This window comes from Poeciliopsis prolifica, unplaced genomic scaffold, assembly GCF_027474105.1.
Source record: "Poeciliopsis prolifica strain line A6 unplaced genomic scaffold, Auburn_PproV2 SCAFFOLD038, whole genome shotgun sequence".
NCBI lineage: Eukaryota > Metazoa > Chordata > Actinopteri > Cyprinodontiformes > Poeciliidae > Poeciliopsis > Poeciliopsis prolifica.
This window is the reverse complement of record NW_026562413.1, coordinates 1-245666: the sequence shown is the minus strand read 5'-3', so window position 1 is coordinate 245666 and position 245666 is coordinate 1. Positions and strand designations below refer to the sequence as shown.

At 38.0% G+C, this 245666-nt stretch overlaps 3 protein-coding genes across 3 annotated transcripts; 2 read left to right on the top strand and 1 right to left on the bottom strand.

The window, feature by feature from the left end:
* Positions 1-12683: 12683 nt before the first annotated feature.
* Positions 12684-43845, top strand: LOC129375080 (TGF-beta receptor type-2-like). The gene is made up of 7 exons (XM_055053906.1): positions 12684-12942; positions 20707-20848; positions 22461-22654; positions 29271-30031; positions 31597-31738; positions 40647-40771; positions 41720-43845. Exons 1-7 carry the CDS (start codon positions 12867-12869, stop codon positions 41897-41899), a joined length of 1620 nt encoding a protein of 539 aa, XP_054909881.1. The 5' UTR covers positions 12684-12866; the 3' UTR covers positions 41900-43845.
* Positions 43846-64511: 20666 nt separating this feature from the next.
* LOC129374990 (dolichyl-diphosphooligosaccharide--protein glycosyltransferase subunit STT3B) lies at positions 64512-154984 on the top strand. The gene is made up of 16 exons (XM_055053726.1): positions 64512-65055; positions 101644-101752; positions 111712-111999; positions 121280-121345; positions 129200-129299; positions 131019-131117; positions 133054-133200; positions 136236-136284; positions 137413-137567; positions 140039-140250; positions 144032-144219; positions 145457-145628; positions 146106-146279; positions 147623-147736; positions 150805-151011; positions 151919-154984. The coding sequence occupies exons 1-16, from the start codon at positions 64790-64792 to the stop codon at positions 151991-151993; spliced, it is 2421 nt and encodes an 806-aa protein (XP_054909701.1). The 5' UTR covers positions 64512-64789; the 3' UTR covers positions 151994-154984.
* Positions 154985-158234: 3250 nt separating this feature from the next.
* Positions 158235-233411, bottom strand: LOC129374989 (oxysterol-binding protein-related protein 10-like). The gene is given in 14 exon segments (XM_055053725.1): positions 158235-159368; positions 160091-160244; positions 161195-161377; positions 162048-162234; positions 165486-165984; positions 166058-166207; positions 180637-180767; positions 187585-187819; positions 199230-199427; positions 205303-205365; positions 208081-208160; positions 215771-215788; positions 215791-215945; positions 232834-233411. Coding segments are annotated over 14 exon segments (2367 nt in total). The 5' UTR covers positions 233103-233411; the 3' UTR covers positions 158235-159323.
* Between the last annotated feature and the right edge of the window lie 12255 nt (positions 233412-245666).

Here is a 245666-nt window from a genome sequence, read left to right as displayed (position 1 = left end):
ATGATTCCAAAGGCATATTGTCTTAGGAAAGTGTACATAAATGAGTTGACTGATTTTAAAAAATCCATAGATTAGAGCTTTATATCAATTCGCATGTATGGTGGTGCAGTTTGTAACTTTTTTGCATTTCATCAAGTAGTGTTCAAACCCAGGCTTGGGGTTTTTCTGCATGGAGTCTCTGTTCTCTCTGGGTTCTCCTCCAGAAACTTGATTGCCTCTTTCATCGCTGCATAAGGGCACTAAAACATCTCTTAAAGTGAAATTATTGAGTGAGTTCAGTTTTATTCTGTCCCTCCAGCCGTCTGTAGAAGCTGCAGTTCCTGTGCGTACGCTGCAACAATTCAGCAACACACAGGCACTGCCGTCATTGTTCTTGTTCCATGTCCAGTGGTCAGATAATGCAGAAAGGGTCGGGTCAGTTGGAAAAGCTCCATACGATAAGGCCAGATGGACCAACACACACACACTCACTCTCACACTCCAGCTCTTTGCCACCCTCCCTCCCTCTGTTATTTTTATCAGATTGGGATCATAAAAGCTTTTCATCTCAGTGCCTTGAACAACATCTCCATGCTGAGGTCAAACAGAGAAAAAAAACCCACTTCAGTTCGTACGCCAGCTGAGCTAGAAACAAAAAGGTTGGTCAGTAACCAGAGGCACAAGTAGTGCCATAATGACAGTGGGTTTTATTAGGTCTGGACCACAGAGGATGTCCTGGAAATAAACCCTGCATGGGCTCCATTTCCTTTCCACAGGTTTTTTTTTAAGTGGGGGCCTGCTTGAATGAAAATGGGCTGCCGTGGAGAAAATAGTTTTTATTTTATACAATGCATAATACCAGAATATATGGGGCAGAATGGACTGCTCTGCCTACACCCATTCAGCTCTTAATCTCAGAACAGTCGAAAAACACATTTCCTGAGAGGTCTGCAGCTTTCAAAGTCACGTACAAATGTTTAAAAATCAGAAACATTTTCCTCATTCCCCTCCAAAAACCGGAAAATTGAATTCAAGTCATTTCCAATCTTTTTTTTTTTCTTTTCTTTTTTTTTTCTGCTAGTGATAAAAACTGCTCGAGAGATGGAGCGCAGAAGCAAAGACTCATTCTGTTCTCCTCACCAACAAAGAGCAACACATCTCTGACTGTGCTGGTATTATGCACAAAGCAGCTGATTATGCTGTAAGACCCACTTTTCCTCTCTCTCCTATTCACAGTGATGAACAGAGGCAGACCCAAGCAAGACAGATTGGATTTTAAAATCTGAAGACGCAAATAATTCACTCTGTAAATAAAGTCTTAGGTAAGTTCTGTTTGTTCTGACAATTGAATCTAATAAAAACTGCATCCCTGATAGGTCTGAAGCGCATAAACAGCTTGACATAAAGATATTGCACTTTTTGAGAATAATTAAATTACTTGACCACAGGAAGTGATGCATCTTCTTCCAGAAGTATTAATACTGCTTTAAGGGATTTCTCATTTAATCACATTTCAATCACAGACTTCCATGAATTTTATGATAGATCATCACACAGTGGCAAATAATTAGGAAGGAGAAGAAAAATAACTGGTTTGTTGTTGTATTTTAAACTCTTTCATCAGACAAACCCAAATAAAATCCATACAGAGACACTATTCAGTCTGAGCTCTTTTGCGAAGAAAAATTGAGCAATATGTCAGTTGAGTGTGCAAAGCTGGTAGAGTAACAGGAAAAAAATTACACCAGAGGTTATTGCCTCAAGGGCAGTTATTGCGAATGCAAGCCACACTTTTCCGATTTTTATTTATAAAAATGACATGGAAAAAAAAAAAATACTCTTCACCTCTTCATAACAGAAGATAAACATCAAGCCCTGAAATTTATCTTATGATTAAAGTCCTGTTTGATCCTGATTTCCTGAGATATCTAAATCATCCTGCTGTCAGGAGAGAACGTAGGAGTTCTGTGCGAGGAATTTCTTTTCGTGAGATTGCTGGCAGCCGCTTCATACAAGCAGACCGAGATTTGGAAACCAACAAAAAAGAGAAAGAAATGAAGCAGTTAATTCTGACAGCTAAGGTGAACTTTATGAAATTGCATAATACAACAGTAAATGTGAAACTGATGCCGTTGCCCTGATGGAAAAATCCATTTATCTGGAAGCAGATTACTCAACAAGCTCAGACATTAGCATTCAGCCATGTGGGGAATGTCTCATGATGCTCCATCAGCAGTCTGCCTGAAACCTCATTAACTGATAGCTAAAATACAGCTGTAGCAGGCTGCACAAACCCTACAATAACTCCTTTAGAGGGAGGCGTGTAATTTTCTTGTCATCCACCACGCTGCTGAGTTGATGTGCAGGGAACGTTCAGAGCTCAATCTCTTTCCGTCTCGTGCAAAGTGTGTTTAAAGAGGAAGGAATAGAGAGCAGGTTCTCGATGATCGAACTCGAGGCGAGAGAAGAGCCGTGCTTCAATTCCTCATTGAATGGCTGGAGGTAATGTAAGTGTAGAGACGTGATGCATTTGCAGAGCATAGAGGTGGGGGGGAGGTCTGGCCTCAAAGAGTCTGAGGATTAAGTTAACTCCATTTCGACTGGCGACATCACAGCAGAACAAAATACAGGTTGACGTGTTTGACCAGTTATAAACCCACCATGACAAGAGCAGAAAAAATCTCAATTTGTGATTTTCATATTTTCTTTTGTCGGAAGGGTGTTGATTGCTTTATTTGCTGGATCCACACAGTCAAACTTTTTAAGAAATCCTTTGTGAAATACCTGTCTGGATTTTCTGGATGTCTTACATTTTTTTTCTTTTGACTTTTTCTTTGACAAAATGTACACGCCATTTTCAGAAACTTTTACAAAACCAGTGTTACTATTGTTTGTAAAATTGCGGCCTGTAAATTCAAACACATCCCACAGACATTTGTTTCTGAAGTTCATTAATGTTCTACACTTCACAATAATTCAACCCTCCAAAAATAACATGTCAAACAAATATGACACTCATGACCAGTGGGAGCACCACTTTTTCAAAATCGTTAAGACCTAAAGTGGTTCTGTCTGAAGCTAGTCTTGCTAGCATCCAACAGATTCAATCCATGACAATTTATTTTTGCTTTCCATGTTTATCTCGGTCTTAGATCATTCTGACCACTAAAGCTTATTTGTGAAGAAACCAAAAGATGTTTGAGTTTTATTGGAGCCCCTCTGGGCCACACCAACGCTGACAGAGAGCCGCATCGACCATAATAAACAATGACCACTGTGATGTCATTGTTTTATGTGTTGGATCAATGTACAGAATTATAGTATTTTTTCTGCAATCTCTTTGCCATCAACCAACAACCTTTTCCAGGGTGAAGCCAAACTCTCGCCTGATCGGGATCCACTGCAGCTCCTCCAGTCCCTTCAGTCCTGAACAAAGCATTCAAATCTCAAAGCTGAAAAAAATGAGAACAGATTGTTTTAAAGACTTGGATTCAGAGGACTTGGATCCATTACTTCTTAAAAGTAATAGATCCCTGTAATTACCTTTTGACATGTCAGAATGTAATTCTGACAAAATATGTAAAATTTTAAGAGATATGAACACTTTGCAAAGTCACCCTACATAAACCCCATTTTCAGTGTCCCAGACTTCCATCTTTTCTTATCCGCCTCCGCTGGTTGTAAAAAGTATAGTGTTACCAGTATTGGTCACATAGCCAGCTGTGTAAATCTCTCTCTTCCTCTCTTTAGTACCCGTATAAGCACAGAATATATGCTTCTGCTGTTGTCCCACAGTGTTTACCACGTGGCCACGGTTCAGCTCTCCGCTCTTATCAGTGTCGGCTAATGTTGGTATTTCCTGCCTGCAACAAGAGCAGAAGGTGGCACAGGATGAGCGCTGCTTCCTGTGCTGGCACACCCAGCGCGTATCCAGCAGCTCCAACCACTCGGCCCGCCAGTGAGGGGAAGGGCTGCAGAGGGGGAGCGAGGCTCATGGAGCTGCACCCAGTTCACACTACAACTTCTCAGCCACTAACTCGTGCATCTGTTTGGCTGAGATCAAAGATGGCAGCGGCACGACAGAAAATGTGTTTGCTGGAAAAACATGTCAAAACCAGCCATTTCTGCTCGTCATTTTTACGTAGTTAGACTCTGTAATTTGCAAAACAAAAGATCTTCATCCCGATGCAAATTCAGCATGGGTTTTATTTGTCTAATATCTTTCGGCAAAGGGAGCGAGTAAAGGCCAAAAGAAGGATCTCCTCAAGAAGGAGTCTCTGAGATGTTAAACAATTTTCTGTTTCTATGTATCCTGTGGAAACTTTGTTCGTCTCAGATATTGTTTCATCACCGTCTCGGCTCAGCTTTTCCCATGGGAAGAGCGCGGATGAAACTTTGGTCTCAACGAAGGGATCTGCAGATATTTGTAAATACACATGCATGGCTCGGAAAGCCCAGGAGGACTCACCCTTCAAACACTCTGATGTTGAGTATTTATTGAAGTGGGTTTCTTTGGAAACCATGATCACTGGGCTCCAGCTCTGTGGATGTATTTTGGAGCACAGCCTACAGTATTGCATCAGACCTGAATCTTTTTTATTAACCCCATCTGCAAGCTTCATCCGATCTGACTAATTATTTGTAGATGGTGAAACTACATCTGTATTCCTGCTTATTGCTGGATGTATTTATCCAAAAAGCAGCCATGCCTGAAGGACCATAAAGCTTTGACTCACTGGTTATCTCACTGAGAACATAAATGGCTAACTTATATTGAGGTATTAAGTGAAGAAAGATTTTATAAAACACCATGTCTGGTTACACCTTTTGAAGCGTGTATGACGCATTTGATGTTACTGAGTCAAGACTGCGAAGCTAAGATTGTGAATTTCTCTTCCACCGTTACCTTCCGATGTCGTAGGTCAGGTTTTTATCTTTCTTTTTCGTGTCATGCAACCTGCACTTAGAGTTTCCCTGATAAAATGAAATGTTTATCAGCACCGGGAGTTTTTGCGTAACGTTACATCAGATTCGTTTATGTAGAAAACGACGTGGTGTCTGAGGTGTGTGACGGCTGCAATGGTTTTACTCCAGACCTTTTTTTTTTTTTTGACGTGTCCAAAAAATGTTTTTGGCAGGCTTCATTAGCTGTTGGTTTGTTGTGTATGCAAGGGTTAAAGAACAAATGACAGTAAAAGACAACCCAATCAAAACATGAAAAAAGAATAAAATGATTTTTTTTTACTTAAAAACAGGAGAAAAATATAAATGTCAAATGGATCTGAAAATGTGTAACTTTGGTTTAAATGATCAGACTTCCCCAGTCTTGACCACAACTTTGCATTTTATCGCCTTATATGTCACATTATCAATGTTTTCAGTTTTCTCTCAGTTAAAAGCCAATTTAATTAGAATTAAATCACTAAAGCTACAAAAAAGATGTGTGTATTGCAGGAACTTTTTGCTGATGATTTGGTTCCACATAGACATTTTGTAATCATTAAAGTACTGAAAGGCAACTATAAACTTTCATTGATTCAATTGGAGCTCTTTCAAAACTGCCTTTTTTTCTTTTTTAGGTCCTTCTGGTTTTAGTTTTTATTTTAAATCATTACTGATGATTTAAGCTGTGCAGTCCACAGTTTTCTACGCATTTTCATATGTTCTCTTTTTTTCTAATATTTGAACTTTTTCTACTATTTGATGACTGTTTGGATTATTTGACTCTGATTTTTCACAAATAGTTGATCACCAACGTAAACAAGATGTGTGTTTTTAAATAAATATGACCAGTTTTGATTGAGTTATCTTTAACACTGGAATAATTCTGATCACTTTCCATTTGATAATCGACTCATTTACAAAGTCTGCTGATTCTCCTGGCTTTCTATTACTCTACTACACCTTCTGGTGAAGTAATTTCCACAAAGAACAAGTTAGTCATGTTGGACCATATTATTTTTGACCACTGTATATAAAGGCAGGAGACCAAAAGAAGCAAATATGAGACACACATGTAACAGGATGCTGATTATGCTGATGATGCTTTAAATTTTCTCACATTTGGGCCCATAAAAAAGAGAGATTGCTCGGTACGCCAACAAGGACACTAAGGCAAGAAACAACGTTTCAGAAGCTTTGGAAAGTTATTCTCTCTCAAGAACTGACTCATTTGCAAATAACACTGTAAGCATTGTCTCCAACTTGTGTGCATTTGCAAAATGGATTTATAGAAATTTTTTTCTCCATATCACAATTTGGGATCAGGCTGCTACTTTCCACACCTCCGTGTTTCTGTGTGACTGCCAAACATTTGTGTTATGATGTGATGAGGTAGCCACCCACACAGGTTTCATTAGTACAGGGATCACTGTTCTCTTTTCAGTATGGATGAAATCCCGTGATTTACCACATATATTCCCACTCAGTGTCAGAGAGCTTCATTACTCTAATGTGTGACTGTACCCTCGGCCACTTTAAGAGAGCCATATTGAAGTATTTACTGGGGGCCAGGCCAGTTAAATCCTCCCCCCTCGCTGGAAGAGAACCCAGATTGCGCTCTGTAATCTGGGTTTGGTGAATTGCATGGCCGTAATCTTCATCATCTTCTCTCTGCTCTGCTGAGCCACAGAAGTAGTTGCAGGCTGAGTACAAACAGCAGAGCAATCTTCAATGTGGTAAAGCCCTGTGAACTTATGCTCCGTTTCAAACCTTGGATTTGTGACCATTTTCGAAATGATGGTGGAAGTTCCTTATCTGTATCTTGGTATGCTTACAGCTAAAGACACATTTTTGCCTCCTATGTCAATAAGCTCTATAGACGTACAAGGAGTAGGGTGTAAGCTGCAGCAGTTGCTTTTTCTTGCAGTGGAATCACTCTGAAACAACCTTGGCACAGTTTTGAACACCTATTTATACTCTTTCTGAGAACAATAGCCATTAGTTGTGATATCAAAGGTTGCGGTCTGTGAAGTTTTGAGGGCAAATTCTGCTTTCCCTTAATGTCTCCAACTAATCCAAGCAGACCGAGTGATGGGAAAAGAGATAGAAAGGCTGTGGCGGCACTAAGATACCGTACCAGTTTATTAAAAGGGGATATGTGTGTGTGTGCGTGCGTGCGTGCGTGCGTGCGTGCGTGCGTGCGTGCGTGCGTGCGTGCGTGGTGCGTGCGTGTGTGTGTGTGTGTGTGTGTGTGTGTGTGTGTGTGTGTGTGTGCAGTAGTGTTGGTGTTCTGGGTGTTTGCCCAGCAATGGACACAAAGTTAATTCTATGAAATGCTAAAGTTATACATTAGGAATTTGTGGCAGGCTGCATGCAACAACATTTAAAGTAAGATGTTATTCATCACTACTCTGTTTATCATATTTGAGGAAATTATAGCATTTCTGTGGCTTTAAGACGAAGGTTGCATGCACACAAAGCTGAGATACATTTCACACATGTTTGAGTGCTGTAAGATGTTGTCTTCTTTCGGTCCACACAGTTTAACAGCTTTCACAGCATGAATTCCAATAAACGGAGTCATTTTTGGTATATTACAAAGCAGCGTGTAGGATGTCAGCGTGTATGTCATTCAAAATGGTTATAAAGTGAACAAAGAAGCTTGGTTGGCTCAGAAAAACAGAGATTTTGCTTGCAACAGCAGGGAGTAAAGATTTATTATGACAGAATTAATCTCTTCACCAGGATTCAGTCAGATTCAGTAACAGATAGAAACAAAATATGATCTGATGGGTTAGGCCAATGAAAAGTGTTTTTTATCTTTAGGAAAATCTGGAAATCTGGATTGAAAATACCAATAACATGATAATGCAGTCTTTAAAAGTTCATATAGACTGTGATTTCCCCCACTTAGACACTTTATGTAAGTTCTGAGACATTATTTATACGGGAATGTTATTTTTATTTATTTATGCTTTTTAAACTGAAATGTTTGTTACTGTTTGTGCCCCACATTGCAGGAAAATGGAGTTTAGGGGAGTCAAACACACATTTGTGACATTTCTTATGTATTAGCCTCTAACCTCTAATCTGACCTAAAACCCCAGATGTATAACTTGCATCATATTTGACAACAACACTCAGAAGTGACATGGTTGTGCTGCACCTGTTCAAAGTTGTACTTACTGTTAAATGATTTGGGTTTATTTCTCACTAACTTTATCTGGCCTAAGTTTTCTAGATTCAAATGGGAGAATGTCTGTCTGAACATTTTTTTAAATCAATGTTTTTTAAGTTAGTTTTACCTGCCAAAAACATCAGTTTATCTGATAAATAAAAACACAATGTGACATTTTATCATTTCTCTTGTGATTCCTATAACCAATATCTAAAATACGGTAAATATGTCTTGTCTAAATTCTGCAATAACCACTCAGCTCTGAATTCAGTTTATGTTGTGACTGCAGAGAGACAGGCAGGCAGCTCACATCCTTCCAGAGATCTGCCGTGTAAAGGTCTCAAAAGATTTACACATCCTGACAGAGCCAATTACTGCTGCAGACGCTACACCAGATGAGATGTGCTCTGCTCGGTTTCCGCTCTTCTCCTCTCTCAGCTTGATTTCACCTTTCAGTTTCCACACTGTTTTTTTGTACTGTCTTGACTCATCTTTGCTCCTTAGACGACCCTAAAAGCCGTACACTACATCGCGTCTTGAACAGTTTGACTCTAACGCTGTGAGAGCTAACTTAAGCTCTCTGGGGCAGAAGTCAGTTTTGAAGGATTGTGGAGGCACATCCTGAGCCAGGTTCACTTTTCAGATTGACACATTGCAGGAGGAGCATCAGTGAGGGCAAAGACGGGCCTGCAGCAACACAAAAAAGCAACTACATTTATGTGATGCGAGCACACACCTTACAGGAACAAGAGCATTTTGTCTTGAAACACCACTTATTGTTTTTGAGACACAACATGCCGAGCAAAACTCTGTAATTAACATTTATGTTATTTGGGTTTGACTGGATACATTTTTTGAAAACCTAAGATATACAATCAGACTAATAATATTTGAGAGGAAATATTTCAATAGATGCTTTCCATCCCTTCATATGGATTAGGATGCCTTTTACTGGGTCGGTAGGATTTTTAGGAGGCTTCTGTGGGGTAATTATCAGCAGTCAGTATACTATCTACAGCAGACCATGAGCAGTCAGTTATAATCTGTTTTAAATTACAGATTTGTAAACACAAGCCCACCTGTGTCGCTTACTTTGTCATTTAGTGACAAACTAAACTATGATCTTTGATCTCAGCTAATGAAATCTCAGGCTAATTTGGCTCTGTAAACATCACCTCCATTATCACCGTAGTTCATAAAGAATACACTCTACGTTTCATGTATCAGCCTCGCTTTTGTGGCTGAGACACACCACCATCAGTGCGTCTAAACAAATCCACCATCCCTGGTCTCGATAAATCACTACACAAGCTCAGGCCCTTTACAGGTAATCCCCTTAAAGTTCATTAAACATGCCTGAACTCTTTGTTCTTTTTTTTCTCTGGCTGCTAATTCAGTGCTTATAATACAACACTGTTATTTATAATCCTCAAATTGTAGTTCTCTACATCAAGTGTTTCATGTATTCTTCACATGGCCTCAGTCAATGTGTCAAATCGGGTGATTGAGGTGTGTCTAACATGTGCAGTGACCTGAAAGTGGGTTTATATTTTCTCAGGCCACAATAAAAGTTGCAGGGCTGCAGTTTGAGATCCCTGAACCAGATGGCAGGAGGATGGTTCTAAAACTACCCAGCTATGGTATAGAGAATTTGTAAGCGTAAAAATTAGGAATGTAATAATTGCATTTGAACCTTTTTATGGACGCATGCATGTATAATATGAGTGTGCCGTTGAGAAGCCAAGTCGAATGAATATAGATTCATCTATTTGTATAAAAATGGATCTGTTCAGATGAAAGCTACCATGTGAGTGAACTCTTAATTTGCCTTCATCTGCTGCTATTTTTGTGCTGCAGGAGGATTTTGTTGCTGCTGTTCTTCTTGCTGTATGTAAATAAAGATGCTGCAATGTGGGGAAAACATATTTTCACTGCAGCTTAGCTCAGTTGTCAAAGTTGCACTCGACTAAACAGGCCACTAAAAGTCTCTGGTTCTCGACAGAGTGCTGTATCCAAAGATATTAGTGGAAAGTTGAGTGGAAGGAAAACTTTTAGTAGAAAACGGTGCACAAGCTACAGAAACAGCAATGAAGAAGGCGAAGTAAAGTCCATTCACGAAACTGGAGAGGAGATTATATGGATAATGAAAAATAGAAAGTCAAATTAAGTCATCTTGAGGCTCTAAAAATAGAGCAATTATAAAGTCAAATGCAATTATTAACAATGTCACCGAGAGGGATGGCTGGAAGAGTGACGTCTGTTAGCAACATTAAAATAGCATAAATTATCTGTTGGCTATCAGTGTTATCTGAAGGCATGCGTCCAGAAATTTGTCATAAGCGTCACTCTGTTTGCCGTCCAACTTGACCAAAGCAGTACACAGGAACACAAGGCGCCTGCTTTGAGCATTTTGCCACTCAGGATGTTTGTCTGGTTCTTGTTTATCTGCATTTGTGCAATACTGTGAGAAATAAGCAGCTCAAAGGCAAACAACTCTGTCAAGCTTGTGTAGGAGGGGAAGCTGAAAGTAAAAGAAAATGGCACGTGGACTAAAATAAGCCTCCCAGGGTATGCTGGGGTTTCCTGTTCAACTGAAGCAGATAAAGCTATAAAGTCAGGTATATATTTATACAGACATTTTGTTTGAATGTTGTGGTCATTGAGCAGGATGTTGAAACCCTCATGAGTCCTGAGGTCTGTGGCCTGTTTTGGCCTTTAAATGCTTTTGGATCTCCACCTTGTGGCTTGAAGTCCACCTTGCAGTACCTAACGGCTGCACATGCCTAAAACAGACACCTAGACATAAACACGACTTTCCACACCCGCTGACTGAGAGCCAAGACTGAGGGAACACAAAATAACACAGGCCAGCAAAGTGTTTCCTTTCAGGAAAGTGATTCAAATATAGCTTTACAAATAAAAGTATGCACAAGTATGCTAACAAGAGCTCCTCTTTTAGTTAGGCAATATGATTTTTTGTTGTTGTTGTTTTGCTGCATGTATGTTAAAAAGTAACGGCGATGATAGAGGAAGTTAAGGGAGCAGTCACATTTTTTCTAAAGAATCATAAGTCTTTGGGGTCACAGGGTCAGCGCTCCAGCCTGACGTCACTTCTCGAGCACGCAGAGCGAAAACATGCCAGAGAAGAGCCGCAGCAGATTAATAATTTCTGAGTGTTCTGGGCCGCTAAACTCCTCTCTGTGTCCTCAACTAAAATAACAAAAGTAAATGAGAGTTAGGCAGACCCGGTTCCTTATGCGGGCCTTGAAGGAAACAAGAGCATTTCCAGAGGAGCGTGCCAGCACAAGAGTGTCAATTTAATTTGTGGTGTGAACAATAGCAGGCCGAGCTGACCTAGTACATAACAACATAAATAAACTTAATCTGTTTATTCCTTGTAACTATGTACCAAACAAGTTTTGATGCACATTTTTGAGATGTCTGGGGTGCACCGATCCACTTTTTTCACTTCCGATACCGACACAGATATCTGAGGTTTAGTATCGGCCGATACCAATCCAAAAAAAAGTGCAGAATTAACTTAAAACTTTTTATACTCTTATTTTTAACTACGATGGGAAGTAGTTTGCAAGATGTTCAGGTGTACGACCAAACTGACTTATACAAACTGCATATTAGTTTATTCAGTGGTTTGCACTACAGAAACACTTCCACCACATTTGCATGACATGGCTAAAGTTAGCATTGTATTTGTAACCATTAGTAGTCGTTGATGTGAACAATATGACTTTCTGCACAGGGCACCACAAGTGGAAAAAAAGTAATATTGCACCCAGAATATTTTTTTCGAATGCTTAGCTGGAAATTAAGTTCAGTGGCAGATAAAACTGATGTTGGCTGGAGTCGATACAATATTAAAGGGCTGCTTTATTCTATTTTATTTTAAGAAATTTAACATGCATTTAACTGTCTATAATTCAAATCTCAGCATTTTCAGTGGGATGACAGAAGAGAGGGTTGCTCTTTAGTTTAGGGCAAACGAAGGGGAAATTTCACGGTTTTATTCGGGGAGATTTGGGCTGCGGTTCTATTTGAACGTCTGTTTTGTGTGGATAAACTTTAATTGCCTTATTTCCACTGATTACAGATTCTTTAAAGCGCCATTCGAATTCTGCTATCCATTTGCTTATAGACTTTCCATCCAAAATCTTAAGATGTCGTTTGAACCTTGCATCAAAAAACCTAAGTGCATCTCTTAAACGGAAATTGGGTTCTGGTATCCATCTGCCCAGGGCCTTATGTAACTTTGGGCCGACCCTGTTACAGAGTTTTTAAAAAATGACCATTTCACTAGATATGACACCTTTAAATGAAAATATGAGTTTCCTTAAGTAAATCTGTGTGTATATACGTGTGCAGCCCAGAAGTGAAGCCTCTAATTAAGCAAGCATGGAGCGTGTAATTTCAAGCCTTTGCTCTACTGGCTCTGAGCTTCTTAATGACATGCTTCAAAACTCTGTGAGCCACAGAAGCATGACTGAGAAGAACAAGAAGAAGAAGAAGAGAAAGAGAGAGAGAGAGAAAACCGTCCAGCCCCTCTGAAGATTTCCTGTCTCAGGAAAGGCGCACATACTGTGAGTCATATAGGGCAGCTCCCGCCTGGTGTTTACTCTGCTGCTACACCGAGCTGTGAAGTCGCCTTTTGGAGGAGCAACAGGCGGCTGGACCCCAGAGACACTCGGATATTTAACTCCTCTGTCCAGGCGCAATTAATGAAAAGGAAAGGGGGTGTGCGGTCCGGTTCGACATGGAGCTGCTTCGGTTTCCCGTTTTCTGCTGCGGAGCGGTCCTGTTCGGTATCGTGCTTCTGCCGGTGGAGACGAGTGAGTTCAACTTATTAAAACTTGTTGAAGGGGCGAGTTGGCTCAAAGTTTCGACAAAGAACTTTATTATTATTTATTTATTTATTTATTTTTGAAAGAACGATTCAACCCACTGTGCCTAACGCAGACTTTTATTACAAAATGTAGAGTCTGAGAAACTAAAGTAAAAACTAAAGTAGAGCAATTCGAACATTTATTGTCTGAAATTAATCGTCGACTTTTAGAAACTAATCCAATATTTGAGTTCCTTAAGATGTTTCATGTCATGTGAAAAATGGCTTAATGTCTTAGGAAGATGGGACCGACTTCATCTTACGAGACAAAAGTGTTTTTTTGTGTGTGAGTGTTTTGTTTTTTTGTTTTTTTTGTGGGGCACGTTTGGTTTGACAGTTTGATCGGGTGTTCCGAAAGTTGCGGTTTTGAGAGACTCCGATTAATCAAAGTAAATACCACGAATAATTCTGGCAATTGATATGTGTGACCGAAATGGACAAAAATCAAGACATTGAAAGGTCGGTTGGTTTCGTTTGGTGCCGTTTTTTGAGTATTTAAATCCCTTGTCAGGGGCGTCCACAAAGGTGGGTTTGAGGAGGCTATGCTGCAAACCCAATTTCAGCAAATTGCTGAAATCCACAAATGGCTGAAACGCCCTCTAAAAACCAGCACAGCTGCCCTTTTTTTAATAATTTAACCACAAAATATACCTCAGCAACCATCTTAGGACTACCCTAGGCTGATATCTACAGTCTTCCTTATGCTGTGCGGCGAACAGTAAACCAGCACCAAGCTAAATGAATGCCGCTCCTGAACTGGCTGTGTTCAATAGTCTGTCAAGTAATATTTTATCTGTGTATTTCAGCTTAATAAGCTGTATTTCTTTCAAATATTTTAGATATTTTATGCACACACACAAAAAAAATAAAAATAAATCTGCAAGTAGTCAACGTTTCTTTGACTACTCTAGAGTTATGTTCCACAGAAAAATCTACAAATGATCTGGGAAAACGTGGAGGTCCTCTGTGGCTTGTTTTATAGATATGGATCTATAAAATGAGTTGCAACTGCAGTCCAGAATGAAATACTGTGATACCATTAAATGTCCACTATTATGAGAGTTGTGCAAACTTTTAAAGTAGAAATGTGTAAGTTATGCTGTCACATTTTTTTTAACAAAAGTGACCATAATTTCAGCTAATAATATTATTATTAGTCATTGGCAAAATGTTTTGATATACTCTATGTCTAGTTGCAACATCTATAAACTTATTTATGCTAATTTTCTTGTCTTAGTTTTTTGTCTAACTCTCACCCACCTTAGACCTTGTTTTTTATGTAAATCATCTGTTTATATTCCAATCGTCATTTAGTTAATCAGCATTTGTGGTTATGAGTCTGTTCCATTCTTATTTTGTGGGAGTAAGAAAGAGAATATACTAGTTGTAGCATGGCATTGTGCTTTTTACGTGCATTAAAACACATTGAACAATAATTTAGACTAAAAGTCAACCACGTTCACTCCTTAAATTTCTGAACCCTTAGTATGTCAGTGTTTGGACCCTGGAGTTTTTTTTCTGCAGCACTTTGTTTCTCTTTGAGGTCGTTAAAACTTTTTAAATAATAAAGTTGGAATAGAATGGTTCAATTTTAAGAGGTATACTGTCCCAATTGCTTCCCTAAATTAGGGAGAACAATGGTTAAAACCAGCTGCACACCTGGAAACAGCAGTAATTGGTGCTTCTTTATACACTGAAAATTGTAAGTATTTTTTTTTAGATTTTAAATGTACACCACCCACTGTGAGGTCCTGTATGTTGCCTTCAGTATCAATGTTATTGTTCCTCAAGATATTTTTTTGCGGTTTTGAATGGCTTACCTTCATAGCATCCATAATAATGATGTGAACTTTTAGCAATGTATTTTTTCCTTGGCTTTCCAAAAAGCAAAGAGTGTATTTTTCAGTTCAAAATGTACTACAAGAAGAAAAGCAGAGCTGGAATGCTCCTTCAATCTTTTCTAGTTTTGTAGAAAAAAAAAAAAGGCAAAAATGTAACATGCGGGGAAACAGACTCCCTTTGTTTGGCTGAAAGATGAGTTGTAATTGTATGTCCCACTTTTGAACTCTTGAACTTACTGAATTTTCAAATTTCTAAGTTAGATAAATAACAGATAGGACCTTAAAAATGATCATTTTTGATTGGGGGAAAAAGAAGGTGTCCTGCAAAAGCCAAACTTTCATTTAAAAAAAACAAAAAACAACTTTGTATTTCTCAAATTAAACACACTTCTGATTATTTGTGTCTCAATAAATCAGAAATATGCAACTTCCTTCACCAAAAACGTTGATGCTGTGCTCAGAACATCTATGTTGGTTTGTGAAATTTGTTGTTAGCTTTTACTACAAACAGTAGTTATCACTGAGAACATCCATAATCCGGTTTTCCAACTTAACCCTGAAACAAGTTTAGTTTGATGTTATTCCCAGATTGCCACGTTCAGAGATCAGTAGAGCGCAGCTTCAGAAGCCATGGGAGTTTGTTCCTGGTTCACTGCTTTTCACTACATCACAGTCAATTTGATTGTGTTTATCTTGGAAATAACCAGAAGTTATTTTGAGCCCCACTAAAGGAAACCAAAGTATCACATTCTGAGAACAGCAACCCTACTGAAAAATAAACAGTACAGCTAGTTTATATTTGACTAATCATACTTTAAGTATGTTTAAAGATTATTTCACGTAATAAAGTTTTGCTATAACAGCCTAACACACAGAAATACCTGTCAAACATCTGAACCTGCCTTAAATACTTCAAAATAAGTTGCTATACAAAGTATAATATTTCACTTCTTTCTTCTAATAATCAGACTTAGCAAATTAGGCCACATATACTTCAAAGTCCTGTGTAGTATTTTCTAAAGACCAGCTTCTGATTAGGTTGTATGTATGCGTGTACATAAAAAATAGATTTCATCACCACTTTTGGTCATTTGGACAAGATCTAAATGTGCTGATCCAAGTATCAAAATGTGGTAATATTATTATTATGTCACATTTGTCCAAAAAAAATGTTTTTACATTACTGTAAAACCTGACACCTTGTCGTGACAGTATATTATGAGACAATTTATCTGTAAACTCCTCCACCTCCTCCCAGTGCTGCTACTGCCATCTCTCAGTCAAAAACAACCAATCAGAGCCAGGAGGAGTGTCTTAGCGCTGTCAATCATACTAGTGATTGCTAAATGTGCCAATGGCGGCGAAACAACATACCATTTCAAGTAAGACATTTATCTGTCATCAATAGTGGCCATGCTAACCAGCCCGAGCGGTCAGAACGGGCTCCATGTTTGGTGAACCAGCTTTGAGCAGCATATACACGAGTGTGATTGACAGCTCTAAGATCTGACTCTAGCTCTGACTGGCCATTTCAGATTGATTTATGTAGTTAAAACTGGGAGAAGACAGAGGAACTAATTTTTTCACTGACTATTATAACATACTGTCATGACATAGAGACACTTTTCACAAATGTGTAAAAAAAAAAAAAAAAAAAGATTTTTATCAAAGTTACATACTCCAGATTTTGTGCTGACCTCTCCCCTCTGCATGATGGATGCATGTGGCTTTAGGAGTCTGCTCCCAAGCTCACATTTGCTGTGTAATTTTCAAGACAACGATGAAATTACTCATCATGTCCCAAATTACCCAACGTCCTAATGTACCAAAGTTCACACTACCTAACCACATGCTTGGTTCCTCCAGTGCGCCTAAGTGTCACTCCAAGTGAAATGTTTGTGGAGCCTTTCTACTCCTCCTTATCGTTCTGTCTGTCTTATCTTTGACCAAGTCACCCTGCTGCCAGGAAGTTTTACCTTCATCTGTCTCAGACTCAGTCCCAGCGGCACCACGTAGCTCTGGCTGCTTCTAATCCCTTTTCCCCCCACGACTCTGCAATTATATGCAGCCCTGGGTGACAATTACCACCATTCATCCCGTCCTCAACCCGCCTCCTGGGTTAAAATGACATGCTCTTTGAGAGGAGCTACTCTAATGATATAATTACTTCAGCTCAGCCACCTTCCTACTACTCAGGAATGGGCTTTCATCCCCTCCGACCCTCATTTTCGTTGCTGATACACTTCAAAAAAACACCTCTCGAGCCCACGGGGCAGAAATTTAAATTGCTAAGTCATTTAGTTTAGTCTGGAGTTCAAGTGATGCTTTTTGACTTTGGGAGTTTGTTCAGCAGAGATGAGCTCAGACATTTCTCTCTGCTATTTCCTGAGACAAGTTTTGTGCAAAAACAAGATGTCTGGATGCATTTCAGTGCAAACTTTCCTGCTCTTCCCTTTTAGGTTTTTTTTTGTTGTTGTTTGTTTTTTGCAGAAGCCGTGCTCTTTTACCGTAAGCCCACCCTGCAGCGTGGCCAAGCTAACACAGAGAGATTTTTGTACTATGTTTCAGGGGCATATTCTGAAATCGGTGTGAAGACGTTCAGCTGCCAAAAATGCATGTTTCGCTAACACTTCCCACCCTGAAAAAACATCTGACTTTGTTGGTCATGTGATCAGCCATGTACGCGTTGCAGCCTTCACACGATGCTCTTAAAAACCTGCACGTAGATGGAAACAAACCCACGTATTTTCAGTATGGCTGCGCATCAAATTCATTGGTTCGTAAGCATATAGTTTCCTGTACACAGTCAGGATGCAGCTGAAGTGTGGTTGTGTGAACTTCCTTTAGCAGACAGAGCAGTCACATGCTGCAGACTTTTGCTTTTTAAATCGTCTTTCGATCTGTCTTTGTTCCCAGCATAGACAGTAGGAAGTAATAGCTTCTTTGCATGGCTTGTTTTCCCACTAACTGCCCTTTAACCTGTAGCCTTGCGCTAAAAGTCTTCCTACCCCTTAAACATTTTTCTTACATTTATAATGTTAAAACCCCAAATTTTGATGCCGTATTTTTAATAGTATGAAATGAAGTACAGTTATGTGTAATTTGGAAAGAAAATAATGCCTTGTTTATTTTATTTTATTTTTTTTACAAATAACGTGAAGTGTTGCAGTATTTATATTGTGGCCCCCTGAGTCAATACCTCATTTAGTCAGTACAGTAACTTCAATGAGTCTATGCAGCTGTAGTTGCAGCTGCAAGTACAGCTGCATAGACTCTTTTGCTGTTTGTTTCCGCCGGCTTTGCTCATCTACAGACTGAAATTTTACCTAATCTTGTTTGCAAAATTGCTCAATTTTCAAGCGTTACCATCAATTCTCAAAGACCTCTGGCTCAGTTTTTTTAGCATTCTTCTCATATCAGAAGGTGATAGTGTAGCCCAATCTCAAGTACTTTTCAACAGATTGTCTTCCAGTGTTACATTGTATTTAGCCTCATCCATAGTCAAATCAGCTCTGACAAGCTTCCTCATCTCTTCTGTAGAAAACCACTGCACCAACTGCCACCAACTGGTTTCACAATAACAGTTTTGTACTCCATGACATGTGTTGTGTTGGTTAAGTTTTTCTCTACTCATCAAATTTTGACTTCTTCAGAATCAGCTTCGTTGACTTATTTGTACATAGAAAATATTAATGGAAACACAATGTGTATGTACAGCTATTTATATGTATTAATAGTGCAAATAAATCTGTTTTTGCACAGTAGAGTAGCTGACGACTCAGACTGTAAGGTTTCTGTTTAATGTGTTCATTACAGAAACAGCCTGGGGGAAGAAACGGTTTCTGTGGCGGCTGGTTTTAGCAAGTAATCCTCTGTAGTAACTTGCAGGTGAAGGTAAAAGTCTAAGCAGTTTGTGTCCAGGATGTGTGGGGTCTGCAGAAATATCAGCTTCCCTTTTCCTGACCCTTCACTTGCACTAGTCCAAGCTGACGATATGATCAGCCACAGTGATCTCCTCTGCAGATGTGATTGCTCTTTGAAGTTTGGGCCTGTCCTGTGTTGTAGCTGAGCCAAACCACACAGTGATGGATGAAATGGACACAAGTGTAAATGTTCGTTTGATCTCACCAGAGCAGCTTCTTCCACGTTTGCTCACAACCCCTAAAGGCATGTTGCTTTCGAACCTAAGTTTAGAAAACAGTATTTTATTTTCCTGCAACTTCACAAGTATGCTTCTCTTCATGTTGGTCTATCTTGTAATAGCCCAATAAAATGCATTGAAATTTGACAAAATGTAACAAAACATATGAATATTTATGCAAGACACTAAATCACACTGATTCTGAAACAAGGGAAAGTCAGTGAAACACAGTATATATTGCTCATGACTTTTATTGGCATCGCAAACTGAAAATGTTCAATTAGAAGCAGAATCTCATGGTAAACAAACTGCTGCAGTTTCGTGATGGTGAGCTTTAGGGATTCTTTGACCTTTCCATCCAGCATCGTTTGTCACGAGGATGGATATTATTCTGTTTTTGCTCTGACTGAAATTATAGACAAATAAAGGCAAGTACCGTATCTTCCGAACCTTTATATAAAAAAAAACGACAGTGCGCCTTACGATCCGCAGCGCGTAATTCTGGAGTAAAACAGCGCCCTCTAGTGAATTAATACAGATTGATTCTGGATGTGCTGACTGACCTGTGCGGTACAAAGTATTTTAGTTACATCACATTACGGCTTCGTAGTCAGGAGCGTTGCGGAGTAATGCATACTGACCTATCTGAATATTTTGTTTCTCTTGATGCGCCTTGTAGTCCGGTGTGCTCGATATAAGGAAAAAGATTGAAACTACATTATAATCCAGTGCGATTTATGGTGTGAAAAATACAGTAGTTATGTTCTTGTTGACATTTTCTGCTTTATGAAGATTCAAAAACATCCCACGGCATATTCTCGCCTTGCCATTTTGAAGTGAAATAGGCCTTTAAAATTTAAATCATGGTTAACTAATTGAACGTCTTCAAAAGTCTGATCAGTTTTTTTTAAAGTAAAGTATGCTAAAGTCAAATCTTATGTAAGTTGTCCTTAATTGTGGCTCCAATGATTAAAAAAACATTTTCTCGTTTAGTTTTTTTCTCCACTGTACTCAAAGTAAGGGCTTTTCTAATTTTTTTTTGAGATTATTCCAGTTTAGTAGAAGATGAAAATAATTCTAAGCTTTAAAATAATTATTTTACTTGCGATTGCAGTGATTATTAAATAATCATGGATGATTTTTAGGGATAAGAGGTCTTTTGATGACCAAAATTCAGGCTATTTTAATGTTTTTGTCTTGAATAACATGCATATTTTCCCTCCTTCCTCCAATCACTCATGATCACAGATTAGATCCTTTTGTGTTTTTAATAGTTCTTAGCACACCACATATTTAAATGGGGGAGCCGACTCATAGGAATGACAAATTAAAGGCTTCCCAGCCAGCAGATGGCTTTGCTTTTCCTCTGTTTGTTGTACTTACCCGTCTGGCAGTTGTCTCAGGTCTTAGGTGATTATCAAGCCCGCAGGCGCTCATCACACAATCCAGTCTGTCTGACTGATCTCAACGTGCCTGCTGGCAAAGTCAAGTCCGAACAAGATCAACAGAGATCTTGAAAAAATGCATCTGCCTCCCTGCAATGAAATATTTTGGATTTTCTTCTCGCTCTCTTGAATAAATCCACTCTGAGACAAATACCGTTTTTATTTTCATTGCTTATTTTGTTGTTGTTTTGCTTGTAAAACATGAACGCTGTTGTCATTTATTATTTTCGTGTCATCTGGTAACCAATCCGACTTTCTCCGTCTTTTTCCCCCTCTCATTTCAGATTCCTCCATGATCCATATAAGACAGCTGTGCAAGTTTTGTGATTTGCGGGCCACCAACTGTCCCGGTAAGGGAATCTGCAAGGTGGATTGTGACATTACCTCCATCTGCCCTGATGATAACGACGTGTGCGTCAGCATCTGGTAAGCTCTGGTTCCACGATAACTCATCATTTGGGATCAGATTCTCATCTTGACTCAGATTATCTGATGTTCTGAAATTTTAATGCATTTGTTCTGAAACATGTAAAGCTGACAAAAGCAAAAACAGGAGAATTCTGTAAGCAGTCCAATACGTTTCACAGCACAGTAAATGTCATACTTTTAAGGAATATGTAGGAGCTGTACAAAGAGCAAGCTTGGAATAAACCCAAGCTGGACAAATCTACATATTGAATGTATAAATTCCTGCTGAGAAAGTCTGGATTTCTGAGATCTGAAGGACAATTTAAAGAGTCGCTGCTGTCCATGTACCATTAGCTTTCTGCTAACCTCAGCTCATATCATGACTGCTGCATTGGCAATGTAATGAGAAACTTCAGCATGGCCTTAAGCTTTTAACACCAATACAAATCTGCTTCGTGCCTCTTTGCACATTCTGAGTCAGATGTGAGGTCGTCGAATGGTCAGTTTGCTTTCGTTTTTCAGTTTCATCAGCAAATTGTCCATAATTCCCTGGATAAAAGACAAATTCAGAGGCTTCGGGCTGAAAATAAAAAATTTTTAGGCATATAAAAACCAATTATTGCTTCTTAAGTTGGTTAACACACCTGGGGGTCACTGGAAAACGGCCTCATCTTCCCTCCAGGCAAAAATAAAAGAGTTGAATTCCATTTTTTTTTATCTGTTTTTCAATACAATCAAATGTATTTTTCTAATAATTATTGTTAAAAATAAGTTTTAAAAAAAACTTTCTGAAAGGCTACTTGCCATGCTTATCTTTCATAATTAGCTGCTAGGCATCCACAAGCTAGCATAGCAAAAAGGAAATGAATAAATGAGTTTGTGACACAAAGAAAAATATTGAAGGAACTGTCCAGATGAAAAAGCCCTGAGAGCTGCAGTGGGTGAAATAGATGTGTGATTAATATAAAATATTGCACATTTTCTTATAATTAAAAGAGGGGACTGTGGGGAAAAGTTTTATTATCAGGTAATATATTACGCCATAAGCGTCAGATTCATAAAGTCATTACATTTTACTTGATAATAAATTTTCCTCCACAGAATTCATGGCCAACTAAAATCAGAAGGTATGAGGCAGCATTTATGCAGAACCAAAGTAATAATTATTGAATAATGACTAAAAGTGAAAAATAAACATTCTAAAATGTGATGTTTATTTTGAAGTTTTGTCTCAGAGGGATCATGTTTGGGGACATGTAAAGGTTTTGGACCCCTTGCTCCTGCAGAAAATGAGGGTTTTGTAGTCACTGAGTCAAAATCTGGACTTAGATGTGATTTAAAAACTGTGGGATAACTAGGCTAAAAATCCTCTAGTGTGAAAGTATTAGAACAATCTTGCAAAATAGAGTGGACCAAAAGAAACTCTGCAAGTTGTTAGAAGGTCTGTTCCTTTCTTGCTGCATTTTCAAAATTCATTTTCCCTTTTAAAAAAGGAAAAGGCGCAATTTTGTACAACATCTCAACTTTTTTTTGCACCATGTGAAGGTGTTTGTGAAGGTATTAGGACTCTTCAAGGTCATAGATCACAGGTAATCAATATGCTTTGTTGTCTCTGTTTTCTCTCTCCAAGGCGGAAGAAAGACGACAATATTACATTTGAAACAGTTTGTCACAATCCAGCTAATCCCCTGTATGGCCTGTACCTGGACGATTACAACAACACAAAGTGCATTATGAAAGAGAAAAAGGGCAAAGATGCAAAGTTTTTCATCTGTTCCTGTTCCAACGAGGAGGAGTGCAATGATAACATCATTTTTAACCCAAGTAAGTTGGGCATTTTGTCTTCTGTTTTTATATCTTTAATTGTAGTGCATGTTTGAGATCCTGATGTTGTGGTTTTTATGTTTTAGTTAGATCTCCATGGACACATTTAAAGAATGATTTTTTATGCTTTCACTTGTGACACTACCTTGTTTTGCAGCTGAAATAAAGACACTTCTAGACGGGGCAACAATTTTCCAATTTAATATTCTCTTATTTCGGTGAACATGTCTAAATTTTAGTTTTCTGGTTTTATCTGACTGGAGTGTCGCCTGGTGTGACCTTTTGTCATAGTCCACCTGCTTCAAACTTTGTGTGTGAACAGATGATTTTCTGCCGTCTGTTTTCAATAAACCACAAAAAAAAACATCAATTTATTCAATTTTTTTGTGGAACATTCTTTGTAAACTTGTAGTCAATTGTGTATAAAAAAATCCCACTAGGTCTTAAATTGCTAAAATATTTAGACCACCCATAAGTATGCCACCTCCAAAGTCACTCCAGTCCTCCTCATCCCCGTTCTGATGTCTGGCTTGAATTTCAGCAAGTTGTCTTCTCCATAAGAGGGTGAAGTAGCTGGAGCTCTTATGATGAGATTAAAACTAAACATTAAAATTGGTAGCTGTAAAGCCAAAGCAATTAGATGGAACAAGCTGAGAGCTGCAGACGTTCTAACTTTAAATTAGTGTAATGAGTCAGTTGGCGTCTACCCTACAGATTAATTATAGTAATCTGAAGAAGGCTTCAGTTTATAGGTTACTTGTATTAAAAGTTATAAAATACCCATACGACTTGATCTACTTTGCTCTTCTTCTGATTGTAAGTGAATCTTCTTGTAATCACTCAATAATCACAGCAACAGGTAAATTGATATATTAGTTACTATCGGCTAGTCGTGTAAAGCGTCATGCCAGAATGTCAACACGTTCGTACTGTGAGCCTGTGTTTCTTTGATTACAAACCGCTTCAGGACACACCTTTCCTTCTTGACTACTGTTCGTACTGGAACCTCTTGTATTTTTACTGCAGCATCTCTGCAGTAACAGCATAGCGGTAGATTTCTGGGACCTGGCTTGGAACAGCAGAGAGCCAAATTAAAAGCATCTGTGGAGTGCAAACCACGTCATGGAAATGCATTTACGTACTCTCGAGAATATCTGAGCACTCTCTGTGACTTTTCACTGAGTAAAGATGGGTGTTGCTGCAATGAAGGCTGTCGTGATTAAATACAAGTTAGAAAAGAATGATCCCAGTAAGTTCCAGTGAATCTGGCTTGTTATTTTTTAACCAGTGGTAAATTTCAATTAGGCATCCACAGAACGCAGGATTCTTTAAACCGTTATCTTACCATAACCTTTGGGTAGAGTTTGTTCTTCTCAAAGAAAAATACAAGTGATATATTTACTTGTTTTATATATATATCTATATTTACAGATATTTACAGGTAGTTGATGGTTGAGAAATAAGAAAAGTAGACAATTGAAGGACAAAAATGTCCGATCTCAAGTTATTTCTAGGAACCTTAGAGAAGCATCATTCCTCAGTAGTTCATCCACTTCATGACAGGTTTTATTAGCTTTTAGGGATTCAGTTAATTGGTGTTTGAAAGTGTCAATTTGCACTTTTGTTAGGTGTTTTTGGTAGATTTAACTGAAGAAACTGCACCTAACTGCATCTTCGTGACAGCGTGTTATAAACCTGTTATATTGTTGTTTATCTTCCTCTTAAATGATGCGTGAAAACAGAATGCCACAAAAAAATAATATTTCAGCATCCGTGCTGAAATATTTGATTATCAGATAAACCAGACTCCCGTTGAGTTTTATCAAGCGTGTCACACATATTGAGCATATATCCAACAGAATCAACACAACTTACATTATCACAGCAACCATACAATTTTACCGCTACTCCATCTCTATTTTATGAAGCTGCTTTGCATATCTTGGCATTTAAATTACCAGAAGTTGAAGGTGAAACTGATGACATGTACTCATTCACTATATTGACACAGTCATAAATCACTGAAATGTCATCCCAAGGTGGCCAGTTGAGCCTTAAATATGGACAAAGTAAATTGGAATAAAACAAAACTGTACCTTCATAGGAAAAATAACATACTGACGCAGAAGAATGTTTGACTCCACACCACTGACCCCGACTCACAAGCACTGCTTGGAATGGGAGTGCAAGTACTACTTGCTGTAAAAACATGACAAGATTATTGAGTTGTAGCTCTGCTTTCTGATATGTATAGACACAAAACTGTTCCAGCCTTCTAAAAGGCGTTTTCAGCCTTTTAATGGCTGAATGATTCATAGATCTCAGATAACTGGCTGAACAAGTGAGAGAGAAAAAAAACTGTCCTGTGAAAATTGGTCCTGGATTACAAATGAGAACCTTCAGAAGACCAGGAGAAAATCAAATGTTCATTATTTGGAATAACAACATTACAAGTGCAAGATTCTTAAAAGTAAGAATCTCAGCATTCAGTAAATACAATTCTGATGCAACATGAATAGCTACAAATGAGTTTAAGAGCTCATGAAAAAATAATTCATTACACAAATTTATCTGTATCCTTGTTAAAAGTCTGAAGAGTTGAAGAAGTTTAAACTTCAAGGGGGAAGTTATCTCAGCAGACAGACTGCAGGCAGGTGGGCTTTTTTTATAAAACTGGAGAAAACATGCTGCAACACATCCCTGTTAGATTAAACCAAACACTTGCTCCAGAGAAAGGGACAGACATGCTTCTTGTTTTTTTTTTTTTTTGTAGACGTGGCATATTGGCTGACTGAACTAAATGTCTACGTTCATTATGTTCAGCGAGTTTGTCTTAAATAGCAGAGTAGGTAACAATTGCATAGAAGAAGGGAAAGAATGATATTTGAAGTTCAAAGTAGATTAATTAGAAAATTATCATGGAAAGGTCAGCCAAAAATCTGAAATTAGCAAGTGTTTTAATGGGGCAACTGTATGTCATTTAAAAACAAATTAAAGTTGAAAACGATTGCAAGTTGTGTGGGAAACACACAACTAAACAATTGCAGTTTTAATCTTATCAATAAATTAATGATCTTAATTTACTGACTTTGGAACAAAAAAAGGTTTTTACCTCCTTGTTAGCCAAAGGGCATACAAAAGTATGCAAAACCTCTTGTTTTTGTTGATATGTCATTTTCTGTGTAGACTAGAACAGATTGGAAATAAAATAAATTACCCAGAAGTATATTTTATTTCTGCTTACATACAAACTAATATTAGCATTGTAGAGCTGCAAGCTGCTACAGGAAGTAAGAAAACTTGTAGTTTAAAACTCCCTTGAAGGAGTTCTTCAGAAGTCACGAGACTGAAGTCCGAGAAGCAGAAACGAAAATAAATATTTCGGTTCAAAAATCCTCAGAATTTCAAAGTTATGGACGTTTGTGACGTCAAAACTGTGTGTGTGGCTAAATGTTGGGATTATTGTGTTTTGTAGTTTTAAGGATTAATGTACAATGTCTGCCGTTAAGAGCCACCATGACACTCCTACAGCAAACAGAGTATTCATATAATACAATGCCATAAAAATCTGAAAAAACAAAACAAAACAAAACAAAAAAAACACAGTGATCTCTATTGTACAATCATTAGATTTGACCACAACCACACCTGGAGAGATTACAGCTGTCAAATGGTTGCTTTCTTGCAAACTTACTCACCCAGTTTTAAGCTTGTTTGGGGTTTTTGTACGTCATGCCTGGTCAGAGCGTAAACTCTGATTCCTTTGAACAACATCCATCTTCTCCCCTATTCACCTTTTAACTGAGTTTTCTTTTCAGCATTTTTCATTGAGCATTTTAGCATATTTCTACTTGAGAGGTCAATTCCCTTCTTTTTCATTTTAGAGATTTTATAACTTCAACTGTGTTTTAATCGACCTCTGTCTCAAAGACAAAATTAACTAACAGAATGAATTAACTACACCAAATGTCAAATTACTAATCCATAATCCATTCCTTTTTATAGTGAAGGCTTTTTAATTAGCAAGTGTAAGCAGGTTTTAATTTGAGGTAAAATAAGAGTTTTATGACACTGATTTAATCTTATATAATGTTATGTAAGGTTAACACGCAGACCTGTTGATGTTGAAGACAACAACTTGAGGGTTTTACTCAAATGTCTGTGTCAAGAGGCACAGTGACAGGTTGTTGTGAAAAAAACCTTCTCACTCTACGAAAGTCAAAACAAACTGTCTGTCTGGGGCCCTGCAGAGGATTTCAGACATGCGGTTTCCTGTTTAGAAAAAAGAGAAAAAAAATTATAGAGCGCTCGAGGGCTTGGTCTGGGGAGTTAGTGGGATGATTTTTTACATTAATATTACTACCTTGCTCAAGACTGACTCTAGGCCTTTGTCTCACAGAGTCCTCCAAAAATTTATTCTTGTCGTTTATTGTAACAAATGGATTATGTTAAGATATCTTTTTGCACTTTATGTTTGCAGCAGTAAAAAGTAACGTTAAAACATGAAGATTTCTTACTGTAAAGTACCAAAAGCTAGTTTGGGCCTGATCAAACTGGAGAGAGTTTCTACTTCTCACTGTGCTATTTGTAGTGATATATTCTTAAACATCCCGTTTTATGACTGCAACTTGAAAATGTATACTGTAAATGCTGCAAATGGTGCTGTTTGCCAAAACAATCGCAGGTTCCAGACACACCCTCTCCTAGCATACAAAAATAAAACAAATGCTATAAAGAGGCACAATACGCGGTCGGCTGGGTCGGCGTTTGGAGTTGTTTTTGAATCTGTGGTCCAGACGTTAATTTAAATGGACATTCCACAACCAAAGAGCAGTTCCTCCGCTGACCTAAGAGTACCGTCGTACTTGAGCATACCACAAGCAAATCTGAATAGGCAATTTGGAATCGGTGTAAATCGGATGATAATTGTGCTAATCTAAAGAAAAAAGGAAAAGCGGGGCTTAGTAAAAGTCATGTTTTCATTACAATCCTTATCAGATAGAGTTGCATAACTTCACTTGCACTAGTTAAATCTCCATCTTTTCAAGCGCTTTAGAGAATATCCATCTCGATGAAACTTGATGGGATATATTCTCTACTGATGAGTACCTAAAATCACCTAAATTAACCCACTGGGAGGACTATTCATGAAATGTTCCTGCAACCAAAGGATCATCAGCTGCATGATATATTAAGTCCACACAGAAGAAGTTCTTATGCATACTCCAATAAGTAGAGGGGAAACAACAGCAAAGATCAAGGAGCCTGAGGGAAAGACAAAAAGAACTGTGTCTAAAATTGGGACACAATTTGGGTGATTAAAGTGAGAAACATAAAGATCGACAAATTCTCAAAAATCCCAGCGTAAACAGTTTAGCCTCTTTCATTTTTCTCTTCAATTATATTGTCAATCAAAACAGACGTGTTTACAAAATGAAATGTTTCTACAGCAAATGCAAACTGGCTAGATTAACAGAACTTCTCGGTAATAACTATTATTATGGTTTGAGAGTATGTGCATAGAGTCCTAACTTCTGTTCTCCATTGTGTACCAATAGAAATCTTTACCTTGTATTCAAAGACACATAACTACAAAGATCACAATATTTCACATTTGCGTTCTGCAACACAGTAACAGTAACTCTTTTTCTCAACGGTCTTAGTGACAATTTCTTTCATTTTATGTTTCTGTTATGAAGTTGTAACTGATAACTCCCTGAACATCTGTAGTTTGACAAAGTAGACATTAGTTTTCCAAGATGCAAAGAAAAATCCATACGACCCACAAAACTGTCAATGAACAGAAGAGGTCTGTTTCAGAAAAACTGTAATTTTACCTTAATTAACTGACAAAAAAAAGCTCTTTCAAGAAAAATGTAATTTACTGCAATCAGTTAAATGGAAGAAAACTGTAATTATCTATAATTAATTAACATAAAAATGTTATAGGGCAGAACAGCAATATGAATGAACAGTAGCACCAGCGTTTTTCTGAAAATGAGAGCCATAAAAAAACTGTCAAACATAGAATAAATTACTATGGTAGTTTAAAAAAAAATCCTCTTTTCTGTAATAAAATACAGAAGTGCACAGCAAAATCACAAAATATCACATAGTATTGGTGCTCTAGTTTCTAGTGCACCAATACTAGAAACTATTAATGCCATTGAACAGATTAAATGGCATTAAATACCATTTAATGCAAACTTGACACCTGTATGTAAAAATTAAAATATTAGTATTTATGAATTGCAGTGAAGTTAGTGAGCTGAATTGCTGTGAGCGCAAGAATTTTGTACACTCAATACTTGTATGAAATCATTTAATTTCCTTTATGTTGGACAGTATTGATAGAAAACTATTTTGTCCTGCTTGTTATTCATGACGTATGGAGAGTACAGCAGAATATTCTCACAAGTAGCAGGAAAATCCTCCTGGAAAAAGCTGATGTTGGGCCGGAACCTGGGACAGCTGCACACTCTCTACTGCTGACCTAACTGGGGCCCTTTGGACAAACAGTTGACACAATACTAAAGTGTAGTTATGAAGATAGTTTTATCTTGAGATGGATTCATCCGGAGTATTAATGTGTCTATCCTCACTGTCTTCGTCACAGATTCTCAGGTTGGGCCTGTCATCCTGGTCAGCCTGGTGCCTCTTCTGGTCATAGCCATTTTTGTCATCACTTCGTTCTACTGTTACCGGGTCTGTAGTCAACAGGGAAACCCACGCAAGAAGGGCAAGCCGCTGGACAACACCGACAAGCACCCCATCATAGACAACGAGGGTTCAGACAGCAGCTCCACGCACGCCAACAACCTGAACCACAACACCGAGCTCCTGCCCATCGAGCTGGACGTTCTGGTCGGTAAGGGCCGCTTTGCCGAGGTCTACAAAGCCAAGCTGAAGCAAGGCTCGTCGGTCCGGGAGGAGCACGGCTTTGAAACGGTGGCAGTCAAGATCTTCCAGTTCGAGGAGTACGCCTCCTGGAAGAACGAGAAGGACATTTTCTCAGACGCGGACCTGAGGCATGAAAACGTGCTTCACTTCCTGACAGCAGAGGAGAGGAAGGGGCAGAGGCAGTACTGGCTGATCACGGCTTACCACCCCCTGGGGAACCTCCAAGAGTACCTAACCAATCACATCATCTCCTGGCACGACTTGTGGCTGCTGGGGAGCTCGCTGGCCCGTGTCGTGGCACACCTGCACAGTGACCGCACGTCCTGCGGCCGCTGCAAGGTCCCCATCGCTCACAGGGACATTAAAAGCTCAAATATACTCGTGAAAAAAGACATGACCTGCTGCCTGTGTGACTTTGGCCTCGCGCTTCGACTGGATAACTCTCTGTCTGTGGACGAGCTGGCCAACAGCGGACAGGTGAGACCTCCTGCTTCTACATTCATCATTTAATTTCAGCTCCAAAATCTCTCACTGTGCTTAGTTTTGCTATTTAATGTGACTGACTGATTGAGTGAGGCAATCAATATCTGAAACTTGTGAATTAATTAGTTTTTTTGCCCCCTTTACTCTGATTGCCCTAAATGACATCTAGTTGTAAGAGCAAGGAACACAGTTGACAAAAAGTGGAAACGTGGAGAACACGTGGAAACTTACAATAAATTACCAATTGATGGTTTATTAGATTAAAATTTGTTCAAGTTGATTAAATAGTGACGACCACTTAGACCTTAGTCCATTGTTGAAGTTTGGTCGTCATTCAAAAAGGGCTCTGCTGATCACTGTTAAGTGGAGCTAGTTAATACAGTAATAAAGATGGCAGGGTCAGGAGAGAGCTGCAGACTTTCAGAAAATGGGCAAGATAATCCGTCATCATGGCTATTATTAGTTATAAACTCCACAGATTTTGTGTTTATGGAAGAACTGACGAGAAGAAAGCCAAAAGTAGTGGACACAATCCATTTCTTCCTCAGTTAACATAAGAAAGAAAATGCTCTGGTCTGATGAAAACATAGTTAAACTTTTTCATCTACAGGAGAATACAGTGTGTTGTGGAAAATTAAACTTGATTCTAAATAAGCTATTGTTATTGAAACATAGTGCAAGCAGTATGGAAGTGTGTGTCCAAATAAGACCTTATTAAAAAGCATTTTTAATAAGTTGATAAAACTAGATATTTGAATGGGTTTTAATTATTTTGCTAGGACCAATGTACAAAAAAACGAGTCTACAGGACTAGAGAACTAATGGGGAATTGTCCATAGAGTTTGCAGATGTAATTGCAATATTAATTATTTACTAAGTGTGTCTGGAAACCAAAACACATTACACATTTCAGATCTTTATTTGTTAAGAATATAAAAATAAAAAAACGTGTATTATTCCAATAAAATACAGAGGTTTTTTTTGGTAATGTAATAAAATGTTAGAAAAGTTAAAGGAAAATAATTATTTTGTTGGGCGCCAAGTTAGTTTAGGGAAAGAAAATCAGCGTTCCGTATCTTAATGAGCGGCCTCCGGCTATTTTTTTCTTTCCACAAGGATTTGAACTTAATGGACTCAATTTTCTGATGTAATAGCTCACTCTGTTTTTAAAATGACTCATCTTGAAAAAGCCTCATCATTGGCCACACAGCACAGCTAATGCATTTTAATGCTCTTAATGCATGTGAAGGATTCTCTTTTCCAAGCTGATAATAAGGTTATTAAAGAGAAGCGTCGCATTGATGAGCTCAGGGACACATTTACTTTCAAATTATTCTCCACATCCATCGTGTTTTGTTTCAAATAAACTTGTTGTGACAAATGCACAGGCACGAAGTGACCGCGTGTCACCCAATTACTGCAGCTAGAGATGAAAGTTTGCTCCTCGACGAGCACCCTTCAATGAAACAGTCATATAGAGGGTGGCTGTTTAACAAAGTCGTGTAGGTCTGTGTGTTTGTCTGATTTTTTTTCCAATTTGTTTTTTTATTTTTTGTCAGGTGGGCACGGCCAGATACATGGCTCCTGAGGTGCTGGAGTCCAGAATCAATCTGGAAAACATCGAGTCTTTCAAACAAGCAGACGTTTACTCCATGGCTCTGGTGCTGTGGGAGATCATCTCCAGATGCAGCGCAATCGGAGGTAAGATGGTGGGAAATACAGAAACTCTAAGATATCCCCAGGAAATTTTGCATTGCAAGTAAATTCAGGCATTAAAATGTGATCAATTCTTCTTAAAGGTGCTTTGTTTTGCAGCTGAAGGCAAAATTTGTGGTTTTCAGGCGTTTTTGACGTCTTGATTTGTTTTGCTCTGTGTTTCTTTCATAAAGTTAGGATACTCTAGGTGTTTAGGATTTGTATAAAACCATCAGCAATGTATGAAATGGTGGTTAAAATAAGAGCAGATGCTTGGTAATAACTCACGAAGCTTTTTAAACTTACAGCGTAAAAAAACATCAGGTTTCTGCGCCTCTTTGGTACAGAGTGCTTGTCTTCTAAAAAGATATTTGATATACTCTGAAATTTATTAGTTAATTTTTTTTTTAAATGCAGGGGAAAAAAAACATTTTAATCTAAAAGTTGTGCTGACATGTTTGTTGGTTGCTTCATTCTTTTTATTTGATCCAAACGAGCAATCCCACTTGAAATGATTAAAATATCTCCTGATTTTACACAAATATCCGCTCTCATAAGTTGAGGATCTTCAACTAAGCTGATAATTTAAGCTTTATGTGAATTATTTATTACTCATTTCATGTTTATATGCTTAGTTCAGTACTAGAAGGAGTACGTGAAATGTTGCAGTCGGGTCTGTCTTGCCAATCTGCTCCATGTTATCACACAGGAAATCATGAGGATAAACGGACTAACTTATTCATTTTGTCTGGACAGAGAACAGAAGTTCTGGATTTGGGACTTACTCACTGGTTCTGTCTCACCCACAGACACTTCCTGTAAATATCTATATCTCAGGAAGCTTTCCCACATTTTCCAAACGATGGAAGAAAAAAAATATTTTTAGAGCAGACAAGCATATAGGAAAAGGTTTTTCTGGTCGCATTTAATCATGTGAAGATGGAAACTATGCAAGAGTATCAAAATAGAAAAACTTCACATCACAGAACTCGTTGTTGGAAGTATAAATATAGAAACTGAATCGTACAAAACAGAGGGGTGCACAGGAGTGATATTGTAAATAGGAATGTTTTAAAGAGCAATATTTGTTTTTGTGGCTCTATGATTGCTGCACCATGCAGTCACATCAACACAGTTACCTAAAAACATATTTTTTAAATCGTAATTTTTGTTATCACAGTAGTGCCACAAAATAGCACAAAATAAAAATCTAAGCCCATACTGCTGCTGGAGTTAGTCTGTATCACTCTCTGTTAATATTAAGATACTTTAAAGTGACATGAAAAATTCCCTCTGTTGTCTTGAGACAATTGCATTTATTTCCTAAACTTACACAAATAGAAGAAATGATCTGACCTCATATTCAACTCAAATACTTCTTGAAGCATACAGATATGCATGCATAAATCCATTCATAAATCAAAACCATTTTAGAAAACTACATTTATCATTTGAGCTTGGTGAAAAAGAGACATTTGTTTGTTTGCTGAAGCAGTTTTTTTTTCTGACTCATTAATCGTTCACACATTAAGTCCCCTGCACTCGATGAAAGAACCAGTGTTTTGACAGTTTAGCAAAAAACCTATTATATATAAGATATTGTGATATTTTTTGCCTGCAACAAAGGCATTAATTTATTTCATTGTATCCATAAAATACCAAATATAGTATAGTTTGTCATCTGAAATCCGACAATGTGCATTTTATCTATAGTTTTTAGTCGTTAAATTAGTTGTTTTGTTCCCTCAATCAGGAGGAACTGAGTTGTATATGAGATAATAGAACTATTGACCCATTGGTTATGAAAAAACTGGGTGAATTAAGACCTTTTCTTTTCAGTGTTCTTACATAACGGTTTTATTTTGAAAGCTTTGCGTTTTCTGCCAGAAAATGATTCAACATAGCGTGGAAATCAAAGAACCCTTTAAATATCCATTGTGGTAAATATATTCTGCAGTGAGTGAACGGAGATTCAACCAAGAGGCTCAGTACATCACAGAAAGGTTAGCGGTTCACCCACAGAAAATAAGAACCCTATAAAAAGACGCCATGTTCGTGTTGAATCGGTGCCAGAAGGGACAGCATTTTAGAGAGATCCAAATTTAGCCCCAGGCCCGTGTGGCCTGTGGAAACCTTTAAATTGTTTTGGAAATTAAATTCTCTGTCAAATCTTTGATATTAATATGGCAGGACAGTAGAGGAAATTTTGCTGGAAGTAGTGAAGAGCAACATTTCCTAATTCATGAGGACATTTTCCACTGGTGCTTACAGTTTCTGCAGAAGAACCTTTTTCTCACAGACTTTTTCAGAATTTGTCACATTGCAAAAAAACATTGTACTAATGTCTTATTTCAGAGACTAAGTCAATATTCAGCCTCCCTATGAATATGTTTAACTGTAACTAATGTTACAGTTAAACATTTTTTAGAGTATTTATACTCCGACTTGTCTTCCAGTAACATCCTGCGTCCATCTTTACATCAACATTCCAGGTTCTTTATTTTACTATTGCCGTGATGTGAATTCCCGTTGGCAGCGGGACTTCTAATGCTTTCTTTGCACAATGACTTTCTTCCTGCTACTCTTTCATAAAACTAGATCTGTGAAGGCCAACATTGTAGTCATAAGCAGATTCTCCCACCTGATGAGTGGATCGCTGCTGCTCCTCCACTTCCCTCATACAGCCTGTCAGTTTAGATTGACACGCATACATTTGCCATTAAGAATATTTAGATCAAACTGTTGTCTTTGTGATGTTAACGGCTTTGAATATTGCTTTATAACCCAGCTGTTCCTGAAAGGGTTTTCACAATTTTCTCTTTGACTTCTCTGGAGTGTTTCTTGGTTGTCCCGTGGCATTCATGAGACATTTTGTTCACTAATATGCTCTAGTTAACCTCGGCGTCCTTCACAGAACAGCTGGACTTACAGTAAAAGATGGTTGTTATTTCTTCCCCCAACCTAAAAGCAGAAGTGAAACTATTGCATACAGTTATGTGACCCCAATAGATGCAATATAGGTGTGCCCACAAGAAATGTAGTAATTTATGTACACTGTATTAATTCACAGTGACCAGTTTTTGTTTGCAGTTCAGACATTGACTCGGATGCTAGGAATTACAAAAACAGTACAAGCACTTATTGATGAAATTCCCTTTGGAGTCTTTGGAAATGTCCTCTTAAGTTCCGCTTATAGATAAAAGTTGACCTGTAGAGAATAGCCGTGTGTTATCTGTATGCGGTTGGAGTGCAGCGTTCAGCTCCTCTTTGTGTTCATTACAAGATGCCGACAAAAACTCCATCAATGACCCATTAGTCTCGACGGGAGCCAAGACCGAAAGTGTCAAACAGGCGATCTGTCTTCCAGCGGAGGAATCGGCCCGCTGCCGCCCTAATGTGCCGTAACTTGTGTGTGTGTCAAGCAAGGTCAGAATGCTTGACACACACATACAAATCATAGAAATGAGTGATTATCGGCAGTTCAAGCATTGTGCGGGAGTTCATGTCCATGCTCGACCGTTTGTTTTCACTTCCCTCCGAAGTCTCAGCGGTCCCGTTTCAGTTCTGCTGCTGCCCCCGTCTCCATTGTGTCAGAGCAGAGATGGAGAGCCGCCTTTCGGCATGAACGCTCCCGCTTTGGTGCTTTCCTGTTTCCCCCCGCCCCATAACCCCTCTCCGGGGGGGATCTCCTTGAAGTGCATCAATGCTGTTACGCAAACCAACAGTGTGCGACCCATGTGACCCAAACCCCCTCTTCCTTTCCAGCTGTAAGACTATGTGAGCCCTGTGGGTGCATTTGAAAAGAAAATAGGCCATTTCCTATTTTAGTGAAAACTATTCCAAGACAAACTGTTTTTAGTGTGAGGTTTGAAACACCCTTGGAAATTTGGATCTCTCCTTTCTTCAATGTCTTTGGACAGTGGGCCAGGCAGGGAATAATGACAGAGGAAGCAGAGGTGTCAAACTCCAGTCCTCAATGGCTGCTGTCCTGCAACTTTTAGATGTGCCTCTGCTGCACCACACCTGAATAGAATAATTAGCTCTTTACCAAGGCTCTGGAGGACTTATCTACACAAGGAGGAGGTAATTAAGCCATTTCATTCCTGTGTTTTGTATCTGTGGCACATCTAAAAACCACAGGACAGCGGCCACAAAGAACTGGAGTTTTACACTTGTGGGTTAAAGACTAAACTTGTCACAGGACTCCTACGCTGTCTGGGAAAATCTGGAATTTGATTTCAGTGTTTTTCAGAACAGACTATGGATGGAAAAAGAAAATTAAAGAATGGAAAAATATTTGTTTTTCACACAGTCTTCCTGTCCCGTACCTACATGTTTTTTCTTTCTCTTTATCCCTCTGTCCTTCATGTTCTTTCTTTACTTTCTTGTGTTCTTTGTTCCTTTCTTTGTGTAGTACCCTATTTTCCTTCTTTCTTAGTTTCTCTCTTCCTTTAATCTGTCTTTAATCTTTCATTCTTACTTTATTTCTTTTTTCTCACCCATGAAATGTTTGCCATAAATATTAAGGTAAAAATGTCCTAATTTATGTTTTGAAATAAACATGAAGAACTCAGAAAAGTTGATTCTAGAAAAAGCCCATATTTTTACATACTATCAAGTAAAACTCAGCATTTATCTAAATTATCTGAGTCTGAGTATGTTTATCTACATCCGGAACAACTATATCAGTAAGAGAACCAAAAAATGGCAAAACATAAATGCAATCCTTCAACCCTGACGGTTTCACCTCCTTTTGCATATTGTCCTGCTTCTTCCTCATCTGAGGCAGGCGGCCGGTAAACATTTTGCAACGCAACGTTTATCACAGACCAATGATTTCCCCAATTCAGCCACAAGCAGACGGGGAGGGATGATGACCAGTGTGCTCCTGCGCTTCTTGATAGGGGAAGTGCAGCAGTTCCCGTCCCACCTATGGACTAAAGATAGAAGCGGCCCGGGCAGTTTATGTGTTTTTCCTGTCTTCTGCATACTGTATCTCTGTTCCCTTTTTCCAGAGCTGGTGGCTCTCTGGGACAGGCAGCAGGGTGAAGCTGATTAAGACTAAAATCCAAGAAAACATCCTTGCGCTTATAGATAAAGTCTTTATACAAACAATGGATGGGCAATGCGATATTGCTTGTCATATATTATTATCACAATGCGTGAACCTGTTATAATAATGTTATGTGTCCCCAGGAGTCCATTTGATGAGCCTTTTTTTTTTTTGGGCTCATTAATGGTGTGTTTCCAAAAACAATGCATGCTTCAGAATACAACAAGGTACGTGTGTCATCAAAATAAATAAAAAATCATAGTAATAACTTGGCCTGTGAGAAAGTCTCAAATTTAAGCTTTTCTCAGGCAGTAAATTCATTGCATGTAATAATTACCAGGAGGAACAAGTGAGGAAAATGACCTTGAAATTGTTGAAAAGGAAACAAAAGTTTAAGAGCAAAAATTGAAAATATCCAGACACATGCAAATATTATCTAAGTTAACTTATTTTTAGTAGCACAAAAAACACAGTTATGTCACAATAAATATTGAAGTGTTTTGATATATGTTACAGTAAATCCCACTTCAGATCATGATAAATACACAACCGCAAACCAACCAATTAAAAATAATTTTGTTGTTTCACATCATACACGTTGATTCATCAGTGACCTTGTGTCTTCAAACTTCACGCTTCGTGACTGCAGATCCAAAGAGTTGTGACTTACAACTCACAACCTGAACTTTGCATAAGAGGTGTTGGGGATTCCCAGCTGGACGTCCCCAAACCACACGGTCTTCTTCTGGGCTTTTCTAAACTCTTTTCAAATTTTCTTTTAAACAAACTCGGTGGTTGTCTAGCGTCCCCAAAATGTTTCAACAGCTGCAGATTGCTCAGATCAGGCGAACTCTTCATAGCAGTGATTATCTCATAACCACTGGGTGTTGGTGTTGGTGGGTCGAATCAGGACCTTATGGGTGATCACCTGAAAGGAGTTCCAGTTCTTTAAAAAAAAAAACGACAGATATACCCATTTGTGTTTAAAATATATTGTATGAAATAAACCAGCCAGTCACCTGTGTAGAAATATTCCCTTTTAAGTTTGCAATTGTAATAAGTAAAATTGCAATTTCAATCTTTTTGATTTGTTCAAATGGACAAAGCGCTGCTGGACTGCAAATACACAAAATCTTTCCTTTTTTTTTTTTTTTTTTTTTTTGTCTAGTTTTGAGAGCAATTATCTTGAAATAAGACAAAACTAACTTACAAGTACCTTTTAAATAAGACATAGGAGCTTGTTTTAAGTCAGTAATTCTTTAATCTTGATTTAAAAATTCAACTTCCACTGGCAGAGTGAAATAATATGCCAGCAGAACAATCACTTTTTCATCAGTGTTAAGAAATGACTTACTTTGCAGTGATAGTCTCAAAACAAGGATAGTGGGAGGTTGAAAATGTGTTAACAGTACCACAACTGGCTCCAGTTTAACCAGCAGTTATAGTCAGGTTCTCCAAATGTCCTTCTGTTTCTGTGAGTAAAACACTGACGGCTATCAACAACACCACAGAATCTCCGTTTCTGAAAATCTACGCTGTTCCTTTAAGGGAAGTCGAACTCTGAATACATGCTGTACTGTAGCTGTTTTCTTTTTGTTTGTTTTTACTGCTAGCTGGAAGTCTTTTCACAGCAGCTTTGATGCCATTTTCTGCACAGTCCTGAATCAGAAGTACAAAGGCATTAAATTGATATATGTACAGCATAATGAAAAAGAGCTGCATGCTTTCACGCTCCACCTCTTGTTTTTCTAAATTGTCCCAAGTGCCGAGTGAATCAGCCATGACTCAACTCACTTCAGAGAAAATTGGAGAAAGAATACATCTAAACCAACACAAACTGAAAAAGACATATGGCAGTTTCAATGTGCCTTGGTGAAGCTCTTTCTTTTGTCTTTGATGCCCTCTGCTTGCATCCTGTGCCTTCTGAATTTCTGCTGCCATGATCTAATCTGAGACAAGGAGCCCAGAACCAGCTGGTCAGGCATCAGACATGGTTTTCCTGTCCTTTTATCTTCCACAACTTTAAAGTTAGGAAAGCTCAACACAGCGCCAAGAAAAGAAAAGGTTGGATTCGACGCTTAGATCGTTTATATATCTGACTCTGTTTCTTCGGATCTCTCCCCTGTATAATTTACCCAGTCCAGATTTAGGGCTTAAAATGAGTACGATGGCATTCCTCGGCGGGGTGGGGCCAAGAAGGGGGATAATAGTGGAGTGAGGCGGGTTGTGGAGCCGCAGACGTAGAAATGCTTTCATTCCCCAGAGGGAGAGGCTGGCTCAGTCTGGAGAGTGGGCGGAGAGGTTGGAGGCAGCTGTTTTCCAGATGTCAGAACTGTAAGATGTGTGCGACTGTAGCGGCCGATGGTGTCGTATGTACGTGTGTGAGCAGAGAGATTGGGTGTTGGTGATCAAACTGCCCAACTGCACACTGGGGACAAAGTTTTTGCTCTTTCGACCACATAATCTGTGAACGTTAAGAGGAAAAAAAAAATCCTCACCAAGTTTGGTTTCACTGAAGTGGCGTTATCGTCTTTACTGAAGTTAGGGCCTGTATAAGTTATAGTTAATGGTAGGTTATGTCTGTGCTATATGTTTCAAAGCAAACTTCTCTAATGTGTCATAAACATTTATGCAACTGCATTGCATGACTTTCACTGCGCAAAACAAGTGTGAGTGTCGCCACAGCCTAGTAAAAGTCAGACAGCGGATTAGTCAGGCCTCCAAAAACAAAGTTACCTCCAAGTTTGTGTAAGAAACCTGGCTGTGTCTGTTTTCTTGGGACTTTTTAGACTGAATACAAACTTGCAGACTAATAGAAAAGCAGACAGTAGTCCTGAGGGGAACATTAATCAGGGAAAAAGAGAAAGCAGGGAGTTTTGGGGGAAAGGCAGCCAGGTTGGCAGTAGATACAAAACGTAGAGTTTCTCATATGGAGTCCCAGACAGTTTGCACAGACATCCCTGACAAGAGTTTGAGAAAAAAAAAAAAACCTGACGATGGAAAAATATGTGCCAGCCTTGTAAAACAGTACAGGTGTCTGAATTTTGAGGAAATTCTCAAGTGTATCATCTTGTGTTTTCGGTTGCATTTTTGAGTCCAGATTTTGATTCTGTTTTGTTTTCTGGTTTCCTTTAATGATGGTCAGAATCCCCACTATCTTTAGACTAAACCAAACAAAGCAGGATTGTGTGGATTTCAGTTTAAGTTACTGTAAAGGTCCCAGAAGTCTTTGCTTGCATATCTGTGAGCTTTGTAGATTCTCTGAAATTTGTTTCTTTCACACAGGAGCAAAATGATTATTTCATTTAATAGTTTGAATTCTTTATTAATGTTTATTCTGGATTGCAGTTAATCATAGTTATACCTATGCTTGTCGTAATAATCACTTATTCACCTTTTGAATTAAAATGAGCTCAGTAACGTCTATTAATATTTTTGGTATTAATATCTTCCTGTTCCAGTGTTAAGAGTTCTTTACAAGCTCAAAGTTCGTTGGTGTTTAAGAAGGCAAACTTGCATTATTATGCTATTGTCTTCATATTAGTTAAATTGGTCGGAAAGCAAAAATGTTATAGGTTCTCACATTCATTTCTGGGACAATTTATCATCTAAAGATTTATTGTGAGTTCAACATAAGATCACTTCTTTAGACAAAATCGCTTTGTAGTCTTTAGAAAAAAGAAAAATGCACTTTAATGAAGTTTTCCTTGACATCATACAGTGCATGTTTATTTATTTCTGGTGTGTTTCACTGTTATCTCTTCAGCAGAGTTGTATCTGCCCGTTAAATGTGTCCAAATGTAACATTTTGGGGTTAACCTTTTTGTTCTTGTGCCATGTTTTGTGTGATCTCTCATGCAGAGGTGAAGGAGTACAAGCCCCCCTTCGGGAACCTGAGGGAGCACCCATGTGTGGAGAGCATGAAGGACAGCGTCCTCCGAGACAGAGGAAGACCCGAGATCCCCAACAGCTGGACGAGCCACGCAGTAGGAACCACCACACTGTCCTTTCCGTGTGATGTTGTTTGAAAACCTGCATGCTTCTTTTTTAACTTATCTTCAAATGCAGAAACAGCGCCTTGCAAAAGTGTTCATGCTTCTCGACCTTTAGTCATGTTACAGCCTCAAACCTCTGTGTCTTTTTTAGGGGGGATTTTTCGTGTAATTATGTGACCTTCAGATGTCACATAATTACTAAAGTGAGCCACTTGTGTGTGATTTAACTTCAGTATGAACACAGATTTTCTATGAACTCAATTTAAAAAGGGTTTAGTTGCTGGAATCACAAGAAAGATTCTTTTTTTTTCTTTCTTCGGTTATGGAGAAGCTTATAAATCATCCTCGGCAAGTTCTTTTAATAAAAAGTGGATTAAAAGCAGATTTCTTTTCTAAATCAATACTGCTTTCCTCATTTTAATTCTTAATTTTCCAAAGTATGCATCACTTGAAGAATCTCAGTTTCTCAACTTTTTAGTTATTCATGGCAAATGGATTATATAGCACTTTTCCAGTCATGACCACTCAGAGCGCTTTACACTAGAGTCACATTCACCCAATCACATTCACAGATCGATAGGAAGCTTGGGGTTAAGTGCCTTGCCCAGGGGCACATCAACATGTGACAGGAGGAAGCTGAAATCAAACCTGCAACCTTCCGATCACAAGAGTATTATTGTTGATACTGAAGGTTTTTTTTTTTCTTTTACAATGCAAACTCTTAAAAAATGATGACTAAATGGTGGCAACCCCTCAAACGTTTTCCAACAATAGAGAGAATTGATTTCTCTCAGATTTAATTTCCCCAATAAAATTGGACAAATTATAGAATATTTTCTCTTGTCGTTATCAGTAGATAGGAATGTCAGGACAGTTGGTCGATCAGTCTGGAAGTCCGTCTCTGCCACTGACCGTCTGACTGTGGTCCCCCCCCTGCAGGGCATCCAGATGGTGTGCGGCTCTATAGAGGAGTGCTGGGACCACGACCCGGAGGCCCGGCTCACCGCGCACTGCATCGCCGAGCGCTTCGACGACGTGGAGTACCTGGACAAGCTGTCAGACTGCTCCGACTCGGAGGAGAAGATGCTGGAGGAGATCATTCTGGTGGACGAGAAGTAACCGCTCGACAGAAGCGCTGCCCCCACCAGGGTGACTGAGGCATTACAACCAAGCGGCTTAGAAAGGAAGGACTTTCAATGGATGGAGTTGTTCAGTCCACAGGACGTGTGACAAAGGAGACAAACTGGAAGATGACAGTGATTTTTTTCATTTTGTTTTGTTTTTTTTTTTACCAGAGAAATCATCAAGATCAAATCAGGAACAAACACGGGAGATCAAACTATGCATCAGTTTTAACCAAGTACTATTTGCACTTTATGAATAAGAATTTATACAGTATATATGCACACCAAAGTGGAGAGCAGTTTCAGTTTCACAGAAAATTTTCAGGTATGGAAAATAAACGGAGCTGCACACAGAAGGGAGCTATGTAAATTACAGAGGAATTTAATACACTAATATACAGCTTATTTTGTATTCAAGTGCCTGTATTGTTTTTTATGTTTTATTTCTGGCTTTAGATGAATGTCTTGACCAAAGATGCCAGGTGGATATAGGCGTATAAGAAAACTGATCATCTATGCAGAGATGTAATGTGCAAGGATGGTTATTATATCTGCAAGGACTGTAAGCTGTTTAACATGCATGAGGAGGAGAGGAGGATGCAACTCTGTGCAAAACTCCTGACTCACTCTCATCTCCTTCTGTTCATAACCTGCTTTCAAACAAACTCTCTCCTTTCGTTTCAGAAGGTTAACTTCTTATTCCAGTTTGACTTAATTGGGCCTTTCATTCAGCTGCAGATAAAAGGCATCAAACTCACAATGTACGAACCAGTTTTAGCTGCTTGAAACTGGTTGCATCTTTTATGTTTATTTTATGCAGCAAGAAGTGGCGAGGTGAGCGTCTGTGAAAGCATTTCTGCATCAGAGTGATGTTTTCTAGAGGAACGTTTAGTCAAAACATGGAGGCAAAACGAGACTTTACAATTAGATGAGGAAACTGGACAGCTAAAACTAATGAACTACGAGGATCTCTGCCTGGTAAAGATGTGTAAAAGTCTTAAAGTGTGCTTTACTTGTCTTACTGCTCTTTGCTGCAGTTGTCTAACAGGAAGCTTTATTTACCCCTAAAGTCTGGATTCACACGTTGAAGTCTTTACCTCAACTGTAACATCCACACACCCTTTGAGGTGAACATAGTCTGATTTCACTATGCACAGTTATGACAAATTGTATTAAAATCAATTCTTTGACTCTAAACCCACAATATAAGGTCAAATTTTTCTGAAAGTTTCAGTGTGAGATCATGTTGGTAAAACAACAACAATAATAATAATAATAGAAATATGCTTTACACAACTTTGTTAGTGGGGCCAAAAAGGAGGAGCATTGAATCTACAGCAGATTATCAGTATCTGAAAGAGAATATCCTTTTAAATTGGAAGTTCTGAGAAAAAGTGTCGTCCTATGTTGTACCAAAGAAATCAAATTTTAAAAAATGCATATTTGGGTATGTCTATAGTATTTATTGTAAAAAAAACCAAAAAATTCCTAAATATTTCTAATCTAAAAATATAAATTATTAGAATATAAATAGGACACAATATGAAGGAACTTGTCATTGATGTCCTGAGGAGAAAGCTTTAGGTTAAAAGAGGCATGTTGGCGTAAGAGTTGTTCAGGAGTTTTCACAGATTTCACTATATTCATGTTTGTATTTGTGTGTTTCTTCTTCAGAGGACTGTAATGTCAGATTATTAGGTCTGTTTATTCAGACCACAAAGAATAAGGAAAGCAATATAATATGTTGAGGATGCTCGACTGGAGGAGAAGTCCTCTTTTCTATATTTTATGAAAGCTGAATATGTAAGGTGTTTATGAGCTAATGTGCCATTTTTTTCATACAGAAAAGCAATGTCTCAGCAAATCTCCAAAAATATTTTGTATCAAACTTTTGTATAAAAGTGTAAAGTCAATATTAAAAATGTTTCTATTGTGTTTTAATGTGATTTCGGATCTTTTGACATTTCTGAGCCAGTTTATTAGTTTTTCTTTTCTTATTATTTCTGTTACTACAGCTTTGAACTTATTGTTTTGATTTTATTCCCGTTTATCTTGCAATTTTAAAGCTTTCACCTCCAGTATATAAAACGGACTGTGTAAGTAGACGGCCAAGTCCAAAAATGCTTGAATCCTAAATGTGTATCAAAGTAACATTTGCATGAAGCAGTGAATACATTTAACTTCTTCATATCGCTCAGATGAAAATTTTACGTTCCAAACTGTCTTTTTATGACTTATTTCTGTTTTCTCAGGGAGGGATGACAATAATAGAACAGAATTTCAGTGACTTTAACAAGAAGCATTGCGTCCTTTAGCACTTTAGCTTTCAGTTACTGTAAACATCGTGATTCTGTAACAACTCGTTTTGGCAAAATGGATAGTTGGGTTAAACTGGTTGGGTTACGGTTTATTTTGAGGTTTTTTTTGCGCATGAAATATCCATTTCAATTAAATATCCCAACATGTGAGAATAAGAATATGTTGGGGGGGGGGTTGTTTGTTTTTTGTTTTGTTTTGTTTTTTTTCCATTAGCTTTTTTCAAGTCAGCAATATGGAATCAGACAAAGCTGGCTCCTTCGCTAAGAAGCGTTTGCTTCAAAGTGAAGGCAGCACATTTAAAAACACTCATTGCTTTTCTGGACACGTACACAAAGACAACTTGAGGTTGTGACTGTTAGCACATATATAACAAAACTCAAGCAGCTTTTGAAGTATCAGTTCCTGTGATGATGGACAGACAGTCTGTGTGTTTTTACACTGACAGTTGGCTGAAAGAGCCAGTGATGAGATAAGGGCTTCAGCAGGTCCGCTCAGTATTTGCTCGGATGGCCTCTGCAGCATTTGACAGCCCTTCTGATCCTCGGCCCATATATCTGACTTCAGCTGCCTCTGGCTTCCTGCCAACGCAACTGAGCCACTGCTTCACGGTTTCTCCAGGTTGTCCGTCTGCAAGAATCTGTAGGCTTTTAATTAATTCACTTACTGCATCCCAGAACTTCGCCTGTATTGCTTTTAGCATTCTGCGTAAACTGACCGGAGAACTTCAGCTTAGAGCGCAGAGCCAGAGGACAGCTGAGATGGTTTCTGTCTGATTGAATGTCTGAAGGTCATTTAGATTTGAATGCACCTTTAATGTCTGCAAGCTTTCCTTGGCGAGAGACAAGTTGTCTAGTCTTAAGATGAATCAATAGTTCTCCTTTCCATGTTTTTCTTTGGACTTTATATATAATATTTTATGTTTCTTTGTCGCTTAACTGTGTAGCACCAACGTATCATTTAGATCCACATCTGAGATCTGGGTTGTACATTCCTCAGAAATCTGATGCATTATCCATAAACTGGTTTTATGCCCTCTGGTGGAGAAACTGATTACTACATGAGCTTTTCACTCCTTGGTATGGCTATGAAAGGTTCTGTTCAAAGAAACAGATTGTTTCAAAGAATGTTTGTTGAGTACTCCAAATAATAACAAAGTGGATACTTTTATTATGGAAATGTGCAATATTTTTGGAATTAAGTCAATCAGCAAAAATACATGATTAAATACAAATTATAGAAAAACAGGAAAATTAGATACGCAGCTTGGTATATTCAGCGTTCTAATACCATCTGGTTTGATTTGTTTTTATCAGTGTGATTAGTAATTGTGTCCAGGAATGTGATGCAGCATTGAAAGAAGCTATTTGATTGGGGGAAAAAATCTGCTAAAAGTTTAACGTTATTGAAGGACAATGGTGGTTTAGTGTTGTTTTTGTGCTTAAAATGGACATAATGTTTTAAAGCAGGGTTTTTTCTATTTCTAATTGGATCCTTCTGTTGTTGGAATCCAATCTGGAACATGTTACTTTACATCTGTTAGCACACCATTCAAACATAACCAACCAGCCACCACTGGATATTTTATGGATCAGTTTCAAGTTGTTTCTAGAAGATTTCTTGATTTCTTGACTTAGTTTAAAAAACCAAACCAACATCATTAAAAACCAAAATTTAAAAACTGTAATGGTAATATCTAATGTATTTAAACTTCATCTATACAAATGCCTTTATTCAAATTTGATATTCATCTGTGGTTTGTTATGAAATATAATCAGGCTCTTTTTTTTATTACATTCTCAAGATGCATATGATTCTCTGGCTGCTATTTTTATTTTCATGGACTTCATCTTGGATATTTGCATAACAGTATCACTCGACACCTGTAGTACATGGATCCTCCACCAGGGGCAATGTGATAAATATAGGATCTGATCTCGTTTACTGGGTTTTTGTGTTAAAGAGAAAGCAATCTCAGAAAATTGACCCATTTTTCCATTCATATGCTTAAGAAAATAGAAAAACAAGTGTTTACACTGAAGTAACTAATAAAACTTTATGTTGGGCTGCAGTTACCACTACATGTTATATTAACTCACTGTCTACTTTTTTGTGATGCTGTTGTTGCATACATATGCATATGTTGTTCATTGCTATTTCTTGATTCTCTGTTCTCTCCAGGTATAGATAAAGACTTCTTGGGTGCTGTCTTGTATTTTCTCTATTGTTCTTTCTATCTCCTTCTCTTATTTATTTTGTTTTTTCTCTTATAAACCTTTTCCCACGCCATTCTACATTTTCATTTCCATTTATTTTCCATCTTGATGTCTGTTCCTTTTAAAACAGACTCAAATCAATTACTAATGAAGCTCACCTGGACCCTCGTAGTGAAAGCCATAATGTTCCACTTGTGAAGGTGAAACTATTGGGTTTTACCTGAACAATCAGACAGTTTTCACGCTGCAGGACAAGGGAAAAAATAGGAAAACATTCAATGAATGTGTAAAAGAAAGCCTGGCAGTTGTGACATCTATGTCACATTTTTAGCTTTCTAACTGAAAAATTAACATTTTTATTTGATTTTGTGTTTTTTTTAACCCTCAAATAATTTGTTGGCCAGAGTTATTGAAAAAATCTGTCATTTTCCTCCGCCAGCAATCATGGGTTAAAAAGGAAATGAAGACCAGAACAATCTTTGAAGGCCTGAAGAACTTTTCACTTAGACCATTTTAAGAGATCATAGAAACGCTTGGCAGCTTAGAAATTTATTGCTCAAGATTTGTACATCACTGAACACCTCCTTCTGTTTCTTTTCAAAGCTTTATTTTCCAAGCCTCATTCTGTTGTATCTTTGTCTGATACAAAGCATCTGAATGAAGGCGTCATTCTTGCAGATTGAAAAATCCACCAACGACGGAAAAAATGCACTTGGGAGCAGTTGGAAAGTTTTCTCTCTTTTTTAAATTTTTTTTCCATGCTTCAGTGAGCTGAGTTTCTGTCTCACAGGGAGTTTCTTTGATTGCCCCTTCCCACAGTTCAAATGCTCTATTTACATAAACTGTGCCACAGGCATTCATTGCGTGGGCTGCACCAAATATACACTACAGATCCTGCTGAGGTTTTTGTATGCAAGATGATGATGGATGGTGTATAATCTCTGCATTATAAGCAGATTACCATAGGAGAGTCAATGAGAGTATTTCTTATAATTCTTCAGCATCAAATAAGTTTTCAAACGGCAGAGAGGCGCTCGCTGGGGAGATGGAGATGACAGAGAAAGCCTCCAGGTGCCCTGTGGAAAACTTACTTTACACCGACTTAAAAGAGAAGAGTATATTCTTAGCTGCAGTTTGGTAACAGTGTATGTCGACTGTCTGGATAGATTACGAAATAAATTCTCTGTTTCCGTCAACATTCCTGCATAATTCACAGAAATCTGACCAATTTTGCGATCATTAAAAAAAAAAAGCAACGCATTGTCAATCAGTGGAAATGTTTGCCTGTGATGTTGCGTTAATTGAGGCCTCTGAGAAATCAGACGCGTCTGAATCTGCCTGTAGTTAGCGTTCTAACCAGAAGAGGGCGAAGTGGTTCTACTGGACGCTGCAGACAAACTGTGTGGCAAGTGGCGCCTCAGTCAGCCAGCTGAAGCTGAGAACACCGAGATTTCACTGGCCACAACTACTAACCCATCTCTTTATATTAGTGTTTCATCAAACACACGACACACAGAGTGATATCTTTCTTTAATGGTTTATGTTGCTGTCAATAATTGTGGCTTTGGGCAAATGGAGAAAACATTCAGCGTCTTCAAACACGCTGAATGGATGCTGCATGAGGCCAGTTAAAAAGTATTAATAATACAGGGATATCAGGTTGTGGCTCAGGTTGCTGACTTCACTGTGAATCTGTGGTCAGTGAGTGTCCAGCAGACTGACCAATAAAGCGTCTTTGCTAAAAAAGCAAAATCTGTACCCAGGTGTACTGAAAGGTTTAGTGGAAGGAAAAGTGGCCTTGAGAGGATTATGAAGATTTTGAGAGGCTTTGAAACAGAAAGTGCTGCAGCTGGAGTCGGTGCCTTAAGAACAATCACCACATGCAGGCATATCTGGGTCCTAAGCTGCCAGTGTCACTGTTCTCACGTGAAACTATTCCAGATTAGAAGACGTCAGAAAGCCTCTTACCTGGGCTAAAGAGGAAAAGGAACAGACTGTTACTCAGTGGTCTGAAGTCTTCTTTTCACATGAGAATAAAGTTTGTATTTCATAAAAATCAAGACTGAGAGTGCGTTAGGTGTGAAGTTTCCACCCTCTGTGGTTATTTAGTGAGTCACATCATTTGATGGTGTTTCACTGTCCTTATCTTATCAACTCAAATATCAGGGGGAAAAGTAACAATACTTTACGCTTCTGACTCTTGGCTAACTGTTCTCTTTTAGACACCAGCCTGCTAAAAGCTGCTTTAATAACCATCATGTTTCTGCATTTGATTGGGCAGAAAACGGCCTGATCTGAACCAAACAATGCAGACACTGAACGCTGCTCTAAAAGGAACCTGAGCTTCTCTAACACCTCATAAGAACCAGGGGTTCACTACCTCCATGCCACACTGCATGGATGGAAAACATAAACAAAAGATGCGTCAGCTAAGCACTGACTGCATTCACAGAGGCTGAATATGGGCATATTTTTCCTTTTGTTGATCTTTAAACTTCCAAAAAATCTAACAGAACCAGACACTTTGAACATGTAAGTGTGTGTAATGAACCTCTGTTACACACAGCAAAAACACAAAATCTCACCAAGTTTTTTTGGTCTAGTTTATAGACCACATATCTTAGTGCAGCTGAAATATAATGAACATACACATAACCTTTAAGCAAAATATGAGCTTGTCTTGACTGATTTAAAATTAGATCTACTGGCATATTATTTCCTCCATAACATATAAGGAATTGTGGGTGTATTAATAGCTCCTATATCTTGCTGAAACGTTACTTGTAAGTTCGTTTTCTCATTTCAAGTGTACTGAGATATTTGCACCAGAAACTAGATCACAGCTACTTTAAGATTTGGTGTTTTTGCAGTGAAGTGATTTATTTTTTTTACAATCTCTTTTATTGAGATGCACTTGAAAATGATCGACTTTGTTGCTGTTTATTTAAAATTCTAAGCTTTAGGTATGTTCGGCTTAATGTTGCTCAGACTCCACACCTGTTGAGCTGTATGGACCCTTATCAGTTTCTCTCTGCCAGACCCGTTTAACCCTTGGAGTGGGCGGCAGCATCGGCTGGCGAGCGGTTGGCCAAAAGCCGCCTCTGCTCTCCCGAAGAGGCAAACGCCGACACAGCCATTAGGTGGTCCTGATAATCCAGAAGGAGATGAGCTTCTGCCAAAGTCGCTCATCCTGCCAGCTTGCAGGATGCCATGGCGAGGCCTTGTGCATCAATCAAAGCTGCTGGGGGAGTGCGTCGCTTGATGAAACCTATGAAGTATGTTTTAGGCTCTAGTAAGGAGGTGACAAGGAAGACAAATCGCGTCTTGCTCCAATGTGAGATGATCACTCAGTATTCTTGGTCCGGTTCACATCAGGAACCCCGCCCTCTTCCCCTCCCTCCATCTGCCTCCACCAGCACCACCAGCAGCACCTGGGTGCTTCACAGATCGGTTTCCACTCTGCTGCGTATGATTTGGAAACTCACTTGACACATCACCGCGCAGGTTTAGCGTTTTTCTTTTCCCTCTTTTCAGGGCGTGCAACTTTGAGATTGCCATCAATCGCGGCAGCAGCAGGAGCTGAAATTCTTGAGAAAAATTTCAGGTTTTGAGCTGCAAATTGTACACCGCAATTGTCCAGAGGGATGATGTGCCTGCCAAGATAAGAGCAGCAGGTGAAGAGATGGAGAGATGAAGAGATGAGGCTGCCGGAGCATCAGGAGCCATTACCCCCGCTGTCCTCTTAGATAGTTCTGTTTCACCGCAATGGGCTTGATAGTTCAGATCTAACTTTAATTTCTTTTATGCCTGAATGAACTATTGAGTCATTACACTCACAGCTCTAAGCTCCTAAGAGTGCGTAATGGAAAATAGAACAGCATCTGAAGGACAAACACAGCTGTGTCACAAATGACATTATGTTGGATGTGAAGGTGTTTCTCATTGTTGTGGTGGTTGTTTCTCACAGCATGCACAGTTTATTTTCCAATTTTCTTCAACAAAAGCTGGAATACATATTCCAATCAAACCAAAGGCAAAGGAAATCTTCTAATAACTACCATTGGAGGAAATTTATACATATATATATATATATATATATATATATATATATATATATATATATATATATATATATATATATATATATATATATATATATATATATATATATATATATATATATATATATATATATATATATGTATAAATTTTTTATTTGAGCTGAAAATAAAGTCAGAGCCAGCGTGATCTCCTGGATGCTTTTTTGATGAAAGTGATGAAGGTTTAGGACTTATTTAGATCCATTCATATCACTATTATAGATAAAGATGATGCATTTCAGTGGCTTTGGGTTGAGAAAAGACAAACATGCAATGAGAAGGTTAGATACATTTACTATGGGGATCAATGTCATTCATTTGAGACTAATAATAATTTCTTTGAATTTATACTTTTTCCAGAGAGAAAATAACATAAAATGAACAAATTCAATTAACCTGTCTTCTTTTTTTTTTTAACACACAAGATTTAAAAAAAAAAAATAAGAAAAAAAGTTAAAATACAAACTCGCCATCTCTAATATTTGGTTAAATGTCTCTTTTAAGTTCACTACCACAGAGATACTGTCATCATCAAGAGGTTTCTGGTGATATTAGTTTCTTGCCAGAATTGGTGGAGATCCTTTAAACTGGTTGGTTCTTCTTGCTCAGTAAAAAAAAATGACTCAGGTTGAAACTTCACAAAAAACCCAATGTTTCCATTTCTAAGCCAAATCGAATTTCTATTGTCTCTTTCCAGACCATTTTCTTTATGGACCTGCAGTGTGCGCAGTGCGACTTGCATTATAACATCCTTGTTATGTTGCTTAACGCTTCCACCATTATGCTGTGTGACTTCTAACCTCGAAAGTCAGAGGGTTTTATACGTCTGACTTCAATAAACACTTATTTGGTTATCCAAAAAAGTGGTTATTGTGCACATCATGCAAAAAAATGCATTCTAAGTTTTCATCATGAAAAGTTTCTAACCTTATCAATGTCTAAAAGTGTTTTTTTGTTTCTCATTTTGCTTGCTGCAGCAGCACAGTTGCTTCACATGTGACTTGATTCCCAGATCCAAATTCCGACATTTGAGGTAAACAGGTCACAGAAATCCATCAGAGGGCTCTGAGTCCCTTCTTTTACTTAACGTATCTTTTTTCACTTCCTCTTTTCACATCCCTTCTCTTCAGTTGCCACTGAGAAAGGCCAGCTTAGTTTAACTTTATATGAGAGGTGTGAATAGAGCTCTGTCAGATGGCCGATCGAGGGCAACCAGGAGAAAAATCGATCGGGCTCAGACTGAGCAGAGAGATGCACACTTCTAAATCTGAAGTCACTTGGTATTGAACAGCATTTAAAGAGGACATTCTGGCTAAATAAAAAAATAGATCTGAGCAGGTTTGTGAAGTAAATTATTTGCACAATGTGCTAAAAAGAAGAATAGAAAATGCTAAATTTGTTAAAATTAGAAGAATAATAATGTGAAAAATTGTAGGGGTGACACTTAACACATCATGTGAAACATAACTAAAATAATTAGCCAGGAGTTTGGGTCATGGTTGGTCATTACTTGCTGTAATATAGCAAATAATTTGGGAGAGTTATTCAAATATTTGCAGAGTTCTTGAAAAGCTCAATGAGGGAAAATGGAAACATTGATTCTGTGTAATCTACAGACTCTTAGGCAGAACAGAGTTAAGTATAAGAAAAGACTCCATGAAAATCAAACCAAAGGCAAAGGAAATCTTCTAATAACTACCATTGTAGGAATGTAGTTCACTCCCAAATATGTACAATAGTTTAAACAGTGAGATAAAAACAGAGTAATCAATGGTGCCATCTGGACTAGATTTAAGGTCGACTGAAGCAAAAAACTAAAAAGGAGAGTAAATGATGAAGATGTTAAATAATTTTGGGGAAATGAAAGAAGCTAAATGCTCTGAGATTTAAAAGGATGAGAACATTTGGCTCATCATTTGAATTAGTGTTTAAGAGGGACAGTCAGGACTGTTAATGTGGATCAAAATTACAGCCTGCATATGTGCTGCCATTCAGACCATTCTAGTTTTATCTTAGTAAAATTATGTAGAAGCAGCTCGATTTTCTCATTCAACAGAACATACTGAGGAATATCCATTGTGGACTCCATGTGCAGGTAACAGGTACAAAATCTGCAATCCAAAGGAAATGATGGTATAACATATGTCATCTGACAGATTTTTTTTGCTTGTGAAATTCAGTTTTCAAATGACCTCATATTTTTTAAAGGTAAAAATCTCTCAAAACCAATCTGGGCCTGTGTGAAAAAATAATGGCTATGGCCTCTGTGTTAAGACGGTGATCTCTGACCTTAGCAGAGACAACTTTTTATTTATGGTCACTGTTTCTCAATGACTTTCTGTTCATTTAACCTGACAATTGTGAGATATTAGCATTAGCACATAGCACGTGCTTCAGTCCTCCAGCTTGATCTCTTCCCAGTGGAACAAATTACAAAAGAAAAGAGGAAATGAATAACTTAATATTTATAATAGCCCTGAAGGACACAGAACAAAAGAGGAAAGTAAGGCAGAGCTGGAGGACCAAACCTCCAGCTGCTTTATTACTATTTCAACTGCTATAGTAACAAAGCAGCTGTTACTCTGAGGAACACAAGAATAGTCAGGTACAAGCAAAATATGCAACTATTAATATAGACCCAGTTACAAGCAGTAGGCAAGGGTAAGAGAATCCAAAACTTGAGGTGAACTACAGAATTTGGGTTTTGAGTCTTTTTTTAGGACAGGGATTAAGAGCCCCTGAACCAAACCTGATGGGATCTGATGTTCTGCAGTTTGTGTACAGGACATCTCAAAGTAAGAAAAATCCTGGGTAATACGCTGACCTGCCTGCAGTCAAGACTTGTCAAGTCTATATCTAAGCACAACACCAGAGAAAAATGTCAGAGGAGGAAAAAAAAACCTCTTGAGATGCTGAAATTTATCTCATTTCACGTAAAAAAGTATAGAAATATTTCGAAAGCCTTTCAGTGTGATGTTAAAACATGAAGCAATGCTAATTATCTGTAAAAACATCCTGTCTCAACTTAGAGAAGAGAAAGTATTGATCAAGCAAAACCTGAAATGATCTTTTATTTAAACTGACAAAAAAAAGTAGGAAAAAAAATATTTTGTGCCATTTTCCATCTAATATGTTTTTTAAAATAGGTGGTACGTTTTACATTTTACTTAATGTAGATTTCAAGTTGAAGTTTCATAGACATGTTTATCCAAAACATACAGAAATAATTGAAAAGCTCATGCTCTGCTTCAGTTGCTCTTTAATTCTGCCTCAGAGGTTTTTGTCAGTTATCAAAGTGATATCGAAGAAAATCCTGTGAACTGAGAAAATTCCTGTTGGTTATTCAGTGTTCCAGAAATTTTCACCAATTTTCAGAACAAATAAGGATTCTCATATCTGAACCGCAAATGCCTCAGAGGAGGTTGGTACTGCAGAAAGCGTTCTCGCATCTCGCAGGAGTCAGAGAAATAGTAACAAAGCAGCCGTTACTCTGAAAAGACAGAAATGAGAATTAGCTTCTCGAATGATTGACATTCTGCCTGCAGACAGTTCAGGCTTTTCACCGACTTATGTTTTTCTTATCCATCTCTATCTATTTTTCTTGCTCTGTCAGCTGGAGCTCTTATGTACCTTTTGCACAGCGTGCCGACAGGATTTGAGGCAATGCCTTCGGGGTTTTCTGCAGTGTCAACAGGTCAGGGGGAAGTCAAAAAGTTTTCGATCAATTTCCCTGCCCACGCGTTTTTGAGCGTTGGTCTCCAGGAGCTCATTATGCTAAAATTAAATATTCAGATTTGTGAAGTTTTCTTCTATGCCTTTTTTTTTTTTCTATGCCTTTTTTTTTTTTTTTTTTTTTAAAATAGGTGGTACGTTTTACATTTTACTTAATGTAGATTGTGGAGTTGAGCCCAGCTTCAGGCCACTCCTATTGGGCTGAGCAAAGAGAGCATTAGTAAAAAGAAGAAAGCATTAATCTTGTGGTAACTCTGGAGGAGCTGGAGAGATCCAGAGCTTAGATGGGAGAATCTAGGAGACCCATTTGTCATCTGATCCGATGACAAATGGATCAGATTGAAGCATATCCACATGTCAGAATGGCCTAGTCAAATTCCATGTCTTGTTATTGTTAGAAAACTGAATGTGATAATGTTATAGGGACATCAATACCTTTGTAAGATCCTCAAAGTTTGGTTGGAAATGTAAAAGATTGACTTTGTAGTTGTCCTACAAGAGAATTGTAAACAGAGACATTTTCAGGCCCGGAAATGAGTCCACTGACGAGGCTTTTATCAAAGCTTCTCTGGCTGTCTGCTAGATTAAGGTTTTCTCGTAATCATGAAAAGTATAAAAAGATATTATTAATTGAGCGTCATCTCTGCGGCTCACATTCTTTGAGGAAGAAATTACTTCCTTTGCGCTTTGAAAAATGACAGAGGAATCTAATGTATGCAAAAGCTTCTCAAGTCTGATACAAAATGAGCAGAAGTTCTGTGATCTGCGAGATGATAGATCACGCTTCATTATGTACCAAAATACAGAGACTTATTGTGCTATCTCATATTCCATCACAACAAACAAATTACTTTAAAGATGTAGTCTGGTGTCTCGACTGTGCATTTTGCATATGAATACCCGAATAATGCAGTGCCGTAGATGATCACTGTGGATAGAGATTAACAGTTCTGTCACATCACAGGAACAGAAACGTCTGAACGTTTGCCAGCACACCCTCCATCAAAGCCAAGATTTACACGCCGAGCAGAGTTGTGGAGTATCCGGCAAATATGTAAAGAGGAACTGAGCCGGATTCAGGTCTAGTAAATGTAACTGTCTCTGCGAGCCGGACCGGCTGTTAGACAAATGAGGCGTGCTCGGTGTGAAATGTCGTATATCTGATGAGCCTGAACAGGGAACCCGGCCTACTTGGTGAGAAGCTCTCCATCATCAGGTTGACTTTATCTCGAGTCGTTATGCTTCCTCTTCATTATGCTTCCTAATTACTGAAGATCTCACCAAAACCTCTTTGAAGCTGAACGTCGTAGACTGAGATTTTAGAGAGCATTTAAACACGCTGCTTGTACATGGCTCTGTTGACGACAAGTAAATAAATAGTTCATAACACTTGGATGCTTTGGGATTCTTACAGTTTTCTTCAAGAGCTCTAATTTCTGCTAATGACTGTTTGGCAGATCAGTGAGTGCAGTGGCATTCCCTGGGCTAATCATCCTCTTAAACTGGATCGCCGCAGAACTCAGTGAGAGAAAAATTTCAAGCCTTCAGCACCCAAAATGAGGGGATATCTTCTTATATAGTGCTTTTTGAAATAATATGATGAAGTTCCCCTTGGGTTGCATGTGTGGATGATGGTGGTTAGTGAGGTGCAATGCAAAGTTAATGAGAAAACAATAAATTGGCAAACATAATGTCAAGAGCTGCAGTGCTTGGGAGGAGTTCAGGCCCTGAATACAGACACTCATAAGGTAACAGTATGAAGTCCGTAGCATAATTCAAATATGCATTCAACTGCTATTTTATTAGTTATTAGAATGAATCCCATTTTGTTTTTGGAACTGCCTTAAGTTCCTTTGGATTTTGTCAAAGATATTGGAAAAGTTCCTCTGAGAGTTTGGCATTAAATCATCATGCTGCTCATTTGTTGACCTCACATGTGAATCTTGTTCCACGAAATTCCAATGGTCCCGTATTGGTTTGAGATTTGGGGCCAATGGAAGCCTTCAGAATATAATTAACTCAGTCCCAAGTTGAAGAAATCAATTAGATGTAATCTGAACTTTGTGACAGAGAACATCATTGCTAGAAAATGAGTCCACTGTGGTCCTAAATGGACAGACCAAGAAAAGAACCAGGTGACAAAAAAAAAAAATGTGACAATGGTGAGTTTGAAGGTGAAGGAGCAGAAAACTTTTTTTTTTTTTTTGGCATCCTAAGCATATTCAGTCAACCTTTCATGTCGATTAAGCATTTGCTGCTTTCTGCAACAGATTTTATTCCCCCAAAGAATCTCAGATAATTTTCTTGCACTTTAATTGGTTGGCAGAAGATGAGGGATGTTGCCAGGGCACCACTGATGTGAAAACTGAGTAACTTTGAAAGTAACTTTGAAAGTCAGCAAGCTTCTGATGACTAAAAGCTTCAACGGTTTGGCATAAATGATCAGCAAAATCACAGGTGCTCTTCTACCCTTCCTGAGAACAATTTTAACCAGTTCTTCAGAGCCACAGCCATCATTTCAGACTGACACCGTCCTTCTCACAGCTTGTTCTGCCTCATGCCTTGTGGGAGAAGGTAGAAGAGCATCTGCTGCAGGTCCACCAGGATGTTAAACAGCTTCTCTCCACAAGCTGTTAGGATGATTAGCAAACAGTGACCATCCTCACTGGCAGTAAACAAACAGGGTTCTCATTAATACACAAAATTATTTACTGAATACCTTCCACCACAAATACGCTTTCAATGCCTACCGCTTTTTAAAAAAGAGCTTGTCTTTATTCCATTGCATGCATTTCAACAGAAGGTTTTCTCTGTTTGGATGGAAATGACAGTAAGTTGAAGGTTGGAAATAGCAGCAAAGAGAAGAACGCACTTGTTTGACATTGGATCATAGTTGTCCTCTCCTCTCAGTTTAAATATGACCTTCTACTACAAACGCAGCAGTCCCAAAATTGGAGAGAAAAATGTTTCGTCGCAGTGAGCTTCGGGATCTAACTCGTAAAGTACAAAGTCGCTCAGTAAAATTGTGAGAAATCTCACGTTTTTCTGCAAAGCTCTATCTTAGCTTTTGTGAAAGTTATGCTCTGTTTATTGATGATATATTGCAAATGAGATCTGGATCTCAATGGGGATTTACTTGGTTAGATTGCATACAAAGTATTATTGATTTATGGACCATAAAGTGCATTCTGTTGTTTCCACTACATACATAATAGAGGCTTCATTGGTTTCTGTTGCATACGGATTGATGCACAGTGAATATTGGGTTTCTCTTTGCCCTGGGAGCAAAAAACAGAGCAAGACGTTCAAGGCTTGGGTCATGAGTAGTGGATGTTGGAATATTTGAGAAATATGTTATCAAGTTTTGCATTGTGCATGGCAGATTTAAATCTTAACATACTGTTTTATCATATGTAAATTACGCAAAAACAAAACAAGTAGTTTGATGGAAATTTCCACCACATCTCAGACATATAGTCATAGATTAGCCATGTTGCATGAACATGGGCAGATTTTAAACTATATATATGTATCACTAATTTAATTATTCAAAATGACACTTTATTTTGTTCACATTTAAAAACACCAACTGAGGAATCGGCCTCTGATTCCAAGCAAGAACAACAAAAGCCAGATAAATTGAGGAAATCCTCAACAAACCCCACTGATAATAGCATAGAAACAAACCCGCGATGTTATATCAACATTATGTTGTGCTATTTTAAATTTTATCACTTAAATTTTTAAACGTACTCTTTAAAAGCCCATCGAGGAACAATTAGCGAATTAGCTGTTGCTATTCCATTGTGATGCAAACATGGGACTGCTATTTGGTGCAGTTTGTCTATGTCAATGTGTGTCTGTCCCTATCAAATAAACTTAAAGAAATAAAATAAATATATGTACACAGGCTTTGGAAAACGTATGACTGATGAACTGAGAGCTAGATAGGTGTCTGACTGTGTTTGGCCCAGTTGGAGTTAGATTGGAAATCAATCAACTTGTTCTTCTGCCTTGCAGTGATTCCTGAGAATGACCCTCAGAGGGAAGAGCTGTGAATACAAAAAGGATGAAACATAGATGTATTCTCCTTTTTGAAATGTTTTCAGCTTTGCTAGCTTTGCAGAGGTTTGCCAGGGATTTTGACTCACAGGCATCTCTCAGCTTGCAGTCAATGCTTTTAAAAACCTTTTAACCATCACAACAGACCCATCTCATAGCAAACATTTTGGTTGAATTAGACAAGCACTGGTGTGTTAAAGGGGGGATGCACAATAATTAGAAGCATTTGGCTTTCTTGGATGTCCATATATGGAAATAAAGAGTATAAAGCAGCTTTCAATGTTAATACACAGCAGTCTGAGAAAAGATGCGCTTCCTTACAGTTTATTTTTCCTGTTTTTTGCTCTTTTTTTACCATTTCTGGAAAACAACAACAGGCTGAAACAGCCTTAGCAGTTAAAAATTTTGTTTTGAAATGAATAATTTATGTTAGAAAAAATATATCCAAACCAACTTCCCCCATCAGAAATATAAAGGCTCTGCAAACATAACTGGTTTTGCCCTCTTTACCATTAACATCTTCTTTTGAACATAATGCCATGAATGCCAATGAGTTTTCACATGACTGTGGAGAAACTTTAGCCTACTGTTCTTTACAGCCTCTTTAAGGTAATTTTTCAGTAACTAAATTGAATTTAAGTCTGGACTTTGACCAGATCAGTCCACAAAGCTTCCTTAAACCTTAATTATTTTTTTTTTTTTTAGCTATTAAGAGACATAAAGTTTTGCTTTTTGAGATTGTTTAGTCTGCCTCCTGATGCCACTAAAGCTCTGTTTAGGTGAGTTCTTTATTTCACAGGTCTGGCAGTAATCAGGTGTGGGTGATACTTATGGAACTGAACCCAACGAAATTTGATTGATTAGTTAATTTGTGTTTTAAGAAATTGTGTTTTCAAACAGAGCAAAGTTGGTTCAGACAGCTTTTTATCTCCCTTAATAAATAAAATAATATTTTCAAGTTGCCTTCTGTAGTAAGTCGTCTTTGTCTGATATTTTACATTTATTTGGTGTCCTGAACAATTTATGTGTGGGAAAGAAAAGAAAACCAGAATTTATAAAGATCCAAAAACTTTTCCATGACAATGGACTGAACAACTAATGCTATTTCAAAATTTCTCTTTACAGATCGGATCAGTCTGTGTTTCCTAAGGTCACTTCATGCAAATGGTAGAATAGAGGCTTCTATGCTCAGCAGTCAGAGAGACTCATATAATATATAATACGCAGAATTTAATGAGTCATTTTGAGCTTTTTTGTGTTTGAGAGAAAATACAGAAGTAAATTCAGCCTTTGCTGCCAACACAGATGTTTTTTTTCTTCTTCTTTTTAATTAAAATATTCATCATCTGCCATAATATCTCTTTTTCCCTGTTTGGTCTTTCAACATGCAATCACAACAAACAAAATTATAAGGGAAAAAATATTTCTGAACATTTTCTTTCCGCTGCTCGGCTTGGTGTTGGCTTGATTAAAAAATGCAGATGTCGAAGAATGCAAAGCAAACACTCTGGAAATCTGATCTGTTGTCTTAGGGGGAGAAAAAAAAAAGATTCAAAGCAAACACAAACACTGAAGTCTGGCCTCAGAGATGGAGGAAAAGCAAAGCTGCCCTGCCTGGCAACAGCTCACTTTTTTGGCTGGCTTTCATCAGGAGGGGGGCCGGCCTTTTGACAATAGAAGTGACTAAAGCAATCTTCGCAGTCTGCATTTGTGTTTGCTTCAAAGGTCATAGGTTCAGAATTTGCAGGTGAAGTAGAAAGAGTTGAAACGGTAGCATGCTGCTCCTAGTGGCACAAGAGGCTTCTGACGAATGAGTGAGAAGAGATGCAGGGACGTATATGTGCATGCATGAACACATGTTGCGTGGCCACACCGGGGCGTAGTCATCAGCATTCATCTGTTAATGTGTGTTGTGGATTACGTGTATTTGTAAAACACATGCTTTGCTCTCTGCTGACTGTCTTGTACTTCCAGCTGAGGCTTATGTCTGTAATGTTGTTTGTCTTCACTGAGATCCAACCTGTGATCCCTTCTTGAACTGAAAATACTTATCTATATCTGCCACACCATCTATTCTCCCATCAGCGATGACTTCCATCAGTTTTCATAATCACCCCCGGCGACTCTCCTTTATTTCCCAGGAATCTCTTCGGCTCTCTAGATCTTTATTTTGATCTCATTCTTATCTCCTCATTGTCTCTGCAGAAGGCTGTGTAAATCCACTGCTTTGTAAATCTGGCTCAATCTCCCATCCAATCATTTCACATGGATATCGAATTTGCATATTGAAAACGATGGCCTTGTGGATGAAATGAGAACTCTACATAATGATAGAGCACAGCACAAATGGGAATTTTGGAACATGTTGTCTATTGCAGAAGTAACAGCTTAAATTACTACGCAACATATAACAAATTCACATTTAATAATGCCTTTTGCTGCAGTTACAGCTGCTGATGTTTTGGGAAACATCTCTACCAGCTTTAAAATAAAAACTGACATTTTTGTTCATTCGTTTCTACAAATCAGCACAAACTCAAATTGGCTCTATAGCATCTATAAACATCAAATTTGCAGTTTTTCCATTCTCAATTAAATTTAGGTACAGACTTTGATGAGGTCGTTCTAATATATTAATTTTCTTTCGATTAAACTTTACCACTATAACTCTAGCTATATGTTCATTTATACACATCAAAATGTAAAAAAAAATAAAATAAAAATGAAGACAGGAGTTTTTATAATATTGAACAGTTACCTAACACATCGTTATCTCTGTCCTGGTCTGCTGTGTTTGTTGGTCTTCATGATGCTGTTTACTGATTTATCCAAACATCTGAGACCTTCATAGAACAGCTGGATTTATTACAAACAGATGCACTTTTGATTTTATTCAGGGGTATCAGAGTCGATGAATCATAACAGCTAAATTCTAAACTATTTAGATCTTTACTTGTTGAACGTGAAAGCTATTTTCAGTTTTTTGCTTCACATGTATGCACAGCTTTTTGTTTACCGCATAAAATAAGTAACATTGAGGATTGTGGCAATAATTCGACAAAATGTGAAGGCACACATTTGCAAGGCACTACAGTCTCAACAAATTCTGCCTGAAAATAAAAACCCTTTGAAGGCAACATTTTGATAAAAAAAAAAAACTAGACCGTGTTAGCTGCTTTCATGCAGAAGTCCTACTCTAAATTCTTTTTAAACTATTTGCTCACCAATCAGTCTTCATTTTCAACTTTAAGTAAAGTTTTGAAGGTCAGAGATTGAATTTATACAGCTGCATATTTAATGTGAATCCTATTTTTTCACATTTTTTGATGAAATATTCCCAATATGTCCTTGGAAGAGAAGGAAAACTGCTGTAGTATACTAAAAGCTGCACTCATACGAAGGAGCAACGTGTCCTCAAGCTAAAAAAAATTCAAGATCTAGATGTCTGTTGCATGTCAATAAATTTTGTTTGGGAAGAAACTGATTCTGAATAAGATATTCACATTATACGGAGGAAGGTTGGCATACTGTTCTTTTTCAATAAATCCATAATGCATCAGCATTGTATGACTGTATGATGCCCTACAAGTACAAAATAAATGTTTGCAATAAGTGTAAAGATACTATCCATTTATTTTCACCACCAAATGTATGGTGACTTTAATACTCCACTGGGGGGATGAAGGATGGATTTCCAGTGCAGGATTTCACATTATGTGTTTCTTAAAAAGCACTTTGAAGGAATAAGTTATATTTTGTGTAAATGTGTGTCTACAGAGTCATGGGAAAGACAATAAATAGAAGATTCAGACACTTTTACGAGATTTGAAAATAATTCATGTGTTTGACTTGCGCTTATATTGTATTGGTCTCGCATGCTTTAGCTGGAATTTCACTCTACGTTCAACTTGAATCATCTTACAGGAGAGTGACAGTCTGTGAATGAATGTCTCACTTTTTCCTTCAAATGTTTACTGGAGTAGCAAAGATGCTATAGGTTCAAAAAAACAGAGCACAAATACTCATATCGCAGCTAAGAAGAGATGTTAGGAATAAATTAGCTTCATGTAATGAAATAATTTACAACAAAGTAGCAAAACACGTAGACTGATGACGACATGTTGTTCTATAGGTGGCAATCTATATCTAAAGTAAGTTTAACTGGTTTCCAGAAAGGCCTGACCAGGAGCTTCAATACAGAAGCGATTATTTGAAAAGTTAGAAAAAAATGTCTTGGCTCAATCACGGCTTTCAACGATTGATGAATGGTGCGGTTGTTGTCTTTGCTGTGGGATGCAGAATGATGAAACACATCAGTCTTTCTTACCTTCTAACCACTCACTCCTGAACATCCACGAGCAACAGAAATATTGCTCTCATGGAGACGATTCATCTTCACACACCTGCCTATTAATGTCAACAGCAAGGGAACTATTATTCGGAGGGTTCTGAGCTCTGTGGACTGTATTAAGCCTCTTGATTAGAAACTACATCAAAAATGAGTGTAGTTTGGTCAGGATTTTCTTTATTGTAAGCTAGAATATTTGTTGTTCTAATAGAAAAGGGTTCTGTGCAATGTCCAGCCTTCTTTGGTCAAGTAATATACAATGACTTTTTAGATTTATTTTTCTTTCTTGACCTTTACAGCACCACCTTCAAAATATCACACCCTACCTCATATTTATGGACTTGGTATAATAAAACTCCTTTAATTCTTTTATGTTTTTCAGTTTTAGAGAGCCACCCAAGATAATCGATAGCCCTTATCTGGCCACTACCTTTAAAAAAAAACTCAACCCTCCCCCCCAAAATATAAGAAGCTATCTTTGAATGCATTATGCATGCTAATCCACAATGGTCAAAAGTTATAGAGACAATAAGAAGATTCTGAATGAGATTATGGTCTGGATTCTATGGTGGCCAATTTATGTGTGAAAATAATGTCTCAGGCAACATAAACAACCCTTGCATGAATTGAATCTGATAAGTCACGGCAATGTCATCTTAAAATATGCTCATTCTCACAAGGAAGAAAAATGATCAATGCAATATCCTGGTTAGTCACTCTGTTCAGGTAATCGGATTACTTCAGGTTTAGGTTCAATGACATCATATGCCCAAAGAACGCCTATGAGGTAAGTGCTATGACCTAGTGTCGACCCTAAGTATCATATGTGGATCACCTCATGCAGAGATAACAGGGTAAATATTTGATCCCTAAACCACACGTCCTTCTTCCATTGCTCCAAAGTCTAACCGTTATGCTCCCTATTAAATTTAAAATTTTCTCCCCAGGAAGGCCAAACAAATCAGTGTTCTTTCAAAGGGAGCAAAACGGCTTAGTTTCAATCCTGTCAGATCATTTTGCAAATGTGTAGAGATGTCTAAGCGATCCCTCATATTGATCAGTCATTTTTCACAGCCACATTTCAACCACGAACATGCAGTTTTCCCCATGTGTCCTTCCAGTTGGACAATAAATAGCCTGTTCTTAGCCAGTTCTTAGACAGTTCATTCAGCTGTCTTTTTGTTTTCTCTGTTTGATGCATGCACGTAATTCTGTTCTGAAATAGACCAACATCCTTTCAACAACCACAGGATGTGTATCCTGACAGGGTTGGTTAAGAAATGAGAAGTTACTCACGGCATCAGCTTGAGTTAAACAACTTACCAGCTGAAAGATGTTTCAGGTCAATTCAAATATAATTTACTGTTCCAAAACAGAAACTAAATTAGTAATAATTAATGAGTAATTATTCAAAATTATCCAATGGGTTGTTCTTTCCTATTTCATTTCTTAAATCCAGGTATGGATTTGTTTTTCAGATTGGCAGTGCGTTGTAATATATAAACTGGTATTAATTTAGTAGAAAACACTTGTTAGCAAATAGATTTAGAAGATCAATTAACAACACAACATTAAGTATTTCAAACAACTTATTCTTTGTTTATGGAGCCTTTCTATCTGTCAAGAGTTTTTTTCCCCATTTTTCAATCACAACCGGCCACGATTTATCTATTCATCTATTGGATAACGTTTCTGTCAATCTAAACAAATCTTCTTTGCAATTGGCTGATGAACCCGAAGCCCCGCCCACTCTTACCTGTCGATCTGTGAAAGGCCACAAGCGCTGCCGCACGCCCCGCCCACTGTATCCCCTCCCGCCTCTTCCCACCGGCGTTCAGTCGTGAAGCGGATTGAACGGGCAGCGCTGTCTCTGTGGCGCAGGAGTATGCGGGCAGGAACATAACGGCTGCGGTAGTCAACTGAAAACACGTTTAAACACACACCGGGAGCGGCTCCGGAGAGAGGAACCCTGAACACGGACAGCCGAGGGGAGTTTACAGCGGTTAAGAAGCGGAGGGAGACTCGGGAGAGCGTCAGGAGGCGGTGGAGGCAGAGGAGAAGTGGGGGGAACGGACGCTCTCTAACGAACCCGACCGACATCGCACGCAGAAATGGCGGAGCACCACGCAGTCAGCGACGGCAAGCACAAGGCGTCCGGCAATTCTGGGAGCTCGGTGCACGGAAACAGCCGACCTGGCGCCGGCGGTGGAGGAGGAGCAGGGGGCAAAGGAGGCCTCTCTGGCGGACTGACACAACCGGCCGGGTGGCAGTCTCTACTCTCCTTCAGCATTCTTTTTCTGGCCTGCCTGGCGGGATTCAGCTCCAGACTTTTCGCTGTGATCCGGTTCGAGAGCATCATCCACGAGTTTGATCCATGGTAAGCTAGCAGATCAGATCGATTTGCAAGTGCTCGCTGTGCCAATGAAAGATGGTTAAGTCGACCCATTTTTATTTTTATTTTTTTACTTTTACATAAACATGACGTATAATAATCTCTTTGCATAAGTTCCTTTAACGGCGATAAGTTTTTAAACTTATTTTTAGACGTTTTACATCCCGCTGGATTCAAACACTCGTTCCCCAGTGATGATCAGTGAAGGGATTTCTGTCTCATGTCCTTGGCACAATCACTTTAATTGTCAGAGAAGCGGAGTGCAGCAGGTATGAGGGATCTTGACGGTTATCGTGATGATCTGGGTAACCAGTCTGGCCGGACTGCATCATCTGTGCAACTGTGGTTGACGACCGCAGGGCGCTGGAAGGTGTGTGGAGTGTTCAGCTGCTGGTACAACTTTGTTGTAGACTGAGGAAGCACCAGCTCTCTGTCAGAACTGTTTGTAATTCACTTCAAAGTTGATTAAAGTAGAGCGAGTGAAATTAAAAATGGTTAGCCGAGGGATTATATGCGGGTCGGTGGTCGATATATTTGATTTGGAGCTTGTTTCCTGGAGGATTTACCCACCTGATGTAGTGTGCGCTGAGTTTCTGTGGAGGATTAAAGTTGTCACAATGAATAAAACAAAAGATATTTGAAATGTCAATTTGTTAAATGCACAACTTAAAAACAAATATGGAAACTTCATCCATCCTTTTGCTTATCCAGCAGTTAAAGACAGGGTGTACTATTGAAAACTCACCTTTTTATTTTCAGAACTATTTAAAACTGACTGTGGAATGCTAAAAGTGCTTTAATCTAATTAATGAATACAGTTTTTTTAATTGTGAAAATTTAACTGAAATGCAGAAATAAATCAATCTATAATTATTTAAATGTCATTAATTTACTAAATAGATGTTAAAATTATTGCAGTTCAATATTAATTTATTTTACATCTTGTTACTTTTCATCATACAATTATTTAAATCAGCCCTATGGGTTGTCAAATGCATCCTTATTTTTGATTGGCTAACCTGCAGACCAATCACTTTGTGTCTAATGCTGATGGGTAAAGCTGACCACATAAGATTAAAATCATGATGTGCTGCAAAACGTTATCTGAAATGTTTAAATGACTAGTAAAATGACAATTTTAAACATTTAATAAATCCAAATTAAGCTGTTGCATTCAAACACCTTTGAAACTTTCATTTGTTTGCCTCTTTTTGGAGCTCCGTACTCCAGCCGCTGCGAGTAATCACAGCAGGCTGTCGACATGACAGCCCGCTGATCCGGTCTGGTGATGCTGTCATCACAATGCAGGATTATTCCTGGTTGTAGCTGTGTCACATGGGCTGTGGGGTGTGGACCGGCCGGGATGCAGCGTCACTCATTCCTGTATTGTGTGGCATTCAGCCATGCTCCTTGACTGAGGCATTCACTTATTAATTTTCAAGGACAGGTGCTCCGTCTTGTTCAGGGTGACACTTACCTTTTCAATTATGTTGATAACTTGATTGCACTTTATAGCCCAGGTTTGAAGCCAGAAGTTTCAGCACGGTTCAGGTGATCTGGGTCTGACTTGCTGGGAAATGTGCAGGACTGACCTTTCTTTAATCATGGGTGGTTCTGTGTGTTGCATCCATTAGTATTCATTAGAAGATGCATACATTATATTACCTGTGGCATTGTTCCCTCACCCCATACTTTACTGTAGTAGCTGCCTTGCTTCAGTTGTCAGGCTGTAAAGTGGCGCCCGTTTCCTCAGTTACAGTGCAGCTTCTTGGCAACTTGTCACAGACAGGAGAGCAAAGACTGTCTTTGAAACACAAAAGTTTAAAAGCCCTTACAGCTATGAAAAGACTTGGAACTGTTCTTGTTCTGTTGGTGTTTCTCTTCACCCTCAAAACCCAAGCATTGCTTTTGTCAAACTACGTGGTTTAAGAAGACAAAAAAATGCATCAAACTGTAATTTTGTCCTAAAAGTGTTACTGTACTGATATCTGCTTTGGTTAAAGTCGGAGATACAGCTGAGCTATATCATGATTGCTTATATCAAATTATGCATATCTGCATATGCAGGATTTCAAACATTTTTGACAAACAAAAATCTGATAAGTGTGGCATGCATTTGTATTCAATCCCTGTCCACCTCCAGTTCAGATCAGCTTTTAGATGCATTTTTGGTCCAACACACTTGAATCAAATGAATGAGTCATTATGGTACATCAACCAAACTTGATGCGATGTGAACTTTTCAGGACGGTAGCTCTTAATTGCTTAGACCTCTGGTCTAGAGTCTCACCTTTTTCTTCAAGCTAAATCAAATTAAATGGAGAGATTTTTCAGAACTTGCCACAGAATCTCAGATTTAGGTCTGAAGGCTGTACAGCTTGGACATGCTTTGTACTGCACCAATTAGTTGTAGCTTTTGGTTGTATGTTCAAGGTCATAGTTCACAAATGTGCTCAGTCAATTGACAAATAAAAAAAGTCTGAAGGTAGTTTATTACAAAAAGCCACAAATGCATCAGTTTGTGATTGTAACATGAAAAAATGAGGAAAAGTTCAAGGGTTGAGAAAACTTTTGTAAGCTACTGTAGTTGCTTTCAGCTAAATCTGAAAAAAAAATCTCTCTCTATTCTTTTAGTTTTCTCCTGACCTGCACAACATGTAACCTAAAGACCACCATCTAACATTCACATTTATTTTTTATCCCATGTTTATTTCATGATGCACTTTCCTCCTTGCCGTCAGTGTCTTCTGGAACCACGAAAAATCATAAAAAACTCAAGACCTTTCTAAACAAAGAAACAAGATTTAGTCAGTTGTTCCTATGGATTGTATGGTGAGGTTTGGTGTTTTACCACATTCTGTTGTGCTAATGAATCTCTTACCTCTTTGACAGCAAGAATAGAAAGCGATATGATGAACCATCTGCTGATTGGAAGGGGCCATCATCCTCAGACATGCTTGATTGGTGCTGTTAGTTTGGCTGTTTTTTTTTGTTTTTTCCCCCACTTTGTCCACAGATAAGCATCACATTAAACAAGCCAGCAATTTGTGGAATTATGATTGGATTTAGACACTCTAAAAATGCCAGGCATATTGTACAATGTGCGAACAGCGCAGGCAAGGCTGATTTAGTGAAAGACTGCTTGATGAGTCTCTGGCTGTGCTGATTAAAGTGAAAAATATATTTTGTCACATTTTTAATGCGGGTTTTTTTTTTTTTGTTGCCGAAAGTAATTCCTTTGCAAAGTCATGTCATCATCGAAAAGCGTAGTTCGGTTTTCTTAAGATGGCTCTAAATTATTAATCCTTTCAAGGTTTGAGTTAGTGGTTTCAGCGAGGTGTATTGTGTGAAAACGTCTCCACGCTCAAATGAATCGAGCCTGCTCCCAGAAGTAATGCTGCTTTTTGTAAGAGAAGGATGTGCTTTGGCTCTCTGGATTACAGATTTTTCTTTGAGTTCATAATTTTGTTGATGAATACAAATGCATAAATCTGAGCCATGTGGCATGGCTTGTAGAAGTGTAAGAGCAAAGTTAAGTTAGCAAACAACTGAATTTCTGCCCAACCAACTTCTTTCATTCTGAAATCAGAGGTAGCAAGTGGATGTGAGAATAATCCACAAGCTGATTTATTTTTATTTTATTTAGTAATGAGATAAAAAACCTGAAGGTTTGTAAAACTTTTACTTTTGATGTGCCACATCTGCACGGAAAGGTAAAAACACAAATGTTTTAAGGGCAAACATAAATTAAAAAGCTGGAATGAATGACTTGTCTTTGAGAATCAGAGTTGTCGCGTTCAGATCTGCTGTCAGTCGAGGTGAATCTGATCTAAAAATGTCGCTCTGCTTTCCCTGTAAGGTCGTCCTGGTATTTGCTCATTGTCTGTTTCAGCTCTTCCTTGGTTTGCAGAGAGTTTAAAAAGAATCAAGAGTCTTGCTGTATTAAGGAACCGGTAAGGAAAATTTCACAGCTTTATATTTATAAAAGGGCGCTGTGCTGTTGGGTATTAATGAATTGGGATAATCCTGGACAATGGTGATGGTTCAAAGAGGAAACGTTTGTCTGAATAAAGAGCAGATATAAGGTGTTTAGGGAGGCTGAAAAGAGACGTGTAACTGAAGCCGTCTTTGTCAACTACTGGTGTTGCAAGTTTCGACAGTCTCCTTCATTCTTCATATGTCGAGACTGAGAGGTGGAGTTTAGAAACAGAGCTGGGGTCGGACGTTTTGTCCAACAATCTGTCATACAGCAACAGTCTTCAGTGAGAGGCCTCTTCTGATTCACTGAAAGACTGACTGCTACCAGAGATCCTTCTTGCCCTCAGCGTCACCATCCACAGCGGCTCTTTGGAGGCACTTGGATGATAAAAGTTATGACGACCTTCAATTTCTCTTTGGGATAAGTAGAGTATTTTTGAGCTGAATTGGAAGTGATCCTGTACGTAAACGCAGAAGCATGCCCTGCGGAACATTTAAAGCATGCAGCACATTCACATTTGAATCAAATCTGGATTTTTGCTCGTGGATATATTTAACTACTGTCTGAAGGAAGCCTCAGTCACAGTTTTCATCATGAGGTTAGAAAAAGAGGTTTTTATATGCTATATATCTGCATTATGCCCTTTTCTCCTAAGCCTTCCAGACATGTGCTCCTCTTCCTCACTTGTTTATCATGCTGTGAGAGCGCATCTGCAGCAGAAAATCTCTCACTGTGAAGTGCATGTGTGAAAAACAAGTGGTGGAAAAGGTCTGTATGTAATTGCCAGAGTTTTCTGCTGAATGTCCTGTGTTCATATTTGACAAGTGCTTCAAGAGCTTGTTGCATGATTTTTAATATCTGTTATCAGAACTGGCTAGCTGTTCCACACTTCTTCTCTTTTTTAAAATGTTTTTTAAAAACATTTTTTATAGATTTTGGACTTGTGAATTGGAAGCTGGTGAAGAATTTCTTTTAATATCTGGAAGCCTGCTCAACTTGATTTGACCACTTAACTGAGAGAATTTTCTTACAGTCAGAAGGACATCAAAGTATTTATATTTAACTCAATTTAAGCATAGTAAATTTTAGCTAGTGTTTTTTGTCACTTATACGGATTTAACATGATTTTTAGAATGTTTTTTTACTAAAGATATTTCATATTGATCTTTGCACATTCACGTGATTCTGTCTTCTATTTCTAATACTGAGTATATGAAATGAGAACAGTGAATTCTTACTCAGTTTTAGAAAATTTTAATTCTCTTCTCTTTGGAGCCAAAAAGTAAGAATATTCTATTTTAGTGTGTTTGTTGAGGGTTTTATTTACGTTGAAAGAAGATGGTGTCTCACTGCATTTGTTGGCGGGTTACTCAACCTCGAGTCACACTGCCCTGCGTGCTTTAGATGCAACGCTTCTGATTGAGATGACTGCAGTTCAGCAAAACGTCTGTTAATCAGCTATCAGCTGACATGAGGTGTACTGAAGCTGTGAAATAGCACATTCACTTCATACAGAAAGTGTATTTTTACCATTAACCCATATTTCCAAAGTAGAATGTCTTGCTCCTTGTCAAATTCTGAAAGCCTGCCTGCTCTCTCTCACTGTCTCACAGCCAGAATGAACTGCAGACACGTCTGGATATGTTGTATAAAATATAGTCTAAGCAATTCCTCCAACTTTGTTTTTAAACACCATATCAACACTGAAAATAATAAGAATTAAACTTATTCCCTTTATTACAACTTCCACCCTGAAGAGTTTTGGAGCTTGACCTGATGGTTTACTGCGGTGAGTTCAATGATCAGAAACGAAAAAACAGAATTTTGAGTTTCTTACTGGCTTTAAACACTAAAGATGGACCTTGACTCAAGCTTCTGTCACTTATTGCTAAAATGAGTGACAAGCATTTACATTGTCACTTTATGGTTCTGCATCCCAGTTGTAATGGTGCAGATTTACTGTAATACAGAAAACAATCATTCTATTCACTCATGTAAACATTTATTGATGCTCTGGTAGAAAAATGGAATGGGATTGCCAACATTATCAATTATTATGTTGTTTGACCATTTACAACATTTAAAAATGTCTAAGCACCACGATGCATGAAAAATATGCTGCAGGTTCTGTGAAAGAGGTTAAGATGAATTGATTACTATTGAATGATTAAAATATTGGCTGATCATTTGTGAATCCCTGGTGTTTTACAGCAAAAACTCTGACATAGCACAAATGTATGGATGACACTCAACATTGAGAAAACAGTTGAAGTTAGGTGAAGCCAGTCAAAGGACAATTGGCAGATTTATTGATCTCTGATCCAATGAGACCAGCATACTTCCAATTCCAGCAAAGGGTCCGAGTCTTCTGGATAGGAGTGGACATTACATTTTTAAACGAAACTTATAATTATATTGCCGTTGCAAAGCTGGGAAGAGCTGAAATCCACGACATCTTGCATCCACAGCAGATTCTGGAGCGTTATTAAATGGCTTTTTGGAATAATCTCAACCAAATAGTGTTGAGTGCATTCCATTATATGGTCCAATTAAAGGAACTGTTACTGCTCTCTTATTTATCTTACAGCACAGCCAGAGCCTTTGGTGAGCTATATTTTAGCTGAGCTGTTATTCAGCCATTATTTCCTAATAGCAAAGTTGTATTATTTTAACAGCATGTGTACAAATATAGGTTAAGTTAGCTTTACTAAAGTGCTCATGTAATTAGAAGGTAATGAGCCATGTTGGGCCGCTGTCTGCATGGCTTAGCAGAGCAAGCGGCCTGCCTCATGGTTGTTTATGGGAATAATTGAATCAAATTCAAAACGATTGCCAACAATTTTTCTTTTGAATGCTGTTCTTTAATGGCACTAAAAGTTGGTCAGTCATCATCCTCCACTGCAGGAAACCAATCAGCCAGCTTTTAATTAAGGTATCTGGAAGAAATTAATTACGTTTGAAACGCTAAAAAAAAATTAGCAGAAAATTGTTTGAATATGTGACCTGAAGACTTTAAAAAAAGCTGGGAACTGTATGAAAGTACAGTATTCCTTTGACCCATGGCAAAATGAATAAAACAGATGACAAATGTTTAATTTTTATTACGTTATTAAAAAACGGACCTAGCTGCAGCTCCTGTTATTGGTGCTGGTGAGAACTGAATTTATGATATAGCTGCGATGCAAAACCCAATGCATAAGCCTGCCAAGTGTGAAGTGTGGGTGTAGTTATATGAGGTTAAGCTAAGGGCAAGAAACATTGTTGTCCTTTCACCATCTGCTCCTCCAGTATCTTCCAGCTGCACACTTCCTCACCATGCAGAATTGTTTGAAGCCCCGAAGCCATTGGAAGGATGCCGAAAACAAGAGTGCCATTTCTCTTCTTCTCGTTTCTGCTTTTCAACTTGCCTGACTTTACTTGTTCATCTGTCTCCTTTTTGTTTGAAGATTAAGGCGCAAGGTATTAATTTACTTTCATGAAAACCTGGAAGATGCATCAAAGATTTTTGCTTTTCTCTATAATTTAAAGTCCTGATCATTTGGGGTGAGAGCTTGAAAAGAGGGCGGGCCACTTTTAAACGGACTTATATTAAACACCATCAGCAAGGCCCACATTTTGTCTCCAGACATTGTTCAAACTTTAGTGTCACTCAAATAAGTAAATGCTATAAAAATATGAGTCAGCGTTTTGTTTGTTAAAAAAACAATGCATTCTCCCACCAAAAAATTGTCTAAAAGTGAAATCTTTCTACTTTGATTTCTTTGCGCAATCTGGTTCAGGTTTTAGTCAACAGCGGACTGCAAAGGTTTTTGTGTTTTCTGGTGCTGCATTGACAGCATCAGTTTTACAGCCTTTAAATTCAATCCTACAGCTTCATGAAACACTTTCAGTTTACGCCTTTGAAAGGATTTTGAAACGTCTCTTAGAGGCGTAATGAATTATTCTGTGCTGCAGAAAATTGCTAAGTGCTGTGAAAAGAAAATCTCCTTGCACGAAATGTTGCGCCTCAGCTTTTTTTTTTTTCTGAACGTGAACAATTAGTGTGAGTAGCCTCCTTCTTCTCTCCACATTTTTTCCTGTTTTTTGAAACGCACAGCATCATTTGAATATCCTGGGAAGGATAACACGTGGGGCTTGCACTATTGTTTTGGAAAATGAGAATACAGTTTTATCTTCCTAACTAATGGAAGGCTTCATAAGGAATCGTGATATTGTAAAGCCGTTTCTCAGTTGATACCCTGTTGTATAATACTTGCCTCTGCCTTGGAAGACCAATGGTGTTCACCTTTTAGTCTTGAGTTTTGCCATTTTAACATTCTCCATGAGATTCTACCCATTTTTTAATATAATTAAAGATTTATGTGACTGTTTAAAAAAACATTAATAATCTTGCAACATTAATCTGTTGTGTTTACTGACAGTAGACTCCTGGCTCATCTTGGTTCAGTTTTTTTCTTTGAAAAATGACAGAAGGAAGTAGATATTCTGTGGCATTGCTAATGCGGTTTCCCTCTCTCCTTCCGCTCTTATTTGGTGTTTGAATCGTTAAGATATAGAGTTATATATTTTTCTAAAGAGGATATCAAGTATCTGCATTTTTAGCTATTTAGCTTTTCACGGCTCCCTAACCTCTACAAATACCAGAGGTCCAAAGTAGCTGGGCCTAACAGTGTAGTACCATTGTCTCATCACACATACATGTAACTGAATAATTATGGTGATGCAAACAGGATGTTGTACCCTTCAATTAAAAAACAATAGTTATGAGCTTGGATGCGATAATGATATTAGTTCTGATCACTTGGGGCATGTACTGTGGATGAAAATCAAAACATTCTGGCCTCCGTTTTCAGATGAGACTCCCAATTCCATTGTGTGAATTAGGTTTTTATCTTCCAAACAAGCAGTCTACATAACATTCCCATCAGTGTTTATAGTTTTATTTGGTGTTTGAGGCAGAAAAGTCATGTTTACTTGGAAAAATTTGAGCCAGACACTACTTTTGCAGCTTTTCCACCGTGACTGGAGGGGTGCAGCTCCAGCACAAATCTGTTGGAAAATGTCAGGAGCAGCTAAAATAAAAACTTTTGTAGCTTCAGGAAGTGAAGAGAAGGGTGGTGAGGGAACAAGCAGGCGGTTTCCAGGACTTGTTGCTGGCAGGTGTCTGTAGAGGCAGGGCCACATTAGCATGTTCATTGAATCATAGTGTGATGGGGAGGGAAAAGGCCCGGAGTTGCCCTGAAGCTGTTGTAAAACCATCAGGTGTTAGACTAAAGCCGTCCATTTTGTAGGAAATTAATGACTGCGGTGAGAAATCGACGTGTCGAGCTACTTTCTCTTCCTCGTCTAACTTTTGCTCCCTGCTTTCACCTCAGCCAAGAGGCTTCATGTCAAGCCCCTGATTCCTCGGCAAGGTTTCCCAGGAGAATATTGTCAGACATGGCAGCGGGGTCTGTGAAAGTGCAGCACGCTGCAAATGTGAAACGGGAGAGCTGAGCCAGGCAACATGGGCTCATTTGAAGGAAGCAGCATCTGGCCAGGGGAAGCCATTCTAAAAGATTTAGGATTATGATTTCAGTCTTATTTGCTTTAATGATCAAGGTTTTCCGCTCTCCTTTGTATTCGGAGCGAACAACCTTAAGCAAGCTACTTTTTCCATGACTAAATAATCTTTCATGACCTCCCTTTTGTGGTTATCCTCTTTGCTGTGGATAATGTGACCAAGGTTGTGAGTTGAGCTCCTCAGCCAGGCTTTTCCTGCAGTTATTAAAGATCTTCTCCTGTACAGAAATGAGAGGCAGTTCTCCATTCATTCAGGCTGAACTGAAGAGGATGCCCTAGTTTTTCGCTCTTGATTTGCCTGTTAGTCTGTGTTCTTGATGACGATTTTCTGAAAGCCTCTGCTCTGTTGCCACCTAATAAGGGGTACAGTTCCAGTCAGAGGGTTTACATGCACTCATCACAGGCATTTGAGATTTTCATCTCCTAATTACTCAGCTTTACTTTTGCGAGGGTGGAATAATTAAACAAAAAACTACTTCAATGCCTTTAAAAAAAACAAGATCGGGGGTTACATGTTTGAATTTATAATGGATTGTTCTTATTCAAACAGGTTCAGAATTATACAGGCTTGGGATATGCTGCAATAAATAATCAAAAGCAGTAGATTGTGTGTCGTTTATTGATTGAGCTAATTTTATGAAGTAGCCTTTTTGGTGGTGTGGGATTAAGATTGAGCATTGAAACAGACCAAATACTTGCTTGAATTTTAACAACCTATCAAATATTGCACCCAAGCAGTCCTTTGTCAATATGATTGTCCTCCAGACTAGCAGCAGCACTAATTAGCTAAAACCTGGTGGAACTGAGCATTTGCTGAGTGCATCATACAAACTACTTAGTCTATTGCTTATAAGAACATTTACTTGCGTAATGGAAAGGCATTGTTGTGATGATGCCGTGAAGGCAGAGTGTCAGTAAGAGCAGGCGCTTCTTGAAGAGACAGGCGTCATATTGCAAACTCAAATGTCTTTTGCCATGTTTGATATACAACATTGTCATAACAATTGAGAAAATAGTTAATAGATTGTGCACCATATTGTTAGAAAACGCATAATACTGCCACTTTAAAGCACTGAAAGACTGCCATTTATTTTTTCTCTTTCGCCAATACCCCACAGCCAAAGACGCTCAACACATTTGTTACATTATGTTACATTTAAACCTCTCTTGGATTGTGCGTTTGAATCTTTTCCTCCTGTATTTCTGCATTCCTGTGGAGAAACTCAGAGCATGAGGTCGTTTATCGACACACAGCTCAGTGTTTCTCATTTTTCCTGCGCGTCACTCTCACCGGTGCTGTTAACAGAGCAGTGTCAGAAGCAGCGGCTCGGTCCCGAACAAAAGAGCAGTAATGGAATCCTTACAGTCAGGCGTACGAAGGAGAGCTCTCTTCTGATAGTTGGTGTGCCGAAAGTAGTTTTGGAGTTCAGTCTTAAAATATTAGTCATTTTCATGCAGATCAATTCCTTCCAACATAAAACTGGAAAAAGAAAGTTTCAACATGCATTTTCAGGATGTGCTTTATACTCTTACGAATACACACTGCCCCTATTTGTCATCTTTAATACAAGAGCATGACCTGGAGCAGGTCTGAGTTGGCCCAGAAACAAAACCTAGATACCAGAACTAGATTTTCCCCCCTTGTTTCTTGTCCACATTAAGGAAAGCAAAGAAAAAGCGCACCGCATCGGTGTGTTGCCAAGCAGAGTACGAGAGAAACCGTCTGGTTGATGCAGCTTTTGTCAAGCTGTTTGTTGTGCGCCGTCATGGGTGTTTTTGATGCAATTGTTGTTCCGTGACCATCCAGCCTGCAGGACTCATCCGCCCAGCGAAGAACAGACGGAGCGCAGTGTCTGCTCACCGGATGCAAAGCTGTAATTGAAGGCATTCGTTTTCAATGCCTGTGCAAGTGAACGTTTCCCCTGATTTCTTGTTTTTCTTGCAGTAACTGTTTTATGCAAATGGTAAGAATCAGGTTGTTGGGCCTTGAAATGACTTAGAGCACCTAAAATTAATCTGATGTTTTATTGTTTGACACTTTGCTTTAAAAAATCAAACTAAGAACACCAACAATGGACAATAGGTGTTCAGAATCGACCTCAAACTAATGCTCGTTTCTGAGAAAAGCAAGGAGTCGCTGGCATTTACTGTAGGTCATTATTGGTCAGATAGTCCTTTAATTATTAACTCGATCTCTCAGCTTTCACTGCCGCTCCACTTTGTTCTTGTTGAAGTGGTCCTGCATGCCCTCTGGGTGGTCTAATGGGGGAGGTGGGCTGGAGGAGAACAAGGAGGATCTGTGCTTATGCCTCCTGGTCCTCTTACTGACAGAAGTCAGCACGCAGCTCTGTGGGCGAGCACACCTGCATACAGAGAGGAGAGAGAGAGAGGATCAGCGGTGGGATGGTAGGAAGCAGAGGAGGAGAAAAGAAATGACTGCCTGCCAAGCGTTCAGACAGAGGAAGGTTTTGGTGGCGAGGCCTAAGAGATTGCATTGTTCGTTAGAACCGCCTCATCAGTTTGCGTTCATATGTACCACAGTATCTGTGCCTCACTGTTTTTATGTGGAAAGAGGATGGGTTTTTGTCACTGTCTGCCTCAGGTTGAACTGAATGTGTTCTGTGGCTGATAGGCTGCTTACTGCGGAGTCTGTTTAATAAGATCAGCTGCTTAAGGCATCTCCGACGTCTTACTGAATAGTAGAAAAGGCTTTGCTCAGCTTATTCTTAAGTAATTTTCTCCTTTCAGTTTAATCCCTCGAACATTTTGCAGAAACTTAGTTGATACTGGCAGAGAAACTAGGTAGGTGGATGATGGGTAAGGCAGATTAATCTCAGTAGAAACTGGTCTCAGGGAGTGCTGGGCAAACTGGATGCTACAAAGTTTTCATATCACATAAAAATCTATACACAATTAGCTATTTTTGAAAAATACAAATCTGAAAACTGGAGATTTGCATTCAGCCTTTTGAGAAGAACCTTGTACAACCACAATCTTGTCCACTGGTTTTGTGAAATAGTTCAGGCTCAGATTAGTTGAGGAGTGTGTAAAGATAGAACTTCCTTTTATCCGACATTTTGTCAATCAGATTAGATCTGGACCTGTAGTGGAATAAACCGGGTGACCGTTTACCCCAGGCTCCAATCTTTTGCTTCATCCTGGCTTACTGGGTGAACTGTACTTAGTCCCAGGTGGATTAAAGGTTGAGATGTTTTCAAATGTAACCCTTCTTAAAACCTCCACGAAGCTTTATCTCTGACTGTGTTCCTTGGTCTTCATGACGCTGATAGTTCACCGATGTCCTTTGAGATGTTCACAGAACGGCTGCATTTAGACTGAAATCAAATGACGTGAATTCGGACACTACTTGGTGAGTAGGTGACTTGTAGAAGTGATGTCTTCCGCTGGATATTCACACACCTTTAAGCTTCACAACCTGTGAAATTCCAACAAACAACCAGGAAGTTTCATTGATGTCAGTGGAGTGTCAGCAGGGAGCTATTTGTGTAAAAACTTTGTGTCTGATGTTGAGTCATTTGCAGAGATCCACCGATGGAAATAAATATCAGTTATTAATATTGGCCGATACCGATGCTGGTGCCGACGTATCGCACATCCCTTGTCATTTTCATATTTTGTAAATGTTGATACGAAGTATTGAACTGCAGTCAGAGGCACAAACTCTGTTTGGGTTGGATCAAAGGTAAATCCCCAACAGGAGTTTTGACTTGCTTCAATTTGCATTTCTGAACTGCTCTGGGATGTGCTAAGTACTAGTACCTAAGTTTACATAAAATCCTTCTAAAATAAGTTCAAATTTGTCTTCATGTCCCTAAGAATGTCAAAGTTGAAGAGGTGTGATACTTTTGTAGTTAGCTGGTAGCTGATAATTTACCTCTTATTAAACACGAAGATTTGGTTGCTTCACTCTCTGTAATAAATTTTTAGTTCCCAGCTTGGATGATTGGCTGCCGTTGTCTTTGGCTCATCTTGCATGCCTCGTGGTTCTTTCATTTCAGTTCTTGTGCCTTTTTTTGTTAAGGGGCTTTTTATGCCTTTCCATCATATTTTTATTTCTTTTCTAAAATTCATTTCCCTTGTTTCTTGGCAAGATCTCTGCTAGCAGCGCGCATATTTTTGTTACTCATGTCACTCGTCTTCCATGCCAACTTCCTCCTGTTGCGGGTTGCTGTGGAGCTGCAGGGTACCCTTGGGTTGAGAGGCTGAAGGCATCAGGAGCGCGTTAACAGGTGTTCAAAGCACCAAAATGACGATAAGCGAGACAAACAACCATGCACACCTGAAGTCACTTTGGAATCTTTATTTAATATAAAATCCATGTTTGATTGTAGTAGGAAGCCGAATAACATGGATAAAACCCACGCAGTGACAGGGAGAATATGCAAACTAAAGTCAGCCTTGAGGCAACATTTAACCGGAAACCCTGTCGCCATGAGGCGAGCAGGCCGCACAGTATTACGCACCATTCTGCACTATATGAGTAATTTTACGTTAAAATAGTTTTATCACAGTCACAAAAACTCAAGTTCTGGTGGATAAACAATAATAGTTGATGTGACTTCTTTCTAATCATTTATTCATAGCACAGAAAACTGAACATGAAAATCAAGTTGACGTCAAAGATGATAAAAGTTCATTATGTAGATCGACTTGCAATATCAAGATCATCATTTGAAACATTGCAAACAAAAATCCACTGCTTGGACACAGTGGATTATTATATTTCAAACACCTTGACTGTAACCAGAGGAGAGGCTTGTGCTTGAATCAGATGTAGCTTTGGCAGCTGGGACTGATTAAAAACTGAATAAATGTTGAACCATGGTTGGATGAGCCCATCTCCAGCCATCCTCCCATTTCTTCTGTATAGTTGAACTTCAAACAAATTGGAGCTGCAACAAAATATGAGAACATTAAATTTCTAAATCATTGTAGAATGCAGTTACTGAGTCTCCATCACTATGGGATCCACATCACTCTGATGCCGATCATTTTGGATAAAGTGTGGCATCAAGAGCCAACTGGCCACTTTATCAGGTACGTCTCAGAAGTAGTGTTTTTGTTCTCTGTTTGCTAACAGAGAACTGAATTAAACAGGAAGTGCATTTTCACTAAAGGGGCCGTTTTTCAGGAACGTTCTTAATGCAACTGAACATTGAGTACTTTGTACTCCTTCAGGATGGAGGTTTAGAATTGTTTTTCATATTGTAATTCACTCTGTTTCTGTCTAAATCATGAATTGGGAGGGAGCTCTTCATTGTTTTTTTGTTTTTTTTAATTATTGTTTTGAAGATTGGAGCACAGTGAAAAGAAAATGCATTACAATTTGAAACATTTCTATCTGGTTAGCAGATGTTTTTTAAAGATTAAGAATAAGTATTGTTGTGCTGAATATTTTTGTTTTTTAGAGTAATTACGTACATGTGTATAATTATCTCTGCCCATTGTTGGCTCAACGACGGGCATCTCTCCATTTTGGCTGGATCCCATCTTTCTGTTGTTCTGCTGCAGATGTGTGTATTGTTGGGGCCGTTTCTCTGGTCCCTTTTCAGCGGTCCATTCTGAGAGGATGACTTTATTATCCCAACCTCGCCACTGGCATGCTCACCTGGCGTGACATTACAGATCATCGCTATCTGGGGCCATGGCTTTGTTTCAGGTCGCGACAGCAGCTGACAGTGAGGCAAGGGCAAAAACAGCCCACGGTCTCTTGGTGTTGGTGCCGAGCGCCGGCTGAACAGTCGGAGGGATGAGGGGGTGAAAGAGGGCTGAGGGCTCAGGATGAGAAATGGCAGATGGACGAAAGGAGGGCAGATAGGACATGGCGACAGCTGGAATAGGTTGTCAAATCTGTGAGTGGCTGCTGAAAACGAGCCAGTCAGGAGGTTTTTATATCATGGGGGTTATCAAGTTGACCAGCTGGCAGGTAGCCTGGCTATAAAACGATACGGGAGGCTTGGAGCCGGAAACAGGCGGAAATTCACTGATGTTGAGACCACACTGGAGAGGTGAAGATTGTATTCCTGCATGCTTGCTTTGCAGTTGAATTCAGAATCTGCCAAACGGAAATGCACAGGTCAGCCTCCGGAGTCCAATTAACTTTAAACTGGATTCATTTTACAATAACATTGAGTTTCAAAACAAGTACTGACTCTTAAGAGTTAACCAATAAAATATTTGGTTCAGAGTAGGATAAGTAAAGTGGATAAGAATATGTGTGTTCCAATTAGCTTGTGTAGAACCGTAGGAGCGAACACACATCAATACAGAATCACCTTTTCTCTCTGTGTGGCTCTTCCGCCTTCACCAGCAGATTACATTTCTGGAGTTTCTACGTTATGCATGGAAATGTCTTTTTATGCACAGGGGAGGAAACTGAGATGTCAAGACCAGCTTAAGTCCCTTAAACCGCTCCTTCATTCCAGATTAAATGGCCGACATGAGGCACTTTAACTCGTGAAAGGCTAGACAAAGAAGCCGTTGTAGATCATAAGACTCATTAGGAAGGTTAGACAGAACTTGCAGAAGCTTTCCTTTGGAATGTGATGGGTTTAGCAATGGATTTGCATATTTATTAAAGATGACTGACCTTACTGAATTAATAAAAATAGCACGAGTTCTATTAGAGGCTCTAAAATTATAACCAACCACTGGTTTCCTGCTCTATTTAGTCAGTGAAATCTTCTGTTCTTCATGCAATGGAAAGACTGGACTTCATAATGGTCACACCGTTTCAAATGGTTTTTGTTGTCTGAGGCTAAACAAAAGCATAGCATTTATTTCTAAAATGGAAATGTGGCTGTTGTAAAATTCAAACGGGTCAGAGGAACATGACGCGTTAAAGATCAACTCTGAGCAGAACATGATTACAACTTAGTTATGTTGGTATAAATCCACAGGATTCTTAGAGGATGCAGAGTTTAAAGCTCTTTATTCTGATCATAAGAAACTTTAATCTACAGTGTATGTGATAAAATAAAAAGCAAGGACTGCTCCATTTTTAGTGAAATCAGACATTGAAACAAAATTCAAAGATAATTCATGTATTTTTTTTTTTAAATAGCCAGATAGATCAAAACGCTGACTCCGACCAACTACGACAAAAATTACATTTGAACTTCTCTAAAACTCAAAATCTACTTCATTGACGTAAACAAACTCTGTTACTTCAGTGCTCGTCGGAGAAAAGATGGAGGGCTCAGTGTTCTGTAATCCAATTGCATGCTGGAAAACGTCTTTGCTAATGGAAACTGTAGGCAAAACCTCCCCCTATTAAAAAGTCTTAGAAACGCTTTGAGGACATTGGACCTGCTGTAGATTGAGGCAGCCCACTGTAGGCCGGCTTTCAGGCCGGCTTTCAGGCCGGCTTTCAGGCAATTGGATGGTTTGTTTTGGTCGCTGCTTCTGATGACGGCTTACTACAGTAACGGCTCCTTAAAGATGCAGATGTAAAACTGATCCTTTGATTCTGCGGGTCTGTTTACGCTACATGTAATCTGCTTTTTCTGCTTGTTCATGGTGTAAAGAATGAGTGTAAATTCTGTCCATCAAGTCTGCTCTGTGCGCCTGTCCAGCTGCTGGAAGGACGCTGCTTTCAGAATATCATGAACCTTGGGCTTTTATTGATTTTTAGCTCAACTTCCACAAGGCCAGCAGTGAAGTCAGCATTGTTGCTCTAAAATTTACTGTATTCTCCTGTGTGCTGCGAGAAGATCGAAGTATACCAGCACTACAACGCTTGAATCTTTTTTTTTTCTTTGCAACAAAAGCTTAATTTCACACACATTCAACAAGATGTCAGTTTTAGATTTATTTATTTTTTCACTCCTCTTACTGTCTCATCTTTCTGCTTTTCAGTCTGCAGAGACACGTCTCTGCCTACTCATTTTGCCTCTTTATGAAGCCTCCTTTTGACGCAGCCAAGTCCTCTGAACACACTTTTCAAAATTAATGAATAATTGTATTTTTTTTTCCCTTTCCTCCAACCCTGCTGCTACAACTTAATGTGTCCCTGAAACATGTGGTTCTTCCAAATTTTACTGATTGTCCCTGCAGGCACTCTTTATATCAGCTGGGTTCTTTCTCTTTTCCCATCCAGAGTTGACTGACCCACTTGAATAGGAGATTATATATATATTTTTTTTTCCTCCTTTGCTCTTTTTTTGCTTTAATTTATTAATGATTATTAATTCTCAATCTAAAATTCCTACTGTCTTGAAGTTTTAATTTACCATTTCCAAGTATGTGGAAGAAAGAGAACTGTACAACTTTATTTCTGTTGCCGCATTACAACTTTATTTGTTCAGAATGATTGAATTTATATCGAAGTTCAACTCAAAGTTGTAAAGTGTTCTATAAATAAAGAACTCAGTAAGATTTTTAGTCTACATAACTTTCAAGAACTTATTAAACACAGAATCAGACAAGTTAATGTGTAAATATTTAATTGAAATTTATATTGCTTTAAAAGCACAATTATTTCAGATTTTTTTTTCATAATTGAATGTTGCAGCATTACATGAATTTGATTGGTTTGCAACCAATAACATTGCAAGGTCTATTAGAGCTGTTGTGGCAGTTTCATGATAGATGGCATAAAAATAAATGTTACTTTTTCACTTGATCTTGTGTGAAATAAGTAATTGAAAAATTTATCCAATAATAGACATATTCTCGTTTATACTATCACAACCTTTCATAATTTTACAGGCTCTTTAAAATATGTTTTTTTATTTGCTTTTTTTTTGTGATCCAACATTTTAAAAATGAGAGTACAAAACTCAAGGATTGAAAAATAGAATAGCTTTTTCTCTGCTTTTTTTGCCACTAGATCTTTTGAAATGATAATTCCCAGGAGATTTTCACCGTTGAATATTTAGAAAATCATTGGAACTTAGATCTAGAAAATCTTGTTTGAGTGACTGCAACTGTTTCCCTCTCCAAGCTCCAACCTGCTCATTTTTCATAGTAGCCATTTTTGCTTTAGCATCGTGGCACTTCTTAGTGTGAAATTTCACACTGAAAGTATTTTAAGAATAGCTCTTCAAACAGCTGGTTTAGTTCTTTTTGGGAAAATCACTCCCTTCCTTGCTTTGCCGTCCTCTGCCTATTACATTAAACTCTACAGTCAAACCCGGCGCAGTTAATGTAGGCCTTTGATGGTGTCATCTTCACCTCCTCAGTTTTTCATCTCAACCTGAGATTTTCAAAGCCTTCTTTTTTTTTCCAGATGCGCTCTAGTTAGTGAGATCAAGGGGGATATTTCCGACACCCAAATGAATGCAGCTCAGAGGATGGCACCTCTCCTTTAAAAATACTCCCAAGGCTTTATTGGAATACAGTATATGAAAGAGATCATTAGGCACTTGATGTGATTTTCTTTTTTCTTTTTTTTTTAACTCTGGTAAAATAAGTGACCCCAAACGTTCAGGTTTCCCTATCTGTATAGTTCCAGCGATTCAGCAATTACCACAGTCATTATAATTTCATTTACTCTGACTGCTTATCTTGACCTTGAAACTTTTTCTTTTAGTCCCAGTGCCAAACTGATTTAGGAAGTCTTCTTAATTGCTGTCTCTGTTTTATATGTGCCAGAGCTTTGGGATTACATTGCTTCTTATCTTTGTATTTGCAGTAACCAAATAGTAAACCAACTCATGTGTGACTCGAGTTATTTAGTTGCATTTTTAAGCAAGACAATCTTGTCAGAGGCCCATATAAATGACATCTGTACCCGGGGTGCACAGGGAATACCTTGCACTGTTCTTTCATTGAATATTACAATAGAACAACACATTTTGCTTATCAAACTTTTCCTCCACAACAAATCATTCTGGGACTTCACGACTAATTTGGACATCAAAAGCAGCGAGAGCCTATCCAACAGGGGAAGTACAGTATTTATTTTAGCAGTGTTTTTGAAAACACATTGAACATTGCTGTCATAATTTAATATTGCTAGACAAAAAACTTTCAATCAGACATGTTGCCTAACATGCTTCTCTAACCTTGCAAATATATTTCCATTTTGCTTCCAATTCAGCTTCTTGTAAAGTAGTACAACACTGAAAGAAGGTCTGAGTGGATGGCATGTGTTAACCAAATGGAACTAATTTTGATTGAATAAACCATTAATCGACAATCGTAAATAATTTGTTTTCCATCCCTATTTGAAATGGGTGCATTGTTGAAGTAGACAGATGACACACAGGTAGCGTTTACTAAAGGGCAAACACAGGGCAAACACACGGAGCTCATAGTTCATTCCTCTGTGAAAATCTGGTTGGAAAATGGTTGTTTCAGACATTGTTGGGAAGGTCAGCATTCTTGGATTAGAAAAATTGGTAGAAGATTGGGTAAATGAAGGCCTAATGAGCTAAATGAGGTGAAATTCTTTAAATGGAAAGCAAAACCTGAAAGATGAAAAGAAAGCAGAAAACGGTCATTACAATGGATTAGAGAGCCTAAATGGCAGACTTGGCTAGTGATAACAGACAATCTACCTTTGCTGCCTGTTTTAAGCCAAGCATTGGCAAAAGCACCATATTAGTTTTATTGTTGAACAAACATTGGCCAAAATGATTGCAGCTCACCAAATTAAAATGAATGGCCTAAACAAACAGTGGAGCAACATTTTATGAAAGCATGATTGTTTGACAGTTTGTCAGAGAAGACACAGAATTCAAATCATAGTAAACTAGCAAGCATGGTAGCTAAATCAGCATGCTATGAGGATGTTACTCATAATGTGGTGTTGATGGTATATTTGATATAGCAGTGATATTGGATCGGTTCAAATGTACATGACGATGTCACTTTGTGTTATGCCAATGGTGGAAAGCTGTTAGGATGAATGTTTCTTTGAGAAACTGCTCTCAAACAGATCAGTATGTTCTGGAGTTTCCAGCACAGTCAGCGATTGTAGCCCTGTAGAAAAGTTGTAAGGTGATGCCAAATTCATAGTTTCTAAGGCAAAATCTCAATTCTGAAGAGTTGGGAAATGTGGTTTAGTTTCACTGGGCTGGAAGATTTGTTCACAGGTACAAGAAATCAGTCGCCTCGGTGAAACACAAAAATGTGCCACAAGTCTCAGAAATGGTGGTTTTAGTGACAAAGAGACCTGCCACTTGTCACTGAATTGAGGAATACGCACATTGTTACATTCTGTGTTCAGTGGACACAGGGACCATGACTGTCTCAATGAACATGCCTGGACTTTTCATAAAATTATAATTTCTCTACTTTTTCCTCCATTGTTTAAACATCACTTCCTTTATTAAACACAGCTGAAGTTCCCTTAGACTCACTTTCATTCTGGATTTCATAGACATAGTTGGATTGCTGGAGGTTTCAATCTTTCTAGAAATTTCAGGCAGCATAGATTGTACAGACACATATCACATTTTCTGTCTATATTATAAAGTAAATGACTATATTTTGTTTGCAACTTTATTAAACCCATTCAGTGTTCCTAATCAAGTGTTACTATGCTTTCTGATGACCATCTGTCATTTCTCTACTGATGCAGGAAATGATGTGGTTTCTTAAAGTGATACCTCCTTGACTTCACAGGATGCCGTGCCAGTCTAGCACTAGTGGAGTAATTCTGTTCTCCACATGATGTAGTCCGTGGTACTTGCAACATTAATCAGATCAGTGATTTGCTCTTTTGGATCCCTGGGCTACAGTTCAATCAGCAATCTCCTTCCTCCATCTTACTGACATACAAACACAGACACGCAGCCTCCCATGCGGTTGCTGTAGCAGGAGCTGGCATAATGTCATCTGGGCACTCTAAGGCAAGATTTGGTCCTTTTTGATGGGGGCCAGTAAACAAATGCTGGATTTTTTTTGAATTTTTAATTTTTTTGGCTGTGAAATGCTCTCCCATCTCTTGGGCTCATAATGGGGTGCTGGATCTACTTCCGCCTCTGGCTGGGATTTGGTGATTAGCTTCCCAGAGAACAGTGAGCGGAAGGGAAGCCTTTGCTCTCGTTCACCTCTCTTCCTCTGTTGGCGATGAGGAGAGAACGACAGGAGTTTTCTCATCCAAGATGAGCTCATTGTTGCCTTTTGTACATCCTCTAAGCCTGGAGCCAAATTTTCTACTAAGATGCTATCAGTGTGCATCTCTCACAGATGCGTTATCTGTGAGTGCCTGTGCTGCCTGATTTTTATCTTTACTGAAGTTTGAAAGTCGGGTTAGGGCAACTGTCTTTTGAGTCTGGAATGTATGATAAGATTAATCTTCCTACTTCCTGGAATTTCATTTTGTCTTTCTTCAACCACAAACTTTCTTCAAGATTTTCTGTGACGGTTTGGCGTGCATTTTATGATTTTTAGACCCGCCTGTAACTGCTTTTTGGTGGATGTCTACCAACTTTGTAAAACTACATAGAATTTTTTCCACCAGGACTTCCACCAGGAATTGCCAAGTTCACATCTGTACAGGATGTCTGCACTTCTATGAAAAGACTTCTAAAATCTTAAATTTATGTAACTTAAAGATTTAAATTCTTAAATTTATTGTAAAAATGTAAGTCAGACTTAAAAACCTCAATCACATATTTTGTTATGAAGGGACTATTTAATTTTGAATATTCTTTTTCTTCTCACAGGAATTTTCTGACGGGAAACAATTTGAGTCTTGCTCAGAAATTTTAATTGTGTTTAGTGACTCGAGGCACACTGGGAGTGAACAGTGACAGGTGAAAGTCTTCGCCACTTGGGGTGAAACTAAACATAAGAGACACAATAGCGAAGTTGAACAATTTTCAACTTGTCTCATAAACTTGTGTGTACGTGTACATGTGCAAAATTTCAGATCCATGAAGGTCATCGGTCATTAGCTAATGATTGTCACTTCATGTTGTAAATTCCATAGGAAACGAATGGAGAGGGAGTGACGTCACCTCACATGCTGACCCCTTTAAGCACAAAGTTATGTTCTGTTGGCTGGATGACGTCTGTTTTCTCCACAGACTTACTTATGTTACCAACCCACGAGATACATTTTGTGCAATAAAACTTTCATTCTTGGCATGATGGTGGTTGAGGCAGTAGAGGACCATATGCAGTGTGAGAAGCATAAATCTGCTGCCAAGTGCCACAGACAGACACCAGAATAACAATTTTTGCTATGCTTGATTGTAGTTTTTTTCTTTCTTAAATTTCATTTAAGGTGGGATTAAAAAGACTTCAAAGTCTGAAATATGACTTTTTGAAACCCCCAGGATATCTTGTGTGAATGTCTCAAATCATTGTGCTGCAGGAAGATGAAATCTTTTGCATCCTGTAACAGGTTTTCTCTGCAGGGATGCCATATATTTGCCTCCTATGAACCCTGACGACCCTCTCTCTCCCCCCCTTGATGTGTCCCCTCACATCGTTTGAGGCAAACTTTAAATAAGACTTTGTTTCTTCTTGCCAGATTTGTGCAGAGGACAGCTAAAGTTTTTTTCTTGTCAACAGATGCTTCCTGCTGCTCCTTTCGCAGGACTGTCAGTTTAGGGCGACAGACATGTGTGGGAAGGTTTGCTGCTGTGAAACAGTCTTTTCATTTTTGGATTAAACTGCTCCATGAGATGTTCACAGCTTGAGAATGTTGTATGACCAAACCCTGCCTTAAATGTCTCCATAACTCGGACTCTCCCTGAACACACGCAATGTTTTTTCTTTTTTTTTTTTTTTTTCTCACTGTTTACTGTTTTCTAAAGATTCAAACTGAGAATAAATTACAAAATGTATTCTATTTACTAATTTAAGTATTGCCAGAAGAAATTTTTCACAGTGGTGATATTGCATACTTTTCATAGTATGCTCTGTAATTCACGTTCATATTCTAGATCTTGTGCATTGCTGCAAAGCAACTTCCCTAATTAACGTCGTCTTGTACTGCCAATGTCATATGGGTCATTAATTTACTGCTGAGACAGTAGATCGACTATGGCAGTTTGGAAGAGAAAAGATGGCCAACAGTGAAGCACCGAATGAGGGGAAATTCAGAAATGAGCTTGAACCCACATGGGTAGAAGGTTTGCTTTGTAATTTATGAGCCCCAGTAACGTTTCCTTCAGTATCTGAACGCTTCTATTGCCATGAGACCCAAATAGGTCACGCATGTGTTTTAGCGGGCACCACAAATCGAGAAGTAGGTATAATTGTTCTCTCACACTGCAGTGACCCCGTGGATGTGTTAGGAAACTCTACTTTTTTCTCTTTTTTTTTTCTGCACAGCCTCAGTGACTGGAGAAACTCATCCCTGCTCAGCGATCTGTTGGGAGTTTTTGACCTAAATTATAAATAAAAGTGCATAAAGCTGCAGTATTTTCTTTACAGCCATGAGCAGCCCCTCGTTTTTGTCACGTAAGTCCTTAAGTGTGGGAGCCTCTATGCGTCTTGGGTGACATTTAATCAGAGTAATAAGACTCGTCATCTTTTCTTTATTGGATATTATTACAGCAATTTAGCCCCCACCGCCTCCCAGTGCTGCGTTCTCTTCAGCTTGTACAATTAGGCATTCAGAATCCCAGTTACGAGGAAGCTGCCTTTTTTGTGTTTTACAAGGTCTGAAAGCCCCGAGAGTGATAACCATAATCGGCACTGTAGCTCATTACGTTGCCTGGATCATTAAAGGCGGCTACATCAAACAAGAATGCTCGGGTTTGCATGCATTTGTCTTGTTTTCAGTGTGTTGTCGATGTTCAGTTCCAGCTTTAACAAGCAAGACCTGAATGACTGGTCGATCTTCAAACCAGTCATTTTTCATAAATGGTAAATGCACCATTAAAAAACATTCTTGGCACCAACAGTAATGTGAGCTGGGTTAAAAGTCTTCAAATTTACAAATCTGCCCACAAGACTCAAGGTTTCTGATGGGTGTGTTCATATGTGTGTATGTGTCTTGAGGTGTTTGGATTTGGTGCTGCCGGTGGTCTTATTAAAGCGTCTCTGCTTCAACACTCTGAAATCTGGGTGTAGTGATGGACTCAGATCTGAACCTTTAGAGAAACACAAAGACAATTACAAAGTCAGCCTTCGGTTACCTGAAGAACATTTCTGCGATTAAAGAACCAATGTCCCTGCCAGATGCAGAGAAGCTCATCCATGGGTTTATCTTTAGTCTCATTAATTATTGCTACAGTGTTAGTTTATGAATCACTGACCGGCTTACCATCAATATACATGAAAGACCTGTTATCAAACTTACAGACTACTCTGATCTTTTTGTTCTGGTCTACTCTGCATTGTCAGCCTCTGATCCAAACACAGAGAAGCACCATTCAGCTTCTGTGCTCCTCTAATCTGGAACAAACTTTCCAAAAAGACTCGTCCAAAAAGATGTTGAATCACTGAGTTTCATTAAGTCGAGGATAAAAACCCGCCTTCTATAGTTGCATTTGATTATCCTTAAGTGGAAAATTGATCAACATATTTTGATGATGGCATTTGAGGAAAAAAGTAATGTTTTATAATTGGTTATTGTATTGTATAATTTTGTGGTGTAAAGCACTTTCAACTGTGTTGTTGCTGATATATATATATATATTTTTTTTTTCTGTAGAAGTTGGCATTGACTTGTCAGCTTGCCTTCTGCTCTTCACTTTATGAAAGAAAAACACGTACTCTATTTGAAGTCATCAGCATAGGTTCTACTGAATTTATAATCATTAACTTTAAAAAGACAGTACGGTTTGGGAGTTGAACCTTCCCAGAGACTGACCTATGGATAAGTGAAACATCGCTCTGTCACCACGACTGCAAGGGAAGAACAGAGGGGAGGAAGAAAGAAGCACGCTTCTCTGTTCTTTCCCATTATATCTCATAGCCACATAATATGAAACAGCAGATGCAGCCATGTGTTAGGAAATAATGATGAGGAGACCTCGGTGGTACAGAGGACGGCATATAATTACTCAGCCCTTGCAGCAAATTTTGACCCCAAAGGATTTTGGAATCACACTGGCATGCCTGCTCATGCAGACATGGCAGCTCTGGGGCAGCTATAACTTGTAATATGATGTAGGCATACTGTCTTAATGATTGTCGAGTTTGCTGGGAATGGGAGGGGGGGGAATCGTGGCGGAAAGAGGCTTCGTCTCTTCCGGACGGAGCCGTTGCAGAGCACCTTACTCTGATATTTAAGCCAATGAGGCAGAAATGTCTTCCTGACTTCCTGCATCGCCTCTCAATGACTCTACAGATTCAAGCAGAGCGATTATGATCAGAGGGGAAGAAGTAACTGTGTCTTATTCTGCAGGATCATTTATGTTGATGGGGTAATCTACTGGTGTGTTTTTAATAGTTCTACTTTGCTTTTACCATTCATCTTTTATTTGAGATTTTGTGTCCAATAATCAATTTTTATAAAGCTCAGACATTCTCATTCCAGTTCTCTTTAAGAACATCTAATTAATGAAAAATACTTCAACTGTCTCACCAGTAATATCAGTACAATAACAGTAAATATGAAAAAGGGCTGTTTTTCAGTGTCACTGAAAATCTGAACATCCAGTAAAATTCTCCAGGTTATTGAATGGTGTGTACAAATGAAACCTTTTGTCATGAACACTTATAAATATATAAGTGCTCTTTGTCAGCCAATTTTCAGTTTTTTTAAAGTATCATTTCAAAATGAGTTTAAAGACGTGTCTAGCTTAATATTTGAGAAGGGAAAACTCTAAAAACCATGTTAATTAATAATGAATTAATTTATTGTGACTATGAAACACCCTTAAGCAGCCTTTCTGCCATGAATAGTCTTAAAAAAAATTTATTAGGACCAAGACGGTGTCACCCAGTGTGTGTGAATGAGCAGTGGTTACACAGCTCTGTAGTTAAACAGTGTTTCTCTAATTTTTCAAAACGACAAACGCAATGTAGCCAGTTTAAATTGGAGCAGGGGGGATATTATGCATTTTCAAGGCCCATAGTTCCATTTTATAATAGTTTTGTAATTATGTTGCCTTAGTTGTTTTGAAAATGCTGCAAAAATAAAAAAACAACTTGAAAGGAATTTGACTTTGCATCATAGTCTTATCTGTCTCTTTAAGATCTTCCTACCCTTTCCCATGCTCCCCTTTCAGCACAATTTAATGGATTCCTCAAATTTGCATAAATGAGCAAATTGACACTCCAAGTATATTTTTGATGAGGGAATAACATTATAACATCATGTAAAGCTCAACAGTCACATTTTCATATCTCTCCCTTTAAATTCTTCAATCAATCAAGTTTATTTGTATAACACGTTTCAGCAGCAAGGCTGTTCAAAATGCTTTACATAAAAAAGTACGAATACACAAAGTCACAAAAGACATCATCCTGCCAACAATTTAGAAAACCAGTAGCAAACTTTACTTTTTGATGAATGCCATCATCAAAACCACCAATACACATGAAATATGTTGGTCAGTGTTTCATTTATTATAGTTGAAAAGCAACTCTATTTAAAGGAACTCAACATTTCAACTGTTTTACAGTTTTCTGGAAGTTTGTTCCAGATTTTTTTTCAGAACCCTGTCGGCATTTTGGACCACACACGTTCCCACCGTGATGCATTTCCCTCTGCATCACGGTGCAACTCTTAATGCCATAGACTCCTGTGATGAGCCTGGCTAAGGTTTTTGTCATGTTAAGTTGGAGAAAATAAATTTTCCTGACTTCTTTGTTGTTGTTTTGGTTGTTTTCTATATTTACAATCCTCCCAATTCCCCTACTTAAAGTCTGAGCTTTAAGTTGTCAGCAACTAAAAATATACACATGGTTAGACTATGCAGCATAAATTATCGACATTCAGAGTGTGCATGCATGGAACCTGAAATATTGCATCCTTTGCAATTGCTATTTTTTTAAACCTTGAGATTGCAATAATTGTAGCTTGATCTACTGAATAGTTCACCTACAAATTGGCAAAATTTCAAGCTGTGCACATGTTGTATTGACCAAAAATTAACCTGATGTTAAAGCTGCCAGAGTGTTCTCATTTAAAAGCCAAATGGTAAGAAATGAGTTGTTTTGAAAATCCTTCCAGCCCAGATTTCAGCCTCTGATCATTAGATCAGTAATTAATGTTGCTGTCTCAAATGTTTGCATTTCAGATATGCCATTGATTTGTTCCTCACTCTTTCTTATCTGTGCCAGTAATTACTCCTTGTCTCTGGGATACACCACTTCCCGCTGTTCCTGCCTGGCTCTCTCCCAGTGCTTTCCCTATTTCTGCTCTGTGGTAACAGTAGGTTTTGATAAAAGAGAAGCTCTGCATCCCAGTGGACTCCTTTTTTCTAAATGTGGAATTGGTGTTCCTTTCATCCATTCTCTTTGATTCAGATCCTACTGTTGGAAATTCAGTGACTTTGTGCTTTTGGGAGCATCTCATTTCTCATCTCCCTCCTTACCTATTAAATGGACTCACAGCACACATCTTTCCATGCCTCTGAATCCATCTTTTTACAGGCGGCCTGGGCACACTGGCTCTGCAACATTTGGGAAAGAATCAGGAAAATATTTAACCTGCAGCGTTGGCATGGAAAACACCACATTCCAGACTCCTAAACACTGGCTTCTCCTAACCAGTTCTTGGCCTTTTTTCCCCTCCATTTAAATCTGCAATCATAGAGACAAAAACCTGAAATCACTAGTTACAGCCAAATATTTGGGGACTACAGTCCCTTCATAAAATAAAACAGTTGGTTTGGATATATTTTAATTTCTTTTTCATGAATGAACATACTGTTTCGAAAACCACATTTTGTACTCAATGAAGTTCTTTTTACTACTTCAAAAAGTTCCAGGATGACAAAGACACAACAGAACTTCACAAGAACTCTCCAGAGAACATGCAGTGTAGTTGGAAATAACTGATGATTTTACTATGAATGGAACCTGAGCTTTCTTGTAAATAATAGTTTGATGGGGAAGCTGGGAGCAGAAAGCCTTTTAAAGGTGGAGGCTCTCAGCATGCAGCCTTTTGCAGGCTGTTGTTGAGCTCTGGCTGTAGGTGGCAATTTCTGGAATACAGACTGGGCTCATAGATCCTCACACAGACAGGAGGTACAACTCTCTGCAGTCTCCTTTAGGTCTGTGCAACATCCAGGCCGTAAAACCATTCCTCTTGGAGGATAATTATACACATCTAAAGATTTGCATGGAGACACTTCTTGGCTATAAGCTTTGAGCTGCTCAGTGACATTTAAATATCAGGCGTCGCAATTACTCTCTTGGAAATGTGACAGGATCTGGTAATTTCTCCACACATTTTTAATTAATGTATTGCTAAAATATGACTGCTCCTTGTAATTGTTCCCAACCACCATGTGAGACAATGTAGCTTCATCTCAGGCTTAAAATTAGGTTACATCTCATATATTATTGTGCTGTAAGATGTATTACATTGCTTAAGATATGAAAAATCATCAAAAAGACATTAATGCTGAGCACTTTGTACTTTATAATGGAATTGCTTCATATATGTCACATCATTATCATCTGAAATTGCGTTTTTTTTTTTTGTAAATGTAAATTTTATTTGTAATAATTGAGGAGACATTTTTGGCACAATTTATACTATAAGCTGGCGTTTGTCTCTGAGGGGATTTATGTGAGAACTTCTAGCTTGCGCTGCGCTTCTGGTCGTCTGAGGTGGGAGCAGCGCTGCTGGGAAATCACAGGGAAGCAAGTTGCTGACAGATTGAGCTTTTTGTTTTCAGACATTGCGACTGTTTAACGGTGATCAGACCAATACGAAGGTTTTTGGGTGAAGTCTCACCCCTCACCTTCTTCCACTCAGATCAGATTCTCTCCACAACAATTACTGTTTGGAGTTCAGATGTGTCGCGTTTCCTCTAAGATCTGATCGATACCTGCCGAACCCCAGTTGGTTAATTGTATGCTTGGCTTCTTAATGGTGCTATTGAACAGAAGGCCTGGTATTCTAGCACTTCTGTCTCTGATGAATTCCCCACACGTAGGCCCACAATTCTGTCGGAGCTGATGGCCTGCAAGCAGACGTAGCGGGAATGAACCCTCTTGTCGCAGGCTATTTCAAGGTGCATTTATTGTTGAGCCTTTGCTCCCACCGTGTCCCTAGAAATAACTCTTCCCATTCTGCCCTCCACTCTGAACAGCTCCTTTATACTGAATTAAACCCCTTTTTATAAGTTCAGTCACTGATATGCGATGACAGATTATTTTTTCCTTCTTTTTGGAGGAATTTACATATTTCAGGCTGCCATCTGTAATGGTAATCTATTATATCCTATCAAACTAATTTACATGGTTGATGGATGAAAAAAAAAGGGAACATAAAAGGCTTTTGTGTCTTTCTATTGAAGATTTAATGCCAGTCTAACAATGAGATGTTGAATTTTAATACCCAATAAATAAAACTCTTTCTCGACTCCAACCACACTAAAAGGTACCTGCACTGTTTTTTCTTACTTTGGGTTATTTTATATTTTTTTATTTTTTAAATCACAGTTGGTGGAAGTTGGTTGCCTGAAGCTAGTTTTCACACGAAAGACTTTCCTACAAAGGATGAAGACGTCAGAGCTGTCAACATTGAACTCAGTTGACCAGACAGCTTCTTCCTCATTGCGACAACACAACAGAGCCAAGTGGGTCGGGACGTTGATTTATTAACATCCCAAATGTTGTTGTAGCTGCTGAGATCAAAATGTAAAGTGCAGTGGCGTGTGAAATGATTTGGTGCCGCAAACCTACCTTTTGTAATTTCTGACTACTTCCACAAACCCCTGAACTCTTGTAGGTACCTGGAAATTAAACTTCACTATTTTGTCCTGTGAAGTGACGTTCCCCTGCCCATTTTAAACTTTAACAACTTTTTCTGAAGTTATTACAGAATAATGCAGTGTGTGCAGAACTAAGCCTTGTAGTAGCTGTTGTACAACTAATATATCTTAAGAAAAATGTAATTTTTCAGGTTCATACAGAGATTTGACTCTGGCCTTACTAGATTACCTGCAGACCACCAAGTGTTTGAATCATTCTATCAAAAGTTTCCTGAATGATTTGCTTCTAAGTAAAATACAAATTTTACTTTTCTTTATGATGACGTATGTTGCCAAAGAATTTGCACTATCTTTAGATTTTCTTAGAATATTTTGCTCCATATATTTTTTGGAACACAACCAACACATTGGTGCTTAACTGTATAAAAATTAGTCAAATCATTTAAAGTTTTTAAAGGGAGAGAAGTCTGGCTTGTGATAAATTGTTAAAAAAAAATGCTTGTAGAACATTAAGTTTGCCAACATTTTCCCTGAAGGAAAGAATCCAAGTATCCATTCCTTTGGTAAATGTCACAGCTTCATCTTTTCCTTTTAACTGAAATCAAAAGATCCTGCAATACCTCCGACAGGGGCCAGTCTGAGATTCTAATGTTTGATAACCTTGAGGGGAAAAAAAAGCTATTTTCACAGTATTGGGGGGTTAAAAAAAAAAAATCTTAAAACAAATGTGTGTAAGGTAACATTATAGTTATTTTAAATGGTTCCTCATCAGCTATAGACAAAAAAACAATCCTCAAATGTTGCAGCATGACATGCGCTAATAAGCATGTGTGTGTCATCACCATATCACTTCAAAGGCTTTAAAAGTCGGTGACAGATACTCCCAAGCTGCTTGTGCATAGGTGCAACCAACAGCCTGCATGCATGCATGGGTAAAATAATAATTAGGCTGTCGATGGCAATTTGTTTACTGAAACAGATCCAGTCTTAAGTCATAAGTATTATATATGTCTTTCACTGGAATATGAAAAGACGACAAGATATAAATCTACAAGAAACCTACCACCTAGACTAAGAAAAGCCTCAGAATGGTCTATTTCGGAAGTGCATAATCCTCTTCCTGCCAACCTCATTTTTCATCCACACCAAAGAGATGAATGTGAGAATGTATATGCCGACTGTAAGAAAGCAGAGCCACTGGAAGAAATAAACAATGCTCATTGAAAGATGCCGTTTTTTATAGGCTGTTCTACTTGCAATTAGAGCGTAGAGACAGTAGAACTTATGCTAATAGGAATGTGACTTAAATAAAATGAGTCTTTCAGAGATGATGCTTTTCTTTTGAGCATGGATTGTTAGCTCTGCATGCTGAGCTGATGTTAGATCTCAACATGCAACAAAAACCCAACCATCTGCTTGTATTACTAAGGCCAGCTGGTTCATTAACCAAACCAAAGCTTGGAAACCATTGTGTTTATTCCAATGATAATTACTACAAAATGACTGTTTATTTATTAAAGTGTTGTGTTTTTTTTTTTTTTTTTTTGTCTTTTTTGTTTTTTGTTTGTTTTGTTTCCTTCATTAATGGATTTGCTCATTTTCTAGTTTTGCCCTTATTGTGCAGAAGTTTCTGTGCACTCCTGAAAAACACGGATTGATTTTATCATATTTGAAGTGTGGAAACAGAAAAGTAGTTAAAGCCTTTTTTGTGTTCACAATGGATGTAGTTTCTAGGTTTCTTAGTATTTAAAGAATGTATCAATTTGTAGTAATCAAAGTTTACTGTGCAGCATTTTTGTATAGTCATTCATGCTACTATAAAAATGTGACTGCAATGAGGCTTTTGCCTGCACGATTTACGATGCACAACTTCAAAAGAACGTAGACGTCACACAGCAGCGCAATGTCTGGGTAAGTAACGATGGATGTATAAATCAATCTTAAATCAAATAAAATGAAACACAACGAAGGCACTTTCAGGACACATGGATTTAGTACCACATATGGAACTGACACAATTTGGATTTTTGGGGGGCAGTTGGAAATATGCAGAAAAATACGATCAGATTTGGGTGGCTTTTTCCCTACGAACATAAAAGAAGCTGTCATTATTAATCTCTTTGAGATCAAACTGTTTAACTCAGTTTGATTTATTTTTCTTGTATAAAATGCCTTTTCTTAGCTGAACAGTATGAATTGAAATGTAGAAAACTTCATTGTTTCCACCATTAACCTGTTGACAATATAATCAAAGCTAGACAAATAAAACCTGGAGAAGCTGTGATCCTAAAACGGCAAAAAAAAATTTTTACCGATGGGTTCAAAACTTGATTAAATTGTCTCAATAAATGTGTCTTAAACCCCTGTAAATCCTCATGAAAATTTGCTGTGCACTGTAAAGCAAAAAGAGATTGCACAAGGATTGTTGGCTTCTTCCTTCAGAGATACAGAAAATCGAGCCTGATTTGAAGTTGAGAGTAGATCAAAATGCCGGATGAGCAGGGCTTGGGGTGTAATTTACCCTGAAAATCCAGACGGCTCTCTAAATGAGATATTTTCCAACACAGAAATCCCAAAATTGAGTGGCAGGATTGTTTTTAAATGGAAGTTTCTCCAGACACTCCAATAAATGCCTCGACTCACAGGAAAATGTTGTTTATGTGATGCAGTTTAGTGTTTACAAAATTAGGAAAGCGCCATTAGATGTTGTTGAATATTGGGTTGATGGCATTGGCTGATTAAAAAACAATATTCTCTCTATGAGCATCTTGGACTCTGAGATCTAATATCAGGTGTAATTATAAAGGTTGGTGACGTGATGATGATAAACTATTGACTTGCTGTTCTCACTTGTCCTGTTGCTCCTAAAGAACGGGCATATGAAACGTAAAAATGTTTTGTGTGAGTCGACACTGTGAAACAGTGCTCTGGTGTTACATAAGACTAAATGATTGAGTTGATATTTTAAGCCATCTCTTCCACTTTACCTTAATAATTTGTACAACTAGCAAAACTGAAACAGCAGCTTTGGCTTGAACACAACAAAGATGGTAGATCTTCACTTTAATTTGGTAAATATAGCCTGCTCAGATCACAGTTAACCTGTTTGAGTGCTACTAAGCATGAAGTCATTGTCTCAGGGTGGTCTGTTGGCTTAGCAGACAATTGGTCTGCTGATGTTTAACTTCATAGGCATTATTATGCAGGCATTATCCTGACTTGCAATTATCCATCTTAATTTTTAGCTTAGATATTTAGCTTAAAACCCATTTCTAAGTTATGAATGAATAATGGTGGATTTTACAAAACTCACCCTCAGCCCATAGGGAATTAAACTCATAAAACAGTACAATGGTAGATGACTCAGCTGCACGTCTCTGTACATGTGAATGTGGCTTCAGTCAGCTCCAAAACCTTAATAAATAAACTGTTCTTGATGGGGAGATGTTTGTTGCTTAATTTGCATTTTCTCTTGATATCAGCACCCACATTGAACAGTTGTTGGCTAGATTAAATTGGGGATTACGCTGATGGAATAAAGATTGGTCTAAACATTACATCCTGCCCATGGCACGTTAATGTTGCGATCCTAACAACAACAACAAAAAAAGGCCAACATGGGTTCCCATAATGCCCAGCTGTAGTTGGTGTCTCAGCTTGGGTTTTGGTTTCTCCATCTCTCATCGTTGAGGTCATCTGCAGATCATTCACTTAAGTTGCCTGTGTGGCTCATAATGAGGGGGGAGAGAACTACAATGCGTTTATGCGGCTGGTATTGAATAAAAGCATACTGTGGCTTGTAAGTAGCAATGAAGCTCATTTAGTCACGCTGATAATGACTACCTCATCTTACCAGGAAGCTGTTAATCAGTGAATCAGCCCTCAGAGGTGTCTGAAAGGGAGGCGAAGCTAAGCCACTCCATATTTCTGCTCTTTGCTTTTATGTACGGAGTTTATATAAGCTTCATACTGCATTTCTCCTTTCAAACATCCACCCAGGAGTGTTGTTGTATTAGTGTTGCTCATCTTCGCTGGCGCTAAGAGAGGCTGCTAGTCATCAAAGGCTTTGTGGCCTGAAACCACATAGGCAGCTATGCATTAAATTGCTAATGTGCCCAGCAGAGCTACGTTATCCATCCCATCGACGTGACAGGGGCATGGATGAACCGATCTGTTCAGCTGTCCATGAGATCAATGGAAAATGGGTTTTGCGGATTTTGCTTGGCACTGAGCAGAGTTATCTCTTTAGAGACTTGGCTTTGAATTGGCTTTGTTTATGCCTCGCTGATTTGACAACCGCTGAACAATGAGGCTGAAGAACCTGACCAGTTCCATCTTCCAGAGCGTCTCTGTGGAAGTGCTCTCACACCTGGCTGACTCCATTTCATACCATCTCACATCCGAGGCTTATATTTATTTGTTTTTGCCAGTTGCAATATCTATGAAACATGCCCCATTTTTAGGGGTTTCTCATAATTTTGAGGTCATTAGATCATCTACATGGTCATGCAGCAAGGTGATGGATAAATTTAAGTTTTATTCTTCCATAAGTCTGAACTACTATTTCTGCATTTTCTTTTGAGTAGCTCGAGTTGCAGCGAGGGTGGGAGTGGGTTATTCTCACTTTCAGTGTCAGAGCCTCAGGCCTTGGGTTGTTGAGGAATATGAATGCCAGCAAAAGCCCAAAGCAAAAGCAATATTCACAGATGTTAATAACTTTTTACAATACTACTTCTGTTGGATTTTTGATTACTTTAAATAGTGTTTAGTTTATTTCCTTTACGCAAATTAAGTGTTGCCTGTGGCTGCTTTGTATTTTATTGCAAGGTAAAGTTGTAGAAGTTCATAACGTCATGTTATGGGCTGCTTTTCTGAAGCATGCATGGGTCAGAGACAGTTGGACGCAGTTAAACACGGAGCAATGCTGGAAAGAAAATCTGTGAGTTTTAGACAAGAGAACAGAGCTTCTTGTGAATTTGTTTTGCTTATTAGCTGCTAAAATATCCTAGTGAGCTTATTTTATGTATATTATGAGCAAGTGCAAATCTGTATCTATGACATGACTTTGTCTTAAATTTCATTCCTATTTAATGAATGAAATTTATTAAATAGGATACTTGAAGATACTACGATATCTTAGTAAATATCTTAAGTCTTACACTTGAGTTTATGAAACCTGCAGAAAGCCATAGCGTACATAAAGCATCATACTTCGTTGGTTAGCATGTGCTAATGAGTGTGTGTTGTTGTTTCATGAACGGCAATAAGTCAGTACTGTTTGAGTCGGCAGGAGTCTGTCTGCAAAGTGCTGACTCAGACAGCAACGGGGAAGTTGAATAAATGTGAGCTCATCAGATGGAGTATGGTGACAAAAAGTGACAAAATATGGAGAACTTTCACAGGTGACCATATATTCAGTGTGAGCATTTCTTCAGTTTGACTGAGGATAATGATATAAAATAAACTTCTTTTGCAGAGATCAGCAGCACTTTGATTTCCTCAGCGCAGCATTACCTCATGGGATGATTAAATAAGACTCGATGAAATGTGAATCAAAAAATTTCTCTGATGTAAAACAGCTTTTTCTTCACAGACAAAGTTATACTCACTCTGTTGTACACCTCCCAGGTAATTGGCCTTTAGCTGACTTCTCTCTGTTTTGCACCTGGAGTATTTTCCACCATCCATTTGAGCCTGTGCTTGAACCACAATACATACCAAATTAATTAGCTGTGTGGCAGAGGAGCTGCCGCTGAGTTCCTCCGTTTTCGTCGGCAGCAGTTTTCAGAAGACTGTCAGCTCTTTCTCTCAGCTGGTTGACAGCGTTCCAACTACGTACCTCGACCACGCTTTTAACCAGGTCGTGTTTTAAGTGAAATTACTGACATTTATTCCTACGACCTGGTTGATTCATTCAATTAGGAGGGAAAACTGAGACCTGTTTAATGTTGTTGTCACATCCCGAGTAAAACCGTCTGATCTTCTAACCAAAGCCTGACCTCTGAGCTTTTGGCATCACTACAAAGGCTCAGATTGTGAATGGAGGAACTTACTGATCTCACTTCGAACGAGTCAAAGCAGCTTAATATTCCTTAGATCCTTCTTAAAATCTGAATAATAAAATCTGTTTTGTGTTCATGTTTTCATCTTCATGTTTTGCTTTCATCTCCACTTAAGAGGATTTGATCCTGACGGAGTCTGGCAACTACATTCTGCATTACAATAACCCAACTCTGTCGTCTTCTTTTTGTTGTGTTGCTTCAGGTTCAACTACAGATCAACTCACCATCTCACCACCAATGGCTTCTATGAGTTCCTCAACTGGTTTGACGAAAGGGCCTGGTACCCCCTGGGCAGGATTGTTGGTGGAACAGTGAGTGTCTGTTTGAAACAAATAAAATGCGCTGTTGTAAAACTCTGCTTTTCTTCTCCTGTTTATCGCATCCAGCGCTGCATTTAACAATGCCCATAAACTTGTTTTGACCTGAATTTGTCTGGCTGAGGAAAGTGGGCTCCAGTGCTCTTGTTTTATGTGAGCAGATGAGGGAGGAATGAGATTTCAGAGTAAGGTGTCTACATTTTCTTTTTCCTTCTGGAAAAAAAAGGTGCACCAGAAGTTGCTTCCCATATAACAATATCATGACGTTTTCTCTGCCCCCAAAAAAAGTTACTGCAATATTTATGTCATTGTCAATTTGTTTTTACAACCAGGGTTCCTATGGAATTCAGAAAAGTAGAAAATGTTAAATTATTTTCCATGCATGGATTAAGTATGGAAGAAAAAATATTAGTGGAAATAAATATGTGTAGTCCCAGACTTTATTGGCTCACCCATCTGTTTTAAATGTAGGGTGCTTCCTTCATGTTTATCTTTTTGTCATTCATTGCTTGTGGATTAGTTTCTCTTTTCTGTCTTGTTCTTTTTCCTTCCTTGTTTTCTTTCTACTTTTCTTGTTGTTCTTTCTTTCCTTGCATTCCCTTTTCTTCCTCGCAAAAATGTGAATAATGCATTAACAGGGAGATCTTAACATCTGTATCAAAAGAAGCATGACCTTGATCCTTAGTCTGACATTGAATCAGAAGAAGCCTTGAAATAGCTTCTGGCTACTTGTCAAAGAGCTACTTGCAGTGTAAAAAGAAAGATCATGTGTATTAAATCTTCATATTATTTTCTTCAAAGTCAAAATTTTCTTTCTAAGGTGTTTTATTATTATTATTATTATTATTATTTTGCTTTATTTAGTTTTATTTATGTTATTGTGAACATAAGTAAAAGTTTCTGTAAATCTCACTAAACTTCTGCCTTAGTGAGGTTTAATTTTAACATGAGTCCCGGTGAAGTTAAAGATTGATGATCACATCTTTGAGCATTTGATAAATACATGGATCTGACCTGAGTTGGACTTTCTGCTCGACAAGCCAGCTGACATATTCAAGAATAGTATGTTCCTTCAGCCTCAACCTTGAAATTGGAAAAGAGGAAAAGACTGAGTGTCTGCTTAAAAAAAGAAAAAAAAAAAGGTTGAATCTCATCTTTAGATTCTAAAAAGTCAGATCTTGTACTTGGCAACATTTTGTAGGGTTTTAAATATCTTTGAAAGTGTTTGTGACTTTTTTTATGAAGGTTTTTACAAAGTAGCACAGCTAAAACAATAATTTTGTCTCGGATGATGTCGTGTCATAGTTCCTTACAGAACATGCTTAAGTTTTTGCCCCGAAACTGTTCTAGACAGTGTGGGGGATTTGCATTTTCTTTCTGTATTTTATGTTTTATTTTAGATGGATCTATAACGCTGCTTTCAATGGTTTGAATAGGAGTCTGGCACCAGCAAAGTGCTATTAGTTGCAAACATGACATCCGGTAAATGGCTTAGCTGAAATATGTTGCTTTTCTTTGCAATATTTTCTGATTTCTTAAGAGCAAGGCTTTTAGATGCGGTTAAGTTGTTGTACAGTTTTATTAGCCTGGTGCTTTTTCATCTGTCCTTGTGAAATTTCCTAAACTATTTTTATTGATATACGTTAAACTCTATTGAGATATTTTGTTTTTACCTAAGTGCTCTTTCGGGAGCTTTTTGTTGGTGCAGAAACTCCATTTTAACCAGATCAAATGGTGTTTTTCTTATGTTCTAGAGTTGTTTTCTTCTCATGAAGGCAAGTTTTTTTGTGTGTGTGCGTGCGTGTGTGTGTGTGTGCGCGTGACAGTCTGCTTCTGAAAATGCCGTCAGATATCCAGGTATCGGACTTGAGCAAAAAAAAAAGTTCAGAGTTCTTTGAAAGGCTTGAAGTGGTATTGCTGAAAACCAGATAAGTCTGTAATCTTGAAAATCAAAATAATTCAAAGGTGGATCAGACATTTTTCACAGAGCTGAGCAGCACATTCATTCATTCAGGTATTGTTTAAAAGGTTTTCTCTTTCGATAGTGACCCAACACCGTGCTGCTTTGGACTAAGCAACCTTTCACAGGTAAGAGGCTTTTACGCCACAATAGGTAGTGTGATTAATCTACATTATGTTATATTAATGAAGTCACAATGGATTCCCACGGCGTCCCTGTTCAACATCAACAACTACTATGTTGAAGTCCTTTTATGAATTCAGCGTGTTGTTTCTTGCTTTCGGTCTTCTTCACATTTGCTCTCCTGACATCAACTCAACAACTATCGAGCTGCAAGGCTCATCTGTGTTAAATACCTCAGGTCTGTCCATCTCCTTCCATCTATTACAACGCCACCTGCTACCTTTCTTTCCCACCACGTTTCATGGACGCAGCGGGGTTACACTCTTGAGCTCTAATTGCACTCCTTAATGATGCAGCAGGAGTGTATAATCTAAAGTCCCCAGTGCAAGATAAATGTGAAAATGCTTCCCAACGTGTTGGCAACATCGAGTCCAGCTCAAACGATCAGATGGAGCCTTGTAATCTCTAGCATTGTGTCCTAACATAAAGATGGTGAGGCATGTTAATGGTGTTCATCACTGAGCTGGCGTTACTTTGCAACAATCAAATATAGTCGGGACGTATCCTGACATTTTCCCCATAGTGTGTGAGAAACTCTCAGAGCTGGAATCCAAAGGTCCTCATTTGTTGTGAGTGGTTATAATCAGCTACTGGTAATTGCATTTGCAAAGCAATCTAATAATGGATTTATTGGTTCTGGTACAGTTCATGGCTACTTGGTTTAGGTCTTTGTTCCCACTGGGCTCAAGCTGAAACTCGTGATTAGACAGGTAATTAGAATTAGAACATGTTTAGTCCCAACTTAATTTCCATGATATTTACTGACCGTCTTTGTCGCATAGTGAGTTATTTTTCAGAAATTAAACAACTAATGCCTGTTTCTATGCTGCACAGTTGTATTCATATGTCTAATTTCTCCTTAGAAAGAATTGCTGAATAATTTACACATTAATCATATGGAGCAGATTAGTTTGTGCTGGACTGATCTTTGCACAAATTCAGTTAAGCATAAAAAGTATTTTCCTTTTTCCCTTGGACATTTAGAATTAGTATGCAAGTAGAGGACATTCAGACGTGAGGTTTAGAATGTAAAAGAGAACTGTTGCTCTTATCCGTTTATCATTCATTAATATCAGGGATGTTCTTGCTTTGGGAAATGACCTTCAGCAGTTAAACTGACATTTTGGCTGAACATAAAAATGTATTGTTAGTTTAAACAAGGACCTGTTTTTGTTTTGCAATGTCCTGATACTGCTCTGAAACAATACTCTGACTTGATATTGCATTACAATTAAAGAAGTCAATCAATGCCAAGTTAAAAACAACTAAAAACAATCTTTTAAGATTCATTTTTTGTATTTATGTAAGATGTTATAAATTAGACAGCATGGATGTATGTTTTCTTGTACAAAATTAAATTGGCAGTGCTGAGGGGCATCAGGTATATAACTCAAGCAACAAAATAAGTTCAAACAAAGGCTATGCGTCAACCGATAAACACATCATATATGGGGAAAGCCTTGTCTCAATGACAAACATTTTCTACCACAACAAGATGCCACTTTTACATTAAGACGCTAAATAAAGTGATACTAATGGTTTTCAGCTTTTTCTGTCTTCCCAATAGTGTCTAACGCTGCAATTTTACATTTCATCCCTGTACATCAAATCAATTTACCTTGCTGTGTTTGGTGAATGATCGTTGTTTTGTAACTTTTGTAAACACCAGTGTATTCTATTGGCTCTGACGGTTTGATGGACATTTCAATCATCTTAATTTTCCAACGGTCTCCTGAGAAACTGCCTTGTGTCGTTCACAATGTCTGGGCTCTGTGGACCGAAGCACTCAGTTTTGCAGTCAGTGTTTCGTTTTGTTCCCCCTCCTGCTTCCTTTATTTTTATTTTGGTGCAAAAACAATTATATATGATGGAATGGGGAAACAAGAAGCCAAGAAAAAAATTCTCTGAAATTTCAATTGATTGTGTCAAATTGTGCTAAAAGGATTCATTTGGAAGGTTTACCTGAACTGTTATCAACTAAAAACATCTGTGCTTCACTTTTTATTTTTCTTTCTTTTTTTATGTCAGCAAATGTCAGACCTGTACTTCAGTTGGCCTGAGGTTTTGGATTGCAACTGCATACTTTCAGGGCATTTTTTAGGTGGATTATTATTATTTTTTACTTTAGTGTGCTGTATTGATTTTTAGACCTCTGGACTGCACTCTGGATCTGACTTTTATTTTCATACAAGAGTAATTCAAATATCCCATGTTGTGAAAGTGGCAGATATGTCCTATTCAAACTGATTTCTGTAAAGAAAACCTTGAGTCTAAGAGGTTAGCAAATGTCAAGTGGCGTTTTTACCACTAATTGCTTGTGTACAATGATAGAACAAGTCACTGGACCCAAGCCTTGCAGGATTTTATCAGACGCTCTGAAATGGAACAGGTTTGAAAAGAATCACTGTACGCTGTATTAACCAGACTCCCACAGCTTCAGTTTGTTGGAGAGCAACTTTAGACATCATATAATTCATGGCTTTTTCTCATGTTTATAAAATATGATTGTTTCAACACAATTTCTACTTGGTCTCCAAATGTTTCTTGACCCTTAAAGCAATGGCCATATAGCTAGAAAAGACATATGTACTGTGCTACTCATCAATTTACATAAAATCTGTGTTGTTTTACAAACCTATCAAAAGTACTTTAACTGAGATAAAAGCAAGTTTTATCTTTGAGGATGTGTGGTGCGTTGAGGCTAGACTTTATGTAGTTTCTCTGAAAATGGATTGTTGTGAATCAGGGCCATTCAGTGTTACTCAAGGTGAAAATGAGCTTTTTTCATTTGATCTCTATTGAGCTGCTTTTTTATAGCCATTAACAAGCTAATACTTGTGTATTTGTTTATGCGTACAATTAAAAAGTGTAATTTTGTGTTTGCATACTTGCTTCAAAAATAAAGTCTAAAAGCATGCGAATATAAAAAGGTCTTCGAGAACTCCCAGTGGTCTTGGCAGGAGTGCAGTGCCAGATGGCGAATGGCGTTTTGCCATATAGAGAGTACAGACATTTTGATGCCAGGCAGGAGGGTCATTCTTATGGTCATGCGAAATGCAAATATCTCCCTGTAACATGCTAATCTATGCAAAGTTGTACAGCTTCTTGGAGATGGTGGATAAAGATGTAGCAAAACCATAATAAAGTTGGAACTGAAGAATCATTAAGTCTACAGTTTATGAAAAGTTAGACTGAAATATTCTACATATGAACTAAATAAGCTCAAAACAAATGGTCATTTAATTTTCTAGATGTGAAGGTTGACTTTTGTAGTCCAGTGAAACGAGAAGCAAAAGACAGATGATGTTTGGCCTAAAAATGACTCAGACCACAAACTGCAACTTTACATTGGAGCACTCTTATGGCAGCACACTTATTTAGTGTGTAGGTTAATTGAGAAAATGTAGCTCTGTTTGCATGACTGAGCCAAATCATTTTTTGAACATAAGCATGCTTTAGAGACATGGTATTTACCTCACCTCCCACACTGCTTTCAAAGTCATAAAATGATTGTGTGAGAGCTCTCTTTTGCATTAAACCTGTGCTTTTAAAACATGGAGAGCAGATGAGAGTTGGGTTTTTCCTCACTTATAACCATAACGTAGTTAAGAGCATTTGCCTTGAAAACTTCAGTAAAATTTTTTTTTCCAAATCCTGTTTTCTCCTACAGTTTTTAGTTTTCAATTGCTTATATCACCTCTTCTACTCGCCAGCAGTGAACTGACAAACTGGCTAGTAGCTGGTTTGGACAGTTTTTTATTTATTTATTTACCTACTGAGCCAGTCAGAAACTCAAAAAACACTCCTTGTTTTTGACTATTGCTGCCATATTGCTGTAACAACACTCTTTAGTGTGCATTCTTGTCATTGAGGAAAATACACTGGAGTCAGCTCACATAGGCAGAAAATGTGGGCTTATTTTCTAATGACCAGCACGGTCTGGTGGTCTGCCAATGCTTCAAGGTAAGATGTCCAGTTATTGACACCTTGCATTTTATCATGAACCTCTAGTTTAATACTTTTAAGAAATGCAGTGGAGACCTCATAATGATGTAACTTTTAGAAATACGCATTTTGCTTAAGATTGGCAGCAGTAGTGAGTCATTTATCATCAATGATAAAAATATGTTTGTTTGTGATAGAATGGGAGTCACACCAAAACAAAAAGTTAGAACTCAGGTGTCTGAAGGCATCAGGGAGAACCCTTCAGTGACAAGAGAACTTACCGAAATGTTCTGGCAGGTGCAGCTTGTCATTAACACACCGGCAGGAGGAGTCCAGGACCAGTCCAGACTCCAAAATGCTGGAAACAATGTCCAGTAATCTGCTCTGTTTGTGCAGAAACCCAATACGTCTCACAGGTGCCAACTGATGTGTATCTGTTACCTTGATGTTACGCGTCAATATATAAATTCAGAGGAATCATTTGAAAAGCTTTTTAAAAAGGTATCAGCTACGACACATCAAGATATGTCTACAGTTAATTCAGGCCGGAAGGGAGAAGATTTTCAGCAGATAACAGGAAGTATAGGAAACTTTCTCTTTTTTGTCACTTTGTGTTAATCTTGCTTAGAAAGATTTTCAGAATGTTGAGGTCAATAATCTTAATTTTTAAGATAATTAAAACAGAGACCAGAGTTTTAGTATTACTAACCATTCTAACCTTAAACAAGCGGCGTTCATTGCATTAGGACCGGGCTTTGGTCCCCATAAGATCCATCAGTCTTCAGAAGGTTGCTAAATATGCCAGAGAAGGTCCCAAATAGAAAAGCTAAGCAAGTACACAGATAGAGTGTGAGGTTGCCTCTGTCCACTACATAAATACTTAACGACTACTATCAACAGGAAGTTCTAGAAAAAAAAAACATTTAGAAGTTAAGAAAATAATGAATTGGCTGTTCTTATCATTAGGTTAAAACTTTAAATCAGAAAGGAGCCACATATTTCTGATCTGTACATCTTTAATATTCATGTCTTCCTTATTATTTTGTAGCTTTTCATACATCCTCAAAAATGTCCTTTTCTTCATCCCTTGTCCTTTATCTTGTCCCATGCTTCAATTCAAAGTTAGATAGCAGATCTCGGCAACCCTCATTAATCGTGTATGAAAACATTAAATCCTCCAAGCACTCAGATGGCTCACACCAGTTGGAGGACCAGTTAACATTACAGTGAAGTGTGTCTCTGCAAAGACCAGTCCAGTTGGCCTTGTCTTTTTATTCCCTTTTCTCCCCGGCCCACCCTCGTCTCCCCAGAGGACGGCTGTCAGTTGCTCTTTCTTTCTGAGCTGCAAATAAGAAAGGAAAGCCTCTTTAATGTGCCAGCCTGTAACAACAGCGGGCTGTCAAGCCAATAACCCACTCTTTGTCTCCACAAGGACAATTGGAATACATATTTTGCGAGGGCTTTTGTCAGGTTTTCAACATTTCATGAGAACTCTGTAATTTTAGCATCTATTCTTTATGAAAACCAAAACATTTAAGCCAAACTAGATCTTTTTTTTTTTTTTAAAAAAGCTCTATTTTAAACAGTAGCAGTTTTCTTCATCTAGGTCACAATACAGAGTTCAAACTAGCTAATAATTATAAGATTAATGCAGGGAATGATGGGAATTTGTTCCAATAGACAGAATCAAATCCTCTGAGTCGAGAGAGAAAGAGAGTCGACTCTCATTGAAATAGATTGGCTGGCGAAGCTTGGATCTTGTAGGCTAATTAGAAACATAGAGACACGAGTTTATTAGGAGAAGTAGAGTATAGACTGAGGCTACACTGAATACGCATTAGAGATCACTTACTTTTATGCATAACCTTTTTTGCATCTGACGTCTCTAGTACACTACAACAAGCTCTAATTGAATCGTCTCTCATGGTTAGAGGAGACGGGGGCATGAGGCCTCACCTACATGGGCCACAGTTCGATTTCAGCATGAGGAGCTAATAATCATACATTCAGCTGAAGAAACGCTGCCTTTTTTTCATCCAGCGCTTTTTAAATTAGTTTGTCAAGATTATCCTTCTGCTGCAAGGTTGATCTGGACTAAAGTGAATCCATAAAGATGATGAAAGATTAATTTTAAGCTGAATTATTCACTGTAATTGTTCCCTTCACCTCTAAAAATGCCTCAGATAGTTTGGTTTAAACTGAATTTTATTTGCATTTATGAGCTGCAGCTTTTCAAAAGAGCTGTTACTATACACAAATCATGCATTAATGAAGAAAGTTAATACAAAGCCTGTTTGCAGCTGTCAACTTGGTCTTTTTAAATCAGCTGAGCTAATGGCCCTACAGGGAAAGTGGAGGATTTAAGACTTTAACACCAAGCTGTGCCCGCACACTGTTCTAAGATCACCCACCAAGCTTCCAATTTACCAGTGACTACAAGTTAATTTTAAATGTTATGTTTAATTAGTTACTGTTTTTGAACAAATACAGAACAGAAGTATTTTTTTTTTCTGTCTGAATCAGTGAGACTGGGAAATTAACACATTAAATCTGCTGTTCTGCTACACGAGTTTTAAGAGAATTAGAAACTAACAGATGATTTTTCACAACACTGAATTTGTGAAGAAGGGTCGTGAGCCTTTTAATAGGTCTCATTGCTAAAAACAATTGTTGCACACAACAGACATATTCTAAGTTCATTAAATTTTTAGAAACAATGGCCTTTTTTCAACACATTGGAACCTCCTAACAGTTGTAAACAAACTGGGTTTCTTTTTGTATTTTATAAGTCATTATAAAAACAATCTGCCGGTGTGAACGTATGTTCAACTTGGAGTTTGAGTTTTAAGACCAGAGAGCTGCTGGTTTTGCTTCTGCTGAAGAAACAAAATTGCAGAACTTGCAAAAGGCTACCAAACTGCTTCTTTGCTGTTTTTTTTTCTTTCCTTCCCTCCTCCTCTTCCTCCTCGTAAAAGCAATATAATTATCGACTGCTTGAGTAACCTAAATTAAAAATGCTCCAATTTCACTGCAGCATAATATTTAAATGTGAAACCTACTATATAATCCATATTGCTTTAAAACTGATAAGCAAAAAATAATTCATTATCCTAGAATAGTTTGCATCCATCTTCCCTTCTCATTAAATAATTTTTACATTCTGATTTATTTACAATAAAGTGTAAAGCATATCATAATATATCATGTATATACAGTAAATTAATCAGCAAGGTTGCCAAATCTTCAGATTCTTTTTACCTGCATCTCCACAATCAGTTTAGCGATAGCCTAGAGTGAAACGCATTCTGTGTTTCAACTGGTCACTTTGAGTGTATCACAGTAAAAACGGTTTTTAAAATTATTATGCGTTTTGCCGCAACTATAATAACATTGGGTCCTAAAGTTGACTTCTTTCCCATCATAACTAAACTGGATGCCTATTTCTAAATCTGCAACTTAAATTTTGAATTTGAACTTCAAGCTGTGAACAAAATTGATTCTACTTGTCTCACCACATCCAGTGCATATGTGCAATATGGAGGCGTGAGCGCTTCTGTTCAACTGGAAACCGAAATTGAATGCCGTATGCAAAGACCCTGATTCTTGCACCTTGTTTTATTCCCTGCACCACACATCAGTGGCCACTGTCTCTAACAGGCTGCAATATGTTTATGTGTTACAACTTTTTAAGATAGGAAAGTGGAAAATGGGTTTGACAGTTGCTTTATATGTAAAACATAATACAACAAACTGTGTAATGTACCCTAAGATGTGAGACCTTGTCTTGTGAATCCTCTCACCGCCTCTTGAACTCAACCGCCATGTTTTCTGTCGCTCTAATCTCTGTGTGTGTCTCTGCCCTCAGGTCTACCCAGGGCTCATGGTGACCGCCGGCCTTATCCATTACATTCTCAACCTGCTTCACGTCACGGTGCACATCCGGGATGTGTGCGTGTTCCTGGCGCCGGTGTTCAGCGGCCTGACGGCCATCTCCACCTTCCTGCTGACGCGAGAGCTGTGGAACCAGGGCGCAGGGCTGCTGGCAGCCTGCTTCATCGCCATCGTCCCGGGCTACATCTCCCGCTCTGTGGCCGGCTCCTTCGACAACGAAGGCATCGCCATCTTTGCACTGCAGTTCACCTACTATCTTTGGGTAAGTAGACTGAGAGCTTAGTCTAAAAAGAGAAAAAAAATTACATTTTCTTATACACGTTTATATAATAGTTTTGTCATGTTTTCTGCCATTGCTCATCTGTCTGAAGTCGTAGTCTCCTTTTTTTTCTAAGAGACGAGGTTTATGTAGCCAGGAAAGTAGAGCCCTCCTTTCAAATCTTGCTTGCCTCACATCTTGAATTATTTATCCGTAGCCTTGAAAAGAAAGCTGGCGATCTTTGCAGGCCATGTGGTTCACAGAATCCAAACTGGACAAGGAAAAACCTTCACAATGAGATGACCTTTTAGAGTACAATCAAGCCCGGTTATGGTAAAATTAGGCAGCTGTTTCCAATTAATTTCCTTTCTCTTTTTTCTTTCTTTAATCCACAAGGTTCACCGACACCAACAAAACATGTCATCTTGCTCACCTGTTTCACCTTTTTTTTGTTTTTTTTTTTAATCCTCAGTTATTAAAATATTACTCATGGTTTATGAAAAAAGTATTTCCACAGACAAGATTTTTTATTTTTTGTCCTCCAGCTAAAATATAACTCGGTTGTTTACAAAAGCTGCACCAAAACACCACACTGCAGCTTTCCAAGATGAAAGACGCTGAAAAAACAGTTTTCAAAGCGTTTTTTCGCTCATTCAGTTGCATCAGCAGCTGCCTCAAAGCCCTGCAGACATCTTCATATTAAAGCATCATACATGCATGCGTGAAATTGCTATGCAAACAGTTTGATCAGGAGGCCTCTCTTCCTTAATATTGAACTTGACCTTGTCAACTGTTAATGGATGTTTTTATTCATTCTGCATCACTTCAGTTTTCTTTTGTTTTTATTCATCAATTTTGAATTCTGCTGAACAAACTTTAATCTGCTCTATCTTTAAAAACTGTTCTGCTCTTAATATGGAAAATGAGACTTATTTGCAATATCAAAAGGATGAAAGAGCTGTATGTAAGTTAAAATAATGCTTTAATGTTGTCATATAAACTAGGCTTTTAAACTTGTAACTAGTACAGATTTGACTAAAACTTTCTAGTCTTTATACTTGTAGTTCAGTTATAAAAGCTTACAGTTGATTCTGCTGCTGTTGAACCCGAGATGAACGCTGGAGAATTAATAAAGTTTTCTACAGCTTATCCTAAAATCAAGTTGAACATATTTATGAAATAAATTAATCATTATAAAATTAATTCCATTAACAGATTTCTCACATGCCCACCGTGTCATAATACTGATGTTTCAAAATACTGTGATCCAATTACCAGCCCTGCCCACTGTTGCTGTGTGAGACATTTTAGCTGAATGTCTCACACATTTGGGTAAAATGTGTGAGACATTTTAGTAGAAACAACTCTTGTTTCTACTCACTCAAGAGTTGGAGTAGAAAGCAGAGCCCATAAAAAAAACATTCAGTATTGCCCTGTTTTTCATTATTCACAAGAGAAGGAAGAAATCACTTTATTTTGATCATAAATAAAGTTCTGATTATGAAAAACAACCAAATTACCCCCTTTAGTTAAAATTTATTTTTGTAGATTTAGTAATAATAAGCCAGCTTCTGTGCCACTAAAGTTAGAAGTACTTGCGCAGTATTATTTTAAAAGTTTGAGTATCTGTGAAATTGGACTCTATGCTTTTCCAAATCTGTGGAAAAATGAGAGAAGAAAAAACGTTTTGATTTCCAAACTTTTCATTGTCTGATAGATTATATTTTGAACGCCAGTGTCAAACCGTTATCAGTGTCATTGACTTCCTTTAATCTAGTGCTGCTACCCACAGACAACCCCACAACTATTCCCAAAGCATAATATCAATCCTCAACCACTTCCATTACAAGGAAAGTTCTCTACAAAGGCCAATGCATGTTGCCAAGCAGGGGAAATAGTGGAGATATTTAAAATCTGAACTAAGATCAAAACATGCATGACCTAAAATGAGATCTTGGCTTGCTATAGAAACAAGAGCTGCAAGTTTGTGAGAATCACTTCAGACTGTTCTTTGTATTGTGTTTAAGTCTGTAAATAATCAAGTCAGATTTTGTTTTCATGTGATGAAATGTTTCATATGAATTCCATATTTGTTGTTTAGACTTCTAAATGTATCCAGATGCTAATTTTCTTTATGCATCTCTTAAACTGAATAGCTTTGCCCTCCAGCATTAGAAAAGCCTGATTAGTAGTTGCAGTCCTGATTATTCCCATTCAAGCTGAGTTGAGTTAACAAAATGAAAAAGAGCTTTTGTTAAATATGCCAGAGGCGAGTTTCAATTTTTAATGGAAGATCAGAGGCTATTTGTCCAATTTTACTTTACCTTTTAAGCATCGATATTAATCTATGTTAGTGTGAAAACATGCTCCACAGTGGAGGCTTTCATCCAGGTGGAGGGTCTTATTCGCTCCTATTTCAGAATAAACTCCCATCAGGTCAGACAGAAGCTGTATTCATTGCTCAAATGCAATCTGGAATTCTACTTCTTGATTTACAGTATCCTTTTCTGTTCTTCTTGCTTCTAACTCCTTCATGTCTATTGTTTCTTTCCTTTTGTACTGTCTTTTTTTCTCTTCCTTATGTCTTTGCTTATTTCCTTTGGCATTCCATCTTTTTATTCCTGTTCTCCATTCCTTTCTCCTTTGTGTCCAGTTTCAGTTTCCTCACATTTCATATTAAATGCCTTCCCACTAAAGTAACAGTTGGCGCAAATCAAAAGTGAACTTTCGGATGAATATTTTAAAATAAACCTAAAGAACTGAGAATTAGAAAAAGTCTCAAAGGCTTCCATAAGATGTGTAGAAACTGGTCCTGTCCCTTTAAGTACACAACTGCATGTGGTTTCAAGGTTGTGTCTTGTTACTTTTTGAAACAACTTTGTGGCTTGTTTTTTTTCTGATGCTGAGCTATAGTTTGTCATCCAGCTCTTGGAGCTTGTTTCGAAGTTTCCGTCCCCCTAATAAAAGCCACTGTGTTTGGGCTCTGACTCAGCAGCGTTACCACATTGATAGTTCCACTCTTTTAAACCCAGAACAAGTATACTCTGCACATGGTCTGTCAAATACGATCATAAAGTATATGATGTTCTCTTATGTCTTTTAAGTGGATGTGAAACAGGAAGTTGGTCAGACAATCGGTGCAGGTGGATCTTGTCCTCCATCCTAGTAATGTTTGCAAATTCAGCATTTGCAGGTTAAAAGCTCAAAAATAGGAATCAGATTGTGTTGCACCTCGTGAGAATATTAATTTCAAGTAATATTGACTTACAGTTTACAGATTGTACATAACACAATATCACCGAGCTGTAATGGGGTGAAAGAGGTTTGCAGAAGTGTGAGAAAGCAAATGCAGAAGTAGCACAGCCAACAGGTGCAAAGCAAGCCGGTCCTCACTGAGGTGGAAAATGTTCAGTAGGACAAGATGACATCCAACATTTAAAAGTAAGAAGTGTGGCTGTCTGAGGATGGTTTCACAGAGATCAGTCAGTTAGCAACTAAAGCTGAAATGCCAGACATGTGAATGTGCTGGTGTCAGTGGTGTTAAGCCACAGCTCTTTGGTTCTGCAGTCCCATCTGCATGCTGTGAAAGCAAACACAGCATCTTGATAAATGTATTTGTGGTTTATCTGCTCAAAAGCAGCAACATTGAACAACCTTTTACTGACTTTAAGAAATCAGTAGAAACTGAAAAGACCACTGCTTTTGTTAAATATGTCAGAAGCATTTTTAACAACTGTGTTAAATATTACATTTAACATATTTGTGAAATGTATTAAATGTATATATATATATAAATTTATATTAACAAATTATAATTGTATAATTTATAAATCAGATAAAGTATCTTGACCATCTGTCTTTTTTCAGACGGCCAAGAAGAGCTGGCCGTCTGTATTTATTTTTTATTTGGGTAAATGTTGGATATGTCTAATCTATAAATTACTATAAGACTATTCAGCTTTCACATTCGCCTTAAAAGATTATACATTTTATTCAAATCAAACTTCTATAAAGAGTCTGATTGATTTTTTTTTCTTTTTTTTAAAGACAATATTAAGTGGTTTGAAATGATTAGGAAGAAAAACTTGTGCAGAGTAAGAACCGCAGTGTAAACATTGATTCTTCCAGCTGAACAAACTGTTAATAGACAGTCTCGTCTTAGTTCTAGTCTTTATTCCTCCATGGTGTGCAGAGTTTATTCAACAAAGACCTGGTTGGGTGAAGCTTGGCCCATATTGGGCATATTGGCCAAGTGGGACAATATGGGCCAAGCGCTTAATGTCTGATTGACATTAAGCACTGTGTCCTTAATGACAATCTCACCAGCTTTCTTTACAGCTGCTGGAAGGGAGCCAAACCTTTGAAAAGCGCCGTGATGACTTCTAACACAAAAATAGAAGCCGTCAACATTTGGGAAATCATTCCAGGTTGAAGGAAAAGGGATAAATGCTGTGTGCTTCCATACAAAAGACTTTATTGTTCCGCAGTTGTCCTACTTAAACTGACACAGACGGCCTATTCTGAATTTAAAAAAGCTTTCAGAGACACAAAATGTTACTGACATGAGTGTTAAAATGGAAAGGAGCACGCATTTAAAAACAAAGAAAAGGAAAGCAATGCATCAAATGGTTGACAGAAAGCTGGCAGCTTACTTGCAACGATGAAATGGAAAAAATACATAGCTATGCAAAAGCAGTCATAGCCCTTGAACTTGTTCACATTTTGACATGTGTGTTATATCAACTTATGAATAAGTGCTACTGGGTGATTTGAACTAAAGTGCCTTGAGTGGTCAGCACTACTAGAAAAATGCAATGTTTATTAATTAGGTGACTTCTGAAGTCAACTTGTTGTTCTGCTTTTTATAAGAGATCAAAGAGAAATTCAAAGAAATGCTCAGATTTTAATTAAAATATTTTTGAAAACCATGTTTTTTTTCCCAGCCACTTCACTGGTATGAACTACGTTGTGATGGTAGTGCATAATTAGGAAGAAAAAATTCAAGAGGCTTGAACAATTTTGCATGGCTCCGTATGTATACAAGCTATTTGTCTTGAAAACTGAGATTGAAAAGGACAGGTAAGGAAACTGAGAAAACAGAACAGAGTTTAGTTGAGATGAATGGAGCCGCACAGACTGCAGAGTCGGCAGAAAACTCAGCAGAGGGCTGCAGTTGATTGAATTTTGGAAGAGGTGAGCTGCAGCTTTGTTCTGACTCTTTAAACTGCTTTGCAACAGAATCCATTAATTGTCTTATAAAGTGGAGTTATGCTTTTAGTATTTTCTCGAAATCGCTGGAACCTCTTTGAAATAATATAAAGTGTCAGGAAGTCACGATACTGTTCTGCCTTCACTAACCTTCAGCGACGCCTAAAAAACATCTGCCATGACCGTTTCTCCCCTCATCATCACGTGTGTCTATGACGTTGTGGAGGACACGTGTTTGTTTCTGCTTCATCATAATGGCTTCTTGTCGCCTGGCGTGGTGGGACAATACGTCTTCAAGCGAGGCAGGTGTTCCACACGGCAGCCATCACCGTCTTTTAAGGCGGCATGTCATGAGCAGGGCAGCACCATCAAGAAGAATCTCGCTGCACTCATCGTACGCCCATTCACATCTTCCCTTCAATTTAGCAAGGGCCCTGAAAAACAATCATCCCGGCCATGCACCACTGCTTCCCATTATCAGTCTCATTTACCCACATTTGTCTTTGTGGTTTTCTTGTCCTTCTCTCCAGCCTTCTCCAAGATTGTCTGGCGTTAATTGTCTTTGTCGTCTTTTGTCTCTGTCTTTATCGAGTGGCGTCTCCTCCTCTTCGTGGTTATTCCTTGCTTACCTTCTTTTCCTGTATCATTTTATTGCTTGTTAATTTCTTCCACTTTATCGTTTTAGCATTTTATAAACAGTGTTGTTCTCGCTGGTCTCAACCCAATCTTCATTATCAAACTCTTTCATTTTAACCACTAAAAACCCATTCAACTCTATTCTCTTGATCTCTGTGTTGAAGCCCCCCCAACACACACACACACACCCACACACACACATTCTCCCATAATCTATAATTGAATCCACTCACACAGAGGAGAGTTGCTCCATTTGTCTGTTTAAGAACAACAGTCGCCCAGCACACAGTTGCACAGCATCCCTCCATTTTTTTACCCCTGCGCACCATGGCTGTATTGTTGGACCAGTAATTTCGCTCTTTCTCTTGGTTCATATTTAATTAGCTGGTCTGCCACCATACTGAGACTTGTGTGGCTAAACAAAGGCAGCAGCCCTGAGGGTTTGGGGGCTGGCCACAAGTTGAACACCAGGCTTGTGGCTCAGCTTCACTAATTTGGATGATGTCAAGGAAAAGCTGCAGATTGTTCAGTGGCTCTTGTTGTCCTCTGTGGTCGTTCTTGAAGTGTTTCTGTGAAATCTGGAGAAGTCTGGATAATCTTTACAGATCTGGATAAAGCTACTCAACTCTAACTCCTTCTTTTTGGTTCTACATTAAAAATCTTTTTAAATTACAATTGCATGTATATTATTAGAAATGTCTTTTTTTAAAAAGACCAAAAAGAAATGAATACATCTGATATTTAGGTCCAGAAAAATGGTTTTCACATGAAAAATGTGTAGCATCTCTGCTTTTAAAAGCAGTGAGTACTTCAAACAGAAACATTTATAGGGAAAGTTTAGCTGTCTTCAGCAGTTTTGTGTACTAAACTGACGAGTTTTGGTTACATCTTAGCTTCTGTTATTACCAACCACTATTTTGTTCTTTCCCACTGACTACTGGGGAAATATTCCAGGCCCTTCTGTTGATTTACACTAACACTCTGATGTAAAGACGAGCTGTTATGACATTTTATAGGATAGGTCAGGGGGTGAAATAATTTACCAATAACTGCTAATTTGTTATTGTTCTATCACCTAATATACCTTAACAGGCATTTATATGCACAGTGGAAACCAACTTGGCTCTACAGCAGAGGATATACATACATGGTATTCCAGTCTCCACAGTCAATCAAAATTAAGGAACATAAATGGCAAGTTTTTGCCAGTCCTATTGTGCCTTGGAGGTTCAGTTTCCTAATCTGCATTTTGCTTTACATACATTAGACATGCTCTCCAAAAACATACTAATTGTTCTGCAAATAATTTGGAATTACATTGAACTTAGTTTTCCTTCAAAGTGGAGATTAAGATGTTACTTGATCACAACATATCAGTCATTGATGTTGGATCTCGTTTATGTTTTACCTTTAAAACCTAATTGTTTTGTTTGTGTGGGTGAAGATATCAAGATCTCGCTCTAAATTTTGTGCTAATTTATTGTTCAAAAAAGACCTGCATTCTTTGTAATGGGCAGTGTTCCCTGGTAAAGCGTTCCCTCCACAATGGGGCCAAATTAGATTGATGGGAGTTATTGTGAGACAGGAAAAAACAGGCTTGACTGAATAAAAAAAAAAAAAGAAATTGTACGTTAGTGTAAAAATGGAAAGCTTGAACATGAAGTAGGGCAGGGGATTTAACAGTCACAGTTTGACAGCAGAATATGCCCAAAGGTAAACAGGGGGTGGTGGGACAGATTTTAAACAGCCAGAATTGGTTATCAGTCGGTTCTGAAAACACACATCATTCATGGTCGCGGTTCTGAAGTGACCTAAATACAGTTCTTCCTACAGCATGGCATAGAGACCCGTTCAGTGTTTTATTCACATACACGTTTGGTTTTTACCAGGAGGAAAGTGAATATATTCTTTAATAAATGACTTATAATATCTGGAATCACTGGATAATATTAAATGCAAAATTAAAGATGCATTGATAAAAAGATAAATGGATACATACCCTGATTAATTCACAGACACAATAGATTAAAGAATAGTTGAACAGGCCAATTACAACATTGATGAATAAATGTCTAACTAGAACTGTCAAATGGATCAAATTATGGGGAATATAGAAGTCAAATGAAAGCAAAAAAACAAACAAATCCTGACTGAATTGAAATTGTTTTTCAGTGAATTGTTTTGCACCATTTATGTTAATCTTCCAAGGAGAGAAAAAAAACCTTTCACCTAACCAGGGCTTTAACTGTGTTGTCATGTCAACCCACATAAAGCTACTCAGCTCTGAAATCTTCTGATTTCCTCCTACAAACAACTTCCTTGTTGGCAAGAAATCAGACTATTGTCTTCTGACCTGTTCCTTTCGGTGTCGGGATGTTCTGACCTGCTCCAGCTTTATAAAGCATCGCTGCTGTTTGTAGGTTATTGATCCAGAGGTGCATGTCGTAGTATTTGTGGACTGAGACTACCTTTGTCCAGGAGACATTGATTCCTTTTCCTTAAATAAATTAACCTTGCTGACTGGAATCAACACGTCACCCATTTAATCGGTCACTCTGAAATATGACTTCAATTGTCTGACTGTATTCATGTACCTTTAACAGTGTTTTTAATTATTAACCAAGTCTGTGTTTCATATCGGCTTCCATGCGGACCTTGTTTCAGGCTGTGTTTAACACAATGTTCTGCAACAGAAAACTGATGTTTCTGTACATGATCAACAGAGATGATGAAGAAGTGTTTATTGTGAGTAGATTTGGCTTGAAAATGTCATCTAATTGGAGAAATTAAGTAAGCAGAATAAGTCTGATCTACTGGTAGTCTCAGGATTTCCAAATAATGCATACATAGTGGTAGGAGCTTGTCGATCCTCTATGGGCAAGACACTTCACATGCCTTCTGGTGTTGGTTGGTTGGCCTGTTGGTGCTGTTGCATGGCAGCCTAGAACAGGTGTGGCTACCATCCAGTAGCTCATCACCATCAGTGTGTGCATGTGTGAATGGGTAAAAGAATGACTGTAGTGTGAAGCACTGTTGGGTCCTCTGGACTTGATAAAACACCAGTCCATTTACCAACCACCCATTGGTTAAACACCTGTTTGTCCAACAGTTTTTACCAGACCTTTTTGTCCATTTACTTGTCTATCATCCATCATTCCATCCATCAGACTTTGATCTATCAACTCAGCCAACTTTTGGTCTGTTCATCAGCTGGACTGCTGGACAGGTTGCTTTAAATCCAGTGAATTAGTTATTTACCTCTGTATCCATTCGTCTGTCTGCCTTGTCATTCATTCATTCATTGTCCATTCATAAGGTCATATTTGTCTTTTACTTTTACAGTTTGTAGTCTTTGAGCTGGTTTAGAAAGTAAACATGTAGAACTGTAGGAACCCTTTCATTGGAGAACACTAAATTGTGTTTCTGTTCCTCTTTTCAGGTGAAATCTGTGAAGACGGGCTCAGTGTTCTGGACCATTGGCTGTTGTCTTTCCTACTTCTACATGGTAAGAGTTAGTTAATGCATTTGCATTTTGCTGCGTTAGTTGTAATAAGGATAAAATTAATGATTAAAAACTATTTAAAGTCACCATCATTGTCATCGTACTTGCATTGCATTACTGATGTAAAATTAAAACTTGCTCATTGTCACAAAATGTTGCAATTATACCACCAAACTGTAAAAAAAAAAATAAAATAAAATAAAATCACAATTACAGCTTTATTAAGAACTTTTGAAACCAGCAAAGAAACCACAGATGGTTCAAATGACAAAAATAACAATCCCAGCCACTCAGTTTTTGTAGTTTGAATTCATCAACTAGTTTCTTTCTCGATAAGTCAAAATTCTTGTCAATCCCATTATAAAGTTCATGCTGAATACACACTCGGACACTAATTTTATAATTTATCATTTGTGAGTGAAAGTAGATCTTTTACTGATAAATCTGTTATAACCTAAATGTTATAAAAGACTATTCTTTCCAAATTGAGTTTGGAAAAAAATATTAAGACAATTAAGTCATTTGGTGTCTGAAAAACTGAAGTTCTGACTTCTCTTCATTTTAGTATTTGTGGGTCAACATTTCCATAAATGGACATTTACATTGTGCTTATCTGAGCTGAAGATTTTTTTGAGGAAGTGTTTAGATTTAATCACTTTTCAGAGAAACCCTGGGACCAAGATGTTTGCCTCCTTTAACATAATTTTTGATGCAAACTCGGGTCGTCATCCAGCTCCACTTTGCACACTGCAACCAGGAGCGTTTTTATTCAGATGATGTCTACTCTCCTCCATTTTGCAGCAAAAAGATTCTTGTCTAAAAGCTAGAATCCAATTTACAGCATGTCATTCACAGAAACTTCCTCTTTTATGCTATGTTCTGCAGCAACAGCTCAGACATTCTGAATCAGTCCAGTCAGCTCCGTCAATGAGCTCTTTAGCAAACCTTTCTGTGCATTTACAGCTGAGCTGTTCATGTTTGACTTCTTATACCAGAAGGGCTAAAGTACCTCTGATTCTTCTATTGATCATATCACAGACAGAAGATTCAGGCCAAATGCTCTCAGTATTGAAGTTGACCTGTCTGACATTAATACGTTGATATAAACATCAGATTATAATAAATTAAAGAAATCAATAAGTCAGCTGTCATCTAATGTCACTTTAGCTTTCTGGCAAAGCCACAGCTTTATCAAGTTGTGGCTTTTAGCTGTTGAGTTTAATCTTTGCAGTGTCTGTTTTGTGACACATTTCCCTCATTAATTATTATATATGGCTGTTTCAGCAAAGAGCTTTATTTCTTCAGCAACATAATGTTCTGACACTGAGCAACAGTGAAGGAAGTAGTTTTTGATAGAAAGCTAGAGCTGAGTGCTTCTTGTTATTCTATGGTGACATCAGGTCACTGAAGGCTGAATGTTATTTTTGCAACTGCAAAAACTTCTGCATTTTGGTTTTGAAGGAACTTATGCAGAAATTTAGTACACAGAAAATGATTGCCATGCAGGCTTATAAAAGTAACGCAAAAAAAATACCAGTAAATCTAATTGGTTTAATCACTGCAATGCAGTTAGTTTGATTCTTTATACATAATCAACAATAAACTAAATATGCAATATTTCAATGGAACAAAGTAGTTCTATAATACTGTAGCCCAAATACTTTCAGAGTCGCTATTCCCTGCTTTCCCCTAACAAGCTCCTTCTCACTTTGACGAAACACAGAGGACGTATTTTCCTTCTCTTCTGCAACTTCATGGAAATCTGCGACAATTGTTAGTAAGTTTAGCCAGCACTTCCCTGCATTATTTATCAATTCAGACAGAATCCCATCAGGGGGTTGATGAGAGATGAGATAAAAAAGACAGTTCAGGCACTGTGCCTCGGCGACAGATTGTTTGCATGGGCGCCTATAAAAATCTCCAGCGTCTTCTTCATTCAAAATTAAAGCTATTTGGCCAGCAGCGAGACAGATGTCAAATCCAGCAGATTACCGAAATCCAGCTTCATCGATCACAATGCAGCGGGGCACTCAAGAGCCGAGAGATTACAGAGGGGGGATTGGTGAAGAGATGAATAGAATGGCAGACAAAACACTGAGGGGACAGAATGGTGTACAGAGAGGTGCAAAGAGATCAAAAAAGAGGACAAAGATGGAAAGAACACAAAAAGATAAGAGCTGACTTTATTGTCCTCGTCAGTAGCAGTGAAAACATTTAGTCTGTCTTCTTACTATGATCTTCTTTGTGCACCCACACCTTCCTCCTTGTACAAAGCAATCAGATGTTCCTCTGTAGACGATTCCACCTCAAAGAATAATAAACCTGTCTGGCCTTCTAGACAAAGTGCTGGAAATACCGTAGATATTCTTTTCTGATGTTATTTGATCAAGATAAAGCCAAGGTTATATTTCCCAGTGTGGCTTAACTGAACGTGACACTCATTAAGGAGAGACCAAAACGAAGCGGGAGAAATCTTTTGTTGGTCTGACTTTGGATTATTTGAAGGAGAAATGGCGGTGGAGGTTGGGATTAAGACACGGATCTGAGCAATTTGATGGACTGATAGCCAGGAAAGTTCAGACCGTCACTGGAGGCTGCAGATCATCTTCTGAGGTTGGAACCAAAGGGTAAAACTGATTAGAAAATTCCAATTCCTTAAACCCTTCAGCATCTTCTAATAGACTGACCTCTAATGTCAGTGCCTGTCAAAAGCTCTTTAGCTCAATCAAATGCTGATTAAATGCGCTGACGACCAGGCTCTCACAGTGGCTGCTTTAAGGGAAGCAATGTACCTGATTGACTGTGGAGATTGGAATATACATATATGCCATTAATATGTATATTTATACTCAATGTATTCCAATTCAATCATTATGAAGAATGCTGCCAGGTCTATTGTGCCACTTGTTTGAAAAGTCTTCTATCTGAGGAAACAGTGGAGAGGAGGAGTCTTCTGAGGACTTATGCGTGTGAACAGAAGGAACCCTCCAGCAGAACCGGACCCAGTGTGAGCAATCATCTGGCTCTACTGATTGGGGGTTTGAGATAACAGAGCATACACAACCTTTTCTTTTCTTTCCCAATGGTCAAGTGAAGTAGTTACTCAATGGGAGGATAAATTGAGCTAAACACATTAGCTCCCATTAGAACAATGAGGCTAAACATACAACCAGAGCTACAATATATTATATTCTCATTCACTAGATTGGCCTAGTCAAGGTCCAGACCTGAACACAATTTGTTGGAAGCTGATTGTGGTTCTTTGGCATTATGTTTCAGTTACAAAGATGGGCTCAGTGGGCCGATTACAAATGTGCATCTTCATAGATTTCTATTGGAAAATAAATAGAAAAACCATACATCATACTCCTTCCACCTCACATGTGTTCACTAGTTTGTGGTTATCACATGACAAATTGTGAAACAGGTTTATAAGCTGCAAATACTTTTGCAAGGCATGGCAAACTAAAAAGAACATGTTTTTTGAAAATAACAAGAATAGTTTGCGTGTGAAGCTCCGTACACATAAATGCATCTGCAACCTCAGAAAGGAAACCCTGGGCCTGTTACATGGTGCTCTCTTTAAACCACCTCTGTGGTCATCAGATAAGCCCAGCTTGAAGTGCAGAGAGCGATAACAGCTGTTAGACTGTTCTAAGCATTTTTAGATTCCTGTCCTCTGCTGTTGCATTGTAGCTTTGGAAAACGGTTGGTTGAACCATAATTTGTCCATGTGACCCACAGCGAGACAAGGAGAGGCGTCCCTTTACTTCCCATGGTCCTATAATGTGGAATAAGTGCCATGCTGTCCATTTTGGCTCAAATTGCATTCTTTGGTTTGACTGAGCAGACACTCAAAGCCTTATAACTTGAACGTTACCCCAATGTGGACATATCTACTATCAACGATGAACGAACAATTTGTCAAAATGTGAATATCTTGAGAGCATTTATGTTTTTATATGCACACTTTCATCTAAGGCAAAATGTTCCTGAAGCTACTAAACAGATTCTCATGAAAGATAATCATGCACATTTGTTGCCTGGGCTTGTAATCACATTAGTGTTTGCACAACTTCCTTCATACATTATTTATTGACAGCCATTATCAGGTCAAAGTATTTTTTGTCCTCTAGTTCACAGCCAGATACATGCAGATCTAATGAGATTCTTATCAGCCTCTAATTTTTAGCTAATTTTCTGACACTCGCTCCTAAAAATACTTGGGAAGGCAATTCATCTGCAGGAAAGGGACCTGTACCGATTCATAAGATTTGTGAGTAAGACCATTAAATCTCAAATAACAACCGGATGACCACAGCTGCAAATTTACAATTGTTATCCTTTGAACAATTTAAAGTTATATAAATTAATTCATTATCTGTAACAACGAAAGCAAATGACTTGAAATTAACATGATTGCATTTTCTACATAACATAAAATGTAAATTGGGGCATTGCTAATGCTAACCTTAACTGGTGCTACAACCAAACTAGTTTGGTCTTCAGCAGCCCCAGTGAGTGTAATATTATCTGCAATTACTTTTGAAAAAGTAATTGCAGATAATAACCAAATTTGATAACTGAATTGGTTTTTCATAACTCGCAATTAGTCTCACTGTGAGGATTTTTCTCCTAGTCTGTTCTGAACATGTTAAATTCTAGGTAATTTAACAATGGGGGTAGGGCGGGGGTAAGGGGAATACCCTTTCTTTTAAATAATTTGAAAACTGCATTTTATGTTTATTCATATAACCTTTGTTTGATAAGTTTGTTTGATTCTAAATGTTTAAAAAAACAAAACAAAGACAGAACGAGCAAAAATCTGCAAGTGGACAAATACTTCTGCATTGCACTAGAACTCACAGCAGGGTACTTAAACAGGTTTGCTCAATTTGATTTAAAAATTATTGACATCAAGGGCTAATTAAGCGGTGTAATTGGGATCTTCAAAGACCCAATAGGAAGCAGTCTGTCTTGGAAGAGATATCTGAAGAGGCGTCTGACTGAAGACTCACTCTATAACAATCTCGTGCCTGTGATGAAATGCTAATAGCTCTATATCAGGGAAGTAGAGACGATATTCCACAGTTGTTGGCCAGCACTGCTAATCCACCTCGTTTGCTTTTGCCGCACCTCTTCAAATCTCTGTCTGGCAGTAAGATTAGAAAGCCAGGTGGAGAGACATTGGAGTCGGGAATATGATCCTTTCCCATGATCATCGATGGAAGAGATTGTTTGAACTTCCTCTTTCTCCATCAGATTTACTTTAGGATTAGAAACTTCTCTGAATTAATTGAACTTCAAGGGCATATTTTCTACCTTTTCTTTCTGTGGCTTTACATTTTTTCTGCCTTGCTTGAAAGCACTGTTCTCACTTATTGGTCATTTATTAAGAGCAGTATTTGGGAGCTGCTCAGACTGTTTTGGTGTGATGTGCAGAAGAAATTTCGAAATTCTGACTTTGTCTTAATCCCGCTGTGCAACTTCATTTTGCCTGACTCGACAATTCATTAAAAAATTAACACTGCAAGATGTTGCTGATCGCCCCTTGCTGTGTCTACAGTGTTTTCGTCAGTTCCCAGATAGTCTTGATGAGCTGCTCCTGTGTCAACACTGAAAACGAATGTTAAATTGAAGTCATCTTTGTTGTTCGTTCAAGTTCTGGTTCGCAGGCTTCTAATTGGTTGTCACTGTTTGAGACAACAGATGCGAGTGACTGCCAAAATATAATTGGACCAGCAAGAAGCTTATTTAGATTTGTTTTTAATTTTTCTGCCTTTATATTGTATGAGGATCCCCAGCTTTCTGTAATAAAACTTGCTTGTTTCTCCTGGGAATATAAAATTATGATAAATGTTTGTTTTATCTTCCTTTGCCAGAGCAAAAGGGCTCTATTTAACAAGCTGTTGTGGGGAAAAGAAGCATCAAACAATTTGCATTAATGTAATCACCTTTTCAGGTTTTGTTGTCTAGCATATTCTACTCTTTTATCTGTATTCTTTTATTCTTCTGTAATTACAACTCAATCTCCTGTCAGTTTCTTTGCCCTTTGCTGTTGAGACACACGGATGATTAAAAAGTTGTTTTAGTGGAGCTTTTTTATGGCCCACACATCAGATGCTCTGCTGCCTAGCAGACCTCAACAACAGCTTTGGTCGTCTTTTAGTGGAACATATTAAGTTTACTGGTGCATCAGAGATTTTACATCTGACATGTGAAATGTTATCGCTTAGTTTTTACAGATTCTATTTTAGTCGGTGTTTATAGCTGTGTGTTTGTGCCAATAAAGATGCAGTTTCGGCTGTGGGAGTTTTGATGTGGGAGTTGGTATTTGGAAGCGGTCTCTTGGGCTCTGAGGGACTATTAACAGTTTTTTGTTTTTTGTTTTTTTTTTTTGTGGAAAAGAAGTTCTCTACATTTAGGAATTTTAACTGATTACCTAAATTTTAGTTTGCTACTTAATTGTGATTTTGAGTCTTCTTGGGCCCACTTTTAAAATAATATTTTGATGTTTCTGGACTGAAAGAAAATAAAGCAGCTTGTAGTTGTGACACAATTACAAGCTGTAATTTTGTCACAATCACAGGTTGTGACACAAGCTGTAATTGTGTTTGATTCTTTTATTTTGGTCTGAGGAACTAAGATCAAAGTAAACTTGGAGAATTTTAATATTTTGAATAATTGGTGAGTCACTAGGTCTTTGTTATTCAGGCTGGATGTCTCCAGCCAGACTTGTTTGAACAAGAAAAGACCCTTTTTTCTTTTAAATTATTCAGTTTGAGTAAGAAGACACTAGAAAAGGCCACATCAGGTTGAAATGGTGAGATGTTATGTTCAAAAACCTGCAGTTTTGTGTCTTTGTAGACAATATTTCAGACTCAATGTTGATTTCATTTTCTGGCTGTCCAAAGCCATAAGGATCTACTGCCAACATGAAAACTCTTTTATTTAGACTTTTCTTTGGAGTCAGCTGCAACAAAAAAAAAAAATCATGTTAAGGTTTTACAAGTTAGTTCTGTAGTTCAATAGGTGGAAACAGATACTGGTCACAAAAATCGATACCTTTCTCATCTTTTATTTTTAGAGGGGCGGGGGAGGGAGGTGTTTAAAGCTTTTTCCATTTTTGTTGCATCTGTTTCCTTGATGTGGAGCCAAACCTCTACTCAGAGATTTCCCGAAGTCTGCCAACATGTCCGAATCCAATAAGTTCCATAACAGAAAAAGATTGAAAGCTGAAAGTAATACGATTGAACAGGATTGGGAATGCAATCAAACTTCCTGTTGCTTTGCTCTCTCTTGTTCTCACACCAAGAAAGAGCTGAAGTTTGTTTCAGCTGATAACAAACTTCCTGTTATCAACTGAAAGCCTTTCTCTCTCGTTCTGGCACCCTATCGTTTCGTAGAACATGGTTTCCTATTTTTACACCCATTTCTTCCTCCTTTCATTTGAAATATATTAAATATTCTGGAAATTTCAAAGTCTTCCTCACTCAGTAACAGCATCCACACCACAGGGGATTCACGATTCAGAAATACAATATTTTTCAGCGTCCATCTTTCCAGTCACAATTCGAGCTGGAAATCTGCTGATATTTGTGTACATCACTGGTTTGTCAACTTCTTTCTGAGGATAAATAAATTTGTGAAATTTTTTATTTGAAAATCAACTGTTTGTTTTTTTTAGTGACAACCTATTCATTTGTGGATGATTGCAACCTACGTATTTTTCAAACCAAGAGTTTCCTTGCTGTACGATATTGTCTCGGGTGTCAAAATAATCAAACTTCTTGTTGACATCTTGTTAGTTACTTGTTTTTGCTTACTGGCATTTAAATGTTTTCCTGTTTCTTGAAGGTGTCAGCATGGGGAGGTTACGTGTTTATTATCAACCTGATTCCTCTACATGTCTTCGCACTGCTGCTGATGCAACGCTACAGCAGAAGAGTCTACATTGGTAAGGTTCGCACAAAGCACAAGCAATTAAATCAAAATATATATTTGTCTGTCTGACCTGCTATGTAAAACACCCCCACAAATGGTGTGTGAGATCCAGACATTGTTTTGAGACTTTCCATGCGGAACAGAAATGTGTGTAATAAACAGGAGATCCACAGGCGTTTCCAAACACTGTTGCCCCCCAGCATTTGACCCCCACAACAGGCTTCAGGGCCCAGTGACGCCTGTAGTCATTACTGATAACCCCAGGCGTTTCATCATCGGCATGGCAGGCATCCACACACCCACACGCCTCTTCACAGTAAAATCAGCCACCTGCTACCTGACCCCCTTCACTTTCTTTGCGCAAATCAGCTCCTAGCATCCCAGTTCCACTCACAGCATTCATACCACCTCAACTTTTACACATTTGCTCACTTTCATATTTATTCTAGACAAACACAAACTGTAAAGATGAAGAAAAAGGATGAATAGTTTTAGCATATCAAGAAATAAAAGTTTGACAATTTACAACCAAAACCAAAAATACAATAGATTGTGATATCCTTCTTTGTTGCTCTATCACATAAAATCCCCCCAAAAATCATTACACTTTGCAATTCTTATGTGACAAAATTGTAAAAAAAAAAAAAAAAAGGTTTGAATAGTTTTGCAAGGCGCTGCATCTTTCTGCAGCTCTGAGCTCAGATAACTCCAACTCCCTCCTCCAGTCTCTCCACATCGAAGCTGTCAGCTCGCAGTAGGCATGAGTTCACAGCAGGCCCCTTTCATGGTCAAGATAAATGAGACGGTGTCGAGCATCATCCATGCATGGACTATTAGTTGTACTCACAAAGCATAGTGTTTGAGAGATATGAAGTACATTATGGTCTATTTGCAGTGAGAGGGTTTGGCGTACCTTTACTCTATCTTCAAACAGCTCTTCAAAAGTGAAATGATGTTTGATGAGGTGGAAAATTTCCTATTTCTGACTTTTTTTCTTAGATATTTGCAGCTTGAGCATAATTCAGAAACCTTGTACCCCATTTGACAGCAAATGAGCAACAGAGATGAATTTAAAGGCATATTTTTAAGATGGAAACAATTTTTGGTTCCAGATCTTTACCCTTTTTTTCCTACTTTTGCTTTGTATCATGGCTCCTTTTTCAGAAGCAGGTGTCTCTCTCTCCATCTCAAATAAGGACCCTACACAAAAAAATCTCCTACTTTAATTAAACAGCTTGTAGGTTATGTTCCTTGGCAATTTGTCTTTTTTTTCTGACTTGAATCAATAGCATATGAGTGAAAAAGGGATTGCAGGAGGGCAGATACAGCTACTTCAAAAACGAGCATCACTCTTCAGGAAGAGTATGAAATCTTAATTAAGCTGGTGTGTCTGAGAATCTGTTCCCCCCTCCAAGCCACAAAAAGGCGGGAGTCGCATCGTTCCTGTCTGCCTGGGCGCACGCCAGGCCCCCCCGCCACACTGTGCCGAGCCAACTCCCATTTTCTCAGCAAATGACATTAGATTAGCTATTTTGTATTTACTCCCTATGAGGTACGGCAGTGAAAATCAATAGACTTTAAACACCTATATTGAGGTTGATTTTCCCCCGTAGTGGGAGCAGAACTGGAGTGCAGTAATGGCTTTTTTCATGCTGTAATTTATTTTCATTGTTGGATGTCTTATCTGTTGTCCCCTCTGTTTCTCCTTCTGCTTTATTTTGTCTTTTCTCAGCCTACAGCACTTTTTACATCGTGGGGCTCATACTGTCAATGCAGGTCCCTTTTGTCGGCTTTCAGCCAATCAGGACCAGCGAACACATGGCTGCTGCAGGTAAGACCCTCCCTCTTTAGAAGCAAGGATATTGTGTGGCCTTTTGTTTTTAATGAATTTTCTTAGAGATTTCTTTGAGTTCATTTATAGAGGGAGGAAACACATGGCAGTTTAAGAAATAGTTGTTTTTAACATGATCGCTGACAACAAAAAGGATGGAGTTTTATAATGGGGAGTGTATCAGAGATCCTGCAAAATCCTCCTACATGAAGTAGATGTTTAGTCTTCCTTCCTCAATGGAGATATCAGACTCTTGAGCTAAATCCTTTACAAAACCTGTGGAGTTGGATGAAGAGAGCAGAAGACAGGACCCTGGACTCTCCAGAGAGTGCAAAGTTCAAATATCTCTCTGAATCTCCCAGCGTCGATAAATCTCTACATAAAGTTCCGTCTTACTGGTCAAAGGTGTTGAAAGCATGGTTACCAATATGATATCTGTGCATTCTTTACATTGAGTAAATAAACTTAAAGATTTTATTTTTAATACAGTTGACTCGCACATACCTGTGCGAGTCAACAAACACAGAATAGCTAAAATCAATGACTATCTGAGACTCCATAGTCATAGTTTAGCAGTTCAAACACTAAATACACCTAAATATGAATTAATACGCACAGTGGAAACAGTCTGTTTTCTGTTAGGCAGACTAATGATTAAATATGCACAGCGATGAATGCACATCACTCCTTTTGGATTTTCTCATTTTAACTTTTGTTACTCCCAGGAATGTAAATACATTCTTGTATTATTTTTAACCAACAAGTTGACTTTCTTCAGGATGTATCGGGTGCAAATTCCTCCTCAGCGTTAATCACTCTCTGTGGGAGAAAAGTGATCTAAGGTACATTTCCAAAGAAGAAACAACAAAGCACCCTTGCCTGCCACTCATGTGCAGTGCTCTCCAGTTTTGCTTTTGGGAACTTTATTAAAGCCTGCCGAGTTTCAACTCTCAAGTGGGCCCATCTGCTGCCTAGGAAACGGCAATGAATACATTGGCAAGTGCTCCATTCATCCGTTCATGTTTGCTTTTTGGCACCTTTTGAAAATGGAGTAAAGCCCTTTTTTTACGAGAGAATTTTCTTAACGGTGCAGCAGGTGCACATTGAAGTGTCCCCGTTTTTATCACTGGCAGCCTCACGAGAGGAAAAAAGAAAAAGAAAAAAAACATTTAAAAAATGTATCCCCTGGTTTTGGCTCCTGTCTCTCTTAGAGAGCAAAATGTGTTTCAGTATCATCAAGGTAGCAGCTGCTTAGAACATCTGGTGGCAGCATTCATGGAGCTCAGTGGGACCTAAGTGGAGTGTCTGAGTCACGGACCCACCAGGGCCAATGGGACATTGCCCCACTTAGGCGGGAAAAGCAGCACGCCAGAGACTGACAAGCATGTTAGCAGCACGGCTGCCCTCCAGGAGACGGGCAGGAACGTAACCGTGGAAATGGGAGAGCAGCTCTTCTGCCAGTGGCTGCGTAACGGAGGAGTGCGGGAGGCACGGGGGGGGGATTTCACGCAAGGTTTCCGAATGGATGGAAGGTGATGCAAACTGGAGAAACCAGGTCGCTCTTTCGTTTCTGTTTTATGCGTGGAACAGTCCAGACAAGCAAGGAGGTGATGGAGAGAACGACCCAAAGAAAGTCTGAATGCAAAGTGTGACTGACGGGCTGCAAATGAAGATAAGGCAAGCAAAGAGACGGGCATATTTACACAGATATGTCTCATGAATTTCAAATATGTTGTCCTGAGGTATTAGTCTTTAACATCTGCCTGGCTAGCCAAGGGGGATCTCATGGACGTCTTTGTGGGAACTCTGCAGAAATGACTAACCCACTTTGTACCCAGCAGGAGGCGGCATCAATCAGAGCCTCCTCAAACATTCAGCTGGAGTTTCCTTTGGATGTTTGCTTAATCTTTTATGTCTGCCTGTGCCTTTTTCTCAGGTGTGTTTGCTCTTCTGCAAGCCTACGCCTTCCTGCAGTACCTGAAGGACAGACTCACCCGGCAGGAGTTTCAGACACTGTTCTTCCTGGGGATCTCTCTCGCCGCCTGCATTGTCTTCCTCACAGTCATCTATCTCACCTACACAGGTTTGTTTTTAGATTTATTTAAACAATTTTTTTTATCAAGTCATAGACAACATATTTTTCTATTTCTCCTGTAATTATCCATTCATCTAAGATACAGAGTGTTCCATATCCATCTTTTTATCCTGCAGCCTCTGGTTATTATAAGTATAAATTCAGACCACAACACTCTTTTTTTTCATACATCCAAAACTGACATCCTGGAAATTTATTAAATGAAATGTTGAGCTGTGAGGAACTTTTGCATTTGCTCTGCAATATCGCTCAGCAGTTTTAGATGACACAATGTAAAAATATATATTTTTCCAATATAACTTATTGCAGCTTTTTTTTTTTCTTTTTTTTTTAGTAAAGCAGCAGACCTCATGCATTACAGTAAGGTGAAGATATAAAAAGGATTTTATTGCTAAAGATTCATTCCAGAAATACAGATGGTTAAAATAAACAAAGTACTATAAACAAATCTTTTTCACATAATTTTAACAACTATGGTTAGGAAATTGTATTGCGGTTGGAAGACAGTTTTTCTGGGCAGATTGAGTTAAAATTTTCTTGATGGCGATTCAGACCTGGTATTTAAGCCATTTCAGAGCCATTTCAGAGCTTTATTCTGCTGCCATGCACTCATTCCTGGTGTGACCTGCAGGCTTTCCCAGTGGGCTGCTAATCAGCATTCTGTGTCTGAAAATTACACTTGGAAGGCAAAATAGTAAACAAGCATAAACAGATATGAATGTTAAAGCTTTGAATCAATTTTTTTTAGTGTGTGTGTGTGAATGATTCAATGCTTGTTTTTTTCTTTTTGCATCTGCAGCCAGCTGGGTGAACTTTGGGCATGTTGATGTTTTTCCCTAGACATTTCATCCCGCTGCGGCCATTATTCTGAACTTTAATATTCCTCTTCTCAGCGTATTTATTTGTTTCTTTCAGACTTTAAAGTTCAAATTTGCCTGACCTAGAGATCTAAATCGTCCCCTCATCTTTTCTCACCCAATGGTGCTTCGCCCAGCAGCACATCCTAAAGTGAAAGTGAAAAAGTTAATTCCTTTGGATATCTGGAAACTTTGTTTGCAAAGTTTCGCCTGCGACATTTAAGATTCAGTGTTCTGCTACTCAGCATAATATATACAGCTTGTCCAGGACTTCTCTAAGTGCAGACAGATGGTAGAGCCCTGCATACGGACTGCTGACTCGCATGCATGCAGACGTTCTGTCACTTGGACACTGGCTTCGTCTGGTAAAACATTGCCGTCTGTCTGCCATCAGAATTTAGCAGTAGGACTCTGACTGTTGGGTGCAGGGTGCCAGTTCGTCACTGAGACACTACCTACTCAGTCCTGTCTATCAAACTTTCATTTCAGAGTCAGAAGACAGGAACTGTATTTTTCCCCTGTCAGTATCTTTACTACTGAGCCAAGTATTGATTGGTTAAATCAGTACTAACCTATGAATCGCCTCATAGTGTCTCCATTTATATTCCTGCTGCTTTTCTTCATCTCTTTTCTTGCCTGGTTTGGTTTACAGCTCTGTAACGTCTCATTTAGAGAGCTCTCCATCTTCTTTTAACTACCTGAGCGGAAGAACGGCTACAGGACAGAGTACGACTAAATGATGGTGTTAAGATTTCAAGAACCTTAGAGAGTGTCTGTGTGTACCATTTTTAATTTGTTTGGGCTCCAACAACCCTCAGGAAACTGAGCTGGAATATATTCTAGATCAAAGCCTAACTAAGAGACATTTGTAAATGCCCTGTGAGGTCTAATTTGCAACTTAAATGGTTTCACTTACATTTGAAAACAAGTCAATTCCACTAATTAAATAGCATCAATAAAATATATTTTGAGCAAAAATGTGTTCTCTACTGAAGGATTTCTTGTCTTTAGGCTCCAATTGCTTTCTGCAGTTCACCGCTACTGGACTTGCTATTCATGTTTCACTTTAGTCGATATTTGAGTTTTATTTTAATTAATTTTTTAACAACAGATACTTTGAGAAAGATGAATTCTAATTATTTCTGCAAATACCAAGGTAGCTTGTTTAGTACCAGAGGAAAACCTCAACTGGAAGAGATAACTTTCTGTTTGAAAACGTTTTGCATACAAGAGCTTTAAATTCAATTTAATCTTGTAATTTTACAGTGCAGTTCTTTTTACATAGGTGAAAATACTTGAATTTTTCCATTTAAAAATTGCTTAATTGTATGTTATTTTTGACACAGACTATATTACTTTGAAACAATTTGTAGTTTAGCTTTACTGGTTGGTACAAATTTGAAATTCGTTCCCAGTTTTATTTCCAGATTTGATCCCATCCTTGAGAACAGATATTTTTTTAAATACTATTAAGCTGCATGATTGTTTGCTTAGGAGAAACTGGACCTTTTAAGTCACTAAGTTATTAATGATTTTTTTGAGTCCCAGGTATTGTTGGTATTATTGTTAATTAGAAAGCAGAGACAGCAGAGTTCTTGATGCTGAGCTGCATATCAAATCTCTGTCTCCTGTCGTTTATCTGTAGGGCAGAGCTAAATAAATGGGAGGAATGTCTTAATGACAAATGGAGTGAAAAGAAGCGAGTTTATAAATAGCACTTGTCGTCTTTTAAAATTAAAAATGGTCTGATGGTCGATACAAGGCAGTGTGTTTGTCATTTTAGTTTGACCCACATTTATTTAGTAAAAAGGTTTGGTTTCCATCCTGTCATTTCCAATTGCCCAATTGTTCTGCTTTGAATAAAATGAGGAAATAGTTTCTATTGTGAAGTTACTTATTTATTCAGACTATATGTGTATTCTCTGCTGTCAGTGTTGCTGAAACAATAGACCCAAACTGTCCTGTTAGTTTTTCTTGCAATTATTATTTTGCTTAAAGAGCAACCAAATGTTTTCATAGTTTTAAGAACTTTTTATTGTTCCACTTCAGATTAATATAGTTCAGCAAACCTTTCTCACACCTCCAAGCAGCCCTTGCATGTCAAGTGTGTAATAAAAAGCATTAACACAAAAGCATTACCTTATTGATCGTCTCTCCTGTCTGCAGGATACATTGCTCCATGGAGCGGTCGCTTCTACTCACTCTGGGACACCGGGTAAGCTCTGCTGACCTTCACACTCCCACCTGTCGATGGAACACTTGTCCAGTCAACAGCGTGTGTGCATTTGTTTTCTGAGACGGCAACAAAGCCGTCCTGCATCGTCCCTGGAGGAAAAACGCTGCTGATCCATGCCGTGTTGAACAATGCACGAGGCACTTCCTGTTCTCCAGATGCTCTGCAAAGTGTGGGATTTTTCCAGCACAAGCGAGCAATCCCTTAAACTCTAACTTGCTGAAATAAGGAAAATGGGGATATTTTGTTTGTTCTGTTTTTTTAAGCTCTGTGCTTCCAGAAAGAAAATCTGCTATCCTAGTTTTTCAAGCTGCAACATCAAACCGCTTGAATATTTAAAATAATATTTTTAGATCCTGCTCACAGAGACCACTGCACTGAACCCCATTGAAAACCTCCTGGTTGTTCCTCCAAATATTGATTTCTGAACTCTTCCTGAGTTAAAACTTTACTTTTGTTTTTCTAACTGAAAATTAGATTGTTTTCTTTGCATTATTTCAGGTCTGAAAGCGCTGCATATTTTTCATTATTTTGACCATTTCTCACTTTCTGCAAATAAATACCTGCAATAATACGTGAAGAAAGGGTTATTCTTCAGGTCTGACTGCAGACCTGAAGAATAAAACATTCATAAGATAATCAGACTTCAACATCGCTATGAAAGTGATTTAAAAATGTGGTTAATCAGATGTTTTATAATTTAATAAAGACTTTCTTACATAGAGCCATTTTAGTTTCTAAATGTAAACTGCATTAATTCAAGTTTTCTTTATTTCATATTATAGAATTTCTTAGATTTTTAAACATTAAATGTGATCAAAAATGGCAAAAACACAAATAATATCTAAGGGCCAAATACCTTTTCTTTTCACTGTGTGCACAAAAGCTATTGACAGTTTTCATTTTTGGCTAAATGAAATCTGAAATTAGAGTTAATTCAATCTGATTTACCATAATCATATTAAATCTGATTAGTATACAGAGTAGAAATGATTCTTCATATTTTATCCTTGATCAGAAGATCTGTTGTGTAATTGTTTTGTTTTCAGGGAGGGTGCATAAATTATAATTATAACCTGTCTGTGTTTTCCTCCTCTCATGTCTCCATAGTTACGCTAAGATCCACATCCCCATCATTGCATCGGTGTCGGAGCACCAGCCCACCACGTGGGTGTCCTTCTTCTTTGATCTGCACATCCTGGTCTGCACCTTCCCAGCAGGCCTTTGGTTTTGCATCAAGAACATCAATGATGAACGCGTGTTCGGTGCGAAGATTTTTATTTTATTTATTTATTTTAAATATTTACATCATAAAACCTTAATTTGACCTGTGGCGTTGAGCTGCAATGTGAGCTGTCTGTGTATTTTGCTTCTGCTGCTTTCAGTTTATTTACTCCTGCTTTGGTTTCTGCAAATATTTTTTATTTTGCTAAAAACTGCGATGCTGAATCCATTATTTTCAGACGAGCTGAGATGTACTCCATATATTTTTAATAAATCAAACAGGTATTGATGTTTATGAGGAATAAACAATGATGACTTCAATGCTTTAGAAGATTTATTTTTGATTATATGATCTTCAAACTTTGGATTTTATCAAACTTTAGACGAAGTTATAAAAATTGGTCAGCCCTTAACGTATTGTAGGCTTCTATTGTCTACTATTGCACATAGTGAGAATGTATCTTTGTTTTGTCAGTTAGTGAGAAACCTTCAAAACCACAGTCAGAGACAAAGCCAGATAGAATACAGAATGTTTGCTCATAAGTTAATAATAGTAGAGCTCAATACAGCTGCCCGGGTTGCTTTCAACATGTCAAACCAGCTACAAGCAGAACTCAAACCAACATACAGCTCTGTGGTGTAGATAATTAAGAGACGGAGCTGGTTGTCTTACATGCAGCCATTTCTTCAGCTCTGGAAAACCTCTCCTGTTGAGTTTAAGACCAAACACACCACAGTTTAATTGCAGATATTATTCAGTGTTCTTGTGTTTGTTGTTGGCAATCAATTTCAGCATGAAAAAATAAATCAGTAAACTTGTTGCAAACAAAGAAAAATGTCTCAACTAATTATCCAAAAGACTAAACTCCTACAGACCCTTTATTCTAAATATTACATTCAGACTATGCCTCCCTAATGCAGCTTATGTAGCTTGAGACTTTCATAAACTGGCTGCATGTAGTATTTATGTGCAGCCAGTTATAGATTTGTCATTTTGGTTCATCATTGATGTTCTTGATGTCATTTGGTCTTAAATTAATTTAGAACAGGGGAAAGCAAATTGAGAATCAGATGTTTCTAGAAACACTTATTTAGGGGAAATGTGTAGGGATAAACATATCAAAGTTTTCTATATATCAGTTACTAGCTTAAAAAAAAAAAAAAACTTGCGATGGTTTTGTTTTTCTGTGGGCTCAGCAGCAGCTCTCTGTGCTTTGCTCTTGTTGTTCTGTGGTTTGTAGTGAAACATTTCAGACTGTTCCAACCTGTAGTTTGTCTTCACCTAATTTGAAGTATTCCTATTCTTAAGACCACATCAAACTTTGAAAATCATTCATAATCAGGCTCATTTAATAGTCAATCAGAAGCTTTATCCACTAGTCAATCAATTACACTTTATGCTCACACAGCAAGGAAGGAAGAAAACATCCATTATTACTTCTTGCCTAAAAGTATTAATGCCGACTCATTAATACTGTCAACATCATTAATTATATGTAGTTGTGGTAACCGATTTTGAATAGTGTGAAACTAAAGTGACATTTACAGTTTCGTACAAATCCACTCGACAAAACCTGCTGCAGAAGAAACACAGAGAAGCTTCGTGTAACAAACTCTCTTCCCTAATATACTTTGAGACTGACATTAATAACAGACTGCAGCAAGCCCTGCTGCATGTTAATCTTTTCCTTTACTGTTCGAATTTCAAATGATTCTTGGAACAAAATCTGGCAATTGATGTATATGTGAAATATGAAAATTTTTTATGTAGATGCATGTAGTAGAAAAGTTTCACATTAGAGGTTGCGCTAAACGTTTTATTCCTTCCAGCAGCCAGTGTCACGTTACTCACATCTTGGCAGTTTGGAAGGCATATTTTAGCTTGAGGAGTTTTTGTGAACTTTAGGCTGACAGGTGCTTCATTGTTCTTGATGAAATAAATGTTTTTCCACCACAGGGTCTTCATTTATGTCAGGATGGAACTGAAAGCCCTCATTCTGCAGTGGATATTGGTTGTCCTTACATGCCTTGGTAGAATATTTTTGATTTGCATGGGGTTATAAATCAGCCTCCTGTTGTGTGACTCAGCTGCTTGTTAAGTGTTAAGTTATTTAAGCTTTTAAGCAGACCGACCGACTGACTGCATCTTCACAAAACTTTTTGTGTTTGCAGTGAAAGACACTTGGGGCCCCCAAAGGATGGCAGATTTTTAGTTCTTAAGAAAAGGATCATTGCAGTCTGCCTCTGTTCAGCAGCTAATTAACCAATAACAGTTATTGATTAGCCGTGCACCTATAGAGCAGGTTGGGCAAGGATAATGTTCAGCCATTGTACTCTCTGTTCAGGGTTATGCAAAGACTGATTATGCTGCCCGACATTTACTGCCCAGTCTCTTTATTTTGCAGGTTTATCTCTGTTCAGCTACATTCAGACCTTGTTTATCCTCATCTGACCTTTTTGTTCTGCTTCAAACGATTTCTTACCCTCCTTTCTCTTCTCTCTGCCTGTCCAGTGGCCCTATACGCCATCAGTGCAGTGTACTTTGCTGGAGTAATGGTGAGGCTCATGCTGACATTGACTCCGGTGGTGTGCATGCTGTCTGCTGTGGCGTTCTCCAGCGTCTTTGAGCATTACATGGGAGACGACACCAAGAGGGAGAAGCCGCCTGCTGAAGATAGCAGCGACGAGGACGACAAGAGGAACTCTGGGAATCTTTATGACAAGGCGAGTCTTGCTGGAAAAACCCAGAGCTTTATTTTTGTAGTAATTCAAAAGTAAAGGGAACTAATTGCACACAATGTGAAATATTACCAGTGTTTGTGTTGTCTTTGATGGCAATGTTTAAGAGAAAGTTAATACTTGAATCTAAAAATGACATAAATGGTGAAGCCACCTTACTGACCAGACAGGTTGATCATCATTAAGGCCAGTGTTGGTGCTTTTGGCAGTGAGGGTCGGTGTCAAGCCCAGCTGGACCAAGAAATCAACTTCTCCTTAAAGCTTGTTAGCCTCTGTGTGTCAATAACTGTCTGCTGGATTGTCATGTGATCAGTATTCCCAGTGACTGTATAGAGCATTACAAACAATTTTGTTTACATATACTGTATTCGGCTATTCGGAGGTCAACATTTCTGTGTTGGTCTTTACAAGTCCTTGATAGGACTAATAAAAAAAAAACATAATTCAAAACAAACACTTCAAATATACCAAATTTTGTGCAATAGATCTATATTAAACCTAACTGTGTTGAGTTTTCAGCAGAAATAAACTGACTTGGATGCACCTGTATGTTTGGGTGTTAATGAACTGCTGAGGTTTCATCACAACCTTTGCAGTGTGAATGTATTGACACATCTCTCCTTGCTCCCCGACTGTTTGAGCAAACTGTGATTCAGCAATGACTCGGCTGCTACAGTTCATGTTGTTTCCATCCTCTTAGTCGGCTCACTTTGTTGAATTTAGAAGCGCGTTCTCGAATCATTTCACAACAGTAATTAAAAAAATAAGACCTGGAAAGGTTCTTCCCACCCCACAACCCCAGTAACGCTTTCCTGGAGGTATTTATGTTTAAGGAACAAGTCTTGTAAACCAAGTAAATGCCTATAAAAATACATGTTACTCTGCATATATAGCATGCACACGCAGTAATTGAGAGCATCTAATTAAGCATTAAATACATTGAATGAAACAGAACATTAGAATTTAAGCATTGTTTATATTGACAGCTTAATTTAGGGAGACCGTAAACACTTTTATGAGCAAACCATTCAGCATCACCAACGTGCCGTCCTGAGAAATCTTGTTTGTTAAAGGATTCTGTCCTCTGAAGTAGTCCTGTTTACATTCGGTTAGTTAGGCCCTTAATTAAGTTTTATTTATTCAGGCGGTTTAATCAAGGTAATGGGTCTGTTCCACAAGAGCAACCTGTGAAGAAAGTACAAGCTCTTCTCATCAAATCAGAAAGCCAAACATTTATCACGCACAGCAGCTCGAGATCTCATTACAAATGCCAGTAAACTGCCACAATTTAGGTTCTGTTCATTTCAAATGGGCTTATAGCTTAGCTAAATGCAATATTATATCAAAGCACGTTGCTAGACAAATGGATCCAGTTTTTAGGATTGGATTAAAATCAATCCATTATGGCATTCATATTGTCAATCTTGCCCTGGCAACCTGTCCAGGATGAACCCATTTGCTGGAGATAGGCACCAGCAGCCCTCCCAACCCCATTAGAGACAAGGGTGTACAGAAAATGGATGGACGGAAGGACATTGTTAATCTGTATCCAATTACATAGTCTACTTCAAAGAAAATTACAAAACCAGTCATATTTAGATCCATGCCAGTTGTCTTTGTGAGGAAGCCTCAAAAAGACATTTTTGAGGCAGCCATTTTTTTTAACCAAAGACTCCCAGAGGAATGGCTGAACACAGAAACAGTGAATCAACAGGACTTTCAGTAGGAAAGAAAAACAAAAGACTCTGATGCATAGAGTACTTTCTCTGAAAATGGAAAAATAATGTATTATTTCATCAAGGAGACATGGCTAAGAACAGAAGCACCGAATAGGAAGTCTTACTCATAGGATAGTAGTACAGAGTAAACAAAGTTAATGATACCAATAACTCTCAGTGAATTCATCCTGCAGAACACAGAAGCTCTGGAACAGGATCACCTTCTACCAGAAAGAAAAAGAAAGACGAAGTGCTTAATTACCAAGAATCTGGACAACACCTCTTTGACGAGATCTCAGTTCTGATCTAAAACACTCCTTCATGTCTAGACTTTGGTTTCTAAGTGTCAGACTTGTAACCTTTCCAGGCTGCACAGTAGGTGTGAGAAAGATGACGAACAGCCACATCCTGAGCTTAGTGTTAGACTTTATGTTTAAGGTAGGTTGCTTATTTTACGTCTCTTGTATTTTGAAAGTATCCAAGCAGGAGTGTGTATTCCGGGGAATTTTAAAGCGAACCCCGCTGTCCAATACTGGTTCAAGCCAAGGGTAAAACAACCAAACCTACTCAGATGGGATAAGTATCAAGTCCAGTTCAGCGAGAAACTAAGCAGCAGCTGCACAAAATGCTGACCCAACACTGAAGATCCGGCTTATATGGTCTTTGCAGTTCATCTACTTCTGCAGGACAATGACAGCCTTTAGAAGGCAACAACATGCGCTTTTTTGATAGGGAAGGTGGTTCTAGAGTGGAGGGAAAGAAGCTTTTTATGTTAACCGTGATAAAGCAAGTCTAAGCAGAGGACGTGGCCTCAGGTTTCATCTTTCTAACACCTACACTGCTGCCTTGAATCAGTTTAATAGCCTTTCACACCTGAGACGTGATCAAAACATCAAGTTTCAGTTAAGTGAAAAAGACTCAAACTTTGAACTGAATGGATGGTAGGACCGGTGACTCGGGTGACCTTAAAAGACCTTATTAGTGCTATTAACAAACCTGATGGCATAAGTAAAGAAGCTTTTTGGATGAGTTTTGAAACGACTGCAATGAGTGAGAAAAATCTACACTTACATAGCTGATGTCAACAGAAAGGAGAGACTAAAACAAAAGGAACACTTGAGTCAAGAGTACTCTCTATGAGAAATAAAATCCATCGAGTGAATAGCAGCAGTAGCAACTTAACATAAAATCATAAAAGAGGGTGCATTAGTGGAAAAAGAAGCTGCTAATAGTAATAGTTTTTAGATTCTGTCCAAGAAAGAGACCTTGCCAAACAAGAAAGCAGGGAAATTAGAGTACTTTCTGTAGGAACAAAACAGACGAGATAAACGGTGCTAATGCCAGCAGAATCTCCATCAGTGGCTGTAAAATAAGAGACATGGAAGAACTGAGCCAGGGATCTGTATCTTTGGAAGAAAGAACACAGAACTCTGAGTAAATTCCAGCAGAAACGGCAAATATTGCATCGTTGGAAAGTAGCAAGAAAAAATAAATTGCTAAAAAAATTTCAAGTCTTCCTGCTCTGGGAGCCTTAAGCAGCATAACTATTTAGATTGTGCGATAAATCTTAGTTTTACGTTTATTCTTCCTCACAAAAGCTGCAGGCTGGTTTCACAAAAACCACAGCCAGTTTTTTTTTACACTTTGCTTTATGTTTTATAGGAAAAGCAGCAATAGCAGTACATGTGTTAGTTTCAGTTTAACATCTCACCACCCGGAAATATCTGATTTTTGTGTCATTTACATTTTTCTTTCTTGATTTAAACTCTGCGTTTTCATCTCAGAGGATGGAGTTGTGCTTATTTACAGTTTACAGTCTTCCTCTGCAGGTGAGCCATGATTTTCAGCTGTAAAATAATATTAACTCATCATAGCGTTTTACGCAGCAGTTCTCTGACACGTCTTCACACAGCACAAAAAAGCTGTGGACACTCCAAAAGACTTCGCTCATTTAGACGAATTAATAATGCATGTCATTAAATAATTTATATCTCTGGAAGCCTTTGGATTTTTTCGTCTGTAATGAGAGCGCGTGTCTCCCCCTGCAGGCGGGCAAGGTGCGCAAGCATGTGTCTGAGCAGGAGAAGGCAGAGGAAGGTCTGGGTCCCAACATCAAGTCCATCGTCACCATGCTCATGCTGATGCTGCTCATGATGTTCGCCGTCCACTGCACCTGGGTGACCAGCAATGCCTACTCCAGTCCCAGCGTGGTGCTGGCGTCATACAACCATGACGGGTGAGAGCCACGCGTCGCTCTGTTTTTGGAGATCCCATAACTGCCAGCAGCTCTGATGGTTCATACTGCACCAAGACCAATTTGAATGTATTGTTTGCAAGTTAGCACATGTGTATGTATGCAGGACTGCACAGAGCTTTGGGTTCATGCACATGTATATTTCATGAGCTGTATCGAAATATTGATGTGTCCCTGGAAGATATGATATATTGTTTAACATGGATTCTGTAGGTTAACGCAAACACCAGTGGACCTTCTCTGAATTTGTAAAAAGCTCATATATTATTCTCTCTGCCATGCTTCAAAGGCCTAATTATTCTTTTAAAGTCCCTAGGAAGAAATATTGAAGGCTAAATGGTGGACCCACAAGTTCTCATGCATAAATTTATAACGTTGCTGTAGGAGCACAGACAATTGTTTAATCATGCTATTCTTGGCTACATGCCTGTCAGATTTGCTTCTTCGTTTTGGATGTATGCATACACACACGTTTGTACACATACACACGCACAGATTTAATGGAATGAATAAACCATGTGGTTAATTAACTTGTCTTCGTGAGGTAAATTTAATAACCAACACCTTATTAATTGATTATGAAGAGTTATTTGTATAAGATGTTGCCATTTTGATTCAACACCGTAACTAAATATGTCCCTTATTTATGCAAATAAGTCTCATTAAGATGGAAACCTCTTTGTGAAGAAGCACCTGGTTTTAAAACATGAATATTTCCTGCAGGCATAAATTGCCTTGAACTTTTTCACATTATAAAAGCAAACTTTAACGTCTGTATTGGGATATTTGGCTGCAAACACAAAGAGTAGAATCATGATGGAGAATTAAAACAGTACAACGTTTTTGAGATGTGTTTTCCCATTTGAGGCTGAGACCAGAGCAGAGGTTTGCCTTTCAACAGGACAGCAACCCTAAGCTGTCGTGGGATAGTTTCCATAAAAGTGTACTCGGGTTCAAGTGGCCTAGTCAAAGTCCAGGTCCGGATGAAAACTTTGGGCAAGACTGAAAAATTTACGTCCATAGATACTTTCTATCACATCTGTCTCTACTTGATCAGTTTTATGAAGTTATGGGCAAAATAGAATTCAGATGTGCCCAGGTCGCATTCGGTTAGTGATTGTAACACAAGAAAATTTGTAAACCTCAGGAGATATCGACACTTTTCTGCACAGTCCTCCTTCCTGTCGGTGTGATTACTTGTTTTCCTTCTTCCCTTTAGGACTCGTAATATTCTTGACGACTTCCGAGAGGCTTATTATTGGTTGAGACAGAATACAGACGAGCACGCGCGCGTGATGTCATGGTGGGACTACGGATACCAGATAGCTGGCATGGCCAACAGAACCACACTTGTTGATAACAACACATGGAACAACAGTCATATAGCTCTGGTAAAAACTCCCTGTTTCTGTCTAATGTTGTTCTTTTATCCAGAGACACGAATGCATTCCTCTTCCTGCAACTGAATCGTTTGCAGCTCTTCAGTGAGTTTTTATGTAATTGCCACATTATGCATCATCACTTGTTTAAACTTGTTCTGCCGAATTTTCAATGAGAGAAATTTAAGTCAATTCTTGTCAGATTTTTTCAGCTTTGATTTATTTTTCTTTCTTTAAACTGCAGAATGCAGACAAATGTTTTCATCTCTTAGTTAAATCTTAAAGCCCTCCAGCTCTGCTCCGTCTTGTTTTCTACCTGCTGTCTCTCGTCTCTGCAGCGTCTATCCACAGGAAATGTAATTACAGAGAATACATGATTGTATTTCTGTTCAATAATTCTCCTCTCTGCCCCTGCAGTATTGAAGCCTGGCGTCTTTTCAAAACAGGAAACGCCAATTAAAGTCTAACTCCAGTTGTTGATGTTTTCAGGTGGGGAAAGCCATGTCGTCCAATGAGAGCGCGGCCTACGAGATTATGAGGTCACTGGATGTGGATTACGTGCTGATCATATTCGGAGGAGTAATCGGCTACTCCGGCGACGATATAAACAAGTTCCTGTGGATGGTGAGGATCGCTGAAGGGGAGCACCCCAAAGACATCAGGGTGAGTGAGTGAGGGATGGCGGTAACTGTCTGTGAACAAAAACGCAACAGCGTGAGAGATTGATGTTTCATGTTGGAAATGGCCACAAGAAAAAGAAAACATGCATCTCTGATGACTCAGATGAATGAAGACGCATTATTAGACTTGAAGGAAGCTGGGTTCGTTTTTTTTTTTTTTTTTTTTTTGCCTGATTTGATTCAAAAAAACGGCATTGCTGACAGAAGATTTAACATCTTTACCAGTGAACTGAACATCTTTCAGTTCAGCAGTTCGGCCTTCATGAACATTATAGCCGTCAGTTTGGTGTGAAGCTGCCCAAGTCTATTAGGGTTGTTGGCAACCAAGCTCCTACGAAAACAGTGGGTTCCTGTCATTTTAGGGATTTTCTGAACAACTTGACTCCTAATTATGTGTGGAAAGTTTGCAGATTTGCTCATTTTCTTTTTTTATCCTAAAGCATATCTAAAATAGTCAAAAGAAAGTGGTACCTGACTCAAGATTGGCTGGGTTTCCAAAGAAGCCAATCCAGGAGAGACATTTATTTTCTACAGTGGTGATTGGCTGTAAACCCCAAGAGCAGAGATAAGCACAACTGCAGACATTAGCTTTTGCCAAGATGGTTTCCAGTGTGCGCATTGATGCTTATGAAGGTGTTCTTAGTGTCTGAACTACAACAGGCACTTATAAGTGTTTTTAAATGGTGTTTTAAATATTTGTGGATTTATGGCAGCTGTGCTCCATACCTTCTGTGGATACCTGGCATCCACTGGATCCATAATCCAGTATTCTATTCAATGTTGATAAAATGCAGCTTGAACTGATATTTGGGTTTGAACTTTTCACAAAAAGATTCTTTGCCTGCCTGCTGGATTTCAGGATTTAGCTAAAATGAAAATAGCTTCTTATATAAAGTAAACCAATGTTTATTTTTACATTACATTTTTGTACATTCCTTTTTCATTCATTGAATGTATTAAAATTAATACTCACTATAATGCACGATTAAAACCATTAATCAGAAAAGTTTTTCTTCTGATGCATTTCCCTTGTGCTGATCTTTTGCATGCACACTAAGATTTTTCTTCAACTAGAGAAAATTAATGAGAAATAATTTGATATTTTCATGATCTGTGAAACATTTCCACCTTCTTTTGATCATTCAACAAACATTCAAAAATTAAACTTTTTAGTTTTTCTCTTTATAAATAAAACTAAATTTGCTTCTGGCTCTTGGATGCCTTTCAAGTCTGGAAGTTGAAACAAGACGGTTGAATAAATATGCGAATAACGTGCTCAGTTACGGGTTTGTTTTCTGATTATTCATGCTTCCTTTTGTTTTTCAGGAGAGCGACTACTTCACTCCGCAGGGAGAGTTCAGAGTGGACAAAGCCGGTTCACCGACTCTGCTCAACTGCCTCATGTACAAGATGTCGTATTATCGATTTGGGGAGATGCAGGTGAGGGACCAACGTCAACAAAAAGTCATTTCAGCAGATTGTTTCTTCACCTGCTGGGGGACGGGTTAAGTCTCAGGAACAATTTCCCTCCCAGGAGATTAATTTTTATTGGTGTTATGATCCACTTCACGGCTACAAATAATGAGCTCCGGTTCTGTGGCGCAATCAAAACCTAACAAGCGGCTGCCGTCACCAATCAAAGGGAGCGGCCGCACTCTATTTTAGAGTACACGGTTTCAGCAGGAAATAACAGGCATCTGCCAGCACTAAAGGTGAAGGATTCCTGCCACTGAAGTTTCAAAGCAGAGCAGGCTGACAGAAAGGGATTTTAAAGGAATTGCTTTAGGGGGCATGTGGTGTTGGAGGCTGTCAGACAAAATATGAGGGATTGGAGGAACCTTTTTAAAAATCTGTCACTGCTTCCCGTGGCAGATTTCAGGTGGAGGAATGGGATATCCGCCCTGCCAGGTGCTTACATCCTTGCTGTAGATGCAGCTCAGCCTACAAGTTGGGCTGAATCAATGCAGCTGCAGGAGAGAGGGAAAAAGAGAGAGAAAAAGAGAGAGAGAGACGGGTGGAGCTCAGAGCAACTCATAATATTATCAGGAGAGACAAAACACCGAAGTGAAGATGGAAGGAGAGCGTCTGGGGAGCAGATTAGAGTTTCACATCACTGAGAAGAAATAAAACTAAGAGAAACATGGTGTATCCTAAACATACTTTACTGATGCTCTGTGTGGAATATACCAAGCCAGTCACTTCAAGTGGACTTCAGGTTTTATCTCAATACTTTGTGGCATTATTATAATACCACAAACTATTGTGATGTGAAGAAATGCAATACCTTATAAAAAAAAAAAGATTGAAACATTATAAAAAAAAAAAGATTGAAACATTTCTTTATTGATGCTAAGAATGAAGAATATGGAAATTAAAAAGTAGAAATTACCTCGGACTTTTGACTATGAATCTGTCTCTGTTCACTGCGTGAGCCTAACAACAAACCTCTATTTAATGAGCTACTTCAATGCAGCAGCTGAAACATCATGACTCATTAACTACACAATCATATTTTGAAAGACAAGCACAGGTTTTATTGATGTTCTCATGGTGACAAACAGTGAAAGAAAAAAATAGTAGTTGAGACATTAAATGAAAAAAACCTTAGCTATACAGTTTATGGAGTCGTGGGAATTTGCGGTTTGAAACAAATAACTGTAGATGACAACCTTCACAATACAATGCGACGACAAATTGAGTTACTGCTGAACAAAACAAACCGTGGCACCTTCACCCTCCGTTGTTTCAGTGTGATTGGAAATGGCAACATAAAGAAATAATTGCAACAATAAAAATAGTGCCCTGGATTATTTTTATGTTTAGAAAGTGTAAATCCCAAGAAAAGATATGCAGCTACAAGGCCGACTGATAGTGAGGTTTTCAATATCTGTGGCTGGCACGATAACACTGAGACTCCATTTCTAATATTTCACAATATTTGGCCTCTGAAGCAGAGAGAGAACAGAAATAAGATGAATCACAGTTGATAAGATGAATCAACTGGGGCACAGATAGAAAGAGGAAAAACACAATGTTGAATGTAACCGTAGCTCGGAAATTAGAGGCAGAAAGGACGCAGCAGCATCTGAAGGACGAGCCGTCAAAGGCTTTTAGAGCCGAGTAACAGACACAAGAGGTTGTTTGAGTGGCTCAAACAAAAAATGTAATGGATTTGTTGCTCAAGGGGAAACTCCAAAGTGTTATCACACACTGTTTATCTTTTACAATTAAGTTTCTGCCGTGTTTTTTATTTTTAATCTGTTTTAATTTGGCACAGCGACTTTGGGATGCAGCTTTATTTTAGATGTTTTTATCCAACGAATTAGGAGTTGAGACATTAATCTGAGTCCAGCTGAATGTGTTGGTAAAAGTTAACAGAACCCACAGTGGACCAACACAAGTCCGATGTGGAGCCATTAATGTACAAATGGGATCAGCAAGAAAATTTTGAATTTGAGTAGTTCAAAGAAAATAAAAATTAGCTGATTTATAAATGTTCTCCTCTGTAGTTTAATGTACAAACTTCAAACAAAACACCTGTAGATCATTTCAGAACTGAACTATATGGACGAGATAAATCTTTAGTTCAGTTCATAGAAAACCAGACAAAAAATTTAATTTCTAAGAAAAATTGTAATGTTATGGCTTTACACAAATGTTGGAAGCCGAGAAGCTTATACTCTTAACATTTCTGGTCCAAACAGAGAGGAAAATTTCATAATTTTATCTCTGGTAGTTACACAAATGACTGAAAGTCATTAAATTCCTGAGATATTATGCGAACATCTTTCCTGTGAAAGGCCTTTGTGATTGTTGTGATCCAGTTGCTGTCAGGGCAATACTTTGCAAATTAATTTTGTCGTTTGTAGTAAATTAAAAAAGCTTTTCCACTCATTTCCTAAGGATTCAGAATTTAATTTAAACGTTTCTTGATCAAAATCTAAAACGCTTAGTCTTGTAGAGTCAGAACGGGATTATTCTGCTCTGAACAAAGTGTGTGTGCAAACACCCAAAGAGCTTTTAAGGCTGTTATCCGTATGAGCACCACTTCATAAAAGATCCAGCAGTATTTCAAACTGTCAAACTACACAAAATCTTTCTACACTGATTACAGGTTATTATTTGTGAAACCTTGACGGTTGGAGAATGCCTTGCAAAGAGAGAAATTTGTACTTTTACTGGTTCTTGTGGCAAATTTATTAACATTTTGTTTATGAAGTTTTGGTAAAATCTCGTCTTTCTCTTGTGAGCCTGATATTTTACATCATTTAGTGACCAGTGTGTTTTCAATCCCTACTCAACGGTACAGATTAATAAAAATCTGAAGAAATGTCTATCTTTATTGTTTTTTTTTCAAACCTTTCTTATTAGTTGGGCAACTAGATGACTACATTTATGTAAAACATTAAATGCTTTTATAAAGCCATATGCTAAATATTTGGGCTACGAAGTAGAGTTGAGTTTAAAATCTCAGGAAAGCTTTAACAAAATCATTGTTCTTCTTCCAGCTGGATTTCAGAACTCCGCCTGGCTTCGACCGGACGCGCAACGCCGAGATCGGCAACAAGGACATCAAGTTCAAGCACCTGGAGGAGGCGTTTACCTCCGAGCACTGGCTCGTCAGGATCTACAAGGTGAAGAAGCTGGAGAACAGAGAGGCTCTGGACCACAAGCTCCGCAGCGTGGTGTCCAAGCAGAAGTACACCTCCAAGAAGGTGAGTGTTTCTTTTCAGAAGAGATGGTTTTAGCTGTAGTTTGAGTTCTGTAATGCGCTCGATAATTTACTCCAATGATCCACACACATCTGCGTTAATAAGAAGACATGTTATGTTTCTGCATCAGCTGTAATTGCCTGTGCAGAACAACATTGATGTGCGTTAGGCCAGATCAGCATGAGTGTTTTAGGGAGTGTAAATTCTGTACCTATCCGTCCAATGATGTTTATCGCCTGTCGGTCCTTTTTCACTCTCATCCATCCATTCATCTACTTGTCAGTCTGTTCATTGTGTCCATCTGTTTCACATCTATATATCTGTTTTTCTCCATGTTCTAACAATCATTCATTTGCGTATCCATCCACTCATCTGTCTGTTCATTCACCAATCTGTTCGTTTATCTTTCCGTAAAGACACGACCAACCGTCTCTGTATGTGTCCTTTTATTTGTCCATCTGTGCATCCATTCTGATCTCCTGCCTGTCAACTCGCCGTTCTTCCCTCTAACTCTCTACTCATTCATCTGTCCATCCAACCATGTACTGAAAGTGAAAGATTTGTTTGGATCTTTCTCTGCTTGCATTTCCCTGAATCAAGGATGTCAAACTCATGTTCATTTTTGGCTCGTATCAAAATGATGATTGGCCTCAAATTTCCATTTCCATTTTACCAAACTGGTAAAATATTAACAAATAGTTGAATTTGATGTGTACTTCTTGAACTTAAATAATATCTTATCACTATGACGTAATTTGTCACCATACCGACAAAAACAATGCTGATTTGATTGATGAAATAATAATTAACCACACAATTGTTATCTATCTCTGGACTCCCGAAGGTTCTGTTGGCTGGATTGCACCCTATTGATCACACTGGTGTCTTTTTTTGTTCCGTCTCTGAGCAGACTGCCAAGAGGAAGCGAGGACACATCAAGAACAAACTCGTCCTGAAGAAGGGCAAGAAACTCCCCAAAAAATAAAGATGGCTCTGATCTCACACGAACGTAAAGAAACCTCCAACCACCAATGAAGAAGAACACCAGGGCGGCTGTGTGCCTGGCAGTTGGTCGGGAGCGCCCTCATTTATCGAGGAAGCGTCACATCTGGCCTAGCCGGAATCGTCGTTTGTTTTATCCTGAGGACATCTGTCTTGCTTTTTTTGTTTTTTGTTTTGTTTTTCTACTTTTTACTTGAATGTGGCGAGGCATAGGGCTGCTCTAATTGATTAAACTTTGATTCATTTTTATTTTTTTACATTTTTGTGTGTGTGTGTGTGTGTGTTGGGGGGTTGTTACTGACCTGATTATCAGTCAGGAGATCTGCTGATCCGTGGAATGAGGAACGTTTGCACCAAAGACCCATCGACCTCGCTCCGCAGCACATGGGGACTCATTGCTAAGAGCGAGGGAACGCCGGAGGGAGAGCAGAGGACTTTGTTCCTGACGCGTGTACAGAGGACAGTATGCGGTATGGAGGAACGTCACCATCCACATGCAGAACATCTGCAATATTAACCTTTTTACCATCCTCATCTCCTTAACATCTGCCTGCCTCTGACTTTTGGTTTCCAACAAATTCTATAAGAAATTGGCCTAAAGTGTAAATATGTTCTGTAAAGACAAAAAAAATCTCTAAATTGATGGTAATATATTGGATCATTGTGATTTTTAAATGCGCAGTTCTTGGGTTTTCCTCTTGGTTTTGTTTTTTGTTTTTTATATGACAGCAACTAGAACAGTGAATGCAATAACTACACAGAGGGGCTTCAGATTTCACTGAAAGAATTTGAATGTGAATTTTTTTACATCTCCCCCTTTTTTTCGTAAATTGCATTGATTGTATATTTCTGCTGCTACGCTTTTTAAAAACAAGCAAGTGAGCTGTAGAGAAAAAAGTATATTGCAAATTGGGGCTATAGGGGGCGCTCTTGATTGAGCAAAGCCGAGTTATATTGCAGAATTTTACCTTGTTGCAGTTCACATTTTTTGGATTCTTCCTTTTTACTTTGGCTTGTCATGCAACTGCTGCTGACCACACATGGTGATTAGACTTTTCTGTTTGTTTTTGCTTTTAAATTTTGATTTGAAAATCAACAAAAATGTGAAGGAGGGTTTTTGTGTAGCCTTGGTAAAGAGGACGACTGTCAGGAGCAACATCGGTTGTAGCGGGAAGATAAATTACCAAATGTAAGGAGCTGTGTCCTTATCATACCTGCTGCTCTCGGCGGACATGTGAGGAAACTTTGAACCTGGTTACTGATCTGTTGCTTTATCAAAACGTACCATTAAAACAAACTGAAACCTCAAAAATTCATAACTTACAAGAAGAAAAGTAGCTTGAATGATGTTGAGGCTGTTAGCTCAGGATTGTTCCGATGAAACTCAAAACTATTAAGGTTTCTTCCCGCCAAGCATATGACACAAAATAAAACTAAAAACGGAGGATCAATTTTGACTAAAATAATTAGAGATGTTTTCCATTGAATTCTTCATGCCCTGATTATTCAGTGGAAATGTTTTTCTTGCCATCACAGATATTCAACTCACGTTTTTTTTTTTTGTATGAGTCTCACTTTTTTCCATGTAATTATTCCATATTTTACTGCGTTACAGTAGCTTTGGAGCTCTGTTTGTCCTCTGGTTACTTTCTCCAAATAAATGTTTGTCCCTGAAATACGTCACCTCAACCTGATCCTTCTCATGTGCTGAAAGAAGGGATGTTATACTAATACACAGTGTGCCGAGCACGCACCTTCATTTGGCTCAGACACAGAGGAAATACAATTGCAGTAAAGAGTAATTATAGTGGCTTAAAATGCAAGATGATCTTTTGCTAAATTTGCAGTGCTGGCAGCGAACGTTCAAAAAGTAAAAACGGCTGGAAACCGTGTAGCTGATTAACGTTTTGCCAACAAACTGCTGGCAAAAAGCTGTTTTTGTCAGCTGGTGTGGTCAACTGACTGGTTTGGCTTTTGATTCCATGAACTGTTGTCTTTCATTAGTACTTGGTTTACTTTCCCAGAACTTAAAATATTTAAAGCATAGAAACAAATTTTGTTAAATCTTTTCTCTTCACAGGTTTACTTCCTCGGTCTTTGTAGCGAACGTTCTCACAGTGCCACACATCAGTTCTCCGTATATTGTGCTACACACCGCTACCCATACTCTGTTATTTTAGGTTTGCAGGTCTGCCATGCTCTTTTTATTTTCCCAAGCTTTTTTGTTCTATAAGAATTCACATGGAGGAATTTCTGGATTTTGTTGGTGTAAAAAAGCACATTTCTTTTTTTTTTTTCTTTTTTTGTGGTGAAACCTTTAAAAATGATAAAATTCTGTTTCCCATCTATTTAAAAATGTCTCCCTTCTCCAGTTTGGACGGGCTTCAGCGGGCGTGTGCTGTATGGATTTGGGACACAGCTCTGCATCTCTTTAAAAGGACGCTGCACTGTTTTCGTATGACGACAGAAACAGAAAGATTCTTTTTATGCACGCTTTGGGAACTTTTTTTTCAGTTTTTATCAAACAAGAGACTTAAAACACATCCTGCAGATGTTATTTGTTTTGCCACATCTTACTGAAGGGGAGGTTTTCTGATCGTTTTCTTTGAAATGCGTCTGAATCGCTTTGTTCTCGTTTTTACCGACTGTCTCCTCTGGAGGCCTCAGGCTGCTGGAACGGTGACATTTGGACGTGTTGTTGCACTTCGCCTAAAACTGCATTGTGTCCTTTTGGATTCTCATTCGTAGGAAGAGGACAGAGTTCAGATTAAGCCTTAATGTGATGTACTTTTCCTTTTCCTTATGTGATAAGTTTTTCCTTAAACCGGATGAAAATGTTGCTTTTCCGACTGCGGTTTTACCTGAACACTTTGCGTTGGATGCAGTCTCCGATTTGTCCCCGCTCACCTTCAGAGTTTACATTTTTACATTTTGTTCAGTTGTGCCACCTCCAAATATACTCCTAAACAAAACAGCCATGTTTGTGTGTGATGTTTTTATGAACTCCTGTGTTTGCGTTTAAAATAAGTTGGGTTTTTTCTCTCTGACGAGTCAGGTGAGTGCAAACTAAACCACTTGATGGCAGCATTCACCTTTGACTGCAGATCTGCATGAAGAATGACTTCATCCTCAGCTGGTGTTTTTAACAAGAATGCTGGGGAATTTTCCTCGTGACATTCCTGATGTGCAAAGAAGACTGCAGATCAGGACTGCAACATGTTTTAAGTTTTCATTGAGCAGATTTTCTTATTGTCTGAAAAAGTTTGAAGGTTAAATACTTTTTAGATCTGGATGAATATGGAAGAAGAAAACTGAATGTGAAAAACTTTTAGACTTTTTTTCTCTTACCCTCTATTTTTTTTAAAACGGGTCTGCAACTTCCTGGGGTCCCGTCTCTCTCACACCCGTTATGTCCAGAAGTTTCAGAATGACTCTAGTACCGGAGTTTGAAAGTTGCGTTCATCCATCAATATGTTCTTCCTCCCTGGTCACATCAATCCATCAGTTCCCTTCTTTCATTCTTGCATCAGTTTGTCCATCAACTTTTCTGGCCAAATGTCCATCAGTGTCTTACATCCGTCTGTCGGTGAATGTCTAATATTTGTCCTCCATCCCTCGTCATATCCATCCTTGCTTCCTGTCGTGTTTTTGTTTCGTTTTAACTGCTGAACTTTTTCTGAAATGGATTGAGAAATATATTGTTTTGAATTATTTTGACCTAAAAAGTGTTTGACAAGTTTTATAATTGTTCTCCTTTTCTGTTTTGATTCCTGATTTTAAGTGTGCATGCTTTTATTTAGCAATTATAAATATGATGGTAAATAACTGAACTTGAGTCTCCTGTGTGTTTGACATATCCGTTCTCCCCCATCCGATTTTGAAGGACCTGATTGGGTCCACAGTTAATTGTCCACTGAAATCAGCTGTGGTGAATCGTGGGAGCACTGGAGATAGTGCTGTAAAACAATCAGAGGTTTGTGGTCTGCAGGTAGAAATTAAAGTATCGATTTTCATGTCTCTTTTCGGTTTTCAGCAGATGAAACTGAAATCTGGCTTCACTGGTGGAAGCCGACATCATTTTGGGCTCGAGTGTAATTTGTAATCCAGCTTTCATCAGTCGGAGATGATCCGATGTCCTGTTGGTTTCATGTGAAGATGTCATAACCTCTTTCGTTTCATCAGCGTCAGAGCCTCTGCTAGTTGTGGAAAACACCAAGCGTGTTGTTGCAACTCGCCGGCCTCTCCTGTAGACGTTACTGTGACGTGCAGAAGATCTGCAGGGACGTTTGAGCAAAGATACTATTGTAGCACTTTTAATATGACAAATCTTCAATACTGAACTGGTGCGGGAGTTATACCTAATCCAGAGATGAGAAGCCGTTTTGTTACAAAACCTTTCAAACTCTTAACCTTTTACTCTTTTATTACAAACTATAATGCATCTTAGTGGGATTTTACGTCATACATGAGGACAAAGCAGTTTGTAGTTGCACACATTTTTTCAACGAGCAAGATTTGCCCGTTCTTAAAGTTCAGTTAAAATATTTAGAGCATCTTAAACACCAAAGTTTCTCCATTGAATTTAGATCTGAACTTTAACAGGGCCGTTTCAACACAAATATTTCCTATCATCTTAATCAAGGTCCTCAGGCTGCAGCCTTTAAAACCTGGAGTTCTGCAACTTTTAGATGCGTCCCTAATACTTGATGCTCAAAATGAAGAGTCCTGCTAATGGCCTAATATTAAAGCAGAAACTTGCAGGAAACCAGAACTCTGGGATGTGAAATCTCTGATCCAAGTAGATTTAGGGGTCTGTCTATCCGCCACCTGTTCGTCCCTTTTCTCTGCTTCACAATTTCTTCTTTCTTCTGCCTCATCTACTTGAACCACAATGTTTCTTTTTTTTTTTTTCTCCCCCCCTCCCATTGATATTATTTATAAATTATGAGACAGCCAGACTCCAACTTATAGTTTAATTTGTCTATAAACAATTTTATTTGGTTGCACCGTTTAACCGTGAGTCTGACCTAAACTGCCTCCTGCTGGCGGAATATTTATTAGTCATGTAACAACATTTCTCACAAATTTGATCCTGAGCAGAATATAGAAAATTATTCTATATTCACACCCTCATTGAGGGTGGGACATGTCCATCTCTGGTGGGTGTTAATAAAAACAGAGGTTTACTTTCAAACGTTTTGAAACGACAGACATCTGGTGAACCGCTGACCCAGTGTTTGACTCGAGTCTTATTTACTTCAGTCCATCAGTTCATTAACTCTGACCAGCTTCCCCGTCTCTACCCAAGGAAAACATCCCATATCTGTCCCTGCATGCTTGTAGCAAACTGCAGAGAGGAACACTTGCAGCTCAGATCTAGTGCTGGTCCTGATCTGTGGATCTTGGCTGCTGCTCTAATTAAAACTCTCTGAACTTCTCCACAACTTTCTCCCTGATCTGTCTGCCGTTTGTTCCCCGATGTTCTCGGGAAAACCTCTGAGGCCTTCACAGCTGGATTTATGAGCCTAAATCACACACAGATGGTCTCTAATAACAAGAAGACATCTAAAGGCAATTAGGACTCCTGCACATTTTTTATGTAAAATTTCCATCCTGTCCTTCAGGTTGATTTTAAAGATGACTCATTATGCTTAATTTAACAAGTTAGGAGATGTGTGAACTATACAAAACAGTTTCCTATTTTTTGAACAAAATCATTCTTGGTTAATGAGATTTTGGTTCCAGAATATCCTGTTTTACAGCATCTTGTCACTTTAAATCCAAGTAAAGCGCTTCTGGCCACGCCCCCCATTCACACGTAAATGATTGAAAACTGACGCGCAGTGTACAGCCGTACATCTTGGAAAAGCAGAAGGGGAGCCTCCTTCCCAACAAACAAGAATGCATGAAGTGGTTTTTGAAAGGTAAGGTAATAATCAGGAGGCTTTTGACGCGGCTCATTTTTCAAAACAGAAAACACGAATTTAATGTGAAAAATGCCTGGGTGTTTTAAGCAGTAGAGACCCAAATGGAAATATAAAAATGTGCAAAATGTAAATTTTTCATAATAGATTCCCTTTAAAATATAAAATACTTTATTTTACCTCCTATTTATGGCGGAAAGGAAGCCATGAGCTGAGATATCAGAAAATGAAAGATGATGAGACATTTGTTTGTTGTACTGGCGCTGGGCTCATCGTCACAGCAAGAAAGAAACCATCCGAGTGTTTAAATCCTTAGTTTTATTTTATAAAATCTGGAAGTTGGCCACACGGTTTGTCTCCTTTGAGTGATATTAACCAGTACACATCCTCCTCTCCCCTGTGGTTGATGGGAGTCGATCCTCTCATCTTCAGAGGCAGCCTTCCTGCGAACCCCCTCTCTCCCTGCAGAGTTTCTGCAAACTGCCTCATCCATATTAATCAACACAGGCAACCCAAGGAGAAGCATAAACCGGAGCAGGCGGAGGCTGGGGGTTTGAGGGGCTGCAGCCTAATTGCACCAGCGTCATCTTGGGGTTACACATACAAAACAGACGAAGTGGACCCAGGAGCTTTGAGCCACAAACGAACCAGAAAACAAGTTTGTAGCAAAAACATGAGAGGTAGTAATGGAAATATTCAGTTTGGCAGCTGTTTTTCATCCACTGAGTGAGACAGACATCTGTCTCACTCAGACAGATGTCTGACTCAAACCTAAATGAAGGTTTAGGGGAAAAACGTGTTGAATCAGTCGATACGATTACGGTGAGAAATATTAAAATGTGCCCAGATACATTCAGAGTGCAGACAAAAATAGTGTGTAATAATATAGACTATGATATAACGTCATACATTTCAGTTTAAATCTCTTCTTTCAATAGGGTTAGATTTCTGTAAAGCTCAGAGAGTTAAAAGCCACTGTGACGTATAAAATAGTTAATTTTTCTCTGGTAAAAGTGCTTCATTGAAGTCATTTACAGCTACAGTATGGTGTGTTACAGAAGACTTGATCTAAAGCTTCAACACTGATGACCAGTCAAACTAATACTAGTGCTAAATGTCGTCACTGTGGGAAAGAAAAGGCCTTCGCAGAGTGAAAAATAGAAATATTCTTCTGTAACCAGTAAGACTATAAAAGTGTTCTTCAGTCCCGGGGGTCCGAAGGCTCGCTCTGTTGGTTGAGGAAATCCCTTTGGCACCTCGCTCGCTTCATGTTTGTCCCCACCGTCTGTGAATCTGAAGGTCCGTGGAGGACGGCGCCGCTTCGCCTCGAGGCCAGGCCTCAGCTTGGAGGACGGGGTTTTCATCCGCAGGAGGCGCGTTGTTCCGCTGTCAGGTCGACTTCCACAGCGGGTTGTTGTAGATCCAACCGTCTCCCTGCACAAAGCACAACGTCCGTTACCGTATTGGCAATAAAAATTAGATATTTACGCACAGTGTGTGCAACTTTTCCCTCATTCCGATGTCTAAAACCTTCCCTTTCATTGTTTCATTACCTTAGGATTAGATCCTGTTAGTATAAATTGTGGATTACTTGGCAACCCAGAACAAGAATCAAACATGAAGAACCAACATTTATACTTTACTAATGTAAAACAAACTTAAAAAAAAAAACTAAACTTCTGTTGTACTTGTGTTTCTATTTTTCTTCTGATTCATAAAACACTTTGAACTGCCTTGTTGCTGAAAAAGTGCTGTATAAATAAAACTTCTTCTGAAAGTCTAGATCCATTTCTTAAGTTCAGTAAAAAATGTTTAGTTTTCTGAAACTGACTGCAGATGGTCAGGTTTGCAGATTATGTTGCTGCCTCTTCCTACAAACTCAAAATCACTGACTTTGCTGTCCTTAAAGCTGCAGTATGAAACTTCTATAAGAAATGTTTTTTTTTTTGTCTTTACATATTTCTTAAAATTGCCATCATATCTCGACATCGCAGCCTAAAACAGAATCTGTAAAAATCAAGCGTCGCTGCCTTCGCTCAGTACTTTCTGCAGAAATACTCCACGGTCAGAAACAATCAGAAACAGAGTCTTAGCGCTGTCAATTATGGTTGTGTACGCTCTGCTCCCTCCCCACCAGCATAGCCATTTATCTGTACCTCCTTAGTGAAATATTTTGGTTTCCAGGGTTTGTTATCCGCTGCTCTCTTCCTCTCCTCCACCCGCTGACTCTCCTCCAGCCTGTGTTTGTGCTCAGTGGCTTCTTCCATGTTTCCTTCCTTCAGAGACTTGGTGACATGTTGCCACAGCCGCCTGCAAACCAAGAAGAAACGAGGACAGTTATCAACTCTGACCTCACTTTCTGAGTCGGCCCTAAGTGTTGAAGATGATAAAATAAAGTTTAAAAAAAAAAAAATTGTACAAAAGCATGCACAACTCAACGAACTCCGTTACACATTTAGGTTTTTCTGACTGAATAGTGAGATCTTTTCACTGCTTGGTGTAGTCGGCTCAATCACAAAGTGCATATTGTCCTTAAAGTATAAAAGAAAAGATTTTATTGTCTTAAACCAAACATCTCAGTTTTCCACTTTTTTGTCATCAAGAAAAAAGTTTAGAAATTGTATTTTTTTGTTTCAAGTGTGATTTAGAAACGTTAACTACAAATTGGTTGGAGGAATAACTTATCAAACTTGGACATTTCAGAGATTCAATAGTTGAAATTTTGAGAATAATCTTAAATTTTATAGAAAAATATTTTCAAACTCAGAAATTCCAAGTTTTTTCCAGAAAATTTCTGAGATTTTGGCAAAAATGTTCTCCTTTCTTTTGCTATTTACAATGGCGCTCTCTATCACATCCATTTCCTCGCACTTGTGAATCTGCACTTGTGTGAACGAGGAAACCCTCCACAGGACAGAGACGTTTAGGTCACAATAGGTAACAATCTGAGTTATGTAACATCAGTGCACTAAACGTTTTTTGCACGTTAACTTAGACCGCCCTGGTTCAAATGTTTAGTTTTAGTGATATGAACTGTTTATTTATAGTTCACTCTACCACCATATTTTTATTTTTCACACTTTGTAGGACCAGTTGAAAGTCGGACAAAGTTTTGACTCGACACAAAACGTCGCCGTGCACAATCCAAATAAAAAGCATTCATTGTTTTAAACGTAACATAAAACGAGGAAAAAGTTTAGGATAAAAACTATTTTAAATAGTTCTCTTAAACTCTGTAGTGCCTGGATGTTTGTTTTCACCTGGACTCCATCCTGCCCTGCCTCTCTACGGGTCGCAGCCGCTTCCTGATGACAGGAAGTTTGCACGTGTCGATCACTTTGGTCTCCCCGCTGCTGTAGGTGAACTCCAGCGTGCCGTTCCACTCGCCCTGTGCTTTGCACACGATGGTGTTGGTCGGGTTGTGCTTCACCTCTGCTGTAACCCTGTAGGTTAGGTTAAAGGAGAAACCTCAGAGGAAATGACTCTCGACTCCTTTTCATTTAATGTTTAAACAAACAAACATGATGTATAGAAATGGCCAGAAGGAATAATTTAATAGGATGTCAGGAGATTTTCTGGGTCACAGAACTTATGTCATGTTGACTGGATATATTCATGCTGTTTATAATAAAATATAATTTAAACAGTTGAATATGGGACCTTCAGTGTGTATTTTAATTGTTCTATAGCTTCCAATGTATTTTCTAAAGTAGTTTAACTTCTCTATGTTTAATAGTTGTATTGTTTTTGTAAGAATTTAACATTTTTAGTAGAAAAAATGCTCAAGAAAACAGCATAAAACTATGTTTTCTGTAACCTCTTAAATAAATCAAATCATCTCATTTTAGAAAATTAAAGCAAAGCCTGAACAATGGAGAATCAGCAGGGGAAAATAGACTCTATTCATGCTGCCGCTGTCAGTCTGCAACCTCCGTTACCACAGATGAAGACGGGCATAAATTAAAAAGTCAGACAGCTTCACAAAGGAATAATTTTCCTTGGCGTGTGGAGCTTTTATGAATGAAGTGTCAGAGAAGAGAAGCAGCAGCCTGGAGTCCTTTCTCAGAGTATAAAAGCTGTCAGAGCTGATAAAGAAAAAAAGAAAAGTCTTACCTGTGCACCTTCCCTCCATAGAAAGGCTTTGTGTGAAAGGTCACTGTGGCTGAGTAGCCGCTCTTGATGCAGTTGATGGAGACTTTTCCCCCCAGCTCCACCCAGGGGACGGTGAGGATGGAGCGGGCGTAGGCGCAGGGCAGAGTGAAGACGTACTCCTCGTCGTGCTCCAGGAGACACAGGACTCCTGGGAGGAAGACCAGAAAATAGGGTCAGATTCACGTGAGAGGAAACAGCTTTTTACTTTTATTCGTTAAAGTTCGAACTTGAGGAGGAGCGTTGACGCTGATGCACATCTTTAATTTATTTCTCTTACCAAATGCATAATTCAGCCCAAGCTTATGTAATCCAGGACAGTGAACAACATCACATGTACGAAGGTTTTTCAGCTGTAGGCTAATTTACAAACCCAGTCTTTAGTTGGACCTTTTTTAAAAAACTAAGAAAGAAAACAGCAAAATTAGAAAATCAGGACTCCCATCACACACACATGCATAACAACAGCCAAAACATTGTCTGGGGTTTTTCAACTGTTTCAGGGTCATTTTGATGAGCTGAATCCAAAAATCACATTGGTTTCGCTTAATCAGGTCAACTTTCTAAACTATGGAGCAACATGCATGACTTGTTCTCACATCTGGAGAATCTGGGATCCATGAGCGAAGATGAGGAGATTTTATAAAGACAGAAAAGAGATGGAGAATTTGGCACAATGAAGACATAATGTTGAATTTACATGTCCTTCCCTTATCAGTGTTCAATTTACAGAAATCCATTAATTAAATGTTACATTTAATGTTAGAAAAAAGGTTAGAAAAACCACTTCATTTCCCATATTAATGAAAATGAAGTGATAATGTCACAAAAATGTAATTAATTTAGGTAGAAGATCAGATTTCTCTACATCAAATTAGAATAAAAACCTGATCTGATTGCGAGAAATGGTCTGGATTTTGGACTCAGCGATTCACCATTTTGTAATTTGGTTAAAAAAAACATAGCAAACTTCTAAAAAGTTTTGTTTTTGTGATCTGGAGTAATAGCAGGGCCTAGTCCAAGTTCAAACCTCAAACAATGGCTACAGATTCTCTCCATTGAATCGGACTGAGCTTAAGCTCACTTGATGGTTTTTCACAACTTATTGTTGCAAATAATCCCAACAAATACTTGAAAGTTCATGGACATAAATCTTGCAGAAACAGATTTCATTCCTAGTAAAGGCTGAATCGCTTTTTATCCTGTATAAATCATCTTCTTTCGTTTCAAAACGTTTTTTTGTACATAGCTGTCTGAAACTTTGCATTCCCTGTCTGCAGAGTTTCGCTCCACATGTGACTGGAGAATCACCGAGTTATTCTGCAATAAACAAACTGCTTTATGAATAGTTTTCTGTTCTTGCCTGGTTACAGGAAACCACTTGTGCGGCTGCGTTTTGCTGCCGGGGAGGAAATGTGCATGTGGTGCCACAGCGAGCCGGAAACAACAGAGGGGATTTGTTGGAGATAAAACTATTCAGTGTTAACAACGGCCTGAAGCTCTGGGATTAAAAATACACGAGAACGGCTTGTGAGGATAAAATGCGTCTAAAACTCATTTTCAGCCAGTCGGTGTACCTGGTTATTTTCAGAGGACGGTTTTTTGCTTAAACCTTTTAAATCTGAATTATAAATCATCCAAACTTTTAAGCAAGGCTCTGAAATGAGCTGATATTTGCTTCTTCTGCTTCCTAAAGACAGATTTTTCAGCTTTTTCCTTCTGACCTCCACTCATCACTGTAATCTGAATTTCTTAACCTTTCTCACCTCTGAAATTCAGTTTAATCCCCATCAGATTAAATCAGGCTTTCCTCCTGCTGACTCACTGCAATAATCCGGGGCAGTTAGAGAACAAACAGAGATCAATACGTCCTGAGGTGAATGTCACAAGCTGCCAACAGGTGAGCCGAGGTCTTTCCAGTCTTTCCAGCCGCCGCAGCCGAACGCCAGGACTTTTCTTGATTTGATCAAATCAAACTTTTTGGCATCAACTCAAATCCTCCTGTTTGTAAGGTGAGAAATTCCTCTGAATGTGTTTTGCTTTGGTGTTTTCTGATTATTGTGCAGGACTTGAATATTGTGGAGGCTGGAAATGGGTCATGAAAAGTTTTTTTTAAGAATTTCAGAAACCATAAATGTATCAAATAAAAGGAAAACAATCACATAGAGGTTACATTATGGGATGATTTAACCAGCAAGGCCGGAAAATCAAATGCAATTCATTCAACAACATGCAGAACAACTTTAAAATTCTTTGCAATGAGATTTCTGGTTTTCTTACTTCCACTGCATCTTCCCACTTTACAATAAAAACGACATACATGTTAAGTTTTGAAAAAGGAAGTTGGGACTCTATTACAGAAGAAAGTCTGTGGAAAAAAAATCAATATGTTGATAAAATATTTTATAAATTTGGAAAAAGTTGCTGCAGAAGGTCTTTTCTATTGAATTGAATTAGGACAGTCTGTTTTGACAACAGTCCTTTTAGATAAAACAAACATGAAAAATAAGTCAATTTAAACTGAAATAGCGAGCGTTTAGGTTACTTAGCTGAATTTGAACCATAATAAACTGATTTTATGCAGCAATTGCTTCACCTTATTCTCAGCCAAATTCCCTTCCAGTTCCTGTCGGTGTGAATCAGGAATAAACTGCAGCTCCGTTCATCTGGATGCCATCTTCCCAGGTGTGTTCTGGGGCTTTGTTTTTGTTTTGTTCAGAGGCAGCTGAAATCAGGAGACGCAGCACGGTGGCGCTTTTGTGCTGCGGTTTTATTATGCGAGGATGTTTGTCCCTGAGATGCAGCGGGTGGGGTGCCGAGTCCTCCATCACAAAGCTGCCTCTTCTCTGCTGAGGCTGCGATTTTTGACCACCTTTTATTTCTCAAACCTGAGAAAACCTTTGCTAGAAAGACAAATGTGCACCGACCGACCCGAGGGAGTTTTACAAAACCGAGCAAAGGGGGGCGAGGCTTTATTTAAACAACTTTTTCTAAACTTATAGAAATGGGTGTCGGAAATCAAATATTTTAACACAATAGTATAATTTCTGCAAACTTTTGAAGCAAAATTAGATATATATTTTTTTCACAAATTATCAGTTTGCTTCCTATATAGAATCAAAAACTTTATTTCTTTATTGAATTAGAGATTAAATAAAGAAACTTTGTCTGTAAATATGTTTGACCCAAAACTCTTCAAGTAACATATCAGTAGTTTAAATGCAGTAACAGGATTCACAGAAGGAATCCTGTTACTGCATTTTAGGCAAGAAAATGTTCATTTTCTTATTTAAAAAAAGGAATTTCATCATTTGTTCGTTTGCATGTTTTAAATCTATTTTTTTTTATTTCTGTAACCCGTTCCTCCATTTTTAACCGGACTGTTGAGGCGGCCTGACTCACCTTCTCCCACCATGGACACGCCCACAGACATGCCCATGAACTTGCTCTTGGTCCACACGTGAGCGTTGACGCACATCTGCCGCTCCCGGCACTCGCAGTAAAACCCAGAAACAGGTGGATGATGGGACACCTGCTCTGCGACAAAGCGGACTCTGTAAGAGCCGTCGGGCGAATCTTCCCCTTGCTGCGAGTTGTTGGATCCTCTGCCGGGTTCCCGAGCCGGCCCTTGGTTTGATCTGACCAAAGATTTGACTTTGTCCCGAGGAACTTCCCAGGAACAATGGAACGTCTCCCCCAGCACCGGGTTGTAGGGCTTCTTGGCCACCGCGCCTTTCCGCCCCTCGTGAAACGCGGTCAGGTAATACTCCACGAAGCGCACGATCCTGTCCTCGGCGGTGGACCCGGCTGTGATGGACAGGAACATGTCGGGGTGGGCCATGAAGTTGGCGTACATCTCTAGCAGGGATCGCTTTTCCAAAATGAACGTGGGCAGCACCACCTGGGGAGGAGAGATGGGTTGCATGCGCTGCAGGGTGGAGGATGTAACGGCGAAGAAGCGGGCGGAGGCTCACCCGCGTGAGGTCCATCCCCAGTTTGAGTTGGGACAGCAGGTGAAGGATGACGCTCCGCTGGTCGTCCAGGACGCCCAGATCCTCCTCATCGTTGTCCTCCGTGTCCGTCACCTCCTCACTGGGACTGATGTCCTCCAGCCCCGGGTAGTGCTGCCAAAACACCAACAAAAACACAATCTATTACCTTCACAATCTTAACCTAACTGCTTTTTGTTTCCGAAAAGCCAAACACTTCTGCAACGTGACAAGATCTTGATCAATTGTTTGTATAAAAACATTTCAAGTTTTTCTTCTGACTTGATTATTAAGAAAAGACTAGAAACACAGATTTACATGCTGGAAATTCCCACATATGAATTTTAAGATGGTTTTGGTTTAGTTTCTAGTGAAAGTATCTCAGTACACTGGGAGGAGGACAAAACCTTGCATAAGTAACTTTTCAGCCAGATATAGGACTTATTATTCTATTTAATTATGTAAAATTGTTAGATTATTTAATTTATAGCAAGACATTTGTTTCTTAAGTTATGTTTTTTGTTTCTTTTCCTTTTGAGGCCTCAAAATGATCAACACTGCTTTCTCTTACTCATCACCATTTCTAACAGCTGAGCTGCATTAAACTGAAATATCTCAAATTTGATTATAAATGAAGCGACTTTTTTAGTTTGGTGTTTTGTGGATATTTACGAATAAAGACCCTGTAGAATAATTTGTCATGAAAAGAAAACTTAAATCAGCCATTTTAATAATGCCGTTTAATTCTTTCACATGTGTGACAGCTGCAGCCTGAGGCGCCGCGTTCAGGAAAAGCCCTCTGGGAATTTATTTACATCTGCCACAAATGTTCACTGTGACGTCCTAAAACAAGTTTCAGGATAAATGAAAAAAAAAAAAAAAAATGCTGACATGATTTGAAGCAAAGTGTTGCAGAAACGCCAACTGATAAGATCAGGTTTTGTGCACAACTTGTTAAAAGTGAGCTTGAAGAAGTGGAGGAGGAGGATCACCATCCCATTGTGTTAAAATATGCTAATTATTTCTCATGTAAATTTGCAAAGAAATGAGATATTTCTACATGAATCCTGAGAGTGCAGATTAAACTAAAGTGTTTTTTTGTTATGATAAACACAAAACACCCAAATGTGCCACTAATTAGTCAGGTACTCGTATTTGCTGTCTTGTTTTATCCACTCAGCCGTGTTTTCCCTCCACAGATGAGGCCGTCAGTATTTTATCAACCAGAATCTGGAGGGGTTTTTTTGCGTCTCCCTGATGGGATACTCTCTCCTCTCGCAACAAGTTTCACCCGTCACAATTTACGAATTAGTCAAAGCACACAGAAGCTGCCTCCTTCGGTTTTGTCCCGTCATTTATCGGAAATCGGCTCCAGTTGAGATTAAAGAAAAGTAGCTGTATTTGATTTCTGCTTCATCAACCTCAAGCAGGAAAGCATGGAAGAAAAACAACAAGAAAGAGGTTGATGCATAATGCACAAAGTGCCCCAAAGCCTGTGGGCAACAGCTCCCTGCTCTTCATTCTCTACTTCTGTTTTCCAAGCGGTTACCAAGCGGGTGCAAAAGTCTCGCCTTGTTTTTCTGTTCAAAAGCATTTACCCCCATCTGTCTGCTCTGTAATTTCACTTTACAGCTACAAACATTAATGGAGCTTCATGTAACAGAACATTTTCCATTATTTTTTAAAGAGTGATGGAGAAATCCAAAACCCATCTGTCAAAATTACATTAAAATTCATGTGTCAGAACGGCCCAGTCAAAGTCCAGGCATGAATCTAACAGTCACCATCACTTTCCCATTCCAGCTGAGCTAATTTGAAAAAAAAAAAAAAAAGGCAAAAACTTCAGCTGTTGTTGTATTTAAAGATGAATCTGCAAAAAGACCGAGTGAAAAGTCTTCTATAGGCACTACTTTATGTTTGTCTGTCACATTAAAACAAATAAAACACATTAAAATCTGTGGTTGTAAAAGCTTGAAAGCTGTGAAAACTTTAGTAGAAAACCGTGTTTTACTTTGAAGACGCCAAACTTGCTTGTATTTTTTTATGACCCCACTTTAATCTTTCGCCCTTTGAAGATATTTGAAAGGTTTTCTCATGTCCAGGGCCGGACTCGTACGATTGGTTTTTAACTGATGATTGGTGCATGTTTGAAGTCCCGTATCAGATTCCTTTCTGACTTTCAGATATCATTGGTCAGCTACAGATACGTTTTAATTCAATGCCACTTCACAGAGCACACTCTGCGCAACATAAAGCCGCGTATAATGAAGTACAAGGTGAGGGGCAGAAATGAGCAACAAGGAGTCTGAAGGTCTTTTAATAAGACCTTCAGTTGAGTGAAATATAGTCAAAGACTGTTTTAAAATATTATAAGAAGCAAAGCAGTGTAATCTTTAACAGTGTACTGAATGAGTCCCATCACACAGTTTCATTTTAGGAAATCTGCTCCAAAGACATAGTGGAAAAAACTCCCAGCATCATGGCTGCACGGAACAGAAGGAGAACGACAGATTTCTGACTGTCACCTGAATATTTTATTCAGCACAGACATCTGTGTCGCTTCACATAACCACTCATTGATGCACACGCTGGGAACACTCTGCACCAAAAACATTACGTGCAAAACACACATGAACACACACGCGCTCCAAACACACACACCTAACACGAGTCCCTGGAGCTGAAGCAGAGTGATATATATAGAAGTGAAGCAGAGAGGGAAGACAGAGAGGAGGGGGAGGTTTGTTATGACTTCACTGCTTTTGACTAAATAAAGAGGCTCCTGACAGCAAGAGGGACCCACAGCGGAGTTGGCCTGAGCCGCCCTGCATGGAGCGAGCTTCCTGCCGAACATGCTGGTGAATTAGTAACGTCTGGATCCGGAACGACATCATGACGACGAGTTATCTGCTGTCCAAAAGCCTCCGTAAGAACCAGCTCTAATCTTCTTGCATCTTTGGCATCGTGGATGTGCAGCCAGGAAAACTTTAGCCACTTTCTCATGAGGCCACATAAATGTCTGCAGAAACTTATAGTTGAATCTGAACTGGGCGGCTCTGGAGTCAAAATGGTGTTAAAACCCAGAGCTGCACACAAAAATAACTCTGTCGCAATGAACAATTAACAGCACAATGAATCAAAATGAGCTCCATTCTGATGAGAAATATTGTTTGAAGGGCAGTTTTGTTTACACAAACATCATCAATTTAATTTATTGTTTCTGTTGTTTGAAGTTTTTGTCTTAGGTTGTGTTTTATGTTGGATTTTTAAAGTGCCAGGATTAAATGTTCCTTGAGAAATTAAAGTTTATTTGTCTACAGAAGCACAAACTTCAGTAGTATAAGATTATCAATACTTGAAAATGATCTCAAAACATTTTTATAGTAATTATTATTAATGTCAGTAATTACTGGAACAATTTATTGTCCAATTTATAATATATTTTGACTCCTGATCAAGGAGTGATTATAGGAGATTTAGGAGATTTTTGATGTTCAGTTAGGATTTAATCTTGGGAAGAAAATCCCTTTTTCTTACAACCCAACTTTGAAAATACAGGAAATGGTGGGTGAGCACCTTTATGTAACCAGGTTATTCCAAAATAAGATGACAATAAATGTTTGTACACTTTTGAAGCTATTGAAACAATTTCAAAACAGTTTCATGCCTTTAATCTACAGTTGGTTGCACAAGTGGCAAAAACATGAGTCATGTAGATTATGTCTGCTTTGTCAAATATTTTCAATCTGCATTAAATCTCAGAGATTAAGCAAAATATCCAGCAACATTTTTCTCAAACTCAATTGAATATAAAGCAAATAGACAAGATATTACATTCTTCCAATGCAAGAAAAACATAAAAGTTTAACTGTTTATCTGCTTAAACGTTGCAAGAATATTTAGATACTAGATATAAATTACATAATCATCCAGTGGAACAAGATATTTATATTATAAGATGAAATATCTTGTCTAAAGGGGAGATTATTTTATAAATAGTGAGTACTTTTAAATTAATATTAAGGAGTTATTGACTTAAAACAAGCTCCTATATGTTGCTGAAGAGTTACTTTTAAGTTAGTTTTATCTTATTTCAGATGTACAAAGATATTTTCACAAGAAACTAGAGCATAAATACTTGTTAAGATATTGAACAGAAAACGTGTTCAGTTATGTTTCACCTCCTTGTGCGCCCCCAACCTTCTCACTGATGACGCCCTGGTCATCCACCAGGATGGCCCAAATCAAAAACCGACACCAGTCGTGTGTAAAAGTGAGAAAATGTTGGTATTTCCTTCTTTTCAATGTTTCAAAAAAGCACTTTGTAAATATATCAGCTGCTCGATGTGTTTACCACAACAAGCCCTGCAGTCTGGTTTGTTCAATAATTTATGGAGACTGCATCAATGCTCGGTGATGAACAAGCTCTGTACTTTCCGTTTCCGATCAGTGCTGCGAACTGCGAATGTACTCTGTTAATGCTGGATAAGCATTGAGGTCTGTGGTTAAATGTGATCAGTGATCAAACACTCACGCTGCTCTGATGTGACGCTACAGGCTTGACCTGCATGAAGCTGGATCTCATCTTTTTTTTTCCAATCAAAGGAGAAAGTACCGGCGTGTTTGGACCAAGAGGAGGGGAAGTGGTCCGCGAACAGGGAAGCTGCTGGGTAAAAGCCTCCAGTTTAGCATCAAATCCTGTTAAAGAGCCGGCAGGACGCCTGTCCGGGTCGGAGCCATTTAACGAGTTTGAAGGTCTGACGGGACCCCGAGTTGAAAAAAAAAATGACACACACTTCCTCCTCCTCGTCTGAATTTGCTGACTTGGTGGGCAGCCGGCTGAAAGGAGTCCTGCTCCTTCCCCACAGAGACGGTGCTGAGCCGCTGTGCGTGTCTGCCTCTCTGCCCACCACCCGCTCTGAAAAACGGAAGGGGAGCAGAGGGAAAGTCCAGCTGACGTCATAAACCGTTCCCTCCCATCCTCCAGCTGCTCCCGTTTTAATCCTCCACTCTCCTCCCGTTGCTCCTCTTGCTCACATGACCTCCGACCTTTTATCTCCATACTAAACATCTCCACTTCTGTCACCAGATGATCAAATAATCGTCTTTACTGTCAAAGTAACAAATCAGCAGTCGTGCTTCAAACAGTAAAAGTTCTTTATCTGAAAATTTATCTCACACGGCCTCCCATATCAACGTTTAATTTGTGGATGGTTTCATCACTTCAGACTTTCCCTTATCGCAAAGCAGTTTGGTGAAAATGACAATCTTCGTCTACGAATCTGCTTCTGGTCCATCATGTCATCCATCACTCTGTTCTCTTCCTGTTGCCATTATGTCATCCAAACTCACATGCAAACTGCCCATCACTCCATTCACACATCTGTAAAACTATGATTCACTCATTCATCAATAATCAATCCTCAGTTAACTTTGCTGCACCCAACAACTGGAACAATTTGTTTAAAAAAAAAACACTAAAGCTCAGAACATCAACTTCAATATTAACCTTTCTCCACTTACTAAAAGCTACAGCACATGATCAATGTACCTGCATTTAATTTATAATGTGTTATAGTGTAGAATACGGCTGCATTATTTTTATTTTCTCTATTTTATGATATTATTCTGTTTTCTGCTGTATGATGGTTTAATGTTTTCTGAACAGGTTGTCGTTTAAAATTATAATTTATTCTTAGGAACTGCGGAGTACTCAGTACAAATTGAGAGCATACTTTGCTGCACCCCAGATTGGTACGCAATCTGTCAGCGTACCAGATTACTTAAACGTTAAACAAATTTAAAAAATGGTAAAAGTTGTAACATTAATAATCTGGAAGCCGGAGAGGAGTGGCTCATTCTTTCATCAGAATCACCAGTGGTTAAAGAGACAGTAATAAGGAATTACGCAATATTAATCATAAAAAAAACAACAGATAAACATGATATAACTTCATAAAACTTTGGCCATTCTTCAATATAAGAAGAAGTTTAGTTTAGAGCTTGAAAGAAAGAAAGAGGATGTAACGTGTTTTTGTAAAATACTCATGAAGATGTTGTGCAGCACAGATTCTGCCCTGAAAAAAACGAAGCTTAATTCCTAAAATGGAAATCTCAAGGAGAAGATTGGCGCTCGTAAATAAAACTATGTTGGCCTCATGATGTCTTCTTTTTATGCAGAACTGAACTGGATTCTTTCAGACCAAATGAAGGCATATTTTAGCTTAAAAGGCCTACAGAAAAGGATTTTTTCCTCAAGCAAAGGCTCAGTAGGAAAGCGCCAAAATAAATTGGACAAAAGAAGACATTTTAGATGTTCCGATTAGACCTCTTCTTGAGGTTACTACTCATGTTATCTGCAATCGTCAGACTGGGTCCTATTTCCCATATTCGTCATCATTTTTGCCTCCTTGTCTTTTCGTTCAGACGATCTGCTATTCCGTTTCATCTGCTCTCCGTCTCAGCCTCCTGGGCGCTGAAAGAAGGCCGAGTCTCTTCAAGCTGCTGCTTCAAAGTCTTATTGTAGCTTCAAACAGCTACAAGTTTGAGCTGGTTGTCTTTCCTCATGTCCTTCCACCTTTTCTCCATTCAAGTGAAAACAGAAGACAGTCCACGTCCTCTTCTCGTCTTCCTTCGGTCTGAATGGATTCCCTCATTCAGGTTCTCTGGAAAAACTCCATGTGGATTTTTAATCGCACTCAAATCGGTATTTAGCTCACGCTCCGTTTTTGCACCGATGTACTTTAATATAATCAACTGTAAACTCAGGGAAGCCTGGCCGCCCAAATGGCAGGCAAAAGTTTAAGTTTGATACCAGAACCGTCCAAGTTTCCACACAAAGGAGCAGCAGCTTCCCTCTGAACCTCACAGTGGAAACCAATTCCAGCTGCATGCATCCATAACCTCGTCCTTTCAGTCACTTAAAGAGCTGGTGACCAGGGGTGAGGGGTTGGATTGTACATCGACCGGTAAATCGAAAGCTTTGCCCCGAAGCTCAGCCTCTGTCTGAACTATCGGGGTCCAACGCCGCGCCTGCATTACTGCCGACTTAGCCGGCCTTGTGCTCCTTTCTGCCGTCGGCTTTGAGAAATATTAAAGGTTGCTGAGGGTAGAAAGCTCCTCCAACAAGGAATGTTAACGATTCCGCCTCTTCAGAAATATGAGCCGTAATTGTTTACAGGAGAGACTCTAGTAAGAGCGTCCATGTTTCATATTTAGGATCAAGATGACCTTAGTTTGGTCGCGAGCCTAAATATCCTTCATCTCGTCTCATCAAGCGGATTTTATTTGTTGTGCACAATTCAACCGGCGCAATCAATCCTTTATTAATTGTTGCAAATTACAGCTAAACTGCTGCTTAGTAAAATAAAATAAAAAATAAACAAGAGATCATGCTTTCAAATGTGTTTGGGAAGTGAACATTAATATCTGAGTCAAGTTAGCTCCAGGCTGACATTTCAACATTACTTGTGTTTTAGCTCATAAATAGCACAACTGATATATAAGACAAATATCTATAAAGCTCTATACTCAGTTCTCATGAGACTTATGATTGACTACATTCACTTTCCAAAGTAAAAAATTGTTTTTAAGACATAGAAGTCTGAACACTTTCCCCACAAGCTTTGTTAAATGATGGCTTCCTCATAATTATTTGGGCACATGATCGATGTTTTTACTGTTTCCTAGCCACAAGGTGTGGCTAAACTCACCTGAGTCGCTACGACTGATTAGCAATGACTATAAGACAAACCTTTCAATCCAAAAAATGCCATTCCTGCTCATTTCAGATGGAATATTTAGTTGAAGCAACAACTTTCGAAACGTAATCGTTTTAAAAAAGGATTTGTGAAAAGTTCTGAACTGTGCGCTGATAAAAGTTTCTTCACTTCTTTGACCTGAGATGTGCAGTTTCCGTGTCTTTAGTTTATCTAAATTATTAATTTCCACAGGCTGTTTTAAAATGAACCATGGAGGGTCACATGTTGATGTTACAGGATTCTGCATGCAGAGACGTCTTCATATTTAATTCCAGTTTCTTGCTCATTTAGTTTTGACCTGATGACTCTGATTCCTCCACAAGTGCAACATTTTAATGTCTGTATTTTATGATTTTAGCTGAAATCAAACATTTTAAAAAAGATACCACGTTTTGTACCGACACACACAGAAATCAATGCAAATCAAACATCATTAATTAGTCGTTATAAAGATAAAACAAAAACCTTTTCCTGCAAAAGACAAATTTTGATTTAAGGCTGAAACCAGTTTTACTATCAAATTTGATGAGACTTTTTACTTTTTTGCTTTTTTGTTTTAATCTCCAAACCATTGACACTCGGTTCAGACCTTCTGCATATGGCTGAATAAATAAAAAAATTGACATATACTCTTAACCTCTGACCCCTAATTTCTACTTTCCTGGCATTTTCTCTGAAACTCTGCAGGTGAGTAGATCTGTTTTCTCAGGCAGCCACATTAAACACACTCCACCCGCTTTATTGTTTGACATTTAGCCACACAATCAGTGAACTTCGTTTCTGTGCACTTTCCAACAAATAAGGCTTGCAGGCTGAAAGACCTAGCTATTTGAACACACTCACTGATTCAGTTACTGTGTGTTTCTGTTTTTTTAGCCACGTTTTCCAAGTTAAATGTCAGAGATGCTTTGAAAGTCAGCATCCAGGCCGATACTGAAGAGCTTCCGGTCCGCGCTGCTGTTTGGCATTTGAATCAAAGGAAGCTGGAACTGAAGCTTTCTGCAGTTTACACAGAGTTGTGTAAAACATTTAATACAACAGTCTAATGCATCAATTACCTCTGGAAAAAATAATCGCATTGCCACATTTTTCGGACTATAAGCCGCTACTTTTTTCCCAGGCTTTGAACCATGCGGCTTGTAGCCCGGTGCAGCTTTTCAGTGGATTTTTCTTCAACCGCCAGGAAGTGAATCATTGGAAGTGAAATTGGAAATCAAAGAAGAAAGTGCTGATTTTCATTCAGATCAAGCAAAAGCTAGCAGCAGGCACGACGGACAAATTTCTTCAAACTATGATGCAGCTTTTAAGTTGATGGCTATCGACCTGGTAGCACAGGAGGGAAATAAGCTCGGCCTGAACGAAACCGGGGTTCGGCTTGTGATGAATTGCTTGATGTGTTTTAAGAAAGAAATGTCCTTTCTTCTGTAAAAAAATAGACACTTTACCCAGAGACAGAACAGAAAGTAGCCCTGAGTGTAAACTAGCACAATCTGATTCATTGAGCTTCCTAAAATCTTTTTTTTTTTTTAGTTTTTCAGTACATTGGATTTTAACAGAAATGTAGAAATATGTCTGTTATCTCCAAATATTTGCACCTCTATGCATCCTTTCTGCCACTTTGGTTTTAAATCACACATAAATTTGTCTAATTATCAAACATTTTTTTAAATTAAAAACATGCATGATACAAAAAAATGTCCCTTTAAGAAGCAACGACCTGCCATCAAATATTTATGACAACTGGCACGGAGCTTTTTACGTGCTGCAGAAAATTTTGGCTCACTCTACTTTGCAGAATTGTTTCAATTCCATGATTGGCTGGTTTCCAGGAATTAACAACCACCTTACAGTCTGATCCCAGCATCCATATTGCAAGCGTTCAAAACAGTAAAATAACCTGGACAAATTTAAAAAATGCCTGAATGTGAAAAGAAGACATTAACACTACTGCATATAATTTTTAAAAAGCCTGTCAATACTCATATCTGAATGACAACCAGTAACACATTTTTTTTAAAATTCTTATCTAAAGAATAACTTTAAAGCATACAATGGAACCTCCTGAAATATATAAACATTAAATTTAAAGCCAAGAACAAACTAACATTTCTGCCTTCACTATAATGGAAACGTTTTCAGCGTTTTTGTTCAGTGCAATGATTAATACATGAACCTTCTTCAGTGTTAATGTGACTAGAAGGGAAAAACATCAAAAGTGCTAAACAGAAAAGTGTTTGATTTAAGGCTAAACAAAGGAAGGACTAAAGACTAAAGTGGCTCATAAATGCCACATTCAGATGTTGAACTTCTGGTTTGATGTCGCTAAAAAAGTATCTAAAAATATGCACTACAATTTAAGTTTTCACTAGAGTTTTATCTCATTTACTGAAACTTGAAGTGCAAATATTCATATCTGCAAGGCAGGGATTACTTTGCTCCCCCTGCTGGTGACAGAAAAATATATAGAAATTCTAAAATATTTTTGAGTTCCTCGCTTCTGTCAGGCTATATTAAAGATTAGCCACGTTTCATATAAGCTCCTGCTGGATGTTATAACTCTAATCTATCCTGATATTGTTTTTCCCCAGTCATATAGCCAATTTCACCTTAAACTGTAGGCTTTAGGGTAGATTTTTAATAAAATGAAAGGTTTGCAGTCAGTTTATCAATGTCAACGAAGGTGACTGAGAATGTTTATATGTGCTGCACTGAATCAGCTCATAATGATGACAGCCTGAATATATGGTAAGTAAATGCACTGGTGCTGTTGCTCATGCATAGAGCCAACAGATTTCTGCAAGGGGCAGCAATTTTCTCTCCATTTTCTCCACAGTCACGCAGCAGCCCTGATCCGCTGGCTGCATACTTACACTGAATATGAGAAGCCACAGCGGTGCTACGTAATTCAAACAGGAAACCTTCATTATTCTGAGGTAATGCACTTTAGGCCTTGATGCCTTGATGCGCCTGCTCATTAGATTAGAGGATAAACGCTTTACTGACAGACAGGGAAGATTGTCACTTAGTTACACTGTGAGCAGACAAGGGAATTATGCAAGAAATTTCATAAGAATATGTTTTTATTGTTTGTAGTTATAGTGTTCATGAAATTCAGGTTTTTATTTCATCTGCATTATTTTTCATCACCACAAGATGGCAAACTTACTTCTCCATATTTGTGCAACAAACTCTAAATAAATCACCCCAGAACCCCGGGCTTTGCTCGATAGCATCATCTTGATGAATTAAGTTGCAGCTGAAGAAAGTTTGGTCTCATCTCTCTTTCTGTCCCCGTCACACAGGGCTAAACCTCAAATAACTCACACATGGACATCAGTTATTCATATGGATGATGGCTAAAAAAAAAAATCTCCCCACTTTGAAAGTTAAACATCCATAATGTCTGCAATGCCCCTCACTCATCTCAGGGTCATTTTTCCTGACAGTAATGAAGTCAGATATTACAGAGCCATGACTTAAATTTAGTTACAGTTATGGTAAAAAATGAGGAGAGAATCCATTCACCTTCAGCGCTGAGGCTTTACCTTTTAATAAATCACAAAAACAATCTGATCTTTACCAGGATCTAAGACTTTAACTTTATCTGCACAAGAATATTTCCTCTGTCACAGAAGGAAAACAAATCGCTCAGAATATTATCAAAAATATTAATAACCTTTAAAAACCTCATTTGTAGCACAATTTCAGAGTTCTTCAATGGGAATAAATGTGGCTTAACTGCGACTGAGACAAGATAGTTCATGCAAATTTTACTAGTAACCCTTTAATCATTCACTCATAAATCTATTAGACTATTTCAGAAAAGAAGCGCTTCTGAAACCTGATTAATCAAATACACATTCTTTACGTCTATAGATGAATCCAGCCTCATTAACTATTCTTTTATCTCTTATTTTGTCTCAGACATCAACAGAAATTGATCACAAAATGAAGATAACGTCGCTCCATTTTTGATGGCTGTGGGTTCAGATTATATGTTTTGAGCGATAAAGCAGATTTCCACTCCACAGTGAGGATTAAATGTTCCTCCATCTCTTATCTCATTTATTTTGCACTTGGACTGAAATGAGCGTCAGCACATCTGACAACAGCATCCATCAGGTTTTTGACAATTAATGAACAAAGCGTAACATTTGACCAGGGGGATGTTCAGAGCAAAGTGCTGACTTGTCGACCATGAATCTTTCTCTCATGACAAGAAAAAAAAGTGTATTTATGGGAATTTTCCTCTGGGTTTGATTAGTTAAAAAGTATCATGAGAAAACATTTGTCCTTTGGGATATTTACAAACTTTTAATGTTTCAGATTATCAAACCATACAGTGGAGTAAATGCAAACTCCAGTTGTCAAATGCAAATTATATTTTCTCACCAGGTTGGCTTGAAAAGCTTTTTCTTCTTCAATTAAATCATCATTTGAACATTAATCTATTAAATGTGATTTCTGCACCAATTAGAGTTCATGGCTGAAATGAGATGCCGATTTCCGTTATGCTAACCCACAACTAATTTGCCACTTAGCACAGGTTGTTGTTGTCCAATTAGGAGCAACAATAGACCAAGTTCTGGTCGGCATTCGTTCATTTTCTGCTTGAGTGAGGCAACAAATATCCTCTCTGAAGTCTGAAAAACGCTGATGGCCAGCGGCTCTCAGCCAAGTGTCTGTGAGAGTCGTCTCATTTGAATTGTCACATCTAATTCTTGTTCCAAATGTTTTCTTAAAACATTTGTAAATACATTTGATTATAAAAGAACCTTTAACGATAAAAAAAAAAAACATCTCAGAAGAGCAAAAACATCAACGCACAATTAAACTGGGGCTTCACTATAATTTTAAGATTTTTGAAAAATAATTTTAAAACCATTATGGTTTAAATTTAAGACCTGTGATCAACCTATTTAAGGCCAACTTACATTTCTTAAATGGATTTAAGACTTTTTAATGCTTTAATTTTAGATACATGGATTTAAGACATTTAAAGGACATCCTGCATATTAAAGTCAAAATACAGAGACAATATTAAATTATTAAAAAGACTAAATTATGTCACATTGAGACCTTCAATCATTGATTAAACTAAACATTTACAGAGAAAAATAGGAATCAGTGGATTAACGTGAGGATGATCAGGCATAAATGTGTAAAACCATCTTTCACAGAAGTTACTTTAGTATGTGGCTGGTCACGATATCAAGCCGTCAACGGCTGTCACTGTGTTCTGATAGTGACCCAGGGTGGTCCGGGCTGCGACAGTCCATTTCTGCAGCAGGCAGTGAGGGAGGAACGCGTGAGGACCTCCTGGGATCAGCGCACTTCACTTCTCTGACAGCAGCTCTGCTAAAACGTCCACAGCAGATGAGTGCTTCTCTCACTGGGCATCAACCGTAACCACAAGAGATGGAAAGAAATCCTTTCCTCCTTAACACTGTCAGATTTGTTCAACTGAAATCTTAAAAGTTGTTTTTATGTTATAATTTCTGTAGGAAAACCTGATGGTTCTTAAAAAGCTAAACCTAAATAGCCTTGTATATATCTGGACATGACAAAACATTAGGGCACCTTCATGCTTCCTTGAACAGGTTTGGACTATGTCTATTATGTTCATCACATTTATGCACAAAATCATTCTTAGATGATTGAGATCCTTTCAGAATCCAAACAAACTGCTGCTGCTGCTCATGCCGCCCTCCCAATTCGGCGTTCACACTCACATAAAAATGGATGCAACCAGACAAACAATTATTACATCTTTGAAAAGTAGAAATGGAGCCTCCTGCACAGCCAACAAGAATGCAGCAAGTGGTACCTGAATGGTAAGTCAACAACAAGACACTTCCCTTTTCCAGTAGCCATTGTACAGCAAGTACAGTGGTAAAACCAGGCATTGTTAGGTTACAGCACAGTGCATCTATCAAAAAGTGACTCAGTATTCAGGAAGGTTTTGAAGCAACTCGTTTTCCAGACACCGAAAAGCATTTAATACAAAAAACAGCTGGGCGTTTTGTTTTAAGCACAGTTTTTAGAATCGGAACATAAGAACATTGAAAATGTGACTTTTGCGTAATGTGTTAATGTCTGTCTTCTTTTATGTTCTTGAACAGCCATGAACGGAATAAAGAGCAAAAAATAATAGTATTTTAGTCTCATATTAGTCTAGGAAGTAAGTCAATCCAAACTTTTTTTGCATGTAATGTTCAATCTAAAATAAAAATGCAAGTAACGAACAATGATTTCTCGCTGATACGGATAAATAAATGGATCCTACGTTCAATGCAATGAAGCACATTCAGTATGGAGCAAGTTGACAGAGTTCAAGCTAACCAAAGCTTAGCTTCAAGGAACAACCAAACACTGTTTCATCACTGGGGATGAACTTGATACATTCGTCCTGACCTTTGCTATAAGCAAACTTCACATTTCACATTTTTGATCCATATTTTAAGATTAAAGCATCAAATCTAGACGATGAGAGGATGAATAAATAATGGATGAAGAGTGCAGAGGAAGACCTGACCCTAATAAACACAAATTTTAGATTTTGATACAGAAACTGATCTTTAGTCTCCAAGTAAACTTTAACAGGCCACAATAACAACATTCATAAAATCCTGCAGGAGATTTTTTCCCCAATTTAAATTTCAAAAATGACTGAAAAATGATTTCCTTTAACAACTGTTTTCACAGAAGGTAATGAGGCAGCAGTTTTACACGATACGTGCCACACCAAGATGACAGACTAAATCCAGAGGTGAGAAAGTGAAAGTGGAACATCGTGACTCTCACCTCAGCACCAGGGGACAGGCTCCTTTTCCTGAGGGCCGGGGAGCGCTCGGCTGACTGTAGAGGAGTCAGACCTCCGTTCTTCAGCTGCTCGCCTGAGGGCGACTTTGGTACAGTCCACACAGGAACACCATCTGCATCAAAAACAAATAAAAAGAAAGAAAAACCCGGAAAAGCAGCATCAGACCCTGCTGTCGAGCTACTGAATCACAAAAGCAGGAATCAAAAGAGACAACGGAGAAAACTCATATCGCTATCTTCCATTTGCATCTGACATTCGGGATTAAAAGGTGTGTGATGACTGATGGAGCTCAGACACCAGGAAATTATGTGCAAAATTGTTTGCTTCATTTTTGATATCAGACTGACTTGGTGGCAGATCCACTATGACTGTCGAGTCATACCTGTTACTATGACTCGACAGAACGACTACAAATTTGACATCAGTCCAGCAATAATGAAACGGTGCCTTGCAAAAGTACATCTTTTGAACTTTTTCACGTTACAACCAAAAACAAAAAATTTTATAGACAAATGATGCATGAAGATGAAGCAAAGATAGAAAGGACAGATGATTTTTCACTTCACAAATAACAATCTACAGCGATGCAGTATGCATAATGTATGCCTGTCAAAATAACACATTTTGCTGGACAATTAATAGTCCCTGTAATTATTGCATTAAAAAATAATATTGTTGCTTTGAGACCATTTTAAAGGAACAGAATTGTAATGGGATAGTCATGCTGGACCACCTTATTAAAGATCAATAAACTTTAAGTACACTTAATACTGGAACTTGAAGATATAAAACACAACAACCAAAAATAATACAGAAATAAAACCACACACAACCAAAACTAGAAATAAAATGTATTATGTCTCTCAACAAAACTGCTCATCCAAATGGAAATTATATACCTCATTTTAGTTCTTCAAGGTTTATTAACCAGTTAATTGCAACAGGGTTATGCAGACCTAAATCTCGCTCCTATTAATTTAACATTGCCAGATAAATTATAATCCAATAAACTCCAATAAACTAACTATAAACAGAGTCCAACTGTTTGCAATTTCATTTCACTATAAATTCAGTTGTTAAAAACATCTGTAAACAATTAGCATCATGAAGAGCAAGAAACCCTGCAGACACATCAAAAATAAACACAACAGAAGAAGACTAAAAGTTTAGATTATAAAATATTCTCAGAGCTCTGATCATTACATCGTCTGAAAATAGAACCAGGGTGGCTTCACCTACAAACCTGCATGTCTAGCAGGACATGTGTTCCGGACAAGGAAAACAATCAAAAGAAGAGAGGATGTATGGAGGTAAACACAGCATCCATAAGAGCCTTTTTATGTGCTACAACGGCCTAGTCAAAGTCCATGTCCAAAACAAATTGAGAATCTGGGGCAGGACTTGAAATTGCTGATCAGAACTGCTTTCCATCTAATCTGACTGAGTTAGAGCTGATTTGTGAAGAATCAGCAAAACTTTAAGTTTTTATGAGCAAAGCAAAGTTAAGTTCAAAATAAAAGCACGGCACATTTTTCAGATATTTTTTGTGAATACAGAAGTATTGTTTCTAACATAAAACGTGAAAAAGTTCTTTTGCAAGGTTTTGTTATTCATTCTTGAGGGTGTGTGACTAGAACCGGAACAAAACGTGGGAATATTTCAGACTAAACGATGCGTTTATGTTGGGAATTGTGTCAGGATCCTTCTGGAAAAATCTGAAGCGAAAGTCTGAGATGAAACGGCAGCGGATGGGTAATCATGTTAGCAAAGCTTGTAAGTGAAGAATAAGGCTTCACCGAACGTCTCTGGAAGCAGCAGTGCACAGCAGGCGCGGCAGAATGTATTCGCTCCGAAGCAAATGGGATTTAAAAAAATGTGGTGACCTTTTAAATGTCATGGCTGCGAAACAAAGAAGCTTCTATAAACACTATTAATAAAAGGCAACAATGTAAACCCAAACATGAAGTCTGTGTTTAAAAAAGAAAAACAGAAACAATGCAAGTGTGTAAGATTTTTGCATGTTTTGTTGCACTTTTGTTTTTTGACGCTGCTGTCTTTTCCACACACATGCTGGTATTCATCTGCTTTTGTCTCGGCTGCACCACTGCAGCATCGTCTGTCTGACGTATCTTTAATTTCAGACATAATTCCTGGCTTTGTTTTTGTGAGCACATGGTGCACATGCTTAAAAAGCGTGTTTGTTCTGTTTAAGGAGTCCCCAATGTGGTCGATATGGTAAATTTAAATGACATTTTCTCTGTGGTCCTGCATCAGCAGAGCAGTTCTGGTACCATATAGTAGCTCTCGGTATTTTTGATGCAATATTTGCTTTACTTTTTTTGGTAGAATAAGGCCAATTTTGAAGGAAATGCAAGAGAATATGGCTGTTTTTATTCTCCTGATATATTTGTTCCATTTTTGGGTGGCATAAATTTGCACACCAGGGTAAGAAATCTGGCACTAAAGCAAATAAAATGGAAAAATGTATTTACTAAGATAATTAAAATATGGGCCTATTGGTTTACAAACTTACAAGCTACTTCACCAGCCAGCTTTAATAGCTCTTTTAGGGTTTTGAAGCAGTTTTTGGCTTCAGAACTGCCTCAATTATTCATAAATGCTTTTCAAAGATTTCAGCATCCCACACCTACTGCATGTTGAGCTTTCAGCTCCACTGGACTGAGATCTGGAGAATAAGAACACCATCATGTTCAAGAGGATCTAAAACTGCACCAAAAATTATTCCCCATTTTATGAGAGCAGCCAGACCAATAAGGATGAACAAATTGTAATTTTTTTATTTATTTTTTTATTGAACTCTCCCTACGAATCCTGAAATAAGGGTTTAGAAATTAATCCTTACACTCTTAAATCACTGGAAGTCAAAAGTTGTCAAAGAGTTGACTCTTTAGTGAACATAAAGGCAGATGTTAAAACTTTAATTTGTAGTTATGAAACATATTGGCGTAATTTTTTTGTTATTTTGCTGCATTTTGGTTGATTTGCTGTTGTTAGGTTCTGAGGTGAGGATTTTCTCTAAGTGAGTTCAGTGACATATTAGCATAACAAGGAGAAAAGTCAAGAGTTTTATTATTGTAGTGAAAAAAATGGGTAAATTTAGCGACAAAGGTTAAATTACAGACGTACTGCTGCGTGATTAGTATCTATCGTAGCGCGAACCCACAACTCTCATCTAAATTAATTTGTCTTGGTTAAAACAATTATTTAGTGTCTTCTGCATGAAACAGAATCCACAATGATCCATCTAAGGATACTTCAACCCACATTTGACTTAAATCTAATCTAAATCCTTCTCATTTTAAAGCTTCGCTGCCACATCACAGGATTTCTTTTATTTAAAAGCCCGTCTCATGTCCACATCATTCACTTAAATTGTGTGAAAGGTGTAACGCACGTCGCTGTCCGTCTCCTGATATCCGCCAGTGCAAACCGAGTGGTGTTGACGCGCCGGTCAGCCTGCGTCTGAAAAGTGTGAAGAAGCTCCTGACAGTGATTCTGCTGTCAGAATAACAGAAAGCTGTGCAGGAAGACGAGTGAAAAGTTAAACACTTCAAGATGGAAATTAAGTTTACTTTTTTTTTATCATTAATAAAAGGTTATTTGTGATATTTGGAGCTTTAAAGACACTGATAGTTAACAGAAGATGTTTGAAATTAACTTTTATGACAAACTTTTAGCTACAGGTCTAGTGAGAGGTTTATACTTTACATTTATGGGCATGAATGTGAAATTAATTTTGATATACTGTTAGGGTGAAATCTTATTTTAGAAGCAAATTGGACACTAGCTTTTGTATTTATTGTGTATTTAAACGCATCAGGGGGGTTTTTGGCACTTAGGTCGAGTTTAAGAACCACAAGTTCACTGAAAAGATTTGCTTAAAGTTGTTTAGACTGCAAACATTGTAGAGACAGACATTTTTGGACTTATTTCTGACATGTGCAAGCTGTAAGTCAAGCTGTGATATAATAAATCAAAACTGAAGTATGTCATTTAAATATAATTAAAACAATACTAAGTATTATGAGAGTTTTATTATATAAAAAAGGGAAGATTTTCTGAAGGAGAATTTTTAAAATATTTTCTATACCTAAATTGTACAAAATTCAAAATTAAATTCCAGATTTCAATAAATCCTGTAAATGCGTCTTGAATAAGCATTGATTCCTCTCCTGTTAATGTTTTCTCAGAAACAACAGAACCATCTAAGTGTTAAAAACCTGTAATATATTAACAAGTCATTGGAGGGGAATTTTCTTTAAAAATACAGTTTGTGTTTTATAAAACCTTCAGCTGTGACAACAAAAACATGCTGAACTTGGTTTTCTCTTAAATTTGCTCACGTTTCGTGTCATTCTTGTGAGCTTCATGCATTGTTGCCGGAACGTTTCCGATTTTTAATGAGTCTAATTGAAATTGGGGATAAAACATCTTAACTGGGACATTTGTACGTAAGTCACCATGAAGCATCGAGTTAATTGATGAGCAGGAGCTATCCAATGTTATTGTTGGATAGAGGCATGCAAGTGGTCAAAAAGCCTAACAACTCAAAGAATGCAATGAACTTGTCATGCACTAAATCTCTCCAATTGTTTTTATCTTCCATTTCTGGCCAGTGGTTGAAGGTCAGAGTTTGTAATCCTGTAACTGCAAAGTTACTTTCCTAGGAAATAATTTTATTAAGACGAATTCTCCTTTGAGTCTGTCAGGTTGCAACAGGGACAGGTTTGCAAAGTAAAGTAGACTTCCTTTATGGATTGTCATTTCCTTGTAGGAAAGTGCTCTGTGTGCTGGTGGAAGTGGGGGAGGGCGTCGCATCAAGCTCTTTTCAGCATTGGCAGAAGGAAAACCGGAGCGATCCGACAGATCTAGAGGGAGCAGCAAAGATCCTCCGCTGCATTACCTTAAAATCTGCTCTCTGCTTTTTGACTGGCAGGTTTATTTTAATTTTTTTGTAAATTTAGTTCTCTCCTCTGACACAACGAGATTTGACTCCAATGGGTTGATTTGCTTGTTGAAGGAGCAACAGGTGATCTGAGGAGCCAACGTGCCAGCCAAACTCAGTGCAACCTCATGCTTGGGAATGCTTTCCTGCGTGAACCATTCGCCTCTCTTGCAACTCCCACCATCAGCTGCATGAAGTCAGGATGCAGCCCATGCTGGTGAAGCACGCCACCAATAACTCGCAAAATTAAGGATCCTATCAAGGTACTCTTCACTGAGGTGTGGAGGGTACATGCCGAAAATGGGGAGCAGCCGGACCCCCTCGGGACTCATCAGCAAGGCAGCGGAAGGAAGAAAGAGGTTTGTACTTGCGGCCCGGCGGTCCCACTCCACACAACCCCCTGCAGGGTACGGCAACGGCTGGTGCAAAAAGAGACCAGGAGACAGTGAGGAAGGGCAGATTCAGGGGGGGAACCTTCCCCACCTCCTAAACACAGATGCAACATTACCTTCTGAAGGTCAGAGACAAACGTTCTGGTTTGGGGATTCAAAACAAGAATTGCTGCCTAAACTTCACCGTTTACACTTTGGTTGTATAAACATCTTAGATTCACAACAATTCAATTTGGTCCTTAATACGAGTTATGAAAATATCAAAATATTGCGATTACTTTTTATTCAAACATTTCAAAACATTTCCTTAACCAGAATCCAGTCAAAATTGGTAAAAGTACATTTTTATCTACGAGTTCACATTAAACATTGGCAACTTTCAAACCTTATTGCAAACCATTTTTAGCTTCTGTCTAAAAGTAACCAGTTTAAAAACACCAATTAAACACAAAAAAGTGTTTAAATATGCAGAGAGATTGGACTTTCTGATGTCTACAAGGTGTAGTTTGCTAATCAAACAATAAATAAATCAACCGATAAATTCCAATTTGTGCACCAAGTTGTTATTAAAACTCAAAGTTGCTTGTTGTCTGATTGTTTCACGCTGGAATTAGAACTTCAATACATAAAAGCCCAAAATGGGTATTGCATCAAAGCCAATAATCAGTTTATGGAGGTGAACTGCAAAACCATTTCCTCAGAAATTTGAAACTGAAGCAAATTTCTGAGCATTAAGTGTTACTCCAAAGCAATTCAGGAGATTACCATGCAATCCAATCCTTTTTACTAAGTAAAAAAAAAAAACTTTTATGGAGTTTTTTTCTACAGCAACCTGATCACCATAACTGGATTATAAATGTGCATCTTTGCTTGGGGAAAACAGAATTAGTCCACAGCAGCTCATTAACTGGATACTCCATTTTAAAGAAGTCCTGACAGATTTAATGATTATTGCCAAATAGAACCAAGCTTCAGATGATTCAAAACATCTTTATTAGACCAGGCACAGAGCGGGTTCAACATGATGGAGGGCTGACACTTGAGGCACCAGAGTGGATTGTTTTGGCAAAGATTTAATCCTATAAGGAGATTTAAAAGTGCATAGATTTTTATTTCAAGTATACCCGTTCACAGGCCATTTTTCTCTCCTGACATGCAGTTTGACATGCTTAAAGGGCTTCTGAGAACAACCCTTTCATCCACGCTCCTCTTTCATGCTCGAACTTGGTACCACTTGAAGAATTTTGGGTATTTCAATGGGACTGATGACACTGACGAAACAAAAACCAACAAAACATGACAAACACGGACAAAACATGACAAACAGAAATGGTACAAAGTGAAAATATTCAAGCACATTAAGTGCGACATTCAACAGCATTTACTGCAAACGTTTAAGTTCATCGTAGCCATCAGGCACTGACACGAGCCACAGTCGAGCTGCCCCGGCTTGGCTTTGCCGCCGTAGCTGGGCTCAGGTGGTGAAGACCGAAACGATAAGGGGGACGGGGTGGACGGAGCCGTGGGGGGCTCCAGTACCAGTACCGGGATGGGTCCCGCGGCGGACTCACCAGAGGGGGTTCCCCGATTACGCTGGGAGGCGTGGGACTGAGGCGGCGCTTGGCTGCTGTGGCTCTGAGTCTGCTGCAGGATGTTCAGGCACTCTCCCAGGCAGCTGAGCGTGGCGGCCGACGTGGCTTTGAGCAGCAGCAGGTCCTGGTCCAAACAGGAGAGCGGGCCTTTGGTGGGCAGAGAGTCAATGGAGTGGACAAGGTTCTTCTGTTGGCCCTCCGCTTGGGACATCACCTAAAACAGAACATAGTATATTTACAATTTATTTACAATCGTCATTGCTACATTTTCTCGTACCCATAATTTTATTTCAGTTCATTTCAAAACAATCTCAGAGATTTCACTGTGCACAGCTTTTCCTGAACGATAAAACCAATTATGTTTGACTTGCTTTGTGAAAATTTACTTCTTCAATCGTTTTGATTATTGAAGGCGTTTGTGGACGACAAGAAACAAAAACAAAATTAGTTTCGGCTTTAATGCGCGTTTTCACTGCCGACTCATGAATTGTAGATGTAATCAGTCGTTGGTCTGGAGTTTCATTGTGATTAGATGAGTCATCAAATCCTGCAGTTTGAATGTAAAATACAAAAGAAACTTTTTTTTTCCATTTATTTTGGAGGACTAATGTTAAAGCCGATAATGAATTCCAATCTAAATGGAAATTTCTCTTCACTCGGGACAGAGTGGGTTGTAGCCTCACCAGTAAAGCTGGGAGCTGCTGTTTCTGTTCATCCGATTTTCATTAAACATACAATAAATACAAAAAAAAATGTGCATCTAGTTTCACATCAGTTTGACTATCATGTTTTAGACAAAGTTATTTTTTGTTGTCACATCAGATGGTGCTATAATGGAACAGCAAGGGGTTGGTCCCGTCTTTGCCTGGTTGATTGTCTCCAACAAGCTTTTTCTCACAGTAACGGTCCTTGTATTGTCCTCTGGTGTGCATGTGTGTTGGCTTTGTTCATCAGACTCACTCCTGGAGTCTCACAGCTGAAAGTCACAGTCTCTGTGCACAGTCTCAAACATTTTTCTGTTCTTTCATATAGAACTGAGCGAAGCTAACGCGACATCGTCTCTGAGAAGCTTGCAAAATATTACCGAATCTGCTCTGTCTTTTGTTTGAGTTTTAACAGTTTCAAAATATTTCCTCCTTCCACATGAATGCTGTGAATGTTTGATTTGTACAGTTCAGTTTCTTTCTGATTAATGAAGCATGCACTTCCAAACTAACAGCTGCAAGAGCTTGCTGTGGGGCGCCCATTGATTTTTAAGTTCAAAGTTTGCAGTAAGGGCCACATTTTTAAAGTCAAAGGGACAAAGCAAAAAATAAAAAAATAAAAAAAAAGAAACATAAAATTGGAAAAAAAAAAATTTTATTCTTGTTAAATATGGAGAACCAATATGTAGTTTTATCATTTTTTGCTTTTTATTTTTGCTCTTTCGTTTGGTTTATTGCTTTGTTTGTATCTCCTTTTAATCCCTTTAAAGCACTTTGAACTGCCTTGTTGCTCAAAATGTGCTCTATAAATGCAATTATCTTACCTTCTTCACATTTTTTAATTTTTATTTTTTATATGACCAATAACACTGGAATGGAAAACTTTAAACAAAATAATCCTACTAGTTGTCAAAAAGGAATAAGTAAATCGGTGATCCAAAAACACAAAGCATATAATTTCATCACTCCAGTGAAAAAGTTAAATGTATTCAGCTTGATGTGGACACAATGTGGATTATCTGTTCAGTTTGTTGAAATAAAAATGAATTGGAATTAAATGGATAAAAATAGAACAAAACAGGACATTGTTAGTCAAAATGACGGACAGCGAAAGAAGTCTAGCGCGACCTCTGGACTGACTCTTCTCTCTCTGCCCTTCTTCCTGTTCACTAGAAACACAAAAAAACTCAAAAAATATTTCCTCTCATCTAAAAAACTGCAGGCAAAGACTTAAAAACAACTTACAGAGGTCATGTTACTCAGAGGCAATCAGAGTAATTTGGCTTTGGGCGAAATTGAACAAGTCTGGTTTTCTCCCTGTAGAAAAGGCATTTGTTGCTTCACCTCATAACGAAAGATTGAGGGAAGAACGCTGGATTGAGGTAGAGGCGTCATAAAAAAGAATCTGTGAACGATGAATAATTAAAGACATAAAAACATACCGGTTTAGGTTGTCCTGTTGTTCAGAGAGGAAGGTTAAATGTGAAAAATAACTACTAAATACTGAAAGAAGCATAAAAAAAAGAAAACCTACATGCATAAAATAAACATAAATAAATGTCACAGTTTCTACTTTCAACATCCAACACAACCATAGTGTTAACTGTGCAAGCAGTGGTACAACTGAGCAATAAATCCAGTGACATTGTCTCCATCTTAGCTGTAGGCAACAAGTCTTCCCCATAAAGAAACGTCTGTTTGATTCTAAAAAAGGAAACAAACAAAACTTTTCTGAACAGAAAACTTTCTCCAGAAACAGAGATTTCTCCCTGGGAGAATTATTCCAGCCTGACTCGCTTATCAGAGTCTAAATGCATCGCAAAGGGAAGGAGACAACGCTGCTTCTCGCTCACAGGTAATCAGCTCCTCTCAGGGGTAATAAATCCAGGTTGTTTATCAGTTCGGAAATGTTCTGTTCATTAATATTGTATGGCTTCACAAACACTTGTTTCCCCACACAAACCTTGGGAACACATGTGATCCTGCATCACATGTGTTCAGAGACACAGCTGTTCAGAGAAACAGAAAGCTTTTCATTCATTTAAAGTACATGCATGCTAATATGTTTTTTTTTTCCCCACTACCTCATTTACCAACATTTCAATGTTTTCAGGCAGAGATTGTCCAAACATTTACATTTGCAGAAAATATTAAAAGACATTCTTTTCTTAAATTGACAGTAACCAACCAAAATCTTGAAGTTTGTTCAAGAGCTTGTTGTTGTTGGTCATCAAAGTGCAACGATGCTGCAATTCTGCATTAAACTGATTAAACAGAGCAAACGCTGTGATCTCATCATACAAATTCCTCTAACATCAATCAAATTTCTCCTGTGGTTCATCTGGAAAAAATAATTACACCTCTTAGTGTGTAATAAAGCCCCCAAAGAGGAGAGCTTTGTTACAGGAAGATGTACTCTAGGATTAAAATATTGAAGGTTTTTAAGAGCAGCAAAAAGTGATGCAACAACAAACAAACAAAAAAACCTTCAGAAGTGTAATTGAATCTATGTAACACTAATAATCCAGTAAATCATAACCTGCCTTGAGGTCCATTACTCACTGAAAGGGTCATTAGTGTGCGGCAATGAAAGTTGGAGAACAAATTTGTTGCCATGCAACAATAAGAGTTGCAGGGGAAAACAAACGTTGCTCTGATGTAACACGACTCACTGGGTTTTATAGGGCTCAGTAAAATGAAGCCACTTTTCTTGATGCAAGCCAAACATGACAGTTTTACACATAGCTGGGAAAAAAGGATTATTATTATTATTATTAAGCTTTGAGCCAAAATATAGTATACGCATAAAATATATGAAGAGGGAGGGAAAGTAAATTGGAGATGCAGGCGATTTTAAACAAGGATATAAATTGACTGAGCAAAGCATGAGAAAGCAGGTAGTGCTGAAGGGATCCAAGCACAAAAAGACAAATTTAGGAGCAGATGAAGTGTTAAATAAAATGCATAGAAAAGAACAAATGCAGATCAAAATAATTAAGGCTTCAGAAAGACTGAAGATAAACATAAAGCAGAATCTAAATGGAGAACAGGAGAGCTGATTATCTGCAAGAATTTCATGCATTTCTGCAACCCGGTAAAAAAATATATTTCTCTGTTCTTGAGGACTAAGAAAATAACATTAAAAGGAACATATTATGTGAAATTTCCAATTTTTCTGTTAGTGTACTTCCATTTGTGTCTCAACTACTACTTAAAAAAAAAAAAGACCCAGTCATTTCTTGGCTGTGAGGTTAATATTGTTTGGTTTCTGGAAAATCCATTTCAAAAACCTTCAGATTGGATTGTCAGAAAGAGCATCTCCCACAAAGCCCAGCCCAGCTGAACTTCAGGACGTCTGACCTGAAGCAGAGGTGAAACGCAGAGTTTCTATCTCTGCATTCGCTGCACAACGGCTACTGGAAAAGACAAGTACTTTTCTGTTGACTTACCATCCAGAAACCACTTCCTGCATTCCTGTTTGTTGTGCAAAAGGCTCTTTTTCTGCTTTTCAAAGATGTACGGTTGTATAACTGTAGGAATGATTTTGTTCAAAACATTTAACAAACATGTTTTGCATATTTCTCACTCCTTTCTGTTCAAGACCTTCCTTGAACTGTGTTCTCTCCCACCGACGCAAGAAAAGACATTCAACAGGTTCATTATGAATTTTTCTTAAGAGGGAAACGTCAGACTGGCTAGAAATGTGAAGTGGTATGAGAGCTAAAATATTCACAGTTTTAATGTCCAGACCAAAAAACTGAGATTGTGACTTGCTCAGGGTGAACAAGTTCACAGCAAAGGCAGATCCCGCTGCTTTCCCAAACACTTCTCACTGACGCAGCGCTCGCTGGAGCCAACAAAGCTGCTGATGTTTCCAGAAATAGAAGAGACCCAATCATCTGTCTCTGCTGCGGTGGAGCGAGGGCTGAAGTATTGGACGGTCATGTGATCTGACTCCCAGCACCTCACATCGAGCGGGGAGACAGACGGATGGAAGGTGACAGCGTGACAGATCCCTCAACACTCGACGCCACGCCGCTCTGATGCGTTGTGACGTCAGCGCTTCTTCCAGAGGTTTTAGCACCACAAGGATTGTCATGTTTAAAATTTTAAACCCTAACTGGACCTGCACCCCGAGGTACTTTATTTATTTATTTATTTATGAACACATAAAGAGTAAAAACAGAAAAAAAATAAAAATAAATGATGCCCATTGAGATGCAATCTTACATAATTTTGTTCGAAAAGGAGCAGGTGGAAGATTCAAGATCGTATGATTTCCTGCCCCTCTTATACTCAAACCTTTATTATGACTGTGATTATATTGTATATAAATTTATTAAATATGAATTAGGAGCATTTTATTCCTGAATGATGTTGAAAAATAGTTGTATTTATTATTTCTAAGATTCTTAAATTTAATTCTTATTTATATCCTGACTTATAATGCTGCTAAGTGTCATCCTCTTATTTACAAAGTGGAAAAATGATGTAGTTTAATGTATTAAATTGAAAGTTATATTACAAAAATAATCAATAATGGACTATTGTTTACAATATATTTGTGAAAAGCCTGGATAAATACAATGGTAAACTTGCACAAGTCACCTCTTTAACATCACTAAATTACAATAATAATAATTATCCTTAAATATTAAGTCTGAAAATATACCTTTTCAGCGTGTGAGGCTGCCTGGTGATTTATTTAATGGTAGTTTTTAACAACCAGGTTTCCAAACAGTATAATTATATGATCAGTTGACTTGCCAACTCCCTACAATGCTGTTCAAAACCAACAAAGTGAGTTTTTAAGCTTATTTTTTGTCATCAAACCAAGAAATTCCTGCACCGCTTTGGTGTGGAGAGCTTTGGTTAAAATCTACCGTTCGTTTCTTCTGCAACATTTTTTGTTGTTAAACTTACTAAAAAGCAAAACTTATTAATTAAAACAATGAACATGCACCATGAGATCCACTCCCCCCCCCCTAAAAAAATGCAGGATTTTTAAAACCTAGATAACAAAACATGGTTTTGTATTTCACAGTGAAATTTTACAACAAAATCAGCAGGTCTGAGAGTCCACTGGATGGGTCTGCATCATTTGTTTACAAAGACAGCTGATCTTGGATATACTTGTTCTGAAGTCAGATCTGAATGCTTAAAGTTATCGACTGATAACCAAACTAAAACATATTTATGCAAGGTCCGGCAATCGCCTCAACAGTCTTAATTTGCAGCTGTGATAAACACAAACATTCAACAGCAACGTGTCCAAAATAGGACACATTTGTGATGCTGATAAGACCACAAATCCATTGCATGATCAACAAAGCACAGCTTCCTGGTCTCCACTGAGTATTGCTCTGCATATATCAACGCATGAAGGCTCCACCGATTCTGTTAAAACTTGTCAGGAAAGTTTATTGGCCTTGTAAGAACAGAGGAAGAAAAGAATCAAATGACGAGGAGTAGGAGGCAGGGAGAGAGGAAGTTAAATGACGGGGGAGTTGAATCAGGTCAGAGTGAGCGGCGACCCAGTTCTTCTGAACCAAAACAGAGAGAACATAAATCACACAGAGCCACGTTTCGTCTGTCTTCGGAGGAGCACAGCACACCAAAGTAGAGCTTGTTTTGCTTAGCGATTACACGTTCTGCATGCCGTTTATTAAAACTGTCCGCTCTTGAGAACTTGGACGTGTTCTCCACTCATGTTGATCACTAGTTGCTCTCTTTCTGTCATTTAGTGAATCATTTAGGAGAGATAATTTAAGCAGAACGAGTTGGAGCTGCAGAAGATTAATAGCTTCCACTCAGCCAGCTAAAGAAGCGAAAAAAATGTCAATCTGCTTGAAATGAACGATTCTTTAAAAGACTTATAAATACACTTTAACTAGTTGTGTTGTTCTTCAATAAAAAGTCGACAAACAAAGCTACTCTGTTCCTGCATGAAACCAGAAGAATGATGGTCTGATATCTGTAGATAAGAGCTTTTGACTGTGTCAGGCTAAAAACTTTGCTTGCACCATCCAAAAACACCAAGACATACAGATAGCGCTGATGAAAAGCTGTAACTTTTTGCACCTGAAGCTCCTCTTTTCCTCTTTTCAGCTCAATTCAGTTTACAGTGCCAATTCCTATCATGTCATCTCAAGGCATCTTATAGAAAACGTTATTTCAACCCAATCATACTTACATAATTTTTTTTTAATCAGACAGCTCATTATTCAAATTAGAGAAATTTTCTATCTAAGGAAACTCAGCTGATGGCATTGAGTCGTTGATTTCCAGCATTCATTCCTCCTGGATGAGGATGCAGCGACAGTAAGCAATCATACGGATTGTGTTGCTGACTTTACGCCAACAGAGCATGCATGTGGCGACAGTGGACAGGAAAAACTCCCCTCTATCAGATCCTGTTACAAGAAACTGACTTGTGCCTCAGAAGGGCAACATTAACAGTTCCCCCAGTCGTAAGGGGAAAAAATAAAAATTAATCTCATTTATTCCCACTTGGTAAAACAAAACAACTTCATGGCTCTTTTTTTAGACAAGCCAAGGTAGCATTACTCTCGCAAATAATTTTTAAAAAATCCAAAATAATTCAGTTTTTGTTCAATAGTTTTTCCTCATTTGTACCTCACCATGACTTTATATAGTGCAATGTTTCCTTAAGAAAATTTGGAAAATGGACAAACAGAGAACCAAAGCAGAAGTGTTGGCCTTTAAAAAAAACTTTCCACCAATTAAACCAAAAAGCGGAGTTGGTACACAGGGTACAAGTTCTCTAAATGCCTGATAGCTCCTTGAAAATCATCTTGCTGCAGCTGAAATATGCGATGTTTGTTTGTGTTTGGCACAGAAATACATCTTTGCGACAGACTGGGAGCCAGAAAGAGACTAAAGAGGCTTTTTAAAACTTGGCTGTTTGTGAACTGTAGACAGCACTGCTAATCTATTCAGATAGGAGAGTTTTTATGACTGAATTATTCATAATTGAGGTAGACAATGGAAATAAATATTCAGAAAAAAAGCAAATTATAGAAAAGCTGGAGTTTTATCGACGAGGCTTTCTTAAAAAGAGAAAGAAAGTCTCATTGATTAAATGTTAGGACAAGAGATATGACACCGTTCCTTCAGAAATGGGATTCTTAAACACTAAGAATCCCAGCATTGACCTTTTTTAAAGCAATAAAAATATTCCTAAGCGTGCATAAACAACATCTTTCAGGTCAAACGATCTCTACAGTTTGAAGAACCTCACAGATATTATGCACAACTGCATGGAAAGTTTATGTTTTAAAGCTCAACAAGAACAAGATGTCAAAAAATATCTTGTGGGAATTTAATGCTTTCCATTCAGGTTCAATACATCTCCACAAGAACATCTCCACAAGAAAGCCTGTTGTCCATGTTTTTCCTTCCTTCCTGACTGATCAGTCATCTTATCGCTATCATTCAACAGCCTGGCAATAATCCAAACAGCACTCTGTGTCTCTAAACAATAGACTGGAAGCAAAAAAAGAAACAGAAATAAACGTTTTTTGGTTTATTTACGAATGTGTCATCATTTTCACCCCATAAAACCAAACAACGTATCGCAATTAATCACCTTAAACTGACTCAAGACAGCTCATTAAGAAGTGACAGAGAAAAACAATCTTCTCCCAGAAGATAAGCAGAAAAGGAAGAATGACTCGTCAGCGCGACCAAAGATTCATCAGCAGCCGGAACCGACGAGTCCGACGACGGACGGAGAGAAAGTGATGAGAATTCAAAGTACCAACTTTGTTCAATCTAATGACAAACTCCAACTTCTAAGAGGCTTGCAAATATTTGCATTTATCCTCTAAAATGGTGCAAAAGACAATAAAATGGAAAAGGGCTGAATATTTCATGCATTCAAGGATAATCTGGGGAAATCATCGTTGTCACCTCAGATTAGTAAATAATGAGATTCTCTCAGTAAGTGAAAAAGACCTTGTTTTCACCTTAAAGGGCAAAAAGCACGATCTTCTGTCAAAGCAGATAGATACTAAAAATGTTTTTGAGTCATGGCCAATAAAATAAAACAGCTCTACAATATTAAACAAGATGCATGTAAAGGCTCTGTATGGAACTGTGTAACACTGATTACAGGTTTCTTCATTAAAAAATGACTTTTTAATAGAAATATTTTAAAAGCTTGCAGAATCATCTACTGGTGAATAAACATAACATTTATCCAAAGTTCATAAAACAATTGACATCTTGGATCCAAGAGAAACAAACCCCAAAATTGAAGAAATAGGACATAATTTATGTTGCGGCAAAAAAGTCAAGCAGGGAGTCAACAGTCAGACCACAGAGGAAACTGCAGCTGGAGATGGTGAGAATGAAATTTTAAACAGAATTTTACTCTTCTCTGTTTGTCAAAGAGATTGTTCACTGCTGTGATGATTTACAGGCTTATAACAACCATTTTAAATTTCTCTAAAGCTGCTGGTTTGTCCTGATCTCAGACAAAAGCTCAGCATTCCTCCTTTTCCCTGGATAAACAGCCACATAAATCTACAGTTTGTAAACTTAAACTCAAGATACTTTAATAGTTGTGCGGTTCAGATGAGGCTCAAGTTCGGCATTTCAACAGTGACGTCATTTCTCTTCATCGTCATCTTGTGACTGAACTCTTGCAGTCACTTTTCCTCTCACGCTTCATTAAAATATTTTTCAACGTCTGACAAAGAAATTTATTCAACTATCTTAGACTACAAGCCAGAACTTTGTCGAAAATGAAAACCTTACTTGTCACAAAACCAAGGAACACAGCAGTCTTCTTTCAGCCAGCTGATCGGCAGTGGAAGCAACAGGTGAGGGAGGGGCAGAGCTACATGACTTAGAGACTCATCCAGCCATTTTGGGACTCTCTTTTTGTATTTCTAAGGTGTTTAAATGGTTGAAATCATAAAACAGAATTTTTTTAATTAAAGTTTTTGAAACAACACTGAAGTCACTGATAATTTCCACTGAAAAAAACAAAAACAAAATCAATCCAACAGCTCTTTCTATCATTCATATTCATTTGACTTTTTTTTACATGACTGGTGTCTTTGTCAGGGAACTATAAAACGCTAACAAATTTACCTAAAAAGTATTTTCAAAGAAAAAATAAAAACGTTAACTACAAGTCTGCACTGTATCAAGATCCTAAAAGTCTAATATAAAATCAAAGCATCACCAGGTGTCATCTGATCACATGGAGGAAAAGACCAGCTGCCAAAACTCTGAACGAAGCAGGAAATACCATTCACACCAGGATAGAGGGAGTCTGCTCTCTCACAACAACGTGGCTTCACTTCTGTCCTCTTATCGCGCTTCCTAAAGAACACATCCTAGCGCTTTCTGCTCTCATCGTCTTTTCCTCGCATGTCAGACTTTCTCAGCATGAGAGGAAGAAAAAAATAAAAAGAAGGGAAAGGTAAACAGGGAGACATTTATGAAAGCAATCAAATTTAACAGTATAATAGTTCGTATAGAAAATACAGACATGTTTTATTGTTTTCTAGAAGCTGAACAATGCATCGCAAAATCAAGTGAACAGAAACAAAAATTTACTTTTCCACCATCTAAAGCAAAAACAAAGAGGTTCTATGTGAAAAATACTAAAAGCAAAAGCTAAGTAGGTCCAATGATAATTAATGCCTGGATTGGTGACATTAATTTGAACTTGAAGTTTTGTTTGGTGACTAATTAGTCAGATTTTCAGATTGATTTTGAGATTTCTGGACCTCAAGGAGTTCTTGCTGGAAAATCCACTTCCAGGAAGAGAAGCAGCGACATTAAATAAATTTATAAATGATCCCTCGCTGGAGAATAAAACTGTTTAGAAATGTTCTTTTAACATTTCACAATGGATTTTCTGTCTGTAGTTTTAGCAACAATGGTGGTAGAGTAAAAAAAAAAAGTAAAGTCTGCATAAAAATACAGTTAAGTATGTTTTAACCAGCTCATTTTATAGCCTGTTGAATCACTGTAGTGTCTCTACGAACAGAATTAAAATGTAACTAAAACAACAAAATGTTGCTGCTTTTAATTCCATTTGAACCATAAAAATCACAAACTGCAATTAGAAATACTAAAATGAAGCTATGGAGGCTTAAACCTAAAATTAAAATCAACAAGTCTCTGGCGTGCAGAGGTAGAGCTGCTGCACCGTATGCAGAGGCTGCAGTCCTCAAAACAATTGCAAACAATCTGATTCCTGGACCATTTGCTGCATATAATAAATAAAGGCCATCAATGTTTAAAAACTCCAACAATAACCCAAATACAAAATTGTGGGAAGGGGAAATCTCTAAAACATAAGCAGGTTGATTTGTAAATAAAGACCATTAGTAATTACAATATCACAATAACAACAAACTGCTTAGTCAGGTGTCATAAATTGATCTTCTGCTTGTCAGTGACATTTTTTAATCACTTAAATGGACTAACAGACTAAGTCTGCCTACATTTAATCCATATTTTCAGTAATTCTTGTATTGGAGGGAGAAGTAAGTCAGGAAAACGTGGATTGATAAAATGTAAATCTCATGACAGTTTTCAGAAATATTATCTATATTTTCATATTATGATATTAAAATTCAGTTAGTTCTCCTGTGCAGTCAACATGTTGGCTGGTCACCTTAAACTTGACACGTTCATGCAATTATTGCGAAATTTATTTCCATGCAGAATCTTTAAAATCTCAAACTCCCTATGCGATCGTGTGAATGAGACAACTTTTAAATGAGTACACCTTGGAAGAAATATTAGTTTCATCACAAAAAGGAACTGAAAAACTGCTGACTTGTGGCTCTTCATCCACCAGATTTTTTTTTTCAGCCATCTTTACCCTTTTTTCTAAAATAAAACACTTGAATGTGCTCTGCCGTCGTCACCCACCTCCTTGACCTCCAGCAGCTGTCCTGGATACTGACTCCTGGACCGGCGAGCTGCAGCTGGGGACTTGTGGTGGGTGATGGTGACGATGTTGCCGGGCGCGGCCGAGTGGCCCTGGTGCCTCTGGGAGCTCGGGGATGAAGATGGAGTCAGGTGTGGGAGGAGGGAGAAGCTACGTGTCCGACCAGATGATGAGGAGCCCTGGGGGAGGAGGAAGAGGAGGAAGAAGAGGAGGCAGGAGACGACACAGGAAGGGAGAGTGTGTCATGTAGGAATTTATGAGTGCCAGGAAGTTTTGAATAAATTTAAAGTTTGCTTCAGGTCCAGTTCGTCCTGGAAGCCTTAAGTTTTTCAATGTACAGCAAAATAAATAAATAAATAAACACGGAAAAGCATCTCTACTCAAATTTCTACTTGGACAAACTTTTCACTTTGTAAACTTTTTTTTCAAATAAGTAAAAAGTATGGCCAAAGCTCGTTTATGTGAACATTTTTATTTGGGAATAAGTATCTTAATTTCCTTTGCTATGGCAGAGGGAAAACATGGAGGATGGGATGTTGTGAGGGGATTTTCCATATGATCAGTCAGACTGAAGCCTGTGAAAAAGCACAACTTTTCATTAAATGAATCAATAGCAATGATCTCTACATAAACCAAATGTACAGTCTTATGTGGAACACAATGAACAAATAATTTAATCTGTTGTGATTTTATGCAAATGTGCAAAAAAATCTTATTTAATTTCTTTATGTACAGAATAGTCTACTGCTGTTTATTTCTTGCAGGTTTAAATAAATAACCCAACTATTAATAAAAAGAAAATAAATATTAGGATGAGCTATTATGCTTCCTTGAACTGAGTCTACAGGCTACAAAACATGATGAACAATTTTTTTGGACAAAATCATTCTGAGTTGAGATTTTCGTCTGGTCAGTTCTGCCTTTCTTGAGATCCGTTCAGCTGCTTTAGAGCCTCTTGACACTTTAAATCCAAATAAGCTGCTACTGGCCACGGCCCGTATCTCAATGTTTACACTTCCACATCAAAAAGGCTGCAAACCGATGCATGACAATATAACTGTAGTGCTGTGAAAAGCATAAGTAGAGCCTCCTGCACAACCAACAGGAAATGTAGCAAATGTAGCAAGTGGTTTATGAATAGTAAGTCAACAACACTATAAGGTGCATACAGCGGAAAGACCAGCTGACCAAATGTGCTGGAACTCCGCTTGGGTTGCTAGGTGATGAGCGAAGCTCTGCTGGTGTTGCTAGGTAACAGGCAGGAGTTGCTAGTTGAGAGTCAGAGCCTGCTGATCTGTGACATTATATTCAGAAGGATTTTGAAACTGATCATTTTCCAGACTCTAAAATCACAGAAACCTGTTTTTAGAAGCAGCAGAGACCCAAATGGACGTATGAAAATGTGCAAAATACACTAAGGCACAAACAATAAGGACCATTTGTAGAAAAAAAAAAACTTTTCTGGGGTGAGGAAGCCAGCAAACTGCGCTGCTTCTCATTGACTCCGAGTCCTCATGTCCTCATCACGCTCAAAGAGTCAGGTGACCGTTGATGGGAGAACTTCCCTTTAAACAGGAAGAGACGAGGAAAAACCTCCCACCAGAACAGCAAAACTGAGTTTGAACCACGTATTCTTTGTTTCAACATACAAATCCAGGACTTATTGTCCTTACTGATCTGTTTTTTGTAATTATTTACAACTAGGCTCTATGCAAACGCATAGTCAGGCTTTTTTTCGTCTCTCTCTGCAGTGAAGTCACATCACATCCTTCATGCTGACGCCTCGGCCTCTTCCCCTTTTGAATCCTCAGTTGGCTGACCTCTGTGCTCACACAGGCAGCAAAAGTCAGATCGCTATCTTGTCTGCTCTTTCTTTACTGTCCATTAGTTTAAAGCAGCACACCGAGAACAAGGCACCATAGATTTATCCCTCAGAGGAGCACAGGGGGTCTGGTCACTGCAGCGGTGAAAAACACCACAGATCAAATTAACAACTCTCCCCCCCCAGAGCACCCCGACTGGGAGGGGAAACAACAAGCCTTTGTTTTGAAGAGGAGCCGCTTGCTCTTAAGAAAACCGGCAGATCAAACAAGAACACATGGCCAGAACAAACATTTATAGACATTTCTGGTAACAATGAGTAAAGAAATATTTAAAATAGTGCCAGTTTTTATTACAGCCGGACAGGAAAGACTGCAATCATTTAAAGATTGAAAAGAGCCGCAAAACTTACAAGCCTGTAAGAAAAAAAATCAACTTATTTACATGTTGCCAGAAGTATTCACTCCCCCCTCAGGATCATTGAGTTCAGATGTTTGGATCACTCCCGTCACCATGTGTGTGTGTGTGAACTCCAGACGAGCTTCGACAAAAACTTATTCAAGAATGAGTCGTCGCTGAGTACTTCAGTTAAATCCAGAGTGGAACCATGATAAGACAGATCAGCCGTGCAATAAGTCTGATTCAAAATGTCCACCTTTCAGTGGCTGATAGCAAAGTGTGCCAGGTAGCAGAGTGGCTGCAGAACGAACCAAAATTAGGCAACCTTCAAATTAGCAGAGGAACGGTGTACAGGGAGCTCCAGAGCAGTGGACTCATGCTCTCTGGAGGGACAAACCATCTTTTGCTTTCTGGCGAATAAAAACAGGAGTCTGGATGAAGCAGTTGCCAGGGGAACGACATTTACCTGACTGCTTTGTGTCAGTTTTAAGTTTGGTCCAGAAGGATAAAATCTTCAGCACCAAAGAGCGGGTCTTGTGTTCAAGAGAAATGAATCCTTAATGCTTTATTATGTCCAGTGATTGTTTTGGACAATTTCATGCTCCTAACTTTGCAGGAACAATTTGAGGATGCTCTCTTCCGGTTCCAACATGGCTGCACATCGATGCAGGAAGGAAGGTCCATAACGGCATGAGAAGTGAGTCTGGTTAGGAAGAACTCGACTGGACGGCTCTCAATAATCTAAACCTTTCTTCCCGCCCAACATCAGCGTCTGATCTCAAACACACTTCTGGAAATATGTTTGAAAAATGTAAAAAATAAATAACATGCAAACAAAATATGTATTTAAGATTATTGTTTATTTTTGAAGTCATAATTTCAAGGATTTTCTGACCTGTTTCTTTTAGCTGCTTTTCAAAATGGAAGAGAAGGAAAGATTTAAGCAAGCCAATCAAGAGAGAAACACAAACTGCAGCAAAGTAGAAATTGGCTCTGATTTCCTTAATTTAGGGATATTGGTAATCAGCCGATAGATAAGAAACCAGTTTTATCCACCACTGAAAATCAACCACTGCCACATTTTGCTCTGACATGAGAGAAGGCTGACTGACAGACGGAAAAATAATAATAATCAGATTGAGCAGGTCAGGCTTTTTAAGGATGAGAGATCAGCCAGAAAACTGCAGTCACTGCACCCACACAGCACAGAGCAGAAGAATAACATCAAACATCATCAAGTTACCAATCGATCATTTGGAAGTCATGCCAGAAAAAAACTTTTATCCTATTAAAACAAACAGAAACACTGATGGGACTTTAGCTGGAGCTGTTTTCTCGGCAGTGTAACGGTTAAAAACGTGCTCTAATGAACACAGCGATGGCTCACCATGGATTATAAAAGAAAGAAAAAAAGAAAACTCAACTTACCGAATCTCAAGCTTAAAACTTTTAGAAAACCTCCTCAATGAGCTAAAGTGAACATAAGACCCAAACTTGTAAAAGAAAAGATAAAACCAAAGTATGAACAGCAGGAGTAACAATCATTTCCTTTCCCCTGACACGATTCAGGATCATGCTCCTCCTATTGAAAGATACATTTACTTTCAGGCTCATTAAACATCGATTCCAGGGTCAGATGCCTGTTTTAGTTTCTCCACATGACAAAAAGATAAACAAGGCTATTTTATAATTGTGAGAAGCATTTCATTGGATTACAGGCATTCACACTTGACAGGATGGAGGAAATCCTCTAAGAATTGTGAAAGACGAGCCGAAAGAGGAGATGAAAGCTTTCAACATGTGAGAAGAGTTTTTCCCTCCAAGTATGTCTATATGGGAGAATAGAGCATGGACAAGGAAAGAAGGAACTAAACTCAATTTAACCTCAATCATAAACTCATTAAAATTAGGAACAACTGCAGCTCTTCTCACAGTCCAGATGCTTACAGACTATTAAGAATATGACAATAAAGACGCTCTACAACTTTGGCTTCTTGATTTGTCTCCATCAGCTTCAGCTTCCAGTAAATAAAGTATAAATTTGAATCACCTCACAGGTGCGCCGCCGTCAGACGACGGTGGGCAGATGGCTCCCCTGAGTGAGACGCTAAACGGTCGGCTGCAGACGTCTCCTTTTCTGCACCACAGGAAAAAACTAATTGCTCACATTTACCTTTGAATATAGTTTGATTTTACTATCTCTTTTAATAGTCCAATGCTCTTTTTCATTAGGTGAATTAACAATTGAAGAAAGTGTTAAATTGTGAATACTACAGTTTTCATCTTATTTCCTCAGTTTGAATGTTTCAAAGTGTGACTGAACATTTTTTAAGTTGAGAATAATCAGAAGTTGCAGCTACAACTGAACCTTGTTAATTTAGGTAATGACCAAGATATAAAGTTATTCAAGTAATTTGATTCAAAAGGTGAAAGCGCTATGGATTCAGTTCACAAATAAACTCATTGCTACAGGTGGTGATAAGAATTTGCATCTAATGGAGCCTCAATATCCAGTTACTCAGAAAATCAAACATTTATTTTTATCAGAGAAATGTTGTGGTCTAAACAATCAGACAGTCTCTCGCTGTGTTTCTATTCACCATATAGTGGCGTAAATTGGAATTACAAAAATAAATTTGCCTAACGGAAACATGACAGTTTTGAAAAAAATCTCTCATTTTTGGATTAATAGTTTTCCGGCTCCATCAAAATTTGTATATATCACAAAACTGCAATAGAGGCTCTTTTTACTCAAGAGAGAATTTGATGTAAATTATTCGTTCTGTGATTCATGTCCTTAGACTGTTGTCCACGTGTTTTTACACCTGTAGCTGTGGAGGGCTCCATTACTAAAGCTTATAAATGATCAATGTGAAGCATCATATTTATCTATTACAATATTTAATACAATTAGTATTAATTATGTAGATTTGATGTTTTGATATGTGCAATTGGATTTCTAGCGATTCTATCAAATGATGGTCAGCGTAAATATTTATCAAATTGAATGGCCATTCAGGTTTTGTATAGTTTTTTTTTTCTTTTGGTATTTTTTGCACAAATTCAAATATGTGCTGCAAATCAAACAGAAATTCAATCAGTGAATCTGTGTTTATTTCTTAAATACAATTTCTCACAGAGACTTAGTTACAAAAAGAAATAGAACTGCTGCTGTGATTTCAGCAAAAGGTAAATTATTGACTCAAGAGGGTTAAATAAAAATGCATGCCACACATATCAGATTTTAGTGAGAGGAAACCTTCCCAGTTACCCACTAGTTGAACTAACAGTCAAACATCTGATGGCTTTTTTTTTTTAAATATTGGTTTTCATGAACACTCAGGGAGAGAAAAAAACGATTCCCTTAAACAAATCTGCCTCAGATTCTCTGCCAAACATGTCTGTTATCAGAGAGCCAGCCGAGCCTCCGCTGCCGGCTGCCTCATCAGCAGAGTAGATGTGATAACAATCTTAGTGGCACTGCAGCTCTGGGAAGGATTAGCCCACGGCAGCAGCTACTATTGTGGCAGCTGCAGCCGTGGAAATGTCCCACAGTCACCTAACAGAAACAAAACAGAAACCTTTCTCTGCTAGGGGAAAAAAAAAACTGGCTCCCAACTCCATCCATTTTTTCTCGCTTATCTAATTTTCTTCCTTCTTTTTATTACTTTTCTCAACACTGCTGCGCAGAGTAATTTCACTTCTTTCCTCCTCCAGCTGTGGTGCAGTTTGGTGCGCCACAATGGAGCCGCCAATGAGGCAGCAAGGCGAGTCTGGAGTGTTAATCGCTTAATTGGCAGGTGATGAAAAGGAAAGCTTGAGTATGAAACTCACATCTTGTCCCCCTCCTGCTCGGTCAACACTCAGGTGTTCATCTGAGCTCTTCAGCTTCCTCACCTGAAGGAAAGTAAGAGAAAATGAAGGATGAGCAGTTTTTACAAATGAAAGCTTTTCCACGTGATTTCTGAAGAAGTAACTACCATGAAATGATGCAAAATATATCGTCTTGCAGCAATTTCTAACCATCTATCTTCAGCACACTTTATTGTAATTTTATGTGAACACAATGTCATGCATTCTTGAGAGGTGGGTGGAAAATTATACACTGTTTTAAATATTTTTCAAAATGTTTAAAACATTTTGAAATGTTTTGAATGTAATATACTGTCAGTAAAACCCTGACAGTATATTAGGGGCATTGAAGATTGGAAAAGATGGAGAACATTTCTGCCAAATAACTCAGACATTTTCAAGAAAAAAAAATTACAATTTCTGAGTTTGAAAAGTTTAATATTTTTGACTTTAGAAATTCAAGTGGTTTTTTTTTTATTTCTCAGATTATTCTCTAGATTTTTGTGTTTTGCTTGCAAATCTTTTGTCTTTCAAACTCAGAAATTTCCTTGTTTTCTTTCTTTCTGGTTTCCTTTTTTTGCTTTTTTCCATTACTCTAACACGCAGTCATAGAAAAGTGCGGCGTTCATTTTATTATTCAACTCAATTTGTTCATAAATTACTAATTCACAACAGATTTAATTTCAAGACACTCGAAATCTACAAAGCTGTGCTAAAAAAAAAACACAGGCTTTCCCAAAATACCAGGTTTATCAAACAAGAAGAAAGATTTTGTTCCGTTTTATTTTATTTAAAAAGCCATGTGTCTCATATGTTGAAATAAAAAACATAAATTCAGCAGATTATATTTTTCCCACATAGTCTCAGTTACAGATGTGACTCTGTAACTGCATTTTGTTCCAGCTGCAGTTTGCATAAAAATACACAAATAATTCCAGATCTCCAGCCCAATAATGGCATAAAATCACATTTAAATGTAAGTGAACAACATCAGTGGAGTTAAACTAAAAAAACATGCATTTCTGTTTTCTTGTGAAGAACTTTTAAAAGGTGTCTGTAAACAAAATTATTTGCTTTGAGAAAGAAAACTCTGCAGCAAGACTATTAGAATTTAAAACAGAACTGAAAATACTCTGAGTTTTGCAAAGTTTGCATAAAAAAAAACATTTCTCTGAAATGTATTTCTGGTTCTAAAAGCCGAACCCGGCCGCCCGTGGTGTCAGTGATGAGTCATGCTTTTTTCATCTGAGGAAAGTCGAACTTTAATACCATAAGTTTGAAAAATAAATAATAAACTTCAGGATATTCTCACTTCCATGCACTGCTGATTTTCACACAGTCGTCACCGGCAGTGGAGCTCCAGCTGGAGCTCGATAACAAAGTTTCAGTCTCCACTGGATCAGTCGAATGGGGAAACAGCCCACAGAGAGACTGTTAGCACAGAAATATCTGAGGATCATCAGGCACCATATTAAAGATGTCCATGCTGATTTATTAACCCATGAAGCCTCATTCGCCCACAAAGCAATGAATTAAGTGAATCAGCTATGGAATAAATAGCAGCTTATATTATTTTACGTAATTAAACTCTTTATATATGCTTTTAAAATATCTCCACTGGTATTTTTGACCATTTTTTTTTCCTGAGCTTTAAGTCTTGGAGGTTGAAAAGCTTCCATGCAATCACCCTAATCTTTAGCTGGATTCTCTGTCAACTTTGAACCAAGATCTGCCAGATGAAAGAATAATTTGGGGTTTAAATGAGCAAATATCAAATATGTTCGTTATCAAATCAAAATATTAAAATAAAAACATTTATTTTAAAAAAAAATAATTGCGATAAACTCCGAAGAGGTGCAGTTAGGTCATGTTGTGCATTTTTTAATATTTGAGTAAATGTTTTCAAAATATTTTTACAAATATTTAAATATTTACTAGTGCAAATATTTTTATTTACACAAATAAAAATATTTCACTCATATATTTTGTGATAATAATTTTGTGAATCTATCCTACAATAGAATATCTAATCTAGATTATCATATTGTGTTCATCTCTCTTATCAGAAATATTGGACTATTTTATTTATGAAAAAAAACTAGATTTTTTGTTTAATTAATTTTCCTGCCATGACTAATATAATTCTCTTTTATCTACTCATGTTTCTCATTGGCTTATGGTGAGAAAGTCAGCAGCACATAATTAATCTGGAGGCAGAGTCTTGGCATTTCTCTGGATGACTTTCATCGCTGTCTGCAGCTGCACATTAGTTTGCTCTGATTAGCAGAAACACTGACAGGAGCAAGGAGAGAAGCTGTGGTGAAGTTTTGTTTTTACTTTGTAAACATATTTCAACATTGTGAAAGGCAGTTGATTTGATCTAGGATACAAAAATGTTTGCTGTCCATCAGAAAAATTTAATAATAGAATTTGATATTTTAAATCTCTGCAATTATCAAGGGTTGTGTGTTTAAGCTTTGTGCTCATTATGCATGATCTATGTTGATAAAAACTAAAAAACTACATCCAGAGTTATTCGAGTGTTTCCAAGCTTTTTGGACATAATGAGGAGGACAGCGGTTTGTGTTTGTAGCTTCCTGGAAGGAAAACAGTGATATTTAAAAAAAGAATCGCCCAGATAAATGTCAAGACTCTCCGCCTTTTCTCTTCCTGATGAAGAGAAGCCCAGAATCCGAACCAACCAGCATGTAGTAAATAACTCTGTGATGTACCATGAGGAGTGTAGAGTGTGGCTCCTACCTTGGCACTGCTGTCAGAGTGGCGTCTGGCGCAAGCTTGGAGCTGATTGATCCAAAACTGCTGCTCCTTAGCATCAGACGCTGCAAAACGCACAGAGAGACAACATTACTGCAACTCATCCTGAACACTCAGGACATTAGAAATCCTTTATTAACCCCTATGTGAGTTCACATGGAGGTCGGCGTGTAGCAGTAAGGAAGTCATCTTCCTTAAGATGGCCACCACTTGCTTTTTACTGCTGTAGTGCAACAGTTCAACTTTTAAATTGAATTGAGTCTTAAACAGCAGCAAGAGCAGCAAAATTCTTTCACTCACATGGTTGTTATTTTAAAGTAGAGACCTGGAACAATTTATACAGGAAGGAGACCAAGCTATATTCAGATTCACTACATCAAGGCAACCTTGGTTTGGTCCCTAACTTATCTATCAAGATATCGTTTATCCCTTTAAACCAGGGGTGCTCAATACGTCGATCGCCATCTACCGGTCGATCGCGGGCAGGTTTTGAGTCGATCTCTGCAGCAGGTGACAAACTGAAGGCCTCCAGGACGCTGAGAGCGGCACTTCCTCTTCTGACAGGCTTATCAAAAATATTCACAAAGATCCAAAACGTTTGTAGCTTCATTAAAAAAATAATAAAGCCTGGAAACCTGATATTTTTTGAACGGGCTTTTTACGTTTTTAACGTAATCTTCGCTCGGCTTGCGGGGCGCAGGCGGTTGCCACGGCAACAGGTGTGCTTAACGATAAAGCACACCCAACAAAAAGGTGCGAGTGGTTCTGAGTTGATCACCTGTTCGGGTTATTTTACCTTTGTTTACCTTCGCTGTGGTTCATCACAGCCGCTGGAGTTTCTGAACGTTCAATGAACGACAAACTTGGACTAATGACCTCGTTCGTTCGCAGTAAACGTCACAACAAACGTCAAATAGGACACATATATTTGATTAAGTTTTAACAAATGACTTCTACCTCAATAATTGTGTCAAATTACATTAATTATATCCCAAATTCAGAAGATTTCCCTTTACCTCTGCAGAGCTCTTTGGTTCCGCCTATCAGTCTGCAGTTTCGCATGGTGACGTCATCAAATCAAATTTCGTTATATACCATAACTGACTGACACCTGCTGGCCTCAGGTTTGCAACCAGCTTCTGACTGAGAAACCAGTAACCTGCTCCCAGTGTCAGAATCTCACTGAGGGAGAAACTGCACTAGGTTTTCTATCGTTTTATCATTTCTGATATAACTGCTGCATATTTACATAGAAAATTAGTCAATAGGGTTTCATTTATAATTTGTATGTCTTCATGTCATGAGGTAGATCTCAGCCGTCTGGTGAGAGAAAAAGTAGATCTTGGTCTCAAAAAGTTTGAGCACCCCTGCTTTAAACAATTGAAATTGTTTCAATAACATGGCATGCACAAAAAATGTTCACTCATAGCACAACGGCTGCCATTTTGACTGTATTTGTGCACACACCTAAAACGCTAAATGACAGACTAAAACAGATAAGTGAAGTTCAAGCAGCAGGTTCGAAACCATAATAAATATCTGCTAATTAAAGTTATATACGCCACAAACATTTTTATTTATGCTTTTCTTCCAAAGATGCAGAGTTCCCTGCAATACATCTTAATTTCAGACTTTCGTGAAGGTCTTCCAAGGGTTTTTTCTGGTCTTCGGCTGCAGCCAAATCCAGTTTATTTTTAATCAGTTTAAACGTTTTAAATTGATTAAACGGTTTAAAACATTCAAATGTGCTCAAATTTAAGCATGTTTGATTTTGAGCTTATATCAAATGGGCTGAATTGGAGCTTAGTCACCATGAGAAATGAAAACAAGCAATGCATACTCCTATCAGTCTGTTCAGCGTCCATCAATGCCTTCGTCTATTTAGCACAAATTACCTGTCAGTCAGCAATAAGTATAATTAAGAACACACCTGATCTCTCATCCCTGTAAAAATCATAAACAGAGGTTTAAACAGAAACCTGTTTGATCAGTTCAATACTTCTCCAACACGAAGTCAATAATGACAGGAAAAGCTGAACACAAAGAGTCACAGAACGTTGGATGCATCTTCAGTATTTATGACCTAACCCAAGAATTTAGACACATTGGGGGAGGATGCTTCGCTGCAAAGAGAAGTAATTTTGCAGCCGTCAGTCACTTTCAGTGCCGACTTTAAAATATCAACAAAGAGCCTCTGAGTGAAGAGGCATCACTGCAAAAAAAATAAATAAAAAATGAGACAAGTGCATCAGGAAAGATGTTTTTCTCCCACTGAGAGTGGCTGCGCGGCTCTGCAGGAGAGCAGCTTTCGTACAGAAACACCTGCTCCGCTCCATCTTTCTGCAATAATATCCAGTAACAAGCTTCTGACTTTTTGTCTTGTTGTCATCATCCACAGGCATCTCTCACCCTCTGAATCTCATCCAGGAAAACTTCTGCCTGTGATGTGCGAAAGCTCTGCTGTAATTAGAAATAATTAGTCAGCTATAGAGAGGAGAGCAGCCTCTGGCTGCATCTATGCTAATGTGCACCTGTTCATAAGGTGGCATGCAGTACAATGCAGAAATCATTTCTTTACATTATGCTCAGCCTCATTTCCACATTTCCTGCTCTGCAATATCACCAAATGCAATTTGGCTAAAAACAATGAAGCACCTCAGTTCTTCAGTCATGATGTAAAAAGAAAATATAACCTCCCTTAAAGGTCCAGTGGAGTATTAGGACTAAATGATGCTGAAATGAAAGTACTAGAATAAAGTCACATGAGAATAAAGTCGTAACAATGTGTGAATAATCTCATACAATTTCAAGTAATATGAAGTCGGAATATTTCTAGAATAAAGTAATTATAATTTCATTCAGGAATGACTTTATTTTCGTAATTTTAAGACTTCATTCTTGTATTTTTTTATTCCATGAAATAAAAAAATACAATACAATGATTTTTTAATTTTCTTAATGTGGTTGTAATGCTTCACTGTACAAGGGATTTAATGTCTAAGGAATTTTTTTTTAAATGTGTTCTTTACTTTGCTCTGCAATAGTTGAAATACAGGCTCAGGTGCCCAAAAACACACAATATATTTCACATTTCATATTCATAGTTTTTATGCTCTGCATGCAGTAAATTACATCCTTCCAGGTCAAATCTGATGGGTTTTTTTTTTGGCAGGACCTTTTTGATATGCATATTCCTAATACACATATTATACCTCACCCACAAAGAAGTAAAGTCAGTATTGAGGACGAACTGTAGAGCTGCTACTTGAGTCCACTTTAAAATACAACTGATGGTTTAAAACTTTTGCACACCACTCTCTACACCGGAAACATTGACCAGTCATGCTGTCGCTAAGGGCAACTGAACAAAAAAAGATGTGAAACCACATTTTAGTAAGAAGAGGTGGAGAGTAAAAACACCGACAGCTCAATTTATTTAACAAGCAGAAGTTCGAACTGGAAGCTGACGCCAAAAATCAGCCGCAATGACAGAAACTTGTCCTGATATTTAAATGCCAGCATCCATCTCGACGAAACGCAAAAGCTGCAGGATGACAGCGAAACCTCATCCTCCTCGGTCAATTAAAACCACCTAATTACAGCCACTTTAATCACAGCCCTGTGAAAGACGTTATTGGTTATGATAAGATTAATGCTTAGACCAACAGTTTGGTCTGATGAGCAAATGCAGATTTCACAAAGCGCCACATTTAAGACATATTTTAAACTAAATGGACAAACTGACAAGAGGTACAATGGCTACCTGCAATTACAGTAAGCAGCCCATGAAAGCATCACAACGATGATTCACATAAACCGCATGCAGACTCTTACTTAAAGCTCTGACACTGTATCATACACTGAAAGTTAATTTGTTGTAATTGCAGGTTTAACTGCTTTTCTAATTGGCATTTATGACCTCGATCTAATTTGTGCAGCAAATTTCTTTATGGTACGAGTTAGTGTGGAGCGGTGAATCTCAAACTTGCATGCACGACAACGTGGATGTCAGATTTAAGCAGAATAATTGGGCTTTATTTAAGCAAACGCCACGTTGATGACGTCTGAGACTGAATCCTCCGTGTGTGGCTCCGAACTAAAGCTATTACTGAAGGCAGTGTGAAAGAATGAAAACGTCTAATGATGAGAATATGACGTGTTTTAGATCTAATGATGGTGTCCTAAAAGAGGAGATGGAGAATACTTAAGTCACATCTTCCTTTACATAATGACTTTGACACTAAAGAGAGGCCACCCTTATTCTTTCAAAGTAGTAATAAGTAGTAATTTGTTACGTTTCCCAAAAATATCAGAACTGGACATGAAACGCCTTTATTTAGTTCACTCTGTCGTACAGTAGATGGGACTAACAATTTCTGTGACTTACATGGAGTTTAGAAGTAATTTTGCTCATTTTCATTGTTCATCTTCCGCTTGGAGGCATAAATGTTTAGGCTGTGTTCACACTGCAGAACAAACTGACCCAATTCCAATGTTTTCACCTGTTTCTGATCTTTTCATGGCAGTCTGAACAACCCGGGTTGAATGTTTTCATGTGTTTTATTATCTTTTTGTATAAGCACTTCGAATCGTCTCTGGCTAAAAGGTGCTGATATAAATGAAGCTGCCTTGCCTTGCCTAACCGGAGGTCACATATAAGTCGCATGTATTTGGAAAGAAGTCGGAACTGGATCACTGCTGCGGTTAATTTCACATTTCAGATGTTAGTAAATTATTACATATCCAGTAATACCCCAAATCACTTCATTCTGGAGATGTTAGTAAAATGCAGAACATTTCAAAAGCCTCGTCTTCATGAGACAAAGTAGCATCGTCCTCAGTATCTGTATCAGAGGCTTTCTCGCACTGCTGCAACACTGACTTCTACAGGAGCATCTTTAATGAGTACAGAATAAAGATTTCTGCGTTTTTTGTGTAAAATAACTTGTTCTGTGGATAGAAATTAAATTAATTTAATCAAAAGTGTTACAGATAAAAAAAAATGAACAGTTAAAAATGTGGTTTTTAAATAGTTTTCTTATAATTGGTTCCATTACGTAAAATATAAAGAAAATTAATTGTGTAAAAAAAGTTTTTTATGGACAGAATACATTAATAATTTTGAGTGTTGTTCCCTCATTTTTCTTTTTCTTAAAAAAAAATCACATTGAAAATAAACATAAAATTTAGAAATAGAGAATTCTTGCAGGACATCATGCTGACCATTAAATGTTGTAACAGAAAATGAAGTGCCCACACTAAAAGGAAGTCAATAAAACCTCAAATTAAAAGTTGATAACACCCCAGTCCACATAACTCACTGGATGCTGAACTGGGGATTCATCTTAATGACTCCTTGCACTTAAATTACTGCATTTTAATTATTTGGACCCATAACGAAGGCTTCCTGATGAGCCGGTTTGCTGAACAGAGTCTCGCTGCCTCAGTGTCAGGCAGAAGCTTCAGATGATTTATAGCTTCATTTTCCATCACAGAACTCAGCTGTACAAAGACTCTAAACACTATTCATCTCCGTTCTGCAACAAAAAACAAAAAGCCCCACAGATTCACATATTAGGTGCGACAATAAAAGGACTGTGCTCGACTGATTCAGAGCTCGAAAGCATCGTGTTTCATTCCTGCAGGCTGTGGTGCCTTGCACGGATTAGCAGAACTTGATCACATCACGTTTTTAAGAAACATTACATTGAGAACAAAGATGCCTTTTAAAGGTTCATTACTTGATGAGATTTTAACCCTTTCATGCATGAATCCTTTATGTCAGGACTTTTTCCAAACTGTTTTTGATTTTCTTAACGCATAAAAACGGCGGGAATAAAATGTTTGGTAAAACAACATTTTGCTTTCAAGGTTTTTCTGGGTGATCAGTTGTAATTTTCTCCAAATACAAAGTTGTTCTTTTAAAAATATATCGGTAGTCTTGGCATTTAGGCTTTACTTGATGTCCTAACATTTTTACCTACAAGAGTTTCTACAGAAGAGGGACTGGATATTCCTGACTTACTTGCACTTGCAGTGGATGGCCAGTAGTTGGCAGTGTACTGCATGATCCACGAGTGTCCACTTCAGTGGTCTGTGTGCATTTATAGCATAAAAACTCACAAAAAACAGAAGAAAATGGCTTCTAGCTGCCCACTGCAGTGACCACTATGCATGAAAGGGTTAACATTTTCTGCATTCACTCAGGTCATTTGTGACAATAAACTGTATTTATTGATTAATGTAACAATCTAATATTTACTTGTGTATTTTTATTCTGTGCAGAGCTAATCTGATGTCTCGCCACAAAATCTGAGCTTTAATTCTGCTTGACCGAAAATGTATTATTCTGATGTCTCACAGAAAAGTCACCAGAACCAGGACTGAGCCACAGAACAGAACCAGGACTTTTCTGGATCATTTTCTCCACTTAGCTCAACTCACTGGATCACAGTTATTCACGGAATATAGGCCAAGTTACTGTGATATCCTTCCCCTGGAGGCTGCGAGGGGCATTCCAGCGGCTCAAACGGACCAACAGTAAGAAGGAGTTTCTCCCGCTTCAGTGAATGCAGGTCACAGACAGAGCAGAGGCCGTCAGTGCAGTCACCAGCTGCAGACTCCTGCTGCAGCATTTATCAAACAGAAATCTACTTTTAAGCAGATTACGTCCATGTTAGCCTTACATTAACAGACATAAGAATTATTATTATTATTTATGCTCTATTTGTTTGATTGCATTACCAATTGAATATCATGGAGAGCACATCAGTACAAACTAGTGTGTTAATATTATGATCTTTGGGAGGTAATGCAGAGCTCTTTAGGAGTGAATTTTAGAAACAATGCTCTCTCCGTTACACCTGATGAAGCATGAGAGTCCCCTGAATACTTTCATTATTGCTGCAGCAGCATATCTTTATGCTGGGTGCTGCATAAAGAAGCTTGATAGCAGCAACTGCATCCACAGTGTACGACACTTAACACTTCTCGTAATTGGTGGAACCAAATGGATTTTGACCCAAATACAAAGAAGACATTTCACATGATAAGGCTCCTTATGCATCACTATGTGTGGCTTGAAGTTTGGCTTTGAACCAGGCAGAAGTGCAAACACCTTCAAATTTCACATATGGATAATTTGCTTGACCAGAAAAAGTGGTGAGTTTTTGAAGCTTCAAAGAACTTATTTGCAGAAATTGAGAAACATGCAATGCTTTCAGACTGTAAATAAAGCAAAGAAGACAAGTTCACATTCACTTAGAAACAACAATACTAATGTTTTAACTCAGGAAGAGTTCAGAAATCAACATTTGGTGGAATAACCAGGAGGTTTTCAGTTTTTTCCAGAGCTGTATAAACATATATGTGCACATGTGTGTAAATATGTGCTGTACAGAAAGAAGCAGTCAGAGCTGTGAATCAGCTTCAGCTATAAACCATTTGTGCATCATCTGCAGGCGCTGCGCTGTTAATTTGTTTGCCTGAATTTTCTCATTCACAGTGAGACTGAAACTGATGGTGGAGGTGCAGAAACTCCCAAGGATTTAAGAGGAATTAAAAAAGGTTGCTTTAGTTTTTTTGGCTTTTTAAGCCCAGTAGTTTGATGAAGGCACACATTTACTTTCTCAGTTCTACGTAATCCATGGCAGCCAAGCTCAGTTTGAGGTCATACCTTTAAGTTTGTAAAGTTCCCGTTGACGGAGTGAACGATGAACATGTAGGGCGCCTCGTCACTCGTGGTGACCGAGGCACCGATGAGGGGCAGCGACCCTCGAGGCTTCTGGGTTTTCCCCTGCTCGTTGATGAAGTACTGCAGCTGGCCGAGATCGGGGTCCAACACAAAGTACCTGCAGGAAGACAAAAACAGACGGCAGTTAAGAGATTAATGAACCAGAGAAAGAGAGCTGAGAGGGAAATAGAAAACGCACCATTACTGTTATCATCGCTATCATTTTACTTTATGTTCACATTATGATTGTGAAACTTTTTAATTTTTATGCTGCACAAACTTTGTAAGTTCTGGTAGAGTGTAAAAATAAAAGGACTGAGAGAAGAAGGGAGAACATGAATGAAAGTGAGAAAAAAGCAGAAATAGAAACAAAACCCTTATATTTTTCACCTCCCAAGCAGAATTTTTAACCACAATCCCTCAGATGCATATTTTGCATCTGCTTTGACTAAAATGGAGCCAACATCTTGTTAGCAAAATCCAGAAGTGGAGTGTTGGAGGATGATCCCGACACCTTCCTGTCTTTGATTGCCAAATCAAACAGAGCTCCTATGTAACTGAATCTCTTCCTCATCTGTCTCTTACCGGAGGTTTCAGACCCAATAAGACACATAACCTATAAGACGCAGATAGGAAGACGCATTTTACTGCCTGTGGTCTGAAAGGATGCGATATAACATTCAATAAGCTGACCTATCTGCACCGCCTAACGACTTGTTTTGGTCGTTAGCGTTCGAAGCAGTCCAGTGTGCGCAGCGGCCTGAGGCAGGGAGCCGTTATGTTTGACCTGCATTCTGCTGCAGCGCTGCCCTGCGTCATCATTTTTGCAACCAGATAAACTTTCCATCAAGTGCTGCACCGCCTGCTGCTTTCATTCACAAATCTGCTGATTCTTGTTTTATTTCCAAGTTAAGCTTGAAGAGGGAAAACAAAAGTTTTTTCAGGGAAATGTGTGAATGTTTCTGTCAGTATAAGCTGCAGAGACAAAGACTTCGCCCGTTGCCTCCTTTTACTCTGCGTGCAGGTAATGCTACGTCAGTCAAGCTAACTGGATGTATAAGCAATTTATGGGTGTTGGGCAATAAATTAATTGCATCATTTAATTTAACTTTTTGTTTTTGAAAATTTCATTTTTGGAAAATCTGAATTTTTATTTTTATTTTTTTACCAATGCAGTTCTTGAGTTTCCAAATATAACAATCAGGCTAAGAATTTATTTTTATTTTCTTATTACAAGGATAAACTCATAAATTTTTGGGAATAAAGTCATAACAATGCAAGAATAAATTTATATGACATTGAAGTCTAAATGATTTGAGAATACAGTCCTGATATGACCAGAACAAAATCTTTATTTCAGGAGAATAAAGTGGTAATTTTATGCTTACATACTGGCTTAATAGAGCAGCAAAACAGATTTTGAGCAAAAATGTGAAAAATATTTTTGGACCAATACTAACAGGTATAGAAAACACAACAAGACATCCACTGTAAAACATTTACGGGTGGTTTAACTTGAAAATGCCTTGAAAATGCAATTTAAGTCAACAATTAAATGGTTTTAGTTTTTACTAAGTTCATGAAGTTAATTTAACAGCAAGAGACAAGTTGTCTAAACATTGTTTTTTAAGTTCATTAATCTTGAATTGTGATTTTTAACTTAATGCTGCATTTTAAACCAAGTAATTTTGGTTTAATATGCAAGAAAAATTTAAAGAGCACACATTTCTCTATTATTTTCACTCAATAATAAAGTTAAAATAATGACTTATTTTACTTTAGATCAATTTAATAATTTGTTTCATATTGCACAAAGAAAATTTTTGATCTGATGATGAATTTTATTAATCATCACAATTAATTCTGCTCAAAAACATTTTGTGTGAACAGAAAATCATCCTCAAACTTAAAATTAACACTTATTGTAATAACACAAGTCAGATCAATGTAACGCGCTTCCATCTCAGGATACGAAAACAAGCCGCTAAGCATTCTGGGAATTAGTTCCCACTCCTGTCTTGAAAATGCCTTGAAACGTGGGTGTGTGTGTGAGTGAATAACTGCATTTGCTGGGTGTGTGGGTGTGTGTGTGAGTGAGTCAAAGCCAGGCACTTCATATGATTAAAGATGTTGTAAACAGTCAAAAAAAAAAAATTCCATCACTTGTCTGAGAAGACAAACACAGCCAGAGGCACAGAATAAATAGCATGATGATGAGTGTCGGACTCAAATTTTCTTTAATTGTTAACCTAAAAACTCGTTGATTCAACTTTTGGAGGTTTGACAAAATTAACACTAAGTTCATCTTTCACAAACTCACATTTAGGTTGAAAATCTAAAACTTGCTAAATTTATTTGACTTAAAGAGTAGACAATAGTAAATACAACTAAATGTGGCTGAAATATTTTAAAAATGTGCTTAACTACGGTGTATTTGTGGAAACTGGAACATGGAGACTTTGATATAATAGCACATTTTTTAAATAGTCTTTTAACTACTTCTTTAAAATATTAATTAATTCTCCTCATGCACAAATTCATTTATGGCAACGACTGCAAACATAAGCTCACAGACTGCATCCTCCAACAGGCGCAGTCTAGTTTTGTTTCCCCGACAGGAAGCAGTGGATCCTGCTGTCTGAAAACCGATCCCCTCCCACAGCTTTGCCCTCTTCCATCAGCAGAGCCGCTGACTTGTGTCGACCAGAGCCAACCAGGGAACAATCAGCCTGCATCAGTTTGCGTCCGCCCCTCTCTGTTTCTCCCTGGCGCGCTGCATGTACACAACCCCGACAGAACATCAAGTCCCATCACCCTGTTGTTCAGTCAGCAGAATGGAGCCTTTTACCGTTGACCCCTCCAGGCAATCTTGGCTTTACCAGCTGAAACTCACTGCAGACTTTTAACATGATGAACGACGCCGGGGAGCAAACCTTGGACTTGATACTCAGTCTCTCATGTCAGAGTGCGGCTGATATTTCCCACCTGCAAGGCCACAGAACGAGCCAAGTGTTTACTTCTGGAGGCAGAAGGGAACGGGCAATATTTTAATTTCACTATATTCAATGAGTTATCTCCAAATGGTAGAGAGGGAGGGCAAAACGTTGATTTGACAAAGTGTTACCACCCTTCTAAGTGCAATACAGTAATTGATATGCTGGCAGCAAATGCAGTTATTCAAAACAAAAAATAAGAGAAGTAACTCTAAACAGATTTATGTAAGCTCTGAAGAAACAAGAAGGTCACATTTATGCAGGAAAAACAAAGTTGACAGCCAAACTTATTTTGTGCAAGATGGATAGATCCACTGATTACGTAACTTATTGAGAAGAAGAACTACAAAGCGAATACTTCGACTGAAATGATTCGTTGAGTGACTGGATTATAAAAACCTCCAGGCTAGATTTGGTGCTTCATTTAATCCATGTGACTGCATCCTAATAATTGCTTCTTTTTTTTTCATGAGGGCAATTTTTACGCTTATTTGTACACCAACATCCAAAATCATCATGTCTGTCTGGGATTTTGGAAAAATGCTGCTTGGAAAAAATGCTGTTTTCTATTTTCTCTTTATCCTTTTCAGTAAAGTCAAACACAAACTCCAATCCAAGTATTTTATTTTTTTGGCTTATTCTACCATTAGAATCCCATATTATCAAATGTGACCCTTTTACACATTTTTAATAAAAACTGCATTTAATTTCCATTTGGCATTGTTTAAGATTTGCATTAAAAAACAGTTTATTTTGTTTCCTTATTATTCCAATAAATCACAACAATAATTAGACTGTATGAAACACTTAGTCAGGCCATTTGTTCTCATTAACAGTGTCGCTCCTATTTCCTAATGCGATCCCATCGATGCTGCAAGGACTGGCTCGTCAGCAGAATTACATCTTCACTTGTTTGGTGGTTAATTCTCAAAAAATGCTCATGGGGACAACAGAGCAGATCGAGGAAGTGAATCACATTCATTGTCAGAGGCCCGAGTCAGAGATTCTTGTTCTGCAGTAAAGACACTGTCAGGAAATGTATGTACAGTCATCACTTTACTGTCTTGTGGTGTGACGAGAAGCTTTTTTCAGAAATATTCAGTCAGCTCAGTACGAGCATCCCGCTCATGTTTCCTCAGCATCTCCACATTTCCTTCAAATATCTGCTTTTCTTCTCTGCGCAAGTAATGAACTCTCGGGCTGCCTGACCTCATTCGTTTAATAAATTACCGTCTTTTTGACTTGCACTACTTTGTTTTATGACTAACAGTGATTTAATCCGTTTCTTTCAAGTAAAGTGCCTCTCAAGTCAATTCTCCACAATTTATTGCAGTAAACAAACAAGTTCTTATTGAAACCCGAATAATAGCATATTCCAGACAAATGGGCCGGTGTAAAATTCTCGCTACGATAACTTGTAAAATATTATGTTCACAGTCATAACAAAAATTGTTAGAAATCTAGCTATAATTTAAGGGGTGCACCAATTTATTGGTGTTGATTTTCTTAATTTTGGGAGACCAGCGATCGGACGATACTTTCACGTGAAGTCGATCTAAGAATCAGCCTCTGTCCTCTTCTGCTCTCCCGTGAGAAAGGTCAGACTGACAGACCGGCCAACCAGGTCATGACTGCACATTTAAAGTTTACATTAGTCACCCCACTGCTGCCCACTCAGTGACTTTCTTGCTATATTTAATGACATTTCAGACAAAAAAAATGGTATCGGTCAAAATCGGAATCAGCAGGGCAGGATTTTTAAAGATCGGTAATGGTGACTGGCCATAAAACTACAATCGGTCGATTTCTACTAAAATTAGCAGAGATCGACCACTAAATTTATCTCTGCAGTCTGAGATTTTCTGAGTCTTTTCCTGGCCGTGGGAAACATCGACTGCAATGAGATTTGCTTAAATCTTTAAGTCCTAAACAGGGCCCTGGTGATCTAGCCAAATTTGCGGTACCGTAATTCTGCTACACTTTGGACTAACTGAAAAGTTACAACAATCTCTAAAAGGGGAGACGTTGCGCTTTCCCAGCCAATATCAAGTTATTACGGCAATTTCACTCCCACCATAGCAGGGACTGAAATTAATCTTTTAATAAACGATAAATTGTGAAAATAACTTGCTGGATATTGAAAGTTCCAGTTGTTATGGATAAATGGGCAAATATATTTACAGGCAGGACATTTAAAGAACTGCAAACGATTAAAATAAACAAAAAGTATCCAGGCGGACATTTTAAATTGAAAATAAAGAAAACACCTGCTAACAACTTTGAATCACTTACTGATAGCTACAGTTTAATGTTTCCACTACAAAATAACTGAAAGCTGAATTTATTCCAATGAATTTCTGCTGTATTTCCGTCCACAGAAACCTGCGATGCACTGAATTCCTGGACTTGGGCGTCAAATGACAAAACAAACAAAAATTGCCAAGACACTGAACTAACTCTATAAGTATTCGTCCTTTTATCAACGAGAGTCTCACAGGAGCTGCATTACCTCACAGCTTTAATCAAAGGAGTGCATTTGAAACAGAATGATTCATCCTCTGCGTGCTCCCTGCACTCTCGGCTACTTAATAAGGCATAGATTCAGGAACCTCACATTCTGCGTGATCAAAGCCTCATTTTCATGTGATGAGATGTTTGAAAAGAAGATTGTGAGAGCTACAAATGCTTCATCTTCTTTGATGTGCACACAAGTGATTGGATGCTACCTCACATTTTATAGACAGTAGCAGAAATCCAGATTGTGCATGAAAAGCACTTTTTAACCAGTGGAAGACTGCGTTTGTACAAAATGTTAAATATTTTTCCATTGCTTCCTGACGCTGCCTCCGCTTCCTACCACCGTGAGAAGCTCTCAGCCACAATCAACATTTTGCAGTTCGGTTCTGCAGAACAAATCAGCATCAACTACACCCAGAGACAAATAATCACAGTCAGCCTGCAGGGTTGGAGTTTATCCTGAAACTGCACACCAGCTTCAATTACTGCCACAAAACCTCCACCAGGTAAATCCTGACTGACACACAACCGTCGTTGTGTTTACGCTAAAGGAGCTAAAGCGTCACAGGATTCATTATTGCAACTGTTCTGCATCAACTTCATAACTCTCCTCTAAGGTTTGCAACTCTATTCTAGTACTTTGGTCATAAATACGATGGTTGTAGCAATCGTCCTCTCCTAAATGTTTATGTCAGTAGTTGTGGAAAATTAATAGCATTATATTAATTATAGTACTTTTAATTCAAAGAAAATGTGGAAAGAAAATAAAAATTAAAATAACCACTTTGATATAACTTTGATATATTGATATATCAGTGTGTTGTGCAGCTCTAGTCTGAAAGTTGAAATGAACAAATTATCTTCTAAAAAATGTGCTATTTGTATTATTTACAAATTAATATAAATAAAAAACTGTTGTTGCTACTTCTCTTCAGTCATTTCTGCTACATTCGATCATGTTACTTTTTACTTTACATTCACCTTACAGAGATTTTACTGCTTTAACTCCTGAATTTTACACCCGGGAATCAATACATGAACATCTTATGTCACAGCAAAAATCTAATAAATTATAATTTATCTATGATTGAGTTATTTGCAGCAACAACAAATTTTACAAGGTAGCTTTCTGAGTGTATTGTGATTCTTTTGTTCCTTCACCTAGAATTAGCACCAGCAACCTGACAGCAGTGTGCGCCCAGAAGAGCCTGGTGTCTATACCGATTCTGCACAGAGACATACATCTCCTGCACCACACAACAGCACTTCATGCTAACAAATGTCCACCCACACAGTGCAGAATTAGCTACACTCAGGTCTGCGTGCCACATGACACACACACACACTGCGTTTCCCTACATGCTGCCCTCTGAAACGTGACCAACATCTCTAATCCCTCCAAATGAACCTGGACTCATCTCCTTCACAGGTTTCCATAGTCAAATGCTGCAGGCACTTTTAGATATTAGCTGTTTTATAGCTTTAAATGCTAGACACCTGGGGACCAGCAGACTGTCCACATATTGCTCCCTCTCCACTAATCTGCTTGGAAAAACATGAGCCTAATACTGCTGTGACGCGCGCCGTCATAAGAACGACATTTTAACAAGCAAGCTTAAGCTCTTTAAGATTCTAAGTGAAAAATAAAAAACATGGGATTAAAACACTACAGCGCCAAAGTACCGGGTGGATATGAAGGAAATAAAATCAGACAAAACAGACAAAGCAAATGTAAGGATCAGTGTTCACATTATTTCATTTTCTGAGGGCAGAAACTTATAAAACCAACCTCTTCGAAAAGCTCATTAAATCATACACTAACTGGGAACAATCGCTTCTTGGCTGAATTTCAAAAGCTAAAATCCCAGGCCGAATTATTACCAAATCTTTAAAATAAAGAAATGACTTAAACAGAACCTGCCTTGCAGCATGAAGTAGGCTAAAACATCACATACAGTGTGAATGCCCCTATAAAAATTCTCACAGCTTCCCATTTTAATAGTTCAAGAATCAAATATAATATAATATACATTAATACGCACAGAGGAAACCAGAGATGCTGACATTTATAGCATTTCTCGTCTCCTCTCTGTACAGTCAAAGCTTCAAGGAAAATAAATGGTGCTCCTGGATTGGCATGTCAAGTAGCATTGTGCCGAGCAGTTTCACATTTCAAAGTTTTCTTTCAAATATTTTACAAACGCTCTATGAAAAAGATCCGTCAATAGATGAGTTTCCTGCAAATAACGAGTCACAAATAGCGCAGCTGGATAAGCCATCCAAACATCTGGCATAAACTGGGGCAGACAGAGCGTCTGCATACCGTAGCATGAGTTTAACTAGTTAATTGCTGAAACATTTCTGCAGCATTGCATGGAGCATTGGTGCACGATGAGCAGTTAACTGGAGGTAATATTACTTACGCTGTACTACCAAATGATTAGAAATGTGAGCCTGGAACTCTATTTACTTCAAGCTGTGTATCTTTGTATGTCAAAGAAATGATTCATGCATATTCAATAGATTTCTTACAACTGGATTAGATAACTTTTAAAGCCACAGCACTAACAAAAAAGTAATAGTTTTAAAGGTTTGCTCTAGTATTACACACTGATCATTGTTATCAATTAGTTACATCTACTCAAGTTTTTCTCTCATTTCAAACTGTTTTTTATGCCCTAAAAAAGGGTAAATTAATCTTCGTCCTTTATTCAACTCAGAGGTAAACTGGCGCTTCAGGGATTTTAAGAGATAATTTCTCCTGATGTGACTGCAGGTTCAGGTTCAGATGACAATTCCAGGAGGTTTGAGACACTGTTAGCTATTTGTATCCACAGAGTTATTTGTCTTGAGGCCACGCCACTGGCGCAGGTGGATGCACTAAAATAAATCTTTCCCATAAAGCCGGATGATCGCCTTCAGGCTCTTTGAAATAGAGACATGTCAGGTAGGATCACCGCAGAAGAGGAAATCCATCTGTTAAATCCCTTCTTTCGCCTTAAAATAACCACAGTCTGTCAGGTAAAACACAGTTATAGTTGCTCTTGAATGAATTTTCACAGAACATCAAACCATTTAAATATATTAGAGTCGTTTCATGTGCGTGGAATAGTTACCCAGGTATTCTGCACCAAGGTGCAGATCAGTACATCATCTCCCTGTCAGTCCTTAAAGGAAGGAGCAGCTTTTCCTGCTCTCCTCCCTCCACCTTTTTGTACCCTTCCCCGCTAACATACGCTGGCATCAAGCCCAGATCATATACAGCTTCATCAAGCTTCCTTCTCTTCCGCAGCACTGCTACAGTACATCGCCACAGTGGGACAAGCCGTTATTTCTGTGTGGGAAGGAAAGAACTAATTTTACTGCAAAAAATTTAAATAAAATAAAAATCACACAGAAGCTGCAGAACGGAAATCCTGCATAATTTATGTTAACTGTTCAGCAAAAACTTAACAGAAAAAAGGGCTTCATTCTGCAAAAAAAAAAAAAAGTCCACAATGTTCAGATGTTTTATGTCTGGCTCAAAGCTACGTCCATGACCAGAGCAGGAATTTTAAATTAAAAAGTCTCACAGAACTTCTTCTAAAATCTCTGAGTGGCGTAAACTGGATGAGGCAGCGAGGGAGGGAAGCCATAAAGCCTGCATGAGTCACACTACAGTGATCTCCTCTGCTGCTCCAAAGAAATCCTCTGCTTAATTATCAGAGCTGCAGCAATGCCCAAACAACCACACATTCACTGGATACAGAAAGAAATATCTTCACAGTATGTTCTAAACAATTGTAAAAGGCTTTGCTCGGATGTGGCTCAGTTCCTAGTAAATGTTTTCCCAGAGCAACTTCAGTGTTTGTCTCTCCTAAAGCAGTTTTTTTTAAGTTAAAAGCAATTGTATTTTTTAAATAGATACTTCATGTGAAAGTATACACACTGGGTTATATTAGGTTTCAATGGTTTTTGTGTGTTCTTTTTTTTTATATGATAATCCCAACACAAAAACTGGAAATAAAATACATAGAACAGGGTTTCCTCTAGAAAACTTGTAAGCCTACCATGTTTATGAGTTAAAAATGTTTAATGTTGACAAAAAAATTTAAAATATTACCAAGTAATTATGTCTTATTGGAAAACTTTCATAACAACACCAAAATTCCGACTACAAAGTCTTAAAAAAAAGTCAAACAACAACAAAAAAAAAACATTAAATCAGTAAACAATGCTCAGCCTGGCGGGAGTGCAAATAAAGCCTTATAATATACTAGAGGAAACCCTGGAAGAATATTATCAATATCTAAAAAGGAAACAAGTACAAGAAGTCTATCAGGAGACAACATAAAGACAGAATCAACAGTTTCATCCTCTGCAGTTGATGTTTTTCATGCATGCTACCCAAATATGCACCAGGCTTATTATCCAAGTTCTGACTAGATAGTAAATGCTTGATGGATTAAAACCTGCTCTCAAAAAAGAAATGTGTGTCTAATAGTTCAGAGCTGCTGATCATGAAAGAAAAAAGGAATAAAACCTTTTAAGTCCTTTTGATACAAGGGAATAATCTGCTTTGTTTCGCAGTTCATTCAGCCTGAAGGTAATAGTTTAAAAGGAGTAAAGAGTGGATGCTTCAGATCAGCAAGAATACTCTTTACTTCATTCAGTAATTTCCATTTATACGTTCCAAATGTTGCAAACAGTATTTTTCTCCACCTAATACACATTGAAACACTCTCCATATAAAAACACCTTCAGTACTTTAAAATCAACATCCATTTCACAACGTGTGATGCGTTGCAAGAAAAAAACAGAAGAAAGCACTAGGAAGATTTAAAGTTACTGTATATAATTTCTACACAAAATATGTTTTTTTTACATATTTGTTAAAACTGTCACTGTGTTGTAACAGTTCTGAGCTACTAATGGCATCTTCAGAAATGCATCACTCCCAAATAAACCGCAGTGATGTCAATCAATCGTATGTAGGTGCTCAATGTGTTAAAACTTTTTATCTGCTGCCATCATAGTCATGCTAACTAGCCTTAGCATTGATAGCAGCCTTTGGTGTGGACCAGTTGTAGCATAGCGAGAGGCTGTGAGCAGCGCATACATGAGGGTGATGTACAGTGTTAACCCCCTCCGCCTAACTCTGATTGGTTGTTTCAAACATACATCTAGAGATAAGGCAGAGGAGCAAAATTTATGTCACACATTATCTCATATTTTTCTGTCATGACATTTTGACAGTTTTAACAATGCAAAAAACATTTTTATAAGTTTCATGATGCTGCTTTAAGGTGGAAAGGGTTAAATATTGATGGTACCAGGTGCTCTCTGTGCAGTCTGACCAAGCCTGAGGTATTTTAATGAGTAAAATAAGCAGAGATGGTGCAGACATCGATCCATTAGGTGCCTATTTACAGCCGTCATTAGGCCAGGGTACAGTCTGTGCAGGTCACCAACACAGAGACACACAGGACAAAACACCAAGTATGAGCACAATCATAGCAATAACTTTGAGTATTCAACTGATGAAAACGTTTTTTAGGACTTTGGAAGGAAGCAGGAGTACCAGGAGAGAACCCACACATGCACAAGGAGAACGTTGCAGAAACGCCCCAAACGTGAAAGCAAATTTGAATAGAAATTGCTTTATTACTTTTTGATTTTGAATTTGTGTTGGCCCATCTTATAAGATCCACATTAACTAAATGTGAACGCTTCAAATGGATTAAACATCTTTGATGGGAACAAAATCACTAAATAATGTTAGCAAATATTATAGTAAGACGTCTGTTGTGGGATATTCAGAAACATTTTAATCAATCTTTGCCGTTTTCTTTTGAACTGGCTTTTTAAGTGGGGTTAACTCTCATCGCTGCCTCCGTCTGCAGGCCGACAGCCGCCCTCTTCACCCACCTTGGCGTCGCAGAGGGACAATAATTCCTCCTGAAAGCAGCCCAGCTGTCTCTGACACAGCAGAGCAGCCACAGCCGTAATCAGGGCAAAACTCAGCAGGTTGAGGTCAAACAGTGGAATGAATGAGGCGGAGAAGCAGGCCAACTCAACTTTCACTTTAAAAATCTAGGCCTTTTATTTTCTGAAAAATAATTCAGTGAATTGTTTGTGCAGAAAAACAGCCTGAAACGAAGAAACGGATGGAATTGATCATTTTGACTTACAAATAAAAAAAACTGTAGCGCAAGCAATAACAAACGTATTGGCACTGAGATAAAAATGTGCTAATCTGCATATTGAGTAGATTATGTAGTGACAATGTCATTTTGAGAATTTAATATGAATTTGAATTTATATTATGCTTGAGTTACATTGAATATGTAGAGACTATTGGGCATAAATATACCACTGATTTTTTGTTTTGTTTGTTTGTTTGTAAACACAACCTACATCCAAATGTGGAATTTATATAAAACATGGTAGTGGCTCTGTTATGCTCTGGGCTTGCAATTCCAAGCACCCTGCAGACCTTGTTAGAGTACATAGCACACTGGAAAACAGGTGATTTAACTTGTAAATGAAAGTCCTTGAAAATTCAATTTAAGTCCACAAGGAAACAGTTTTGGTTTCAACTTAGAAATTAAAGTTCATGAAGTTGATTTAACAACAAGAGACAAATTGTCTAAACATTGTTTTTAAGTTCATTAATGTTGAATTGTGAGTTTTAACTTAATGCTGCAATTTAAACCAAATAATTATTTCACAATGTGCAAGAAAAAAACACCTAGTCAAAGACCAATATTTCTCTATTATTTTCACTCACATAATCATTTATTTGTTTTACTTTAGAATAATTTAAATTCTTGTTTAAAATTGCATAAATAAAATATCTGATCTGATAATGAATTTACAATAAATTCAGCTCAGAAACATTTAATGTGAACTGGACATCATCCTCAAACTTTAGAATGAACATTATTAATAACAAGAGTCAGATCAACGCAACTTATTTCCATCTCAGGAAACAGAAACATGCCGCTAAGCATTGTGGGAAATAGTTCCCACTCCTGTCGTTTTCTTCTTTCAGTTTTTTAAGTGTTGACCTAAAAACTCTTGTTTATTAAACTAATGCAGGTTTGACAAAATTTATCAAAAGTTAACACAACGTATTACTGTTTATCTTTCACAAACTCACACATTTAGGCTCAAAATCTAAAACTCGGCAAATAATAACTTCTACAAGTTTGAAAACTTATTCAGCTGTCGTCTGGCTAAAACATTTCTGTTTAAAGTCTTCAACAATATTAATGTCACACCATTTCTGCAGTTTAAACTCCTTTTTAAAATCTAGTTCACATGCACATTAGTCCGGTTGCTAGCAAGTTATTTGTTGCAAATTGCCAGTCAACTCTATGGAGTAGCAAAAAAAATGCATCTTTTGTTCTGCTGGTGGAGAAAACTGCAGAAAACTACAAAAACGCTCCCTTACATGCTTGTTTGCTGTGCAGCAAAAAGCTCTGAGGGTTTGTATAAATTGCTGCAAGAACACAAAACGACCAATATTTTGCAGAATAAACCAGATTAACTCAAACTAAATTTATCTTGTGGCTTTTATGCATTTCTGTACACGTAAAACAGCTCTGTGTCCCTCTATTTAAAAGAAAAATAACACATTTTAACACTTTGTATTGGACAGTTTTAATGTACTTCTAAAAAAAAAAACACCTCTGGTATTTTAAATACATTAGAGTTAGCATTTTGTTGTTTTTAGCATGAACAAAACCTCCTTGGTGAGTTTGTGGTGACTCATTATCGTGGTGGCAACATATCTGGGTACTAGCTGCTCCTTGCAGGAGCTTGGAGCAGCAGTGGTAACTTATCCTTCACAGTGCACACCTACCAGGTTTGTATCATTAGAAGTTGAAGCAAGACTGGCATCCCACCATGATTACAATCTAATCATGTTCCCTGTCGCTGGCAGCTCTCGCCCACCAAAGGCTGCGGTCTGCATGGGGTCCAGCCGCTACTCTGGCTCCAACATAAAAGCGTCTCACCAAGAAGCAGAAACTAACAATTCACCAGCTCCAGATAGAAAAATTGGGGTTTATCTAAAAATACTGTCACCCAAAACAAAGTAGAGCTAAATTTTTAAGAGAATATACCTTTTTCACGGCAACCGGAAGCTGTCCAAGATGACACGGACATTTGGAGAGAACTTCAGAAATTTCTGAGGCATACTGGCTTTTACCTTCTCACGACTAATCCACAGGTTGATGGAAGAGAACACAATGAAGAGGTAGTTGGCCCAGTTGGAAAAGAAAAGGCTGAATTACTGGATTATTCCTGTAGCTGTGCAGCTGGTAAAGGTTTTTGCAATCATGTAGTTGCATTTCTTTACCAGACTGCACACTACTGCCAACTCCAGCTGCCAACTGTTCCTCCTGCACAAGTGATTTACAAAGATGGCACAGACCAAGAACACAGGTAAGAAAAATAGAGTGGTACACATTGTCCTATGGGATGTGATATATAAATATACTAGATATACTAAATTATATACATTGCATATCCTGTCATACACACATGATCTTAAAATAACAGTACTATAGTTATGCACACAATTTATTCCTCCTTTGATAGTGTCGCACTGCCATTTACGTTCCTTTCCCACCTGTATTTTATAATCGCCATATAAAATTTGTTGTAATCTCAATATTACTTGTGTCAAATATAATTTCTCTCATAGTTTGTTTGGAATATTTCTTTTTTGTAGGCAGTGAAAAAAAAAACAGGCTCAACCGCTATCAATTAATTTATTTGCAAGTTGGATAAAAATCGAAACTGCCAAATCAGTCCCATTATGTCCTAACAAATTTCTCACTCATCCATTTATTTGTTCTTTAGTTTGACATCTTTCTGTGTATTTCTTGTAAGGAGAAACATCCTGAACCTGCCAGCAACATGGTGGTGCGGAAAAGATATCTGCACTCCACACTTTACAGAGCTTACACAGGTATAACGTTTGGTTTATGTTTTTACACGTATGTTTCCTTTGTCAAAATTTATTATGATTATGTCACTGATGTTTGTAGGACCACTTCCAGATCCCGACATTCTGGCATCAGGAGAAAAACTACTCCAGCTGGAGTCCCAACCACTTATCGCTCTTGTCCTAGATGGTCTTTCACATTTGGAGCTGGTTCCATCCAAATTTGGATCTGTGCCACAGAGCTCACCAATGTCTTATCAGTGCCCACCTGAACAGTCCTCTGGTAGCATCATTCTGCACCACATGGCTCCAGACTTCCCTTCTCTTCCTCTGATGCTGCATAGTCTTCCAAATATGTGCTTTGTTTCCACACTTGGTCAACTTATGCATCTTCATTCTCTGCAAGTGTCACTGGAAATGTCTTATGAAATAGAAGCCAGAACAAGAGAGCAGTCCAGATGTCCTGCATGGGTACATCTTCAACAACCAAGACTTACTGCTGGCCGTTTCCGTGATGCTTGCAGAGGAAGTGCAGAGGAGGAGTCTGCTGCCACAGCACTGGCATCTCGGATGATTAGGGGCTCCACCAGACAAACTGCCGCCATGAAGCGTGGTCTGCAGGTGGAGTCTGAGGTGCTGGCAAACTATGCTGAGATGTTGAGGGTCAACTTGCTTCCTGTGGGATTCATTGTTCGCCCTGATGCATCATATCTTGGTGCAACTCCAGATGGTAAGGTGTACGACCCGTCAGAATCACCCCCGTTTGGACTGGTTGAGGTAAAAAGCAGCATGAAGAATGATGCACCTCAGGTTGCTCACCTCAACAGTCACTCAGTCACTGTTGTTTCTGTTTACGGGAAAGTTTCCTGCCGTTACTTATTTTCTATCTGTCTCTAAGGAACCCATTATTACATCTTGATGCTTCTGCTCTTGCTTGTAAATGTAGAAATATAAACTGAAGGCTAAAGTCCTGACCATCAAAACCTGTGGAAAATAAATGTAAAGCCTGCAGCAGGCAGGAAGTGAGATTAACAGCACGTATGTGGATGAAGCAGAGGTGAAGAAAGTCTGACCTTTACGTCCTTTATCACTTCTACACTTGTCTTCTCTGACCATCATACAGGCAATTATAGTAATAGTTTTATTTTCAAAAACTTTGTAAACTAGCAAGTTTAAGCAAAATTTAAACAGATTAACAGCGTTAAAGGTGGTCGTAACTAAAAGCAAAGTATTCAGCTGTTGTTACTGTTTCCCATCTTGCCACAATGTTATGTTAGTCTCAACATGAGAAAACAAATGGGTTAATATTTAAGGAGTTGGTGGAAATGACATTTCAAGGTTTTCTCAAGTGTTTAGAAAATCAATCGCAGAATTAATCAGAAAGTAACTCATATCTTTTCCTTTACTGTTGTGTCTTTCTACACCATCAAAACCAAAGACTGGAGTTGTTTTCTGACGACTACAGCGATACTGAGCAAAATGTGGAAATTTGACACCACTGATTGCAGCTGGTGTGAGCAAAAAGAGGGAGATGTAGCCATGGAATCATAAAAACTATTATGCCTATTGGTACATGACTTTACAATGTATATATTTTTAGACACAAAAATAATAGGTGAACAAATCTGGAATATAATTTCTCATGCATTCATACTCTGCATGGTAAAACCGACTGAGATGTCACAATGGGAAGAAAAGAAAAGCGTAAGGAAAATCCGGGATGACCTTCGTCAGCATAACCTCCACAATATTTAGTAACAGTGTTGTAACGACACTTTCTTAGAATCATCCTGGTCTAATTTTTACACCAACGAACCAAACATGGAACTAGTTATTGTTTAAGAGAAGAAACAAAACTTACTGTTCACTGACAATGAAACTGATGGTGGAAGCACAGAAACCTCTCACATGTCAGACCTTCAGTAAACATCAAATATTCTATCTACTCTGTCAGGAAAACATAAGTGAAGAAATAAAACTTAAGTCTCCGGCTTGCTTTCACACTCAAACAGTTCAAGGTCACAGAGCGAACAACTTCTTACATTACTGAAAACACAGGTTACTGGTTCCTGTTTTAAAAGTTAAACTGCAACAGACTTGATAACACTTTATGACTAACAGAAACTGCGGCTATAAAAATATTTGAGCAAAGTCATTATTGTTAGTTATGTAATTTGCTGGACAGTTTTGCAATTAGTCCATCTTTGTTGGAGAGGATTTTTATCTAAAGATAGAACAGAAATTTAAGAGAAATCAAACTTAGTGTTTAGGACTTTTTATAGGAAATGAACTTTGCTGCTTTAGTCTTCAAGCCTAATTTGTTTTCATTGTTATTCTGACACAGAAATGATGTTTGTTTTTTCAGATTGAGGAATGACAGTCCTTTAGAAATGGTTGTGTGTTTTCTAGCTGCCTGTAAAAGCCTGGGCTCTCCTCTAAAGCCCTCCTCCATATCACAGTGACGTGGTGGGCAAAAAGTACAACGTGGACGGAGCAAATAACAACACGAAGCAAGAACCGAGAGTGGCCAGGGTCCACCTCCGCCCCCAGGTTCATCCTACCTGTTCTGCCAGCCTTGGATCAGGTTGGTGTATTTGCTCAGGACTCCTTCCAGCTGCCTCCTGCGCGCATGCAGCTGCTGCAGCTGCTGCTGCTGCTGCTGCAGACTCACGCCGCTGCCCTGCACCGTCCCCCGGCCGCCTCCAGCTCCAGCCGAGCCTCCCAGAGAACCGGAACCGGGGCTGTGCGAGCCGCTCCGACTTGCGGGCTTCCTGGGCGACGACGCGGAGTTGGTTCTGTTGGTCCCGGGACTGCAGAGCGTCTTTTCCATCCTGGCTTTCGGGACCACAGAAAAGCTTAGCGGAGGAGGAAGAGGAGTAGGGGGAGGATGGGGATGGAGCCGACGCAGCGGGCTGTAGTGGAGGAATTTCAGCAGAGCATGTGGTGAACAGAGCGACGAGTGTCCGCTGAGCTGAAGCAGGGGCGGCGGATGTTCATCAGCTGCTCGACGCGTCCCTCCATGCGACGGGAAGCTGACATAATCCTCGGCGCGTTGAAGCCGTCGCTCTCTCCTCTGCTGCAATGTGCGCTGTGCCAACGCGTTTCTGCTCCAGCGTTTTTCCTGCTGGGAAGGAGAGCAGCGCGCAGACACTCCCACTCCACACTGAGGTCCGGCCCCCGGATGTTGCAATGCAAAAAAAAAAAAAAAAAAACAGAAAAAAAAAGGCAGGAAAACCCTGAGATGAGTCACGTTTCGCAGCGAAACTCAGCAGTGTGTTGTCACAGCTGCAAATTGCACTATGATGCATGTTAGATATCAATCCTATCGAGAAGAAAACCGAATTAAATGTACTTTACCTAATAAAGGTTGATTTTTATTTTCATGAAAATAATCATGAACCCTCTCAGAAACACATGCACAGATGTAAAAAGTAGGATATTGTGAAAAATGTCAGTTGAATTTGTCACTTATTTCAAAAACTAAAACTTTTTTAGTTTTAGTTTTTAGTATGCACAGAAGAAATATTTCCATCCTTTTTTATTGCAGTTTTTATCATGCCTTCAGAGCAGGTAAAAATCAACAAGACACAGACACACACCAGTACTTAAAAAATAAGTTTAATTACGTGTGTGTGTGTGTGTGTGTGTGTGTGTGTGTGTGTGTGTGTGTGTGTGTGTGTGTGTGTGTGTGTGTGTGGGGTGTGTGTGTGTGTGTGTGTATATATATATATATATATATAGATATATATATATATATATATATATATATATATATATATATATCTATCTATATATATATATATATATAGATAGATATATATATATATATCTATATATATATATATATATATATAGATAGATATATATATATATATATATATATAGATATAGATATAGATATAGATATAGATATAGATATAGATATATATAATTTCTCATTTTAGTATTTAAAATATCAACATTTCCATAATTATAGTTTGATCTTTCTTATGTCATTGTCAAATATTAAATGATTGATGTTTTGATCAGTTATACTTGAGTATTTTTCATGGACTGCTACTTTTTACTTGTACTTGAGTAAAAAAAGGTTGAAGTACTGCTACTCTTCCTTGAGTATGATTGTTGGGTACTCTGTCCACCTATGCATGGGCTACAGATAAAAAAAAACACAAATTTCAGTGTCTCTGAAAAGTAGAATACTTGAAAAGATGTCAGTACTTTGTCTTGACATCTTTGTGTCAAGACAAAGATGGGTCTTTATTTGGCCTTGACAGTAATAATTTTGTTGAACCCATTTCCTGAGTTATGATCATTATACATCTGTCTCACTTGAAAGTCATGTTTTCTTGTCTTTCCAATCTTCAAGTTTGGCTAAAACATGGAATTTCTTCCCATTAATCCTACAAATACCACCTTACAGGTTGGATTTTTCTAAATTTTACATTGTGATTCTAAGACACTGCAGTAATGAATTAATTTCCCCTGCATCAATGAAACTCTAAAAGCCTCATCCTCCAGGTACCAAGCTGCGCTCGTCCCCCTTGGCACAATCATGGCCATGACAACCGGAATAAAAAGGTCGTGCTAATGAGAGCCGGACAGAGAAACATCGCAGGCTCCTGGAAAACTGCAGGCATTGTGTTGAGAAATCGAAGGCATCGCTAATGAAGCTCTGCAGGACTCTTAGATAGACGGATAGATTCTGCTGTGCATCGGCTGACGCAGTCACAGAGATCAATAAAACTGAGTAAAAATGAAAAAAAAAAAAACACACACATCTCTCCAGGCAACACAGAGTCAGTGGTTGTTAAAAGCTTGTGGCTGGAGTCAGCTGCATTTAATCAGACGAGCACATTGTCCAGTGGTATGTTAAAAGTTTTCACTATTACACAAGCACATATTTCCTGAAAACCTTTTCAATCCTAGTTTCTTTTTTGGTTTCTGTAGCCTTTCAGTTTCTGAGGTCATCAAAGATTATTATTCATGTTTCTCCACACCGTCTGGATGTCAGCATCTTTCCTTCTAGAAAGTCTCTTTTCCTCATATTTAGTTAAAATATCACTTTGCACATGCTCTGCTAAAATAACGCTTAAAAATCTTTCTCAGCACTGAAAGCCAAGCTATTTCCACCAGAGTGTGCCAGCTCAAGATCGTAAGTTAATTTATAAATTCTTTAACTAGGGGTGCACCAATTTATCAACCAGCCGATTTCCTTAATTCTGAGATATTGTGATCGGATGATATTTACATATGAAGCTGATCTCATTTAGATCTTTCTACTAGTGACTTTCTAGTTATATTTAGTGACGTTTCAGACAAAAAATTGGTATCGGCCTAAATCGGAATCAGCGGCTGAGGCTCTTTAAAGATCAATAATCGGCTGTAGTTGGTGCAACCCAAACTTTAACATGTAGCCTGTTACTGCACCAAAATGCTTTACATTAATCACAAGATAAGACTCATAGCAATAAAACATGGCAACTGAAACACATAAGATGGAACTGAGGCTAAAATTATAAACAGCTTCAAATAGGAGTCAGTTTTAACCTTCAGTTGTGAGAAAGTTGAAGCTGAAGGAAGATCACAGTGAGTCCAAACAGATGAGCAGGTGGACAACAGATGTCCTCCCAATCTGATGAACCCAAAAGACTTTTGGGAGACAGCGGAGACATTCATCGACATGTAGAGATGTTCATAGACGTAAACCAAAAACCCAAAAGATCCAAATGTGTTTCTTCAAAGTTCTGGTGCAAAACATACGCAACCAATTTACTCTAACCTTTTTTGCTGTTTACATTTTTCTCTAAATAGATTAGATACAATTGCATGTTTTTCAGTTGAATTATGCAGGAAAGTTGCATGAAAAGCTTTTAAATCATTTTTGGTTGTCATATTTGTTTTACATTTCAACAGGAATGTGTGGAGATTTATTCCATTTCACTGGATTTGGACACATAGTGTTCAAGCATTTTGGGTTTTTCCACAATAAACCAAACTAAATGAAGGAATATAACTTGTTCAATCGTTTCTGCCCATATTACTTTCTCTATTACTAGGCTAAATGCTAATTTAGCTGGGCTAACTGGTTTTAAACATAAGGACCATGTGTGAAAAAACTGACTCCAGAGTCAAAACTTCTACATCTTAAAGCCAAAAGAAAGAAGTCAAAGCCATAAAATGCAGAGAATTTACTGGAGAAGAAAGTTTTGGCAAGAATTTAATATTTCAGACAGATTTCTGTGAGCTTATTTCTCCTCCCAGCTGCAAGAACATCCTGGGTCATTAAAATAAAGGACATCCTTAGACTTAACAGCAACTGAAACTAGTTTTAGATGTATTTTTACATGTATAGAGCTTCCTGCTGAACAGATATCTGCACAAAGTGAGCATTCAAGCTTACTTTACTGCCAACCTGATGCTTGGTTTTCCAAAACATGTTCAGAGTTAACTGCAATGAGGCTCCGTGTTTGTGTTTAAAGACCTACAAAAACTGAGCAGCAAATACTTTGCAATAAAATGTCTTTACATGTTTCCAATGCACTTGAGTAAAGCCACAAGAAACTGTTTTCTGTTAAATTATCTCTCTATTCTTGTCTCCTCATCTTTATCCTCCCACCTAATCATTTTTTAACCTTCATTTTCTCTGCCATCCATAATGTTAAATATTTAAGTCAAGTTTCTTTTTAAAACAGCCGCGGTGTCCTCATCATGAATTTGCCGAAAAGGAACATGCTGATCTCAGTTTGTCCTGGAAGCAGACCTCTAAAACATGAATGAGTTCATTCCCCAGCTCTTTGACTCAGTATGGGTCCAATCGCCTCCTGCTTCAGATTTACGCTGGCTGAGGCCGAACCCTCATCTTCCTCCCCCGCCTGCAGCTCTGCAGCGATTATAGCAGATCCAACATGGACGTTCAGGTGGCGTCTCTTGAATTTCATTCTCTCGCAGTTTCTCTTTTGACTCCACATATAATTTATTTATTGTAATATTCAATAAATTAGAATATGCATCTTAATTAGATGCTTTTCTGAGATAAGTTCTTTTAAAAAATAATCTTTAGGCAGTAAATGTGACGATGCTTGGACATTTGAGTTTTTCACATTTTTATTATGTTTGTATAGGATTATAGAATTTGCCATAATAACTAAATCTGTTGTTTTTGGTTTCTTAGTTTATTATTGTGTTTGGATTTATTTCTCTTAGATCAGTACTTTTTGTTGCTGCAAAAACACAAACTTTGACCATTTTATGTGTAGTGTATAAATATCTTACTTGGGAAAAGATCACACTAACTTATCAGTAACTTTTCATTGAGATATAGTAGCTTGTTTTAGGTAATTTCTTAATATAGATTTTTAAAAAGAATTAAATCTACTAGAATTAAATACACTTATAATATGCGTTTGTCCCATGTTTTAGGTCAACAAATACTCTTTTTTTATCGATTTTAAGGGATTGTTTACTTAAAGCAAGCTCCTATTTATTGCTGAAGTAACTTGTAGCTTAGTTTTGTTTTATTTCAATTGTACTAAGCTATTTGTGCTAGAAACTAAACAAAAATACTTGGTGATATTTTGTGTTTTTTCAGTGTAATTCCTCCCTGCTTTGTTTCTAACTCCATATTGGAGTGTAAGAGTAAAAAAAATAAAAAAATAGTTTCACAAAATATGTGAAAACCTTTACTGATTATGCACTACCACTCGTTAGTCTATTACATAAATTATGGTGTGAGGTTCAAGGCGTGTTTAATAGCTTAAGGCAGTGGAACAGGTATTCTAAGTGTTAACAGAGGAAAGGAAAGACTTTGGTTTAACGATGAACATCTCCTCGCTCTGATGCCTTCATTTTCCCATCATGCTTCACCTTCCTTCGCCTCAAAGCCTGAAAAGTGTGACGAAGAGTTGTGTTAATTGATTAAATCTGTCAGAAGTCTCGTTGTAAATCCCACACACGTTCCTGAAAAGGTCATTCGGAGAACTTCCGGAGAAGAAGAAGAAGAGAAGGAGGATTTGTCCTGAAGCCGCTGTCAGAAATTGAATAAGCACTGTTGTATGTTATCTGGAGCTTATCAGCTCTTGGCTGTGTAAGCTTGTCTGTCCTGTTTTCAGCTTCACTGCCAATCATTTTGTGTGCAGAAACACGTAATCAGGGAGAGGCCAAAACAAACCTGGACAATAATTCACAAAGAAACACACTTTAGCCCTGGACTGTTTCTGTGTCCTATTAAAAAATGCAGGAGTAGATTAACATGTTACTCCTGATTGTTCCAGACGACTGTGGAGTTGATTGTTTGTTTTGATAACATTTTATCTGCTCTTTGGCAGCTCTGAAGCCCACTCGAGCTTATCTCATGTGTAAATAAGCTCAGGGTCTGTTTCACTGTGTTTTCACACCCAGGCGATCTCAACGTTGTGATTACAGGTCAAGCAGGGCACGGCTCCGTCTGAGCGTTCAACGTTTACAGGAAAGGTGTAATGTGGTCTCAGTACATGCTGTCATGTTTGACGAAGACCAGAAACCTCGTCTGTAAACATCGCATAGAGCCATTGACCAGTTTGCTGACGAGGTCAATTCATTCTCTGTGTTTGTCTTTGTTTATGCTGCCCATTTAGGACCTTTTCTAACAGATTTAGTGGCTTTCTGAAGGCCAGAGGACCTGTAATAAAAGCAGACTTAATGCAGCTGGTTTATGGTAAAGGTTTAGACACATAGTGTTGATTAAATTTAGGTGAAGTTTAGGGTTTGGAATAAAGCATCAATGAATAGAAGTCAATACAAAGTAATAAAATGGGTCAGTTACAAACTTGTATTGTGTGTGTGTGTATATATCATACAGATTACACACACACAGACACACGTATATATATATAAAATGCAGAGAATTTACTGGAGAAGAAAGTTTTGGCAAGAATTCAACATTTCAGACAGATTTCTGTGAGCTTATTAATCTCCTCCCAGCTGCAAGAACATCCTGGGTCATTAAATAAAGGACATCCTTAGACTTAACAGCAACTGAACTAGTTTTAGATGTATTTTCACATGTATAGAGCTTCCTGCTGATATATATATATATATATATATATATATATATATATATATATATATATATATATATATATATATATATATATATATATATATATATATACATATATAGCCTACATATTAATTTCATATTTATACATACAGTGAACTATCGCGGTTGACCTTTCATCGCGCATTGTGTTCTGCATTCTGATTGGCTAAACAGTCTCTCCGCTTCTTCTCTATCTGTGTCAATGTGTCGTTTTTTCTCAATATTTCGGACGACATACTATAGTATGTCGTTTTTTTCAATTTTTCGACGACATAGTATAATATGTCGTTTTTTTCAATTTTTCGGACGACATACTATAGTATGTCATTTTTTTCAATTTTTCGACCACATACTTAGTATGTCGTTTTTTTCAATATTTCGGACGACATACTATAGTATGTCGTTTTTTTCAATTTTCGGACGACACAGTCGTCCGAAAAATTGACGACTATAGTATGTCATTTTTTTCAATTTTTGAAAAAAATGACATTGACGACTATAGTCGTCAATAGTAATTGACGACTATAGTTTGTCATTTTTTTCAATTTTTCGACCACATACTATAGTATGTCATTTTTTTCAATTTTTTGACCACATACTATAGTATGTCGTTTTTTTCAATTTTCAATTTTTCGGACGACATATGTCGTTTTTTTCCATTTTTCGACCACATACTATATATAGTCTGTGTTTGTCTTTGTTTATGCTGCCCATTTAGGACCTTTTCTAACAGATTTAGTGGCTTTCTGAAGGCCAGAGGACCTGTAATAAAAGCAAAAAAAATATTGAGAAAAAACGACATATATGTCGTCCGAAATATTGAGAAAAAATGACATACTATAGTAAGTCGTCCGAAAAATTTAAAAAAACGACATACTATAGTATGTGGTCAAAAATTTGAAAAAAACGACATACTATACTATGTCGTCCGAAATATTGAGAAAAAACGACATGTCCGAAAAATTGAAAAAAACGACATACTATACTATGTCATCCGAAATATTGAAAAAAACGACATACTATAGTATGTTGTCGAAAAATTGAAAAAAACGACATACTATATACTATGTCGTACGAAAAATTGAAAAAAAACGACATACTATAGTATGTCATCTGAAATATTGAAAAAAACGACATACTATACTATGTCGTTCGAAAAATTGAAAAAAACGACATATTATACAATGTCGTAGAAAAATTGAAAAAAAACGACATACTATAGTATGTCGTTTTTTTCAATTGACCACATACTATAGTATGTCGTTTTTTTCAATTTTCAATTTTTCGGACGACATATGTCGTCCGAAAAATTGAAAAAAAACGACATACTATATACTATGTCGTATATAGTATACTATGTCCGAAAAATTGAAAAAACGACATACTAAGTATGTGGTCGAAAAATTGAAAAAAATGACAAACTATTGTATGTCGTCGAAAAATTGAAAAAAAACGACATACTATAGTATGTCGTCCGAAATATTGAGAAAAAACGACATACTGTGGTTGACAAATTGAAAAAAACGACATACTATACTATGTCATCCGAAATATTGAGAAAAAACGACATGTCGTCCAAAAAATTGAAAAAAACAACATACTATACTATGTCGTATAGTATACTATGTCCGAAATATTGAGAAAAAACAACATACTATAGTATGTATTTCGGACGACTATGTCGTGCAAAATATTGAGAAAAAACGACATACTATAGTCTGTGGTCGAAAAATTTAAAAAAATGACATACTATAGTTTTGTCGTCGAAAAATTGAAAAAACGATTCAAATTTATTTATAGTATGTCGTCCGAAATATTGAGAAAAAACGACATACTATAGTAAGTCGTCCAAAAATTTAAAAAAATGACATACTATAGTTTGTCGTCGAAAATTGAAAAAAACGATTCAAATTTATTTATAGTATGTCGTCCGAAATATTGAGAAAAAACGACATACTATAGTATGTCGTATATAGTACTATGTCCGAAATATTGAAAAAAACAACATACTATAGTATGCCGTCGAAATATTGAGAAAAGACGACAAAGTAAGTCGTCCGAAAAATTGAAAAAATGACATACTATACTATGTCGTTCGAAAAATGGAAAAAAACGACATGTTATACTATGTCGTCGAAAAATTGAAAAAAACGACATACTATACTATGTCGTCCGAAATTTGAGAAAAAACGACATGTCGTCCGAAAAATTGAAAAAAATGACATACTATAGTTTGTCGTCGAAAAATTGAAAAAACGACATACTATACTATGTCGTTCGAAAAATGGAAAAAAACGACATGTTATACTATGTCGTCAAAAAATTGAAAAAAACATACTATATACTATGTCGTATATAGTATACTATGTCCGAAATATTGAAAAAAACGACATACTATAGTATGTCGTCTAAATATTGAGAAAAAACGACATACTATAGTATGTATTTCGGACGACTATGTCGTGCAAAATATTGAGAAAAAACGACATATGTCTGGTCGAAAAATTGAAAAAAATGACATACCATAGTTTGTTGTCGAAAAATTGAAAAAAACGACATACTATACTATGTCGTTCGAAAAAATGGAAAAAAACGACATGTTATACTATGTCGTCAAAAAATTGAAAAAAAACGACATACTATATACTATGTCGTATATAGTATACTATGTCCGAAATATTGAAAAAAAAACGACATACTATAGTATGTCGTCCAAATATTGAGAAAAACGACATACTATAGTATGTATTTCGGACGACTATGTCGTGCAAAATATTGAGAAAAAACGACATACTGTCTGTGGTCGAAAAATTGAAAAAAACGACATACCATAGTTTGTCGTCGAAAATTGAAAAAAACGACATACTATAGTATGTCTTCCGAAATATCGAAAAAATGACATACTATACTATGTCGTTCGAAAAAAAAAACGACATGTTATACTATGTCGTCGAAAAATTGAAAAAAACGAAATACTATACTATGTAGTCCGAAATATTGAGAAAAAAGGACATGTCGTCCGAAAAATTGAAAAAAAACGACATACTATATATTTTGTCGTATATAGTATACTATGTCCGAAAAATTGAAAAAAACGACATACTATAGTATTTTTATTGAAAAAAACGACATACTATAGTATGTCGTCCGAAAATTGAAAAAAACGACATACTATAGTATGTTGTCCGAAGAATTGAAAAAAACGACTCTTATGTCGTCCGAAAAATTGAAAAAAACGACATACTATAGTATGTGGTCAAAAAAATGAAAAAAAAAGACATACTATAGTCCTCAATTACTATTGACGACTATAGTCGTCAATGTCATTTTTATCAAAAATTGAAAAAAAACAACATACTATAGTATGTCGTCCGAAATATTGAAAAAAACGACATACTAAGTATGTGGTCGAAAAATTGAAAAAAATGACATACTATAGTATGTCGTCCGAAAAATGTAAAAAAACGACATACTAAGTATGTGGTCGAAAAATTGAAAAAAATGACATACTATAGTATGTCGTCCGAAAAATTTTAAAAAACGACATACTATTGTATGTCGTCGAAATATTGAGAAAAAAATGACATATTATACTATGTCGTCGAAAAATTGAAAAAAACGACATACTATACTATGTCGTATATAGTATACTATGTCCGAAATATTGAAAAAAACAACATACTATAGTATGTCGTCGAAATATTGAGAAAAAACGACGAAGTAAGTCGTCCGAAAAATTGAAAAAAACGACATACTATAGTGTCGTCCGAAATATTGAGAAAAAACGACATGTCGTCCGAAAAATTTAAAAACACGACATACTATATATGTTGTATATAGTATACTATGTCCGAAATATTGAAAAAAACGACATACTATATTATATCGTCGAAATATTGAGAAAAAACGACATACTATAGTATGTATTTCGGACGACTATGTTGTGCAAAATATTGAGAAAAAATGACATACTATAGTCTGTGGTCGAAAAATTGAAAAAAACATGACATACTATAGTTTGTCGTCGAAAAATTGAAAAAAACGACATACTAAGTATGTGGTCGAAAAATTTAAAAAAATGACATACTATAGTATGTCGTCCGAAAAATTTAAAAAAACAACATACTATACTATGTCGTTCGAAAAATGGAAAAAAACGACATATTATACTATGTCGTCGAAAAATTGAAAAAAACGACATACTATACTATGTCGTATATAGTATACTATGTCCGAAATATTGAAAAAAACAACATACTATATTATGTCGTCGAAATATTTAGAAAAAACGACGAAGTCGTCTGAAAAATTGAAAAAAAATGACATACTATAGTATGTCGTCAGAATCATTGAAAAAAATGACATACTATACTATGTCGTCAAAAATTGAAAAAAAACGACATACTATATACTATGTCGTATATAGTATACTATGTCTGAAATATTGAAAAAAACGACATACTATATTATGTCGTCGAAATATTGAGAAAAAACGACATACTATAGTAGCCTATGTATTTCGGACGACTATGTCGTGCAAAATATTGAGAAAAAATGACATACTATAGTCTGTGGTCGAAAAATTGAAAAACATGACATACTATAGTTTGTCGTCGAAAAATTGAAAAAAACGACATACTATACTATGTCGTTCGAAAAATGGAAAAAAACGACATGTTATACTATGTCGTCGAAAAATTGAAAAAAACGACATACTATGTCGTATATAGTATACTATGTCCGAAATATTGAAAAAAACGACATACTATATTATGTCGTCGAAATATTGAGAAAAAACGACATACTATAGTATGTATTTCGGACGACTATGTCGTGCAAAATATTGAGAAAAAACGACATACTATAGTAAGTCGTCCGAAAAATTGAAAAAAACGACATACATAGTATGTCGTCCGAAAAATTGAAAAAAAACGACATACTATAGTATGTGGTCGAAAAAATTGAAAAAAATGACATACTATACTGTCGTTCGAAAAATTGAAAAAAACGACATACAACATACTATGTCGTACGAAAAATTGAAAAAAACGACATACCATAGTATGTCGTCCGAAAAATTGAAAAAAACGACATACTATAGTATGTGGTCGAAAAATTGAAAAAAATGACATACTATAGTATGTCGTCGAAAAATTGAAAAAAATGACATACTATAGTATGTCGTCGAAAAATTGAAAAAAACGACATACTATATACTATGTCGTACAAAAAATTTAAAAAAACGACATATATATAGTATGTGGTCAAAAAATAGAAAAAAACGATATGTCGTCCGAAAAATTGAAACATACTATACTGTCGTTCGAAAAATGGAAAAAAACGACATACTATACTATGTCGTCGGAAAATTGAAAAAAAACGACATACTATATACTATGTCGTACGAAAAATTGAAAAAAAACGACATACTATAGTCGTCCGAAAAATTGAAAAAAACGACATACTATAGTATGTGGTCGAACAATTGAAAAAAATGACATACTATACTATGTCGTACGAAAAATTTAAAAAAACGACATACTATATATAGTATGTGGTCAAAAAATAGAAAAAAACGATATGTCGTCCGAAAAAAAAAAAAAATGACATACTATACTATGTCGTTAAAAAATGAAAAAAAAAAACGACATATTATACTATGTCGTCGAAAAATTGAAAAAAACGACATACTATACTATGTCGTCCGAAATATTGAGAAAAAACGACATGTCGTCCAAAAAATTGAAAAAAACGACATACTATACTATGTCGTCCGAAATATTGAAAAAAACGACATACTATACTATGTCGTCGAAAAATTGAAAAAAACGACATACTAAGTATGTCGTCCGAAAAATTGAAAAAAAAGACATACTATACTATGTCGTTCGAAAAATTGAAAAAAAACGACATATTATACTATGTCGTCGAAAAATTGAAAAAAACGACATATTATACTATGTCGTCCGAAATATTGAGAAAAAAACGACATGTCCGAAAAATTGAAAAAAACGACATACCAAAGTATGTATTTCGGACGACTATGTCGTCAAAATATTGAGAAAAAACAACATACTATAATCTGTGGTCGAAAAATTGAAAAAAAAATGACATACTATAGTTGTCGTCGAAAAATTGAAAAAAACGACACTATAGTTTGTCGTCGAAAAATTGAAAAAAACGACATATAGTAAGTTGTCCGAAAAATTGAAAAAAACGACATACTAAGTATGTGGTTGAAAAATTGAAAAAAATGACATACTATTGTATGTCGTCGAAATATTGAGAAAAAACGACATACTATACTATGTCGTCCGA

Coding starts and splice junctions, on each gene's coding strand:
- LOC129375080 (XM_055053906.1), top strand. CDS start 12,867: ATGGAGCTGCTTCGGTTTCCCGTTTTCTGCTGCGGAGCGGTCCTGTTC. Junction 12,943..20,706: donor GCTTCTGCCGGTGGAGACGA/GTGAGTTCAACT, acceptor CTCTCATTTCAG/ATTCCTCCATGATCCATATA. Junction 30,032..31,596: donor AGCTGGCCAACAGCGGACAG/GTGAGACCTCCT, acceptor ATTTTTTGTCAG/GTGGGCACGGCCAGATACAT.
- LOC129374990 (XM_055053726.1), top strand. CDS start 64,790: ATGGCGGAGCACCACGCAGTCAGCGACGGCAAGCACAAGGCGTCCGGC. Junction 101,753..111,711: donor GCAGGATTGTTGGTGGAACA/GTGAGTGTCTGT, acceptor CTCTGCCCTCAG/GTCTACCCAGGGCTCATGGT. Junction 147,737..150,804: donor ATCGATTTGGGGAGATGCAG/GTGAGGGACCAA, acceptor TTCTTCTTCCAG/CTGGATTTCAGAACTCCGCC.